General features: G+C 54.3%; 59 protein-coding genes and 1 pseudogene across 60 annotated transcripts, besides 1 other annotated feature; 30 read left to right on the forward strand and 30 right to left on the reverse strand.

Moving 5' to 3' along the window:
• Positions 1 to 10,325: 10,325 nt before the first annotated feature.
• On the forward strand, positions 10,326 to 13,488 carry NCS54_00397800 (Hypothetical protein; the record flags this gene model as incomplete). Its single annotated transcript, XM_053149529.1, has 4 exons — positions 10,326 to 10,614; positions 10,694 to 11,794; positions 12,599 to 13,273; positions 13,343 to 13,488. The coding sequence occupies 4 exons, from the start codon at positions 10,326 to 10,328 to the stop codon at positions 13,486 to 13,488; spliced, it is 2,211 nt and encodes a 736-aa protein (XP_053005504.1).
• Positions 13,489 to 14,602: 1,114 nt separating this feature from the next.
• NCS54_00397900 (Hypothetical protein) lies at positions 14,603 to 16,289 on the reverse strand (the record flags this gene model as incomplete). Its single annotated transcript, XM_053149530.1, has 2 exons — positions 14,603 to 14,814; positions 14,876 to 16,289. The coding sequence occupies 2 exons, from the start codon at positions 16,287 to 16,289 to the stop codon at positions 14,603 to 14,605; spliced, it is 1,626 nt and encodes a 541-aa protein (XP_053005505.1).
• A 1,488-nt stretch (positions 16,290 to 17,777) lies between these two features.
• NCS54_00398000 (Hypothetical protein) lies at positions 17,778 to 20,387 on the forward strand (the record flags this gene model as incomplete). The annotated part of the gene is made up of 1 exon (XM_053149531.1): positions 17,778 to 20,387. One exon carries the CDS (start codon positions 17,778 to 17,780, stop codon positions 20,385 to 20,387), a length of 2,610 nt encoding a protein of 869 aa, XP_053005506.1.
• Positions 20,388 to 24,960: 4,573 nt separating this feature from the next.
• On the forward strand, positions 24,961 to 26,469 carry NCS54_00398100 (Non-specific serine/threonine protein kinase; the record flags this gene model as incomplete). Its single annotated transcript, XM_053149532.1, has 3 exons — positions 24,961 to 24,972; positions 25,169 to 26,271; positions 26,412 to 26,469. 3 exons carry the CDS (start codon positions 24,961 to 24,963, stop codon positions 26,467 to 26,469), a joined length of 1,173 nt encoding a protein of 390 aa, XP_053005507.1.
• An 890-nt stretch (positions 26,470 to 27,359) lies between these two features.
• NCS54_00398200 (DDE-Tnp-1-7 domain-containing protein) lies at positions 27,360 to 29,774 on the reverse strand (the record flags this gene model as incomplete). Its single annotated transcript, XM_053149533.1, has 3 exons — positions 27,360 to 27,511; positions 27,978 to 28,533; positions 28,599 to 29,774. 3 exons carry the CDS (start codon positions 29,772 to 29,774, stop codon positions 27,360 to 27,362), a joined length of 1,884 nt encoding a protein of 627 aa, XP_053005508.1.
• Positions 29,775 to 31,143: 1,369 nt separating this feature from the next.
• Positions 31,144 to 32,896, forward strand: NCS54_00398300 (IPPc domain-containing protein; the record flags this gene model as incomplete). The annotated part of the gene is made up of 2 exons (XM_053149534.1): positions 31,144 to 31,454; positions 31,606 to 32,896. Exons 1-2 carry the CDS (start codon positions 31,231 to 31,233, stop codon positions 32,894 to 32,896), a joined length of 1,515 nt encoding a protein of 504 aa, XP_053005509.1. The 5' UTR covers positions 31,144 to 31,230.
• Positions 32,897 to 33,860: 964 nt separating this feature from the next.
• Positions 33,861 to 35,144, reverse strand: NCS54_00398400 (Hypothetical protein; the record flags this gene model as incomplete). Its single annotated transcript, XM_053149535.1, has 3 exons — positions 33,861 to 34,188; positions 34,244 to 34,895; positions 34,952 to 35,144. 3 exons carry the CDS (start codon positions 35,142 to 35,144, stop codon positions 33,861 to 33,863), a joined length of 1,173 nt encoding a protein of 390 aa, XP_053005510.1.
• A 5,738-nt stretch (positions 35,145 to 40,882) lies between these two features.
• Positions 40,883 to 44,305, forward strand: NCS54_00398500 (Putative GTPase-activating protein; the record flags this gene model as incomplete). Its single annotated transcript, XM_053149536.1, has 2 exons — positions 40,883 to 41,308; positions 41,372 to 44,305. The coding sequence occupies 2 exons, from the start codon at positions 40,883 to 40,885 to the stop codon at positions 44,303 to 44,305; spliced, it is 3,360 nt and encodes a 1,119-aa protein (XP_053005511.1).
• Positions 44,306 to 44,707: 402 nt separating this feature from the next.
• Positions 44,708 to 45,313, reverse strand: NCS54_00398600 (Nudix hydrolase domain-containing protein; the record flags this gene model as incomplete). The annotated part of the gene is made up of 1 exon (XM_053149537.1): positions 44,708 to 45,313. The coding sequence occupies one exon, from the start codon at positions 45,311 to 45,313 to the stop codon at positions 44,708 to 44,710; it is 606 nt and encodes a 201-aa protein (XP_053005512.1).
• Positions 45,314 to 46,128: 815 nt separating this feature from the next.
• NCS54_00398700 (Hypothetical protein) lies at positions 46,129 to 47,103 on the forward strand (the record flags this gene model as incomplete). The annotated part of the gene is made up of 4 exons (XM_053149538.1): positions 46,129 to 46,392; positions 46,446 to 46,830; positions 46,886 to 46,981; positions 47,036 to 47,103. Exons 1-4 carry the CDS (start codon positions 46,168 to 46,170, stop codon positions 47,101 to 47,103), a joined length of 774 nt encoding a protein of 257 aa, XP_053005513.1. The 5' UTR covers positions 46,129 to 46,167.
• Positions 47,104 to 50,979: 3,876 nt separating this feature from the next.
• NCS54_00398800 (Hypothetical protein) lies at positions 50,980 to 53,090 on the forward strand (the record flags this gene model as incomplete). Its single annotated transcript, XM_053149539.1, has 4 exons — positions 50,980 to 51,007; positions 51,377 to 51,651; positions 51,751 to 52,234; positions 52,285 to 53,090. The coding sequence occupies 4 exons, from the start codon at positions 50,980 to 50,982 to the stop codon at positions 53,088 to 53,090; spliced, it is 1,593 nt and encodes a 530-aa protein (XP_053005514.1).
• Positions 53,091 to 54,276: 1,186 nt separating this feature from the next.
• On the forward strand, positions 54,277 to 55,454 carry NCS54_00398900 (Hypothetical protein; the record flags this gene model as incomplete). Its single annotated transcript, XM_053149540.1, has 2 exons — positions 54,277 to 54,501; positions 54,546 to 55,454. 2 exons carry the CDS (start codon positions 54,277 to 54,279, stop codon positions 55,452 to 55,454), a joined length of 1,134 nt encoding a protein of 377 aa, XP_053005515.1.
• Positions 55,455 to 56,052: 598 nt separating this feature from the next.
• NCS54_00399000 (Hypothetical protein) lies at positions 56,053 to 59,839 on the reverse strand (the record flags this gene model as incomplete). The annotated part of the gene is made up of 3 exons (XM_053149541.1): positions 56,053 to 56,148; positions 56,196 to 57,043; positions 57,094 to 59,839. 3 exons carry the CDS (start codon positions 59,837 to 59,839, stop codon positions 56,053 to 56,055), a joined length of 3,690 nt encoding a protein of 1,229 aa, XP_053005516.1.
• A 2,074-nt stretch (positions 59,840 to 61,913) lies between these two features.
• Positions 61,914 to 62,683, forward strand: NCS54_00399100 (V-type proton ATPase proteolipid subunit; the record flags this gene model as incomplete). The annotated part of the gene is made up of 6 exons (XM_053149542.1): positions 61,914 to 61,961; positions 62,024 to 62,054; positions 62,117 to 62,199; positions 62,255 to 62,361; positions 62,414 to 62,584; positions 62,641 to 62,683. 6 exons carry the CDS (start codon positions 61,914 to 61,916, stop codon positions 62,681 to 62,683), a joined length of 483 nt encoding a protein of 160 aa, XP_053005517.1.
• A 647-nt stretch (positions 62,684 to 63,330) lies between these two features.
• On the reverse strand, positions 63,331 to 64,463 carry NCS54_00399200 (Hypothetical protein; the record flags this gene model as incomplete). The annotated part of the gene is made up of 3 exons (XM_053149543.1): positions 64,115 to 64,463; positions 63,502 to 64,002; positions 63,331 to 63,446 (listed from the first exon to the last, which is right to left on the reverse strand). Exons 1-3 carry the CDS (start codon positions 64,194 to 64,196, stop codon positions 63,331 to 63,333), a joined length of 699 nt encoding a protein of 232 aa, XP_053005518.1. The 5' UTR covers positions 64,197 to 64,463.
• Positions 64,464 to 67,416: 2,953 nt separating this feature from the next.
• On the forward strand, positions 67,417 to 68,809 carry NCS54_00399300 (Non-structural maintenance of chromosomes element 4; the record flags this gene model as incomplete). Its single annotated transcript, XM_053149544.1, has 2 exons — positions 67,417 to 68,566; positions 68,619 to 68,809. The coding sequence occupies 2 exons, from the start codon at positions 67,417 to 67,419 to the stop codon at positions 68,807 to 68,809; spliced, it is 1,341 nt and encodes a 446-aa protein (XP_053005519.1).
• A 588-nt stretch (positions 68,810 to 69,397) lies between these two features.
• NCS54_00399400 (Hypothetical protein) lies at positions 69,398 to 71,761 on the forward strand (the record flags this gene model as incomplete). The annotated part of the gene is made up of 1 exon (XM_053149545.1): positions 69,398 to 71,761. The coding sequence occupies one exon, from the start codon at positions 69,398 to 69,400 to the stop codon at positions 71,759 to 71,761; it is 2,364 nt and encodes a 787-aa protein (XP_053005520.1).
• A 572-nt stretch (positions 71,762 to 72,333) lies between these two features.
• Positions 72,334 to 73,599, forward strand: NCS54_00399500 (Hypothetical protein; the record flags this gene model as incomplete). The annotated part of the gene is made up of 1 exon (XM_053149546.1): positions 72,334 to 73,599. The coding sequence occupies exon 1, from the start codon at positions 72,466 to 72,468 to the stop codon at positions 73,597 to 73,599; it is 1,134 nt and encodes a 377-aa protein (XP_053005521.1). The 5' UTR covers positions 72,334 to 72,465.
• A 291-nt stretch (positions 73,600 to 73,890) lies between these two features.
• NCS54_00399600 (Hypothetical protein) lies at positions 73,891 to 75,019 on the reverse strand (the record flags this gene model as incomplete). The annotated part of the gene is made up of 2 exons (XM_053149547.1): positions 73,891 to 74,886; positions 74,939 to 75,019. 2 exons carry the CDS (start codon positions 75,017 to 75,019, stop codon positions 73,891 to 73,893), a joined length of 1,077 nt encoding a protein of 358 aa, XP_053005522.1.
• Positions 75,020 to 77,956: 2,937 nt separating this feature from the next.
• Positions 77,957 to 80,871, forward strand: NCS54_00399700 (Phosphatidylinositol 3-kinase VPS34; the record flags this gene model as incomplete). The annotated part of the gene is made up of 4 exons (XM_053149548.1): positions 77,957 to 78,033; positions 78,091 to 78,177; positions 78,229 to 78,330; positions 78,381 to 80,871. The coding sequence occupies 4 exons, from the start codon at positions 77,957 to 77,959 to the stop codon at positions 80,869 to 80,871; spliced, it is 2,757 nt and encodes a 918-aa protein (XP_053005523.1).
• A 132-nt stretch (positions 80,872 to 81,003) lies between these two features.
• On the reverse strand, positions 81,004 to 82,300 carry NCS54_00399800 (Hypothetical protein; the record flags this gene model as incomplete). The annotated part of the gene is made up of 2 exons (XM_053149549.1): positions 81,004 to 82,072; positions 82,125 to 82,300. 2 exons carry the CDS (start codon positions 82,298 to 82,300, stop codon positions 81,004 to 81,006), a joined length of 1,245 nt encoding a protein of 414 aa, XP_053005524.1.
• A 2,351-nt stretch (positions 82,301 to 84,651) lies between these two features.
• On the forward strand, positions 84,652 to 85,350 carry NCS54_00399900 (Hypothetical protein; the record flags this gene model as incomplete). Its single annotated transcript, XM_053149550.1, has 1 exon — positions 84,652 to 85,350. The coding sequence occupies one exon, from the start codon at positions 84,652 to 84,654 to the stop codon at positions 85,348 to 85,350; it is 699 nt and encodes a 232-aa protein (XP_053005525.1).
• A 1,366-nt stretch (positions 85,351 to 86,716) lies between these two features.
• NCS54_00400000 (Hypothetical protein) lies at positions 86,717 to 87,740 on the reverse strand (the record flags this gene model as incomplete). The annotated part of the gene is made up of 4 exons (XM_053149551.1): positions 86,717 to 86,992; positions 87,041 to 87,204; positions 87,247 to 87,630; positions 87,686 to 87,740. The coding sequence occupies 4 exons, from the start codon at positions 87,738 to 87,740 to the stop codon at positions 86,717 to 86,719; spliced, it is 879 nt and encodes a 292-aa protein (XP_053005526.1).
• A 260-nt stretch (positions 87,741 to 88,000) lies between these two features.
• NCS54_00400100 (Hypothetical protein) lies at positions 88,001 to 90,005 on the reverse strand (the record flags this gene model as incomplete). The annotated part of the gene is made up of 3 exons (XM_053149552.1): positions 89,455 to 90,005; positions 89,311 to 89,404; positions 88,001 to 89,263 (listed from the first exon to the last, which is right to left on the reverse strand). Exons 1-3 carry the CDS (start codon positions 89,862 to 89,864, stop codon positions 88,001 to 88,003), a joined length of 1,767 nt encoding a protein of 588 aa, XP_053005527.1. The 5' UTR covers positions 89,865 to 90,005.
• A 424-nt stretch (positions 90,006 to 90,429) lies between these two features.
• Positions 90,430 to 91,443, forward strand: NCS54_00400200 (G domain-containing protein; the record flags this gene model as incomplete). The annotated part of the gene is made up of 1 exon (XM_053149553.1): positions 90,430 to 91,443. One exon carries the CDS (start codon positions 90,430 to 90,432, stop codon positions 91,441 to 91,443), a length of 1,014 nt encoding a protein of 337 aa, XP_053005528.1.
• Positions 91,444 to 91,900: 457 nt separating this feature from the next.
• Positions 91,901 to 93,913, reverse strand: NCS54_00400300 (PHD domain-containing protein; the record flags this gene model as incomplete). Its single annotated transcript, XM_053149554.1, has 3 exons — positions 91,901 to 92,559; positions 92,608 to 93,188; positions 93,360 to 93,913. 3 exons carry the CDS (start codon positions 93,911 to 93,913, stop codon positions 91,901 to 91,903), a joined length of 1,794 nt encoding a protein of 597 aa, XP_053005529.1.
• Positions 93,914 to 95,876: 1,963 nt separating this feature from the next.
• NCS54_00400400 (Hypothetical protein) lies at positions 95,877 to 97,891 on the forward strand (the record flags this gene model as incomplete). Its single annotated transcript, XM_053149555.1, has 3 exons — positions 95,877 to 96,663; positions 97,032 to 97,217; positions 97,269 to 97,891. 3 exons carry the CDS (start codon positions 95,877 to 95,879, stop codon positions 97,889 to 97,891), a joined length of 1,596 nt encoding a protein of 531 aa, XP_053005530.1.
• Positions 97,892 to 99,342: 1,451 nt separating this feature from the next.
• On the forward strand, positions 99,343 to 104,028 carry NCS54_00400500 (Hypothetical protein; the record flags this gene model as incomplete). Its single annotated transcript, XM_053149556.1, has 1 exon — positions 99,343 to 104,028. The coding sequence occupies one exon, from the start codon at positions 99,343 to 99,345 to the stop codon at positions 104,026 to 104,028; it is 4,686 nt and encodes a 1,561-aa protein (XP_053005531.1).
• Positions 104,029 to 105,044: 1,016 nt separating this feature from the next.
• On the reverse strand, positions 105,045 to 106,681 carry NCS54_00400600 (Hypothetical protein; the record flags this gene model as incomplete). Its single annotated transcript, XM_053149557.1, has 3 exons — positions 105,045 to 106,247; positions 106,312 to 106,502; positions 106,561 to 106,681. The coding sequence occupies 3 exons, from the start codon at positions 106,679 to 106,681 to the stop codon at positions 105,045 to 105,047; spliced, it is 1,515 nt and encodes a 504-aa protein (XP_053005532.1).
• Positions 106,682 to 112,129: 5,448 nt separating this feature from the next.
• Positions 112,130 to 113,354, reverse strand: NCS54_00400700 (Hypothetical protein; the record flags this gene model as incomplete). Its single annotated transcript, XM_053149558.1, has 4 exons — positions 112,130 to 112,310; positions 112,391 to 112,816; positions 112,872 to 112,941; positions 112,997 to 113,354. The coding sequence occupies 4 exons, from the start codon at positions 113,352 to 113,354 to the stop codon at positions 112,130 to 112,132; spliced, it is 1,035 nt and encodes a 344-aa protein (XP_053005533.1).
• Positions 113,355 to 115,644: 2,290 nt separating this feature from the next.
• NCS54_00400800 (Hypothetical protein) lies at positions 115,645 to 117,036 on the reverse strand (the record flags this gene model as incomplete). Its single annotated transcript, XM_053149559.1, has 2 exons — positions 115,645 to 115,735; positions 115,847 to 117,036. 2 exons carry the CDS (start codon positions 117,034 to 117,036, stop codon positions 115,645 to 115,647), a joined length of 1,281 nt encoding a protein of 426 aa, XP_053005534.1.
• Positions 117,037 to 117,401: 365 nt separating this feature from the next.
• Positions 117,402 to 119,211, forward strand: NCS54_00400900 (Methylcrotonoyl-CoA carboxylase; the record flags this gene model as incomplete). Its single annotated transcript, XM_053149560.1, has 3 exons — positions 117,402 to 117,943; positions 117,994 to 119,038; positions 119,089 to 119,211. The coding sequence occupies 3 exons, from the start codon at positions 117,402 to 117,404 to the stop codon at positions 119,209 to 119,211; spliced, it is 1,710 nt and encodes a 569-aa protein (XP_053005535.1).
• Positions 119,212 to 123,653: 4,442 nt separating this feature from the next.
• Positions 123,654 to 126,187, forward strand: NCS54_00401000 (Hypothetical protein; the record flags this gene model as incomplete). The annotated part of the gene is made up of 2 exons (XM_053149561.1): positions 123,654 to 124,908; positions 124,959 to 126,187. The coding sequence occupies 2 exons, from the start codon at positions 123,654 to 123,656 to the stop codon at positions 126,185 to 126,187; spliced, it is 2,484 nt and encodes an 827-aa protein (XP_053005536.1).
• Positions 126,188 to 126,597: 410 nt separating this feature from the next.
• On the reverse strand, positions 126,598 to 127,018 carry NCS54_00401100 (Hypothetical protein; the record flags this gene model as incomplete). The annotated part of the gene is made up of 2 exons (XM_053149562.1): positions 126,598 to 126,824; positions 126,886 to 127,018. The coding sequence occupies 2 exons, from the start codon at positions 127,016 to 127,018 to the stop codon at positions 126,598 to 126,600; spliced, it is 360 nt and encodes a 119-aa protein (XP_053005537.1).
• An 823-nt stretch (positions 127,019 to 127,841) lies between these two features.
• NCS54_00401200 (Hypothetical protein) lies at positions 127,842 to 128,927 on the reverse strand (the record flags this gene model as incomplete). Its single annotated transcript, XM_053149563.1, has 2 exons — positions 127,842 to 128,031; positions 128,083 to 128,927. The coding sequence occupies 2 exons, from the start codon at positions 128,925 to 128,927 to the stop codon at positions 127,842 to 127,844; spliced, it is 1,035 nt and encodes a 344-aa protein (XP_053005538.1).
• A 1,097-nt stretch (positions 128,928 to 130,024) lies between these two features.
• Positions 130,025 to 134,739, reverse strand: NCS54_00401300 (Hypothetical protein; the record flags this gene model as incomplete). Its single annotated transcript, XM_053149564.1, has 3 exons — positions 130,025 to 130,338; positions 130,391 to 134,461; positions 134,508 to 134,739. The coding sequence occupies 3 exons, from the start codon at positions 134,737 to 134,739 to the stop codon at positions 130,025 to 130,027; spliced, it is 4,617 nt and encodes a 1,538-aa protein (XP_053005539.1).
• Positions 134,740 to 136,864: 2,125 nt separating this feature from the next.
• On the reverse strand, positions 136,865 to 138,146 carry NCS54_00401400 (Hypothetical protein; the record flags this gene model as incomplete). The annotated part of the gene is made up of 7 exons (XM_053149565.1): positions 136,865 to 136,965; positions 137,015 to 137,085; positions 137,181 to 137,254; positions 137,308 to 137,339; positions 137,389 to 137,854; positions 137,911 to 137,986; positions 138,043 to 138,146. The coding sequence occupies 7 exons, from the start codon at positions 138,144 to 138,146 to the stop codon at positions 136,865 to 136,867; spliced, it is 924 nt and encodes a 307-aa protein (XP_053005540.1).
• Positions 138,147 to 139,231: 1,085 nt separating this feature from the next.
• On the forward strand, positions 139,232 to 140,619 carry NCS54_00401500 (Hypothetical protein; the record flags this gene model as incomplete). Its single annotated transcript, XM_053149566.1, has 3 exons — positions 139,232 to 139,237; positions 139,294 to 140,321; positions 140,406 to 140,619. The coding sequence occupies 3 exons, from the start codon at positions 139,232 to 139,234 to the stop codon at positions 140,617 to 140,619; spliced, it is 1,248 nt and encodes a 415-aa protein (XP_053005541.1).
• Positions 140,620 to 147,531: 6,912 nt separating this feature from the next.
• Positions 147,532 to 148,711, forward strand: NCS54_00401600 (Zn(2)-C6 fungal-type domain-containing protein; the record flags this gene model as incomplete). Its single annotated transcript, XM_053149567.1, has 3 exons — positions 147,532 to 147,765; positions 147,813 to 147,910; positions 147,964 to 148,711. 3 exons carry the CDS (start codon positions 147,532 to 147,534, stop codon positions 148,709 to 148,711), a joined length of 1,080 nt encoding a protein of 359 aa, XP_053005542.1.
• Positions 148,712 to 156,372: 7,661 nt separating this feature from the next.
• NCS54_00401700 (Hypothetical protein) lies at positions 156,373 to 157,224 on the reverse strand (the record flags this gene model as incomplete). Its single annotated transcript, XM_053149568.1, has 1 exon — positions 156,373 to 157,224. One exon carries the CDS (start codon positions 157,222 to 157,224, stop codon positions 156,373 to 156,375), a length of 852 nt encoding a protein of 283 aa, XP_053005543.1.
• Positions 157,225 to 157,560: 336 nt separating this feature from the next.
• Positions 157,561 to 158,757, forward strand: NCS54_00401800 (Hypothetical protein; the record flags this gene model as incomplete). Its single annotated transcript, XM_053149569.1, has 2 exons — positions 157,561 to 157,679; positions 157,731 to 158,757. 2 exons carry the CDS (start codon positions 157,561 to 157,563, stop codon positions 158,755 to 158,757), a joined length of 1,146 nt encoding a protein of 381 aa, XP_053005544.1.
• Positions 158,758 to 161,404: 2,647 nt separating this feature from the next.
• Positions 161,405 to 163,676, forward strand: NCS54_00401900 (RING-type domain-containing protein; the record flags this gene model as incomplete). The annotated part of the gene is made up of 2 exons (XM_053149570.1): positions 161,405 to 163,311; positions 163,367 to 163,676. The coding sequence occupies 2 exons, from the start codon at positions 161,405 to 161,407 to the stop codon at positions 163,674 to 163,676; spliced, it is 2,217 nt and encodes a 738-aa protein (XP_053005545.1).
• A 465-nt stretch (positions 163,677 to 164,141) lies between these two features.
• On the reverse strand, positions 164,142 to 165,437 carry NCS54_00402000 (Aspartate-semialdehyde dehydrogenase; the record flags this gene model as incomplete). The annotated part of the gene is made up of 4 exons (XM_053149571.1): positions 164,142 to 164,209; positions 164,262 to 165,002; positions 165,056 to 165,310; positions 165,407 to 165,437. The coding sequence occupies 4 exons, from the start codon at positions 165,435 to 165,437 to the stop codon at positions 164,142 to 164,144; spliced, it is 1,095 nt and encodes a 364-aa protein (XP_053005546.1).
• A 536-nt stretch (positions 165,438 to 165,973) lies between these two features.
• NCS54_00402100 (Hypothetical protein) lies at positions 165,974 to 167,285 on the reverse strand (the record flags this gene model as incomplete). Its single annotated transcript, XM_053149572.1, has 5 exons — positions 165,974 to 166,182; positions 166,235 to 166,284; positions 166,336 to 166,825; positions 167,013 to 167,112; positions 167,172 to 167,285. The coding sequence occupies 5 exons, from the start codon at positions 167,283 to 167,285 to the stop codon at positions 165,974 to 165,976; spliced, it is 963 nt and encodes a 320-aa protein (XP_053005547.1).
• Positions 167,286 to 168,558: 1,273 nt separating this feature from the next.
• NCS54_00402200 (Hypothetical protein) lies at positions 168,559 to 169,580 on the forward strand (the record flags this gene model as incomplete). The annotated part of the gene is made up of 3 exons (XM_053149573.1): positions 168,559 to 168,628; positions 168,685 to 169,344; positions 169,399 to 169,580. The coding sequence occupies 3 exons, from the start codon at positions 168,559 to 168,561 to the stop codon at positions 169,578 to 169,580; spliced, it is 912 nt and encodes a 303-aa protein (XP_053005548.1).
• Positions 169,581 to 171,688: 2,108 nt separating this feature from the next.
• NCS54_00402300 (Hypothetical protein) lies at positions 171,689 to 173,394 on the forward strand (the record flags this gene model as incomplete). Its single annotated transcript, XM_053149574.1, has 3 exons — positions 171,689 to 172,032; positions 172,081 to 172,166; positions 172,214 to 173,394. The coding sequence occupies 3 exons, from the start codon at positions 171,689 to 171,691 to the stop codon at positions 173,392 to 173,394; spliced, it is 1,611 nt and encodes a 536-aa protein (XP_053005549.1).
• Positions 173,395 to 174,122: 728 nt separating this feature from the next.
• NCS54_00402400 (Hypothetical protein) lies at positions 174,123 to 175,085 on the reverse strand (the record flags this gene model as incomplete). The annotated part of the gene is made up of 1 exon (XM_053149575.1): positions 174,123 to 175,085. One exon carries the CDS (start codon positions 175,083 to 175,085, stop codon positions 174,123 to 174,125), a length of 963 nt encoding a protein of 320 aa, XP_053005550.1.
• An 818-nt stretch (positions 175,086 to 175,903) lies between these two features.
• On the reverse strand, positions 175,904 to 176,296 carry NCS54_00402500 (Hypothetical protein; the record flags this gene model as incomplete). Its single annotated transcript, XM_053149576.1, has 2 exons — positions 175,971 to 176,296; positions 175,904 to 175,919 (listed from the first exon to the last, which is right to left on the reverse strand). Exons 1-2 carry the CDS (start codon positions 176,117 to 176,119, stop codon positions 175,904 to 175,906), a joined length of 165 nt encoding a protein of 54 aa, XP_053005551.1. The 5' UTR covers positions 176,120 to 176,296.
• Positions 176,297 to 178,690: 2,394 nt separating this feature from the next.
• NCS54_00402600 (Hypothetical protein) lies at positions 178,691 to 180,889 on the forward strand (the record flags this gene model as incomplete). The annotated part of the gene is made up of 1 exon (XM_053149577.1): positions 178,691 to 180,889. The coding sequence occupies one exon, from the start codon at positions 178,691 to 178,693 to the stop codon at positions 180,887 to 180,889; it is 2,199 nt and encodes a 732-aa protein (XP_053005552.1).
• A 231-nt stretch (positions 180,890 to 181,120) lies between these two features.
• On the reverse strand, positions 181,121 to 181,785 carry NCS54_00402700 (Hypothetical protein; the record flags this gene model as incomplete). The annotated part of the gene is made up of 4 exons (XM_053149578.1): positions 181,121 to 181,221; positions 181,311 to 181,408; positions 181,524 to 181,635; positions 181,749 to 181,785. 4 exons carry the CDS (start codon positions 181,783 to 181,785, stop codon positions 181,121 to 181,123), a joined length of 348 nt encoding a protein of 115 aa, XP_053005553.1.
• Positions 181,786 to 182,403: 618 nt separating this feature from the next.
• On the reverse strand, positions 182,404 to 186,393 carry NCS54_00402800 (Hypothetical protein; the record flags this gene model as incomplete). Its single annotated transcript, XM_053149579.1, has 4 exons — positions 182,404 to 182,840; positions 182,892 to 183,386; positions 183,443 to 185,471; positions 185,977 to 186,393. The coding sequence occupies 4 exons, from the start codon at positions 186,391 to 186,393 to the stop codon at positions 182,404 to 182,406; spliced, it is 3,378 nt and encodes a 1,125-aa protein (XP_053005554.1).
• A 2,259-nt stretch (positions 186,394 to 188,652) lies between these two features.
• NCS54_00402900 (Hypothetical protein) lies at positions 188,653 to 189,212 on the reverse strand (the record flags this gene model as incomplete). Its single annotated transcript, XM_053149580.1, has 3 exons — positions 189,147 to 189,212; positions 188,809 to 189,096; positions 188,653 to 188,757 (listed from the first exon to the last, which is right to left on the reverse strand). Exons 1-3 carry the CDS (start codon positions 189,162 to 189,164, stop codon positions 188,653 to 188,655), a joined length of 411 nt encoding a protein of 136 aa, XP_053005555.1. The 5' UTR covers positions 189,165 to 189,212.
• Positions 189,213 to 189,468: 256 nt separating this feature from the next.
• On the forward strand, positions 189,469 to 190,597 carry NCS54_00403000 (Pre-rRNA-processing protein; the record flags this gene model as incomplete). The annotated part of the gene is made up of 3 exons (XM_053149581.1): positions 189,469 to 189,516; positions 189,568 to 189,640; positions 189,690 to 190,597. The coding sequence occupies 3 exons, from the start codon at positions 189,469 to 189,471 to the stop codon at positions 190,595 to 190,597; spliced, it is 1,029 nt and encodes a 342-aa protein (XP_053005556.1).
• Positions 190,598 to 191,943: 1,346 nt separating this feature from the next.
• NCS54_00403100 lies at positions 191,944 to 194,017 on the forward strand (annotated as a pseudogene). Its single transcript has 5 exons — positions 191,944 to 192,254; positions 192,308 to 192,501; positions 192,552 to 192,989; positions 193,043 to 193,534; positions 193,587 to 194,017.
• Positions 191,944 to 194,017: a sequence feature.
• A 169-nt stretch (positions 194,018 to 194,186) lies between these two features.
• Positions 194,187 to 196,119, reverse strand: NCS54_00403200 (Aldedh domain-containing protein; the record flags this gene model as incomplete). The annotated part of the gene is made up of 2 exons (XM_053149582.1): positions 196,019 to 196,119; positions 194,187 to 195,954 (listed from the first exon to the last, which is right to left on the reverse strand). The coding sequence occupies exons 1-2, from the start codon at positions 196,090 to 196,092 to the stop codon at positions 194,187 to 194,189; spliced, it is 1,842 nt and encodes a 613-aa protein (XP_053005557.1). The 5' UTR covers positions 196,093 to 196,119.
• Positions 196,120 to 197,155: 1,036 nt separating this feature from the next.
• Positions 197,156 to 201,839, reverse strand: NCS54_00403300 (Phospholipid-transporting ATPase; the record flags this gene model as incomplete). The annotated part of the gene is made up of 3 exons (XM_053149583.1): positions 197,156 to 198,065; positions 198,117 to 201,322; positions 201,381 to 201,839. 3 exons carry the CDS (start codon positions 201,837 to 201,839, stop codon positions 197,156 to 197,158), a joined length of 4,575 nt encoding a protein of 1,524 aa, XP_053005558.1.
• A 4,646-nt stretch (positions 201,840 to 206,485) lies between these two features.
• Positions 206,486 to 208,475, forward strand: NCS54_00403400 (Hypothetical protein; the record flags this gene model as incomplete). The annotated part of the gene is made up of 2 exons (XM_053149584.1): positions 206,486 to 207,775; positions 207,828 to 208,475. Exons 1-2 carry the CDS (start codon positions 206,561 to 206,563, stop codon positions 208,473 to 208,475), a joined length of 1,863 nt encoding a protein of 620 aa, XP_053005559.1. The 5' UTR covers positions 206,486 to 206,560.
• Positions 208,476 to 208,770: 295 nt separating this feature from the next.
• NCS54_00403500 (V-type proton ATPase subunit E) lies at positions 208,771 to 209,599 on the reverse strand (the record flags this gene model as incomplete). Its single annotated transcript, XM_053149585.1, has 3 exons — positions 208,771 to 208,921; positions 208,978 to 209,486; positions 209,570 to 209,599. 3 exons carry the CDS (start codon positions 209,597 to 209,599, stop codon positions 208,771 to 208,773), a joined length of 690 nt encoding a protein of 229 aa, XP_053005560.1.
• A 776-nt stretch (positions 209,600 to 210,375) lies between these two features.
• Positions 210,376 to 212,004, forward strand: NCS54_00403600 (Hypothetical protein; the record flags this gene model as incomplete). Its single annotated transcript, XM_053149586.1, has 2 exons — positions 210,376 to 210,417; positions 210,478 to 212,004. 2 exons carry the CDS (start codon positions 210,376 to 210,378, stop codon positions 212,002 to 212,004), a joined length of 1,569 nt encoding a protein of 522 aa, XP_053005561.1.
• Positions 212,005 to 213,617: 1,613 nt separating this feature from the next.
• On the reverse strand, positions 213,618 to 216,895 carry NCS54_00403700 (Hypothetical protein; the record flags this gene model as incomplete). The annotated part of the gene is made up of 3 exons (XM_053149587.1): positions 213,618 to 215,987; positions 216,183 to 216,411; positions 216,885 to 216,895. The coding sequence occupies 3 exons, from the start codon at positions 216,893 to 216,895 to the stop codon at positions 213,618 to 213,620; spliced, it is 2,610 nt and encodes an 869-aa protein (XP_053005562.1).
• Positions 216,896 to 219,404: the final 2,509 nt, after the last annotated feature.

A 219,404-nucleotide genomic window follows, 5' to 3' on the forward strand; every position in this document is an offset into this window, starting at 1 on the left:
CGCTGCAGGTAAAGAAATTGGAGGCACATTGGCTCGTCAGATGGTGAGCCGTGATGGGTCATTAGACTGCAATGCTGCATGGCCGTTGTTGGCCGTATGCAATTCCAAGATGAAAGTGCAATGGGATGAAAGGGGTGAACGAGCGGCCGGCAGCTAGTGGCTGGCTTGTGGCGGGTGCTCTGTCAGTCTAGCTTCCTGGCCCCTGGACGAATCTGGTAGGGATCATTTGCTGGTAGCCTTGGGTCTTGAAAGATTGAATCTGTCATGTTTGGCTTGCGAAGAGGTGGGCAATCTGGCTCCTGGGTACCGTTGCACTCTCGCTGAGCATGGCGGCAGAGGCGAGGCTATCGGTGGGTGATAAATCCCGACCGAAACGCCAGGATGTAGGTCAAGCCTTGAGGTCCAGACGCCAGACGCCAGTGGTAGGGCTGCGAGGGTATGTAAACATCGTCAACAGGTCGTGGGCCGGCTTGGATTGACAAACGGCTAAGCTTTCCCCTTGCTCGATCGCACCGCACAGCACCAGCCAACCCATGGTCTCACTCCATGGGTGACATTGCCGGGCTAGGATCCGTACAGCCTTGCACAGTTTGACGGGTCGCTCTGTCAGTGTCAGTGCTAGCTACATATCCGCCTGCGAGGACCACGGACGGTGAACAAAGTGCAGAAAGATCGGGGATCAGGACGCGCTCCGTAGAGATGGCCCGCATTTCTCGGCCGCGACACAGCTGGGCATGCAAAGATCTGGTGATGAGCGTTGACAACGACTCATGGACTTCCCAGTGTGGTAATGGCGGGTGAAGACGCGCAGACCCGAGTTGCGGAAGCGATCCGGTCGTGGACGATAGCGCGAGTTCATTGAGCGAAATAAGTCGCAAAGAGACATTATTTGGTCCGGTCTTCGAGACCGACTTGATGTTGAGCCTGGATTGGCCGTATACAGTAGGCACGCAACATGCGGAGCAGACCATCTGTTGGTGTGCACCCAATCGCGGTAGGTATCATATGCTTTCTTTCGGCTGTGCCTCGGAGCCAGGGCGGGGGACACGGCTGCGGTGGCGGTGATGGATGTGCGTTGTTTCTTTGATCCCCAATCATGGCTCTGCCGCGTAGAGGATGTCATGTTTTCATAAGATGGAAGTCTTTAATGAGGCGGAAGGCAGAGCGCAGTATGGGTGCCAGCCACACCGGTACTTTGTACGAGCCCGGTGGTGAATGCCACTAAGGCCAAGTGAGAAGGTCCCTGATCAGCCATGGACAAATCTGGCTGGACGTCAGCGTCGAATTCCGACACCACGACCGAGGTTGGTAAAGACTAGCGCATTGTCAGCCGTGCAGCAGGTAGGAAATGAAGCGTCGACAGGTTTGGTGACGAGGCGGCTCGGTCTAGGACACTCGAGCTGTACAGCACACACCCACCACTTCAGAAGTCCCTCGCCCGCCCTCCATCCCACCACGGATGCCCACTCCCACTGCACTGCATTGAAGCATCGGGACGGCTAGTGGCATGTGGCGCGGTGTTGGCACCTGGCTTAAGGTGAAGAGGGTCCTGGGCGCTGCGCTAGGATAGGGGAGATCCTGCGACCTTGTCCCGAGAAAATCCATGGGCCCACGGAACAAGAGGGTCGCATTCTTTGGGATCTTCGAGCTGTTGCTAGGATCAGCTCATGGCCTCGAGCTGTGGCCTGTGGACTGTGGAACTGGCTCTGGCGATGGGAGCGCCTGTCGCTGTACCTCATCATTGGGCGAGGCTGGAGAGCAAACTTGGTGATGATGACCGAGGTTTGAGGTGTTGGGAGGGAACAAAGCCGTGGGCGACTTTGGAACAATGGCAGTGACTGGCAGTCCTGCCCAGGTACAAGCAGGTACCACCTCAAGCCACACCCTCCCGCCGCTCCTTCCACCTTCAATCCATCCCACGACGTTGCTGAAGTTTGGTGCCACCAGCAAACGGCGGCAAGCATGGGCATGCGCCAAGTCCCCATCCCATTAAACTCGCAATCCAGATTTGGCAGCGCGGCGCCCATGCTCCGTACTGGGAATAGATCCCACTGATTTGATCCATCCGTCTATCCATGGGGGAATCCCGATATCCATTTCTTCGCAGGTCTTCTTGTTACTGACGCGACGCGCTGAACCTTTCACCGCCTACCGTGGATGTCTGATCCAGCACAGACTTCGCATGCTGTCACCGCAGGTTCCGGTTGCAATGGATACCACTGTACCTACCCATTCGCAGCAGGTTTCACTTCGTACATGCTGTTCTTGTGTCTCATCACGTGGATCCATGAGATTACTTTAATTGCTGCGATATTGGCGTCGCACGCGTGGGTGCGTACTTGTTAATGTTGGTGTATTGATATCCATTCCTGTGATAAGATCGTCTCGTGGCATACGCAGAGTTGGGCAGCTTTGATGAAGCTCGTGCTACGAGCAACCAGCAATTAGGCGTCGGTGCCATTGTCGTCTAGTCCAGGATGAGGTATTACTCCGACGTGTTCTCTTCCTCCGCTTCACATCTGGAGCAGATTCGTCATCATGGTGATTCTCGGGCCACGATCGTTGGTTGTCAAGTGGGTAGGTTGGCTCTAAGTGGCCCTTGATTCATTTCGCGACGTCGCTTAATTATCCGAGTCCATATGGAGTTAATACCTTTCTCGCCGTGATTTCTCTACCATTCAGCTTACGTGCCCACCACCGGCTGTTTTGAGTTTGATATTCAGCCTGATCCAGGACTTGTAGTCACTGCCGATCATCTCGAGTCGCCGGTCCAGCTTTTGGTGTTGTTGTACGTCATAGCCGTTCTTGGTCTTGAAGAGTCGTTGACCCCAGTCAGTGCCACTTTAGGTGCCATCCCCTGCTGGGCTGGGCTTGGAGAAGCCCGGGCGTCATGGGTGACCCGTTGTCGCGGGCTCTGGCAAGGGTTTCCCTTGAGCTCCATGTCTCCCCCTCCCTCCAACTCCACTGCACCGACTTGACGGACCACCATGGCCTCACCCTGGTCTCCCGCTCTCCCCCCAGCGCTCGAGTTGCATGGCCGGCATGCCGGGTTTAGCAATGGCGAGTAAGGTTGACCGTTTGACCGTTGAAACCTTAAACTCGCATCCCCGCCACGATGCAGGGCGACAACCAATTCCAGAGTTGAAGCTCTGCGCCTTGGAGGGCAATAGCGTTTGCATAGAGGATGCTTGATCCCCGTTTGGGTGTGCATATGATTTTCAGTGACAATCCAGCTGCTATATCGGGTATCGTTATTTGTCGTTCATTGGGCAGACAGATTCCGACTTGTTGCCCTCGACTTGAGTTGATTGATAAATCGGTGACAGGTTCACAAACGACGTCAAGACCCCCCATCTCCGTAGAAACGGTTCACGGGAAATGGATCTAGCGAAGTCGCATTCGCCGACGGCAAGGAAATGCTATTATAACCACCAACCCTCACCGCTACACACGATCTTGACAATTGATCCTCCAATACCCTGCGAAAAACCCAATGCTGCATCTACATCTACATCTACCCTACATGGAGCGTACCTTGCCTCCCATGCGCCCCTGTTCGCCTGGGTGGGCGATGGCTTGTCGCCCGCACGTTCTCCCGCCCGTAGCCCTGTCTGACATGACCCTGGCAAACCTGGTAGCCAGCCAGGGTTCGGAGACCATTGGCACCCCTGCCTACAGGAAGAACATGGAGAGAAAACCTCTAGAACAACAACCCAGCAAGAGAAGACAGGCTTGGTCCTCGGCGCGGGTCAACGCCATTGGACAGCCCGTTGAATGCGCAAAGTCGCAGAAATCGGAGATATTTGATCGTGCCTAGCTTTACATCCATCCATACCACCCCAGGCATATCCCCATGCATGGAGCGGATGCAATGTGCCTATTGGTACGTAGAAGTATAATATGCTATCGAGTCGCACATATAGTAAAAAGCGGCATCGCACATCAAGATGGGCCAGTTGTCTCCGGATGGAAGTGAGATGAAACGCTTCTCGCCGTACCATCGCCCAGCTCGTGCGGATAGTGGCAGATGACTCAATCAAACCGGCAGATTCCTCCCAAGCAAGTGCCGCGGGTTGCGCGTCTCGACTCATCTCGGCGGTAGCAATCTGAATCAAAGGGGCGCCACTCACGCAAAGTTTGCGGCAGTTGTTTAAAACCCGCTAGGCGATACATAGAACGGTAGCCGCAATATCCTGCCACATTGAGTCAACCGGATCTATTTTGACTGAACCCAAAGTGCCCATTCATTCCCCAACTGACTCTTTCCCTGTGTCCCCATACACCCGTCCCTTCGCTGCCCGACCCCGAGTCCCCGATGCGTGGGTCAACTTGGAAGGTGCGGCGGGACGAAATATCCATTTTCCAAAGACACCAGAAAAAAAAAGCCCACACTCTTCGACCACAATCTCAACTTCGCACCCCTGCATCACACCGCGTTTGCTGCATCTGCTGCTGCCTCCTCCATCTTTGCTTTGTCCCTATCAGACCCCGACCCGTGCTGGCCACGCTGGTAGCAGTGATCGATTCCGGTAGCCGTGCGACCCTCTCCAGATCAACCTGCAGCCCACAGCGCCCTGCTGCACCCAAGCGCGCCGCCTTTACCGCTAGATCCCCCTTGTCCTCGTCCACCCGCGACCCTCGCAGCCAGCCGCAGAGGCTTGTGCTGCCCCTAGCATCGGGTCCAGCCTGGAGATCTCTGCATCTTGCCTTGCGACATTTCACGAGATCATCGCCGTGCTCGACGCAGGGAACAATTGCGACCGCATCGCATCACACCGTACCGGGCCCTCGAGGACTCAGATCACCGAGGCAGCACCAGTGAATCGACGCCAATCTGCCCCGTCATTCCGTGAACTTGCACACTTTACGCTAGACGCAGTGGCCTAGAGTTTCCAGGAACTTGCACCAGCTTATCCGTTGCTTCTCCTGTCAGACAAGGAATACTAGGGCTCAAGCTTTTGAGAGCGATCCTCCGTACCCGATAAACCTTGGCCCAAGCCCAAGACAAAAGTCAGAGCTCTCTTGCTTGCGCGGCGTCAATCTTGTGGTGTCGTTTGGTTGCCCAAGCTCGCATCCATCCATCGCAAGGAGGTAGAAAAAGCTTCCATCTGGTCCTGCATGGCTGGGCAAGCAACCTCGCATTAGGTAGGCCCCCTGCTCGCACCCATTTCCCGCGCCGACCGGCCAGGATTAGCGCTGACCCCAAGCTCTCTTGACAGGCAACGGTTCCACTACAAGAGACACCTCAGTCGCGAGGCTCCCGTCGCAGAGTGTCGTGTGCTAACGGCCCACCAACAAGCTTCAGTCAGTTAAGGTACGGTCGGTAGCCACACCTCCATCGCAGCACGCTGGAGCTCCCCGCCCCTTGCCCACACATGGCCGCCATCTGGACCTTGTCTCGTTTTCCAATCTTGGCTTGGGACTTGTAAATCTTCATCATCTGTCATCAAACACGGCGGTCCCTTTGACCTGGGTCTCATCATCGTGGATTTTGGTGGTGCTCTCCCCTTTCGCGTCACTGCCCACCCCCATCCTTGTCCGTCCGCCGCCATCTCATCGGTGCCCGGTTGCTCACCTAGCAACTGTCGTCGGCGTCACAATTCCAGCCCCCGGTCAGAGTGCGCCGTCTTCTTGGGATCGGGCCCCATCAGCAGGGCCTTGCTGGACCTGACTAACAGCCACAAAGACGTTTGCTGACCCGGGCTGGGGCAGTATATCTTGCAGGGCCGCGCTGCCTTGACCTTTTGATAACGTTCTCGTGGACACCCCATCCCAGCTAGCTAAGCCCTGGCCGTCTCCAACCCGTTGCCAATCCAGCCGTCTGCAAACGCACGCACGCACTTCCAAGCTAAGGGTGTCTTGCCTCCAGAGTTCATCCTTGTCTGCCCTGCTTTGGCGCACCCGTCCAGACAGGTATGTATGCATTCCATGTCCTGCTGCAAACTCTCTTGCATAGGGATCCCTCGAAGCAAACGACAAGGCCCGCACGAACTGACCAGGAAGTTAGGTGCAACAACGGCCAAGCTGCATCAACTCTCGCAGCCTGTTACATCACCTCGATCTCCCAACAAGGCACGGCTGCGCTCCATTCTTGACCAAATCTCGAAAGTCGTTTGCACCGCGACCCGCACTTTTGGAACCAGCACGTGGAAGGACGTTACCTACAGGCTTGCCCCCGATTGCTTGTGTACCACCAACAAGGGGAACGACCTGTCCAACCGACACCATCTGCTTGTCCAGTTGGATCCCAGATACACAGGTGCGTTGAAATCTCGTTGAAATCTCGTTGAAATCTCAGATCCGTCCACACCAATCCACGTCTATCATGATGGGAAACTCGTTGGCAAACGGGAGCATTAGGTTGGCAACAGTACCCAATGTCGTGTTCGTGTTTTTTTTCCTGTTATTTTTGGTCTGCTCTTGATCAGGTCGAAATTGAGACCCCCACCAGATTGCTACGTATCATTCACTAGCGACCTACCTTCTCATCAACGAGGGGCTGGTTGTGTGATTCTTACCTTTAGCGATTCTCCTTGAGCAATGTGATTCCGGGGATCAAACGCATTGCATCTCATCACACCTCACGAGGCTGACTTGACCTGCCTCCTTCACTCTAGGCATCGAGCGACCAACGCCCCTGTTTCAGACCTTGATCCGCCACTTTCTCGTCTTATGATTTGGACGAGCCACGCACTCGACCAACACTTGCATAGCATCTGTACGGATACAGATATTCGAAACTCAAGCGGGTAAGTCGCCTCTCACCTCCCCAATCCTTCCCTGCTCGTTCACACGCGAATCCTGAAAGCTGCGCCTTGGAAGAGGAGCTCGGCCGGCGGGAATTTTCTGGAGCATTGTATGCAGCTGGGAGAGGATCTGGAATCACGCCACCTAGCTCTCTTTTACCACGAATATCCTGGTAGAGCAAGCGCCGTGCGTTGATCTGGCTCGCCAAAGCTGCGTCTTCGTTGTCATAGCACGTTGCTAACCGTCTCTGCAGACAAGAACCGTTGGTTGACGTATTCCGTTCCTCATGACCGTCAGCATGTCAGCGAATCGCCAGATCTCCGGCCAATTCAAGCAGGAGCCCGGGGTCAATCCTGTAAGTGTCTCCATTTCCTTTTCGTCAAGCATGCACCTTTGCACACCCTTTCCGGCTCGCATGGACTCGGATCATGGCTAGTATTCCATGTCTGCCAAACATGATCATTTTGCTACATCGTAGCTTGTGGGATCTAACGCGTCGCGGCTACAAACGCGTCTGCCAGACCCCAGCATCAGCCTCAAGTGAAGGCCTGTCTGGGTTATGTCGCTAGACAGCGCCGGGAATACCAAGGTTTCTAAGTGCGCCCCGCGCAATATGCCTGTCGCAAGCCTGACCGGGTCAGGACTCGAGGGTGGGCTGAGCAGGGTACGTCTTGTTTCACCAATGCCCGGGGCGCCCGCAGGGGACAGGGGAGGGGTGGTCAGTACCAGCCTTGACAAGATGCCCATCCATGGATGGATGCCAGACCCCGAAAATTGGAGAGGCCGGGCAGGCTGAGGCGGGACGTTGCAGTGCATCCGCCGCCTCAGCCTTTGCCATGAGAAACGGCCAGCGGCCTCGCATGCACCAGCCACATTGTACAAAGAACTCGCAGGCGGCTGAAGCTTCTCTGAGCTCGACACGCGGCGGACAAGGGCGGTCACAACGGCCTTTCCCCCGTTGCACAGCTCGCGGAGGCACGCAGGATACGGGCATTTGAATTTCGGGGCGCGGCGGGCCGCCACCAAGGCGAAGGAAGGTCGGGTAGCATCCACTCAACGGTCGCGAGGCTGGCGGCGACAGAGGAGATGGAGTGACCGGCGTCGAGATGAATTGTCGGCCAATGCCCAGTACACACCAGCCAGCTCAGTTGAGCAATACTCATCTCGTCAATGGCACGCCGCGGCTACGCGGAGCAGCACCCGGTGGATGATGCCTGAAGAAGACGCCGAGAAGGACGCTTAACTCAGCTGAGAAACGTCTTTTTTGGGGGGAGGCGATGCAGGACCTACCGTCCGTGGGCAAGCCAGCAAAAGATGGTCAAGCTTGGCGGGTGTCGAATACGCTACGTACCTATCGATGGATGCCAGGCTGCCTACCTTAGGTGGGGAGCCGGCGGCGTTGTTCCCCCAGTGGGGCGCTGGAGCAGGCAAATGGAGGCCACCGGCCCCTCTGATTCAGATTTTAGGGCGTGGCACTCGAGAAAAACGGTTACGAAGCATCAAATGTCGACAGACAGAAGGGACGGGACGTGACGTGACGGAGGGAGTGCCCGACCGACCTCGCCTCAGCCATGCCTTCTGGTGCCGTACTGTACCTTTTCTGGCATCCACGCCCAAGGTACTAGCGGTGACGCACGCAGTGGATCTCGAGTGAGAAAACAGACAGACACGCACGCGCAGTTTTTGTCTGGCGAGAGCAGGCTGCCACAGATGGGCCCAATGCCCGTAGCCGCGACTTCGGGGGTTCAGTTCATCTGGAAGGGATCGAGTACGTACGAGGATTCTGAGCTGGACAAACGGTACTCTGCAGGTACCTGGGGCCGGACGGGAGTCTGTACAACATTGCTCACCCGGTCAGTGGCCGTTGCGCGTCAGTTGGATTGGAGCCCAAGTGCCTGGTCGGTCCATTTTGGGGGCGGACCAGCGTGAGCGACCGGGGCCCATGGGCCCATGGACGACGACGGTTGAGAACAAGGTCGTGGCCAAAGTGGCAGAGTGGCAGCCATGGACTCCCTTACCCACACCGCCTGTGGCCAAAATAGGAGCACCAGGGAAAAGCCAATCCCGGCGCAATCCTGGTCCGTTGGCTAGCCCCGGCTCTGGTGTGCCCCATTGGGCAGCTGCTCCTGGCCGGGCGCCCTGGTGAGGCGGCCATTGGCCACTTAATCAAACCAAGCCGACCCCTGTCGCGTTTCTTCCATGCGTTGTCCTCCCCGGGACACCTGCTTGGCCTGTGGCTCTACGCTACCTACGGTACGCTACGCTACACACTCGACTTGCGGGTACGGAGGGCAAGGGAAGAGGGCGTCCACCCGCAACATGGTGCTCGCCCGTCACCCCTCTCGGTCCCCTTTTCCCTCAGCCTGCCCCTCGAAGCTGATTGATGGGAAGGGAATGGGTGGGCAGGGTCGAGGGCTTGACTGGGTGGATGGACGGATGGAGTCTTCTTTTCTGGTTCTCTGGAGGTGGGCGCGAGCTCCCGCAGGCACGCCACCCCACTTGATATCCGCCCGTTCATTCACTCAATCACTCATTCACGCAAAGTCGAAGACGGCTTCTCTCTACCCACACGCCCTCCCCCCCTTCCCCCTGGTCCTGGCGTGGTTTGGCGTCGGCCTGCGAGTTGCAGGAGGATAGGCCCAGCAGCAGTCGTCAAGTGAAAGGACACCCTGCGGCGGAAGCTTGTCAACGCTTTTCCCTCGACATTTCACCGTTGTCCACCGCTCCGCTCTTCATCCCAAAGTAATTCATGCTCCTGAGATTTCTGCGACAGGGGTCTCGTCGCGGACTCGCGCACTTGCAACAGCACACTTCACATCATATCGATATCCTCCCAATCCCCCATCCCCACTCAAGGACGACGGACTTTTCCCTCTCTTTGACGTTATATCACTCTTGTTGAACCCTGGCCTACGGCGCGCGCACGCCTGCCAGACACGCCTCGTACTCCTGGCTCCATCTGCTGGCTCTAGCATCTGGTTCAAGCACCTGGTCTGCCATCCCGTCTATTTGCTCATTGCCCATTCTTGGATATCCACTTCAGATCATACCTTGTTCTCCATCCCCATAATCTTGGTTCAAATACCCGCTCCCCTGCCCCTTCGTCTGCCCCCCCGTCCGGCCCCCTCTAGCACACCCTTCCTCCGATCGATCTTGTCTTTCTTCCGCTCCAAAGGGCCTGCTCTCTTCTCGCTGTCCCTGGCACACGAGCTATAACCTTCGAGACGGGGACCTTCAGTAGGCACTGTCATCGCCGCTCGCTCTCTTGCCAACCAGTTCTGGCCAAGCGGTATTGCTACCCCCTGCTCCCTCTTGGTCTTCCCTCCCACCCCGTGTTTTTTCGCTGTAGTCCGCGAGAACCGGGTTGCTTTATCATCATTACCGCTCCGAGCCTAGCCCGCCTCACCCGTGCAATCCCAGTCCTCACCAGGGGATGTCCACTTAAACCACCTCCCCAGACCCAGGCACTGGCAAGGGGAAAATAAAACACCAACGCGTCCTGGGCTTGATGCTATTTTCTTTTCTTTGGCCGCGCCTCACAGCTTCAACCTTCACGTCCTAGTCCACATGTCTGACTAATGGGTCTTCTCTCTATGCAGCATCACTCGCAGCACCAGCAACAGGGTCAGCCGCCTTCCCAGCACCTGCAGCAGCACTCGAGACCCCCGAGTGTAGTTCACCAGCAGCATCACGCACAGGCTCACCCGCCGCCTCAACAACACCAGAGCGCGTACTCGTCAACACACTCACTTCCTCAAGCATACCAGACGAGCGCCCAGGCTACCAACAGCCAGGACAACCTCAGCTACTACAACCATCCGAGTCCCTACAGCACACCCGGTGCCACAAGCGGATACACGTCCGCAGGTGCGTCAACGCGAGCCTATCTAGCTTCTTGATGACGAGAAGCGCGTCGCGAACTCCAAGCTGACTTTGCGCGATCCAGATACCTCCGACATGATGGCCGCCGCTCAAATGCCGAGACCCCCCTACCCCCCAATGTCCTATCATACTCCCCAATCCAACTCGCCCGCCTCAGTCGCATCACCCTCTCAACATGACCAGCACAGAAGCATTTACGGCCAACCGCCGTCACAGCATCTGCAACAGTCGATGTACTACCAGCCGCAGAACCAATATCAGCCCATGCCTCCTCAAGCGACAGCCTCTCCTTACGCGCAACACGCGCCCCACCCCCAGCAGTCGATGACTTCGCAACCCGCCATGATGATGTCCCAAACTGCTCCCCAAAACCAGATGACCCAGCATGCGCAACACGCACATGCGGGCATGACTGGAAGCCCTCGGCCAAAGATCGAACCTCAGGTGCCCCTGCAGCTCCAGAAGCCTCAGTCGTCGCCTATGCCTCAGTCTCACCACCCCCAAAACGGCGGCCAGCTCCAGAGCCCCGGAAACTCGACTCCTGGTGTCAACCCCAGCGCGGCGCCCGGACCGATCCCCGCGACAACCCCTCTCGTGGTCCGACAGGACGGTAACGGTGTTCAATGGATCGCTTTCGAGTACTCAAGGGACAGGGTCAAGATGGAGTACACGATCCGCTGCGATGTCGAGTCAGTGAACATTGACGAGCTATCGCCCGAGTTTAAGCAGGAGAACTGCGTCTACCCTCGAGCATGCTGCCCCAAGGAGCAGTACCGCGGAAACCGCCTGCTGTATGAGACTGACTGCAACCGCGTCGGCTGGGCGCTGGCCGAGCTGAACATTCCTCTCCGAGGCAAGCGAGGACTTATTCAGCGAGCGGTTGACAGCTGGCGCAACAGCAACCAAGATCCCCGACTCCGAAGCCGACGAGTGCGACGTATGGCCAAGATGAACCAGCGAAAGCAAGTCCAGGCCTCTCCGCATCCCGGTGCGGCTCACATGCCCGGTCCCAGCGGACCTTCAGGGATGCCCGGCGGCCCAGGACCCATGGGACCTGGCGCGGCCATGGGCAAGCCTGGCCTCGGCAGCATGGGTCAACCGATGCACCACCACCAAGCAGGAACTCACCCCGACGGCACAGCTCAGGGTGGAGGGGATGAAGTCGGTATGTTCCACCAGATGTGAATGATTTAAAGAAACCTCGCGTCTGCATTTTGCAGGGCAAGGCATTGCCATGCCTTGTGCGCCCCTTCTTTTGCACTGATCCCCTCGCTGTCCCTCACCGCACAAGAAATGCTTTGTTCGACCAATGTTGTGTTGATTAATTGATACCAAAACCCCTTTTTTACTCTTTCCTTGTTACTGTCTTACAAAAACATATTCCCTTTTTTACTGCTGCAACGGCTATACCTGTGTCTTTGCTCTATTTTCTATCTGCTACTGCTTTGAACGTCTGGGGACTGGGTTTGTCATCTCCTTTCCTGTGTTTTTGCCTGTCTGTCTGCCTGTCACAATGAATAGCACAGGCGGTCTGCCACTTCCTGCACCGTCATCTATACAGCATCCAAGCCGCAGTGGCTCCCGAGGGGTTATGAGGAACTCTTTGTTTTGTTGATTGGCACAGTTCTGTACATTACCATAAAGTCGCGCGCACACAGTCGCTGTTGTTGCTGCTGCTGTTAGTTGTTTGCTTTGCTGCTGGGTTCCTGCGACTCTTAGACGAGTTCAATCTGCCTTTTGGCTTTAAATGTTGCATCATCTACCGTTGGCATTTGGATCTGGTCCTCTGAGACTGATCTGACACAAGCCTACAACCCAGTCTTGTTCTGTCTTGCATTTCAAGCGCTAAACACAAACACACACACATAGTCGAGTTTTGCTTTGACTTGGTCATCTCATCTCACATCACATCATAATCACTCAACAGTAAAACAAGAGGGAGAGATTGGCTAACTCGGGCTCTTTATAGGCGATGGTCACTCCTACGAACACCATCACCACCAGGCTCCGACGGGTCAAAACCCTCCCAACAACGACGACGTGAGACCGGCTCATGTTTTTACTGGATACAACAACCAGCCATATCCCACTAGCGCGCCAATGTCTCACATGGCTCCCCACGCTGGCGGTGCTGTCCCGGCTAAGCGCCACAGCCGTGGTAACGCTGATGAGCCCGACGATCTCTTCCCGGACATCCCTGAGGCCAAGAAGCGCAAGTTTATTCTTGTCGAAGATAATGTCCGCGGATCTCGCCTCCGTGTCCGGGTGACCCTTGAGGGCGTCGACACCAATGAGATCCCTGACAGCTTCCGCAAGGGAGCCAGTGTTTTCCCCCGTAGCTATTTTCCTCGAGAGATGCAGAGCCCTCCTCCAAGCGCGACCGGCTCGCGCTTCTTTGCCGATGATCAAGACGATGACGGTATCGAGGAGACTGAAGGTCGCGAGGCCAGTCGCCGCGGAGCTAACCGAACTGGCAAGGAGATGGTCAAGGTTCCCATGGGCGAGTCCCAAGGCGAGATTGTCATCCCCCGAATGAGGAAGTCTATCCGAGGCAAGGAGGTTCGGCTCAACGACCTTGGGTACCGAATGGCATGGCTCCAGAGCCGAGTCTTTGCTGGTCGGACAGTCTTTCTGCAGCGAGCCTGTAAGTTTCGATCAACCTAACCTACCTAACCTGACCGTGTTGTCGGATGTGATAACTGACAGAGTCTAGTGGACTGCTACCGCAACAAAACGCGAGCCGCCATTGAGAGCATCATGCAGGACGTCAAGACGGTTGCGCCTCACTATGAGACGCGCGTTGGAAAGCGACGCTGGAATGAGCGCATGCGCCGTGGAGAGAAGAAGGACGACGAGTAGTGATAGATGCTTCTGTCGTGTCGTGTCCTGTCTTGTTGTCTTATCCCGTTTTACCCATACCCCACCCTCCTTTGAGACTTGACCATGAGAATTGGCCTCGTTCTTGTTCATCCCTGGCATTGTCATTAGAAATTGCTTGTCTGCCTGTTCTTGCTTCACGATACTGCTTCACGATACCATTCTGCGACGACGACATCGATGGTGATGTCCTCCCGTTTTTTATTACCCCCCAACTTTTTTTCTGCTTTCATGGCTCCGGATCTACACCAAGTTCTTGCATTGAAACTCTTGTTGCGGTTTTCAACTACATGCCATGCCTCGCACTCGGCTACCCTCCCGCGCTAGCCTTCCATGGTTGCCGCCTCTGGAGTTTTCAGTTCTCATTTTCCCAGTCGAGTGGTTCCTGTATATTAAATTGCAATTCGTGAGGATGTATAGATGCAGGGCGGATGACGATGCTTGGCCGAAGACGTTGACGTCGAAGAGGGGATGCATGTTGTTGGCTGACCTTTGTTTTGGTTCTGGCAAGGTCAGAATCGAGGGTCTGTCGGATTGATGATGGGTTTAATCACATACGGTATCGGTTGGAAGGGTTTACATATGGAGGTGACGATGGTTTTGGCATTTGCTTTAACACCACTGTGTGGTTATGCGTTCCTTGCAAATAGTGTTTGGTCATAGTTGGTAGACAATGTTGTGTTTCTCTGGTCATCTACTTTTCCTATATGTGATGTGCCCTGGGTCTGATGGGAACAAGAGCGCTTGAAGGTGATGGTAGTAGAGAGTGAGATAAGAGGGAGGGCATGTGAGAAAATGAAGCAGGTATCATGAGTGAGTGAGTTTTTAGAAAAGAGAGATCGTGAGTAAAGATAAAAAGGGTAAGAATACATTACATACAAGGCGATATAACCAACTAACTATGACAATTTTAGAGCTATGCCGTCCATCGTTTATCTCTCTAAACTACTAATGCTCCCGGTAGGATCCACGGATCCAAGCGCCTTGGTTTATGAAGTGGCTAGCTGTATGCACTTCACATTGCCTGAGCCTTGCAGTGCCTTGGCCTTCCCCGCATCGTTGTCCCCATACCAGCTCACATCCTGGTCAAATTTCTCTACTTTATCTCGTGATAGGTCCGTCGAGTCTCGATCGTGTCATACGATAGCTCAGTCCCCAGGTTTTCCGCAATATCGGCATCCTCGCGGGCACGCAGGAGAGTGGCATTCGGGCGATACCCCAAGCTGGTGATGAGATCAAAAGCTGCGCGAGCAACGATTGGCATTTTGATGAGTTCCTGGGTCAAGTGAGTCCGGATAAGTCGGATACCTTGATTGTTAGCTTCTTGGTGGCCGACTTGGGCGGGTATCTTGATCTGAGAGGGGCTTACTGTGTCGAAAATTGCAAACATGAGCCTCGATGGCTGCTATCTTCTTAGGAGAGTCACAGTAAAGGGCATGGATGCAACTCCAGATGTACTGAGCGAGAGGGATGGGGCCAGGTGACTGCACACCCCCATGAGCAGGAGGAAATAGACCGACAATGCTCTTAAATATCCTCATCTCCCCCTGGCTTAACTTCCTTAACAAGGGCTCAGTGGCATATGGGCATGAAGTCCGCATGTGTGGAATATGCTCCAAGTTGAGCAATGCTTCAGTCAAATTGACCATGGCGAAATGATGAGCCGCGGCTGAGATGATTTGATCCAGAACAGCGTCGTTGGACTCAGACATTGAACCAGAGCCGGACTGAAAGACGTGGTTCGTGTCACCCTCTGGAAGAAGTGAAGGGTATAGGAGGGTGAGAAGCAAAGCTTGAGTCCTCTTATACTGCGTAGTATCGGCGACGCAGCCATCTGCGCTCCCAGTGTCGGCCTTGGCATGGGGGAGAAGTTGCCAGTTGGGCCAGAAACGATCGAGAGGCTCACCCAGGCGATCACCACTGAGTCGAGACCAGTCGTCAAGACGACTATAAAGGTTAAAGACACAGCGGGGAGTTGCTATCGATAGGGAGGCACGGCAGGACTTGGCGACTGCGTTGCAGAGGTCTCTGCCCTGGCTGGTGTTGACCCAGGTTGAGAGATCTTGACCGTCACGGTTTTGGACTAGCTTTGAGTTGGGTCCAAGAAGATCTTGAGAAGCTTGAACCTCGTATAGGGAAGCTACATTGCGAGCGATCTGCCTGAACATCTGATCTGTAGGGGTCGAGTTTCTGGCTGGCTGGACGCCCAGTGATTGGTTGACAACCCACCCGGTGCAGAGCATGCTCGGGGCAATCAGGGTTGCCCTGACTTTGCTGTCGATGCAACTCTGGATCTCGCCGACAGTGAGAAGATGTAGCTTCGTGCTGGGTGTCAAGGGGTAGGGAAGCTCGCGGATCATGTCTTGATGAAGCGAGGCCGGTCCACAGATGATGATGACTAGGGACGAGGGATAGCCTGCCTGGCAGTAGTTGCTTGCCTTGAGAGACATGGCTGCGATGGCATCGAGAAACGCCTCTGTGAGCTCCGCTGGATTCTCGTGGACAGTGACGTTGTCCCATATCCCGCTCACATCTTTGTTCCCGTAACGGAGGTTGACATGGCTTTGAGGGTTCGAGGCACTCAGCCGCACCCAGTGCTCGGGAGGCACAAGCGGGGACAGGAGATGAGATATGGCGTAATAGCCCGCGACGAAGCGTTTATGAAACGGATCGTCGAGGTGCTGGGGCGGAACGGTGAGTATCTGGGCGATGCAAGAGTGTGGATGGATGTCGGGGATGGAGGTGGTGGTGAAGGTCGAGCTGGGGTAGTTGGACGCAGCCATATTTGGCCGGAGTTTGCGGCGAGAACCTTGTGAAGCTTTCTAAGGCTCTTGATGGTTGATGAAGAGGTGCAGGTCTGGTTTGCTAGTTGGATGGTGATGGGTTGAGGTTTGTAGAATCGAGGTTGGGTTGGATAGGCATGGTGAGGAGAGGTGGGATCTCATATTTGGCATATTAATTCATCCTAGGAGAGCCAAGCCTTGCACGATGCGGCTTTTGAAGGCATGTGTGAACGAATGCAAGACGTCTACGCAGATGTGTTTGCCTATTCTGTGAATGACACAAGTAGTGACTGAATGCCTTTTGTCTGTTCCCTTTAACGCGGCAGCCAGAACAATCAAGGAGTGGGAACTATATATATTCAAAACTAAGAAGATTCTCATTCAGATCAGTTCTAAAGGATTGAAAGCTAAAGGTTCGTTTGAAGTGTCATGGGGTTGAGATGACCTTCTCCGTCAACGCTTTGGTTGAGGTAGCGTGACCACCTCACAAACAAACAACGACATTTCAACATTGTAGAGGCAGGACAGAACTAAGGAATTGCTTTTAAACGTCCACAGTAGATATTAATACATGTGGGAAACAAAGGCTGACCAACAACTCACTACGTACACAATGACGAATCTGCAGTCGTTTACACGCAAGTTGAGATTAGCACAGCGGGGACAGATAGATAAGAAGAATACGCGTTTCTCCCAATCCTTGCTGGCGTATAAGAAGACAAGTCTGGGCGTATTTCGCTTCGTAACTCGACCGCGCGATCGAACGTGTCGGCGTATGCAAATCTCGGCAACCGTATAGTAATACTCAGGGATGGCGATAGTGTCATTCACCCAAAACTGGATAGACACAGACGGTGTGGGCATCTACAGCTTCAAGAATTCAGGAACGGGAACAAGCTTTTTCGCCCAGATACGAAGCAACCTGTCAAGACTCTCAAGCCTCCGCGTAAACCCTGCAGCTACAGCGCCAAGTGGAACGGCATGGGTATGGGCTTCCCCATACCAAGAGGAGCCAAGCCAAGGGCCTTTCAAAGAGGCTTCCCCCCTCCCCCTCCCTCCCCCTCGGAGATTCAATCTGCGCCTCGTTACACTGCTTTTCAGCTGGGGGTCCAAGCCACACACACACTCAGCATGTCACTTGTCCGACGGGGTTGGAATGGGAAGCAAGCTTACATAGCATGGATAACTTTAGATCCCAGCCGTGCCAGCTCAAATACGAGTGGACAAGAGAGTGTGTGGCTCAACTCCTGAGACCCTGTTTCTGGCAAGTGGGCTATTGACGCAACCCAGACCCCAAGGCAGCCCGCGAGCCGTTGGCTCTGGCTCCGTCTCCTCGTTGGGCGAACTTTTTGGTAGCGGCCTAGCCATTGGCCTCTCTCCTCTTTCCTTGATCACCAAGCAAGCTGTGAGACCGCTTCTTCTCCTTTTCCGATGCTCTCAGTTCTGACCTCGTTCAAAGAGAAAGAATAGTGGCTCTCTTCTCTCGCCATGTCGCAGCAGCAGCAGAGCCCCTACTACGCGGGCAACTATCCTCCGCCCCTATTCGCCGCCGAACTCGACAGCAGCGCCCCCTCCTCCCGTTTCGCCTCAGCCCAAGGTCCCGATGGAGCGCCCGTCTTCGAGATGCCCGGCGAACCGGTGCCCTCCAAACAGAACGGTGAAGAGAAGCGACCCTCGAGGACACAGAGCCCGGCGCAGGCCAACCCGTGGCCCTTCTATCTAGACGGTCAGGCCCTGTCAAAGCCCGCGCAGGAGGACGACAAGGACAAGCCGTACAAGGACCCGTCTGCGGCGCCTCAGCCCGTCATGGCCAATCCTTGGGCGTACTTTGGCCCCGAGGCTTCGGAGGATACTCCCGCTCCGCTCGCGATAGCTTCGGGGAGGCGACCGGTCAACCAAAACCCGTCGCCGCCGCCGGCAGCGCCTCAGAGTGAGGAGGATCGCCGCCCCTCAGGGCCGGTATATAAGCCCTACCCTGGCAATAGCGAATCGGTCCCCCAGGTCCCCCAGGTTCCCCATGGTACCAGGCCGCCAGCCTCTACAAGTCCGAGCCCAAGTGACGGCGACCCTTCTTACTATCCTGCGCCTTTGAAACTGGGAGGTCGCCCCGCCAAGACGACATCGCCGCCTGCGTTCAAGCCATATAGCCCTCCTCCCTCTCATGATGTGCAGGATGCGCAAGTTAGACCTCTGGCCGGCATTGGGAGGACCGATTCGCAATCGACGACGACTTCAATGCCATATCGGCCGTATAGACCGCATTCGCCTCAAACAGAGACAACAGCGGCGGCGCCAGCTGCTAATATCCCGCCCACCACTAGTCCTCCTCCCCCAGCTGGGACTCCAGCTTCTCTAACTATTGGCACTCCACCCGCTGGTGCTTCAGCTGTCGCTCCAGCTCCTCCAGTTGCTTCTACACCGACTCCTCCGGTTACTGCGCAGGCTGTTGCGCCAGCTCCTTTGGCTCCAACACCTCCAGCGACTACTCCGGCTCCCGTGGCTGCTGTCCCAGCCCCGACACCTTCAGGAACTATCCCAGCTCCTCAGCAACAACCCGCAGGTGCTTCACCTCATCACTTTCACTCCCCAGCACCTACAAATCCACCTGTGAACCCTCCAAGAACAGATGCGAGTGTATCTCCCAAGCCCACAACGACTGCCCCTGCCTCTGAGCAGCCGCGGCCACCGCAATACCAACAACCGCAACCACAGCAACAGCATCACCAACCCCAGCCACAGCAGAATGGCATTGCAGGCGCTGCTCCAGCCCAGGGAGCTCCTTCGGTGGCATCTCCTTATCTGCCATCTCCCATGTCTCCTTCAGCTCAGTCCATCTCAATGGCTGCCCCTTCACCAGCAACACCATCACTTAACGCGGGAGTGCCGTTCGCTCAACCACAGTATGCTGCCGCTGTTCCAGCCCCGAACTACGCTCCGGGCCCAACTCCGGGTCATGCGCCGGGCCCGTCCCCGACCCATCCCCCGGTTTCGGCAGCAGGTCCTCCGCAGACTCAGCAAGCTCCGGCGCCAATGACCTCACCACCCCCGGCGATGCCAGTACTCAACGCCGGAGTACCGTTCGCTCAGCCAACATATGCTGCCAGTGTTCCTACCCAAAACTACGGACCGGGACCATCGCCCACACCCCCAGTGACCTCACCCGTAGGTCCTCCGCAACCACACCCAGGTCCGCCCATGGTAGCTCCCGCTCCAGCCCATGGCCCAGCCCAACCCATGCCGGGCTACCCCAATTACAACTACAACGTCCCGCAACCCAGTTATGCGCCGGCTCATACTCCCCCAACAGCTACCCCAGCACCGGGAGCCGCAAGCCAGCCTACTACTCAACAACCTGCTCCTTATCAGCAACCAGCTCAGACTGGCCCTGGACCTCAGCAACCTCCTCTCCAGCACTCGACCACAGAACCCTATATGGCACAGGGGACCATTCCTCAATCACCCCCACCTCCATATGCGCAGACCGTCCCTCCTCGGCCTGGATCGCAACCTCCAGCAGCAGGTCATCCTTCACAACATCAGCCACCTCCCGGACCTGCTCCTGTTGGGCCTTATCCACCTCAGCCTCAATATCCCACTCAACCGACATATGCTCACGGTGCCCCTCCGCCCCTTCAGGGACAACCATCATTCGGGCTGCAGCCCCCTCCTCTTCCTCCTCGACCAGCGTCAGCCCAGGGAGGGATGCCGACCCATGGTTTTGGATCCGGACCGGCTGGTTACAACCCGGCCAATTATCCTGCTCCTCCCCAGACTTACTTCTCTCCTCCACCAGCACTGCCGCCACGACCTGGCACTGGCGGCGTTGGAAAGATCTTTGGCAGCAGCTCAGCGGATAAGTGGCTAAGGAAGACTGGACAGGTTCTCGAAAGCACCCTAGCACCCATTTTGCAAGGACAGTCGGGGCAATATAGACCTGGGCAACAACAGGGGCAGCCGGTGCCGCAGGGGCAACAAGGTCCGCGGCCATATGCCTCCCATATGCCGCACTTCCATGCACCGCATCTGGCACCTCAATTTCGAGGCGCTCCGGACTCTGACTCTCCAACGCCCGGGCCCGGCGCCCCCGGCCCACACTAGACTGCGGCTAGAACGGGGTTCATAGATGACGTCGTTCGATTTGGATACTACTGGCAGTTGATCATGTTTCAGGTCTTTGTTAGAGTTCATCTGGTGTGCGTGCCGTTTGGATATGGGAGGATCTTGTTGGATATATAGAGCTAGCCAGCGAGCATATCAACGCCTTGGAGCGCTTTCTTCGTCTCACATATTATCACATATTAATAAAAATGTTTATTTGCGTTCTGATGCTTCACCGTGTTCTGATGCTGAACTTTAACTTCTCTTGGAGTTTATCCATTTAAGCTGGGCTTGTGTTGTACTCTTGGCCTATATCGTACATATGGGGCGATCGACTCAAGCACAGTCAATACGAGTATTTTGACAAGCTCCATGACATCACATCAAACGACTGAGATTTGTTTCCGGAACATTTTGGCTGGGCTGCTGATGCCAAGCCAGAGAGATTCGGATGGTAGGAATTGACCAAGGTTGCCTGGAGAGACAATTCATGATGGATTGACATCATCATCATGAGTAATGACAGGCATTACATCATGAGACCAGGGGTACAGACCTCCATTCCAGACGTTGATGGGTGTGCTCACTCGGTACGGTTCTTTAACATGAGGGGAATGAAATGTAGCCGTCTCCTCGGGCTACCCGTGATTTGACCTCTGGATGAACCCAGCTCAACGGTACCCGTCTACTTGACGATGGGGCCTTGGTTGAGAATACTCCGACCCGAGACCCGCTGGGTCTAGAACTGGTTGGCCAGTGGAGGCATGGAACATGGAGGCGACATTGAATTGAGGTTTCTTCACCGCCTGCCGAGATGGGCACCCTGGCCCTGGTCCCCGCTGGGATGCGGAGAGGGAGATGGGGATGGGGATGGGGATGGACAGAGCCGGTTTGGAGTTGGAGGACTACTGCTACGTGCTGTATCTTGGGGGTCATGTGTGAAGCTTCAACGCTTGCCTCCTGACTGCCTGAAATGGACAGCCTGGGGGTTGAAACGGCGGTGCATCTGGACGATTTGATTCCGCTCTGACAGACTGAGCTGAGGTTTGGTCTAGACTCTTTGTTGTCCATAATGCACGAGCACGGAGTGCAGATGAGATGAGGCCAAATTAATGTTATATCACACGTACATATTAATAAACCAAAGCTCCATCCATCCATCCATCCATCATCCATGCCTCGGATGACAGGTGCTTGCTTTGCTATGCTTACCTGGGCTGGGGTTGCGTTGGCGGAGGAGCTTTGCTGTCCAAAAGAACCGAGTAGCGAGATGGTGATTGCCGCAAGGGGGAGCTCTATTTTCAGCTCATCAGCAGAAAATGCACTGCAAGCCATCCGAGACAGCGCACCATGCTGCATTTTCATTCCCTGGCGCACCATTCGCTGGCTGGGCCGCCAGCTGCTGGGATCTGTGCTGCTGTCACCCGAGTGGGAGAGGCGGGCTGAGACATGTTACACAGCCAAGTTAGGTACCTCCTTGTTGGTGATGAGACTCGTACAGCTCCAGCTCCCGTGCTGCAGCCGACCGAGCTTTGGGAAATCACATTTCATCAATGTGCAGTCCGATGCAGACTAGACTAGCTCTTTACGTGGTGCTACGGCATCAAGTCGTCGTGTCTTGTCTCTCTCTAGGCGGCACAAGGCAGACGGCACGGCGCTACGGCTCTTCCTCGTGACCTTCCTGATGGATGCACGGAAACCTTGGGAGGGGGATTGAGCTTACTTCTGGCGCTGCCTGAACACACGCACACGCACGCACGCACGCCTTTTTTGCTAACTTAACTCACGAAAAAGGAAACATGCTGATGATGATGGGACGTCGGTGAGGATTGGGGTCGGCTCCGAGGAGACCCCGGGCGGAACAGGCCGCTGGTTGATCTGTTGAACTAGAGCAATAACTAGACGGTCATGCCGTCGAGTACTAAAGAAGGGAGAGCATTGCGGAGGATATGTATCAGGACGGATCCGAACATGCTAATGCTGGGGGAAGGGGGCAAGATCCTCCATCACGAGACGAGGCCATTCATGCATCGCAGGAGAAGCCCATCCCATCCCATCCCATCCCATGCCTTGCTTGCTTCCATGCCTTGGACCATGTTGTCTCTTACCGCCCAGCTCGCTTGCACCCCTCACCGGGAGGCTTAGCCGGCGCTGTACAATTCGTTCGTTTTTTACCATCAGGCTTCCAAGGCAGACGGGCAATGTTGGAAGAAGCAAACGACAGAGTACGCGGAGCAAAAGGATTGGGCCACAGCGGATAGCTACCAGCAAACTGGATCTCGAGATTTGATGCCGCGGGCCCGCGCTGCGCCCTTGGCCGCGGCATGGCACGTACAGCAGCATCCATAACGGTGGTAATTTGACGGGACGGCAGCTACAAATCACATGGCCTGACTCTCCCAAGGGCGTAGCAGTCGTCAAGTTACGTAGTACATGAGATTCTGCGCAACCTAAACCAGGCTCCGTGGCTGCCGGCGGGAGCGAAGTTGGACGGCCGAGGATGGATGCTCATGTGTGCTCTGGACCACCGGAGCCCAGTGCTCCAACAAACGGGTTCAAGAGGCCCTATCCTATTGTCGGGAGGTCCGTGGACGAGGGGCAATTGTTCGCAATGTCAGTGAAGGGGTCCCGTCGATCCATCCGCGCCGACATCCATCCCACCCAAGGATCGTCAGTGGCTCCCCTCCCTCAAGGGCGAACCGTAGCCTACGCGCGCAGCCCAGTCGACTTCTGTGCGGCGGTCTGGGTCGCCCGTCCGTCGGCTACCGACCCGGGCCAGGGCAACCCCGTTCGTTGGACCTGGGACGACGATTGATGATTGATTGCCCCGAGCCGATTCCATCATGCCTGCCCACTGGTCTGCTGGGCCGAATCGGGGACATTGGCTGGATTGAGGGTGATTCGGGAAGCTACATGTCGCTGACGACCTACGTGGGCATCCATTTGCATGGTATCGGATGGTACAATATGTAGGTACGCATACATACATTGGTTGAGGACGCAAACGGCAGGGCGCAAACAGCTCACAGAAGTCGAATTCATCATGAAACACAATTCAATCGCCTGTTGACATTCATGCACCTATTCCCACCTGCCGCAAGGAGGCTTCAAACTGGGCTCCAGTTCTTTTTTAATTCGGTCTCGCGCTTGGCTTGTCCCATTGTTGCCTCATCTCCACTTTGGGCCGCATTCAGATCCGTCTGGGCATAGAACCTGGGCAGAGAAAAAAAAGTCACCCCAGCCCGGCCAGCCGCCCTTGAGTTGACGGTGACCACTAAAGGGGCATTCTGATGTTGGGGGGCTTCGCGCCTACTGGACAAGCGCCCAGCGCGGGCCCCCGTGAATCAGCTTCCAGGCTCCTCTCGAGACGCCCTAGGAGAACATCCATGGTGGATGGAAGGGCACTGGACTGCATTGACCCGACAGTGAGTGACAGATGCTAGGTAGGTCGCCAAGGCCGACCTCACCCCCCCAACCCGAGCGAGCCCAGCCCAGCCCAGCCTGGGCCAAGCATTGAATGGGCCTCAGGTGCTAGGGCGCCCGCGCGCCTTTTTTTTTCTGGTGCTGTTCCCTGGCGCGGGCACTCAGCCTCTAGTTTCCGCTTCAAACAGAATTCCACTGCCCGCCCCTTGAGTCCTAGGTCTTGGCCTTCCTTTGTGGTGCCGCTTCTTCTCACACGCACCGCACAGGCACCTCAGTAAATCAGTCAGTCGGGTTCGGGTTCTCTCCACTTTTCGCTCGCTCACTCACTTCCTTCCCGCCCCCCTTCACTTCACTTCCCTTTCCCTTTTTCCCGCCCTCTGGCTTCCCATTTTCTCTCCCCTTCCCTTCTTCCACCCCACGACGCCCTTCCGCCATCCTCCTTCCACCACCTACACCCACCTCCATTCGACGACGACGTCTACACATTTTCGTCAGTCAACCTCTTAGATTCACAGTAATTTGAGATTTTCTCTCTCTTTTCTGTTCTCTCCAGCGTTTCCCACGCATCGACTTTGCTGGTCAGCCATCCACCGAATTTTCCCACCTTCTCCGACGACTCTCGAGCCCCGGCTAGCCAACGCTCTCGCAGCGCTCCCAAAGTCTGAACGCGTTTGACCGCCCCCGGCATTCAACGCTCTTCGTGCAGGTACGTCAACGACAACTAGTTTGATATTGTTATTCCTCTCTGTCCTCTCGGCGTTTTTTCTCGTTGGAGCTTTTCTCAACAACCCACGACTCATGTCAACGCCTGTTTTTCCACCTTGACCACCTCCTCGCCAATTTGGCCGCCTGTCTGACGACTCGCTCTTACGTCGAGTTACGTTGGGTTTGCCTTGTGGCGTTGCCCACCGCCCTTGTCAAGCCTGATTTACCCCCGACCCAGTTTTGCCCCTCCCTGCAAGCATCGCCGCCATTTCCCCTTCCTCTTCATTTCAGCCATCATCCGCTTTTACTTTTTCTCTTCCGAATTCAACCCGGGCTGACTTAAATCATAGCCACCGTAGGCTTGCAGATCAAGAAAACTCTTCTCCTCACTATCTCTTCTGCTTGCTTCCATTCCCACGGGAACGGAGCACTCTCACAAACCAACATGACGACCATGGTACGCTCGCCATCGATAGATTCCCGGCCTCTTCCAATCCGAGACAAGCCATGGATCGATGGCAACGCGAGTACGGCAGCACGTGGAGCCTTATGCAGGTCTTGGATAAGACCACCACGTTGCTCGTTGTGATCTGGCTTGGTCTCGGGTTGGAGGAGCTTTGCTTGATGGAAATGGTTTGCTAACTTTGGCTCAGGATCTTCGTGTCGGTAACAAGTACCGCATCGGTCGAAAGATCGGTTCCGGTTCTTTCGGTGACATTTACCTGGGCACTAACATTATCTCCGGTGAGGAGATTGCTATCAAGCTCGAGTCCGTCAAGGCCAAGCACCCTCAGCTCGAGTACGAGGCCCGCGTCTACAAGTCCCTGGCTGGTGGTGTCGGCATTCCCTTCGTTCGCTGGTTCGGAACTGAGTGCGACTACAATGCCATGGTTCTTGACCTTCTCGGCCCCAGCTTGGAGGATCTCTTCAACTTCTGTAACCGAAAGTTCTCCCTCAAGACCGTTCTCCTTCTTGCCGACCAGCTCATCTCCCGAATCGAGTACATCCACGCCAAGTCCTTCATTCACCGAGATATCAAGCCCGACAACTTCCTCATGGGCATTGGCAAGCGTGGCAACCAGGTCAACGTTATCGACTTCGGTCTGGCCAAGAAGTACCGAGACCCCAAGACTCACTTCCACATTCCTTACAGAGAGAACAAGAACCTTACTGGTACTGCCCGTTATGCTTCCATCAACACTCACCTGGGTGTCGAGCAGTCGCGACGTGACGACATGGAGTCTCTCGGCTATGTCATGCTCTACTTCTGCCGCGGCTCTCTCCCCTGGCAAGGCCTTAAGGCTGCTACCAAGAAGCAGAAGTACGACCGCATCATGGAGAAGAAGATGACCACCCCCACCGAGGTCCTTTGCCGTGGCTTCCCCAACGAGTTCGCCATCTACCTCAACTACACTCGATCTCTTCGCTTCGATGACAAGCCCGACTACAGCTACCTCCGCAAGATCTTCCGTGATCTCTTTGTCCGTGAGGGTTTCCAGTACGACTACGTCTTCGACTGGACCGTCTACAAGTACCAGAAGAACGCCCAGGCTATTGCCCAGGCTGCTGGTCAGGCCAACCCCGACGATGAGGAGAAGGCCCGCGCCAGCCGCACCAACGCGGCTACTGCTGGCCAGTCGGCTGCCAAGCCCAACGCCATCCCCAGCACCCGACGCAAGATGCTCGAGCGGGGCGCTGGCGCTGGCGGCGTCGATACTCCCGACACCAACCGTGCCATCGGTGGAAGCGACAGGATGTGAGTGACAAGCTAAGCCCATCTCAGTTTCAAGTTCCTTGTAAGGAATCATTTTCCTTCGTGCGTGTAGTGTGTTTTTGTACCGCTGGCCGAAGGGAGATTTGCTGACAACTATGGCTGACTCAGTGGACGATAAACAGGCTTCGCTCAGCTTCAAAGGGAGCGGGATATGCCTCGGGCAGCTATCGACCGAAATGATTGCTAACCCCGACTACTCCTCTCTTTTGGGATCCTCTCTTATGGCGACCGACACTGGCGACATGAACCCGACATCGACATCCGGATGCAAGACTTTGAGAAGCTGGATGGTCCTCAGCTGGCCACCATCCTGCTAGATGATCGCTGTCGATTGTTGGGGGCGCGGTTCGATCACGCCTATTTCCTACGCATTTGCTCTATCTTGTTCTTCGACGCATCTTTGGGGATTCACGACTTTACGCATGGCTCGGGTGGCTTTTCATGGTACGAGTGTTTCACATTGGACTGGCCTCTATTGTCCGTCCTCTGGAAACCTCGACGCCGTGAAGGGTAACCTGAACGGCATGTCCGGTACTCCTCTCGTCTAGGTGTACCAGACCTGTGGGTTCGTGGTTGGTCTTGTTTTCAGGACAGCCTCGCTCCTCGGAATGCCGGATACCAGGCGGACTGCACACGAGTCGCCCAGGGAGCCGAATGTGGGCCAACAACAATCTTTGCTCCAGTCCATCATTCCGTCGTTGCGATACAGCTGCGACCTCGCTCAACAGGCATCTCTTACGTCTTTTTTCCTTCGATTCTTAATTATTGTACGGACGCATCTTTTATTCCTTTTCAGTTGGCTCTCGCGCGCCGGAGGCAGCTTCTGGGGAGGTAATGGGGAGATGAACGCATGGGGACGAATTTCTGGTGGTGGCTGTTCTCGAGAGTGGACCATGGTAGCAAAGCCGGTCAGAGTCGTATCACGGCTCTGGAGCGAGCAGCTAAGAATGGCCCGAGGAGGTGTTGGCAAAGAGGCAGAGGGAGACATCAGAACAACCGGTCAAAGTGTCAAGGTCAGCGCCGGTCTCTAGCTGTCTCAGCCACACGGATGGAATTGGAGGAGTGTTCGGTCATACGGTCAAGCTTGAGTCTGGCTGCGGAAGGCTTGGAGGCTGGTGCGACTCCTCCTCGCCAAACTCGTGGAATAGGACGGACCAAGGGCAGAATCGTGGTGGCACGGCCTGGCTGGCGATGGGATGGACGAAGACGCTGGGGTACACGGCTGGCATGTCAGCCATCCGATCGCTGGGTGATGCACTGAACCATTCCATCTGCACCCATTCATTCATTCGTTTCTTGATTGCACATTAGGTAGTCTACAATTCAGTCTGTTTTTCATTGGCAAACCAAGCCTGCTTGCATGTGACTGTTGTGCGTCATGATGGACCCTTTCCGGTGTGACAGAGTGGGTGCTGCTGAGGCTATCCCACGAGTGCCCACAAGACTGCAACCAGGTCACGACGGGGGGTTGGGGCCAATTAAAATGCATCAAATGAAAGGTACTTAATGCCACACCTAAATTACATGGTGATAGAAGTCCCAACAATATTGGCTGTTACAAATCGCGACATTGCACAAGCGGCAGCCGTACCGAGTCTGCTTCCGGCTTTGGCAGTTGCCGCTGAGCTCCTCAAAGGGACTTATTTTCTCACCTTTTGACCTTATCTGCCCCTGCCGAAAGCCCTTACAAGCTAGGCAGTCTGAGTTTACCTTGCGATTGACATGATTGACCTCTCGATTGATGTGAACACGCTGTAAATCAGGGTTTTGAAGGTCACGCTCGTCGCCGGCTCTGTAACGTTGCCGCGACTGACTTTCCTGGCCGTAGGTGTTGAATAACTCATTGTAAATGCACTCTCGCCACTCTCTCTGAGTCGTGAATCGCTTCCAACTTGGCTTCGGGCCCCGCAACTGAATAACATAGCTATTGACGAGTGCAACGTCAAGCAGGAAGGTCCAGCAAAGAGCCTGCCAAGGGCCGCGGCGCAAGGGATGATCATAGGCGTAATATGACCTCAACTGGTCGCCCCGATCCACGTGATTCATCTCATCGTTATACTCAGCGGCAATAGTAGGGATAGAGATATCCTTGATGACTTCATCGCCGAAGAAGCGGCGTATCTGCCGGGCCTCGGGCTTCTTGGAGGTGGGCTTCTTCCTGCGACGTTCGACTCGCTCCTCGCCGGAAAAGACAGTCGTGAAGAAGAGGACGAGGCGGCTATCCTTCCAAGCGACTTGGTTGACCTTACGAGATGAAGAGAAGACAAATTAGTAAGAGATTTATATGTAAAAGTGTCTTAGCGTTATACCTTATTGTCAGGCGTAGGGATCACTTTAACCTGGTTAAAGTCATAGCTCGTACTGAGCCTTTTATCGCCTCTGAGATCATGAACAAGCTCCTCGTTGATGCCGCTGTTAGGTCGAGCCGTGCCTGTGGCTCCGTGACCATGCATACGGAGGCTGCGGAAGAGATCTGACGACGAGAAGAGGTTATCGACGAAGACGTGATATGTCGCTTTTGGCAGTATATTTGCTAGGGCCACGACGACGCTTTGAGTCGAGTTCAAGGCGATAGGCTCGTCTGAGGAGCTCCCCTGTGTCTCCTGTGATCCTTGCGTGCGGCGGGTGCAGCGGCGCTTTGCGGGAGGAAGCTCAACACCAACGGCGCCGTATTGGGCGCCCGTGATGTGCCAGAACCAGTGGATAAAGAAGCCGTGCTGTGCGATAACCCAGATCTTAAAGCCTCGAGGAATGGGCTTGCCTTTGACGACTGTTGTCTCATTAGACCTGCCCGTGAAGCGGATCATACACTCATCTACAGCGAGATGAGAGCCCGGGATAAAGATCTCCGCCGACGCAGCTTGTATATGATCAGACCACTCATCACAGGCTTGGAATACCTTCGGAAGAGGCGCGGTCTCGTCGATCTTGGTGTAGTCAAAAGGGCGAAGGTGGCGGTGAAGGATCTGAAACTTCCAATAGGGCATGAACTTGATGATTGAGTGTAAAGGGCGCTGTTCCCCCGGCTTTGGAGTACTCCAATGGCTCTTAATGGTCCTTTCCTTATGTAAACCTATATAAATTAGCACTCCAAGCCATACATATACTTCTGCAACAGAGGTCCCTTGCCAAGCTCGCAGCCTGGCATTCTTCGTCATTGGGTGATTCCAGCTATCGACAACGTCATTTTCCTTGAGCCACGAGAGCCAGCTTTGAGTGTATTGGACCCATCTCTCAACAAGGGAAATAGGAAGGAAAAGCTGGAATAGCTGCAGCGGCGATGGCGGCGGTATGTTGATGTGGAAGTTGCGTGTCTCTACGGGGAAGGGTTCAAAGTCGGTGCCGCGGGCCTTTTCGGCCGGAAAAACAGCCACCCGGGTCGGGTCATTAGGGTGCATTTGATAACTATGATTTTCCTTGATAAAGCTCTTGTCGTCATAGGCATTGAGGGCTTGTGCCTCTTGTGGAATTGAGAGCGTGGCCATTGTTCAATTCAAAATAATTTATATGTGATTTTGGCTGTGATAGCTTCATTGAGCTAACTTTTCGTACCCTCCTTGTACTAAGCCTATCACGTGGTCAAGGTGGGGCGAGGTACGCGTTGCAGTCTTGTGGGCACTCGTGGGATAAGGCGGACTGGGGCCTTGTCGCTTTAGCGCTGGTAGATGCATATTGTGTATGCATCTAGGCTGAGGCAGACGTCGAGGCTCTCTGATCCAAAATCAGGCTGAAGACGCGGAGAGGAGAAATACAATGTCATGGTGGTAAGCGAACTCGAGAGATGGAATCATGCTAGACACTTGGAACTTGGGTCGCGGGGTTTTGGCGGCACAGCCTCTGGTGGGCGCGTGAGCATCGATGATGGCATGAGGGCATTGGTCACACGTGGTGGAGCGGAGCACCTCACGAGCCTCTCCATTAGGCCCAGCCGGCGGGGGATGGAGGGGTTTATGGAGTTTAGCAGAGGTCGAGATGACAGGACCACATCGAGCCTTGTCTAGCGCCGGCGCGGGATGATGAGTAGAGGGAGAGTCGTAAGGTGGTCGTCGGCGGTGGCTTAGCTTATTCACGCAACAGTATGTCTAGGTTGAGGCTGTACTGAGCTCCTCCCCGACGATTACCCATATATAAGTGGGAGTGGGAGGGAGGAAGAGAAAGAGCCCGTAAGTTGAAAGCCCAACCAAGTCAAGTGAGGTGTCGCTACCTGAACCTGAACCTGAACCTGACTTCGCCACCTGCTCGCTGTTCGCCCTTCGCATCTCTCCTCACATCCTCGTCGTTGTCGATTGTGGCGTGTTGCGCACCCAATAGAGGTACTGTAGTTGGTTGAGACGGACGTCAGCACTTCCCACGGCTTGTGCAGCTGCCACGCTCGGGAGTAAGCTAGGTTGGAAGCCGAGGTCGGAAGGAAAGCGCGAGGAGGAAAAGAAGACAACTGACTTGAGGAAAGAAGGTACCTGCAGGAAAAGATAAAAGCCACTGCTTAGGAAGGTACAAGAAGTAACATTAACGGCAACTACGATCTATCCTATCGAGAAGGAAGACACGGGATCACACCCTCTCTCATCTCAACTTTATCGCTCTCGACTCGAGTCATCCATCTTGGACCACCTACACACCAACAGCCCGACAGAGACACGGGACACAGACACACCCACAAAACAAAGCCCGGACGAACTCGACGGTGATCGACAAACCAAATACCAAACCCCACATTTCCCTTGCATTCGTTGCAGCCCGTTCCAGATCCCCGATCCCACTCTTGGTGGGCTTCTGCACCAGCCTCGTGCGCCCTTCTTTCTCTAGGCTTGGCGGACCCTTGCTTTTCTCTCTCTCTTGTCTGCGGCCTAGGACCGACCAGGACCCAAAACTTTCAACCTCTTTTGCAACCTACTTGCTCTGCTCTGCTCTCCCCCCTCCAGTCATCCTTGGCCGGTTGTCATGGGCACATCGACTTCGGCTTCTACATCCTCGTTATCTGTTGTACCAGCCGTCTCCTCCAACTCTTCCAACTCCTCCCCCACGATGACGCCTCCTTCCTCGCTCGACCTGCTTTACCTGACTTTCAACTGCGCAAAGAACCTCCTCGACGTCCCCGTCTTTGCAACCCACATGCAGACCGCTCTACGCCAAAATGCTACGACCCTGCCCGACATAGTTGTCCTGTAAGCCATCGACCCCTCGTCCCTCAACCCCCCAACCATGATCCTGTCCCAGCGGGCAGACATCAAGTCGCGAGACGGTTGGCTCCTGACCTATTGTGCAGGGGTATTTGCCCACTGGAGAACGCAGTGCTGATTCTTGTGCTGCTTGTAGTTCTCTCCAGGAAGTGGCACCTCTGGCTTATTGCTTTATCGGCGGCTATTTCCTGAACCCATACCTGGTGCGATACGAAGAGGCTGTCAATACGGCTGCGAGACGACATATTCATGACGGCAGCCCGAGTTCTAATGGCGCGGTTACGCCCACCAAGCCTTACACCCTCCTCCGAGCGAACAACGTCGGCTACACCGCCATCCTCCTATTTGCTCGCGATCCCTCACGGCTTAAGAACATCCAAGAGGCGGAGGTCGGGTTTGGAGCCGCCGAAATGGGAAACAAGGGCGCTGTTGGCTTGCGCATGCTATACGAAGCCGACGGTGGCTCATCTACAGAGCTGACGTTTGTCGCCACGCATCTCGCGGCCATGGAGTGGAACCTGCCCCGGCGCAATGCCAATTGGGCTGCCATCATGAGGGGCATGGCCTTTGAGAACCCCGAGGAGGTTGTGAAGAGCTTCAAAACTTCGGTCACCCCATCTCCAGCTTCGACTCCGCCTGCTGAGGAGCCACCTGAGCGTGTACGCCTCCTCGACGAGCAGCACCACGAGCAGCACTCGCGGCTCCAGCAGCAGCTGCACAACATCTCGGTATTCAGGCCTTCATCACATCTTTTTGTCGCAGGCGACCTCAACTATCGCATCTCTACCACTTCTCCACCCCCTTCTGCCGCATTCCCGAGCCTCGACCCGGATTCGGAGAACTACTATCCAGACTTCTTCCGTCTCGATCAGCTCACACGCGAGCGTATCGCTGGTCGTACGCTTCATGGCCTGTCGGAGCACGAAGTGCGCTTCCCACCCACGTACAAGTACGACGTGCTACCGCCAAAGCCTGGAACCCAGGAACCGGAGCTTGATGTGCCTTGGCGTTTTGCGGTGCACCGCTACCCCAGCTGGACTGACCGAATCCTATTCCTCGATGTGCCTTCTTGGCTCCAAGGCAAGACTAGCGAGGCGCCCAAGCTCAATGTCCGTGCCTACGACTGCCTTCCGGTCTTGCGCATGAGCGATCACCGCCCCGTCTTCCTACGGGTTGACGTGCCCCTCATCTCACCAAGCGATCTCGCCCCGCCATCGGGCCTAGACCCTGACACGAGCAGAGACCCTCGTGCCCGGCTCCCCATCGAGATAGACCCGGAGGCCTGGGAGCGCCGCGCTGCTGCACGTCGCAAGGAGGTGATGGCCGGCTGGAGCATGTTCCTCTGGAGCACCAAGCAGGGCGCCTATATCCTAGCTGCCGTCCTTGCCTTTGGTGCCAGTGCGTACTGGCTGTATCACTTGCTCTAGAGTGACTCACACCTTTGCCTCCATTTTCAGTCAAGCTTCACCTTTGAAGGGGCGTTTGATTGTTTTGATATTCCGAATCATGTGTTTATGCCCAAAGATGGTGATGGGCATGTCGATCTGCCATTGCTATACACGTCTCACATACATCATATATACATATATGAGCTCCATTCCCCGATCGGATTGGCGGACGAGCATTTCCCTCCCTTTCTTTCCTTTCAATGACGACATGTTTAGATAGACCCATGGGAGCAGGCGAACCGGTCATGCATCATACAGATACCTACATACATTAGTTTCTTTCATTGCGTGGAACAGGAACAGGAACAGGGGGACTTGGGGGCCGACGAGTCAATGCATGGAATGGGACGAGAAGACGAATCATGTTTAACAAGACCGTTATTAGATGCCGTTTAGTTCAAACAAGCTCATGTCGTGTCATATCATGAAATGTGTTGTTCATTCCGGGGCGACATGGCCACCCCATTCACTCTCATTCATAGCTTAACTCATCCCGCTGGGAGAGAAGATAAGAGTACAAGAAGACCAGAAAACCCACAAGTGTGAGTGAGCAAAACAAGGCAAAAAGCGCCGCCGGGGATATGATGGGCTGTCAGTTCCCGGTTCTTGATCAAACGCCATTCTCCAGTCACCTCATGATGAAAAGCGCAAGAGTAAGAGTAAAAAGAGATGATTGAGAGCCAGGCTCAATTCGCTATGGACATATCGTTCCCTCTTGATAAGTTCGTATCCGGACGCTGTTGAGGGTGTTATTCATTTAAATGCTTGATGAGCGCTCTTAGAGCGCTGTCCTCGCTACTGGCGAGTGTGGTCTGTTCAGTTTGGTGGTGTTGATAATAGATGTATGGATCGGATGGTGTGGTGTATAGTATGATGTAGTGAGCCGTTTTCGGTCGGCTCATTTTGCTCCTCTGGCATGACGCAACAGCAGGTACCGCGGCGATCAAAAGTCGGCAAAGTATGGGTCGTACTTTGCAGCCATCTCGCCGCCGTAGGGCTCGCGCGAGCCGTCGTCCTCTGGGTACACGTCAAAGCACTGGGCGTCACCGGGATAGCGCACGGGGGGTTGTATCGGACCCTTGTGGCGGCGGTTAAGCATGTCGTCCCAGTTGGTCTCGCGGAAGAAGGGGTGCGCCTTTACGCGGGCTGCGCCGCCGCTGATGTTACCGAGACGACGGGAACGATCGACGGTGCAGAAGGAGCGTATTACGTCTTTGGCCTCTTCCGAGAGTGGTGGGTCTTGAGGGAAGACGACGGGTTTTTCCAAGATTCTGCATAGGGTGTCAGTCGTAGTTTGCGTAGGGTTGGTACGTAGAGTTGACTCACTGTTTGTAAATCTCAATGGGGTTCTGATGCCAGAATGGAGGGTATCCCGTCAAGAACTCGTATATTAGAATACCCAGAGCCCACCAGTCAACTGCGCCTGTGTGACCCTTGTTCTGAATCACCTCGGGGGCCAGGTACTCAGGGGTTCCGCAGAGGGTGTAGGTCTCGACGGGCCGATTGTCTTCGCGGTGACCGAGGCGCTTGGCAAAGCCGAAATCGACGAGTTTGATGTGACCATCCTGATCCAGGAGGAGGTTCTCCGGTTTGAGGTCGCGGTAGGCGATACCGCCTTGCTGCTCGTGGAGATACTCTAGTACGAGGACGATCTCGGCGGCGTAGAAGCGAGCGACGGGTTCGTCGAAGCGGCGCAACTTGCGCAGGTATGTAAACAGCTCGCCGCCGGGAACGTAGTCGAGGAGCATGTAGAGAGAGTCGTGGTCTGAGAAGGAGGCGATCAATCGGGTGATAAAGGGATGACCCGCGACGTCGGCGAGGATGGCGCGCTCATGACGGACATGATCGACCTGCTTAAGGCGGATGACTTCAGGTTTCCGTAGGATCTTGAGGGCGTAGACTTCGGGGTTGAGCTGGTGATCGAGGGGTATATGAGCGCTGGCAGCGGGACGGACGAGACAGACTCGGGCAAAGGTTCCTTGATGCCAAGTTAGAGAGATGGGCTCGAATTGAGAGGTACAAGGCAATGCAAACCTGTGCCTAACGTGCGCACTCGTCGAAAGTCGCGAAGTTGGAACTTGCGGGTGGGCGGTAGTGGAGAGACGCCGCTGGCGACATCTTGGGACCCCGCGCTGGCGTCTGCGGCGTCGTGGGGATGCGGCGGCGCAGGGATGCCCGAGGAGGACGGCAGGCCGCCGGCATGCGAAGGCGCAACGGTAGCAGCCATGATATGCGACTCGACTCGAATCGGGGAGAGGCGGGGAGAGGCGGGGAGACGAGAGATGGGAGGAGCGGTTGAGAAGATGGTGTCGATGTTTCAGGCAAAGGCCATAGTCTCGTCTATTCGGGAGAATCGGGTCTCGCTTGACCGAGGGGAAAGATTCGGGTTGGCGATGAGGGGGAGCGAAGAGAGGATTCGACCGTGGGGGTTCTTGTTGTTGTCGCCGCCGCCGCCGCCGTGTTGTTGTTACTGCTGGTGTCGGGTGCGTGTGTGTGTGTGTGTTGTCACGCGGCCAATTGGGCCCGTTCTAGAGCAGGCCTCAACGAGTATCGGTTGGAGATATGGGGCTAAATGGGGTCGACAGGGGAAGCGACGGGCGAGAGGAGGAGAGCGAGGTTGAATAATGGAAAAAGGAGGCGAAAAGGATCAAGACAAGTCAATGTTGAAGGAGGCGGCGGAGGGGAAAAGAAAGAGTGGGCAAAAAAAAGGGACGGCGAAATACGGAAAGCAGATGATTGATGATGACCAGGAGGTGGGATAGGATGGGATAGGATGGGATGGGAACGGCTAGGCTAGACCAGACTAGAAACACCAAGCCAACTTGAGAGAAGCAGGTGCCTTACGTAGCCCGCGGAGTCTAACCTCCTGCCAACGAGAAGTATTCCAGAATAGGAAAAGAGGGTTTGAAACGGTGAGAGAGAAGAGACGGGCGGTCGGCAGGCGGCCGACGATGGCTAAACAACAACACCAACAGGAGGGCATGGAGAAGTGGATTTGCATCTTGGGACAAGGACATGGCAAAAGACGAGGACGAGGAAGCCAGAGGAGGGGTTATGACGCAAGTTGTGGTCTATGCGAGACCAGGGTATCGTTGACTTCACCACTACATACATTCATACCTACACACATGGATCTCGATACTACAATGCCATCGGCATGGGTCCTTGCCATACACCACCACCACTTCCCGTACCTTATCTCTGCCAACCGGACCCATGATATTGGATACAAGTCCAATTGCGTCATGTGACGATGATAAATACAGTGCCTGTACATAGGTACCTCGTCTGACAGCTCGAGATCCCAGATCCTGGCCCTCGCATCCATCCAAAACCCCACGCAATTCTCCATCCATCGAAAGACGGCAACGATCGATCGCCGCTTTTCCGGTTGACAAGGAACCTGTGTGTACTACATGCGTACAGGGCACGTGAGGATGTAACCAAGGCGGAAAGTGACCGAGTGAGCCGGGACCCGTACCGTGTAAGTGAGCAGATGAAATGAATGACTCGAGACGAGTGGCTCGCTTCGAGAGGTGACGATTCGTGCTGGTGCCCGCTCGCGAGACAGCTTGGATTTAGAGTTTCGCCTCGGGACTAATCCTCAACGACACTGGTGATGGCCTCATTGCGGCTCTGTACACTCGATGATGGTGAGCAGGCTTGGGGTGACAGTGTCATGTCCTTCACACTTCTTCGTGCCTCTTCTGACGGCCGTTGGGTCCGTCAAACATCACCATCACTCTGAATAACGGTCAAAATACAATACATAATCCTACCCTACTTCAAGAAAGAGCCGTCTAGTAGGTTCTACGGATTTCCAGCCATAGGCATAGTTCATTCGTAATCGCCAGTCGATTCTCCCCAAAAAAGCCTGGGGCATGGAAACTTGGACATTATAGTTTGCCAACTGTATGTCCAAATCACATGCTGCAATTGAGTTTCACATGATTCCCCGATATGCGAGTGAGCATTAAGGTTTCACGGTCTCTGTTATCAAGGGGCTGAGGGAAGCCAATCCATAGATAAAGCAACTCAGCAACTTCATAGCATTGAGGGGATAGGGACCAGCTGTTGACGTTGTATTCATCAGGCATCTGCCAACATCAGGAGCCAATGCCCGGCCAAGAGGCGCCTGCTGTCCGAAAATGTATAATCTCAGGAGAGTAATAATCAACTCGTCTACCAATGGGGCTATTCCCATGATCAATCACCGCAAAACATCCTGTTCTACCATAATGGGGGGCATCCAGTCAGCAGTAAGATCTGAAGCAGAACTCTACAGTCCCCAACGAATGGTTAATCGAGGAATCCCCGATGTCAAGATCGTCGACTCAAACGCAACAGATGGATTCATGCCACATTATCTAGGCACATATACTTTCTGCCTAGAACCCTAAAACTATATTTCGTCCCCTCAAACACTTTTGCATGATTGGCCTGGCAACCATGCCCAAGAAGCATCTTCGCGGTCACCGGGGACAACATCCATCAGTTCATGACCAGATTTCTTCAAGCAGCCAGATTCCATGCGTGTCCCATCACTAAATTCTCATATTTGCTAGACTCTGAGCTGGGACCCTCGGACTGCTGTCATTCTGTCTTGATGACAGGACAGTTGGCCGTAATCTCTGACAACCTCTGAATAACCCTTAGGCAGGGGAATGAAAGGCCAATGACCCCAGACATATATAGTTTTCGGTTTATCCATCGTATTCACTTTGCGTTGCCCAGTAGAAAAGCCTGATAATAGAATTCTCAACCACACGTGTTGCCTTCTCTTAGTTTCCCTGCAATCGCAGATTGGGAGGCAGCCTGCCCAACAACGACAATCTTTCTAGAGTCGTCCTGTACATTCAATTTGTTCGTCCTCTCTCTTCGGTCCATTCGCGGGGTTTGGAGGTTGAGTGTATCCTTGAGCGCGACAATTGACTAGGTCAGAGACGCTGTCAACTCAGCCAATAGAGCAACACTGAATCCAAATCAATGCTTCGAACAAATTGATCAGCTTAAAGCAGAGCACTCCAAGACGCACTCATTGTCCAAAATCCAATTAATAGAGAACTATGGTCTATCTCATGGGCAGTTCTGGAAGAGTGGTCGGGGAAACTTCCCTGGAGAGCCACGCAATTACTCAGTTGTTTCCCCTGATGTCTACGTGAAGGCCCGAAAGTAAATGCTCAGGATAAACCGCAGTAGAATGAATCATCTTTCTAGAGTTCATCATCTCGAATCCCAACAAAGCTACTCCTCCTCACGATAACGAGAAGGCCCTCCTTGCTTCCCAAGTTCCCCTTTACAAGAAGAATCTGTTGAGATCAGCCAGGCTTCTTTTCGTCCATAAATACTCCCACCCCAGCTGCCCAGATTTATTCTACAGATCAGCCGGGCTCATTTTTCGTCCATAAATGCCCCTTCACCCAAAATCCCCGGGTTTATTTTTGCAGAATTAATTTGTTGAGATCAGCCAGACATCTTTTCGTCCATAAATACCATCCCTCCCAGATGCCCGGATTCAGTCTGCACCAGAGATCAGCCTTTCGTCTACTTATACCCCTCTGATTTCCCGCCCTTCTGGGTTTTGGGCTTTTTCTCTTCTCTTTTCCATCATCACGCACACGCACACATTCAACAGCCAGATAGCACTCTTGCTATCAGCAGACGACAGTTGCTTGTCCAGTCACTTCTTTCTACACATATTTTGAGAATCAACAACCTCTTCATCAGCACAGTGACAGTCTTGCTTTACGTAGACTCACAGTTGCTTGGTTACTCTATTCTTTTCACTCTTCTGCACTCAACAACTTCTTCATTGGCCAGGTGGCAGTCTTGCTATAGGCAGACAGTTACTTGTGTGATCAATTCTCTTGATACACACTTCTACATTCAGCAACTTCTACACTCAACTACTTGTTCAGTCATCTCTCAAAATGGGCAGCTTCCGTGGGTTCTTCCGTGGGGTTTTCTGTTGCTGCTTGGGTGTCAACCTCAACAAGGCGAAGAAGCAAGCAAGAGCTTCTCGCCCAGTGCAGACTTGGCATGCAACCAGGGTCAATCCTACAGCAAGTGTGCCCAACAATGTCCGCAGGAGATCATCTCTTCGGAGAGCATCATGTTCATCTCTTCGGAGTGTCTCTTCCCTTGGGAGGAGATCATCAACCAGCTCTTGTCATGGAGACTCTTCTTCTGGGCGCTCTTCTACTCGCCAATCTCCTGGACAACGCTCTTCTGGACACCACTCTTCTTCTGGACACCACTCTTCTTCTGGACATTACTCATCTGCTGGATACCACTCATCTACTCATCAAGCTTCTGTTCATCAGACTTCTGCTCGTCAATCTTCTGGAAATCAATCCTCTGGCTATTTCTCTTCTGGTCGTCAGTCTTCTGGACATTACTCTTCGGAAAATCAGTCTTTTGGTCAACACTCTTCTACTCATCAACCTGCTGGACGTCACTCTTCTGGTCATCGGTCTTCTCATGTCAAGCCTCTGGAGCCTGTTCAAACTGGCCCAGAGCGAAGAAGACCAGTCTATCAGCCAACTCGACCTGGAGTGCAGCCCAAGAAATCAGCAATCAAGCTAGCCCAGCAGCCACTAAAGCTAGCTTCACAGACATTGGGACAGCAGACTGGTGACCAAAGACATGTCAGATTTGCCAGTGTTCAGTCCAACACCAAGGATTGCAATACTGCCCTATATGATGACAAACGTCCAACCCCTACAAAGGAACCTGAGTATGATCAGTTCAGGCGGTGGGATACGGTTGCACTTCCACCCTACCGCACTGAAACTCGGTTCCGCGAGCGAAAGCTTGCTGGGGAGAGCCCTTGGGCTCAAGGGGAGGCCACTCATATGACCACCATTGGGGAGAGACGGACAGACAGCCGCAGCATGTCCAGTGATGTCTTCTACCCCAGTCGTGATTGGTAGACTCAGATGGGTGTATACTCTACTCTACTCTACCCAAAGACAAGCTAGTCTTGTCCAATACAAAAAAAAAAAAAAAAAAAAATGGTGGTGATGCAAGAGGCCGGGGATGATGCCTCGAGGGGTTGGGACAGGTTGTGATGACACTTGGGTGAATAGCGAGGGAGCGTTTCTGATTGAATTGGGCATTGTTGGGTGTTGTGGTCTTTTGCATGTCTGCTGGTCTTCATGTGGTGTTGTTGGAATTGGCTTGGCATTTGTTACGGGTTTTGGCACTGGTCTGGCGTTGTTTGTACTGCTTTGGCATGATTGATTCGGGATTGGCTTGATGCTTTTTTGTTGTTTTAGAGAATAGCGTATCACCACCATGGAAGTGGTTGAATTCAACATCTGATTGCTTCTTCACAACTATAGCGTGTTGCTTGTTTGTGAACTTGCCAAGTATTTAATCGTTTTCAAGCGTTTTATGTCATCATTTTATGCAAACACAGTGTCAAGAAGCATTCGTTGAGAACGAGATATTGAAGCTATTCACAACGTCAACAAAGCAGAGTTCCCCTGCTGTTGCCGTGGTGTTGGTGGCTCAGCACAGCCACTCCCCACCAGCCACATCCATCCATCTTTGCGCCTCAGCTGACGCTGACGGTATCCATCCCCAAGGCTCACTAACAGCGGCTCTTGCCTAGTGGAGGAATGCCCTGTGATGCCCCCCGCGACCCTGGCTCGTGGACCTGACGCACAGCTCCAACCTCCAACCTACCTCCGTCTCCCATCCTCTACCTCAGTACCTCCATCCTTCAGCCTCTTCAACCCCGGACTCCTTTACTAAGCCCCTGGTTCAATATACAACATCTGTCTTCTCTTTCCTGTCCGGTCTTCGTTTCTGAATAGCTTCGCTTCCTTCGTCACGCTCCTTGTCCTTCTTCCGCTCGTTCCTCCTCCGCCTCACCCGCCAAGTCCTATCGCCTCCCTCTCCGCCCTTGGCTCGACCGCATCCTCTTCCTCCCCTCCCCGTCATGCGCCGTTGACCGAAGCCATGTTTTCCAACCTGACCAACATCGTCCAAAAAGCCCAGCAGCTCATCGATCCTACCCAGGGGCTCAATCTCTCCAGCTCCGACCGCAATCCCTCCAAGTCGTCCCTTTTCCAGAGCCAATTCCGCCTCCCCTCCTCACAGACGCCCCTCTACGAGATCAACGCCGAGCTTACTATCCCACCTTCCAACGTTACCCACGGCGATAAGGATCACGACCGAGGATGGCACTATGCTGGAAAGCTGCACTTGTCTGAGCACTTCATGTGCTTCTCGACAACCCCCACTAGCTTCCTCCAATCTGCCAGCACATCAACTTCAACCGCTTTCACCGGTCAGACCCACGGCGGAGGCCCCAGCGGCAACGGCTTTAGCTTTCCCCTGTGCGCCATCCGGAGAGTTGAGCGTCTAAACAGCCAGAATTTTCAGGTATGTACTGCACAGCCCTGTGCCAGCGCCCGGTTGATTTCTAACTCCTTGCTCTTGATATAGTTTGCGCTGGCCATCACGACTTGGAATGGCCTCCTAAGCGAACCCTCCAAAGATAAAGAATCCAAGAACAACAAAGATGCTCGGGAACAGCGCATCACCATCCATCTTGCCGGTACCAGGCAAGCCTGCGAGCGCTTCTGCGACGGTCTCAAAAAGGGCCTCCGCGCAGGGGTTGGCAACGTGGGTAAGCTGCGACGAGTCGTCGCCGAGTGCTACTCTGAGCATCTCCTGAGAACCGAAGACAAGAAGAACGTTTCCCCGCCGGATGCAGGCTTGGGAATGGTCTTTCGATATCCTGGCGACCCAAAGAAGCTTCGTGATAGGGCCAAGATGCGCCTCTGGGCCGAATACCTGCGCGACAACGGCAGAAACTTTACATTAATCCGCCAGCCCACCTTCCACAAGCTCATCCGAGTTGGTTTGCCCAACCGTCTCAGGGGTGAGATCTGGGAGCTCACCTCGGGCTCCATCTACCTACGGCTGGAGAACCCCAGCCTATATACTGATACGCTGTCCAAGTTCGAGGGCCAGGAGTCGCTCGCTATCGACGAAATCGAAAAGGACCTTAACCGCAGTCTTCCCGAGTACCCCGGCTTCCAGAGCGAAGATGGTATCGGCCGGTTACGTCGGGTGCTAACAGCATACAGCTGGGTTAACGCCGAAGTCGGATACTGTCAAGCCATGAACATTGTCGTGGCCGCCCTGCTCATTTACATGTCCGAGGCTCAAGCCTTCTTTCTCCTCTCTGCGCTCTGCGACAGGCTTGTCCCCGGTTACTATTCCACAACTATGTACGGCACTCTACTCGATCAGAAAGTGTTTGAATCTTTGGTCGAGAGAACCATGCCCATTCTCTGGGAACATCTCGTCAAGAGCGATGTTCAGCTATCGGTTGTGTCACTCCCCTGGTTCTTGTCGCTCTACATCAACTCGATGCCACTTGTTTTCGCCTTCCGTGTTCTGGACGTGTTCTTTGTCGAGGGGCCAAAGGTCTTGTTCCAGGTTGGATTGGCCATCTTGCGCATCAACGGCGAAGAGCTATTGGATGCCGCAGATGACGGCGCATTCATCTCGGTGCTCAAGTCGTATTTTGCCCGGCTAGACGAATCAGCTCACCCCAAGTCGGAGAACCCCAAGCTACGGGCTGTGACGCGATTCCAGGAGCTCATGGTCGTGGCGTTTAAGGAGTTTGCGGGCATCACACACAGTAGCATAACAGAGCTGCGCCTCAAGAACAAGGACGCCGTCCTCAATAACATTGAGAACTTCGCCAAAAGGACAGCCATTCGCAACTTGGGTCCCGACAGCAAGTTGCTGAGTACAGATGAGCTCGGATCGCTCTATGACCGGTTCTACAACATCCTGTATGATCGCCAACAACGAGATCACATCATTCAACAGGAAAAGATCCGGCGAGCAAGGGCAAGCAGGGTACGCGCCTCGGAGTTATTCACCACTCATCACGACGAAGTGGAGAAGGGACGTGTAGGCTTGGGCCCAAGCACGAGCTTGATGGACTACGATGCATTCCGCGAGTTCCTTGCTAGCATGTCGAAATGGGCCATCTCCGACTCACCCAGCTCGGCGAGACATAGCAACAACGAGGACCGGCATGGCATGTTTAACAGCGCACGACGGCCGTCTGATATGTCACCTTGGGGCACTGGCCCTGAACCAGCCAGCCACGAGTTTCTCGAGCGGCTATTCAGGAAGTGGGATGTAGACGGCACCTCGGCCCTGACCCTCCAGAACGTTGTCACGGGTCTGGCACAGATCAAAGGGAAGCGTGACATCATGGGTACTATCACGTACTTTTTCGAGCTCTACGACGATGACCAGGATGGTAAGGTGGACCGCGAGGGTATCCTGCGGATATCTGAGGCTTTGCTCTTCCTTTCGCGTCGTGGCCTTGAAGGCACACTGAGCCCCAGTTCCTCCAGCATCTTGGAAAGCGATGCAGCAAGCGGGCACGAGTCCCAGACTAGCTTGCCCCATGGGGTTTCGAATAACGAGCGATTCCTCGGGAGCGTGAGTGCCTTTATCCGGCGATGCTTCGAGTATGCCGACCCGGCCAGTGGACAGAATGAAGAGGCGCTGGTCACACCAGTGGACGAAAGCGCCAACGATGATGCCTTTGCGATCGGGGACGATGATGACGGCGAGGATCTTCTGGGTCTTGAATCACCGACCGGAACGCCTACAAAGGCCAAGCGGCCTAGTCTTTCAGCAGAGAGTTCCCTGGACGCACCTAAGGGCGCAGACCTGGCGTCGCGACGTAGGGTGTCACAGGCAAAGTCTGAAGCTGCCAATGTGGCCCTGGACCCTGCGCATCCTCTGCACCTCACATTGCCAACCTTCAGGATGGTTGTTCTCGCTGACGAGTTGCTGGAACAATTCTTTGAGTCGTCGTTCCCCGCGTCCTTCCACATCATCGAAGGACTGCCAAGCTCTGTGTCATCCACGCCGTCTCTTACAACATTTTCCAGCCTCGGCTTCGGTGCCAGACCTCCGGTCCCTCCTCCAGCTGGTCCTCCAGGAGCGGGACGTGGTCTCCGTGGTGTCCTTGACAACATTGTCACGGATGGAATGCGAGTCGCAACTGAGGTTCGAAGACGCATGGAAGAGGCTCAGAAGGAACTCGAGAAGAATGCACTGCCTGGTCAACGGCAAGATGATGATGACGACGACGATGACGATGTCGGCGTTGAAGTAGGAGTGAGGAAGGGACCTGCAGGTACCAGCACAGATATAGAGCGACGGTCAGTGAGGAGCTCAGACAGGGACCTATTAGACGGGGCAGATGCGGAGGCTGGCGAGTCAGCCAAGGCGCAGGGCCAACAGAGCTTGCTGGATGTTGATCCAAGTGAAGGGCGACCACGGGCTGGTACCGCCACCTCGACGGGAGGGTCAGCTGTGGTTGAATTTGAGGGATAAGGAAGGCCATTGAGTGAGCCGGGCCGGTATGGGAGACGGTGTGTCATGTAACAACCGATTTGTAAAGCAGGGAACGAATGTAGATTTCGATGGCGTTGCCCTCATGCCTGGTGCGTATGAGTCAAGGTCACCTATTGGGATGATGGATGAGGAGGGCAATGAATCTCGATGGCAAGGTTAATGGCGCAAGGTGAATATGGTACTGGGCACGAGTACCCGGTAGACGGCAAGGTAAGGGAGGTATTGATATTGATATGGACATGGATGTTGGACGTTGGATGATGTACGGGCTGGGTTGTTCTGCTCTGTTCTCCTTTTCCTGGCGGCTTTGAGTTGATTGGTGCTTGACCCCTTGATATCTCCTGGTGTATAGGTACTCAGTCAGATATGAGGGTTAAGCTATCAGATTCGATAACCCGAGTTCCTCATGTCAGCCAAGACCTTGTCTATGACCTGGCCATTCGACTTGAATGCCATCATGGCCGCTGCCTCAGGCGCATCAACCCATTCCAGCTTTAGATGTTCCTCCCATGCCTCTTTCGTTCCCGCGTCCGGTATGGCTGTGGAATCTGCCTTGGCGGCAAACCAAAAGACCATCTTGAACGCTCCCGTGTACACGCACGGATAAACGCAGACGGAAGACACCTCACAGTTGAGCAGCCCGTCGGTGACATCAGGGTTTGTCCCGATAGCAAACGTGCCGAGCAAGTCCTGCGTGGGCGTCGCACGCGTGGCTACCTTGAGCGGCAAAGCGGTCACACTCAGGCCCGTCTCTTCATACGTCTCCCGTAGAGCAGCCGCGAGGAGGTCTTCATCGATGTTCTTGCGGCCCTTAGGGAGGTGGTATGTGTTGTCGGATGCGTCACGGAGGAGGGCGATCTTGTGCGTGGTCGGATCGACCGGGACAGTACCGCATGAGATGAGAATGTGCTGAGAGGGAAAGAAGTTTTGATTGGTTTTCAGGAAAGCAGATTTGCCGGCGGATGGGTTTGCTTCACATGCGGCCATGGTGTTTGATGGTTGCTGTCGCAGGAGACGAGGAGTTACCCGAGAGTTGAGCACAGGGGATATTGGACATTATCTATGTAACTTTAATTACAGTATCATACAGTTGAAGTTCAGCTGAGATATTCGTTTGCTTTGAACAAGATACGTTCTGGGGCTAATCATGCAGCATAGCATCGGCGAGGAGTCATTCACTCACCCTACATCTACAGTCTAAAAGACAAACAGCAAAACTGTTTCCAGCTGAGATGACCTGTCACCGAGCACAAGTCAGCGATGCGCAAGCAGTTGCATCATCTGGTGCATCGTGAAACACATGCTGGAATCTACCCGGGAAGCGCTGGAATGATGGCTGGCCGTTGTGTCCGCATGTGCATGTGCAGGTTGCATGTTGAGGTTGGGAAAAAAGCAGGCGACACGCGGCAGTGGTCTTGCTGTCTCACACCGGCTGGTGACAAGGTGGAACAAGTCTCGGTCGGCACCTGGGAGATGAAGGTCTTGAATATGTCTGTTTAGTGAGAGTGTTTGGCAGTCAAAGGACGAGAGTGGTGCTGAGGCGCCTTGTGACTGACTATACCTGGTTGGAGTTGAGGGTTGTTCATACAGCTTACGGCTTATTGGAATGCAATAGCCCTAATGCCTTGTCAACATCGTAGTCTATGAGCCAGGGAGACGGTGGATGGCGTGACGATAGTCCAGATGCACAAGCCCCGCCATCACGATCCATTACATCACCGAAGCCATTAAGCAGCATTACCCTAGATAACAACCATATCCCTCAATTCTGAAACTACACACTCACTTGATCATCACTCAACATAAGAACTGTGAAAATTTTAACCAAGAAACATCAAATTATGCCATCAATTCTCATTGTAGGAGCTACCCGGGGCCTGGGCGCCAGTCTTATCAAGCAATACGCCAAAGCTGGCAACACAGTCTATGGTACTACGAGATCGTCTGAAGGCCCCCAAGGGTTTCCCAAGCAGGTCAAATGGATCACCGGCATTGATCTCACGCAGTCCAGCGTGGGTGAGAAGCTCGCCGACCTCCTGGACGCTTCTCAACCCCTGGATTCAGTAGTAAGTTGATCAACGTAGCAAAGCAGATAAGAGACCCTGACAAACAAGCAAAGATCATCACAGCCGGGCACTTTACCACCGAGGACCTGAGCGCGGACAAGGGACCCAACTGGGAAGAGGAGCAACTCATGTATACGACCAGCTCCGTCGCGCCCGTCTTTGTCGTGCACCGGCTCGTGCACAAGGGCCTGCTCGGCCGGGGCTCCAAGGTGGTGCTCGTGTCGTCCGAGGCCGGGAGCATCGCGCTGCGGCACCCGAGCGAGGGCGGCGGCAACTATGCGCACCACGCCAGCAAGGCCGCCCTCAACATGGTGGGCAAGCTGTTGAGCCTGGATCTTCAGGAGCAGGGCGTGATTGTGAGCATCGTCCATCCGGGCTTTATGCGGACCGACATGACCAAGGGCGTCGGGTACGACAAGTACTGGGATGATGGCGGAGGTGAGCTTGTCTGACCAAACATGAAGGCATCAAGCAAGACTGATGGGCATTACAGCCGTGACGCCGGATGAGGCCGCAGCAAGTCTCATTGAGTGGGCGGACAAGCTGGACATTAGCAAGACGGGAGAGTATTGGGCCCCGCGAGGACCGAGTAAGTTCTAGATGGAGACTCCGCTCCGGAGACGTTGCTAACAGAGCCCGACAGGAGACATTGGCACTGCCGAGGCGGTCCTGGGGAAGGACTTGGCTACACCACTCAAGCTGCCCTGGTGATCGGACATGTCGTCATTTTAGGACAGATGCCAATAGAGAAGGCAGCGCGTGTGGGGGACGAGTCTGGAAATTAGCAGTAATTTCTGGTAGCGACTCGCCCAGATGAAGCTATCGTATCCTTATCCTTTCAATTGTTGTTGGGGGCGAGAGACGGCACTCAAGAGTGTGGGGTTGTGAGATCCAGGGTCCTTCTGTGCATGACTAGACTAGTTAAAAGTAGCAGAGCACGCCACGATGCTGCATCCAAAAGGACGGCGCTAGCAGTGTACGGTAATTTGGATAGAGTAGCTGATTTACTATCCCGGGGCGCGGGTCGCGCGTGCCACTCAGTCAATCAAAGCTGGGCCCCTAATCTGATTATGATCGGCCGCACCCGGTGATGGTGATGGTGATGGTGATGGATGTCTGGCCGAGAGGACAGTGTCACGACAAAGAGGAAGCCCACTGTGCACGCCGAGTCGGTTGCCCTGTTTGTGCCTGTCCGTCCTGTTTGCAAAGAAGGATTCACTTGACTTGCAAGGGAAAAAAAGACAAAGGCCCCAGCACGGGAAATTGCTGTCAACGTTGCACAAGGGCGAACCTGGGATGCAGGCATGGCGGATAGAGGAGCTGTTAGTTCTCTTCCAGATGACCCGTTGCATGGCACGTGGTCTACTCCCCCTTCCCTGGCCAACAGCAACAATCAACACGCCAGCCAAGTCTGGAGAGGATAAGCTTGGCGAGGATACACAGTATTATTATGTGACGGCCAAGTTGAGTCTCTCTCCGCTTGGTCGTCCATGGATCTTGTTACTGAGCAGGGGAAAAAGGAGATGGGAAGCCACCTCAACACGAGGCATCATCTCTGAGAACCATGACGGAAAATGGGGCGCCGAGGCTGAGACTCAGCCTGAGCCTGAACCTGAGCCGTCTTGTTTGTTTTTGTTGCCAGGGAGTCAGTCATTCATCAGTCAGTTGGTTCAGGTTCAGCCTTTGTCCATGTTCCAAGGCCCGAGACAGTCATCCCAGTGACCAACTGCTCACTCACTCACTCACTCACAATCCCAACGGTCGTATCACAAACACGTCCGTCCTCCTGATGCCGGTAGAAAAAGGGATAGGAATGTAAATTTGAGCCTTGATCGCTCGCCGGGGTCTGCAGCAGCTCTTGCTTAGCGGTGGAGTCTGGCGTCGGGTTCTCGTGCTGGCGTCAGGGGTCGTGGAGCTGCGTGGATCATGGCTTTCAACACCTAGACCCATTGACTGTGGAGGGGAGCCCCATCCTGGCCGTCCTGGGCTTAGCGGCACCTTTAAGGGGGAGGGGGGAACCTTGCATGTTCGGCCGCCTCAACAGGGGATCTTGGGGTGGATGCTGGTCTGTTTTAATATTCGAAGCCGTCTGGACGGGTCTGAGGTGGGTTTCTGAGAGGAGTCTTCCGTGGTATCCAGCAAGGTGTCAGCTGAGTTGATAGATATCCGTCAACGAGCACCATGAGAAGCAGCAGAGGAGATATGGAATAGGGGTCGGAGATGCAGCCTTACCGTTGGTGAGGGGAGCGGCCTGGCTGTGATCACAAACGCCACGGCGGCTTATAGTGGCCGGACCACAGTGAACTCTAGCGGTGGGAGGTAGTCATCCCCGTGCCCCCGTGCCCGTCGTGATGCACTGTCCGCCCACCAGACCGGGTCTGCCTAGAGGCTCCCCACCATGGAAGCATTGAGCGCCATCAGAATCGAGGCCATCTGCCGCCACGTCTGGCCGGAACCAAATAAAGACCAAGACATTGACTGAGGGGGAGAGACAATGGGGGCGAGAACGGAAGCAAGCATGGCAGAACATTGTATCCGTAATGTGAGCGAAAAAGGAGATGATTTAGCCTGGTCTCGTCTGCTGCTCCATTCCATCTTTCCTGGTAGTTGTCGAGATGGCCGCCTCCGTCGAATGCCGTCGAAACAAGGCTTTGCCATCGGGAGCTGCAAGGATCCAAACACGCAAATTGCAGAATGCAGAAAGTAAAAAATAAAAACGCCATTAATTGGACAGACAGAGCAGAGCTGACTCCATCATGGATGCTGGACCCAGCTCACTCACTTTCAGCTTGCTCACCTGCCGTTCGTTCCATCTGCTCTTACTGTGTCTACCCCAACCCCAACTCCAAGTCAAAGAAAGCCCAGTCCAGCCCAGCCAAGCCCAGCCAGTAGTCGACGAGACCAGGAACCTAGGCAGGTGTGCCGTACCGTACCAAAGTGTACCTTCCTTACCTACCGTATTCGCCGACCTGCTTTGCCCGGCAAGCAGGAACCCCGTTATTCCTCATTCGTTCTTGCCTGGTCCATTCACTCTCAAGTTCTCTCTCGTCTCCGTTCCTCTTCCTCTCCTTTCCCACTCACCATCACCAACCTCCACACGTTCGCTGTTTGCCTCGTGGCATCGCCGCCCATCGCTCCTTTCTCACCCCCTCTCCTTGTCTTGTCGTGTCGTGTCGGCTAGCAGAGAAGGACGAGTCTCGGATTGACTGCGATTCATTCCTTTCATCATCTCATCCTCCAGTCCTTGCAACCCGGACCATACCATACGGATCCCAGCAACTAACTCACCAACAACAACACCGACTTACGGCTGCATATCGCTCACCAAGTATCGATCGCCAGATTCTTTTTTTTCGCTGCCCTGTGTCGCCTTATATCGAATCCCTTTATCCGAAGCTTACCAGAATCACCCTGAGGACTCGAGCGAGCTTTGACTCTCGCCTACCAACCTGGGACCGTACTTGTGTCGTCAACCGAGCCGGTCCTCGCCCCTCTCCTCTGATTCACCTCTAATTCAGCCGTGGCTCACCCGAAACTACTGTTGTTCCTGGCGCTGGAAATCCGGGAATCTCTCGAGTTGCGACTTTCTTTCGACTTGCTCTCTTGTTGCTGCGTTCTCACGACTTCTTGGCTACGCAACCTTCGTACCTGGACCCTGATTTCGCCTCTTGATTCCGCATACCCTTGTCAGACGGCATCGTCGTAGTGCCAATTCACCACCCCTGCCAGAGTCCCGCCTTTTGTCCTGGTCTGCCCAAGCTCAACAGCCGCAACCTGCATTGGCCTGCCCCGCTGATAGGCGCGTTGACGAGTCGCCAGCCAGTTGACCCTGAGCGACCGAGCCGGCCACCCGCAAATCGGAGACCTTTAGCCAGCATCTTCCTTTGTCGACCTTCCAGCTCCTCGACTGTTTTGCACGGCTTCTGCAAACGCCCGGGTCCTTGCCGCACTCGGTGATACAGTATTACTCTACGTCCGGAGGCATTCTAATCACGGACCCCTAACGCTCACAGCAAGAAGCTCTCCCGTCCACCTAGGTTCGCCGCTCGGGCGATCATCGTACTTTCTCAGGCGAGCCAGCCCCTTTCCGCGCCCTTGGCCCTTGGCCCTTGGGCACCACCAAAGACCAACCCACCCGTCCACCACAAGCCCAGCATAGTCGACGGCCCTTGACCCGCTCCGTCCATCTTCCATCGACGACCTCCTGGCAAGGACGGAACAGAGTTGACGGGGATCCGACTCGTACCTCGAGTGGCGTACAGTGTGCTTGTCGACTTGGTATGACGCTAGGTCTGGGCTGCTAGGCCAGAGGAATTTAAGCCTTTCCGAGCTACGTATTTACCGCGACCAGCTCTCGCAATCCAACTCTCGGCGAGTTGCTTCTGCTTGCTCCCGCCCAGTACAGGCACGGCCCGTGTTGCCCCAGGTTCGCATTGCACCGTAACGCATCAATCGCTCTGCTCTGCTCTGCGTTGCAACAGCCACGGTTTAATCTGCCTGATTTTCCCTCCTGTCGCCTGGATCCGCATCATTCTCCTGGGATCTTCAAATCAGAAACACAAGCCCGAGCCTGACCCCTTTGCAATCATGTCTACAGCTCAGTCTTTCCAGTCTGGTAAGCGCCCACCCCTTGATCTCGCTTTGATGTGATCTGCGACAAAGAGCCCCCCATCCAAAGGTGTCCGTCCCCCTTCGAGTCGTCGCCAGGATTTGCGCCCGTCTCGTACCCCAGCCCGGCGCTTGTAATCTACAGGCCAAACGGGACTGGATGAGGAAGGGGAGACGGATCGGGGTGCGAGCCAACTTGGCAGACAACTCAGCAGAAGATTGCTGTCCGATCCACCTGTCTGGCGGCCATCTTGTGTCATGTTGAGGAGATTGTCTGTTTCATCTTGGTCCATCTGTCGTCGTCATTCGCATGCATGCGCCCGTTGTCGTTCCGTTTCGTCTGTCTGGCAGCAACTGATGGTTTTCTTGGAAGCAGGCCACACCGGTCCTGGCCAATCCGCCGGTCTCTCACTGAATTTATCTTCCAACAACCCCTTCCGCAATCGCGCTCCGTCTCCTGCCAGCGCCGACCTTCTCCTCCTTTCATCCAACAAACCGGCCTCTCCCTTTGATGACCCTCCACCAAGACCACTATCGCGAAATCCTTTTCTTGACCAGCCATTCTTCGAACAACCACTGCAGCCTCTGAGGTCACCTGGCGTCATGTCATCGCACTCTGACTCCAAGTCTCTATCTGCCGAAGAGATTTTCGTACGTTTGCTATCAGTTGCGCATCCCTTCTGAGATGCCCTTCTCAGATGGGCGCGCGGAAACGATTACCTGGCGAGATGCTGACCGACTACGTCACAGGATTCATTGACACTCGACGACACCCCCGCCAACGATCGATCTAAGCAGCAAGGTCAGCGCCGACCGATGAATCGCCCACCTGCCCCCCAGACCCAGAGCGGTAACCACCGCCCAACGCGCTCGCAGGAGGAGGCCCTCCGTGCTCGAAGGATGCAGGGCCCTGGTCCCCGGCCGCAGCCCAACTCGCCGCAGCGAAGACCACCCCCGCGACGAGTGCGACGAAACTCTGAGTCCTCCCTGATGGATTTTGATGCACGCCCACTCACAGACGAGGAGAAGAGAATGATTGAGGCTGCCAGACGTCGCGAGGCTGAACGACAACGTCGCGGTGACGGCAAAGAACGGGGCGATAAGGGCGACCGTGACCGTGACCGTGATCGTGACCGCGAGCGTGATCGTGGTGATAGAAGCAAGCCTAGCCGCCCCAGTCGTCGGATGGACATTATTGATCAGCTTGATGCCACAAGCATCTACGGTACTGGACGTATGTTATGCCTCTTTCAACGTTGGTCTTCTGACTACTAACATGCGCAGTCTTTCATCATGATGGGCCTTTTGACGCTCTCAACCCTCACCGTAACCGCCAGAACGCCAGACGGGCACCAATGCAAGCGTTCCCCGAAGGCTCGCTCAACAACTCTCTTGGCGGCGCGGGACCGCTCAACGCCCAGGCCGATCACTCGACTTTTATGGGGAATGCCACAGACGAGGCTTTCCGGGACTTTGCTGCCGGGAGCAAAGGTATGCGTTATGGAAGCTCATCCCGCAAGGAGACGCCCATTTTCGACGCCACCGGTCGGGAAGAGATTCACGGCGACGAGTCCCACGGTCTAGGAACATCGACTTTCTTGGAGGGTACCCCTGCGACGCGAACTGCTATTCAGCGACACCAGGCAGAGCAGGCACAAGAGTCGTTTGAGGGAGGACTTCAACGAAAAAAGTCGCTTGCGCAACGCATCCGCCACATCAACAAGGGCCCACGGGACTATAACCAAACCCGGCTCAACGGCGAATACAACAGGATCACTCCTGATAACTACCCTTCAGCAGCAAGCAATGGCTCAGACAACAACCCATTCTTTGCAGAGTTTGGCAAGGGAGAGGAAGCCTTTACAGTGCGACCCCGAGATGGTGGCATGTCGCCCAACAGCCCTCCTGCGCCTCGCCGTCCATCTGCCGGCGCAGTATTGGAGCGACGAGCGACAGCAGATGGTGCGACGACACTTGATGAAGGTGCTGCCAAGCCTTCAGGCTTCATGGGCCGGATGAAGAGCTTGAAGGGCCGAAGACCTCGGCCGGAAATTCCTGCCAACGGCACTGCGCCCGGGACGGCCGTTTAGTGGAGGACAAGTGCCGGGCGACTACTGGATGTTGGCCGAGGGCCGACGCGGTGGCAGTCGAAACATGGCAATCGGTCCGCGAATGAGAAGGGATGGCCTGCTTCTTTACCGATACGAGACCAGGAAAATACAGCGCCAAAGAAAGAGGAGATGGATAAGGAAGCAGAATACACGGAAGTGCAGGATTCGGAGTCTTTCCTTTGTCAAGGGTCAGAGGCGCCACGCAAGAGCCTTGGTGATGCACGTCCTTCTTTGGAGAAGCGATATGAGAACGCAACGAGATGAGATGTATCCACCGGACAGGTTTTCTTTTTTGTCTTTTCTTGTTGGTTTTTGGGACGGCAGGCAGCATGGATGACATGAAGCAGGCGCAAAGACAGGGCCTGCTTCTCGTTTTTTGGAGAACAAGTTGAGAGAAGCAGAGACTCTTTTAAGATACGCAGATACTGAAGCTGGCAACACAGAGGCTAGTAAGGGCATGGAACTGCAGAGTTGACTGCGGGAGGTTGTGGCCTAAACCTTTTGTATGTTTTATAACAGGACTCGATGTCTGCCTGCAGCAGCAGCATCAATACAATCCATATCAATCTGCTATATGTCGCCTTGTGTCTTGTGAAGCAGAGGAGGACCTGTGTTACCCCTGAACGTCGTGCCAGTATGCATATGTACTAGGATACGTGTCACATCTCTGTCTAATCTTTCAGCTACTTATGCTGGTCCAGGATGTTAGGTAGGTAGTCTCGGTATCATAGTGTTAATTAATCTTGACCATGATAAGCAAACAATGTCATGACGAATACCATAACCTTGTACAGAAATCCTCAAGATAGATAGACAAGGATCTTGGCAGGAGTGGAGGATGCATTCTGATTGGCTCAGATGACAACACCCCACATCCCCACAGCGTCGCACCCGCAATGCGGCAAATCCAACATCATAAACACCAACCAACCACGACATCACCGGCCCCAACCAAACCAAACCTTGAGAATCCACAATTGGGCTCCGGCAGACATCGAGATCCCCAGGTTTCATGGTCTAACGGTTATGACTGCGGATTCTGATTCCGCCAGCGAGGGTTCGACTCCCTCTGAGACCTTCTCTTTTTGCTCTCGCAACCAAGATGCTACTTTTTTTGTTCTTGGCCTAGTTGATTTGTCGACTTGAACTGCGTTGAAACGTTGTCATGGAGTCGCCACTTCCTGCCTCCCAGGGGAGCTCACATTTTGCGCTCGACCCGATCCCGGCGTCGGTGCTCGCCGACAAGGAAGCATGGCGACGTGATGCTGCAGTTGAGCTGGGATATTGTATGGCGGGGTGTGCGGTTATTGATGATGAGGTGCTGCTGGGCGGGTTTGAGCGAGGCAGTGTCGTCGGTGTCAGCGCAGAGGATGAAGAGATGGGCGTTCAGGCAAGTAAGACCTGCTGATGCAGACCCGTGTTGACCGCATGCAGCTCGGCCTCCAGACCCTGGCGCATTCGCTGTGCGACGGGAGAGTCGCCAAAGGGCTCGTCGTCACTCCCAAGCCAAGGAACGTCATGCTGGCTCGTCTGAAGGATGCTGTCAAGGCAGAGCTCAAGTCTCAAGGTGTTGGCGGAGACGCCGCCAAGACGAAGCTGAGGGAATGTCTTGAGAGAGTCATGCTTTCGTGCGTGTTTGACCTTGACGGTTTGTGGGAGGTGCTGGCGGATCTCAACAAGCCAGGAGAAGAAGAAGCCGAGGAGGAAGAGAGGCAAGTTGAGGAGATACAGGACAGTCAAGACGATGACGACGAGGCTCTCTCACCAGGGGACAACCGACAGCCGCCAAAGCAACAGACGACGCAACCTGGTATCATTGTCGTCACACACTTCTCGTCGCTGCTGACCGGCGTCTTCACCCACCGTGAAAGGTCAGCCGCTCACTCTGTAATAGAGTTGCTAGGCTCACATCTGCGCGACCTCTCACGCAACCTATCATCGAGCCCTCTGATAATGCTCCTGAATTCGACATCCTCCTCATCGGGCCCACCAACGGCACAGCCAAAGAACGCACCCCTGGATGCAACTCTCCGGTCTATCTTCCACACACCTCCGCCAGGCCAAGGTTCTCATACTACGCGCCGTATAAAGCCCAACTATGGCATCGTCTTTTCGCAGCTGCTCGACCTCCACCTGCTGTGCACCCGCATCCCACGGACGATGCAGGATGCCGAGGCTGCAGTACAGCGGCTTGGAGAAGAGGTTAGAACGGTCTGGGCAGTCGAGGTGCTGCAGGATGAGATAGGAGTCTGGAAGGGAACAAGGGGCGCCAGAAGACGGAGGGAGCAGTTGTGGACGGCAGTAGACGTTGAGCAAGCAAGAGTCAAGCCGGCGTTTGGATGAGTAGGACATCACCATAGATAGGTTCACAAGGATTGCAATTCAGACGCTCGCCGCGAGGAGGTAGATTACGCGCAATTATCAACGTCCACCCATTAATTCACTACGCTCCATCACAATGCCCCCAAGCTCCATGCCAACATCCAATCGCTTATCCTTCCAGAGTACAAGCTCACTAACCCTTCTGTCTCTTGTCTGACATGCAGCATCTCTCTCATCTCATCTCATCTTGCCCGTCCGTCTACCACTCAACTTCAATTCACTCCACTCCACTCCCATACTCTCAACACCTCTACCCCTACCCCTACCCCTATCCGGTCGTTCGACGTGCTCTGTAGTCCGATACCGAACTCGCTCCTTGAAGCTAGGGTGTTGCTTGGCCGCCGATGAGACGTCGCAACGTCCCAGACGCAGTTCAGCCCCATCTTCACATCGCCCAGCCAGGGAACGACAAGCGAGGTCCCCTGTCACGACTCTCCCCTGAGCAGAGCATCTAGCGCCCGGCAATGGCTCACGCCATAGTACTCGGGTGTCGACAAATAATACAAAAAATCTTTCCAGAAAATACTCCATCTGCGTGCGGGCCAGGCCGTGACTATTGCTATGAGCCGAGCAGCTCCGACTTACGGTTGCTCTTCCAAAAGTCAATCGCCTCGACCACGTCGTCTCCCTTTTCGTCCTCGTGTGCGAATAGAATCTATGCATGATTAGCTTAGTTGGCAGCATCACTGGTTTTGTACTCACTTCATGTGTGCTGCTGTGAAGCATCCGAATATTCTTGCGAGGTACGATATGCACCGCGCCGTTCTCCATGTTACGCAACTCGATAAAGTTGGGCTCAAAGGCAAGGATCCATGGATAGCTGAGGGCAAAGTTCTGAGGCGTACCCTCCCAGTCGATTCGCCATTCCGGTCGAGCTCGCCATCCGTTGCGATTAACGAAGAATGAAAACTCGGAGTAGTTGAGCAGGAACTCGCCGTTGAGACGCTCAATGTGGATCGGCTTGACCCCTTCCTTGCGGTTGACAAAGTCGAGTGACGTATCTGCTTGGTCAAGCAGCGACTGCGTCTCAAGTGTCTCCAGAGAAACCACCTCGAAGCCTCTGGCGCAGGCGACGCACAACTTGGACTTAAGGAAGTGCACCGACGACGATTCAGTAGGAATGTAGAATTCCTTGAACGGCTTCAGCTCGTCGTGTCCTCCGCTCATAAACTTGCTGATACCCTTCTGCTTCTTGGCCTTGGTCATGGCATCGTTGGGCTCAAACACCTTGATCGTGGTGGACAGGGCCGACGACTTGACGCAGCACACCAGATGCCTACCCAGGCAGATGCCAGTCTTGAAGAAACTGCAGTGGTTCTGGATCTTCTTAGGTCTCCTCACCGTCGCCGGCTCGTCGGGGTTGAGAGCTGACACTGGGTACGACTGGAGCGTCTTGTTGGACAAGACCAAGAGCAGCTGATACTCCTCTAGGATGTCAATCTGAGTGACAGTGGTCGTCTCCAGCACTCTCCTGGGTACCTGGTCCTTGACCTTTCGATCAGATACGTAAACACCATTGTCCGTGCCATACAACAGCTTGCGGCCGCCATCTGCCACTGGTTAGCTCGCCATTTCCTTAACAACCAACAAGTCGGCTTACCAAAGGGTGTGACGCAGTTGACACGGTTCGTGCCAGCAAAGAACTTGCTCGTAATGGTTGTCGTGTTGAAAAAGTCGGCTCGTGATCGAAGGCGTTCTTGTGCGTTATGGATGAACTCGAGCCACTTCTGTCGAGCTGCCTGGTTCGCTGCGTATAACGTCAACTCGTACCCTGCTTTGCCCAAATGGCGGAACGTGATCGGCCAGCCGTCCTTCTTTGCTGTGTCATTGGCATTTGCCCGGATCGAAGGAATCAAGCTCGACGAGGATCGCTTCATATTGCCGTCCTTGGGGATCACCTCATCCATTTCCCGGATTGCAAGAAGTTCCAGAGGAATTGGACGACGGTATGCCTTGATCTCCTCATTCTTTCCTGTCTGCTTGATACGCACCAGCAGGACCGCGTGGTCGAACAGGAAGGCCGTAATCTCTGCAGGATCCGTGGGCGACTTCTTGAACTGACACTTAAACACCATCTCACGGCCTTCCTCAGTCAGTCGAAGGTCCACCTTCTCGTTGGCCCTGAAGCGGAGCTGCTCGTGAAGCCTCCTCAGGTTAAATCGGTTCTCAGCCTTTCCAGATTCCGCGTTGACTCTGCCCAGGATGTCTCGAATCATGGTTAGAACCTTGGGGATATCTTCCTTATCGGGGTTACCATCCTCCGTGTATTTCAGCACGTTTTCCAGAAGCAGGGGGTATCGAGCTAGACGCGTCGTAGGCTTGGTCAGGTAACCGTTCAGCTCCAGCTTTCTCGATTCCTTGCGCCGCTCAATCTCGTCCACGAACTTGGCAAAGTACGAGTTCACCGATCTCTCGTTTTCAAACTCGAATTTTCCTTCCAGCTGCTTGGAACCGTACAGAATGAAGGGCTCAAACTGCGGGACATACTCCAAAAAGATGTCTCCAATGTTGTGGACGATCGGCTCCTTCTGCTGTCGAGTTGTCAAACCAGAAGCAAACCGCGAGCTGACAGTGTGGATACTCGGGTGGTCGATAATGTTGCTAAAGATGTTCTTGACCACCTTTTCACGGCGCTGGATCGGCACCGGCGAGGCCTTTGATCGCAAAGGCAAGATCCAAAAGTCTCGCAGATATTCCAAATCCTTGACAAAGTCTCGCTCGGTGTAGCAGATCTCCGAAATGACCTCCTGTCTCTTCTTCTCTCGTTCTCCAACCTTCTCAGCAACCTCCTTGGGAACCGAGTTGATCCAGAGCTTCTGCTCGTCTGTCTGGTCGGCCTCATCGTCGTTGACGTTGGCCGCATCCTCCTTCCGAAGGCCAGGGTTAATCTTCAGGTTCAGCCTAGAAACCTGCTCCAGTCGCCGAGGACAGGCGATGGAGTAACACAGCTGATCCCTGGTACAGGTCGGAGAGTAACATTCAGACAAGAGCACAAAGACACCATTGACCGCAGGCTTTTCCTCTGGCTCATCCATTAGGGTCTCCCTAAACTGGTACATTTCCGACTGAGAGTCTCGCAACCGGTGCTCGTACGTAACATCGTGGAAGAACTTTTGGGCATCCAGCGCTCGTCCAAGAAGCAGGGCAAGGTTTCGATCCGTGGTTCTGATGATGTATGACAAGACGTCGACGGCCTCTGAACCACTGAAAGCGTTCTTGTAAGTCAGCTCGTTCTTGGTGCGGTCACCCGTGATGATCTTTCGGCGGAAGCATTCTGCGACTCGTGACAGCAGAGCTGGGTAAACGAGGGGCGGTCGGATCTTGGTCGCGGTTGGCGGACGCTCGCTCTCGATCGACTTGCTTCTAGAAGGTCGATGGACAAGAGTCGAGGCGTCAGACTCGGAGGGAGTGATGGTCGGAGCTATGGTGGAGGCCATGGACATTGTCCTGTTGTGATCGCCAGTGCCAGAAGAGACCATGCTGGCAGTACGGGTCTGTGCTCCTGGGGCCTGAGGGTGCGAATTGGAGTATCCGTTGGTGGTCGGTAGTTCTCCTGGTGCTCGTCGGTTGGGAATAACTCGGCCGCTCATTGTCTGGTGGGCGTCGCCCAGAGGGTGATAGTTGCCAGTCAAAGACATGGCACGATCTTCGTGACGCTCAGGCACAACCCGCCCTTGAGCTGTCGTCCTCGCTGAGTTCTGGTGCGAGTAGGGAGCCTGCCGGAAGTGGTTTGCGGACTGCTGGTATGAGCTGGGAGGTGGATGATACATTGGTTGTCGGGGAGCAGATGCCAGAGATTGGGAGCGATAAGGGTCACTGTTCATGGCAGGGCCCGGCCCTGGCCCTCCCTGATAAAAGCGCTGTGCCGGTGTCCTTGCTCCCGCAGCTTGCGATGGCGCCGGGCCTCTATGCTCCATACGCGGAGGTGCCGGCCCTCCGGGACCAGGATAAGGACGCCTCTGTTGCTGTTGCTGCATGTAGTGGGGCGGTATCTGCTGGCCGCCCGACGCTGAGCGTTGGCTGGCATAGTATCCATTCCCCATGCTGTTGCTGTCCATTGTGCGAGTCCTGCCGGACTCACGATCGCCGTACTGACCCGGAGGAGGACGGGGCGGCGGCTGCCGCTGCATGCCCGACATGGACGACATGGTCTGGGTGCGACCCTCCATCATGGGCGGAGGCATGCCGGACGACGAGGTCATGGTCTGTGATCTCCCTGGCGGGGGAGCGGCGCCGAAGATGTTGGAGAAGGCCGCATCTCGCTGGTAGTTGTTCTCTTCGCCGTAGCCCCGTTGTTGTGGCGGCCGTTGAGGAGCTCCCCGAGGATCGTAACCGTAGTTGGACATGTTGACGGATAATTTGCCTGTGCATTGACACAGTCAGGAGAGGAAACGAACGCGGGTAGGGAACGCAGGTGGAAAGGGCAACGAACCGTTTTTGCAGCCGTCCGATGGAGGAGTCCGTTATCAAGCGGATCAACAGGCGACGTCGACGGATGCGCCGCCGTCAGTCGACGCCAACACGGCCCCTTTGACGATGCCGTCGACGCAGGTGCGTGGGCCAGAAGTCGTCCGTCTACTGGCGTCGCAGATGCCCTCGCGAGGTTGCGCCCGTTGGGATGGGAGTTGTGAGTCTCAGCGAGATTCGGGGTTACTTCTGCCCAAGCAGCAGTCGGCTTTGCGAGTTTGGGCTCAACGGGATCGAGGGGGCGCTGGGGGAGGCGGCCGGATGAGCAAAATGCCAAACCTGGGGCCTCAGTCCGGGGGTTCGTCGGCCGATATAGGGCGACGATAAAGATATCGCGGGCAATGGACGATCGCCGTCTCGACGTCTTGGTGACCCTCTGGTGATGGACTTTTGAGGGGGTTGCAGGTTCACGATCCACGCACTCTGGTGCTTCGTAGGTAGGTTGAGGTATGGAGGTAAGGTAAGGTAGCAGCAGCAAGTAGTAAGTAGGCAGGTAGGTGGGCAAGTGGACCGCGGGCAGCAGTGTCCACGTCTGTCCACGTCTTCTTCAGGTACCAGCACCAGCCAGCGTGCTACTGTACGTACAGCGGGCAGGCCCAGTGGCAGTGGACAGCGCGAGCAGGGCAGGGAGCCAACAGCGGATAAGCCAGGGCAAGCCAGTGCTAGGTCCACCGTTAATCCACCTGTCTGATGGCGGTCTCTTGGTGGCCTCTTGGGCGTGGTGACGGGGGGCAGCGCAATGTAATGTGGGCGCGCGCCGCGATGGATGGGCAGTTATTTAGTACAAAGTAAGGGGACAAAGGATGCTGGGGTAGCAGTGTAAGAGAGCATGGATGTTGCACCGACGGCACGACGAGGGTGTTAGGTTGCTGCCCAGGAGCGGTCCTTGCCAACAGTCCCGTCCCATCCTCATTGAGAGCTGCCAGAGACTGCTGTCTGTAATAGGTAACGTCGTGACCGTCCTCTCGTGATCCTGAGGCCTCTTTCTCATCCCCGTCCGTTCACGTGTGTATCTTTGATTGCGCTGGGCTGAGCCAGGTGCGCTTTGTCTTGGGGCGTACCGAGGAGGAGCTGGCTCGATGAACTCTCCACGGGAATCACGGCAATTCAGGTAGCAAGGGGACAAGGCGCTGTTGGCAGACAGGTCGGTATTGTACCGTACGTCAGTGAACCTCCTTGCTGGGGATGGAGGGTCGCTCATAAGGGCCAAGGGGCACGCTAGCAACCGTTGATTCCCTCTTTTCTGCCGCTACGTGCATCCTTCCTTTATGCCTCCATTTGCCGTCCGTACGTCCTCTGTGTTGTTTTATCTTGGCTTTGACCAAGGCGGTGAAACCAGCTGCTGAACAAGCAAGCCTGATCTCCTATCCCCCAATGTCTTATACCCATTTTATTCAAGTTCCAAAAAGGAACCGTCCCTGCCCGAGGCCTTAAAATCAGGTACCGCCGGCTGCCCCGGGTCATCAACTTGCCTATGAGGAGAGACCAAGCGGACCAGGCGAACCACGCGGCAAGGCGACCGCCCGCTAACAGGCCACCCTGGAAACGGACCGTCAGTCAAGATAAAAATAGCGATTGCCAGATATAAAAAGATGAATTGCTGAAGGAGGCATCCATCTACGATCATGGCATTGGCAGCGGCAGTCAATCTCCCGCTCAGACGGATTGAAATTGCAGGTGTTAGTAGCTGCAAGGCAGTCGTGGACAGGGGGTTGCTTGAAGTTTAGAGCCGGCCTTGGCACTCTGATCAATGTCACGTGATTAAGCGTGGAGGCTGTCGGTCCGTGATTGGCTGTGCCAGCTTAGCCCAGAGTGGCTTTCCACCTCAGCTCCCAACTCTCTCTGGTAGCCTTGAGGTAGGAGGCTACATCATCAACAAGCTCCCAACGTGAACCGAAAATCGTCAAAGCTGCCCTTGTCCCCGAGCTCCTCCGACGGCCGCGCTCCCTCACCATGGCAGAATCAGAGCTCGCTCCCAAGTTTGCCCCCTTCATTGGGATGGTAAGTGTCGCGCCGATGACGACTTCAAGGGGGGACGCGAATGCTGATGCAGCGACTGGCAGGCCGGTATTGCAGCTGCAATGATCTTCGGATGTACGGTGTTTCCTCTACGCGACGCGATATCATTGAGCCCGATTGCTGAACGAATTTGATAGGTATTGGCGCTGCATATGGTACAGCCAAGTCCGGTATTGGCATTGCTGGTGTCGGTACATTTCGACCAGACCTCATCATGAAGGTATCAATCATCGAGTCTCGAATACGCCATGCTCATTAACTGACGCACACTCTAGTGCCTTATCCCCGTCGTCATGTCCGGTATCATTGCCGTATACTCGCTCGTCATCTCCGTCCTCATCGCTGAGGATCTGGACCCGTCCAAGAACTACAGCTTGTTTTCGTACGTCGGTGACACTATTCGGCTAGGCAGGAATACTGATCGACGGTTATAGGGGCTTTATGCATCTTGGATGCGGTATCGCAGTTGGCATGACAGGTCTTGCTGCTGGTTACTGCATCGGAATTGTTGGTGACAGTGGTGTTCGTGCTTATATGGAGCAGTCCAGGATCTTTGTTGGCATGGTCCTGATCCTGATTTTCGGCGAAGTTCTTGGTCTTTACGGGTATGTGTTTTATCAGCCGACATATGACGTCGCTCACAAGCTGACCCTGACTACAGTCTTATTGTTGCCCTTATCCTCAACACCAAGAGCAAGGGTTAAGCAGACCAGCTCGAAGCCCACAATACCCTATTCATCCAACCCATCAGGAGAGTTCAACGTGTACGTTGAGGATGTCGGGACTGCCACAAGGTTACAGAGGCACGTCTTTGTATGTACATCGGCATGGCGTTTTTGGAACGTTTAAACGTGTATTTTTCAATCAGGTAGAGGACAGGCGGAGAAATTGACGGTATTTAGCATCAGCAAGCACAGTGTCAAGGCCAGCACGACATCTTTGCGAGATTCTGGTTTTGTTTCAAAGTCCATTTGGTTGAGCTACCTAATTGTTCCAGCCTATCGAAAGCCTCAGAGCCCTATTGTGTGGAATGAGTGACAAAGAAGAAGTAGAGGAAATGCCTGCGACGATCCCATTTACGCCGTCATTTGGAGCTGATAATCAAAAGCCAGAGAACCCTGTGTTCCCATGTCATGCATCATCCAGGACCCAATCTAGATGATCAAACGCCGAGGAAAATGCGGCAATGTCGTTTCAGATGCAACCGGCAAACGTCCACTCCGACACAGCAGCAGCGTCCCAGCGCGGCGAGAAGAGAAGAAGAGAAAATCATGAGACCCGTGGAAGGAAGGGAAGATACCTAACATAAGGAAAGATGCCATGGAAGGGAAAGAAGAGAGAGAAGTCGAAATCACATCAAACGGCGACCACCGATACGACGCAGGAGCTTTTTGCGGCTTCCCACGTCTACGTCACGACGGAACCTGTTCCAGTTCCGCTCTCGCTCGTCCGAGTCCTTCATTCGAGCTGGTCAAGAGTCAGCGTACACAACTTGCTGCGAGACGGCTCCTCCTGATCTCACCTAAGAACCAGTCCCACTGGCGGTCCTCGCGCAAAAGGATGTCGTCTCCCGACTCGCGCGCGATTCGCTCCTGGCGTGCCCTCGCCGCGGCGACTTCGCCAACCAAATACGGGTCTTCCAGAGGCCGGCTGGTAGATCTATCCTGCTGGTCTTGCTCGGTGAGGTCGGTCATGGCTCGACGAAGGCTGTCCACTGGATCGCGTGTTTGAGCAGTCATCCGACGCTGAGCAACATTATGGTAGTGTCGAGCAGCAGGGTTGCTGGTGACAGAGGACCATGTTGCGATGCGGAAGTTGTTCAGGTTCGGCACGGACCGCAGAGGAGCAGCGGGCACAGGAGGGAGGCCGATCGTCCGCTGGCGGTTGGTGGGAGTCGAGGTTCCGCTGCTATGAGGAACGAGAGACGTTGTTCGGGGTGCGGCTGTAGTTCTGACTGGGGGAGAATACGGCGGTACAGCCTCGGGAAACGGGTTGATCGAGTGGTAAGAGGGCGCTTCCGAAACTGAGGCACACCAAAGTCAGCTCCCGATCTCGTGCAGGGCTTCCCAGTCACTTCGAGCTATGTATAGGTATGTGGTATATGGCAGCCTGTCCAAAAACACTTCAGCACTTACCATAAGAAGGCGCAGCAGAGCGAATGGAAGCCGTTTCAAAGTCGTCGGCGCTGTAGCGCGACGTAGCGATAGCACCCGTCATGATGGCAGAAGCCGGAAGGGACACGGTCGAGAAAGCGGAAGGGGGGCAGAACAAGCCAGCTCGAGCATCTGTCCCAGGAAAGGTTGTCGGGAGACTGAGGTTGAGTATAAGTACCAAGACAACAGGAGAATCACCCGGCGAGCGGCTGGGATGCTTCAAGGGTCCGTGAACAGTCAGAGGGTGAGTTGAGAGAGACCTGCCAGAGTTGTGGGAACCAGGAATGATAGCCTCTTTTGTTCTGGCCCAAGGTAAGACAGGAGGGTCAGGATACCCAGCTGTTTAATGCACAGCCGCGGATAAACATGCATGCAGCTCAGGGAGGTAGCAGATGGTGGGCAGCAAGCGACCTGGAGAAGCACCGAGTCGGCAAGTATGGAGTACACGGCACGAGCTGGCAGACCCAGTACTTCGGACAAGTTCCAAGTTCAAGGCCAACCCAGGTCTAGCCTGGGCATCCGTAACCCATCGTAGCGTGGGAGCCATGGCGTGGAGGTCGGAGGGGGTTGAGATGCGGGGACACGTGAGGGCAGACACGACGATGATGCTGTGGACGACAACACCATGACGCGCTGCCCAAGACATGAACCAAACTTTGCTGGGTCCTGTTTAACAGGTTTGTTATCTCGCCCGCTTGTGTCACGAGCTCTGTGTCTCTCTGCCTGGCGACAGTATCTACACAACGGCGACGACTCAGGCCTCCAAACTGGTCGGTTGGTAGACATGTGCTGCACGGTAGCATCCTCTCGGGCAACCTTCAGGGCTTCCCCTGGCCGGGCGTTTTCCCGAGTAGGAATGACGAGCTTCCACGGAGGCTTCTACACGGCGATAGCGGGGTATCACAAGTGGTTTTCTGGGTCCCGAGGGACCACCCTCCAGCGTTTCTGCCCGCTGTGAATGGCGGGGTTCTGGACGCAGTGGATCATATTGATCAGGCTGTGTGCGCAGGGGGGAGGGGGCATGGAGTTGTGGTGGTGGGGAGGTCGAGAAGCCCAGGGCGGCCAATCGATAACACGTCGACGGTCCTTTGAGGGAAGCCCTGTCCACCACGGACGGCGTGGACGGATGTTGAATCCGGTTTGTTGGCGAGCCCAGACTTGGCGGTGTTTGGAGCCCAAATGCTGGCAGGTTTGTGGTCGACTTGTGGGGGCTCGATGATGCAGTTGATGCCGAGACTGCCTCGCTAATCCTGCTTTTATATCCGTTTTCTGCCGTCGTCGTACATCGCGAGAAGCAGCAGCTCCTTGGCTGACCATGCCGAGCCAGCTTCTTCATCGTCGCTGATCGCCCCTAACCTCCGTGAGCCGCGTGGTCGGGCCGGCCTATGATGCAACACTTGATAGACCTTTTGGGTGTAAAGAGGATGCGCTATGTGACACCCAAATCATCCTTGCGCAACACCATCAGCCCAGGCCCGACTTGGCAACCCCTCCCCCCACACGTCGCCCTCGGGATGGCGGATCTGGAAGATGTGGTGTCGTGCTCTCTGCGCTCTAACTCTGTTGATGGGTTTGTTGTAAGCTTCCGCGCCAGCCATTGGTACTTTGGCCATTTGGGCTTGCGCCTACCAGAGCAATGACCGCCGGATCGAAAGGGTGGGCTGGAGAGATCACCAGATAACTGGGACGTTGAACTTGTGACTTGTATGCGTTGCAGATGCAGGAACCGCTTGTGGGAACGTTTGTGAACCATCTCGAGATACTATCTGGGAACATCAGCAGCCACAGCCTATGGTAATCTTGTCCCGCTCCCGAGTCATTGCGAGAATCCAAGTCGATCAACCGCATTCCTCCAGAACCGAGAATTTGGCTGGGCTCGGCACAAATTAATAACTCAGGGACGAGCCCCCAAAGGAACATGGAGCGGCTTCCAGACCGCCCCCGCCGAACTGGTGGGATGGTTCACATTGGAACTGAACCAACCCCCCCATGGGTATCTGCTCGATCCGTCGCAAATAGCATGTTGCCCTTTGGTCGAGGGCGGTGAGAGTGCTCTGCTGACATGCGTCAAAGTTGCATGCCATGTCTCGTTCTGAAGGCGCCATATGGAGCGGCGCTTTGGACCCTTGAAGTCGAAATGGTGCTCTGGCTGGGGTATTTTGCCCTTGTTTCTGGAAGGTGACCGGAAATGCCCGCATCTGTGCCGCGGCCAAGACCTCGGGACCATTTGTTTCTTGATAAGGTTACGTGGCGGCCTTGGGACAGGACGAATGTTAAGGCCTGCGTGTCTTGCAGACGATTAATCAACGGCGCACCGGGGAACAGATTTGTTGGGGTCTTGGAGAGATCCTGACTTGTCTCGTGGATGTGGGCGCTGCTGTTAGGCCTGAATACGTGCGGACGAACGGACCTCTTTGCCTGTGGCCAAGTCAGGCGACAGTATCGGTGTTGATTCTGAAGAGACTAGAGTCATCAGAGTTGAATGGAATGAGGGCACGCTAGATTTTGCACTTCGATATGCTCATGGCTTGTTCCATATCAACTCTTTCTAAACGATGTTGCCATGGATGCTGTGGGCGAAGGTGAGATGAGTGGAGCAGCATGAGGGGACGTTTGCAAGGAATTAGGTATGGATGTAAGCAAAGTAGGCAAGTTGGTAAGGAAAACATCAGCAGTCGGGTAGGTATTTCCGAAATATAAAGAAATCGACAGGCTCTATAAGTCTCCCCTTCCTCGGGCCTTCACACCTACCAAGGTGGGCAGGTAGGTAGTCCAGCGTCTTTACCCAATGTGAGGGGCACGCAGGGTTAAGATGCGCCTCAACTGGATTTGAAAGCAACAAGATATCAAGCAATAAGCTACTATGTCTTGGCTACCTAGGGAACTAGATTCCGTCTCGGTATAGTTTTAGCCGAGATTTGGGTTAGCGATATACACTTTACCAGTTGATACATGAACCTGAGGTTCTTGGTGGGATGCACGTTCTGAAGCCAGGTGGTCCGTGCACTGAACAAACTGCCCCGCGAAGCTCCAACTGCCTGCCCGTTCCGTGTCTGCACAGGGCGTTAATTGAGGTACGTACCTCTACGCGTCTTCTGTCAGTTTTACGCGACCTCAAAGCCTACAGATGCTCTTTGTTCTCCCTTCGCAACCGTCTACTATCAGCGTGCCAGTGTCTTCACGCCTCTCCACCGTAAAGTCGAAGAGACTGAGAGGGCCATGAACCGATTTATACTCGGATAGATTTGCAATAGAAAGCCTCAAGAGCTGAATTCCACTCCCCGATGCCCACCCGCCAGCAAGACTCCTCCTCCGAGGAGTCGCATTCGCGATCGCCAACGCCTTCATCACGAGCTACACCAGCACATCGAAGTATGGCGATGCGAGAGCGAGAGAACATGCGCAATGCATCTGCCTCTAAGAGAAAGCGCGCCGACACGAGAACTGGCGAATCCTCCAGCTTCCGAAGGAGAACGGTAGAGCCATCGGCAGATAGCGACGATGACGGAGACGACGTGTACGATCCTGATCAACCATTGGAAGAGCGTCGAAAGGTCCAGCAGGGCTTCAGAGACTTGCTTCGTGAGGTGACGGAGAATACCGAGGAATATCTGCAATCCGATTCGCGAGGACTACACGATGCCATTCTCCGAGCGGATGAGCTATCCAAGAAAGTACGACAAACCACCGAGGCAACGATCGATTCACGGCTACTCGTCAGCACTACCGACTTATCATATCGAAAAACCCTACGGCTGACCCAGGGCAGCCTCTCCCAAGGCCTTGACGTGGACGAGTTTGTGTCAAAGTGCATCACCTACATGAGACAAGGCCGTGGCATCACCGATGACAATGCGCCAGAATTGTCAAGTACTCAGCGGCAACGAAGAAGACCTACCAGAGGAGACGAAGATGGCGACGACGATGTTGGCGACGATGGCGATATGATGAACTGGCCTCATCTTGGCCGTTTCGCTTCATTGCCCTACATCCGCCGGCCAGCTCTCCCTGGGTTTCTCCTTGGTCCACTCTCAGTTGAGAAGAAGGCACGCAAGATTACGAAACGAAGCGCGCCTTTCCGACCCAACAACTTGACAGAGACTCGCCCAGAGGTGCTGAACGTTGAGGATTTGGCCAAGAGAGAAAATGATCTCACTGCAATCTGCGGCAAGATCCTCCATCAACTACAGAACATCCAAGCCGATATCCAACAGACTGTGATGGACCTCATCGATGATGACATGGATGAGGACGAGAAGACCAGGATCATGCACAATCATGGCCTTCGAAGCACTGGCGGTATCGATCTGATGCGGTTCGTTGTGAATCCCAAGTCGTTTGGACAGACAATAGAGAATATGTTCTATGTCAGCTTCCTCATTCGAGATGGGAGGGTCGAGATCGATTTTGATGAATTCGGCCTCCCAGCCCTAGGTGAGTTTGCCTGCCACGGAAAAGCTCCAACAATAACTAACACGGATTGCAGCGCCGGTGGATAGAGAAGCTGAAGAAGAAGAGCCGACACGTCACGGTGCGGCGAAGCACCAGGCGATTCTTTCAATGGACATGGAGACTTGGCGTGATATCATTGACACGTTCGGTCTGCAAGAACCAATGATTGCGCATAGGAAAGAAGCGACGAATGCAGGCCCCGGAGCACGGGGCTGGTACAGCTGAGGGAGGACTAGCTACTCCAACTGAGACGAATCGAGCCTCGACAACTCGAATCGTATTGTCATGAAAACCTTGATACCCTTGTTGTCCTCGATGGGCAGCATCTCGGAGAAGGCGATGTTGGGCCTGTGCACAGCCTTCTCTCGTGCCAGAAAGGCGCATCTTCTTTGTTCCCGTCACCCCCTACTTGTGGATACAATAAGAAGGGAGGTGTGTCTGATCCATGTTTGACCAAGGCGTGTTTCTTTGACAGAGAAGGCTTGCAGTTAGAGAGGGGGCACACTTTATTTTTGGCGCACGGGGCTCAACATGAAAGGAATCCGGAGTCAAAGAAACTGTATAGACAAAGACCTTCCCTTGCATGAGCGCCTCGGTCACAGGGAATCTCGGTGAGGTTAATGTCAGTGGACTTTCTCCTTCAAAAGACTGGGGGGCCTCTCGTCTTGACCAAGATAATCTTGAACATCTCAAGCCTCTCAATTCTTCCCATAACGCCTTGCCAACCCAGAAAACCCCTGCAATCCTCTTTGATTGCCGATCTACCCACCGACCAACCGACTATCTTGCAATTCTCTTGTGTTCCCCGTTACAATGCGCCCCAAAGCAGGCCGACACGAGGCTGAACCGGAGGAGCAGCTCCCCACCGTTCAAGAGGACGAAACGCGCAACACACCATATGATGCTCTCACGGAACACTTTATCCGGCAAGTCAGTGGCCAGCTGAGACAAACACTTGCTCAGCTCGAGGGGACGAAGAAGGGCACCCTATCCGAGCTGGACGAAAAAGTCGAGGGTATTGTATATGAGGCCACGCCTGAGAGTCGCGATGAGGTCCGAAAAGCCTTGAAGGTGATGCAAGATGTCACCAAACAATATATCGAAGCAGTTGCTGAGGAGGCCATCGCCGCCTCGCGAAGCGACTCCCAGGTCGTTCAAGATATTCTGATTGAGATGGACGCTGAAATGACCAACCAACATGCAACGGCGATGGCAGCGCTCGAGGCGAAGCTGGAGAAGGCCCAGGAGACAGACGCAGTTTCTGGCGAGCCAACTACCAAACCTCAAGCCGGTCGCGAAGGCCGTGGCGCGTCTAACATGTCCTCCCGTACCAGCAATTCTGCTAGCTCTGTCGAAGGCTTCGAAGAGTTGTTTGGTGGCTCAAACCGACCCAGTAGAACGACAGGGCAACGTTTCTATCGGCCCCCCAAACCAACCGCAAGGGGCAGTTTCAAGTCGTCACAAAGCCAGAACAAGAATCATACGTCCCTTTGGGACAGGGGAGGAAAACGTCAGGACAGTGTCGATTCGGCGGAGATTGGAAGCGAGTCCGAACCCAAGACTGATGTGCCGCTCGAGCCTCAGGATCTCAAGTCTACTGATTACGAGGATCTGGACCCGATGATGCGAAGCCTTCTGGAAGCCGGGGAGGATCTTCATCAGGAGTTTAAGAAGGACGCCAGCAAAGCTGGTACCGAAGAGTGGCAGGGCGAAACGGAATACGCCGATCTTCAGGAACAGCTCAATCAAGCCCTGTTGCAATACAATAAGCAAAAGGGCGTGGTGATGCAGAAAAACCATTTGATCGACGGACTCATGGAGGAGATCGCCAAGCTCAAGACCAGCAACCTAGATCTCACCGCGAACCTGGAATCCATGGCCCAGGCCCCCAGCACAGGCGCCTCTAACACCCCTATCGCAAATCAATTTGGTCACCTACGATCCGTAACATCCTTTCCTGTCAACAGCGCCGGGGGCTCTCCGCGCGCTAGCAATGTGGCCTGGGTCAGCATGTGGCTTCCCAAGGCCGTTCGGCTGCAGGTGGAGAGAGCTCGGGTAGCCATTAAACGCTGCGTCGCCGAGGAGGCTTCTTGCTCTGAGAAGATGTTGAAACTCGGTGGTGGCAAGCAGACAACCAAGGAGAAGGATTGTCTCACAGCTCGACAGAGCTCATCGGAGCAGCATCGTCGAGACTTCACTCTAATCATGTCCTTTTTGGACGAGCTATCGAGACACTCGAAGAAGAGTCAAAGCTCTCTTGCAGATGAACTCTCGGGAATGGAGTCGGCTGAGTCGATCACGACTCTGAGAAAGATTCCAACTCCTGAATCCTCTAACTCAGAGGGCCAGACTCCGACAGGTACTGAAGGTAGCAAGATATCAGCCTCTGAGTCTGGACCTTCTGGATCACAGGTCAGGGATGCTTCGACATCGCCCAAGGAGCCTGCCGGCGAGACCCAGACATCGCCCGAGAACCAAGGCACTACACCAAAGGTACCATCACCTCTTGCAGAATCCCACACTCCCCCAGCAAGCAATACCACCCCCCCGGAAGGCAACGCTCCTCCAGCAAGCAACACTGCTCCCCCAGAAGGCAACAACCAGCAGACGAGGGAGCTAGACGACCCTGCGAGTGCAACGCTCAGGGCGGTCGAGGTCATCGACTCAGGGGTGCTTGGGATGTGGTCCTTCTTTGCCCATGTTGGCCTGGTTGCCATGACACATGTAGGAGCCTGGGTTCGCGTCTGCAAGTTCATCTGCCAGATATTCACTTATGTCATGAACCAAATCAGCAGGGCGGTGCGTCTGGTCTGGCCGTTTGGCCGTGGTGCAAACGAGGAGTCGCCGGTGCCTAGGTTTCCTAAGCTGCCATCGCCCGCATGCTTCATCGTCGTCATGTACTACTGCGCGGCCTTTCTGACGTTCCAGGTGTACATGGCATCCCAACGGGAGAGGAACATCTGGTTCGAGGCCAACGGGCTGACAAGGAAGTACATGCTGGAGCGTAGCCGGAGTGAGAGTAGGTGGCTCATCTACGGGGTAGATGGGAACCTGGTGGTGGGAAGGAAAGATATTGAGAGTTTTTTCAAGCTGATTTACATGCTTGCGATGACGACTCTGCAGCACTTGTATCGTTTAGCATACGGCACGCCTAGGATGTTGGAATGGGGCCAGTAGTGTTGGAGTTGGTGTGACACTTGATGGATGGCTTATTGATTGTATTTCGGTCTTGTTTGGTGTTGATGTGTAAGTCGGAGTGAAGGCTATCTCGTTTGGTCTAGGTTAGTGTGATATTCAATACCTAGCTAGTTATGTTATCATTCTTTCTTGGATAGGGCAACTACGAAGTGAATTTGGAATTGGTGACCAGGGTTGATTGACAAATTATGCTTGATGATCCCTTATGCACCTTGTCTCGGACCCGCCGCTGCTGCAGGTCCGCCCGCTTACAACGGCGTACTTACTTACGTAGTATGTGCTGCGTATTACTCACATGCACTAGTTTTTTAGTTGATAAATACGGTGCGTCCTTTTGTATTTGGAATTGACGCCGACAGCCACATCCACATGGCACCATTTACACATGAATCATGGCGCAGCAAGGACCCTCGATTGGAGCAGTCGAATACAGATCCCTCCGTGCCTCGGCAACTAGACAAATCAAGTCCCGGTGCCCGGGGGGCCTGAATCGGCCGAGCCCGTGTCTCCCACCCCTGCCATGAAGCTCAAACGGGTTTAACCAGACCGAGAAACTTACTGTACCGCTGCCGTGGAGGCTTGTTGATGTCATCACGAATCAACCATTCCATTTGCATTACCAAGCCCTGCTTCTTTTCTTCTCTAGAAGAAAAATCAAGCAAAAAACACTATCTCTGTCTGCCATGTTGCGTACCTCGGCGAGTCGGGCTCTGTATTTAAACACGTCTCACCTCCCTGCTTTGCATAAATCCTTATCTCAAGACACACTGCAGCAGCAACAACAGCCACCAACCATTCAACGCACTCTTCAGCCAGCGCCAAGCCTTGCATACGACCCATCATCTTCAGCTCGAGGTTCCAGCGTCTTCCATTTTCAGCCCTCGACCTCAATTAAAAGACCCAGAGTCATCCATCCCATCTCGACTTGTTCGCAAACACGCACCTTTACCCAGTCACGCCATACAGCAGCAGCAACAGCAGTATCAGCCGCCATGTCGTCAAAGCTCATCCCTTCAAAGCCTGAGGATGTCATGGTCATCCGCAATGTCACTCCCAACATCGCCACTTTCTCTGTGCCCTTTTCCCGCTATGGAAAGATCAAGATCGGCGGCCGGGGCACCCTGGTGAAGCTCACCTCGGGCAGCCTCGCCGTCTTCTCCCCCGTGGCCCTCACCGAGACCGCCAAGGCCAAGGTCACAGAGATGGGCGGCGACGTGCGCTACATCGTCGCCCTCGACTATGAGCACCACATCTTTGTCTCGGAGTGGGCAAAGGCGTACCCCTCTGCAAAGCTTATCGGTCCCGAGGGCCTCCCTGAGAAGCGCGCTAAGCAGCAGGACGACCCCAAGATTGGCAACGAGGAGTTCGCAGTCGTCTTCAAGAAGGACAACAAGCGCGAGATCCGCATCGACCCCGAGTTCGACGCCGACTTTGAGTACGAGTACGTCGATGGGCACGCCAACCTCGAGATCGTCTTCCTGTACAAGCCCGAGCGCGTCGTCATCCAGGCCGACCTGCTCTTCAACCTGCCGCCCACCGAGCAGTACAGCAAGGTGCCTGAGGCCGAGGTGCCCCAGGACGGTGCCATCGGCAAGGTCTTTGCCTGCGTGCAGAACCCTCGCGGTGACGCCAAGTGGCTGAGGCGCTTCAACTGGTACGTCGCATCCAAGGACAGGAACAGCTTCAACGAGAGCATGGGGCGTATCGCCCAGTGGGATTTCGTCACCATGATTCCCTGCCACGGAGACGTCATGGAGGGCGATGGCAAGGAGATCTTTCAAAATGTGTTCGAGTGGCATCTCAAGGCCCACAAGTGAGAAGTCACAATCGAGTTTTCATAGATGATGTATGAGTACTGAGGAGTTGGGCATGAGAATGTGTTTTGTTGATACCAGGATGAATGGGTTTTAATGATGGGATATGAACTTGCAGATTGTTTAGCTCAAAGATGGTACCTAGGCGATAATTCCAATGACCTACATATTTCAAGTCTTCATTTCAACGCGCCTGGCCAGTTCTACATGACATACTATCTTTCATTCTCAACATCAACAACCTGGGCTCTCTCGATGGTCAAGATAATGGAAGCAGGCAAAAGGTGATATCAATTATGACGCTCGACTAACATCTTCACAAAGCTCATCCGTGCTCTTGCCGCTCTTTTTATCAGCTTCTGTCAACACGCTCCCTTCAACATTGACGCTCCTCCTGACCATTATCCGGCCGAGTACATTATGTTGATTCTGTGGTGGCTTTAGGGACGATGTGACTGTAGATCTCGTTCTCACCCTCTCCAAACCCACCGCCTCGGGACCATCTATTGAGTGCGCCTTTTTACCCTTTGCCGGGCGCTCAGGAGGCACCTCGACGAACCCAAACATTGGTGCCTGTCCCGAGTCTGCGGGTTCTCCGCCGTGCTGTAAAAATTCGATAAGTTTTCCCAGCACGGCGAATTCAAGCTTAAGCTTGATCGAGTACATGACTACCTTGAGTCCCTGCTGCCATAGATAGTGGCCCATGAACTCGACAACAAGCAGTGCGATATCCATAATAACGATCAGAATGTTGATAACAAATAGCTGTCGCATGATACGGCGTGTACCTCCGAGTGCTGTCTTGAGGATATCAATGGTCTTCCAAAGGTAGAGCCCAGAAATAATAAACTCTTGCACGCAGAAACACGTCATGTGGACCTTTTCCAGACTGTTGAAGATGGGATTGTAGCTGGCCCTCCCTTCCTGGGGACGATAGCTGACTGTGAAGAGCAAGACGGTCATGGTGGTATGCCAGACGACAGCGTTGAAGATAATCATCCACTTGACGGCCAAGAGTATACGGTCGTTATTCAGGACCAGGTGAAGTCGAGAGTAGAGGACCAATGCCTGCCCAGTTATCAAGAGCATCCAGCCGATGTCGTTGATGAGTATGCCGGCGACATCGCCAGCGAGGTCAAAGTAGTCGATCAGCCAGCCAACCGCATACGGGACCACGCCGAAAGATGCCACGAGGAGACTCCAAAAGTATAGGCCTCTGAACCGCTTGAAGGTCGTGAAGATGAGAGAAAGGAGTTCGATGCCATTGTATAGGGATACGGTCGTACAGGTCTACGGGGACGACATTAGCTTGGGGACTTGGGAGACGATGCAAGTGCCGCACAATAACCATTACTGCCTCCGGGGTATATCTCCCATCGGCTCTCCTAACAAGCTCGCCATCGCTATGGATCGGAACAGGCATGCTTTTGCCTGCTTCAGGCGTAACAATGTCGCGTCATGGGCCGCAGCCGCGGTGGGGGAGGCACCCAGGTGAAAGGAGATGAAGAACAGGAAAAGCAAGCCCTCACTTGTTTGGACATAAGAGACTGCTGGTGACGATCCCACGCTGCACGTGCCCTAACGTCGGACCCCCCACAACCGACCACCCCCCACAACCAACCACCTTTTTACACAACAACACCAAGGTCATGCGATCGCGATAATCAATTAATAACCAACAACGCATTATTGTATTGAGCTGATTTTTTGACTAATAAAGGTTTAGATGGAATGTATGCTCTAGATCAGCTTGTTTTATCTTAGAAACCCTCATGGCGGTCCTACGCGGCTATACGATCTTGAGCATCGCCTCACGAGCTTTCTTAATCGCGGGAACCTTTGCAAACTCGGCGTTGCCGTCAAAGACGACTTTTTTCCTCTTTTTCGGTCTTAATTCCTCGTTTTAACTCTTCAATAACGATATTTCCTTCGCCTACATCTCCATTATGACACCACGATCCTCAAGATAATGCCCCATTTTCCTCATAAGCAGCGACACAACCGGAGGGACCTCAGAGGTCAAGGAGATCAAGCCAAGTGCCCGTTTCACCTATGCCGTTGAGCGAGGGGTCTATATAGGACATTCAGAAGGACTTTCTGCGGGCGGCGGCGGCGTTTTGGGCCTCTCAGGTGTCTATATGACCATCGGGTTCATCAGAACCCGGGCTATGTTAACCGGCCACAATCCTAAAGCCTTCCAGCCTACTATGATATTATCTTTCGTGATTGCCTGCAGTCGTGCCTTATGATAGTTAACGAGGAAGGTTATCTTGCCAATTGGTGTTAAGTCTGCGATAGAGGCGAGGTCGGAAACAAGGCGACGATATGCGTTCTTCAGGGGACCAAAGACAGCAACGTCAAGGGGTTAGAGGATGTAAGAAGAGTAAGGGATAAGGAATAGAAGATAGATATTATTGTCGTAGCACTCAAAGAGAAAGTCCTCAGTCATATAACTACCGTGGCCATCAACAATAAGGAGTCGTGGTTCTCGAGGGTCCTTAGGCGCCATCTCCGGGATAAACACATTACGCAGCCATTGGAGCGCGATCTAGTTATTCGTCCACCCTTTCTCAGAGCATATAAAGTTCCAATCTTCAAGGAAGTCGATATTATAAGGGAACCATTATTGTTAAACCGATCTGCCTTTAAAGATCACTAGGGGCTTTAAGACTCTCCCCGTCGCCGAGATACACTCGAGAATTGAAATCCAAGACCTCGAACCAGGCTATTTCAAAAGAACTAACTTCTTCTCTGCTCGACCGAGAACCAGACCATTAAGTCCAATCCCTTCCATCATCCCGACCTCGTCCATATTATAACGATGCTTTTACTTGATCTTCTTAACGGGCGGCATCATTAGCAACATAAAAAACGCCTTAATAAGTTCAGTAGACGCGCCGTAATAACGATCAGAGTCTATTTTCTTGCCTTTGAGCGTCTTAACGTCGGGAAAACGCGTCAAAAAACCCTCAAGCCAGTGTTTTCCGACGCCATCTTGAAACCCGTTCCGTTGGGCCACCTTGCCGGCGAAGTCTCGGACTTAGGTATAAGAAACAGGGCAGCCTAGGTCGTGCTAGATGAGAATCCAGTCTCGTAGCTTTCTTTCCTGCCGTAGAGTAAGCTTTTGCCAGGTCTCATTTTCCTCCTTTCGCGTCTGGGCGCCATAAATCCAACCCTTAAGGGAGGAACGTGGTATCCCATGCGCGTCGGCGGCTTTGTTCATTGACACGCCGTCTGCGTACATCTGCAACGCATCTTGCATATTCTGTTCGGTCCATTCAGGCATGACGAAAACGATGCAAAAGTCGGTTTGGCGATAGCTTCAATATTGCGCGAGAAATCGCTGTCTGAAAATGGGGTGTGATGGTGTTGCAAGGTGGAAAATGGGTGGTCGGTTGTGGGGGGTGGTCGGTTGTGGGGGGTCCGACGTTAGCTAGTCTCGCCAGACAATCCGGGGTAGTTATGGGTCCGGGGAAGAGTGGCAGACCGGGGGACCGGAGGAGGGACCATGGAGGCTAGGGCTATCATTTCAGCCCAAGCATGTCCTCCCTCCAAGACCATTGCCTCAAGATACGGAGTGGCTGCCCTTCTGGATTGCCACAAGGTTCCGGCCAACCGGTTTCGGGCCTAGCATTCCTTCAAGGAGAAACGGGCGAGACGTTGAAGGTGTGGGATTCTTGGCACGGCGTTGGCTCCATCCATTCCGCCCTGGGGAGTTATTACTGAAAATGGCCGCAACGGCAGTTGTGTGCCGTGAGTGGACAACCTGGATGACTGCCAAGAACTCAGCTTTCAGCATAATGCAAGGCACGTGTGATGAATCCTGGTATTCATCAGGGGGTGGATTTTGATACATGAATCCATTGATATCCATATCAATTGATGGATGGATATTGATGGATTGACTCCAGCTCACTCAATACCTAGGTGACCTGTGTATGTAGTGAACCTACCTATACCCTTACAAGTACTCTGTAACAGGCTCAAGAGATTACTGGCAGGGTATGACCGGAACTTGAGGTATGAATCGAAGTTTCGGGATATTAAAAGATCTACTTTAAAAGAGCATATAAGAGGCTTTCCGGCCTTCTAATAATTAATATATTTTAAAGACACTTGTTTTACGTAGCATAAAACTCAGACTGCTCAACACAAGCTCTTTTCACGGCCCGTCTCATGACAGCCGCGCGTGATGGCCCGTGCACCAGCTGCAACTCTTATCTTATCGCTATGCAGGCAGTGACCCAAAGCCATGAGCGCATCCATCTGCCATCTTTCATCCCAACTCACCCTTGACCTTAAATACTCCGCGCGCATTCTCACCTCGACTCTCTATTTTCGCAGCATGACTTGACCCATCATGTCTGAGTACGGGCGCATGGACCCGTTCTCCTTCGCGGGCTCCAAGGATGTCCATCATCCTGTGAGCATTCGCATGTACAACTCCCCCTCCATAAACCAACCCCCCCAGGACTTGGCTAACATGCACGGTAGAATGAACCTTGAGGGCGAGGAGCCTCCATTCAAACCTTCGACTCTTCTCGAGAAGCCCGAACTGCGACACGTCGGCTCCAACACGAGGTAGCGTAGTCGCCTCTGACCATTTGCGCATCCACTAACGTCAGCTTCCAGCTCCCACTCCGACCTTTACGTCACGGTTCAGGTTTGGGCCGGTTCCAAGCCCTTGACTGTACCCGTTCAGACCGCCTACAAACCCTTCCGAACCGAGCGAAAGTATGATATCCCATCACCCGCTACAGAGTGTTTATTGATCAATGGAATAGGTGGAACGAATGGCTTCAGTTACCCATCACATACGATTCCCTTCCGCCCAACTCATGCTTGGCCATCACAGTATGGGACCTGTCGCCGACCGGTGGGACCGGAGCGCTTGGTCATGCCATTCCATTTGGCGGCACCACCTTGCCCATGTTCGATGAAGATAATCAAGCGCAAAAGGGTAGGCAGAAGTGCCTCGTTCACCGTCACAAGCACGCAGATGGTACAGACAACACAACAACCCCCGCTCTAGTCTCAAATAAAAAGAGGACAACATCTCGCAAGGGACCGCTTCCTCCTCTAGACAAAGATGCAGAAGAGCTAGATCGGATGGAGACTTTGTTCAAGAAGCACGAGATGGGCGAAATTCCCCGTGTCGACTGGCTAGATCAGATGGTCTTTCGCAGTTTCGAGAAGCGAGGCCTTCAAGCCGCAAAGTCGTCGATGCAGATGCTCCAGCGACAGCGAGCTATTAACGGAGAGAACGACCTCAATGGTCGAGATAATGAGAAAAGCGAGGATGGGCGACCAGGTCCTTCAACGTTTCTTCTCAACGTCGAGTTGCCACGTTTCGATTTTCCCGTCGTTTTTGCCGACCACGAATACGATCCTCCCCCGATCTCGGCACTTCAAAACCTTTCAGTCTCACAAGCCAGCATGGCTCACCGTCAACCGCAGGTTCAGTATGGGCCAGGAATTAACGCTCTTAGTGAAAGCTCGTATGGGCTCGAGGGGCGGCTGATCAAGGTCTATGACCCCGAGGCTGGCCATAGAGACAACCCGGCAGAGGCGAAGCATCGTCGATTGTTCCGAAGCTCTCACCGGCATGGCATCCTCGACAAGGACTTGAAACCGAATGCCAAGGTTCGAGATGAGCTCAATCTCATCATGTCGTATCCTCCAACCCAGGTCCTTACACCAGAGGAGACGGATTTGGTGTGGAAATTCCGATATCATTTGACCCGAGATAAGAGAGCCTTGACCAAGTTTGTCAAGTCGGTCAACTGGGGCGACCAGAGCGAATCGAAGCAAGCTGTCCAGGTGCTTGGGCGGTGGACTGCGATCGACGTCGATGACGCTCTTGAGCTCCTTGGCCCGTCGTTTGACAACTCGGCAGTCCGGTCCTATGCCGTGGACCGACTACGCAAGTCAGACGATGAGGAACTGCTCCTATACCTTCTTCAGCTGGTGCAGGCTCTCAAATACGAGCATATCTCGACAGACTCGGACGAGGAGAGCAGCCACGATTCATCTCTAGCCCGCTTCTTGATTCAACGTGCTGCGGCGAACTTTATGCTGGGAAACTATTTCCATTGGTATCTAATGGTGGAATGTGATGACCGCAGCCCTGAACAGGGCATCGATAACCGAAATATCTACCGAAAGGTTGCTTACGAGTTCATGACAGAGCTTGTCAAGCAGCCAGGCGGCACAGAAACACGCAAAACTCTCCTGCGACAAGCCGAGCTGGTTGCCATCCTCTCCAGGATCGCACAAGAGGTCAAGACGTCAAATGACACGATAGCGAAGAAGGTGGACAAAGTCAAGCACTTCTTGGCAGATCCCAAGAACGAGCTGCTTACCTTTGATCCGCCCTTACCGATGCCTCTCGATCCATCAATATTGATTACTGGTGTCGTGCCAGACCAAACCCTGGTATTCAAGTCTTCACTGAACCCGTTCAAGTGCACCTTCAAGACTACTACCGGAAGCACTTATCCCATCATCTTCAAGTTGGGTGATGATCTCAGACAGGATCAGCTTGTGATCCAGATCATTACACTGATGGATCAACTCCTGCAGAAGGAGAATCTGGATCTCAAGCTGTCTCCCTACAAGATCCTGGCAACCAGCACATCAGCAGGCGCCTCGCAGTTTGTCCAGTCTGCAAGCTTGTCCAGTATTGTCAACAAGTTCCGGCAAAACCCAGCGTTGGCCTACCTTAAGTATCATAACCCAGACGACAGGCAGCCTCTGGGTGTGCGACAAGAGACGCTGGACACTTATGTGAGATCCTGCGCGGGCTACTGTGTCATCACATATATCCTAGGTGTGGGAGATCGTCATCTAGAGAACCTGCTACTTGCCCCCGACGGTCACTTCTTCCATGCCGACTTTGGTTTTATTCTTGGTCGAGATCCCAAACCTTTTGCGCCCCTGATGAAGCTTTCTAAAGAGATGGTAGACTGTATGGGCGGCGTGCAGTCAGAGCACTATCAGCAGTTCAAGCAGTACTGCTTCCTGGCATACACGGCATTGCGCAAGTCGTCAAACCTGATACTCAACCTCTTCAGCCTCATGGTGGACGCTAACATCCCAGATATCCGGCTGGAGCCGGACAAGGCGGTACTTAAGGTGCGGGAGCGTTTCCACCTGGAGCTCAGCGAGGAGGAGGCCCTGAGATACTTTGACCGGGTTATTGAAGATACGCTGACGGCGTATGCGCCTGTTGTGATTGACAAGCTGCACGAGTGGGCGCAAGCTTTTCGAGCATAGAACTCTTGGTGACTGGCTGTGTCTAGGTACTTGGAGTTTTGGGGTATTTGACACGAGGGCATTGTTGATCAAGAGATTATTTAGTTAATTTTTACTGGGCTGCCACGCCGTTGGTGCTACGTTCTGTCCAATTTATGTCTCTCCGAAGACAAAGACGCCCTTGCCATTGCGGAATCCCTGAAGACCCTGCTGAACAGCGTTGCGGAGTGTCTCCTCTTCCGTCTCCCAATCCCACTTGACCTCATCAATAGGGACGTCACGGAACTGGCCTGCGCGGACGATATCGAGGATGTCGTTGATCATGTGCTTGCGACCGGCAGGGTCACGCTCGTTCCACTTGCTCAGCCAGAAGCCAACGAAGCGGATATCCTTGAAGATTAGGAGACCGACAGGCAGGGACACGGGCTGCTTGGCCATGCCGCCATAGGTGACCATGCTGCCGCCCTCACCGAGGGCTCGGGCGATCTGAGTAGCCGACTTGCCTCCGACGCAGTTGAGGCCGAGGCCGATCTCCTCGCGGCCACCTCGGGTGATTTCCGCGAGCTGATCCCTCCATTCACGGGAGAGGAACTTGGACTCAGTCACGACAATGTCGGCTCCAAGGTCTTGGAGTTCCTTGACGAGAGCCTCAGTCGCCTCGGGAGTATCGCGATCACGGACGACGTTGATGCTCCTCAGACCCCAGCGCTTGCCAAACTGGATAGCTGCTCGGCCAACACCAGAGTTGGCACCGTTCTGGATGAACCACTGTCCGCTGTTGACCTCGAGAGGGCGCATACCCAGGCCCGCCTTGGGACCGGCATTGGGGCCGTAGTGGCGCAAGATACGGTAGGCCGTGCAAGGGTTCACACTGACGGTCGCGACCTGCGCAGGGGTCAAGCCTTCCTTTTCAATCTTGATGAACTTGTCGGCTTCGTCGACAGCATGCGTCCTCCAGGTACCAAACTGGCCGATGGCGGGGATGACCCAGTCGCCCTTTTGCAGAGAAGAAGAGGAGGAGCCGACTGACACAACCTCAAAGACACCCTCGTTGCCGGGGACGACAGAGGGCTCTGCGGTGCCAATTAGAGAGGTAAAGGGTGGCTTGGAGCCGTAGGTGCCCTGAACGGTGTTGATATCGGCGGGGTTGATGGGAGCGGCGAGAGATCGGACGAGGACCGAGTTGGAGGGGATGGAGGGGGAGATGGAGTGTCGGTGGAGTCTAGAAGCTGTCAGCGAGGGTGTATAGGCAATAAGTGAGAAAAAGAACATACTGGAGCACATCAGAGGGCTCGCCATACTTGGAGAAGACGAGCGCCTTTGCCTGGGTGTAGCCATAAGGACCCGACTTGAATCGCGCCGCAACGGTGGGTAGCCTCTGGAGCTTGGCCGAGGGACGAGCAAGGCCCGAAACGAGGGGTCGAAGACGGAGACACTGCGAGCTCGCCATGATGAAACGGGAAATCAATTAATCGGGAGAGGATACAAATTGATTTGCTTGTCGGGCGTAGAAAGTCGCACAACGTTTTTTCACCTCGACAAGAAAGAACCGAGCTTAAACGGGAGCTCTCGCTCGAATGACGTTGAAGAGGCGGAGGCACAGGCCAATCAGAGCCCGCAATTAACCGGGGACGGCCATTCGGCTGCGATGGGGACCGAAGCATGCGGGAGATGGAGATGGGATCCTCTTCGGGCGTGGCAAGTGGGGATGGGGGATTGGGGGTCGTCTAAATCGGGAAAACAGGGACGACGAGATGGGTAATCGTCGCGGTGAGATTGGGAATAGTGGCAGAGTTTCACAACTTGCATTTTTTTTGTGGTGGGTTGCCCAAAGTCGTTTAGGCCTCGATGCGAAGATAGCTTGTATCTTTTTTCACCCAACCCTGAACTTCCGAGGTACTTTGGGCATAGCACCAGGAACGGTTGCACTAGAGATGCAACGCTACGATTTAAAAATTCGATAAAAGGGGTAGACAATCTGTTTCGTTTTGAGGTGCAGCGATCAATCATCTTGTGCTCATGAGTAAGAAAAAAAGTGTTTCCCGTCCCAAGAAGGGAGGGTGGGATCTGATATGGAACCCATAGATGCAAGACAAGGCGTTGGAACATGTCTTGATCGATCACCTGCTGGCTTTCTGTCCCTGGTTTCCCCTGGAAACACGATACTGTCTGTTGTGTTTTGTTATGAGAGCTTGATAATATAGCGCATGATGATATTAGATTGCTCTCGAGGAAAGGATATAACAGTCTATGCGGCACAGCATCTTTTACTAGTAAATTCTGGTAAGCTGCAATCAAAAGAGCCCAGGTGCAAAAACTGCAGGTCGCATGCCAAGTGCCTGCATGCGCCGTAGGCGGTTTGGTGGTAGCACAGAGCTAGGCAGTTAGCATGTGAGATTTGATGGCCCGGGAAGCTGGATCTCTCTGCTACAGGTCCGTTTGCTCCGGGGCTTTTACCCTCGAGAAGAGTGAGTCGTTGCTTTTTATCAGTCGACATTCGGCCCTTGGACTGTGTGCAGTGGGAATCGAAAGATGGCTGCTGCGGCACACGTTTCTTCTTGTGTGGTTTGGCGTGGACGTATGTGGCGTGGAGGGGTTGTATAAGGGAGAGGAGGAAGGGAGTGAGAGCGAAGCAAAGCAGTGGAGGCGATGTAAGATATATACGTATGTAGGTACGTATGATGGACAGATGAAATTGTCTAAGCCATGAACGTCCTGAATTGTTTCCAATGCTGTTTATCTGCCTGCGTCCACCAGCCCCAGCCCGTGCCGTGCCGTGCTGGGACCTGACCCGACTGCATGACGGTAGTTGACAGCTGGGTAGGTACATGAAAAGTAATGGGCGGGACGGGAGGTGCCGCCTTGCCAGCCAGTCAAAGCCAGGTACCAGAGCTCCAGAGTTGGGTACCTGGGGCATGTCCACCTCTGGCCACCGCCTTTGTTGGCTCACCAGCTCACCCAGAAGCCCTCGTGGCTCCAGTGCCCTCCAGCGGGGGTCCGCACCGGCCGGTGGGTTCGCTGCAGCTCCTCCAGGGGCAGGCCCAGCAGCGAACCACCGGCGGCGAGGGTCATAGGTACCTCTGCGGTACTGGCGGTACCTCGAGGGTACCTGGCCTTGCTCCCGTCATGACATTCTCCACCCCTGGCCGCCTTTCACGACCTTCTCTCTCAGACCCCATCCTCCACCATTCTTTCTTGCAAAAACATGTGTCCTCCCTCTTTCACCTCCATCCCTTTTTGCTTCTTTGCCTCTTTGCCGTTTTACCATCAAAACCTTTGTGCTTCTCTGGCTCGCTCACCGCAATTGACCGGGATCATCCCAAGATCCCAAAAGCACGCCACGCCGCGTCCTCAACCCTTGCAAGTTCTAACGACCAAAGCCACCCGACCCCTGCTCCAGTTTTCCACCTCCCATCTTGGTCCCTGACAGGCTACCTCTACCTTGCCTTACCTCTACTACTCTATTCCTGGGTCCTTGGCCGTTTTACGCTCTCCTTTCTCGTCGCGCCCTGTTCGTTCCTGCGCTCGCTGCGGGGAGTCAGTCGAAACTCTGCTTCGTCATCTCATCCCGCTTGTTGGATCCCAGTCGTCGACTTAGACGCCACTCAACGAGAGAGACTGGCATCTTCACCTTGGCCATCCGCGTCTTGAGCTCCTCCCGTTGCCTCGCCCTTGCTCTCCCCTCGCTCGCTACCCCTTTCCGAACTCGGGCCCTCGCCATTCATCGACCCGTGCTCCATCTTCGATCCGTGCCACGACCTGTTGCTGTTGTCGACTGAGACTGACCTCACCACCGCCACCATGTCGTCTCTTTTCAACAAGAGCGGCGGAGGCTCGCGCTTCCAGCTGCCCGCTCTGAACCTCAACTTTGGAAGCATCACAGACGGCACCAACATCCCGCCGCCTCCGGACTCGCCGGTTCAAAAGGTGCCGACTCCTCCTCAGACGCCGCCGCCCGTCAAGGAAGTCGCGAAGGAGACGGAAAAGGACACACAGAGCAACGTCGTCAGCGACGACAGCAAGGAAACGCCCCAACAGAGCATTCCTGCCTCCTCCAATGGTAATCTCGCTGGAACCAAGCGCTACGCGGATGAAGATGTCCCCCTGAGCCCGGCAGCTTCGAGCCGTCAAGGCAGCATCCGTCGCCTATTCAGTAGGACCATGTTGAATAACAATTACGCAGAGGGCCAGAACCAGAATCCATCGAGCGCGAGCCTCGCGGCTGTCACCAACGGCCGACCTTCCAGCCAGGGCGGCTCCAGCTTCCTCGACGAGCGAAAGTCGAGGAGGAGCAGCGGCTGGTTCAGACGGATCAGGACTGGAGAGACGGGGTCCAAGCGAATCAGCACAATGAACTTCGAAGAGCCTCCTCGCGCGCCCACGCCTACAGCCACGATCAAGAAGCCTTCGGGACCGCCGCCTCCCATGATCCCCGAGTTGACCGATCTCGAAAAGGACGAGGGAAGTCTGGGTGATGATCTGTTTAAGAACATCAAGTAAAACAACAACAACTCGAATTACGGCTGTCGAGAGCCACGCTCGACTGACCAATTCTGGCTAAACAACCACCATCTGTTTTTTTTCTTACACTGTTTGCATATTCAAAGACCGAAGATTGAGACACCCTCGCCCACCACTTCTCGCCCCCCTTTTTCACCCAAGCAACCAAGCACCTCACGAGACGGTCGACGCTTTGGAATATTCCCCTTCTATTTTTATTTAACGATTTGTTTCTCTTACTCAGAGGCCGATTGATCCGCCTTCTTGCTGGGAAGGGCGCACGTGGTGGTGGGTGAAGGGAGATGTAGAAGAGGAGGAAATGAAGAGCGGTATGAAGACAGCTCATCAAGATACCCAACTTGTTTCGCGGCTCACTAAATCGGTGTGCGATATATGGATTTTATCCGTCTTGTTCTTCTTTTTGATTTGGCATTCATTGATTTGGTTTCGAATCGCCACCACGACGCTTCACGAAGTGTATCGTCATCATGTTTTCACGTCACCCGTCCGTTATTACTTGACACCACACCTGCCCTCGCCTCGACGCAACGCTCTACACCGCCATGCCACGCGAGGGATTGTTTCTGAATATTATTACTACTACTTCTGGGAGGCGGTTTGAGTCCCGGGCTTTTTTTATGCCGGAAGATTGGGGAAAGGGGCTGTCACGGCCACTCCCCAGGGCTGTACATCTATTGGTACCTACTTGCGGAAAAGCCGTGCAGGAAGAGAGAGAGAGAGGTTGGAGACCAAAAAGAGCCAAGATTTCTGGCCAAAGCTTTTATTATCCGGGGAGGGAGCCGATTGTGTTTATTTTGGATACGAGATTAGAAACAATCAATGCTTGGGCGCGTTTGCTGGCCCCGATTCTCACGATCATCTCCCATGCCGGCCTCACGGTCCTCCACTTGTCCCATGCGGTGAAGAAGCTGACTCGGGACTGTAGAATGTGGCTTGCTTGCGCGTCGATTGTCGAGCATGGACCAGGAGACGCGAGATGGACGACCCGCGCCAACCGGGAGGGGGATAGACAAGGGTGTTGGTTGTTGTCATTTGTGTAATCGTATTCATATCCGTATCCAATGTGTGTATCGTATCTCCTCATCAGTTCATCATGTCCAACTGTGGCTCTTCTAAGGTGTCATGAATAGCATCATGGCCAGCCGTCGCAGCTCCGAAACTCATCATCTCGCCACCTCGTACTCGTGTCTCCACTAAAGGAAGACACTCCTGCATCCAACTTTGGCTCCTGTCACTGGCCAACACAACTGATACAAGCTTGGCCTCCTCCACGACCTCCTCACCTGTCTTTTCGTCTCCAACGATATAGACTGTGTCCAAGCGATTTGAACACGTCTGCTCCATCTCAGACACTCAAGCCCTCGTTCCTCAGCTTCTCGTACAGTGTCCCCATGGACGCCGCATAGCCCGGCACCAGAATGCCCTCGCCGGTAGGCACTGGTGCGTTGAATAGAGGAACCACTCTCGTGGCGCCCTTGGTGACCTCGAGAATCGTTCCGTCGCCGAGTTCCTCGTTCACGACGAGCTGCCACATACCCTGGGCAATCTCTTCGGGCTCGATAAGGACCGTGTCTTCATCCAGCATCACAGCCTTGGTCGGATCATCGTGCCAGAGAGGTGTCTACCATTATCAGCTTGAAGTCAAGTGTGTGTCGTCGCTGATGCTCACGCTCACTGCACCGGGAGCTACACACCCCACGCGGATTCCAAGCTCATCACGCAGCCCCCCCAGGGACCGCACGAAACCGTGTAAGCCATGCTTGCTCGCAAAGTACAGCGGCGTCGTGATACCCGCCCCATAGCCCGCCATGCTACCGACGTGCACAAGAGTACCTTTCTACTTGGTCTTGGTCCAGTGACCGATGGCTAACTGACTCAACCGGATGGGAGATGCAAGGTTGACATCTAAAACAGCATAATGGCCTGGATCCGCATCTGCAGGGTCGGCAGAGACTGTGTTCCGGTTGCTCTCCGTCTTGGGGGCCTCCCAAAAGGACGCCCACTTTGGCTCAAAGAGGCCAGCACCTGCAACGACAATGTCGACGGATGAGAACCTGTCCACGGCCGTCTTCCACACTGAGCTAAGCTCTGGCCATGATGCAACGTTGGTCTTTTGAAAGAAGGCGCCGGCTTGCCCGTCAGCAGCCGGAAAGGGGTATTGCTTGAGGAGCTCCTCAGCTTCTGGTTGAAGTTTAAGATCGGCGATGAGAACTGAGCAGCCCTTTTCGAGAAGCATACGAGCGAAGCACAAGTTGATACCTTGTGACGATGTCAGCTATTGAAACCCTCATAGTCTGCAACGTCAACTTCGTACCTGAGCCAGCCCCAGTAATGAGGGCATGTTTGCCCTGGACAGTAATAGTGGTCATTCTAAAAGCCAAAAGAATGCTGTTTCTTCAATGTCACAATGAAGGATTCGGTCCAGGGTCTTCAAAGTTACAGGGTTGGTTCAGTATCGGGAATCTCACAACCGCCCTAGTCGGTTTTTAATTCAACCGAAACGACGATGAGATGAGCATCAGTAGCGGATACAGTCCCCGATTCTCTGCGGGGTATCTCATGTTAAAAAGAAGAAGAGAGACATGGGCCGACCGTGGCCTCATGAGCCAAGCCCTGCCGCTGCAGGCCCTCAAGTCCTGGCCTTCTCCTCATCCACGGATCCCTGCATCTCGGAGGGGACAGGATCCTCGGGCTTCCCATCCCGGCATGCCCAGCCGTCGACCAGACGCAGCGTCTCGCGGCTCCACAGCCTGTTCATGAGGGACAGCCGCACGGGGACCAGGGCGATGATGATGAGGGGGAAGGCGGGCGCCGCGACGGTGAGCGTCACGCCAAAGACGATGCCTGTGAGGATGATCTGGGTGATTGTGTAGGCGTGGATGCCGAACCAGGTTACGCCGGGGGGCAGCTCGTGTAGGTCTGATGGCGGAGTGAGAAGATGGACGACTCGCTCGAGAATGGGGTTGACTGAAAGGGACTGGTAACCCATGAACATGAATAGACCAGCGAGCACCGACGTCTGCGTGAGACCGAGTAGCTTCTGCAGCGGCGGAGAGACAAAGACGAGGATCATGGCTGCTTGGATGAAGTGCGAATATCTCTGCTCATATGTTCGTGCAACCGGCCGGGGTGAATCTGGCTGCTCCCCCTCTTCAGCGGGAGGACTCTCAAGGACGTAATGCATCAGCGACTCTGAGTGTAGCGGCGCCTGAGGGAGGAGTCCGTTGGCTGGAGGGATACCCAAGATACCGCAGATGATGGTGGTTGTTCCCAGAAGGACAATATCCCAGGCATATCCGCCAGGCTTCTTTGTTCCGTACCGCTTCACGGTACAGATTATGCTGCTAATCTCGTGGTCAAAGTAGAACAGAACAGTGACGATGGCACCAGGGATCATGGATAGGAAGATCCATTCCACAGGCAGGTCCCAGAAGCGCACAAAGAAGGTCTGTCGATCGGGGTTCGTAGGTCTAAACTTGGTCTGGACCTCGAGGCGAACGTGGTCCAAGTCTGCCAGCTCTCCGATATAAGGGATGCCGATCCAGAAGACGATAGAGATAGCAGCGGCATACTCTGTTAGTCCAAGACGAACGTAGCGATGAAGCATGGGCTTCCACGAGTTTGCCGTCGACAGCAGGATGGCCAGTAGACATGTTCCAAAGGCGCCAATGATGGCGTACAGAAAGGCTGCCAGCGAGACGCGGGCATGGGTACGCTTAAGCTCCATGGCAGCCTTGTGGAAGTAGATGACGCTGTTGAGCAGGGAGAAGATGTCGGCACTAAAGTGCGTCACGTACTGCATGGTCCAGTCGTGGGCGTTGAAGATTGCCAGGAGGTAGTGCATCCATCCGGCGTGGATAAGGGACCATGCCATGACGGGGAGGAACTCGACCTATAGACGATGAGAAGGTGTTCAAGATGCGGTTTAGAGGATCTTACGTGAAAGTGTGTTTCACATAGTTCGTAGATGTTTTCAGCCAACACGGAAAAGGGGCCTGTGACGCCCAAGATGGTGAGAGGTTGGCCAGAGAAGCTACATTCATCAGCGTTGTGATATTTGAGAATGACAGTCAGCTCACTTACACAGAAAAGATCAACCCGCAGAGTCCAGTGCTAAACACCACCTCGATAGTTCCCCAAGACTTGCCCGTAAGAGTGTACAAGTCGCTGGCAAATGTGATCCCCGGCAGAATGTTGGTGAAGAAGATGTAGACGGCGCTCGCAATCACCTGCTGGTTAAAGACTTGCCAGTCTGATACCCATCGGCTCTTAAGGTTGACCACATCCTGCTTCAGCAACCGAAAGGGGCGAAGCTTGCCACCCTTTCCAAAGTACTTGGAGGGCTGACCGGATTCATCGTTGGTGCTGAATGTTTCATCTTGGACTGCTTGGTTGCCTGGGCTGTTCTGTGATGCTGGAGTGATGGTGTTCCCAGATCCAAAGGTAGGAGTCCTCTCCATCTCAATTGAACCAGCCGGCTCGTTTCTGGTCATTTCTCGAAGAAGAGAATGCGGCTCCGTCAACGACAATTTGATGCAAGAAGTCAAAACAGCGCAATTGCTTTGTGGGAGTGAGACATGCTGGAGCCCTTTCCAATCTGGTCTGGGACCCCAACCCAACTTATATCGTCTCTTGCCTTCAGTTCCTTGGTCTAGAGCATGCACTTGGCATTGTCTTGGCTCTAGATTCAGGTCTTGGCTTTTATTCCTCTTGTGTATGTCATCGGTGAGCCGAATGGATTGCTAGGGCTTCACCCGCACACTCAATGGATGAATTCATAACGCGTGCTCGCTCCTCAATCAGCAATTGGCTCAGCAAGTTCTCTTGGTGTGACGTCATGAGGTGAGCTACTCTATCTCCAAAAAGTCTTATCTCCACGTGCCGGGGTGGGGCGAGGCTGAGGGAGGGACAATTGTGCAAGGCTGACATTTACATCATCTTTTTTTCAAGGGTCTAGACCCTTCGTGTTGATGGTAACAGATGCGAGTTCCGAGGCGCACGCCTACAAACATGTTCCCGACAGCCAATCCCGAGTGATATCCAAACCCCGCGACAACCATGGCCAAGTTCATCCCCCGCCAGGCCTTTTCCATCCCAGGCTCGGTCCCCAAGACCTACTACATCGGCCACCATGCCTCCGCACAGCAACAGGTGGTGAATAAGCTCTCCAACATCTCCCTGATCCTCGAGTGCCGCGACTTTCGCCTTCCGCTATCCACCCATAACCCTCGCCTCGAGCGTGCCGTCGCCGGCCGCCAGCGCCTCGTCGTCTACACAAAGTCGAGCCTCGGCAGCGACAGCCCCGGCGCCGCAAACGCCCTGCGAAAGCTACACACCGACCGCTGCGTCATCTGGGATAAGGCCGACCCCGCCACCACAAAGGCTTTGCTAAAGAAGGTCAAGGAGGTTGCGCGGGAGGCGGACTCGCTGACGGGCGTGTGGGCCATGATCGTCGGCATGCCCAACGTCGGCAAGAGCACGTTGCTCAATGCGCTACGGAAGGCCGGTATGCCGGAGCGGACGGCCAAGGTCGCAAAGACCGGGGACCAGGCGGGCGTGACACGAAAGATTGGTACGCCCGTCCGTATCCTCGAGCCTGAGGCCCGAGGCGGAGTGGGTGACGGCGCCTTTGTCCTGGACACGCCCGGCATCTTTCAGCCATATGTCGATGACGGCGAGACCATGATCAAGATTGCCCTTGTGCAGGGCATCAAGAAGGGGCTGATACCGGACGTTATTCTAGCCGATTATCTCCTCTACCGGATCAACCTCGTGGATCCCACCATATACGAGCGATATTGCCCTCCCACAAACGACGTCGAGGAGTTGCTCGGGGCCGTAGCCAGGAAGGAGGGCAAGATAAAGCGCGGTGGACAACCCGTTCTTTCGCGCGCTGCTGACAGAGTCTTGTTCCAATGGCGAGAGGGGAATCTGGGCAGGTTTGTTCTCGATGACCTATCAGACAGCGCCATTGAGGAATACCAGACCTGCATGGCAAACCCCAAGCTGAGCCTGAACCAGGCAAAGAAGCTGCAGAAGCAAGCGCGCGCCCAAGAAAAGGCGGGTGCGTAGTATGACCTCAAGGTCCTGAACCTGTGTGTCATTGTATCGTTGTATCATATATCTGTCTGTATAGACGACATTTTCCATGTACACTACCTAACGACGCTCTGTTATTCATATCCATCCCTCCGAGATTCATGCTTATCCCATAATAATGCTGCGCCATTGCAGCTTTGTAAGACGCCAATGGCAAACTCTTTCAACCAGGCATACTGGGGTATAAGAAAAGAGCCGGAACACCAAAGAGCCCAGACCTCGTGGTTGGTTCCGGATAAAAGACGAACGAGAAACCGTAACTAATGAGCGATGAAAGATAACCGCATCCCTGCATCTTGCCTTGATGCTTCGTGACGCCCCGTGATGCACCCAACCGTGAACTCCAAAAAAGATTCAAGAAACCATGACCGCCCATCATTGCCACCGCCTAGCATAGCAGGGTGCTGTCGAAACCCGGTGCTGTATGTGCTTAGGTGTACTGGCTCTGCCACTTGACCATATCCCGTGTTAGAACGTCCATCATCTCCATACAGTTCAGGTCTTTGAAATCCTTGTCGTGAGAAGACTCCCTGGTCGATCCGTTCTCCACTGCCATGGACTGGTTCTCGGGTTTGCCAGCTACTTGTGGGACAGGAGTCTTCTGGGGTGAAACCTGTCCGCTGCTTGCGGCCCCGTTGGGCACCGGAATGGCTTCTGCCGCGAGGTCTACCTGGGTCCGCGAGATAAAGTCCATGATGGCGCCGACACGTCGCTTCATATCCATCATGCTCAACTTATGATGTGGGGCCGCCTTTGATTTTCCATGTCGGTGGTGCTCGTTGGTCGCCTTGGAATGGCCTGTTGTTGAGTCGTCCCCATTCTTCTGAATGTCTCGCGACATTGACCGTGCCGGAGATTCGCCATCCGCGTCACGGTCTCTAGTATACTGGTTTCTGCCCTTGCCCTTCTTGTGAGTATTTCTGCCACCTCGTTTATGGGTATTCGTAGTCGGAGGGTGGCTCGCGGGTGGAGTGTCAGGGACTGGCTGAACCGGAGGAGCTGGAGTCTCGGTCACAATTGGAGTCTCAATGCTCTTTGCCGCAGGCGGTTTGACCGGGGCGACAGGCGTCTCGTCAGAAGGGTCCGAATCTACCAAAAATTAGCAATCGAATATAGTCTCAGATAGGTTCAACTTACCCTCTCCACGGCGCCTTTCTGCGCGTCCTTTGCGCTTATCCGCTGCCTCTTGCCTCTGACGTTCTTTGTCTTCTTTTTCCGTCTTTGCTTTTTGAGTCTTGTTATTTCGAGCCTTTTTTGCGCCACTGCGAGTGCTCGACTCTTCATCTGACTCTTCGCGACTGGTGGCCTCGACAGGTTGAGCAGGAGGTGAAGCGGAGCGAGAACTGGTTCGCTGTCTCTTGACATTCGTGTGGCTTCTCGTTGCCGTCAGCTTATCATCCCGAGGCTGGGTATGAAGGGCGACTGACTCTTCACTGTCACTCCGCCCCCGCTTGGCTCTCCTGGTCAAGGCCTCTGGCGCATCATGAGGAGCATCTTCCTTGCTTGCCTCAATGGCGCGAAGGAGTTGTTCATCTTCGTAGGCTCGGTCGCGGCTGTTCATTGTAGATCGGCGCTTCGACGTCTGCGAAGCAGAGGTAGGGCGTGAGTTTTTGCCTGTCCCGTTCTTTGGGGAGCGAGTCCCCTCCTTGGCAATCGAGGCAGCCCGCGACGTGGCCCGCGATGGGCGATTGAGAGGAACATATTTCGAGTATTTTTGTCTGTCAAGCAGAGGATATTAGCATTCGGGCAAAATCAACGCTGGCGTGCGAACTTTGCAGTGGGCCAAGAGCGAAAGAGGCCGACGGTGAGTCGAAAAAAGTCGACCACAACCATTCGGACGAATTTCGAGATGGCCAGTTCGCATTAAATCGAGACAGAAACTGACGTACCCGTTGCTTGCAGTATGGATTTTATGTAGGTCTTTGCGACATTGCTCGCAGAAATATTCTTCGGGAGAGCTTTCGGCACTGAAAATGCCTACGCAGGCACCGTGCTGCCAGACTTTGCAAACGTCGCATTGAACGAAGAAGCCGGTAACATCTTCAGTGAACTCAATGGAGGCGAAAAAGTCGGCGTCGGGTCCCTCGACAGGAGGGCGACCCGGGTAGTCCTCAGAATCGCAGATGCAGCGGACAGCCTCATCTTCCTCCTCCTGGAGGTCGTCGCTTCCATTTGCCATGTCAAAATTGTCAGGCCTGGAAGCCTTTTCGGTATCGTCGTCGTGATTACGTTTTCGCCGGCGACCGAGGAGGGTGTCGTCGAGATCCTCAAAGGGCTCCGACGACAATGAGGCGCTAGGCGTGGACTTGGTGGAGGAGGGCTTGACGACGGATCTCGTGTTCCGTTCGGCTCGGCCAGAGGTGCTCGACGAGACAGATGATTGCTGGGATTGTGAATTGGTCGCGCGGGCTCTCGATGACCGTCGCGGCGAGGGAGGTGCCATGAGTGAGTCGGGTCACCGAGGTGGGGAGAGGAAAAGAGAAGGAGACGTGAGACGTGAGGAGGACGAGGACGAGACCCAAGGTCCGGTGGGCGAATATAGGCGCGTGTAACACTGCCGAGAGAAAGGATGTATAGTCAAAGCTGCTAAAAGAGTCGGGGAAAGGTAGGATCGCGAGAATTGGTGTGTGGTGCGGTAGCGATCAAGGCAGATGTGGGAGCTGGGCCGGAGACCAGCGTCGACGAGAGAGACTAGAAGGTCAAGGAGGAGCAGTCGAGTTGAAGACAAGATTGGCAAGCAAGCATGTCGTAGAGGAGTAAAGGCGAAGCAGTCATGACCCGGAGGAACCGCAACAATGTGTGTATGGGCGAGAGGAGACGAGAGGAGAAGCTTGGTCCGGAGGAGGAGAACTGGAAGAGATGGACGAAAGCGTGGGAGAGCGAGCGAGCGGCATCCATCAGAGAGAGCGAGGGAAGGTGGGCGCGGGCCTTGAGTGGGCGCGGGCCTGGGTGGGCGAAGCGCGGCGTGGTGTCGCTTCAGAACAGAGCCGAACCACTACAGCACCACGAAATTCGCCAGGTACCTGGAGGAGGTACCTCACAGGGGTCCTAGGGTCCATATCCGCACTGGGGGGCACGCGCCTTACAGGGAGCTTCAGCGCTGTCCATCCACTGTTCAGAAATTGTTTCGATTAGCTCGCCCGCGCTGCGAGGCGGGTAATGCCCGGTTGCAGTCCGATAGTCCGCCCTGCGCGGTTGATTTCCGCTGAATGGACCTCAGTGACATCAGGGAATCATTGATGTCGCAGTCAGCAAACTCTCGTCATGGAACTGCCATGTTGTTTATTTCATGACTCACAGTTATGAAGATGGCAGTAAAAATAAAAATAAATAAAGCGTAGTGTAGCTGAATTTATTCAAGTATTTAAATCGGCAGAATCATAAACTAGACACAGTGCAAATCATCTAAGTCTCGATCATAGCCAGGGAGTGGTGGGCGAGGGGAGGGCGAGTGCCACCTTGACAGCACACCAGAGGGGGAATTCTGCTGACTAACCTAATAACCGCCCTCGGCCCTCGTTGCAACTCCTAGCCTCAGTGACGATTCGCACACTTGAATTACGGAAACTTCCAAGGTGCTATCAGCTTTGCGCTGTTACGATCTACGTCACTTACTCTCGGGGCCTCTATCGACGACCTGCTGTTTCATTTCGAGCCTCGTCTGCGCTTGCCCGAGGTGTCCCTCACCCTCCTGGGCCCCGTCCGCCCGTCAGTGACTGGGTAAGCCACCCGACCTTGAACGACCGGCAGCAAGCCTGGCGACTATCGGCATAACCGCTGCGAGAGACCGTCGATGCTACAACCAGAGACATCACCAGTGCCAGCCCACGCTCGTCGTAGTCGCAGCTGCTCGGGCATGACATGCCTTGCATCGACGACCATGTTCTGACCCGCACACAGAACGCTTTAGAGCCCGACCGAACCAACTTAACCCCCCCTTCGAGCTTTCCAGCGTCAACCAGCCTCGACGCCCGGCGTGCCCACCTACGACCTTGATACCCCTTCGAATTGCACGGTCGATCTTGAATAGTCGAGTCTTGTTTGTCGACGTATTTGTACAGATTGCTCCCTCCTGGGCTTGTTTGGGGAAACTTGTCGCTCCACCGTTCTTGGTTATACGGTTTGGGTCAGGGTTATTATACGATGTTTGCTGGGTACGCTTTCCGTTTGATTCCAACGCCGGCGAAGCCCGTCGCAATCCCCAGCTGGCCGTTGATTGATCACCCCGGACGGTTATCAAGCCTGGGATGCGGTCGGCGGTATCCCACATGTCCATATCCCCCACCATCTACCTCTCTGCTCCCATGTCCTCATTCGCTATATTCGTGACTGGTTTCGTCGGCATCATGGCGACATATCTGCTAACGCGAGCCTTTCGCTCTTCTTGTGCAGATCATAGCCCCAAAATGTCGCCAGATACTGTATCGTCGCTGTTCCCAGACCGACCGATTCGGCCGCTGCCGAAACGCCGGCTTAGAGAGAGGCTGTCTCCAGACGTTGCGGACTCAATAAAATACCCTCCGTCGACTCACGAAACCACCCCTCTCTTCTACTACCCCCCATACACTCTAAAAGATGAAGGAAGCCCGCCGAGGACCGACTCCACGAGCCCAGTCGAGCAGGGACGCAGGACAGAGTCGGGGCGCAACTACACACCACGGCGGAACGGCGTGGGGTTGTCAGACGGCGATGAGGAAGAGACTGCCTTGCAGAGCAGTCTTGTTACCAGATCACCTCCAGAGACCCTTACTCATCCTGCGCGTCGGCCGTCAAGGCCGGACCCGCCTCGACATCCAAATCCGCAGCCCCCTCCATCAACGACGTCGTCAGTAGACGGCTACGATTCATTCGAGAATACCAATAATAAGAAGAAGAGAAAGATCCCCTCCGCAGGGGACCTCACCCTCAACGGCACTCATGCGCTGAACAACGAGATAGGCTCCCTCGCCATATCTTCCAGCACGGCACACTCCCCGGCCGGCGAGCTCCATGGCGATAGGTCGTATGCCCATTCGGGTGCGTATCCAGGCTCGGGAACCTTTTCCACCAGCAACCAGGGAATATCGGGGCCAGGGCGAGGCAGATTGGGGCGCTCCAGGAATGGAAGAAGTCCGCTGCGAGCGTTGCCCGACGGTAACACCACGTGGGCTGGACGAGCATCCAAAACTGCACCACCCCAGTGGGCACCAGCCGGTGAGTCTTCTTTCATTATTGCTGATGCCTTTTTCATTGTGCGCCTATGCATTCACTCAATGATGTATTGTTGCGGCTATCCGCCCTGTTATGTAGATTTGCCTATTCGGGCGAATCTCAGATAGACTCTATTCTCCTGCAGCATTCTGCGCCAACCACGCATAACAAGCCGGCTGGAAACAGGTGGCGGCACGGAGCCATGCATAGTACTTGACCAGCCAGCTCAGCCGACCCAACCAATTTTTGCATGTTGCCTGCATGTTGTGAAGGCTCTTTCCTTCTTCTTCTTTACAACGAACCGAACCTAACATTGTCTTCTTTATCAACAACATCAAAACATTCATTCAGACGGCTAATTCCAGTTCTAGAACGCGAAGCTCGCGGTATCATCTCTAACGCTATTGCTGTCGCAAACGCTGAGAAGCAGCGTCCTCAACCACAAGAGAACGGGAGCTTACTTCAGCAATACTCTTCGGCAACGAAGACCACACCTGCCTCAACTCAATTCACCTTCACCTGCGATTCCCAAGTTCCTGGGACGGTTCGGTGGCCTGGTAAGTTTCAGGAGATCGGTAGCTATAATGGCATACTAACTTGCAAACAAGGTCATTCGAGTAAGCATAGTATGTCGACTCAGACGGCGCCAGGCATGTCGGCAGGGATGAACGGTAGCAACGGCTATCATCACGACGGTTCTTCCAAGGCAGCTAGTCGCGGATCAGGGAGTTCTCGTCGAAAGAGCAGACGCCGATTGGAAAAGGAGCTCGACATGGCTGCAAGGCACCGCCGTCGAATTGCTGCCGACAATTACTATCAAAACCCCCCAAAGGCGGAAGACATTTGGATTTGCGAGTTTTGCGAGTACGAACGAATCTTTGGCGAGCCACCAAGGGCACTGATTCAAAAATATGAAATCAAGGACCGACGGCATCGCCAGGAAGAGGCTGACCGTAAGCGTCTTCTCGAGAAGGCCAAGGCGAAAAGTCGAAAAGGCAGGAAGAATGCGAAGGCACCCGCGAGAGGACAAACAACAAACCAGAACACTCCTCCAGAGCCAGAGCCAGAGCCAGAGCACGCAGACCCTGACGCCCCTCCTATGAACACGGGCAACGGACATTCTACGCAGTCCGAGGACGACTACGTGGACGGGCTTGATGATCACTACTCGGATGTAACTGGGCATCATTTGCATCGGGGGGATCCGGGCATACCGGCGGGTGCAACCTAGGAGCCGTCGAATGATATGAGAGGCGAGGCAGACCAGCCGATTAAATATTGGCTTGCTGTTACTTTCAGATTTCTCATTGGACGACCTGATAGCTAAGGATCGAGAGCCACTCGGTGAGGAGGAGGCTCTAGGAAGCGACCTTTGTTTACCTAGTTGGGTTTTGAACACGGGAAGTTGGCAGTGTGTTGTGTTTTTGCACTAAGACGACACGACGACTATCACTGCAGCATGGATATGTAACGGCGGGAAGAACAGTCAGCGTTAAACATATCTTATCATAACTGTCCTAGTGTAGCGCAACCCAATTCACGACCACTCTCAGACATTTGCTCCAGTAGAGTTGAAGAGTTGTTTGCAGTGAGGTGACGGGAAGTCAAGTTCCATTGAAGCGGCTCGAAATTAGACGAGTCTGGGACTGACGTCAGGGCGGGCCAGCTAGTAGCCGCTCAGCTGGGGCAGACATTTGAGATTGAGCTGGCAGCGGCCAAGACGGACCCCCAGATGGATAAAAAGGCCGAGAAGATCTCGGCAGATGGAGAACCTATGGCTTGGTTTGCTGTTTGTCAGGAGAGATGAGCCTGAATGGGAACTGATCTACAAGTAGCTTTGCATGGACCGGATGTGTGGAAACAGGGTGGGTGAGCTGCACATACATGATGGAAGCTGAGGGCTGTGCCCGGTACATATTGTAATAGTGCAGTACAGCAAAAACACTTATCCAGCTCTGCTTACACAGCCGTTGACTTCTGTACTGTATCCGTAGTGTCAACGGCATCAGCCTTTCATCCTCCCAATCATCAGGACCCTTGACGTCCCTGTTTGATGCGAGCATGACGACTCAATTAAAGCAAAGCCCTGGCTGGCCCAGCCGGAACAAAAGCTGCAGTGGGGTCCCTCCTGTTAACCTCAAATTGGGTTAGCGCGGCTAGCGTGTCGAGCTGGGCCTAGTGGCTTGATACCTTTCGTCATCAGTTCTCCGTTCTCATCTTGGATCAATTCCAAGAATCCTCACCTTCCTCTTTTTTAAGTGTACGGCCCTGGCCCGCCCTCTACTACTCCCGACACTCTAATCACCACATTCCAGAGCCATTATTTCTTAATTTTCCCGTACTCCTAGATTCTCATGCCCGCTGCCTGTTGAGATCTGCTGGCGTCCGCGCCGCTTTTGACCTAGCTCGCCATGTTTGGAGGTTCGAGGAGGCATCGCCCTCCCACCCAGGTGAGAGACAACCATTTCGAGGCGCTTCTGCAAAGCCGGTTTTGGCTTTTGACTTTAGTGCGCGAGTGCGCCAGGCCGATGCGATGCGATGACACGCCGCCATCCGGTCTATTTGACAGACACTTGTGCGCTTGCGTTGGTGGCCTTGATATTTGCTGATGGGCCCTTTTGCGACGACTTTCATCTCTCCCTCTTCTCATTCTATCGCAACCTCACTCCAGGCCCTGCTAACATGGCCGTTCCATCCAAGCCCTTGACCAAGGAGACAGCCAATCCTAATGCTGCGACTGCCGCTGCCTCGGCCTTTATGCGACGCGAGCCATCCGTATCCCTTTCATCCGCTGCTGCCGCTGCCGCCCTCAAAGCTCGACCAGCAACACCCACCAATGTATCTCAGGTTCAGTCGAAGCGCGCGATGCGCAGGAGCGCATCAGTTTCATCCACCGGGAGTCGGGATAGGGGGAGACGGGAACTCCAGAGGACCCCAAGTCAAAGTTCCATGACTGAACGCACCTTTCGATCACCATCGCCGTCGCCCGCGCGCGGCGCTCCTCCCAACACCCACGACGTACCTCCAGTACCCAAGATCCCGAATCATAAGCATCTCAAGACTGAGTCGAAGCCTACAACTCATAAGCGAGCTATGAGCTTGCAGGTCCAGCCCTTTCAGACGGCCAGTCAGAAGATGAAGGATGGACAAGGTTCATGGTTTGGGGCACCAACATCTGGAGACATATCCAATGTGCGCCGGGCAGCTGTCGCTGATAAGAGGGCATCTCTCGATTTGCGACCCAGCAGTCCAAGTTCTATCAACTTCTCTTATCCCCGTTCCATGCTGGAACCCTCGGCTGCATCCGACAATGCCATGGTATATGATCCCAACTCGAGGAGGATGGTCCCCCGAGCAGAACTCCTCCTAGTGGAGCAGCGCGTCAGGAATGCATCCGAGAAACCAGTCCGACGGCACAAACACGAGGGATCAAGAAGCGGTACTCACCTGTCCAAGGGAACTGTCGGAAGGATAAAAGGAACCGCTGTCGAACCCGCTGCTCCGCCGCCTACTGTCACCAAGACTACACAAACCCCTACGGACATTTACTCCACGGTTACGCAAGAACAGACCCCAGAGCCGAAGCAAGCCCCACAGCCGCAACCAGAGCCAGAACCCGAGTCTGAGTCCGAACTCGAATCCGACCTCGAGTCCGAGCCGGAGGTGAAGGCCGAAACCAAGTCGGATTTGTCGAGACAACAGACCCTTGTCGAATCGGAGTCGGAGTTGGAATCGGAAGTTGAGGAACCAGTCGAACCCAAGTCTATCAGGGCGGAGCGGATTGAATCAAGTCCGGCTGCCGTGGTTTTACCTGAGGCCTCGGTCAGAAAACGACCTTCTGTGGTTCACGAGGTTTCTGACGAAGAGGAAGAGCCCGAGCCTCTGCCTCAACCACAACCTCAACCTCAACCTCAACCTCAGTCTGCAAAACAACCCGCCCCGCAACATCGTCCAACAGATATTATCGATGCAGTACCGGTCAAGTCCTCCCAGCCGTCTCAGCCCGAGCCTAGTAAGAAGGAACAACAGGAGCAAGTCCAGCCGGCCAGTATCCCAGCTCCGGTTGAAAAGCCGAATGGAAGCATTCGCCGGACGCGTGTGCACTCAGAGAGCCCTGCACGCAGCCCTGGCCGGACTACGCACTTTGCACCAACGACCGATCAATTACTCGTTAGACACGAACCCCCTCCCCGATCTGTGTCACCTCGGAAGTCTGCACTCAAGCATTCAAGTCCAACGAGAGATGCCTCACCTTCAGAGGACGGCTCAGAAGCCTCAAATACTCTCTCGGGCTTGGTTAACCAAGACGATGGGCTTTCCCGAAGGAGGAGCGTCAGGGTAAGCTTTGACGATCAGAACACGATGGTAGTGGGAGAGTCTGCAGAACCCTCTGAGCCTGAGCCATCCCAAATACCCAGCCCTCAGGCAAAGAAACCCTGGCACAACATTATTGGAAGATATAAGCGAGACTCGATTTCTCTGGATGACGATGAAAAGATGACTCCCAGACCGGCGCTGCCCTCGTTCGGTAGCATTCGCGAAAAGAAGGCAAGAGAGCCAGAAGAGCGACCTCTGGTCCGCCCCCTGGAAAGATCACTCTCTCCGCCAGCAGCTTCACCTTACTCTCCGGCCAACAATCGACCGGTAGAGCTGGAACAGTCGAGTGATCATGCTATCGGGTCAGTTCTAGCGCGCGAACAGTCTTCTCGGAACGAAGCCAACATTTCCAAATACAGGGAGCCATTGCCTCCGGTAGTGACATCTGTCGAGAGCAGCGGATACATCAGCAACAGCGACTTGAGCTCTGATGATGAATCTGAACCCGAGACGCACACTCAAGCGAAGCCTTCTAGCGAGCCCGTTCCCGAGATACAAACAACTGCCAAAGGTGTCTCGAAACAGCCTGATGTCGACTCTGATGACAACTCAACACCCAGTGACTACGTGCCGACGATATCGATTACGCAACCCAGTCCTCGCATTCCAGACGAAAGCCGACAAGACTCACCACAAGTCTTCTTCGACGTCCCAGGCGGATTTCCTGATGAAGTCAAAGGTGGATCAGGTGGTTTGGAAATATCCGATGCCATCGAGAATGCTTCTTCAACCACCAAACCCACCAAAACAGTTGTCAAGCCAGCACCGATTACGCCTCAACGGTCATTTGAGTCGACCACGATGTCTCCTCCCAGTCCCCAGATGCACGACATTCAGGAAGAGTCGGAAGAATCAGATGGAAGCAGCATCTATAGCGACGCATATGAAGATCTCTCTGATATGGAGGGTGATGGTTTCATGTCCCTGAATGCTGTTGTCGAAAGCCCCATCGAGCCGACGCTCCCTAAAAAGGTATTTGAGAAGGCCATTGCGAGATCCAAGGAGGCCGATGCCTCTCTGGAAGCCACGGCGAAGAAGGATGCAACGCAGAAGCCCTTGCAGACGCCCAATGACTGGGAGAATGCCAAGGCCTACTGGAGGAGCCTGAGTGCCAGCGAGAGACGCCAGCTTGAAAAGGAGGCTATGGAAGATTCCGATGAGGAGGCCGCTCCTGTAGAGGTGGTGCAGCCCGTGAAGCCGAAGCAAAAGAAGCAAAAGAAGCAAAAGGCAGTGGAAAAGCCACAGGAATCACCCACAAAAACCTCATCATCAGAACATCGAGATCCGAATCGAGTCTACCAGATCTCACCTGGCACCACCTGGCCCCGTGACGAGGTTGAGGAGCCTCGAGTCAAGGCTGAGGCAAAGGAAGCATCCAAGCCAGCAGGAGGATCAAAGCTTCGAAAGTCTATGAGAGGCCATGAAGTTGCAGTGATTGAGCAGCCATCACCGCCGCACAGTACCAGCATGCGCAAATCTATGAGATCTGGCACTGCCTCTACACCAAGCCCTCAGGAAGGCCACTTTCGCAAGTCTCTTCGCCCAGAACCAGAAGCTACCGCAGCCGCTGGTACTGGCATGAGAAAGTCGCTCCGAGCCAATGGCTCCCCTGCCAGCGTACAAAAGTCTTCCCCTGCTCTGAGAAAAGACTCTCGACCTGCCTCTTATCAGCCGGCAGCCACGACAGAGCCAGCCCAGGCACATCGCCGACACCACTCGGAGGAGAGAGTTCCTATCACGAAGCCAAGCTTGAGACGACGGGGCTCTGACTCTAGTGAGAGCAGCTTTCGACGTGCTCGGGTTGGAGGTGGGGAAGGCATGGGCTTTCGTAGAACCATGAGAGGAAGCCTACGAGAGACACCAGCCCCTGCATCCGATGGCGGCAGGGGCAGTGGTCGATTCAGTCTGCGGTCCTTGTCACCGGCTGGATCAGCTTTCCGTCGCAACTCCAACACGAGTTCTCCGCCTCCCATGGTCATGGGCGGCCGTATGCGTCACTCATTGCGTGGTGACTCCAGCGACGCCAGCTCATCTCGCATGCGCGTGTCGGGCTTCGGCCGCAAGGGCAAGAAGGCTCGGGGCGGTAGCCGTTTCGATGACTCGAGCGACGAAGACGATGCGCGTCCAGCCTTCAGCAGTCGCTTTGTGGACTCGAGTGAGGATGAGGGTACTCCCACGCCGCGGCCGAAGCAGAAGCGAGTTCCTAGAACGATGCGCAACCAGGCCTCGAGCAATGCAGCTGCAGTCGCCATGGGGGTGACTCCCTCTCATGTGGAAGACGAGGATTCGCCTGACCTTCCAGATAGTGATGACGAGCCAGAGCAGCCTCAACCAACCGTAACCTCCAACGGGACCACAAGTATGAGTCCTCGTACAGCTTCCACGCTGAAGCGGAGTGGTTCTGGACGAGAGAGCCTAGGGGCCTTGCCTCCTGTGCAGACGGCTGGTGATGTTTCCATGGGTCCTCGACCAAGCCACAAGCGCCGAGGCAGCTTCATGTCGTCAATCCTCCGGCGCAAGAAGGATCCCTCCGACAAGATCTCCCGCAACCTCAGCGAGAGTGCTTCACGGAGAGACACTCGTCTAGAGCGCAGCACTGAAGAGCTCGCCGTCATTCGTAGCAACAGCGGCAGCCACCCACACAACGCACGTCTCCAGAAGCGTGGGGCCAACTGGCCGCTCCAGGACGGCCACCACGCCCATGAGGAGGAAGACCGTTTCGACGATGGCTCTCAAAACACGTACGTCGTCGACGAGGAGAGACGGCCGTCCACCGCCGGCGGGCCCGGCCCATCCCCGACCTCTCCAACCATCAAGACAGGCTTCCTCAAGCGCCGCAGCACCTCTCACAGCGCTATTGGCACTACTCATAATGCTCCCCCGGCCTCTGTCGACGGGCAAAGCCACGGCATCCCCGAAGGCTCAGAGACTGGGACCCCGAGGAAGAAGAAGTTTGGCACCCTACGCAAGATGTTTAGGCTGGACGACTAAACACACACATACCCCCTTTTCCCCTCCCATTCTTTAATCAATACCGATTATCGATACGACGACATCATGTAATTCATTATTCGCTAGCCCGCAGAATACTCGCTCACTTGTTATTCTTCTTGGCCTTTTTTGTTATTTTATCGGTCTACTACGTATAATGGAGCTCCCTTGGATGAGCTGGGCCCCTTGGATAAGGGTTGGTTGGTTGGAACACAAAAGCCCTTTCTGCGGTTCGAGCCAGAACCGATTTTCGTTTTTTACAGACAATGTCAAGAGTAACATCTACCTTGTCACATTCCCCCTATTTATATCATGTATACGCCTTGAGCATTAGACGCCATTATAGGCGACATCGCCATCAACAAGCACCACTACTATTTCATCACTAGCCCAAGTTCAGTCACCTTGATCTCTGTGCCTTACATGTTCATGCCATGCCCATGCCATGCCATCTAAAGAACCTATTATGATTCGTCTATATTGAACACGAACCAAAGTAGACCAACGTGTCCCCTGAACTTGCTGAAACATCACCATGTATCACCAGAACTCATTCGTTTAACAATGTTGCATCAATGGAACTTTTTTTCCTTTCTATGTGGTATCAATCCCGTTTCCATTCCTTCCGGCCTGTATTCGCCAGCCTAAAAGCCGTTCTAGATCAGGACCAATGCAACTCCATCACAAACGCCTCGCCTCCATGATGCACCCGGCGAGTTCCAAGCCTATACCGCCAGCTCGTCCCCTCACGAGCATGGCCTCAGAAGAATGCTACCCGGTCCCCAAGCCAAATGCTGAGAAAACAAGACAAGAAAAGAAGACATGTAATTTTGGTGCATCCGGACTCCACAGCAGTGCATGCGCAAACACCCATGGATGACTCCAACTAGTTGAAACATGATTATCAGAGAAGTCTAAGACTCCACTGTGAGATGGTGTACACAGCCGTAGCGAAACCGCCCGACATCGAGACATATACAGGGCATCTGGGGGTGTTTTCACGGATGAAAAAGGACCTAGCTTTTGGATCTCGGCTTGTTGTCACCACTTCGTGCCTTTTCACGCTCCAAAAGGAGCGTCAGCTGGCTTTTTGTGCGTCCGAGGGGAAGACTAGCCGATGTTGTAGGCTGGGTTGGTGTAAATCGGGCGTCGAGCACCGACGGTTTGGGTGGCACAACGGGAATCGTGTGGTGTTGAGGCGGTCTGTGGTCCACGAATCCAGTCACGGGTGACGATCCAAATCCGGACTGATCAAGAATCATGCCCGTGACGGCAACGTTTGACGTTGATGAAGTAGCCTCAGTAAAGAGACCCGGCGCTCGAAGGTTATGCTGAGGCTTGGGTTGATCATAACCGCCGTGAGAATGAGACCGGGACATCAAGGGAGCCAAATTGCTGCTAGATTTGTCGCTTTCAGGAGACCCAACGCCAAAGTTTGACTTCGAGGAAGCCCCAGATCCCCTCCGTGATCCATGGCTGGCAAGGTTGATGAGCGATCGGGCCTGTGGGAGCACACCTTTCTCACGGTGGATACTTCGCGGTCGGTCGTTTGGCGGTGACGACCGCACATTTTCCTTAGAGACCTCGTTTCTGTAGGAAACCGGCCGAACGGGCACCATTGGCTGCTTTCCACGTGCTTTCTCACTCATCACGGGATGCTCATGGGACACCCCATGGCTATCTCCTGAAGCTGGGTGGTTATGTTCCAGGCTTGTGTCAACATTCGAAGGTACGGGCCGCGGGACTGGTGCATGCCGTATCCCATTCGAGGAACCAGAGCCCCCTTCTCGACTGCTAGACTCCACGGAGGTTGCTGTTAGTCTCTTTGGCGGCACCGTCTTTCTGTTTACGGCAGCCGATGAGGAAGCGAGCTTCTGGCCCGGGGGAATGGAAGTCTTCTTCTTCGGTGAAGAGACTACATATACGGGTGCCTCCGAAGCCGTGGCGGCTGTGCTCCCCGAAGAGGGAATCTCATCTTCATCGGCAGATTCATGGGGTGACACAAAGCGGGCAGTGGGCCGCGGCCCTGACGACGATGGGCCTCGGGCTTTTTTCAGGATCGGATGGGCAGGTGGCGGCTTTGACGCGCTGGAAGATAGCGTCCTCAACGCTGAGTCGGTGGATTTTGAATGGCGGGACCCCTGGGGCTGTGGGAGTGGCAGTGGGGGTGTTGCCTCTGCTTGGGCTGTTTCCAGAATCTGCTTGATCAAGGGTGGTATCTGAGCGTCCATGTCAGTAAGAACCGGGGGGTTTTGGTGGGTATTAGTCCCCAGTGACACGTACATCAGGGCCCTCCCATCGATTCGGGGGCCCCTTGAGAGGGACGAAAGTCGGTCCAAGAGAGATATCCTCATAAAGCTTGGCCAGAGCGCTGCCCTTGAGAAACCTTCGGTCGCTTCCCCAGACATGCCACCAAAAGTTCTCGAGTCGACAAGCTGTAGGATCCTTGAGTTTCTTGTATGTTGTGGTATATACTGCGTTCAAGTTAGACGGTGTATAGAATACGAGACATATGCAGAAGGGCGGATATACCATGCCAATACTCCCAGACCTTGTCAGGGGGGACAACGGGAAAGTCGGCGACTTCTTTGTAGATGTTTTTCGTGTTAATGACAATGCCCTTGGGCAATATCATGGGCACACTCGAATCCATTGGCGAGGTTCGGGTATGCCGCTAGAGCCCAGTAGTTGTTGAGTAGCTTCTGCAGGAGCAGGTGAGAAATAAAGGCCGGATGGTCGTCTAGTCCGCAAAAGCTCCCCAACGGATCTTGGGCACAGAGTTTATTATCGGCGGCTGCACAAGCGGAGCATGGTCGCTGAAAGATGAATCTTGAGAGGCCGGCGCTTGAGTGAAAGTCCAGGTGATGAGTATTCAGTGAATGTGAGGGTAACTGAAAGTCGTGAAACCCATCCAAGGAGAAAAGAAAGGCGTATGTTGCGGCTTGAACGAACGAACGAAGGCCTCTGAGTACTTGCTCAGCAGCAGAGTCGCGGTGAAGACGAAAAGGCGGGTTAAATAAAGCAAAGTAGGCGCTGAATCGTGAAAAGTCGTTCAACTGGGCCAGATTTCGGGGACACCAGAACTGGGCTGAGCGATGCAGCAGCTGACGGTGGGTAAGAAGCACAGAGAGGTGCTGAGTTACAGGATCTGTCTTGTTGTCGTTCCCTTTACTTTTTTCTCGCGTGGTTCATTAGTCGGTGAATCCTCCAGAAAACAACTCCCGTCGTAAAGGAAACCCCAAAGAGACTCGTGACTCGTAAGCTCGTGACGCAAGAACTGGAGAATCGCGTGTGAAATCGCGGCGATTGACAGTAAGAGTGGACTTGGTGCTTGTGAATCGAGGCAACGCCAGCAGTAAGTGGCACCCAGTGTCAGTGTGGTGTTGCAGTAAAAAGCTTAGCTCAGCACGTGCTTTGGCGCAGCCAGGAGCCAGGTTGCGCAGGCCGTTCAGGTGCTGTGTAAGTGTAACAGGGAGTTCGGGGGTTCTTATTGCAAGCTTCCCAGGTCAAGGGCTTTTCCAGAGCAAAGAAAGTCTGCGCGTCACGAGGTCAGGGGCAGGCATCGAAAAAGGGATGGATATAGATAGGGAATAAAAGGGACCAGATCGAAAGAAAAAAAAAAAAAAAAAAAAAAAGGTCTGTACCTGCTAGTGAGCCGGAGGAAAAGACGGTGGAGAGCCGGTGGAGGGACTGATGATGCCGGCTGAGGGTATCAAGTGCTGTGAGCCGGAGTTCAAGGGTACGTCCCAAGCTGCTAAAATCGTTGGGCCGTGACACATGAAGAAAAAAAAGCGGCGGCGGCGACGTCGGAGGCTGCGGGCGGTGCTGGTCGATGGCTGATGAGGAACGCAGCTTGTAGAAGAGATGCCAAAGCTTCTACGATCTGGTGCCGACTGAGTTCAAGGGTGGGCGTCGTGCTAACGAGTTTCGGGGAGAGCAGGCAGAGTATAAAAAATGAAACCGTGTGCCGTGGCAGACTTGTAAATGGTGGATGTACGTGACGAGGGAGGGCGATTGAAAAGGAGGAGTCCTCTCGTCTCGGTGAGGATGACGCCGGGAGACGGTGGAGATACAATCAAGCCAGGTACCTTCCGGAGAGGCCGCTGATTCTGCTGCTTCGCTGACCGGTCCAGGCCAAGATGATCCAATTTTTGGTGAGTGAGAGCCCTGTCGACGGAATGCATCAGAGCCTCTGCCAGAGAGAGCCAGGGGTGGGCTTCTAGCTAGCGACTTGTCGCCCGCCCAGGACGTTTATCTTGCGGTGGAGTTTGAACCTGACAGATAGATGGGACGAAGCGGGCGGTACGTACTCGCTGCTGGTTCCCTCCACCTCGCCGAGGGGCAGCTTCTGGTAAGTTGGCTCGAGGTGTTGTGAATGGCACGCGGCGGCAAAGCCACTGCTGCGAGGGGGAAAGGAGAGAAGGTGTTGCTGTAAGAGGGGGAGGGGGAGTAAGTAAATGGGAAACGGTGAGAAATAGGCCAAGGAGAGAAGGGAATCCAATCTCAACCTCGGACCTTCCTTTACAACCTACAGGTATGGAAGGATGGACATGACCTCAAACATGGGCCTCTCTTTCCCTTTTGTTCGGTGGTTTTCGTCGTCTGCTCCTTCTCCAGCTAAGCTTAGCCCATACAAAATCGGTCATGAGCGATGCGCCGCCGGGCGGGCCCCGGGGGGAGGCGGGCTTGGCGTCCTTCCTAGTGGGCAGCTCAGGTGAGGTGCGCTAGCTCGGTCCCCCTCCCCCCCATTAACCCATGGATGGAACATGGAACCCTCAAGTACCGTACCGGGCTACCAGAACCTCATGGACGGGAAAGCTCCTCACATGGTCGATCTCTGGTCCCGGAATCCATCTCTTTCGCCGAACCCCAAGCTAAGCTAATGGAAGCTATACTTTAGTGGGTCCTCTTGTTCTTGTTCTTCTTCTTTCCCCTTTTCCCTGACGTTGAACGTGGAGAAGACGCTTGCTTGCTTGCTTGCTTCTGCTTCTAGAGTGCCTGGGCGAATACCGGTTTTCCCTCGATCGATCGATCCATTGGTCACCTTGAGGTTTCGTCATCAGAGTCTACCTGCCTCCCTACATATGCTTCTGTAAAGAGGTCAGCGGCCTGTCGGCGACCTGTCCTGTAGGTCACTTGCTGACATGGCAAAGACAGGGCTGATGCTGGTAATATCTCCGTACCTTTTCGTTGTGGTTGCGTCGCCCTGTTGCATGCATCACACCTACTCTCCCGGCTGCTGGTGGCTGAGTAGGTACATATCCGAAGTACAGTACTAAACTCGGACAGGGACCATTAGGACCGACCCCCGAGGTCACGGGTTCATGGGACGGGATGAAATATCACCAATCGTCGACTCCACGCACAAGTTATCGGCCGGTTATGCAGGGCAAGCTGTCATTCTGGCCCTGGGGCGTCGAGCGTGTTTCGTGGGCCGAGTTTTCCGCCAGAGGATTGGGAATTGGTTTCACCGCCTCTGGTATAATCCCGGCCGAGGGGCTTCAATATTGGATGCCTTCATGCCAAGAGCAACGACATGTAGGTACCGTTTCCCAAGTGGCTGACAGCTGGTCAACTATAAAAGCCATTTAACTAGATCGTGACGCTAGTTAGTCCTTGGTTTTGTTGTACCTTGGATTCTGCCTTGGACTCTTCGTCAACATGGAAACTCGCTTACACACTCAGCTACAAGACCATGATATGAACCTTCCATATCAGCAGCTACAACGCAAACAACAACTCGCTGACGCCTGGCAATGATCAATCATGTTTCTAATCAAAATCACTACTGCCTAGCCTCCAACGTCTCGCTTCTGCGGCTCCGCGTACTGTCTCGCCTCTCCCTCCATCATTTGCAGTTCCTGACTCGAGAACCACAGAGGTGTCGTCTGCATCTGGCAGGATCATCGCCTATGCTGCGTCTATCCGCTCGCAATGCGTGCTGCCTGACACACACTAGCGCAACGCATTCTAGAACAATTTGCGGTTCATTGTCTCTCCGCAGACCCGAGTTTCGGCCAGATGCGCGAAAAGTTGAGTTGTCACGTTGCTCAGATATAGGTTGTCGTGATGCCATCCGTGTTTCGTCTTGTTTGGGGCGGGTTTCTGGCAGCAGTCAGTCTTTTCTAGATTGGTCCTTTTAGTTCTCCCCCATCCCCTCCATTACGATTCAATCTTTGTTTTTTCTTCTCGCCTTTTTTCCCTGTACCTCTTCTCTCCTGCCGCAACGAGTCTTCTGATCCCTCCCCCTTGCGGGGATATTCCCAGAATCCTCGTGGTCGTGTGACCCGTCAGCCACCATCCGCGGCAAGAGACGACAATTCCCCCCCTCCTGAGGCTCCCAACCCCCGCTTACTCGCCCATCCAGTCTAAAGTGCGCCAGTCGCAGCGCGGGACTTCACGAGACTCGACCTGACGCCTGTTCCTGGAGGCACCTGACGCGGGGTTGGTGAGGGGAGCAAGCCACCCCGTCTCTACGCGTGGTTGTTGTCGGCCGAGAGGAATTGCACTGCGAACGGATGCCGTCATAGCAAGAACCTTGACTCTGTTCCGCTCCGGCACATGAGCAAACCCGGCGTCAACTCTGAAATTGGATGGAAGCTCGGCTAACAGTGGAGAGCTGAAGCTCCAGCTCTCGTCTCCTCTCGTCCCCTCGCGGGGCCCACGAGTCAAACTCAGGCCCCAATTTGGGAAACAAAGGGATGAAAGGAAAAGTCGTCTGGCTGAATGACCCGTCACTTCAACAAGTTTGCTCCCTTCCCACCAACGAGGCCGCCACTGAATGACGATTTGAAGCAAGTTGCCCACGTGGTCGATACTCCAGTGCAAGGTACATGTACTGCCAACGTCCCCCTCGACAAGGTCCCTCGCGACAGGGCAAGCCCCCCACGTTTTCGAGCCACACCAGCTTTGACGCTGCGGGGCCCTTGGTCGCTATAACTTCACAATAAGGAGGGGTTGCAGTTGAATAGCAAGCTTCCTCTTTGGTCGGGCAGTCGTCCTGAGGGGCGATTGCGCCATCTTGGCCGCCACGCGCGCTCAGATTAAACCCATCTTCGGGAGCGCATGGCCTCGGCCTCGAACTGTCTGTCGGATGTCGCAAAACCGGGGATATGTGACCCTGCAGCCGACAAGTTACCTCCTACCCAGGTAGTTGGCCTCGACTATGGGCAGCGAATCCCATGCCTCGGATCTTGCTGACCTTGACTTTTGGTGGCATGACGAAACCCCTCAAGCCCTACAGCACGCCGCGGCTCCAGGGTTCAGGCAATCGACTGTCCATCTGGCCAGAGCCTCCTCCGTGGGGATGCCGTACGATACTGGGGCCAGTGGCAAGGCGCCTGGGTAGGATTATTATCATCATTTCTGATCTATCATCCAGATCAGGTTCTTGGGCTCGCAGCAGCCACTCTTGGGCCTCCTCACCTCATTTCCGCGTCGACATCCCGCGCCCGATTGCTCACGGTGGCTGCAGGAGGGTTGAAAAAAAAAATGTCTTCCTTGCTAATGCTGCAACGGCACCGTTGATTGTACCATGGCTTCGGAGTCGACGAACATGTTGGGTTCGCTGCAGCCTGATCCTTGTCCCCCATCCGTTTTCGGCAATACCGTAAGTTACTTGGTGAGCCGCCTCAGTTCATGGGGGTTGCACTCGGGAATGTCAAGGGTTTGCATGTGCTGTGCAGCGATCCGATTTCGGCACCTAGATAGGCCACATGAAAGAAGTTTGACTTGTCATCGAGATCAAGTCACTCATCAATTGTGTGCACCAACATCCAGGACAGGGATGTGACCTCTAGTTGAAAACCCTAGCATTGTCAGCAGGTATCAATATCCGTGTAGTCTCTTCTCTCATTGTTAGTTTTGGGTACCTGGACTTTTCGTGAGCCAACAGCCGCTCCAAGTACCGACACTAACAAAGGATTCAAATTGTGGCACAGCTCGGCAGTTGAGCGCTCCTTGTTTGGTAGAATGTTTTTTTCGTTGTCATTACCATTATCTAACCCAATCCCGCTTCTAGCCTGGCAAGCCTGCCCACCAAGGAACATATACAAACAATCTCAGCCGTTTTTCTTTTCTCTTCTTTATTCTTGCCGCACACTTAGGTGACAGTGTAGCCACCGTCAACCCGCAGATCGGCGCCAGTGACATATGAAGAAGCGTCTGAGAGGAGGAATGTGACGGGACCCATGAGGTCTTGAGGCTGGCCCATTTTGCCTTGGGGAATGAGAGAAGTCCACTTCGCCTTGAGATCAGGGTTGTCGTCAAGAATCTTCTGGGTCCTGTTGCGGTGTTAGTTATGAGTTCAAATCTGCCCCGAAACTCCAATAACGCAAGGGGAGCGCAGGTGGATGAAACGTACAATGCAGTCAGCATGTAGCCAGGAGAGATGCAGTTGACTCGGATGCCGGCATGAGCCCATTCGACAGCGAGAGAAGCTGCAAGATGCCGGACGCCAGCCTTGGCGGCGTTATAGGGAGCTTGGGGCTGGGGAACGTTGACGATGGCGCCAGACATGCTACCAATCATGACCATGCTTCCAGGAGACTTGCGCTCCATCAAGTGCCTAGCGACTGAGGTCGCGAAAAGATAGGTTCCGTCAACGTTAACGGCCCAGAGCTTGCGCAGACGATCGATGGGATAGTTGACAGCTTCAAAGTTTTCGGTGAAGCCGGCCGATGTGACGAGGTTGTCGATCTTGCCGTGCTCCTTGACGACCTCGGCGATACAAGCCTCAACTGACTCGGGGTCGGAAACATCGGCGTAGTGGGCAGTAACCTTGGGGATGCTGTTGGGAACGATTAGTTTCAATTGGAGCTCAGCATAGAAACAGGGCGATATACCGTCGAGCACGAGGGTTCTCCTTCTTGAAGGCCTCAATGAGCAGACTTGTCTGCTTCTCGGCCTCCTCCTCTATAATACGGGTCAGAAATTGGTCTTGAAATTCAAGTAAAGACAGAGAACGTACTGTTCATATCAACAAGAGCAAGGTTGGAGCCAGAAAAGACCATTCCCTGGCCCATAACGAGACCCAAACCACGAGCACCACCAGTGACGATACCGACATGGCCGTCAAGCGAAAAGGTGGGCAGAGTGGGCTTCACATACTGTCCACCAGTACCGAGGACGGGCTCACTGCTAGGAAGCTCGTGGTCCTCGGGGTACTCAACCTCGATACCAGGATCGGTCTGGGCATACTTTCCAGGCTTGTCCTGGCGAGGAGGGACGTTGTGAATCTTGCGCGCGGCGGCGACTGTGAAAGAAGGGCGCAGGACGGTGGGAGCGGCGCGGCGCGCACATTGGCGGAGAACGGGTACAAAAGACATGATGAAGGACTGAATATGACGATATCTGAGGAGGGGGAAGAAGGAAAGGAATCGGCGGGACTGGATTGCTTTTAAGGAAGCAAACAATGACAGCTTGGCAAAGCTAGGAGCTGGGGACAACCTGGAGCGATGAGCTCAAGTGGCAACAGCTTGCTCTAGGATGAAGCTTGAGCTCTGGAGCTTGACGTCGATGTTGCAGGGATGTGCAGGGCTGGTGTGGCGCCCAGGAACAAAAAAGGCAAAAGATGATCCTTGGATCCCGCGAAATCAACAGCAACGATTGACCGAAATGCAGATTCCCAATACAATCGCGATGCACAGAGGAGGAGATGGGTGAAGAGGTGAAGCTCGAAAATGGTGTGACAAGTTAGAGGTTTATATCGTCGAGCAACAAGGCAGGAGGTCAAGACTGAGAGCTCCTTCACTCTAGCGTACGTAGTGTAGCTGCTCTTCCCGCCCCGGGGTCCCGAGCAAACGGGACCACCGCAAAGAAGCAATCCGACCCTGGTCCGCCCGGCTTCTAGACGACAACCCACACACAACACCTTGGAAGCCGACCCGACCGGCTCCTAGACGATAGACCCTAAGAACCGACCCGACCGTGGATCCATGATGCATCACGAAGACCATCATCACCGTGGACCCCTTCCAGACTTCCCCAGCTCTGCCAATTGGCAAGTCAGACGAGGGAGGATCTGAGCAGGGTGGAGGGCGCGGAAGACGGACACCGACACAAGTAAAACACCACGAGGATGCCCGCCGCAAGCCATCGAGGTCTGCCCCGCCCCAGGCATCAGTATAAAATTCGAGCCTGACTTTGTCTGGATAGGCGGCTCAACAAAGAAGGATGCCAATGGCTCGGCTAACGGCTGCATGCAGGATAGGAAAGGGCTTTTCTTTCTGCTCATGTGAGGAACAAATGGAGAAGGTCCTCCAGAGCTGACGAGAAGCCATTATTCATTCAGAGAGAAGTTCGATATCTTGAGGTCTGAGAGCTTCTGGTGGTGGTGCATCAAACTGAACGGCGTGACAGGCCCATTGGCCTTGGCACTTGGTGTCCCGCGCCGGTTTTCCACTTCTGGGATGTCGGCCAGTCCAGGGCCACCCATGGTTTTTCAGGAACTCGCATGGGTCGCTCCAATCGCCTGGGAGTTCCCATCTTCCAATTGACACCACGATCCTTGCCCGTGGGTTGCGTTACCGCAACCCTCTCAACAACACCAAGGAGCAACCCCACGTTCTAGACACCCTCGCTCGTCTCCGGCCGAGTCGCACAGAGCCTCACCTTGCAGAATCTCCCCCCTCCGGACAAGGCCGGATACGGAGGAGAGAGAAGCAATGAGCGCGGGGAAAGAGGCAAAACTCGATGATCATATCATCAGATCGGTGGCGATTCTGCCAACTTGGCTTGCAGGTTTTTGTGTGCAAATATTCATTACTGGGTGGCATCATGCACAGTAATCACAATGCTATTTGAGACTGTCTCTTGCGATCGAGGAAAGAGAAAAGCGAGCCCTCAATTGCGATGGCTGATCATCATGATCTCTTGCCAGAGGTAAAGAGACGGGGCATTCCAACTGTAACTGGCAATTGGGGCGGTCACCATTAACAACATTAGCCGCTGAAACTCAACAAGCAATATCAAGCGGTCTACGAAGCCAAAAATGATCAATGTAGACACGCCAGCGGGTAGACAGCAACTTCATCACAGTGGGGACAGGCACCAACACCAGCCCAAACATCTCGCGATGGCTGCTTCCGAAGCTTCCAGCAACTCCGACGAGCATCAACAACAGCATAACGAATTCTCTAGGACCCCACTGTAGCTTTGGTCCAGGGCAGGGGAAGCAGCTCTCGATGACCCGGTCGCCAGGGCGCCGCTAGTCGTCCCGCGCCCTTGGGCTAGATTGCCCATCCTGGTCGGTCCTCGTGGGACATGGAAATTTTCTCAAAGTAACCCTGCTGGTCGGCCGACTCTTGTCTCGTCCTTCTCACATGAACAGCAAGTTTTGTTTCCCATTGGGCTCAGGTTTCTTCTTTATGCTGGTTTCACTGATACTATGTACACGGCCCTCGACACGTAAGCCCTTGATTAACAGAAACTCCAAGGACCATGCTGGTGAGACGCTGGTCACACCGCCAGGCCACTTCACTTACAGGTCTTCTTCACCTTGGAGCCTCGTCTCACCGACGGGAGGCTTCACCGATCGCCTTGATCTTTGCCGGTCCCTGGTCTACTCCCCCACGTCATTTCTCAACATCACAGCCCCTGCGTCGATGTTTTGCTACCTCATGCCTGTGCATATTCCTTGTTAAACGCCCTTCCAATCACCATCCGTCTGATCTCAGACGTGCCGGCTCCGATCTCGTACAGTTTAGCGCTGCAGAAGTGGTCAGTTCACGGTCTCTGATACATAGCTTCATCAAGGTCATCTTCATCCTCCATCCATCCTAGGATGCCGGGAAATAAGACTCAAGGTGGAAATACTTACTCGCGAAGCAATCGAGATGCAGGCATCTCCTCCACATATCCCATGCCACCCAGCAGTTGGATGCAGTCGAGCGTGCACTCTGTTGCCCGCTCAGCAGCATACAAGATAGCGCCAGCACAGTCTTGAGTACGGATCAAGCCATTCTCATCCACGGCCTTAGCTGTCATATATGTGTATGCTCGAGAAGCCTGCAGCTTGGTATACATGTCGGCCAGCTTGCCCTGGAGGAACTGGTTGTGCGCAATGGGCTGGCCAAACTGCTTGCGCTGGTGTGTGAATGGCAGAGCAACATCGAGTGCCGCTTGCATGATGCCGAGGGGTCCAGCGCTCAACACCAGACGCTCCAGATCGAGGCCCTCCATGAGGACTCTTACGCCGCCGTTGATCTTGCCGAGGATGTTCTCAGTGGGCACGAAAACGTTGTCAAACATGAGCTCGCCCGTGTTGCTGCCGCGCATACCCATCTTGTCGAGCTTGCGGGCACAGCTAAAGCCCTCCGTCTTGGTATCCACCAGGAACGCCGTGATGCCCTTGGATGCCTTGTCGGGCTCCGTCTTTGCGTACACGACGATCACGTCGGCATCGGGCCCGTTGGTAATCCACATCTTGGACCCATTGAGCACGTAGCCGCCGTCCACGGCCTTGGCTGTCGTCCGCATGCTGACAACATCGCTGCCGGCGCCTGATTCGGACATGGCCAACGCACCGACACTTGTGCCGGCGATGAGGCCGGGTAGGTACTTTTGCTTCTGCTCCGGTGATCCGTTGAGCTGGAGCTGGTTGACGCAAAGCTGTGAGTGTGCCGCGTAGCTGAGGCCAATGGATCCAGAAGCTCGGGAGAGCTCCTCCATGACAACAATGTGTGCTTGGTAACCCATGGCGAGACCTCCCACGTCCTCGTCAGCCGTGATGCCGAGGAAGCCAGCCTCTCCCAGCTTCTGCCACATCTCGGCGGGGAAGGCATTGGTCTTGTCTGTCTTTGCCGCCACCTCCTCCGTAATCTCACGGCGAGTAAATTCTTGCACTCTGTCCCTCAGCTCATCGAGCTCCTCCTTTGAAGGGGCCTCGAAGCCTTTGGGGTGCTTGGACGAGTGAAGTCGAGACTGGATTGCGGGGAGCGTCACAGCAGGGCGCCATTGCCTAGCCGCAACAGGTCGGGCGAGTGATCTGAAAGTCCGCACGCTTGCCATTGTGATTGTGAGACGTGAAGAAACAATTGGCAAGGAACAACAAGGCACAACTGGTAAAAATACAAAAGACTTTGCTTATCTCAGAGAGTCAATGTCGTACGGAGGTATGCCCTGCCGAGGCGCATCGGCCAGTAAAGGCTACGATAGCCGCGTCTAGGACCCGGTTCGACGCGGCTTCTCGCGGCCCGCTTACCCCAGGTTTTCGACGTCACAAGCTCGGCTTTGGCGTCGACCCGTGCTCTAGTATCTATTCACCACGGGCTTGAAATCTCCGGCCTCTCTCCCATTCTAAGATGCCCTCGACGGCGCACAGATTTTCTCCTCAATCTCACATCTGAAATCTGTCGAGAGCAATCCCCTCAGAAATGTCCCTGCCACGTTCTTCCCGCCAGGCCTTGCGCCTCGGTCGCCAATTCGGCCGCCAGCAATCGCAGGTGTCCTCCCAGAAGCGAGCTGTCGCGAACCTCACTCCGCCGCATCAGGCCAATGCCATCTCGCGGCTCCAGAGCGTCGTTGATCCGTCATCGGACGAGTTCAAGGAGAATGAGCGACAGATGAGCGAGGTCATGAACCGCATGCAGGAGCTCACGCGCAAGATCCAGCAGGGAGGCTCCGAGAAGGCCAGACAAAAGCATCTTGCACGCAAGAAGATGCTCCCCAGAGATCGAGTTACAGCATTGATCGATCCTGGTACTACCTTCCTCGAGCTCTCACCCATGGCTGGCTATGAGCTTTACCCAGAAGCCGAGGTCCCCGCGGGTGGCATTATTACCGGTGTTGGTGTTGTCGAGGGAGTGACGTGTGTTATCGTTGCCAATGATAGCACCGTCAAGGGCGGCACATATTATCCTATTACGGTGAAGAAGCACCTGCGAGCGCAGGCTGTTGCCCGAGAGAACAAGCTACCGTATGTGCTCCAATGTCAATCTGCGGTGCTCCAGTGCTAACAGCCAGCAGATGCATCTACCTCGTCGACAGCGGTGGCGCGAACCTGCCTCACCAGGCGGACGTCTTCCCCGACCAGAATCACTTTGGTCGCATCTTCTATAACCAGGCACGGATGAGCTCCGAGGGCATTCCTCAGATCTCAGTGGTCATGGGCCCTTGTACTGCTGGTGGTGCTTATGTTCCGGCCATGAGTGATGAGAGCATCATTGTCCAGGAGCAAGGCCACATCTTCCTTGCCGGCCCGCCGCTAGTCAAGGCTGCGACCGGTGAGGTTGTCAGCCATGAGGATCTGGGAGGTGGCAAGATGCACTCATCCGTCTCTGGTGTTACAGACTACCTTGCCGTGGATGATGCCCATGCGGTTGTCCTAGCCCGGCGCTGCATTAGCAACCTCAACTGGCCCAAGCAGTCGCCTAACACTCAAGCCCCCAAGCCTACATTCTCAGAGCCTCTTCATGACCCCGAGGAGTTGCTTGGCATTGCCACCACCAACCTGCGAAAGCCCCTCCCTATCCGCGAGGTTATCTCTCGTATCGTAGACGGCTCTGAGTTCTCCGAGTTCAAGCGAGACTTTGGCACAACCCTCGTGACAGGCTTCGCCGAGATCTACGGCCACAAGGTAGGCATTGTGGCCAATGACGGTATTCTGTTCGCGTCGTCTTCTGTCAAGGGTGCTCACTTTGTTGAGCTATGCACCCAGCGCGGCATCCCGCTCGTGTTCCTCCAGAACATCGCGGGCTTCATGGTGGGCTCGCAGTCGGAGCGTGACGGCATCGCCAAGCATGGAGCCAAGCTCGTTACCGCCGTTGCTTGCGCCGATGTGCCCAAGTTTACCGTCGTCGTTGGTGGTAGCTATGGCGCTGGCAACTACGGCATGTGCGGTAGAGCATACAGCCCGCGCTTCCTGTGGATGTGGCCCAACGCCAAGATCGGCGTCATGGGCGGCGAGCAGCTGGCTGCTGTGATGGAGACGGTTGGCAAGCAGGTCGACACTGGGCTGAAGGAGCGAATCGAGAAGGAGAGTGATGCGACCTATTCGTCTGCTAGATTATGGGTGAGTCAACTGCAAACATTCATAAATGCATGAAAGCTAACTTGTGACAGGACGATGGAATTATCCCTCCCCATCATACAAGACGATACCTCGGCCTCGGTCTGCAGGCTGCGATGGGGGGCAGGAATGAGGTCAAGGCGGGTGATACCAAGTTTGGCGTCTTCCGAATGTAATGAGATCAGTTTATTAAAACACAACAATATATTAGACGTGAATCTTGCATCCATACGCTGGCTTTGTCTACGATGAAGCCTTCATAACTCTGCCACCAATCGCCGAACCCAGCAAATCTCCAGCTAGTCTGAGTCAGGGGCAACGGAACTTTGTGGACTTTCCGGTCTGGGGTGCGACCAGGGTATCCGCGATATCCGTCTGCCTTTGACTGGACCAGGCAGTGTTCTTGAAATCAAGTCTGTCCTCCTGGGGTTGACGACCGGTGTTCCGATACGGGCCTGGGTCAGGCGCCGCGGGAACTCGTTGGCAATTCATTGCACGGCAAGCCAGGTCCAGATTCTGTCTGCTTGATTGTACGTCTTCGGGTTTGCTTGGGTATGTTTAGTTACGCGTCAATATATTCATGAAGGATGTAGTTACCTGAAATCCATGCCTACACATTCGTGACAAGCATCCCATTGTTACAGGCAAGGACAGTGGCGGTAGCCTGAAGAGGGCCTGCGAAACTCTACTCTTTATTGAATCATTCTTTCTTGGAAGATTGCGATTATGGCATGAAAATCAATAGCCTCTGATGGGGATTTGTGGAGGATGGCCTCAACAATGCATGACTGAATAGGGTAGCTGGTGAATGCCCCGGCAATGCTGCCAGGAATGGAATCTTTTTCGGACAAGACAGTTACAATCTCAATTCTCGGCCTGATGGGAATTGTCGACAGCGCAATGTTACTGTCCAGTTTAACTAACACTCTCACATAATATCTCAGTGACATGTTGATACGACCCTGCTCGGCCTCGTGTCTGCCAGACGGGATGAGAATGCCGATGAGATTACTGTCTGTTAATCAACACAGCCCATCTGACACAATTTCATTTCGTATTCCCAACCCTTCCAAAAAGACCTGCAGTATTAGCGGGACCATGAGATTTGCCTCTGACTTTGCGAGGCAGAAGAGCGGAGGTTGACCTGGGCCGCGGCGTGGTGTTGGGATCTTTCATATCAGTCTACCCTAGATGCAAGCCGGGAGCGGATCCCAAATATGGAGAGTGATCGACAACCAAAAAGCGACCCATGATCCATGGCGTTGCAAAATGACGTTGGAACCGACCCACTCAGATCGATGTACATGAGACACGCCAAGGTGGGCGGTGGAACTCACGGCTAGAGTAAGTTGTCAAGCCGATGTAGCTTTGTGCAGTGGCCTCTGGGAGGATCGAGCTCTAGGTAGCTGAGGGAGCTGAGAGGATGGGCAAGATGGTGGACTAGAAATAGTAAAGAACCATCAGTAGAATAACGAGCAGAACACCTCGTGACGAGTTGGCCAACAACCTACAGTAGGTTGACAGCACATTTGATTTGTTCGAAACCACAACTCGAGGCTTCTTTTGGCCGAACCAACGGCAGAGGCCCACAGCGGCAAGGGCTGTCTCGTATGTGGCCAATCACAGACACGATCGCCTCTAGATCTCGAAAGGTGAAACACCAAGTTTGCCAGCGTGACCAGGGGGCCTCGAGTGATGCGAATTGTCGTTCGATGCCGACGTAAGAACGAAGCGCTTGCAGATGATGCGTCTCCGACGGATTGCGGGAAGAAGTCGAAATCTCCCGAGCGGAGGATGCCTACGGCGACGGCCAACATCAGAGTGCGGAACCAACAGACAGACCTTCCGTAACCGTCGACATGCACGGCCGGGAAGAGATTAAAGGCGGAAGGGCTGTTGGTAAACTCGAGCACTGACCGAAGCTACTGTATCGAAGAAATTGAAGAAAAAAAATAAAGAGATGGAGCGTCAAACGATGGGCTCTTGATCAAGAACGCCTCGTCAGTTGGCTCGCCGGACGGCCCAACGCCCTGCCGCGCACTAATCAGACCTTTCTTGGGTAGCGCCAGCCTAGGTGGTTTTGAAGCCTGTCTCCCCAGGCGCGGCGCTGATTCTAGTCCTCTTTCTCTGCTGGCGGTGTGCTGTGGTTGTTGATGGCTGAGCTGAATGCCCGTGACAAAGCGGAGCTGTGCTGGCTGGATACGAGTCCGTGTTGACAGCCCGATCTGACAGAAGGAATAAATAGAGTCGGTGCGTTGTCTTACGGCAGACGATCCATCGTATAGACGTCGTATATCACGGAGGAGGGGCGAAGGCGATGCTCGGCCAGCGCAGCAAAGGAGCAGAAACCCTGGAGATGGACGAGAGCCATCGTGTTGGTGTTGAGGCGCACTCGATCATGGACCCGATGGCCATCCGGCCTCTGAGACCAGGCCTCGACGCAGGAACAAAAGGCGCTAGTGTTTCTGGTAGAACGTGTGTCGCAGGGGACATGCCCGTCTGAACTCCTGGTCGACTTTAGCGGCCGATGCCGCGTCGCCATTGGTGGGACTGACCCCATGGATTGGAAGCGGTGGGTTTCGAGACGGGTTTTGAGGGAACGGACCAGTCAGAGGAAGGGCTTCGTCATGTCTCGCGTGCATGTGTGGGGAGAGACAAGATAGGGACGACGGACCCAACGGCCGACGGACGGAAGACCCCCCTTGAGAACCCTTGCTTGTTGCAACCCATCGGCCCCTTCATCTTCAGGGCCTGTCAGTCGTGATGGATTTCCCGCTCGGTCGCCCGTCTTGTGGCTTCTCTGTTGGCTCGAGATTCATCATACTCTTCTGTGGCTGGGGTAACCAGGCTCTGGCAGTGCCAGCGACAGAGAATAGAGCCTGGCGGCAGGGTGACCCTTGGTGAATGGCGATGATCCTCTGTATTGTCAGGACCTGTCTATTGTCAGACTCAGACTGGGTCTCAGTCACCTGTAATTCCACTCCCAAAACGGGCCCTTTTTTGATTGAATTCTCGGGGCTCGCACAAGACGGACCTCGTTCTCCCGGCGCGCCGTCGGTCGACCCCGTTTGTCCTGCTGCTCGAGGGATAGCTTGTTTCGCCCTATTCTTCCTATGCTGGCCAAGCTCCAACGCCCTGGGTCCGGTCACTCACACGCTTGATCCATCCGTCTCTTTCCTCAACTCCTTCCCTCTTGCCCTTTTCCACTCTTGCCTTTGTAACCCGCAACCGCACACATCGTGCCTTCCCTAGCCTGCCTCGACCAGAGCTGTCGTTGTCTGCGCGTCGTTCATTTCTTTCACGACTTATTTTTCCATCGCGATTTTTCTTTCGTGCACATATTTGCACGCCTCTTTTTCTTCTTCTTCTCTTTCTGCTTTATTCCGGATCCTGTCCTGAGGACAAGGCGACTTTCCCTCCCCTTAACCAAGCAAGCAATCAAGCCGCTTTGACAGGAACAACCACCGCGCGAGACCGTCATTTTCAGTTCGAGAGGGAAATCAGGAGAAAGAGCAAGGAACCCAAACGCCTCGACACACCTTTCCTCGACTTTAGGTCCCGACGCCTCATCGACGAGGCTCTCCATTCACGAGTCTCTGCCTCTGGACGCCGCCAACATCCTCAAACCATCCATACGCCAGCCTGAAACAGGGCCTCTGGATTCGTCCACCTCCGTCTCGGTCACACGACCCCTTCCCGTCCACCACGTCTCGTCCACTGGATTTACTCGCTGGCTGCCCTGCCACCGAGCGTCGGATCGCTGCGTATCTTGGCCTAGTGAGGTCGTTTTTCGTCCTTTGTTGCGAATCCCTGCGGCATCTCCATCCCGCGACGCCGCTTCGACTCGCCCCAGCCAAATGAAGTCTTGAAACCCAGAAACCTCTCCGTATGTTTCCCATCTTCAGGTAGCCTGGGATGGTCTCAGCTTGAAGCGATATCTCTTGGGCCTTCAACTTGGCAGTCTCATATCCCGGGTGCTCCTCTGTCTCCTTGTGCCACTGACACCTCTCACTAGATTCCTTCCCCTTTGCGCTGTTTTCAACGCCTGCGAGGTCTGGTTTACCGTGCAAAAACTCTCATTTTCGTCCGATTTCGTCTTTTCTTCTCTCCACTCGTTTCTTCTCTTTCGTTCGTGTGTCGCCTTATCTTCGTTTTCCGTTCATCCTCGGACTCACCGCAAAGTCAACAAAACGACTGTGCGACCTGACCGATTTAGAGAGACGTCATTTTTTATGCTGCAGCACCTCAACCAATTCGACTAGACGTCGATCCCAGAATATACGGACGCTGTGTCGTTCGTCTCCCCCGCAAGGACGTTTTCGAGCGCCGCAAGCCGCCGGCTACCTGCATCAGTTCATCACTTGCGTTCTCTGCAACGGACCGGCCTCCTGCATACAGTTGCACCGCAGACAGGGGCTTGATGCCAGACCTGGAATTCTGTTGCGCCGACGAATTTTCAGACCGCCTTGATTTACCATAAAGGACCTCGATGAGTCAACCCTATGATGGAAGAGAGATGGACGCGCCCTTATCAGTATCTGGATCTGTAAAGAGAGCGCGAGAAAGAGCAAGAGCTGGACTTCCACGACACCAACCTCTCCCGGTTCACTCAGAAGCAATGGATGACGGACCACCTGGTGACCTGAGGGCTCCGCCTCGTCGACCCATGGCCGCACAGCCGGCTGGGCAGTCAAGGCTTCCTCGGGCCAAGGCCGTCCCTGCGATGGATTGCAGGAACGGACAAGGCGCTCCCGCTATTTCGAGGCCTACTCAAGTTCCGCAATGGCCCTTGCCCGGTCCTCCGATGGCCTCGATGGCTTCGATGAACCAACCCGACCCCGAACCGTATCGACCACCTCCTGGACGACCGTTGCACGCTCCCCAGCGACCACCGCGCCCCAGCCAGGTCCCTTCTTTGCTCGACCAGTCTCAACTTCAGGATCCCACCCCCGTCTTCTTGACACCCGAATCCGACGAATATCACTCCTCCGTACCGCCCTCACCATCCTCTCGAATGACCACTTCCAGCCTGGGATCGGTCCCCGACTTTCCAACTCCTAACCAGTCGATGACTGCAGCTCCCTCGCGACGAAGCGCTAACTTGGGACCTCCTCCTTCATCTCGACGAGGAGCATCATCTTTCTACTCGAATGCGTCGTATGTCTCGCCAATCCCTGAAGAGAGCCTAAACTCGAGGTCCCATAGATCCTATGCTTCGAGCGCCGCCATGCCTGAGAGCTGGCCAGGTTCCCGAGAGGTCAGCCCAACGTTTTACGAAGAAACAGATACCGATAAGAGCCACCACTCAGAGGAGGACGACTTTAACGAGTTCAACGATGAGAGCAAACTGGTTCGCAGCGCCAGCATTGGAAAGAGAGGCAAGCCCTCGATTGTAAACACCAAGTCAGCCATCCTCGATTCCGCCCATCGACCAGCTCCATCGCCCGTTCAACCGTTCAATTCAGGTACCGGATATATCGATGCTTCAACTAGCTCGTCCAACACGCTTCCCATGGTGAAACCCTCGGGTCAAAACGCTCCCAATGATGTCTTGAGCCCGGATGCCATTCTCGGTGCGTACGCTGCTGCAAGCGCAACCAACCTGGCAGAGACTCGTGCTCCGGCTCCGACTCCATCTCCCCAGCCCTTCAACCGACTGTCAGCTATTCGACGACCACCTAGGCTCGACATGGATGCTGTGAGGAGCATGGAGGAGAGAGGTAGTATCACAAGCTTGCCAGACCTGATCCGACGAGCAACCCGACTCGCCAATATGATGGACCGTGGCAAGAGACCGGCGAGTCGATTCGAGGATTTGAGTGATTATCTCGATGAGAAGGCTCAAGTCCGTGGTGGCGACAAGGAGAACTCAGGTAGGTGTATCCACCCAATGATCAGGGATCAGAGTACTTACATGCAGCAGGTTTGTCAGACATGTTGGCAGCCTTCCCTCCCCCCGCACAAGCGCAAACAGAACGAGGCTCTTGGTTCCGGACAACATCTTGGCCTCTGGCACCTAGCCGACTAGGCGAAGCGCCTTCACGATCGGGTCTCCGCGATATGACTACCCCGGACGGAGACCAGAAGCGACGCCGGCGATGCTGTGGCCTGCCAGTTTGGGGCTTCGTCCTTGTGATGATCCTGCTGTTGGGCATCATTGCCGCTGCTGTGCTTGTGCCGCTCGAGTTTTTCGTCTTCAAGAACTTGAGCAACAAGGACAAGCCACAGACAGAACTTGCTCAGTGCCAAGAGTCGCTGACATGCCGGAATGGAGGGACCAATGTCCTCTCGAAGGGTGTCTGCTCGTGCATCTGCACGAATGGGTTCACTGGCTCTGACTGCAGCGTCGGGGGCTCGGATGGCTGTACGACGGCGGATTTGGGAGGCAACTTCAACAACGTGACGATCGGAAAGGCTATCCCCCGTCTTCTTGAGGATGCAAGCGCCAACTTCTCTATCCCTCTTAATGGCACAGTCATCCTGAACAGCCTCAACGCCGGAAACCTCTCTTGCATTGCGCAAAACTCACTTGTCACCTTTGACGGCAGTTCAACGCGAGAAGGCAAGGGTTCATCCAATGCATCCAATGAGAGTGACTCGGAAGAAAAGCTCGAGCTGGAAAGTGAAAGTCCAGACCTGGCTGTGCGAGCAGAGCCGACAGCCATCACCATCTCGGAGGAGGCTCCTACCTTCCTGGTGGTGGATGAAAGCACGCCGACCGTGGAGCCGACGACAACAGGAAGCGCGTCGGACCCGGAACAGACGTTGGCAACTGAATCAGGCAGTGCGGCTAGCCCTACTGCCACCTTTGTGGTGACAGAGGACGTACTTGACTTTGCACGTGTTGCGGTGCTCTATGTGTTGCAGGAAGAAGACTCAGAGAGTGCTCAAGAGGCACAGTCAGCGATTGGACGCTTCTTGGCCAGGGCTCACAAGGACTCTGGGGTGGCGACAAAGACTGCCGAGAGCATCAAGCTCGGAGGAAACAACACGGTAGATCTTTTGAGATTCAAGATTGACCTTGGGTCTGGAGCCATTGGAGGAAATGCAAAGCGCGATGTGGCAGCCCCTCAAGCACGCCGGTCTATTCTAGACAGAGCACATGCACATGACTCTCTGCGGCGAGGCGGACCGTTACGCGCGAGACGCTGAGGTACAGAGATGCAGAGAGAGAGAGGAGGAAGAAATGGTGTACATAATGTGCGGATATAGTTATGTATCTTGGTACGACGGCGCCGATCAGTGTATTATTTGATTCGTTTTACCAGGGCCGGGCCGTGGATGGTAATGACGGAGAACAGGAAATGGGATTGACGAGGAGAAGATCTTGCATACACACTTCAGAACCCCCCCTTTTTTTTTTTTTTTACTCTCCTATTCTATTCCCCCCTTTTTATCAAGTAGAACTCGCGAGCGAGATTAGCGTGGGCGTTTTATCAAAAGAAAGAGAGAAATGGTTTCTTCCATGACCCGTCAATCATGAATGTGATTGTAGCAAGTGCTTGTTGTGTATGTCATGTTTTTTTCTTTATTTGTTGCATTATATCATATCTTTGCATTCTTCATGGCATGTAAAACACCTCCTCGACGGGCTTCCACCACGACGGCTCGCCTGCCTCGGAGCTCACAGCACCGGGAACTAGACTCTCTTGCCACGCATCAGTCATACGCCACCACTCCCTAACACGAGGGTTCTCTGCCATGCGAGCCATGTCGGCCTTGTAGTCGGAGCCGACGTACTTGAACGAGGCGAACAGTACATGGGACTTGTCGTCGTAAAAGATGCTGTCTATACTTCGCTGTCAGCTCCCTCCCTCCTTTTGTCTCTGTTTGTTCATATGTCCCCGTACAGTCCTTGATGTTGCACTGCTTAATCTGCGCCAGCACGTCGGGCCATACTCGAGCGTGCACGTCCTTGTACTCGGCCAAGTGCTGAGGCTTGAGCTTGACGATCTGGGCGAAGCGGCGGACGGCTTGTGACATTATGGGCGGTTTGGACAAAGAGATGTCTATAAAGAAGGAAGGGATAAGGTATTGTTAGCTAAGACTAGGTAGTCAATTGGATGGCACGTCCCGTAAGTTATATAGCATAGATTTCTCGGTAATCGGGCTAGAGCATAGCGAGTTTACTACCAAAACCCCGCATGTTGCTCAAAGAGTCTATTATATATCCACTGATTTGCCATTAGAACCGTCCCAATGGCTTTAGAAAACGGTAGCGGGATCGGGGAGAATGCGTGCCACCCCCAATTCACTCGAGTCGCTTATAACCCAACGGCCCACCTGTTGTGGGGGGAATGGACACTGTAGCATTGGACGACAACGTCGACGAACATGATACATATACAGGGCATAGATATACCATGACTGACTAGGTTCTCGATCTAGCATGTACAGGGGCTCCCATGTCGTAGCAGTCGAGTCTTGGCCCGTGATGGATCTACATCAATAGAATGGATATACCCTTGATGATAGGTAATTGTTGATGAATTTCGCTATCTCCAACAGTGCCCGCGCGGTACAGACAAAGAAGCCCGCGAGCACCGCTGAACCCTTAAAGAGAGGACGGCAACAACCATTTAGTTGCCAAAACCAAAGCACCTTAGGCCGTAGCCATCCAATTCGTGATATATCATCCAGTCCATCCAACGCTAGAACGCCTTTCCCAAAATCCAGTTATTCACACATTCTTGGTATCAAATAACACGCCCCTCCGTGGAGGTGCTGTGTTGGGTTTCTTTTGCTTCACCTTTTCCTTCTATCCCGGTCGGACCGTTGCATAGGAAACGGCCAAGCGAGTCACACTTTAGTTGCGAGCCTCAGGCTGCTCGTACTGGGGAGGGACCTCCTCGTTGACAATCAGACCAGACTTCTCGTCTTCGGCGATAATCTCCACGATGGCGGCCTTGTAATCGGCTCCCAGCGCAGGCTCAGGGCGTTCACCCTTGAAGTAGCGGACGAGGCGGACAGTGAGAGTGCAGAGGAACATGGCGAAACTGCAGCTGGTTAGTATCTCTACAACAAGAATGACTAGGATGAAAACATACAGAGCAACACCAACACCAGCAGTGACGCCCATGAGGACGGGGATGATGATGTAGGCGGTCATGTGCTTGAGCATGTTGGCCCAGGAGTAGTCGACGCGCTCGGGGACGAGCTGGGCGTGGCCCTGGTGGGGGGTGCCAGCGTTCTTGTTCTCAGAGTTGCCGTGTCCGTGGTTGTTCTTGTGGCCATGGCCCTTCATTCCGTGACTCTTCATTCCGTGGCAGCCCTTGCCCTTGCCCTTGATGCTGCCCTTGATACCCTTCAAGGTCTCGTGGAGCAGACCCTTGGCGCGGCACCACATTGAGCAGTCATCGCCCAGTCCGTTGTGAGAAGAGCCCTCAACCTCAATGCTTCCGATGATGATCTCGCCGACGGGGGCCTTGATGAGCTTGACCTTGACGGGAGGGACGCCGTCGACGAACCGGTCGCCGACTTCAATAATTCTAATCTCGACACCAATGACCTCGAGGTGCTGATCATCGTCCATGCCCTCGGGTCGAATAGCGAGGCCATATCCAAGTCGGCGCACAGCGCTCTTTCCATTGCTCTTGGTGACGGGGGCCGAGAGGTCTCCGTTCCACGGATCCGCATGAGGGTACAGTTCAAAGCCGTTGAGGACGAGCCGATGCTCCTCGATGCCAAAGTTGAGCTCTAATTGGGCGTTGCGGTCGCGGCAGCGGGTGCAGGGGATGGTGATGGACTGGCCAAAGGCTGTGGCGGGGACCTCGAAGGTGTCGACGTTGATGGGGAGGGTGCGGAAGATGCCATCATCGGCCTCGGAAGTGTCGGGGACGATGAGGATGGCAGCGGCCGTGGCTGCGAGGGCGAGCGGCTTCAGCAGCAGCATCGTTATCGGTATCGGATAAGGGGGGTTATCAATGTGGGATGAAAAATGTACGGTTCCTGGCGATGGAAATGATTGTCGTCGATATTTACGGTAGAGACGGGAGGGGAGATTGAAAAAAGGGAAGAAATAGAGTCAGTGGTGGTGGTGTGCTCGTGGTTGCCTTTGAGTACATAAGAGAGAGAGAGAGAGATGATCGGATGTCTCGGTGGCGTAGGCTCCGCTTTGGGTAAAGGAAAGGGCCAGGCGAGGGGAACCTTCCATGGATCAGATCCATGAGCATGAGGTGGAACTGGAACGCGGGACGTCCGGGGGCCAGCAGGTGCAGCCAGGCAGCTCCAGCTGGGAACCTCCACTTGGTATCTACCTAGGTACGTACCTGCCTACCTTACCAGGCTGCTTGGTAAGAACCTACAGTGGAAACAGTGCATGTCGGCCCCTCCCATAGCGCTAGACTAAGCTAAACAGCGAAAGACTCCAAGTGCCGCGCGCGATGATGGTGATCATGCGTGCTCTTTCCCGCCCTGTCGGCTGTGAATGCCTGACGATTGAGGCATCAATTATCACCTTGGGCATCTACGTGCCCGCAAGCGGCAAGTTCCTGGTGCAGATCAGCGTCACCTCTCGACTGAGATTGTTTCAGTTGTCTTATGCTGCAACCTCGAATCATCGCAATAGACAGTCAAGTCATATCATCTCTGCCGTGTCAAAGACCGAGACCGATACCGAATACCTCTCAGGTTGACATAGATTAACTAACAAACTAGGTGGTACAGTCATGTAACCCTCTCTCTCACATATCACCCATCGCGTATCCGTACTCTCTCTCGGCTCACATCCCCTGCTCGCATCCATTTGCATCTCCACCAGCCTGTAGCATGCTTACACGCGGACCCGAATACAAGCCCGGCCGCCGAAACCAGCAGCCCTGCACTGCATTAACGTTAAACATGATCCGTCCAAGAAAATACCAAGAGGCGCGAAACTCTCGGTCTGAATAATAGTCGTCTCAGCTCAGGGGAAAGCCGCCTTATGTGGCACAGGCACAGATTATCGCCAGATTAGCTCTGCGCCAGTATCCTCGTCGAATCGAGACTATTCTATTCTTCCTCGCCAACCTCCGAAGCCTGTCTGTGCCACAGAGACTTCAGCCTCCCCGCCAGATGCTTCCATCGCAGGGACCACTCAGCCCTCGGGGCCAAGCCTCCGTCGCCGATGCCGACGCCAAGGCCCGACACGTTCTGATGACGATGAACCGGAGAGTCCTTGCCCCAGGGGAAGTTCGGGTTCTCAGGCAATGCCAATGCTTCTTGCGGGCCAACCGTGCCTGTCGAAACAGCCCCGGAGTCCGACTGTTCCGTACCCGTCGTCGTGATCGTCTTCAGAGTTGTCAATGACGGCCCGAAGCTCGTTTCTGTTCCTTGTCAATGTAAATCCTTAGCATGCCAGTCATTAATTACACTAACCCTTTGAGGTAAACGTGTGGGTTCTGTTCACCCAACCCAGCGTGCTATAGCTGATTGTCGCGCCCGGAGTGCTTGTGGTGTTGCAAGCCGACGAAATCTGGCCCGGCCCCGTTGGGAATGGTGGAGGTGCCGACCATGCTCCGGGTGTAGTCGAGCAGTTGGTCACGGTCGAGAATGTCAAAGGCGCCGGATAAAAAGACGAGTTAGTGCAGATCGACGACGTGCTAGATGTCGACTCGCATTGACTAGCTGTGCTTGTCAAATTCCACGACCTGGATGGAGTACTGGTTGCTGAAGTCTTTTTACCGGAAGCTAGGGAAATCGTCGAGTTCGTCCCAGGGAATGGCTTCCAAGGAGAGCTCTCAGTTGTCGAAGGGCCCCTGGTCAGCTCTGTCTGGGTTCCGCTGGTTGTCTCGAATGAATCACTGCCGGTACTGGCGGGAGTACTTGATGTCATGACCTCTGTGGAAGACAAGGGTGGAGCAACTGTCTCAGAGGGCTCCGAAGTCTCCGAGAAAGCCGTAAATCCGGAGGTGGTGTTCGACCAGATCACCGAACTAGAGATCACACCACTGGAGATCCGTGAGGTGCCAGTGCCCATGGACATAGATGTGACAGATGGCGTGGTGGTACGGATAGATTCGGATGACCCTTGGCCAGTCATGGTAGAGTTGCTGGCTGGGAAAGTCGGCATGCCAGTAGGCGCCGAGGAACCTGGTCCCGTTGTGAAGCTTGTTGTCCAGTTGCTTGTCCATTGCGATCTCTCCGTGATACTAGAAATCAACATGCTGGACATGGAACCTATGGTGGGTGTCAAGATAGTGGCATTGGACATGGGAAACTTGGGCGTATTAGTTCCTGGAGCAGGTGTGGGGAATCCAGTTGAAAAGGTCGAGTTCAGAGGATAAGAGGTTGTGCTGACCCTAGGCGTCGAGATCGGAATGAACGAAGAGTTGGAACCGGTCGGGAAGGGTGCCGTCGTGCTGTTCAGTGGTAGCGGAATAACCGTCATCGTGATGGTTAGAGTGGACGATGTGTTCGTCTGAGGGAACGGGGGCGCACTGGACTGAGTGGTAAATGTCTTGTTCGAGCCGGACTCCGATCGGGTTGGGACGGTACGGTTGAATGACACAGAGATAGGCGTAGTAATGATAGAAACCAAACCACTTGTGCTCGTCCCGCTGCTGTAAGTGCTGGTACCGTTGACAGAAGTTGGGGTAGCGGCTGAAGTTGTGCTCCAGGGGCTGGGATGACCCTTGGTCCCCATTCTTGACCAAGTAACAGTTTGAGTAGTGTTCTGCATCTGGCTTTCAGACACCGTAGAAGTGACCGTCGTCCGGTTGGTGGTCACGGATCCGGTGGAGTTGGATGCCCTGGAAAAGGTGCTAGTCAAGTTCATAGAACGGGATGAAGTGACGGTGAACTGGGGAACCGAAAAGGTTGTCGAGCTAGAAGGAGTCAAAGTAACCTCGCTCGTGGTAGAGTTGACATAGCGATTGGTTCTGCTCTCGATGCTCCAAATGCCGCTGCTAAGGGCAGAGCTCTGCGCAGACCATGGGATTTCCGTGACTTGTGAGTCCACACTCTGACTGACTTCAGACGACAGCCATGAACTGTGAGTAGACCACCAGTCAAGCGTCGTGGCGTTTGGAAGGGGAACTGGCACAATGGTGGGCTCCCTAGTGATGATTGAGGTGCTGAGACCAGGAAGGGGGCTGATCGGAGTACCAGTTTGGGTGAATGCGCTCGCACTAGATCCCTTTGTGACAATTGTGGCAGTTGTATTGTAGATACTGCTTCTGAAAGTGACTGTGGTTGTGAGTGAACTGGTGAGTTGCGTTGGTGTGATCCTCGTTGTGATCGTCGAGGTTACTGACACGTTCCCATGTGTCAGCAAGCTTGACGAAGCAACCGGCACAGAGGTCATAGTTGCTGCATCAGACTGGCTCAAAGTGGTGGTGAATACAGCAGTCAAATTGGGGGGGAGCGAGGTATCAGTCAAAGTGATCTGAGAAGGGGGCAGGGGAGGCGCAAGGACAGTCGTGATCAAGCTTACAGCGGCTGAGGATTTCGTCGTCACGTCCAGTGTCCAGGTTGACCAATCCAGGGAGGGGTTGGCCTGTGACATCGAAGAGAGATCTTGACTCGCACTTGAGGATTCGAGTATCGAGGATGTGGCTGTCGGATACTCTGTAGAGACCGTCGAGGTAGAACTCTTGGGCGTGCTTGATTTCTTGCCGGTTGGCCGAATACCTCCAGGGAATATGGTGATGACTGAACCCTTAGATGTCGTTATCACAGTCGCCGATAGAAGACTGGAGGCAAGTGTTGTGTTGACGGGTAGAGCGCTGGAGGCGAAGAGGGTAGTCGAGGAGACCTCAGCTGAGCTTTCGGAAGCCACTGCACCAGATTCTTCAGCGCTACCAGTGGAGCTGGAAACCGAGTCTGAAATCACTGATGAGTTAGTGAGGAGTGAGGTTGGCGCAGGTTCGGTAGCCCTTTCACTTGTGTCAACGATGCTTGATGTCATAACAGTATTGGAAGCGACGATTGATGAGGTTTGGAATCCAGTGTCGGAGTCCGAAGGTGAAGCTGAGCCACTGGCTGCACTGATCAGGGAGCTGAGAGACGACGTCTCAATGACCGTGGCTTCAGTAGCTGTCGAAACTGAGCCAAGACTATTGAGCGACGACGTGTCGAAAGTCTTGGTAGAAATCGTCATACTAATCAGCGTGGAGGTATCAATGAAGATCTCGGAGGTGGACAAAGTTGAAGTCGATACAATTATGTCGGTGACAACCTTTGTTAAAGTTGCAGACACCGAAGAAATTGCACCAGAGCTTGGGAGGGTGTTCTCGTTCAAAGTGGTTGGAGTCGTGAGCGTCGTGATGATGCTGGATACCAAGCTCCCAGAAGATAAAGAAGCCCCAGAAGAGGCACCAGATGTCAGAGCCTTGGTGGAAATGCGAGAGGAATTCTGAGCGGGTTTGATCGTAGGTGCTGTATCAGACTGAGTCAAGGAGGCAGACAAGGTAAATGACGAAACACCAGAGGAAATGTCCAAGGAGATGCTCAAACCCAGAGACTCCGTTGAGAATGCTGTAGAGGTCGTCAAGGATGCTGTATCAGAATCTGTGGAACTCGACTCGGAAACAGTCACCGTGATGCTGAGCACCTCCGTCGTTGTCGTGACTGAAGGAATAACCGATGTAATATTCGCATCAGAGGCAGACGAGATGATGCCAGAAAGAGAGCCGGTCCCGACTTCAGTTGAGGGAGTTCCTTCGGAGAGCTCCGTCAACTCCACGGTTTCTGTCATCCATGTCGTCTTCAGATCGGTTGTCGTACTCGAGTTGTACCTGGTTTGAACTCGAGTTGAGTAGACGCTGGAAGAGGATTGACTGCTGTCGCTCGTCTGAGAAGTCGCAGTGACCTCAGATGCTGTCGCATCAGAGGACTCTTTGGGGACCACAGATGATCCTGAGCCTTCGCCTTCCCCTGAGCTGGTGGAAATGCTGAGAACTGTAACAGAGGAAAGGATGTCTGACGAAGAAAAGAAACTGGATGTTGTGATAGATGAAAGAATATCTGAAGAAATGGAAATGGTAGACTCCATGACAGAAGAAGAAATACCCCAAGAAAGCTGAGTAGATGAGATTAGATCAGTCGCGTCTGTGGTACTGGCCTCTGAGGAGGGCTCATTGCCAGAGAAGGAGCTTGTGCTGTCTGAAAGGCTGTCATCGCTTGTAGTGCCAGAGGCCTGGCTCTCAATCGTAGATGAGGCACCATCGCCAGTGGTGACTAGAGTCAGAGATGAAACCAAGTCGGTTGAGTGGACGGTTGATGCAGTCTCCGAGCCAGTGGCGCTACTAGCTTTGGCGCTCGAATCTGCCGATACCATCGAGGTGCCGCGCTGTGGTCCAGAGGAGGAAGGAAACGAAGAAGATTCAGAAGATAGAGTGACAGATTCCGAGGAAACGTTCATGCTGGAAGCGACGCCAGTTTCAGAAGAAGCCCAAGCCTCAGTCACCAAGCTGCCAGTCTGCGACGAGGACTCCACGGAGAACGAAACTAGACTCGTTAGATAGGACAGAAAGAACAAAGTCAGAATACTCACGGATTTTAGATTCAGCCGAGGTAGCAGGTGCCCCCGTGTAGTACGGAGGAGGGGGACCGTAGCCGAAACCGGTTGCGTCGACATCGCTGGGTTCGCGAGCCTCGATGAAGTTGTCCTTGCGCACAACGTTTGGGTGCTGTCGGCGAATAAGCTGAGCTGAGCCACCAGAAAGGCAGATCAAGATCAGAACAATCGGCAAAAGGCCGAGAAGAGGAATATTAGGAGGTCTCATGGTGAGGAAATAAGAATGCTGCTACTCAGCATCAGTATCGCGCGCTTCTCCTCGTCACCAACTGAAGACTAGAGCAAGGGAAGAACTTACTCTAACGAGTGATATGCACTCGAGAACACTTTGATAGATGCGAACGAACGTATGAATGCGGTGGGAAGTGATATCGATACAAAGGAGCGGAGTGTTGCAGGCAGGAGATATCTCGCGTTGGGGTTGACGCGAAGAGGAGGAGAAGTGAGGTGGAAGAAAAGAATGAGAATGAAGGATGAGAACGAGCGAGAACGCGCGGCACGAAGAAACAAGGAAAAGAGGCGAAAAAGGTGTGCAACTTGCACCAGTTCTCTTGCAGTGCTTGCCAGCTGCCCAGCAAAAGGGGGAAACGGGTGCTGATACCTTATAGGCTCATATTCCTCGACCACCGTTCTCTCGATTCGCCCCCTGTTAGCCTATCACAACATGAATGCACAGACGCAACTCAAAGTCAGATAGATTACGAATGCCTCACCTCGGGGTCTTGCGTGTTAGTAGGGAGGGAGTTGTGTGTCCTCCAACCCGCCCCGTGGCCCGTCATACGTTGCCCGTCGACGGCTGCGAAAAGCCTTCTTCCCACGCCGTGGAAAATATCTCCGAGATTGCTTCACCGTGCTTCCCGTCAAAAATCCACGGTCTTTAGAGACGGGGCATCATCCCGACTCCATATGCTGGGATGCGGGAACGGAGCGGGAGCGGAAGCGGCGCTTGAGATATGAGTAGAATTCGGAGCCGAAGTATATTACCATCCTTCCATGTGCTCGGACCGGCGGCACCTGATTGAGGTTGCATAACCGCTTGCTTGCAGTCGTCGATTGCCATTCATACCCCTTTCGCCTCATCAACCGGTGCTTGTTCCAATGTGTCATGTCACGGGCCATCCTTCATCTCCCATTCTATCCATGGGATTGATTTCACAATAAAGACACGTCCAACTCCTGGTCCTTTATCTGAGCGTGCTATAAATTGTTAATGATGAACCCCTGAGGGTATCATGACGTCTCGAAGTTCAAGACAGTTCGAAGTGAGGCCAAGCACCGTTGGCCCCTTTGACAGATGCTCTCTGCACTTGCGTGAGGAGTTTGTTGACTCAAGTACAGGTCACACAAGACTCGCAGCAACATATCCCTCGCACGCCTGTGTCGCCTTGTGCATCCTCCTGCGGGATCTAGCCCACCCCAGTAGAGTGCCTGACAGAGGAGATCTCGGCCGTGTCCTGCGCTTGATGTACAAAACATCTCGGGCCTTCCACCATTCGGGGCTAACGGCCGGGCTGTCGAGCGTCGCACAGTTTAAGGGCCCAGAAGATCCAAACTGGCATACTCAGGTACAGCAGTAGCACCTGCAGCTAGCCTCGGCAACGAGGCGAGATGCAGCTTGCCGTCGGATTGCAAGGTTGCAGTTTCCTTGGACGGACAGGTTTGGCTTTCTGAGCGTCGTTCCAAAGATTCTTTCTATGGCGTGGATCTTGTCTGTAGCTCCAACTGGAACCCCGGACAGACTCTGTATCGGTATGAAAAGCGTAGCCGACGCTGTACTACTGAGCATTGTTGACTTAGCTGAATATCGAAAGGCCAAGGGGTGATATCTCTACCAAGAACATATTCAGTCAGCTCCAATGATAGAGTCTATTTGAGAAGTTATTGTTGAGTGACCTTGGTTGCCTCGCACCTGTCCTCGAGATTGAACCATTCATGTCGGTCTTCAATAGGTGGCGAGCCTTTCAGGGTGACGCATGCGTGGAAAGTATTCAGGGCAAAAGCGGTGATGGTTGCGAGAGACAAAACGAGACCTTTTTGTGAAATAAGAGAAACAGATTCATTGCCTTAGACACACAGAAAACACCTTCCCTGACTAAAAATCCCGTGATCATGAGCCTTCCTGCCTTAAAATTCTCAACGTACGTAGAGGCACCCGAGTAGATGGGCAGGAGCCATCGGCTCAAGCTGCCTCACTCTAGCTCTGTATAATCTCCTTCAACTCCCACCTTGATAAATCATCCCAAAACCTGTCCGTCGTACCAAATTCCTCCAAGGATATCTTTTCTCGCTAGGAATGGGCTCCGATGAGTCAATGTGGTGAAATATCGGCTCGTCTACTCGGCCTTCTCGGCTGTCTCTCGCAGGGATGGGGCCGTTTCATCAGTCATGGTGGTATTCTTGTCTTCGATATCAGCAGCCCACAAAGCAGCACCAACTGCACGGTGTTAGCTTGTATTCGTATCTGTCATTCTTGAACGACTCGCCTGCGTTGGTAAAGGTAAAGAACATGGAGGCAAGCGGGATCATCTCGAGAAGAGTGGCAACAAGTCCGAATCTGTACCAATGGGTCAATTAGCTATATCCAGCTCTTTGCGTGCTACGCTTCACCAGAAAGGGTCCGGGAAATCATGACGCGGAAAGGTTACGTACGCTGTGTAAGGGCCGACATTCTTGTTAAGCCAATCCGACCTCTTGGGAGCCGACCATCGCTTGAGTTGAAAGTACTGGAATATCATCAGCACGACTACACGACGATCAATGGCAGAGTGCTACTTACTCGATCATGAACTCCCTTACCTCGGTTGCGGCCTGAATCAGTCAGTAGGGACAGGACATGTGCGATGAGAGGTCTACTGACCTTGGATAGTGATAAATATCGCGGTACCGACAACAGGAATGGCATTGAGAGGCAGATACATGACGTAACGAATGATGGCCTTTGGGCTGAATCGATCAAATGGACTCTTGAGGATCTTGCCCAGTTTCTGCATCGGATCACTGCCAGATTTGACCTCTCTTCCCTCGCTCACGATCTGAGTGTCTCCGCGTGCGAGCAGAGTGCCGTCGAATGTGTCAAGCAGTGCATCCCTGAGGAGATAGTGTCGAGAAATGAGATTGATGATAGTGGTGCTTTCGTTGAGAACGAGCAGACTGGTGGTTATAACTGCGAGTGGTCCGTTGACAAAGACGAGAACGGCGAGCTGGGGAAGATACGTGAATGCGAACATGCCACCGATGACACCTGTGGAGAGGAGAATCAAGGGACCGAGCTTGGAGAGGAATGGCGCCCATAGCGAACGGTGGGTGAGGAGGTAAATGATTCCCTGTGTTGAATGTGTTAATGAGTACTCTCTCTGACATGGAGGGGACGGAGTCGTGCCTTGATCGGGTAGAGATAGGCCTTGCTCTTGGCGGCGTGGGCGACATGCTCTTTAGCCTGCGCATAGTCTTCCTTGCTAAAGGGTAATCAGTTTGCTGTTATGAAGGGTATTTGACCTTGTCGTAGTCTTACAAGACCTCTTGTGCCTTTTCACCCACGGAATCGACCATTCGGTTCCGCTTAGGCTGCTGCTGCTGCTGCTGCTCAGATCCTGAGCCTGCTGTCGAGTCGGCCATGGTGGGTTGCGCTGCTGGAGATGAACCAAGCGTATGGTAGGGTGAGATGAAATGGAAATGGTCTGGATATCAAGAACACCAGAGTTTTGACTGGGAGAAGTGAGTCGTTTGACCTTGATTGTTTATATCGTGACGAAGTAGACAATCACAAGCTTTCCATTCCAACTCGGCCAAGGAAGCTCAAGGGAGGAAGCTCTCAAATCGATGTCGTCATCTTGGCATGCAGAAGGAGCTTGGTTGGCGGGGCGCCTTGGCGCTCAGGCACGTGGGGCTTTGGTACAGCTTTGTGTAAATGAAGACATGTACGAATCATGAAGAGATGCAACTTCATTACAACTTTAAAGCCACCTGAGAATGATTGAAGAATACCTTGGGAATATGACTTTGAAACGGGCGTACATAGCTTAAAAATGACTAGATTTGATCGTATCTCTGGCAATAATAAAGGCAAGAAATAATTCTTTGTGTTCAGCATCGTAGGGTAGGTACCAAGCAATACTTCTATCCTCTCACTGCCTACCTTACCCGTCGCCTTCTGCGCTAGAGGGAGCAACACCTCCGCCTACCGGGTCACCGCTCCGAAGACAGTGGAGGTAATGATGGTGTTCTTTGCTCATCAAGTGATTGATATAAGAATGCCATCAGTTTCAACCTCCAATCCATGGTCTGTTGGTCCAAATCCAAGGAACTGCATGCAACCATTTCCCCTTTCAGAGCGACAACGCCAAGAGTCATCCGCCATCAGACGTCACCCGCTGATCTGATCCATCCCCCGGGAGCAAACGTCCGGAGACCCGCCCCGCGCCGTGAGCTGACGACCCACCTCGGCCCCAACCGTCGGGAGCCTATATCGAGAGTCCCGGGACCAGACGTTGAACTGGCTTGTCCAACCTTGGAAGACGTCGCTCCTCGAAACAAGGCAGAGACGGGTTGAAACTCTACGGTATAAGACACTGAGACACCCTCTTGCTTGTTGTAAGAGAAGAGCCCCCTTTTCTTTGTGCACTTGTGGTATGTCGCGTGAGCTTCAACGTCTTCCCCCCCACGCCCAATTACAAGGCATCGGCTGCTGATCACTCCCCAAGATGACGGTATGCATCACAGGGGCGCGCTGTATAACATCAGTCGAACCCGACGTTGACGACAGCCTCGTCTAGACGATGAGAACATTGGGAGCGCCCTCGATTCCTTTGTCGAAAGAGTGATAGGAAACATCACCATCATGGATCAACGATACATCTCGAACAATCTTCCCGCGCAGAGCTTGGGATCAGATCCCAAAGAGCTCCTTACGTACGCCCTCGAGCTCGTCGTTCGACACACACCTCCTCGAGAGGTCTATCACGACCGTCACCTCGGAGGCCTCTTTACCGGCTACACGGGCCTCGCCTATCTGTTCCTCCAGTTGTCAGAAATGCACCCAGACCTGCTCATCTCGGGTCAGGAGTTGATATTCTGGGCACGGCAGTATCTCGCCGGCGATCGAGGACATTTGGTCTTGGAGAAGGGTAACTGTGGCATCTCGTCTGAGAAGTTGTCGTTTGAGGCGGTGCGAGCATGTGTGACCAAGGATCCGGGCCACTTGGTCGACTTTCTGGCCAACATGCCAAGGCTGCTCGGTCCATACTCGAGCCCTCAGGACGACCCCTTTCCATCAGAGATACCCTATGGACGAGCCGGTGCCTTGTATATGTTGCGGATGGTCAGGCACTGGGTGCCAGGGAGTGCAGGGCTCGTGGAATCTCCGTTACGGCGGCTGACAGAGAGGATCATGGCCACTGACGACGACGGCCGAGGCAACTGGGAGTGGCATGGGAAGCGATATTTTGGTGCTGCCCACGGAGACATGGGCATCATCACCCAGCTCGTCCTCTCCAACCCATCACTCGCTCCACAGCTCTCGCACCGCCTCGAGAGACTGCTTGAACTTCAGCTTCCAGACGGTAATTGGCCTTCTAGCGCGAGAAACCTAAAGGAGGGAAGAAGCGCAAACCTCGTACAGTGGTGCCATGGCGCCCCTGGCTTCCTGTACTCGCTCACCTCGCTGCGTCCGTATTTCCCACGCCTCCAGGACCGCATCGACTCGGCCGTGGAAAAGGGGCAGAGCATAATCTGGCGACACGGTCTGCTCACAAAGGAACCGTGCTTGTGTCATGGCATTTTTGGCAACGCCTTGTAAGTCTTACCGCGGTGGACCCCCTTTTTTCCCTCTCACCTTGATGTGCCTTGGACCTCGGTTATCAACTGACCTCGGAATAGAGTCCTCCCTCGTGGGCCCAGTCGAGAACACTTCCTCGCTCTGGCGACCGCCGATGCTGTGGAAAAGGTCCGCCGACACGACCCAAACCTGTTCGAGAATGCCTCCTATGGACACAAGGCTTCAGTCCTTATGAATTACTTACCGAGTGCTGCATGGACATGGGCAGTGTGCGAGCAAGATTGTCCCCGGCTCATCATGTACAACGACCTGTAATGGAGGATGATGGATGGCTTGATGCCATCTGGCGGCGGAAGCCGTGGCTAAGCAGTTTGACAAGGTAGCGATATCGGATGGGACGCTGGCGTCTTCTATTTTTCCTTCTTTGCCACTTGGGTCTCCCACAGTCTGGTTGCGAGATGGACGATGACTTCAACCTGCAGAAGCACATGGACATGGCATGTCGGTACTAGCTAGCTGCATGCTAACCGAGGATAACTGGGCATGCTGTGAGGACGGGGCATTCACGGGATCGGGCCGGCGAGCATCACCATCCCTGGGTTTCCCAGCCCAAAGGTTGGATACCCGCCCCCTGAGCTCGTCCCACGTCTTGGCCAGATAGTCCATTCGATCGGGAAGCAAGAAGAGGCAACACAAAAAAAAGCCAAGTTTGCATTCCTTGCGTGATAAGTCGCCCGGAGTGGTTCGTGAGATCCACCCTCACATGTCTGTCGCGCGGTTGGCGCCATCTGTTGTCTGGAATACACACCTCGGCCGTGGCTGGAGATTTGTCGGAGTTTTGGAGGGGCCCGCCATGGACAAGGCTTGCATTCTAGAGGATAACTATTTGATGTTTCGATGTGCCGGGGCTCACTATTGGCCCCTGCTAGCTGTTGTGCCAGATATGATAGGGATGCGGCTGATTCTGAGGCTCATCAGACCAAGATCCACCGCCAACACCGGAAGAATGCCGAGTTTCTAGAGGTGTCGACAGAGGATTGGATGCCCGACGATAAGGTGAGTGGATGGTGAGCAAAGAGCCCCATCGAGTCCCGGTTTTTCGTACAACTTCACCTTAAAGACCCGGTTTATAGACGTGACGAGCATCGGTCCAGCCGAACAAGGCTCGAGTGCCGAAAGGTCTTGTTCAGGAAATGAAAATTTTTGTCCCTGAAAATTGGGCTGAGCCTGTGATTTCTTGTGGTGTGCTTCCAGAAGCTCGAGCTGCGTGCCATGACTCTAATCGTGTCATGGCGACACAGCAGTCGAACGAATGGTGACGGCTCGTTGGTCATCTCTCGGCCGAGTTCCTGCAGCGGATATAACACACCTTGATGCCATTCCCGGCCATGTGGGGCCGAGGACCGGAAGCTCGCGAGATGGGGCCAGGGGCGTCTCAGGGCCGAGGGCCTCGGACGGTCTAAACGGGTCGTCGAGAGATTAGAAGGGAACAGGGTTGAGGCGTCGGCGATGAGGCGCGTGCAGGAAGGAAGGAATGGATCCAAACGGCCAGCCGTTCATGCAAGTCGAGGCGTGGCGATTCGAAAAGCAACTCTGAAGGCAAAGACAGACTTGTCCTCAAAGGGATCGAAATCACAGATGAATGGAGTCGAGACGGGAAAACGAAAACTCGCAGGGAGCGTAAAAGTGGGCTTCCCTTCCACTCACGCACCTGAAGCTCGCTCATCCATGCACTGAATCAGATCAGAGAAGAGACGATAACATCAAGGAACCCCTTCCATGTGCCATGAACGGTGAGGCATTTCCAACAAAGCAAGCAATGGTCCCCATCCCCAGCGTGTTGTATGCATTGCATGGCGTTGCGTTGTTTACATGGCAGGTCATGGGGGCCATGGATGGAATCTTTGCGCTGCAACGTCCGCGGAGCAACAGCAGAAATGACAGCGACCCGCCGAAATTGGCGCCAGAAAACGTCAAATCATGGGAATAAGCTGGATCGAGAATTGGCCGTTTCCCGTTCCCGTTCCCATTTCGCTGTCGACGTCAGAAGGTAATGTCGGCGGTTATATCGCCGACCCGATCGCGAGGTGGAGTCACACGCCTCCCGCGGAGGGTCGGCGGTTATGAGAAGCGACGACAAGCTGCAAGCTATTGAAGCGGCATTTTTTCTTCAACGGCGAAAAATAGGGTCGCAATCTGCGAAAAAGAAGGCCATGACTTCATTTCCATCAAGGGGGAGTCTGTGTCCCCTGGCGTCCAACACCCTGATCTCCAACAAGCGTCGGGTCTTGAAGAAACGCTAGGCTGGTCGGTCGGCCACTGATGCTGATGGGGACCGGTGGGTAATGCATCGGCACCGATCAGGGTTATTCGGATCCGTGTAGACACCTTGGAGGATGGAGAAGAGAGAAGACGGGCTAATGATTCGGCCAGGGACCTTGGGAGCTTGCTTGACAGGCTGGGCTGGCCCCCGTGGCTCGGAGCGAAAATGGCCATGGCTTGCCGCTCCCGGCACCGAGCGCGGCAGTGTGCATTTGTTCCCGCGAACTTCTAGAAGAAATGGAGGCTGGAAACCCGGTGTTCGGCATCCATTCCTAGGGGTGGCAGTCGATGGACGCTTTTTTGCCTCGTTTGTGATCCACTCACACAGACGCACGTTTTTGGCGGCTGAATTCATAGGGCCACGGGCTGTCTTGTTGGAGATTGAGAGAATCTGGCTGAGATGAGACTGTGTGTCCAGGCAGAAAACGTGCTCTCGGCTCTCGTGGTGCCGACTGGTCGCTCGTTGCGAGATGACCCCTCCAAGATTTAGGTACTCTGATTCGATAGCCAACGACGTTTTAAGCTTCATTCGTTTTGCTATCACCATGACATCAAGGTCAGCCAATTGCGCTCGCCACAAATCACGTTGGCTGCAGAGAACTCTTATCTCCGAGAGTATATCAGACAAGTGATATTGACTCTAGTGATGGTCAGATAATAGCTTTGGTGATGGTGATGATGGTGATGATGGTGATGATGGTGATGATGATGATGATGATTATGGCTGTGAGAAATGATAATGTGCTTTGTGATGGATCCATTGTCAAGTGTGGATGTGGATGTGAATGGATGCATTGCATGGTCAGCAAAACCCACTCACCACATGAACGTGATTCAGATTGATGAGAGTCATGGCAAACTTCAGCCCTGGGAATGACCTTATTCCCGGAAGCACCCTGCTATTGCCGGCGCAAAAAGAACTAAGACGAGCTAGCGCCAAATGGGCGATCAGGGTTTTTCGCTTTGGCCATGCTGTCATTGACTGCCCGAGGTGAGGAATCATGCACCAACACCAAAACATTGGATGTTAGACGCACACGCCCTGTTCTGTTCTGTTCTCTCAGTAAGCATGTTCGGCACCATCACTCAGCACGAGAGTTTGAGACAATTAAGGCCTGCAGTGAGAATTAAAAACGTGATGGTAACGCTGCTGATTTGCTCGAGACTGTTATTGTCTCAGTGACAGATCAAGACGTATGACGTCGGTGGTTGTGGCCTCGGGACGGTGGTGCCGTGGGGATGAGTTTACCAACCAACCAAAGAGAACCAAAGAGACGAGATGCGATTAAGGAACAGCGAGATGAGACTCAAGGTTTTGCAAGTTCCGCTGTCGTAGCAGAAAGCCAAGTTGACGAGATGTCGCCGAGCCTCGTCCGCCTCCCCAAGTGTCGAATCAGAAACGGTAGCACGTTTTCTCGGGCTCCCGTTTGGGCTTGAGGCGGTGGCTAGAGGAAAGCATCACTGCGAACAGCTTCAACGGGGGCTCTAAGCGAGGAATGGATGTCTTGTCGGGGGCGTCCTTGATTGCTGGGCGTCAAGGGGAATGGGCCCATCCATCCATTGTGCCCAAAGTCTAGCGGTATCCACGATGCAAAATTGAAAGTGGGATTTTTATTCTCTTGTCTCACACTCAAAAATAAAAATCGGGGGACCAGCTGGTAGCTGGAGAAAAATAGGGGTGCGAGAATGGGAGCGAGATGAATCTTGGCACGGTACAAACACCATGATGAGATCATTGAGATGGATGGATGGGCCAAGCCGCGGAGGCCATGGCCTTACCGATTACTCGGGATCAGGCACGGGGTCTTGTGCCGGCAAGTCATGAACGGCAAAGAGAAGCGAGCGCATGTGAATTCTCGACAACAGAGAGAAAAGAAGCATGATGCGATGCGGCGAATGCGGCCTGGTAATTGCCGCCCGCGGAGTCCGATCGGGGTCGGCCCTTGGAGAAGTCCGGACTTCAGGCCTTTCTCTTTTCTCTTGACAAAAACTCGAAACCTGTGACCTCAGACAGACCCAAAACACACGCCCCCTTAGCCCAACGTGCAGAGGACCGTACAGTAGGGGGGGAGGCTAGTAAGCCATGAGCCATGATGCGTCACCGCGACGGCAAAAGCCCGCCGGGCTGGCACTTATATCCGTGCCGGGGCGGGATTTGGAGAACCACACCTACCTCGCGCCAGGTACCCTCACAGCCATGGGGCGGTGCTGCGGTACCTGGGGCTGCCCCCTGGGATTCCCAATGCCGTGCCGACCCTCTCAGCTCGCTGCGCTGATCAGCGCAACCTCGCCAGCCCTACATGCGCCCAACCACGCACCTCGCGGCTTCACCCAGAGGCCGGGGAAGCGAGTTGTGAGTAAAAAAGAGTCAGGAGGTACGGCGGCATTAGTTATCTACAGTAGGCTTTGCAGGAGCAGCGCTTTAGCGTAGCTTTCTTTCTAGTGCGGTGGGGACACACGGGCAGCGGAGGCGCTCATGACCACGACAAAGGCGGCTTTGTTTTGTGTCTTGGTGTTTTTTGTGATTCCGCATTCCGCTTACTCACTGATGATCGGACTTTACAAGTCTCCATGGTTACTTACTCAGCCATGTCTTGGGAAGCAACTGTGCATGAGCGGTCAAAAGGGTGAACCAACCGCAGCATAAACAGAACATGATAATGGACCACCCAGAGGCAGCCCAGATGGACCCATGCCATAAAGCTGAGATACGGCCAGAATGACGATTCGCAAACCTGCGATCTCAGTCCAGTCCATGATATCGCCACGTACCTGGGGGCGGTATCTGCATCGGGGCCGGGCGTCGACATCGGGGTCATCGGGGCCGGGAACCACCCCCCTACCAACTCTGTTCCCTATTTTTCCCTCTACGAGGATCTTGAATACGCTGTTGGATTGGTCGAGAGCGTACGACAGCCCGCGGCCGACAGCGCGCGCGACCAAAGTTACAGGGCTTTCGTTCACTGTCAAAAACTTACCTGTTGTTGGTCGAGCAAGGGTGGTTCCTCTTTTTGCAGGGGCCGCAACCGCATGGCAAGATGGCCACAAGGGGTTTCAGCGTATCCCAACCCATGCCTGTCAGTTGATGGGACAGGCACGACAAGTCCAGAAAATGAGATGGGCATTTTTGAGTTTCCCCTGGAGGGATTCCTGGTCTTCTCGTTCATGCTCGTAACGAGGAGAATGACAGTGGTGGCCCTGTTTCCCGTTCCATGCCTTGGCGGAGTCTAGCTCCATCCCGTCACGCTGGGAACCATGTGGATTTGTCGAGCAGACGGAGAGAAGCTCCAGAAGACGACACGGAATGGAAATCAGGAAATCTTGCATGGGTCAAGGTTCTGGGTTCTGGGTCACGGAGGTCGGCTTCACGGCATGCCGGGGACAGCCCGCAATTCCCTCGTCGTCGTCCGCTGGCTGGCTGCATCTGCAATCACAATCCATTGCGGTGGAGGCGCCGAGATGCGCGTTATGCCATGCCTGCGACTCTGTTTTTTGTGGTGACAGGAGGACTCGGTGAGGTGAGTGGATGCTCGATACTGCGAGAAGCGGACAGAGTCAGAGAGTAGAAGCGAGCCGTGCGGGTAGACGGCAGGCCCGCTTCTTTTTCATGATCCTGATCCTGATCCTGATGGTCCAGCAGCATCCATGATGATGACGAGATCCGACCGAGAACCATCCAGAGCGAGTCCTTCTCGTTCATCCTCAAAATTGGGGATATATATCAAGACGTGGCCGCCCGGTGTTCTGGCTCTCGCCCCCCTCCCCACATCCCAACGTCTTACACGCATTTGTAGACCAAGACGAACCTGGACATAAGTTGTCAGCCTTTAACGCTCATGATAGCTTTATAAGCCTTGAGACGTCCACGCACACACTGGCTTCGCAGCATATCACCTTGTCCAGCAGCATTCTACTGCACTGCACAGCACAGCATCAAACTCGCAGCCAACAAACATATCATCCATCACCAAAGCAGAGTCGTGTGCTCCACCTTACGATTCCAAACAAGCCCTCACTCAGAAGCACAACCAATTCCAAAAACCCCCCTGTCTCGTTCTCGCTCTCGCAACCGATCCCTGTGCCTCAGCCTCGCCCTCATCACTTGTTAGTCTCGATCTGCGCCTTGAGCATAACGCGTCCTCTCATCTGAGCTTGAGCTGTCCTTCTCCCACGGCCGTTGCCAGTACAGCACACTCTCCCTTCCCCTTGTCAGCAACCGGCCCAAAAGCATTACCACCCCATCCCATCCTCTCCTCTCCTCACCACTCGTCCATCCATCCTCTTCTCTGCCCCCCCCCGTAAGTCCGCCCGTCGCGCGCGGACTTTTGGCTTCAGCTAGGGGCATCTTGTCGACGCCGCGGGGCGACCCACCACCACAACCTCAGTCTGCGGGCCCTTGTTCGCTCCCTGGACGATCCCTGTCGCCCTCGCCTTCTCGGACATAAAGACCTCGCCGACCGTTAGGCACACGCCCTCCCTCACCATCCATCGTTGATTCCCGCACTGCAAGCGGCGCCGGACAGTTGATAGAAAACCCTCCGAGGGCCGTGGCCCATTCTCACATAATCCACCTAATTCAAGGCCGTTACGCATATCTCAGACAGTCACCAGTCACACAAGCCTGGGCCTGGCCCTGTCCTAATCCAGCTGCGCGTTATATGCCTCTTGGCTTCGACTGCTATTATTATTAAGCTCGTCGAACCCTTTTTTCTTCTCCCCGTTGCTTCACATTCTTATTATACATACATCCTTCCCCCCCTCCCTTCCCAGCTGTCTGGTTCATCCCTCTCTTCATCCCACTTACACACATTACATCCATCTCAACATATCTATCTTATCCCCTTCACTCTGGATTGGATGACACCTCGACCCATTCGTCCTACAGTCAAGACAAGATCTTCAACAATGGGTTCAAGTAGCTTGCCCTCTCCTCCTGCAGAGGACCACAAGTCGACTCTCTCACGAAAGAGCACATCAAGTGCCAAGTCAGTCAAGCCTGTCCACCGCGCCTCCAAACGAGCGAGCTCCAGTGCCGCCGCTATTCACCACCACGACCATGTCACACATACCGCTGGCATGGACGGTCGACATAAGCGTGTGTGGAAGGCCTGTGAGCGATGTCGAATGAAGAAGACCAAGGTATGTCTGGTAAACTCCGAGTGTGTCCCCCCACTAACACGATCAAGTGCGACGGTGAATTCCCCTGCAAGCGATGCAAGGATGACGGTTTGGTATGCACCGCCGGTGTTAGAAAGAAGATGGAATACAAGCAACTGCCTCGAGGGTATGTGTGGAAGAAGCTTACCTGGATCCACATGTCACTTACACACGCCACAGATACGCCGAAGTGCTCGAGAACACCCAATTCGCCCTCATCGCCACTGTCCACAAGCTTTACTCCATGGTCCGGAATAACCAGCCCTGGGAGCTGGGTGAGCCCGAGCTCAACGACCGCGGACAGCCCGTGATCCACAACATCGCGCAGAAGCTTGGCTGCATCCGACCCAATAGCGACATCGACCTCCCCGTGCACTCAGTATTCCCCGAAGACGAGGCCGGCATGGCTGAGCTGGCACGACAACTCGAAGACCAGCAGAAGGAGCAGGAGCCCCAGAAGGAGGTTAAGGACACAGACTCTTCAGTGTGCAACCGAACAGAACGGGCATCGTCATCCGAGCTCGACCACTCTGACTTTGAGCACGACTACCGAAAGGCTGCCTTTGGCAACAGCAACGCCATGACTCTCTCGCCGCAGAGCTTCACCGGCAGCAGCGACTTCGACTTTGCGCCCCCGCCCCCCGAGATCGACGCCTCAGCCATGTTCCCCTCGCAGTCCCCGTCCATGTCGAGCTTCCCTGCTTGGTCAATGGCCAAGCCTCAACCCAGCGACCTGACGATGCAATTCCTCCAGCAGCAGCAGAACGGAATGATGGCCAACATGGATCTGCTCAACCAGGGCCTCGTCGAATCCGAATTTGGCACCATCAAGCCCCACGTCCTGTCGTGTCCCAACCCCGAGGTGATGATGGGCATGGGCGATCCCATGATCTATTCAGGCTACGACGGCGAACCGATGCGACTATGACCATCACCACGGCCCCTGACTGCGCTTGACTGTACAGTATTATAGATTTACTTGTTTACGGCCATTCCCCTCACGTCGAAATTCGTCACGCGGCAAGGTGTTTATCGGTATCTTTTTTATTCTTCTATTCTGGGCACATATTTCTAGGGTTCTGGGGGTTTTTTTTTTATCTGTACGAAAAGAGGACGCGAACTCGTAGAATCGAGTGTGTCCTTTTGGCGGCTGGCGTTGGATGACTTCTCTTAAGGCTGGACATGGGAATCTTGTACAAAGCTCCCCCAACTCGAACGCCACGAGACGGACAACGTGGAAGTTGGAAGCGGAGCAGGCAGGCAGGTTGGCAAGCAAGGTGTGTGAAATACGGGATATGGGACATGATACAAGACATTGGATGGAAATATGGCACGAAAAGGAACATCTCTCTCTCTCTCTCTCTCTCTTTCCACCCCGGGCGCCAGGGGGGAAAGGGGGCTGGGTCAACAAGTGCACACTCGGGCAAGGTAACCTTGTGAAGGTTTTCTGGGGAAAAGAAGCATATTTTTTTTTGATAGACGGCGCATACCATTTAATCCGAGTCCCCGAATTGCCACGAAGAAATTGCCGTGCTGTACTCCAAAACTCTATTGTGACGGCTGTTTCGTCCATGGGCCTTAAATTGAACGACAATTGCCGAGCCCTATGCATGCGTGGCAGTACCGTACCGTATGGTGTGAACTCGGGTGTTGTTGGCGTTTGCCGTGTCCATCCATGGATGGATCTGTCATGTCACATTGATGAATTCTCCGTTGAGCCGTCAATGGGATTCTAGACCTGCATCCAACCGCACCAGAGACGGACAGGGAAGGGATCCCTCCCATCAGATCATGAAAAGGGTGTCACACGTCATTGACTACAGTAGGTATCTTCGATCCATTCTCGATTTGTCTTTGCTCTGCCGCTGTCCATCGGGGCCCGAGACCGAGATCCACCACGGGCTGCGAGAGGTGGCCGAACGGGAGACCCAGCAAACCTGAAGTCAAAGAGTGAACGGCGTCCGCGCGCATTCATTCGCACACGCGCACACCTTAAACTCCGTGATTCCGTTGGTACAGTATCTTTGGATGGAGTGGATGGAGGGTGCGGAAACGGGCGCAAGTCCGCACCTGCACATGGCGTGAGGGGACGGGACGAATAATTGGAGAATTAGTCTTTCTGTCTTTGGTCAAGTTGTGATTGCCTGTGAATGTTACAGAGTATGTGCCGTACGGTACGGTATCGTTGCTCTGCCTCTGGCTAGCCTGGCCTGACCAATTGTCCATGATTGCAAATCAACCCGTCAACCTTGACCATGATTAACGCCGAAGAGTGTTTGACATGGACGCTAACGACACGCCCTCTACTAATGCAAACAGCTCTCCAACGTAACAGCACCGACGCTAAGACGACCCCAGAAGCCTCACGAGAAGGGAAAACAAAAGCCTAAGAGAGCACGTTTTGCTTGAGCCGTAAATCCGGGCGGTGGGCGGGCTGGCGCGCGGAACGGACGAATTGAGGTTTACCAATCCGTCCATGATTATTGAGCAATGGCGGGATGGATGTGAAATACATAACGGGATAAGAGTCATCATTCATCATCCATTATCCATCCCCCTCCAAGGAAGAAAAAAAAAAAGGAGCCAGACCCAGAAACCCTAGCTCACTTGGGAGCTTGTTAGTGCCTGCGGGCGCCCATTCCAAACTGCAAGAGGTTATGTTTCGGCGGGTCTACAGTAAGAAAAAAAAGGGTCATCCTGCGGTTTGTTTTTTTTTTCTCTTGCCCAAGTCTTCTTTTCTTTTTAAGCTTCGGCCTGGGTTTGTCATGGTCCCCGACAAGGGGGAATGGAGGTTGGAGATTGCAAACGGCTTACGATAGCAACTCAGAAGACGCGGGCGGGCAGAAGAAGGTATTGGAGAGGGAGGGGGTGGGTGGGCGTTAACTGTAGATGGGACATAACATAACGCCAAACAATAACGGGAGGGGCAGCGACTATGAGATGATACGCGCGCGCGCGCTCGTTCGGCCGCCGCCCTCGATTACTGAGCAACACGCAGTGCGCACGCAGTCCAATAGACGAGGGTGGACGACAGGATTCGGGGTAGGGGGCTTTCTTTCCATTGGAGTCAGCCCTAAGCTTCGACAAGGGGCGTAACGACACCGACGGACGAAGCGACGGACCAAATTGAGATGGAGGCTCACGAACGCTGACTGATGATGCGCTTGATACTGTTTTTGGTTGAGAGTTTCGAATCCAATCCAATCCAATGCAGTTGGGGGCTGGGTCTAAAAATCCATTGACCGCCTTGGAAGTTGTCTCTTGTTCATGGATCTTTGTCTTGTCTTATCCATGGCCATCCAGGTAAACCAAGGTAAAAAAAGCTTCAACGGCGCCTACGCACGGCATTGGACGTCGACGCAGCGTCAATGCTAGCCAAGCCTAAGCAGCCTCATGATGCTCTGTGCGCCCTGCCCGACTACAAAGATCCCTAAGGCTACCTTGATTGCCCTTCGGCTCTTTGCTGCACCCAGGAACCTTGCAGAGCTTGCTGATCAGTTGAGTCTCGAAATTTCATGGACAGTCCGCGGACCTCAGCGACAATGCCGCTCCCCGCGGAGTGCGGAGTTCAGACGTGGGGTGGGCCGAACGGGCATCGCATATCTGAGATGTGGCCCGGCTTTCGGGCTCTTGCTGCCCTCCGGCGACTGCTAGGGGTGTGTACCGGCGAAGGGGAGTGAGGATAGAGGATTTCCTTTTCTGGCAAATGGTTCGAGCAAGCCAATTGCTGCCGTGTCGCTTCATCTCTCCCCCCATCCCTCTCGCCTGCGTTGTGCGGCTTTCCATCGTCCATGGGTGTCAGCATTTGGGGGAAGTCCCAACCAGGCGGTTACGATGATGACGGGCGATCCCCATATCTGACTCCGCCTCTAAATCGAGCATCTCAATGGATTGGATTGGATTGCTTCGCTGGCGGCGTATAGGCGTATCACCATGGGATTGCTGTAAGTAAGACGAGTTGAGCGAAGGAGAGCGTGTTCCATCATCCATCGTGTGCCCGACCAAGTGGCTGGTGTCTTGTTCCTCCGTCTATCATGAGAGTCCACCTCTTGCTCGTTCTGCTCGGTTTCGCATTTCGCGTTTCCTCGCTCTGTTTTTTTTGTAAGAAGCCCACCCACACACACCAAGCCATGGATGGGCCACCCTTACCCTTGGCTGTCACGGCCACGCGGTGCAGAATGTGGGGCCGGGACGGGGCAGCCCTCCTCCGGCAGCGAGCATAACTCGGCCCAGATGAGATCCATGTTGGATCTTGGGTCCTCTTGTGCCTGTTTATTTTCTTGTGCCCGGCGTCTTGTAGGGCCCCGACCGGCCGAGGACATGATGAAAAGGATCGGGTTTTGAAGAAGAAAAATGGAATCTTGCAGAGAACTCTGTGGAGAGGGATCCAGTGGACTAGTCACCACCCCTGGCCTGGGCTTTAGCACAAACAAGCTTGTTGCTGATTCCAAAACGCCTTTTAACTCCGGACTTGATGACTGTTTGAATATTCCGATCACTTAAATCCGTCGGTGCATCTCCAAGGTTGACCGGTCCCCCCAACAATCGGTCTTCTGCAGTCATGTCGCACTCCAATTGTCCCGTCCCCTGTCACGACGGGAGGCAGCCACTTTGACATCCAATAATTCCTGACGGTGGCTGGGTCGACGAGACACGCATTCTCGCTCGATACTTGTTAGGCATCACAAAGTGCCAGGTCTTCAAAGGGGAAAAGACCGAGAGCCAAGCTTGCCTAGGGCTGTCCAGTCACCTAGGGCTGCGTCACCTCTCATTTCCCTCCAGAGGCTTAGACGTGCCCCTCCACGTAACAAAACTCCTCTCAAGAGTCGAAAAAGGGCAAAAAGGATGGTGGTGCGTAGCATCTCAGACAAGGCCCCTCGACACGGACACAGCGTATTGGCGATTGGCTCGCCCGCCTAGAAATGATTCCCTGCAGAGCTGATGCACGTGGGGTGAATGCGAGATACGAATTTCTTGCCCGCCCCTCTTGGCTCTGCTGTCCGTAAATTCAAATCCAGCCATCGTGTTGTGAGGTGCCTCCTGGGCGCTGCAACTGGCACAATGCCATCCACGGACAGTTCCAGTTCCCCCTCCTTCTGGGCGTTTGACCCTTGGTGGACAGAATTATCGAGACGCTCTCTAAACCGACGCCTTGAGCCAGGATCTGCGTCAATCATCAATCACGACAGCCCAGACGGTGGGAGCACCACCAAGCCAAGCCAAGCAATGACCATGGCTCCATGAGGTCAAGCATTAGCAGCCACTGCCCAGTCCAGTCCAGTGTTTTCCATGCCTTGTCTTGCAGCCTGAGGTGCCATTCGCTCTCGCTCTCGTCGGGTCCTGGCATTCCCCCGCGCCCACGCATATCCTCGCTCGCTCATAATTACGCGTATTCCCGTCGACGGCCGGGTCCTTCAAGAGTCCGAACATCACGCTCTCATCTTGCTTGCCCAGTATCGAACAATCATGAACAATGCACAAGCATGAATAAAAGAGTCTTCGCATCATATACACGATACGCTACATGCTTGATAACTATGAATAACTCTTCATCAGCATCGCCAGCTCATCCCTTACAGCTTACAATAGCCCTATCCTTGTTTGGGCGAAACGCAGCGCCCCGACCTGACGTCAACTTATCACCGCCAGGAAACGCCATGAAACAACGTGTACATGAGTCGATGGCTTAGAGCTGCTTGACTGATGCAAGTGATGCTAAAAATCAAGAGAAATTTGATCTTCTCCTGGCTCTCCTGTTTGTCTCGTGAAGTTTGTACGCGTAAAGTCTGCGCCCCGACGGCACTCTATTCCCCGACACCCCGACATAGACGAACTGACCTATCATGGAGCTCCTCGCAGGTCGTCGCATCATGTGCCATATCCCTCGCCCTGTTCGTCTGCCAGGGACTGACCTTGGCGCATGCTTCCCCAGCAGACCACCTCGATGGGCGGCTTTCCGAACCCGCGCATAGGTCTACCTGCCGGGTTCGGATGGCCTCCGTGGGGCGACAACGAGATGGTCGGCAGTGCATACTCCTACCGTAAGGATAGTCGTGGTTTCAGGCGTGGAGAGCGGTGTTGGTGAAACGGCGAGTCTTGCACACGGGCGTCAATATTCCCCCGATTGTACGTGTTGTAGTTGAAAGCTGCCAGTTCCTTCAATTGGTCCTTGCCATTATTGGCTCCATATGAGAATTCGATGATGAGATACATTTCGATGTTTGGATAAGCCTGTTATACTGCCAACGTCTCCAACACTAATACAGTCAAGGTTGGTAGAGGAATGTTAAAAGACAGGTGTCGACGCTCCGTAAAATACAAGAAAACACGCATGCAGCTGTAGTTCAATACCCATTGCATGTTCAGTCCTTGGTTTGGGAAACAGAAACAGGTTGTGAGTTCCACGGCGTGGCCTAGGGGGTTGGCCATGGTTTCCTCCCGAGGTCACCCTGGACTGATATCAGGTCAGTTTGTCTCTGTGAACCTCGTCCTAGCCGATGGGAACCAGTGTGAGATCGACGTAGACCTGAACTTGTGTTGAGCTATGTAGAGTCATTCGCAAATTGACTGTCGTCGCCTCTCACACCCAAGATCTTCGATCTCGAGTACCATACGAGATGTTCACATGTTCAGGTGACTAAACTGAGAGCGTCTATGGAAGAATCAACGAGAATGTGATCAAAATCATCTACAACTATTCTTTTAATGTCACTCACCGCCCCATGGTCTTCAACGACTCTAACATTGACCCGAACAATGTAAGTGCCATGCCCCTACCAGCCCCTCCATACTCTCACAACCATCCGATCCAATATCCTCTTCGCAATCTTTTGACAAAAAGAAACGGCGGCCGATTCCATCTATTTCAAACCATCCTACGAACGGGGCTCGTCCCTCTAGCAGCGAAGGCATGGAGAATATCCCAAACTTACAACTCAACCAGGCTTCTCCAACGAATCACCACCGTGCACAAAGACTATATTCAGCGCCTTTTTCTTCTATATAGGCGTCGAGAAGTACGGAACATCCGCTTGGCGATAAGTATTTAAACACTACTGGACCGACGATGGCGAGACGCTGGGGTTGATACGTTGACTGTCCTACTTGGGGATAACTCTTTGCACGGCGTGAAAGCCGTCCCTAGCAACTATATCCTGTATGCCCACCAGTATTGCAGTTTATTGACTGTCGCAGTGATGATGTATGTACCTCAGGATTATGGCTTGGCTGGAAGGCTGTCGACGTTGGTCAGAGGCTCCTACGTGTCCTCGACGAGGCCAGTCGCCAATGTGAATTGTAGACTTGTGTTGGCTATTCGGTTAGTGAAGAGGTTAAGTAAACTATGTATGGCTATAAGCCGTAGCATCAAGAGTGGCTGATTGCCCTGAATAATATGTATCATCCGCACTGGAGGTCTGGTTACTCTGCGTTCATTGAGACTACTCCGGTGCCTACCGATCCATGAAGGCCTCATCTAGATGTGATGCTACACGGTACATGTTCAACTATTCAATTAGTTCTCATATCAACAATACATCAGAAGACATATTAGTATATCTAGGGCAATTAACTGGTGGTTAAAGAAGCGAGTGACCTTGGCAATGTCGCCTACCCTATGCCCCTCCTACAACTCATGGTGATTTAACAATTGAGGCACCGGAGAGTAAATCCGGTGACTGTAGATTATTGTGTAGGAATAAAAAGGCTTAAATAATTTCCTGGTAGTGAATTGGTTATGGAACGAAGGCGGGATCTGTCAGATGTCGTTGCATAGGTGGCTAGATTTGGTGTTGATGAGGCTATGCCTGATGAACTCATTAATTAATATCTATCAAGTTTAACTCATAACGACAGCCGTGAAGAAAGATGAAATATCTAGGGCTTGTTCACTGTCTCTTCAACAATTCTTTTGCGTTTACGTATATATAAGAGTACGTAACGGACGTGCATAAAAGAGCTGAGTTGCTATTGCCTATTCGCCACAAGATGAAGTAGGCATGACATGACATGGAGCTACACAATTTCAATGCCTCAAGCGATATGAAAGCTGTAGATGAACCGCCCCAATGACTGTTATCGTTCCCGTTGATAACACTCAACTCATCTCTTCTCTTCTCCCTCCTCATAAATCCTCAGCATTAATGCTCCAACCAACCCTCAGGGGGCCTTGACTGGTCTCAAGGTCCACCGTCAAGTGTTGGTCTTGAGTCGATTCTTGCATAATATTGAGAATAAAAGGCAGCTGAGATAACCAGAGCTTCGTCATTGTGAAGATGCTCGGCAATTTGAATATCATTACAGAACTGGACACTTCAGAGAGACGGAGTGCGTGTTGCACGGTCGTAAGAAACACACTCCTGGTAGAGCACAGTTAACTTGATAAGTATGAAATAGAGGCGATCATATTCATCGCGCTGCTAACAATGTTCTTGATATCATAAGCAATTGACTGCTGTGGTGCCCATTTACGCGACAGTCGCCCTGAGTCATCATCACAGTATACCTCCAACGCCTTGCTCTCATGTCCATCTCGTATCCGTTCAACGCCGACCGTAATACCTCCGTCCCAGATGTCTTGCAGAAATGCTCTTAATTCTTAATATCCAAAACTTGCTTCAACACACCTTCACTGGCCCTCCACCATCTAGCCCTCTCCTCAAGATCATCTGCCGCGCCACCAAGAGCAGCCTCTTTCCTCCTCCTCGCTTCGCGTGCCGCCGTGGCGCTGTTTTGACGCTTGCTTTCAAGAGGCTGAAGCTCAACCTCGAGTCGTTCGGCTTCCTTCCTCTTCCGGGGAAGCTTGGCCTGCAGCGACTCCAGTTCTCGAGCAAGTTCCTGCTGCTCACGCTTTCGTTGGGTGACGAGATCCTGTGTCTTGGCGAGTGGTAGGTTCATGTTTGGGCTTGATCCCTCTGGTGTCTCCAGCGATGCTCGAAGCTGCTCGATCCGTGCCTCCAGCTCCTCAATCTTGGTTGGCATCTCCAGCAACTTTGCTGTCTCAAGCTGTACCGTTTCGTACTTCTTGCTTAACTCGATACCCCTGCGCTCCAAATCCGTCACCATATCGGCCACTTCAGTCTTGAGCTCTTTGAGCTGCTTCTTGGCGCCGGCATTCTCCTTTTCGAGCTCCATATTCTCCTCCATACTGACAATCATGGGCGGGTCGCCGACAATGGCGCGGATGAACTTTTCCTTGGTGACCTGCTGCACGTACGAGAAGCGCAGTTTGGCAAACAGTTCCTTGTAGTGTGCAAGATCCGCTGCCAAGCTAGCAGGTGTTGGCGCGTCGAGAGCCGAGTTTGACGCATCTGATGTTCGTTGACGGGAATCCTGGGGAGTTGAGCTTGAGATGGGCTCGCTGAGTTTGATGATGGAGATTTCGCGTGTTGACCGGATTTCATCCAAGGCCTCAAGGACCTCTTGCGTCTTTACTTGATCCATTGTGGAAGGATGTGTATCGAAGGCTTATGTTTGATCAAGTTCGGATGAAACTTATTCAACGATTGGCGTTTGAAAGGGTTTGTTCTGTTCAACGGCGCGACAGGAGCTGTTTAAGTTGCGATAGTGTTTACTTCCGACCCAAAACAGGTTAGTGCGGGTAACCTTGCTTATCTAAGGCGGTGAGCGGGGGCATATGCTTGCTGACATCAAGGAACGTAGATTCAAGACATTGGAGATGGCATCCTCCAACTTGCATTCTTTTTTGGCGCAACATCCAATTTGCGATTTTTATCATACGAGTTGTCCATGCTTGGAATTTTTTGAACACGACTGGCCATGTCGAACGACGAGATCCTTACCGACGACTATGTCGCGGACCTGCTTGCCCAGGAGGCAAGCGACTGCTCCCTCAAGTATTCGGCAATGGGCATGGAAGCATACCGCGAGAATAAGAAGTAATGGAGTCCAACAGAGGTCTGGCAAGTCTGTTGCTGACACGGCTTCAGACCCGCGAACATGCTTAAGCCAAACACCCGGTTCCTTCGACACATCATCAAAGACACCGATAATCACAACAAGGCGCTGTTGGCCAAGGAAGCTGCCGAATCGAGAGCGCGATTGAAAGACTTGGAGCGCGCCAAGGAGATTGAGCGGCGAAAAACAAACCCGAGTACACACGACATACGAAGGCGACAGATGGGCGACATACATGCGATTCTCGGTGGAAAAAAGCGCAGGAGAAGTGATGACGACGCAGGGCCATCTTCCAGCAAAGACTCGAAAAAGCGAGAATCCGAGCACAAGTCTAGGCGCGAAAGTGATTCGAAGGATAAGGACCTCTTCAAGGACCGGCGCGACGATCGGAGGCATCATGGGCGATTATCTCGAGAAGACCGTCACAGTAAGACTGATGATGGGGAGTCGCGCTCAGAGCGGTCGCGGAGGGAGCACAAACGGCGTGAAAGATCACGGAGCAGAGGCTCTGAAGAGGAGGAACGACATCTCCGCTCCCGGAGACGGAAGGATAGGTCTAGGTCACCTACGCGTCGCCGACGGTCTCGGTCCCCAAGAGAGACGAAAAGCAGGCATCGCCATCGGTCGCCCTTGAATACAACGAACGATACACGGAAGCAGAGGGATGAGGAGAAGGAAGATTCAGATGCCGGAGAAGACCTTTTTGGGCCAGCACCGCCTCCGAAATATCGCGGGCGAGGGACTATCGGGGGATCATCAGGGATCGATCGACGATTCTCGGAAAACTACGATCCCAAGAAGGATATCCAGATGGACGATGATGAGGGAGGTGGTAACTGGGACGACGCGGTGGAGGCGTTTAGAAACCGCCAAAAGCTTCGGCAAAGCCAAGAACAACGCTCGAGCCCAGTTGGATTCACAAATGATAAGGTTCTGCGGGCTGGTAATGCGGACGAGAAGAGTGCAGAGAATGTGCGTTGGTCCAAGGCTGGCGAGAAGAGGGAATGGGACCTCGGCAAGGAGGATGAGGCTGAAGGGGTATCTTCAGGCGGGTTATAGATGCGACGGATCGGTTCAAGTCAGGGCAATGGCATCAACTAAGTGGCATGGCGGATTGGATCTGGCGAAGATGGCATCGGCAGCAGGGTCTGTCTCGATTTGATTGGCTTCGGCGTACGAGCATGGTTTTGGAAGATGATGGGTCCTGGAATATACTTGACGCGTCGCGAATACGATAGACGACGGATTGGAAATAGAGAAACGCCCGAGCTCAAAGGGCTGAATTGCTTTTGTTGTTGATCCCCACGAGGTGCCGGTTCCGGCACTTGAATGGATGTTGACAATGAGGCTCTTGCGGAACACCAGCCAACAGGGAGACTAGCGCGTTGTTGGCCGGAGCCTCATGAGATGTATACCTTTTGAGTTGAGACTATTCTTATTAACCCCTGAAAGGATACCTGATCATGGCTGGCCTGACACATCTGCTCAGCCACGAGCAAGCAGAATCGGCATATCGGAGGGGGCCGCTGGAGTTGTCGACACGAGAATCGGGGCTCCCGATGGAGCTGGACTCTTGAGCCGATTTGGGACCCGCACGGGGGATCCATCATGATAACTCTGGCCGACCGATTAGTGAATTACGTAGGTGCCTGGATCCGGGCATCTGGTGGCATGGTTCAGTGCCATGTTTGACCATGTTTGACCACAGCGTGGTGCCACTACAACCGCGGAGGGCAGGTCGATTGACAGCGGTTATGCCGAACAAGCGGTACCTGGGCAGAGAAGAAGACGGTAGCTGCAAAGATGGGCATCTGAGATTAAACAGCCGATTCTTGGGAGTTTCGACAAAACATGTCAATGCTCTACAGAGCAAAAGGCCTAGAAGCTAACAAGCTCCATTACAAGGGCTGGGCTATTTTAAGGTGCACACTGACAGGCCCATTACCGGAACCGGAGCTAGGTCGAATCAGGAACATGCTGGATCAGCCAGAGATCAAGGCGACTGAGAGAAGCTGGGAACCGAGATTTTCGGATTGTAAGTTGCGATGTGCAAAGAGTGCCCCTTTCGGGCGATCGCATAAGCACGAGCACGCAGGTTCTCGGCGCAGAAAAGCTTGGCCCTGCGTCTTGAGCTTGACGGCCGAGTTTGTTGGATCTAATGGAGGCCCAGCTCACCTGACCCCTCTCACGTGCGACGACCTGCCGTGATGGCCCCTGTAAGAACGTGCCGGGGGGGTTACCTGACGAGGAGGAAACAACTTAGCAGGCCCGGCAGGACAGGACCGTTTCACAACACGAGATCCTGGGTGTCCTCCATCGAGTCGCCGCGACGTTGCACAGACGCGTGCTGCTTCAACTCTCTGACTGCTTCGCGCCGAGATGAAAGGAGCCCCCCGGGCAGATCGGCGGCTGCTTGCGGTTGACGATCAGGAACCAAAGGGACGCAATGGCTGACGGGGCGTTTACCCCGAGGGGCGCTAACGCCAACCTGGGCGGCTGGTGGAGCTCCAAGAACGTGCTTGTTTAGACTTTTGGTTCGTGACGTGACTTGCTGAGGGCTAGACGAGAGGGACAGGGCAGTGGGAAGTGGGCTTCCCCCGGCGCATGGAGTGGGCGCCTGATCAGTGACTGAATGGTGACAGGCCCCACGGGAGTTGTCCAGCAGACGAGAAGAGGCTACCATGATGAGTTTGAGTCGGTGCCTGAGTCGAGTGTCTGAGTCGGGCTTTGAGAAGTCTCACTGGGTCTCACTCATCTTTCAAGGAAGCACAACACGCCTGCATTAAGAAACTTTGTCCTGGCGTTTATTACATTACATCTGCAGCAGCAAGGCCGAGGCGGCGTCAAGGTAACTGAGCCTGAGACGTTGGGTGGTATCAATGACCCCAGCCCCCTCCCTCTCATGGACGCTCTCCATGCTCGAGTCCAGACCAGAGCGTAGACCAGACCCTTTGACCCAACGCCCAGAGGGAGGGGGACCGCCGCCGCTCACAGCATGGACAGCGGCGGGAGGGCTCATGGATGGATGGGCCTTCTGTGGGCCTGAACCCCCGCCCTCGGAGCGCCATACCGCGTCCGTCGTCGTCATACCTTCGTCCATCCGCTCCATGACCGGCCATTGGCTTTGTCGTAGTGACTTTGCGACTTTATGAGGTGCCGCGCTCCCGCTGCTCACGAGGCGGCTGCGTTGCGTTGTGCCTCTCATGACTGGCAGCCTTTTCCTGAACGCCTTTTCCTTTGTCTAACCTTGGGAGCTACTCCAACTACCATTTTATTTTTTTTACCTTTTGACTTTTTTGGGGCAGGTGTAGTCAGCCAAGCCAAAATAACGCCCATCATCTCGACTTCAAGTACTTACTTACCTCGGGCCTGTATTCCCTCACATCAGCCTGCTTCTTCTCCTCACTCTTCTAGCCTCGTCCGTCTTCTTTGTTACACTCTACTCCGGGTTGAGCAAATATTGCCAATCCAAGCCTAGAACCTTACTTGCCTCTTCCCCCCCGCGTCGAAACGAATGGTCGGTCTAGGCCCGAGGTGACGTCTTTGTTATCTCTCCGAGGTCACCTCACACCTCACCTCACCTCATCCATTTCCGTCCCGCCTCCTGCTCCTCCAACCTCCTCTCCTCCTTCTCCTCTTCCTCTGTTATATTCTTCTCTTCCTCGCCCTTCTGTGAATTCGCCATTCCCACCGCATCCGCTTCAATATGCGTCCTCCACGAGTTTTCGTTCTTATACTATTCATCGCCGTATCTCTCTTACTCTTCTGCCGCGCTATATCCTCGTCGCTGCGATCCGCCTACGCCGATTACCCCGCCGGTGGATTCTCGTCTGGTTCCAAGGCAGCCCAATCCTCCCAATCCCGCCATGAGACGACAAAGTCGACAAAGTCCGTTTGGGGCTCCATGTACTACAATACGCCCTTTTCGTTATTTCCTCCAAACGCCGCCATCAGTTTGACCGACGACAACAGCACGTCCTTTGCCGCCCGCCCAGCCGCCTTTGGCCCCAAGCTCGCCATCCGCGGTCTAAGTGGTCAATTATGGATCGGTAGCGGGTTCGCCCAGGATTCTCTACTCGACGGCACTGGTGAGCTGGGCTGCGGCGACTTGCCTGGGTGGAATAAGGGCGCCGAGGCCGTGGGTTTGAATAGGGCACTCCGAGCTGCCGTCCCCTCAGTTGCCGCCCCCAAGTCAGATGCTTCTACGCACTCTAAGCGAGGCGACCAAGTCTTTACTCGAAACGAGCGCAACCACATCACCAGCCCTAGCGAGTTCACAAACGGCCACCGCGGTCATTCGCGGAACCAAGATGCTTCCAATATCAAGGGCAAGATTGTGCTTTTGATGCGCGGCGGCTGTGGCTTTCTCGACAAGGTAATGTGGGCACAGCGAAGAGGTGCCATTGCCGTCATTGTAGGCGATAACCAGAAAGGCGGCCCTCTGATCCAAATGTTTGCACACGGCCCCGAGGTCGACAATGTCACTATTCCCTCCGTTTTCACCGCCCGAACCACGGCGCAGCTGCTGTCTGCGCTGACCCAGCCGGGTAGCTTTATCGAAGACACTCTCGACAACCAGGGCAACCCTGTTCTTAGGGTCCAGCAGGGTCCCAGGCCAAGGAAGCACAAGACGCAGAGACCCAGATCGAGTGTTACCGCTTCGACCCAGGAGAGACGGTCTCTGGTCAGCTCACAAGTCAGCAGCCGCTTCAACCGATTTATTACTAGGAGGCAACAGGCTCCCTCCAACTTTGCTAGGGAGTCAGATGATGAAACCACTCAGGCAGTCCGAAATACCCTTCGAAAGAGAGCGGTCAAGGACACCCGAAGCCCTCCTCTATCCGAAGATGATTACGAAGAGTGGAAGCCAAAAGACGAATCCGAGACACTGGATCCCGCCTCGATCAGAAAGGCTTCCGTTACGCGCCACAGTTCAGGACCCTCGGATTCCACAGCTGATGCTGAGCTCTTGAAATTTTTCAGTGAGACTGAAGAGGAGGACGAGCCTAATGCACCAATCGACAGACCCGATGATAGACTAGAACGCCCCGACGAGGTACACGAAGGGCTCTGGGTGACCATTACTCCTACCAGCAACGCCAGCCCGTTTTTCGACACCCTCCTTGTGCTTGTCATCAGCCCCCTGGTAACTCTGACTGTCGTCTACGCTCTCCTTATCCTCCGCGCCAGGATCCGCCGAAGGAGATGGAGGGCCCCCAAGTCGGTCGTCGAGCGTCTCCCCGTTCGCACCTATCACACGGTTGCCACATCCCCAAGTCTCTCGCCAAGAGCACCTTCTCCCTCAAGCGCATCTCCCACCACTCCTCTGCTTCAGGAGACTCCTACACGCCCCCGTCCCAGGTCGAGAACCACGACTGGTGTTCCTGAGGACGAGTCGCGAGTTGCATCAAGCGAATCTATCCCGACCCCTTCGACAAGCACGAGGAACAACCGCCGTAATGAGCGCGAAAAGGGCTCCAGCGGATTCTCTGCCGAATGGAAGAAGTATATGGGACGCCAAGTCGAGTGCGTAGTCTGTCTGGAGGAGTATGTCGATGGCGAGAGCCAAGTCATGAGCCTGCCATGCGGTCACGAGTTCCACGTCGAGTGCATGTGAGTTTCCCCCTAGTCCTATCTATTATGACAATTTTTGCTAATTAATCTTTAGTACCCCTTGGTTGACTACCCGCCGACGGACATGCCCCATTTGCAAGGGCGACGTTGTTCGATCCCTCGCTCACGGCTCGTCATCGGAACCACATTATGAGCCGTATCGCGATGATGACAGTGATGACGAGGAAACTATTGCTGAGGGCTCTGGATCTCGCTCTGACGACCGAGAATCGGACCTTGAACAAGGCCTGCTTTCGCCAGAACCCCGATCCTCACGATGGAGCCGACACGACGGTTGGCTCAGCTTGTTCTCAAGCGGTGCCGGCAGGGCAAGGTCTCCATCTCCTGAGGATCGCAACCGATAAACTGGCTCACACCCACTGCCCCTTTCCAGGCGGCAAGCCATCATGTGTGGCGTTTGGATTTACACATTTCTGGAGTTTGGTTTTTGGCGTGACGGGTCATGGCGCACTGGGTCAGCGCGCAGCATCATGGATAGGTAATTGGACTTAGACGACCCCATACGGAAGGACTTTTCTTGGTTTTTATGAATAGTACTGTTTTGTACCGAGTCTGTGGCCGGAGGCAATGAATGGGTTGCGCAGAATCAGTGCCAAGGCACTTGCGCTTGGATAGCATAGATATACCCTCATGGTCGACCGTGGTACGATGTTGCGATCGATCTTGAATAATTGAGCATGTTTGAACCGTATTCGACTTGTCTTAAGTTGGAGTGAATAAGTGTTGTCTTTGTTGAGCATTAAACTCCAAGTTTGATTTTATCTTATCCAAAACTCTACCGTAATCAACTTTTAAACATAACAAGACATCTAGATGTAGCCCTTGAGGATGGCGGCCTCGGCATTCAATATCGACGAACCAGCGGCACCAATGACAGCTATGACAGTTAGCAATTAGGAACCTCAAAAACCTGTGGTGGCAGAACTTACTGTTGTGGCTCAGGGCAGTAAACTTGATGTCAAAGATACCAGCCTCATCCTGGCGCACACGGCCAACGCTCACAGTGTAGCCACGGCCGAGGTCGCGGTCGAGACGGGGCTGAGGCCGGTCGGGCTGGTCATCGCCAAAGACCTTGATGGCGGGCTCGGGGGCCGAGGGGCAGCCCAGGGTCTGGGCCTCGCAGGTGTAGTTGCGGAGGGCCTCACGGACCTCGTCGGCTGAGGGGGCAGGCTTGCGCTCGAAGCTCAGGCTCACGCAGGCCGTGTGGCCATCCATGACGGGAACGCGGTTGCAGGTGGCTGAGACACGGAGGCCGTCCTGCTCGACAAAAGCGGTACCAGACTCGTCGAGGCGTCCCAGGATCTTGCGGGCTTCGGTCTCGAGCTTATCCTCCTCGCCCGAGATGAAGGGCACGACGTTGTCAATGATGTCCATGCTAGAGACGCCGGGGTAGCCAGCACCAGAGACGGCCTGCATGGTGACGATGGAGACGGTGGAGATGGGACCGAAGGCGGCCTGGAGGGCAGCAAAGGGGATGACGAGGCCGATGACGGCGCAGTTGGAGTTGCAGACGAGGAAGCCCTTGTTGAGCTTGCGGACGGAACGCTGGTGAGGGATGAGGTCGAGGTGAGGGAGGTTGACGGTGGGAACGACGAGAGGGACGAGGGGATCGCGGCGGTAGTTTTTGGCGTTGGAGAAGACGGGGATGTCGGCCTGGATGAACTCGAGCTCTGAGGGAGTCACAGTTAGCAATTGCTTCTGGCAACTTGCAGAAAGGACATACCAATGTCGCCGGCGACGTCCGAGTCAAGACCGCTAAAGACAACGTCACAGTCCTTGAATTGATCCGCCTTGCACTCCCTCACCACCATCTCGGCGACGTCGCCCATGGGGGCGGCCTGCTTCCACCGCACGGCATCCTTGTACTTCTTGCCCGCGGAGCGGGATGAGGCGCCGATGGCGTGGAGGGTGAGATGAGGGTGCTGGGCGAGGAGGAGGATGAAGCGCTGACCGACGGAGCCAGTGGCACCGAGGACACCTGAGGTCGAGTTAGTCTTGGCTGTTGGAGGTTGAGGGTATCATGCGAGATGGATATGGTGATGGAGGGGTACTGTCGAAGAGTAGGAGAACGTACCGCACTTCTTGGTAGGGAATTCAGGGGCCATGGTTAAAGAAATGTCTCTAGGCGTTCAATTGAAAACGTAGAAGATGCTCAACGAGTGAATCGGGAGATGTTCGAAGATGTAGGCGTTAAATTTTAGCCGTCGAGTCGAGTGAGTCTTGTCTTCGGAGGCCAGACCCCGCCATAGGAAAACCTCCCCCCGCCATCGGAGTCGGGTCGGCGACGGAGGGCCCCACTGTGAGTCTGGAATTTATGGGCCGAGAACCCTGTCTAATTATAGGCCTCGAATTTGCAACTGTGGATGAGACTTCAAAGTGGTATGACATCAGAAGTTCCCGATGCAATCCTATCGAATATCTCTAACCAAATAAAAAAGGGAAAAATTACATGATGCCAATGCAGTAGCATGATCTAAGCAAGATGCCATATGCCAGTCTACTTGAGGATGAATCATGAACTGATTATAGTCCAGTCATCCATAAATCCCCTTGTAGGTTGTACTGATAACCAAACGCCAATCCAATGCACATTAGACCATCCGCCCTCTTCGATATTCACCGCTGTTCGTAGTTTGCCACATTAGGCCGCAATGGCGCTACTTCGGTCGCCGTTGGAGTAGATTCGGAACTGGATAAAGATGACGAGGTCTTCGGCAATTGTGCCCAGGGAGCCGAGCAACCAGGGGAGCGCGTTGAGGAGGTAGCCCTTGTCCTGAGAGTAGGCGACGAGGCTGATGCCGTAGGTGAGGTTTCCGCTCAGGGAGAGCATGAAGAATAGAAGAGCAAGACCTGTGCATGTTAGTCCCGCCGAGTCCTATGTTTTGGAATGCGAGAATCTCACCTTCGCACGACTTTTCCCGATAATTCTTGATAATCTGGGGAATTCGAGCACTGGCAATTTGTTAGCAAAAAATACCAGATCGCATTGCGAGATAAGCGTACCAGAGATAGAGAGCGGCACTGAAATATCCAAGCGTGAGTCCAGCAATCTCGATACCAGTCTTGGCGTGGTCAGGCGAGTCGGGAGTGCCGGGGTCGGCACCGTCCCAAGCACCGACCTTGTACGAGACAAACCAGCCGGCAAATCCAATTGCATATACAGCCAGCAGACTCAAAGCGTTGTGAATCCAGGGGCTGCTGTCGGGAGTCTCATCCTCGCCCGTAACAATCTTCCTCAGGGGCTCCATTGACGACTCGGTGTGCGTCGCATGTCGGCGCTGGGACCCCGGAAGGCCAAAGGAAGAGCTCCGCCGCCGTCGCTCGCTGGCAATGAGGGGCGACTCTTCGGAGGGGTCCTCGTTCTCGGCGCTGCGAGCTCGACGGGCGTTGAGGGCGTTGTAGTAGATGACCTGGCTGATGAGGACGAGGTCGGCAATGCAAAAGTAGCCGGCCAATGCAACAGCCGTGGGAGCTAGGCGGGTGAACAAGGCACCTGTCGAGTCGAGGTTAGTGAGTTGACAGCGGTTGTTGGCGCAAGCCACCAAAGTGAATTTTTTTTTTTTTTTCCAGAGTTTCTAAGGAGCGATAACAAGATCAAGGTGCGAGGAATGGCATTGTTTGGTTGAGTAACAAATTGGCTGAATAGGAAATTTCTGCGCGTGTGCTGGGGGAGTACGAACCGACGAGATTGGTGACGTCGCCCAGAAGCCAGACGACGAGAAACGCCATGCTGAGGCCATCGGCGCTCTTGGCTTTGTAGTTGGTGAACAGCTGAGGGAGCTGGAGAGTGTCAGTGTAGCCCAGGCGCATGCGACGGGAACGCGAGAGGAGGGACGTACGAGAAGGCATATCCAAGAGGTCAAGCTGATGCTGCCAAAAATGCCAGACACGGCCTCTGTGATGGGTATCGACCGCGCCGCGGCGGCAAACGTAGTTGTGGCCAGGAGTGGCATATCGCAAAGTCGAGGTAGTCGGGGGGGAAGCTCAAAGATAGAGACGTGAACGAAAAGAGAGGAGGAGGGAGAGCAAGTTAGAAGAGGAGAAAGAGAAGGAAGGGTGTGGTGCGACAAAGGTGGGTATCACGAGGGCAGACAAGAGAGAGATGGATGGAGTTGATCTTCTGCCGTGACCTAACGGACGACGGAAGCCGAGCGACGCGACGATGCGAAGTTGAGGGGTCAAGTCGGTACGAGTCGTATTCACAGTGGAGGTTTAAACAGTAATGAGTTGGTAGAGATTAGATACAAGAGCAAGAGAATTGCCCGGTCAGAGTCATGCCCATAGCGAAGGCCCGTTGTCGGCTTCTCAACCCATGGCCTTATCGCGCTGCCAATTCCTTGTTGCCAACTGAACCGCCTACATTGGCCAGGGCTTATCGACGGAGGCTCCGCTGTGACGCACTTGGGGCAGATCTTGTGAGCTAAAAAATGGGGAACTGTTGGGAGACGAACGAGATGGTCAATCCAATCGAGACAAAAAGAGGGGGGAGCATCCTTGATTTGGGGCGCATTCCTCGGAGTTGCCTTGAGGCGGCGCATGTCACTGTTGGAAAGCATGCAGGGTTTCTTCAGTGTCATTCTAAGGGTCTTGAGATGTGGAAGAGATGATGCAGTGTTGCTCTGGTTGGACAGTTGCTGGCGACAACAACAAACTCAGCTCTCCAACTGCAGAGGTACATGCATGCACGCTGTATCTTTACAAGCCTCCATTCTCAATCGTCCCAAGCTATCGAACAGCCAAAAGCCTCGTGGTCCCTCTCCAGCCAGCCATGACCTTGCCCCCCCCCGTTTCGCGTGGCGCCGCACATGTCCTCATGATTCGCCATGTCTCGTCTGCCCGTCCCGCCTCCAGTTCACGAACCCCTGTTCCTCTAGCAACTGGCCGCAGCTTGTTCAGCCAGCAGCCTGCCCTCACAGCCAACCGGAAGCTGTCGCCCCGCGGGAAGCTATCGATTCCATGATCCAGCTTAGCCAGCCATCTGTCGCCCAGCTCATAGCTTCGCGGCTGCATCGCCATTCAGAGGCGTAGATTGAATCTAGACTTTGCCTCTCTCTGCCTGCTCTGCTGCAGGGTTTCAATAAAGCTTACATCTGCCTTTCTGCCTCGCCTCTACATCTCAGCTTCATCCGCGACCGGCATCATATATAAGCTGCATTCCCACGTCAGCGCCTCCATTGTTTGAGCTCCATATCTGATCCATACCATCCATCTCGCATTCCACCCATCATGAAGCTTCTCTCTGGCAGCGCGCTGGCCCTCTGCCTCGCCAACCTGCCTGCGACGATCGCATGGGGCAGTGCGTACAGAACGGTTCGAGCTGTGCAACCTGTCGTGCTAACATTGACGCAACAGGTCTTGGTCACATCACCACCGCCTACCTCGCCAGCCACTTCGTCTCCAACGCAACAGAAGCTCATCTCAAGGAGCTCCTCTACAATGAGGGCCCCGACTACATCGCCAAGATAGCCAGCTGGGCCGACTCGATCCGCTACACCGACTGGGGCCGATACACAAAGACGTTCCACTTCATCGACGCCCACGACAGCCCGCCCGAGCAGTGCAACGTCGACTTTGAACGCGATTGTAAAGACGACGGCTGCGTCATTACTGCCCTTGCAAACTACACAAAGCAATCGCTCGAGCCCAATCTGCCATTCTGGCAGCGCAACCAGGCGGCCAAGTTTGTCGTGCACTTTGTCGGTGATCTCCACCAGCCTCTGCATAACGAGAACGTCGAGAAGGGCGGCAATGGCCTCTATGTCAAGTTTGACGGTCACCAATTTAACCTCCACCACGTCTGGGATAGCTCCATTGCTGAGAAGCTGCTGGGCGGTCTGCACGGCGATCCCTTTGAGCTTGCTGGCAACTGGGCCAGGCAGCTCGCCGTTGAGATTACTGATGGACGTTTTGCCGAGGAGAAGGAGACTTGGTTGAAGGACCTCAACTTTGACGACCCCGTCAGCACCGCCCTCGCTTGGTCGCGAGAGGCTAACGCCCTCGTCTGCACTCACGGTAAGTTTGTGCCGAGTGAGACTATAAGATTCAGTTATTGACCAGGAATCGCAGTTCTGCCTGAAGGTGCCGCTGCCATCGTCGGCCAGGAGCTCGGAGGCGAGTACTTTGAGAAGGCTGCCCCGGTTATCGAGAGGCAGGTGGCTCTGGCCGGTTACCGGATGGCGGCTTGGCTGGATCGCATCGTTGAAACGTACAATGACGTTGAGGCGGAGCAGGCTGCCGGTGAGCTATGATGTGTTTATGAAGATACGAAGAATCAGTGAAGACCCAACGGGGGAATGAACAGAAGGAAGCGCAGTAGAGGTATTTGAATGATCATTTAGTCTGGATTATGTCTGAATTCTAGGTCATGTCTAAACACTGGATTGTGTCTTGGTGCTTGGCAGCAACAACAAGTGTTCAACACTGATCCCAATGTGGATGCCAAGGCCTCAACGTCACAAGGCAATGAATCTTTGGTGTCTTTGCTTGCAGTCTAAATTACGCTTATTGACCGAAAGATGCAACCCATGGAATAGTTGAGGGAGCTAAGGACGAAATATTCGTCTACCCCGAGTCAGCGTCGCACCAACTAGGGACTCTGAGACGAGGGGGAACCCGCCACCGCAATGCGAGCACACAAAGCGAGTTTCATCGATTGAAACCTGAGAAAAGAGAAGGCAGGTCTCGGCAAGTCTTGGTAAAAGCCCTCAAGAGAGGCATTGTGCGTCGCAGGTCAACCTCGACGGTTACATCGCCACGGGGGGATCCAAGTCGCCTCGTCTATCTGGGGTTTACTCGAGCCGAGCAACTCTGCGACACTCCTGCAACAGGACTTACTGTCAGCAACTATATCGCTCACAGCTTTGGGCAGGCATCTCGACGATACGAAATTGGTAATCAGGAACTTTCGCATGGCTTCTTTCTTAGGTTGACAGATGGGACATGTTTGACAAAGAGCGGATGAATCCTCCTGTCTTTTGACACATGACAGTTTTGAAGGACCTACAGGGCGAGCTAAAAGAGATGGATGGCATTTAGGGCCAGGGGCAGACTAACGATAGACTTGTTTTGCTTCATAGATTCGTCTTGTGTGTCTGGAAGCGCAATTGAACCATCCGCGAGTGTCATCCGATCAATTGACAGCTTGGCGGCTATTGAAGATGATGATGCGCATTTAGCTGTGTAAATGAGGTCTTGCCAACCACTCAATTGCCCCATGCCAGAAACAAATCGTCGATCAGATGCGGCCGACGGCGACCCAGGTCAACAAAGACAAATTTAGCAACGATAAAAAAGTTCTCTCTCTCTTCCTCTCTCTCAAGTCACAGGGTGGAAACTCTCCGACACTCGCGCCCAGCGTCGCCGTCTCAGAGCTCAGCCCTCGAAACGCCCTGTGCCTGGAGTTCCTGAGCCACCCGCTGTAGCTGGGTCTCGGCAAGGTCCCTGATTGGCTGCCCTGAGCCCCTCAGCCCCGGGTTGCAGGACGCCCAGAGGGAAAGAGGCACCGGCTGAGACGCCTGCAGCCGCATCAACGACTTCAACGACGCAACGGCTTCTTTTTTCCTGACTCTTGCATCCTCACTAACCGTCACCGTCGACTTTTTCGTCCACCAGCACCGTAGCTATAGGATTCTCCTCGGCCAAGCCAAGCGCTAGCTGACACCCTTGATCTCCCTACTGTTCGCTAACACTCTCAACGCTTGCCGTTACATCACCTGAAAGGCTTCATCTTGGCCTCTCTACCCCTGGTCCAACCTCTTAACGGTCTAAGCCGACCCCCTTGGGCGTCCCGTCTTGGCAATCAGTCTTGTCCCCCGTCTCGCATACCGACTCCTTAGACGCAGCTAGTGCCCCACGATGCCTAATCGTGGTGTTTCTCGTCAAGTTTGATCTGCTGCCTCCCCCCCGGTCTCCCTCTCCCTCGTGGCCGAACTCCTTAGCAACCAAAGATGCCTGTCCGGCTTTAACCCTCGTCACGGAAATGCGACCCTAGACTCGGCCCCCTCTGCCGCCGAGATGAGATCCGTCTGATGTGCAAGCCCGAGACGCTCGGGTGTCTGTGATTGTTATAAGTCATGGCTCGGCAACTCTCTCTCCGGCTCTTCCTCCACATCCTCTTCATGCTTTAAACCCTCTTGTTTTCGTTCCTCTCCTTGACCAGATTCTTTCTTTTCTCCTCAACTCTGGTAGTGTCTCCTTTCTTTCATTCGTTCCTTTCTTGAGACCCAAGTTGGCCTTCCTGTGTCTGTGACCATTCCTTTCTTGTCTTTTTCTACTTTCAAACCGGTCTGGAACCACCCCAAAATCTCCTTCAACCTACTCTCTATCTACTCTTGTCTTTGACAATACCACTTCGACAATGCAGGTCAAGGGTGTGATCGTAGCCCTCCTGGGCATGGCTGCTATCTCAGACGCTGCTGTGGTTCAACGGAGACACCCCTTTGCTCGCGCACTTCAACGACGACAATTCGGCGGTGGCGGCGGCTTCGGTGGTGGTAACAACGGCAACAACGGCGGTAATAACGGCGGCAACCAAGGCAATAATGGTGGCAACAACAATAATGGCGGAAACAACAACAACAACAACAACAACAACAACAACGGAGGTGGCGGCGGTACAACCTTGAACGCGAACAACGTCCAAACTGGCTCCCAGCAAGATGGTAACAACCCTGGCGCAGACGGCCAAGCAGCCTCAGCGACGTATGTATAACCCCATCCATGGTTGACAACAGAACTAACTCCAACAAGGGATGATGCCAACTTCATCAACTTCTGCAATGGTCAGACTCTGACCAACGGTGAGCAGAACCGTGATGGATCTTGCAACGGCATTCGTAAGTCTCAATTCACAAGCCTCTACTTCTTGACTAACCCCTTGCAGCCATGGGCAAGATCCCTTCGGCCAACAACATGGTTTCCTCTGTCTTTACGAGCCCCCAGAACGGTGACGATATCCAAGCGAATCAGGACTTTGACATCTCAGTCCAGATGATCAACTTTGCCCCTGGATCCTTTACCAATGCCACTTCTACCTACTATGCGGCTCCTCAAGATCTTGATGGCGGTGGCAACATCATTGGTCACACGCACATCACTGTCCAAGATACTGGCAACTCTTTGAACCCTACCACTCCCCTGGACCCCACGCAATTCGCCTTCTTCAAGGGTGTCAACGATGCCGGTAACGGCCAGGGCCTCTTGACAGCCAGCGTTGACGGTGGTCTCCCTGCCGGTAACTACCGTATCTGCACCATGGCCTCCGCATCCAACCATCAGCCCGTTCTCATGCCCGTTGCCCAGCGAGGTGCCCAAGATGATTGCATTCGCATCACTGTTGGTGGCGGCGGCGGCGGTGGTAACAACAACAACAACGGAGGCAACAACGGTGGTAACAACGGTGGTAACAACGGTGGTAACAACGGTGGTAACAATGGCGGCCAAGGCCAGAACCAGGGCGACCAGAACCAAGGTGGTCAGAACGGTGGCCAGAACGGAGGTCAAGATCAAAACCAGGGTGGTCAGAATGGTGGCCAGAACCAAGATCAAAACCAGGGCGGTCAAGATCAGAACCAAGATCAGAACCAGGGCGGTCAAGACCAGAATCAGGACCAGAACCAGGGAGATCAGAACCAGGGCGGAGACCAAGCCCAGGGAGATCAAGCTCAAGGTGGTGACCAGGCTCAAGGTGGTGACCAGGCTCAAGGTGGTGATCAGGCTCAGGGTGGTGATCAGGCCCAAGGCGGCGATCAGGCGCAGGGTGACCAGGCCCAAGGTGACCAGGCTCAAGGTGATCAGGCCCAGGGCGGAGACCAAGCTCAGGGCGGAGACCAAGCTCAAGGCGGAGACCAAGCTCAAGGCGGAGACCAAGCTCAAGGCGGTAACCAAGGTGGTAACCAGGGTGGTCAGGGTGGCGGCAGAGGTGGCAGAGGAGGCGGCTTCGGCGGTGGCAGGGGCTTCGGAGGTGGCAGAGGAGGATTCGGCGGCGGTGCTGGTGGATTCCAAGCAGCGTCGGTCGGCGGTGACTCTCGCAACCAGACGGAGGCCGATAACGGCACCAAATAATTGGGGTCAAGGGAAGCAGCAACAAAGCCACTACCTTCGTGTTATGCCCTGGTGGCCTATGGCATGAGTAAGGAGTGGCATGTCAAGAGTCGTGGCCGACGCATTCCGGTAATTGGGTGAAGATGTATCTAGAGGGGTACGAGTTTGCGCATCAGGTCTACGCTCTAACAAATGGGAAAGCGCCTGAATGCGAGTTTCCGCCAAGGACTGGGTATTGGTCGGTCGGTTGGCAGGTCGGTTAGAAGGTAGGTTTAGTTACCATGATACACAATTGCAAGAGATATGTTTATGTTCAGCTGCCTGTCCTTGAAGTTGTGAAAGTGAGTGTGCCACTATCCTTTGTGAATTCCAGGGGTAAGATCTGTTGCTTCTCAGCTAGGTATTGGCTGAACCTACATGTCACTGGAGTATCATGATGAAGGTCTTGAAACCAGGTGAAACCGGCAACTCGCGTCCCGGGTTGCAGGTGCTTGGGTGGGAGACCAGAAGCCAGATACAAAGTTCTCTAATAACCAAGTCTATTCTTGTATCAAACAAAATAACGACAGGTTTAGTGATTCTAACATTCTAACCAGACTCTATGAATGTTGTCAATAGTATAAAACAGTACCGAAACTAAAATGCAAAGGTCCAAACTCAAATGCGAATGCCCAAAGAAAATGCAGATACGCCAACTATCATGCACGCAACTCCAAGTAATAGATCCCGCCGTAGACTCTGTCCGCTAGTTATGCGGCCAAGTCCAGTCTGGGAGGCAGGCTCCTCCGGCCTGTGATTCTGTTCAGACGGCCCGATCTCCTCAGCTGCGGATAGGCTCCTCCCATATCCAGGAGGTCAGCTTCGCCTACTGAGGCCGGGGCCGACGCGGGCCTGGGAGGGGATGCTGAACGGCTGCTGCTGTTGCTTCCGTTGCTTCTGTTGCTGCTTTTGTTGCTGGCCGTCTCACCCTTTCTTCGGCGCTTGTTCTTGGGGGCTTCGTCGACAACAGTATCAGCATCGTCAGGTGTGCGTGTTCGCTTACCATTTCGGAGGGTGCGTCCCTCGTTGCTGGCTGAAGTTGAGGGGCTGCCGGTGGTCGACCGAGATGCGCCGCGCTTTTGACTCTTCTTAGGCTTGATGGGTTCCCCGTCTCCACTAGATTCCGAGTAGTTAGACTGCGAGTCCTCATCCGAGCTCAAGTAATCAGGTGGGAGACCGCCAGTGTACTCGCTCCTTTCCGGGAAATAGGCCGTGATGTAGGATAGCCACTTAGGGTTAAGCTCTTCCAGCGTGGGTGAATCACTCTCGAACGCACCCTCGTAGACAGGAACACCTGCGAGATCCAACATGGAATCCATAGAAACGAGGCAGGTCAGGCCAGGGCAGCGGCCGCCTTTCTTTGCGAGACTGTCCTGGACATAGGAGACGGCGTCAGCCATGTTTCTCTCCTTGACGTCGGCTATCATCTTGATAAACTCTTCAGGGCCGGAGGCCTGGCTCATGGCGGTTGCGCACTGTTTGCTAAAGATGGCTGGATCTGTGATGTAGATGGGCATGGTGTTGTAGCATTCCAATAGCTCGATGAAGAGATCTTTCTTGTTCTGCTTGCGATATTGGGCATTCTGCTTTTCCGTGTGGGCATTCAGCCATTCCGTGAAGACATTCGGCCGTTCCATGTCCTCTTCTATTGTCGATATGCTCTTTCCTGCCATGGTGGTGAATAGTGTTTTTGGTGTTGAGATGTAGGGTGGGTGGGTAAATGTTGATGGATAGATGGAGATATCTGCTGACCCTGGGTCAAGCCAAAACTTATAGATGATACCTAGGTTGTAGAATAAGAGGCTGGCTTTGATTACTCCTGAATAGTCCTTGCCCTGCGGTCAATCAATGGCGATTTTCTTTGTTGCGTGCTTACTTGCAACCTTCAACACCTAGTCCTCTTTGTATGACAGGGCTCTGATGTGGACGGGATGCAACGATACTACTGACTCAAAGAATGCACACATTCGAAACCCGAATCTTTATTCTCATCTTGGCCATTACTAAAGTTAGAAGACCATTATGTTGATGCACCCACCGTTTTCCTAAGTGAATGGTTGCAAAACAAGGGTAATCTTGCTCTGCCCAGCCAACCGTCTTTGTCCTTCTCCTTGACTCTTTTTCTGTCACGTCGCCTCTAACCGAGCAGCTAATTTACAGTACCCTTTGTCCTGGGCCTTTGAGAAAGCTCTCCAAGGACTTTGTAGTGGAAGAGTCAGACTCGGGGCGCTTGGAAGCTGGCTTGTCAAGTCTCTCTCCAGGCTCTTTGAAGGTACGACGGCCGGTGACTTGATAGTTTCGGACACCAATGATCAACATAAAGACATGTGTGAAAACGTGTGGTTCAGTCAAAGGTAAAAATGCAGCGTCTATTTGTCTCGAGAACCATTATTTGATCATGCTTGAATGCAAGAGGGCAGCTGCCACAGTTGAAGAATGCTTTGTGCGCCAAACACCAACGCCCATATCCATTATCAAGTCTCTTTTTCTTTCATCCACGCTTGGGTCTGGCCAAAGTTAGCAATTACAGACTTTGAAAGGAGACATGTTGCACATACCCACAGCCCTGGGGCGTAACCTCACCAAATGGGCAGTCTCCCGAGAGCTTCTCGACAATCTGGTTGGCCCAGACGGGCGTGATGACGATGCCGGCACTGACGAGGGAGGCAGTGGCCGAGAGGAGAGTGACAAAGAGTGTGGTCTTCATGGTGATTGACTTGTTGGTTGTTGGTGGCGTGATGGGTGGATTAATAAGTGAAGCCCGCGATGACAGAACCAGCTGAAACGCAAAAAAGCCGAATTGATTGAGCCGACAGGGGCTATAGAAGAGGAAGAATTGATTAATTATGGACAAAGAAAGAGAAAAGAGAGGAAAAAGAGGAGAAGGAACAGAAAGACGGAGAGAAAAGTCAGAGGCGAAAATGACTCCTGTTGCAGGGGCGCGACGGTCAAGGTTTCAGGCCGTGAAACATACCCACGGCGTGACTGGTGGAAAGACTGTTTCGCCTACGCGCCCAGAATTCAAGCACCAGTTGTGGCGAGCCCAATTAGGATACAGGGCCGACATGATCAATTGAATGATTTTTGACATGTTGCCATGATATCTTCATCTTTATATTATTTATATAACTCCTACATTATCGTCTTGTTCATTGTCGTCGTAAATCATCTTTAACAACTGTCAAACCCCTGAAACTAGTTAGTAGTGCTGGCCAAACTCAAACGTTGCATGACTCTCAACTCCAAACTTGCCCCTCGTTCAAGTAGTCTTGGCTTCCTTCTTGGCATCCTCCTGGGTACCATCTGTCTTTGCCTCTTCAACCTTTTTCTCGGCCTCTTGAGCAGCAGCAGCTTCCTTGGGAACTGGAGTTGCGTCCATCTCGAATGGCCCTTGCTGGACTTCTCTTCCACCCAACTCGCCTGGTCTCTCTCTTGTCTCCAGCTCAGCAGTCTCCGGGTCTGTTGTCGTCTTGGCCTTGGCCTGTGTCTCGGGTCCGGTTGACAGCTCTGCCTTTTGAATAACCTCGCTATCAGGTCCCTTGTTCTCATCTGGCGGACGCGACCATGTCAAGGTTGGTCTTGGTATGCGACGAAGCACTCCCATGAAGCCCTTGTGCGACTTTTCTGGGTCGTCTGGGCTTCTCTTCTTCCTTCGGCGGACCAATATGAATACCCCAACTATGATGATGCCTATCCCGACGACCACTCCAACGACAACACCGGCAATAAGACCAGTGTTGGTACCGCCACCTTTCGAGTCGCTGCCGTTGTTATCACCGCCGCCACCGGTCTGTTTTGGATCGGAACCCGTGCTCGAAGGGATTGTGGAAGTTGACGTTTGCGATGCAGCGTTGGGGTTTAACGTCTCGGTAACTAATGGCATCCGAGTTAGTAGACGTTGCAACTACCTCACACCCTAGCCATCCTTACAAGTTGAAGGTAGCCGCGTCGGCTCAGTGAGATACATGACACCGACTGAAGTCTCGATACCGATAGAGTCCTGGCAAGTGATCAGAGTCCCTGTCGACCCCCTCTCCGACCATGCCTCCAAGATGTAGGCCGTTTCGCAACCCAAGTCGCCAGTGCTATCTCAAGCCATTAGCGTCTATCCATCGCCATAAAATACAATTCAGTCGAGGAACGCACCACTGGCGAGTCCATGTCGATCCCGTTGACTCGCGCCCCGTGAAGCGCTCTACCAGGACCTTGTCGCCAGAACAAGACCGGCCTATTTCGTAGACGCTCCCTCCCTCTACCTCAAACCCATCTTCGCAGTAGTAGAAGCCAGAACGCTCGCGAAGCGCACCAGAGCCAGGGCAGAATGCCGTACCGACTTGGTTGGTCAGCAGAGTCGCGAAACCAAGAGCGACGACAACGTACCCGACGACGACGATATCGTGTAGTATCCGATGAGATCTCCTTGGCCAACTGAACTCAGGACAGTCCCAGGCTCTGAACTCTCGAGAATCTCGGCCATGGTGGGTGTCGTGAGGTGTAGGAACTCAACAACGCAAAAGAGAAACAGTCAGAACGAGGGAAGAGTTTGGAAACGCTCAACCCAGCCCCCAAGTAGCATCTTGACCCCCGCTAATGCATCACGGGTCTTTGCGGTAGCATATGTCTCTCAGCTCGAGCGGCTTCAATGGATATAGACCTGGCGATAATACCCACACTATGCATCCTATGCCTGCCCGAAGGATTGGCCATGTCCAAAGAGGAAACCAGGCTGAACTCACTGCAACCCTGAATGGCTACCTGCTAAGAGCTAAGGCACGGGAGGGCTGCTGGACCGTTTAGCTTGTGCGGCTGGGTGCAGGGGTGCATTAAGGATGCCTCTGCTAGAGTTGGCGATGCTTGTTTGTGTGTTGAGCTTGGAGTTTTAATTCCGAGAGACAAGCCGACGAGTTGCACATTTGAATGCGGTGAAACTGCTGTCTGTCTCTTTCAGCTCCAATTCTCGATGCTATGAAACGCTGTAATACGTCTGCTAAGTGCCATCCTGACTTTGTTGTTGGTGGTGGTGGCTATTTGTGGCTGCAGAAATATGCATGCACCGCCGGCCTGCTCCCATAGAGTGCCTGCTTACACAGCCCATCAAAGATGATCAACGTCAATCGTTACACCACCAATCGACGTATTGTCTTGTATTGTATTGTATTTGATTCTCTCAAGGCCTACCCCTTTAGACGGGTTCAATATTGCTTTCTTTCAACAACATCTTCATCACCTCGTTTGACTGAACACGGTGATACTGACATACGCTTACATCCATCATACGATGTCAACACCCGGCAAGTCTATTCAATACGAAACGCTTCAAGATGTCGTCAAAACAGACACGAACTGTACATGTGAGGAGCCTCTTGGTCGCCAATCCGAGGTCCGCGACCGTCTGATACCATTCGGCTCCTCGCCGTCGGACCCAAAACGCCAGAGCTGGAGGCAACATTGGAAGAGGATTGGACTCGCGAGCATCGCTGCAATAGTATTCGGTACCATAGCCATTCTCGCCTCGCTGGCGATCCTCGTCTTTCTATGGCAGGGCGCTCAACTCGCGGAACGTCGTCAAGAGCCAGTTTTTTGGCAGACCATCGTCTTTCACGGCTGGGCTCCCCAAGTTGTCACCATTTGCTCCGCTGCGATCCGTATCGTCATGACTTTGCAAAACGGCTTCGTGGTAGCGGCAGTGGCAGCCATAATGCTGGAAACGTCAGGTGCTTCACTCGTCGACACGGCCATGTTGTCTGTTGAGAGAGCCCTGGGATCGAGTCCTCTCAACCTTTTGCCCCCGGCTCTGAGGCGATGTTCCACCAGAGAGGACCGTATTTCAGCTATACTTCACCTTTTACTGGTAGCAACTGCTCTGGTTATTAGCCTGGCTTCAACCTTTACCTCGACCATTCTCCTCTCTGACTTTAGGTCTGGCTTGATTGCATCGCCCTCTGTCAGGGCCAAGGTGGGAATCGACTTTGCCACGGAGGGAGAGTATCGATATTTTGGAACGTCTGTCATAAAGTCAAGGCCCGTGGCCAACTGGCGATTCGCCGAAGCCAGAGACAGCGAGGGTGCCTCCTCTACCAAGGGCGACACAGGCGACACATACCGTTCCATGCTGCCCTTCCAAGACGTAGACTCGAGGAGACTGCTCGAGTTCTACTCTGGGCCTGCCGCCGTCACCAATTTCAGGACCTTCTGCGTCGCCCCAGAGTTTCGAAACTTGACTCTTGCTCGCATCCAAGACCCGGACAACGGCGGTGAGATGAGCCTCAATGTCCTCGCCGACGTACCTCCCAGCATGGATTGGGAGTTGAAGTTTGAGCCCTTCGCCGACGCCTACAAGCCTAGCCCAGTAAAGGCTCGACTGCTCGATACCTGGCATGCCTCTTCGCCGCCTAGCTGGCCGCTGACACTCTACTACTCTATTGACGACACGTTTACGCCCGAGAATCAATCAACTCTTTGGCCCTATTTCTTCCACCGGGCCCTGCTCTTCAACTCAACCCTGCTCCTTAACGAGACCGATACGGGTGGTGACGACCTACCTGAGTCACTACGCAATCTCACCACAAAAATGCAAGGCTTGTGGACAAAGGCCATCAATGCCGACGGAGTCGAGGTCTTCAGTGCTACCGAATTTTACTTCAACAATGCTGGACCGCGCCTGTACAATGTCACCATGTCTGGCCGCGGTATCAAATCCGAGCCTACTGGAGACTGGCGCCGTGGACCAGGTCATGAGAACCAGATGGATATCCTCCACCAGATGGGCATCGGAGCTGCTTTTGAAGATCGTGGTATCTTGGAGCTCACCGTGGGCTCTCACCTTCCCGACGATAACAGGCCCTATCATATGCCCCTTGGCCCTACTGCTCTATCGGCCTCGGGTACCTCATCTTACCCCGTCTCCCAATTCTCCTGGGCCTTTAGCGACTCCTGGATGACCACCACTGCTATGGGCTCGATGGAGTTCCCGCACCCGGCTCACTCATCCGTCTTTCAGAGTATCATCCAGCAGACTGAGGATCCGGCCCGTGCAGTGCATGCCTTGATGACTCGGCTGTACCAGATGCAGTACTATGATTTCCTGCCAGACTTCGATTTCGAGCAAACCACCAAGACGATTTACTCGACCGAGAGGATCACCCCGTCACGGTGGACAGGGCTTCTCATCGTCTTCTGCCTAGTGGCGGTCCATCTCCTGCTGGTCTGCATCACGACGGTGCTTTTCATTTCTCAGACGAGGGGTTCTGCGCTTGGAAATATCTGGCAGGCTGTCTCCCAAATGGCCTCTCCCGAAACGAGGCAGATTCTCGAGTCGACAGATTCCAAACGAGATGACGAAGTAAAATCCTGCGTCAAGGCGATGGGCAAGGATGCTGGGGTATATGACATGTCTCGGTCAGTTGAGACGGGGAGGATGGAGATTCAGCTTCGGGAGAGGAGAAAGGAGATTATGGACTCGAAATTACTACCATGAAGCATAGATCTGAGTACAGAACTCATAACACTAGTAAATAAACGATGATGGACTTGAATGTTCTTTATTCTTACAAGAACTCATATTACACGTATTCCACCCACACAGCCTTGTCTAGGCTGTCCACCTTGGCGTAATGCTAAACCCCAATGTACCAGCCCAGCTCCTCGCGCTCCTTTCCACAGATTAACCTCCTATTGTGTGCAGTCTCACCAAAATTAATCGTCGTAATTATGCCACAGGAACAGGAGCGGGGGCCTCAGTGCCGGAAGCGGGCCTGGCCCCGGGAGGAGGGAGGAACATGGGGAGGTAGGTAACAGCGAGGGACATGACTGCAACCATGTTAGCGTGTGCTCCTCGTTAATAACAGCGGAAGCAAGCAGCAGTGCTTGCGTGTCGCGCTTAGAGGGGGTAAACGTACTCGACATGCCAACGGAAAAGTATCCAGGAGTAGTAGAGTTCTTCTTAGACTCCTCGCTCTCGCCCAGCCAGCTCTGAATGGAAAAGACAACCGCGGCCCTAATAGATTCCCAACTTGTTAGTATCTCATTTGTGCATCAATCGTCGCATCGTAGGACTGTTCCATCGCGCCACCTCTCCATCATCAGGGGGGAAGGCTGATCAACCCGCGTACCATCCCACAAGCTTGTTTCGCGTAAACATGGCGGCCATAGGCAGAGTCGTGGACATTGTCGAGGAGAAGTCGGTCGAGTCGCCCGAAGCCTTGGGCTCCTGGTAGGGGACGACTGGAGTCCTTGAGTTAGCTCCTGGTCGCATCGTGGAATCGCATCGCGCTGGACTCATTCTCCGTCGGGCGGAAGAAGTGAGGAAATCTCGAAAGATACGGGTGGTAACTCACTCAGGTCAGCTCGTCGAGCATCCTTTGTGGGGGACATGATTGCTGCTGTGAAGGAACACGGTGACGGAGATGGAGATTGGAGGTTGTCGCAATTTAGCTTGCTTGCGACCTGTCGAGTTGAGTTGAGATGGGGGAGGCTTGACGAACTGTGGCTGTGGCATCTCGTGTGGGGAACGCGCTATACTAAATACAGCTAGGTGTGGCGTCGCTTCTTGACACCTACCTAAATAGGAAATGGGTCTGATGTCCCCACAAAATGACATCCACCAAGGCTTGCATCATGAACAATAGTGGTGATTGTAGCAATTGACTTATTATTCGAGACACACTTATTTCATCTTTTATAGAGCCCTCGACGGGGCCTGTTCCGAGGGGGGATTGCACCAGGCAGCGTACCACAATGGTCGACACAGACGCCGCTGTATCATGAGCGTGTATATACATGACAACGGGTATCCTCCCAAAACTTGCGTCGACAACATCAACATCAGCAATACATCAGATCATCACAATCCATCCACCCATAACCCATAGTCAGTCCAGTAACATGCGCTCAGTTCCATAGTCCCGCGCCAAAATTCAAAAAAAGACAATCCCATAGAAGAAACGCCGAAACATGCACTTGCTTGTAGCCAAGTCAGAATAGGGACTCGACCTACTCCACCCTGATGATGACCTTCCACTGCAACGCCCCGGCCTCGCGAATCGCGCAGGCCAGACATCCTCTCTTGCGCCGGCTGATGATGGCATTCCAGCCTTTTTGAGCACAGAGGGCTCGGACCAAGATCTCCATGTCCGAGCCAAACTGTCGCTTTCGTGACTCAAAGTGCATCTGCTCCGCGGCAGGGAAACTGCCTCGTCGCTGAACAATGTTGTACTTTGAAGTGAGTCTCTCGATAGTCGGAGACTGAGGAACCTCGGAAAGGTTGGTGATACAATCGATGACAAGCACACGCTCGCTGCCCATTCGCGAAGGCGAGCGACGGTGAGTCTGAGGAACAGCAAGGAGCTCCGAGAGCGGAGCGTGCTGTCTCTTCAGGAGTTCCGAGATATGCATAACCGTGTAGTTGTACCACTTGTGCAGGGGATGCCCTAGATTTTTGGTTAGTTATGGTGACAAGTTGATGAATTATTGATCCATACCTGTCCTGTGTGCCGGGCGAGAGCTCTTGCCGAGCATATCGGAACCAGAGACATCAATCTGCTGAATCGTTGGGCTAGACGGAGACTTTAAGAAGCGAACGCGATGCGATGGTGAGCATGGGTGTGCAGTGACAAAACTGATATCGTAAGAGAGCGAGAACGAGAAATTCTCAGGCGCAAATCCGTCAATCGAAACACCAAAGTTGATGTTGGCGGGGAACGAGAGAAGTTCAGGGTCCTTGGTGTTGGAGCCCGCGAGTGAAGCCGACTTGGCGAAAGGCGTAGCCTGGATAGAGTTGGCGGGAGCAAGCAGTTCCAGGGATCGAAGCGTAACGCTCATCAACGGCGGAGGAGTAGAGTAGTTGTTCTCGTGGGGGATGATAAAGTCGGCAGGGAGAACCGAATATTCATCGGCATCTCCAAGGATGGAAGACTCTCGCTCAACTCGCTTCTTTGCCCAGAGCCTCGCCTTCTTTCCAAGGTGAGCATTATCTTCTGATACTGCGTCAGCATTCTCGTGATCCAGTATTGACGACCATAGTTGAACTTACCAGCTACTTCTTCGACCTCAATGTTGACCCAGCCCTCGTCGAGACCAAGGGGCAGAATGTCGCTAGAGACCCATCCCATGCACTCGGCAGATCCTTTACCAGCTGCAATAACTCGGCCAACAATGCAGGACGTGCTCCAGAAACTCTTGCCAGAGTATACAAAGCCACCACACAGATTGGCAAACGGGCCCAATTTTGCCATAGCATTCTTATCATTCTCGAGGAGGGTAGCCATCAAGAAATGATACACGCCCTCACCTGGAAGCATCAATCCAAAGATGTATGATTTGGAAAGCCATCCTGAGGAGTGCAGAGCAGCAGCGAGCTTCCGTCGCTGAGGTTGGGGCTTGTTGCCATTCTTCTCGCCAGCTGGCCGGTCCCATGCCCCGAAGTACGATGCCCGCTTGGAGCCATTTTCCTTGGGGGTCTTGACAGGCGAAGGAGATGGTGCAATGCCCATTGACTGACGGGCGCTCTTCGCAATGAGGCCTTCGTAGGTATCAATACCGGGCCAGCGCAGCTTCTTTGCGAAATGGGTGAGACCGTCGACCTGCTGCTGTGAGTGACGGCCCTTAATAGTATAGCTGTAACTCGTGGTGGGCGTGGCCTCCTCCTGGCGTTGGCGGAAGGTGAACTTGCTGACCAACGATCCAAGCCAGCCTGACGACAATCCAGGAGGGGTAACGGTTCCCTTTGGAGTAGAGTCCTCGGCCTTTTCAATCTCGACATTCTCAAGCCAGCTTCGGGCAAGATGCAACGACCACTTGACCATGGGGGTAGCAGCCCTCTCAAAGTGAACGACGTCAATGGGGCGAAAAGCTTCGACGCCATACTCCTCGCCCTCGGTGATGGCGTCTAATCGGATGAGCAATTCGGTAGCAACGAGAATCTGCATGAGAAGCCAGTATTTCTCCTCAGCACGCTCACTGGTACTAGTAGCATCGTGGATGGAGGAGGCATCCTCGAGGTCGTCGTTGTCAGCACCTCCCCAGAGGATCTGGCCTAACCTGATCCTCCACTCGACATGGGTAAAGTCAAACCAGACATTGGCAGTGCCAAGACACTTGAGGAGGGCATTGATCTGGTTGGTCAGGCTGTAATGGTCGCGCTTGTCGACGACAGAATTGACAGGACGCATAAAAGTGTGAAAGAGGTCCTGGTAAGTCTGAACAGTCGTCTTCTTGCGGAGATCATTGACGCGATACAACTCGCCATTGCGCTTGATGCGGTCGAGGATCTCTGATTCGGGGAGGCGGCGTAAGTACCCCAGCGGGGAAAGCATACGCTCGCGTGCCTCGACAATGGCCTGAGCCTTTTTGCCGACGCTGTCAAAACCCCATTGCCCTTCCTGGAGAGAATCACCGACAGCGAGCTCAAGGGCGGCCGAGTATCCCATGGTTCCCTTCTCGAGGCCCTGCATGCTTAGCATGTTGGGGCGTTCCCGACAGCGGATGAAGAAGTGGGCCTTGCGGGACTCGACGGCCTTCTTCTGGGCGGCGGCATCATGATTGAGATCGCGGGTGAGATGAGGCCATGCAGTGAGGCCGCTCCAGGCCCTGTCCTCGATCTGGACGTGGTCGGTCAAGTCGCGGATCTCCAATGCTTCGTCAAAGGGGAAGGCGACGCTGGGATTGGGGGCACCGGAGCAATGGCCCTCGCTGCGGGCAAAGTACTGGGGGGCGCCCGAGAAGAGCTTCTCAATCTCAGACTCGGAAAGGGTGGCCATGATTCTATCCAGCTTCAGAACGGGCGTGGGCTTTGGTTTTGACGGGGGCGAGCTGGCATTGTCTGGCTCAGAGCCCGGGTTCGGCGGCGGAGGAGGAAGGGGTTTGTTCTGGTCCGGTGGTGAACGCGGGGAAGCAAGAGTCCTTGGTGAGTGTGACGGCGATTGTGATGATGAGGGTGTCTTAGTCCCTTGGACTTGGGGGGATCTGCCGTTGGAAGCTGGAACTGGAGGTGGGGCCTGGCGGCGGAAGCCTCGGTCGGGAGGAGCGGAGCGTGGCGGAGGAGAATGCGGGGAGGAAGCGACCTTGCAGGAGGCAAGAAATGTTAGTGGCACGCTCGAGAAGTAAAGAATTGAGGGAGAGAAAAAGACAATTGGGGGACGAGACAATTGAGGGATGAAAAAAAAAATGACAGATTTCTTTTGCTGGATAAACGGGAACATGCACGCTCGGCAGGCTTTAGACCGGCACAAGGCCAATTGGACCTCCGGTATCCATACTCTATGGCATGGTGCTGCGGGATACAGCAAGAGGCGCACCGACCTGAGCCCATGGCCCCCGGATCGAGCGAGGCATGACCTGAGCATCAACAGAAGGTGCAGCGGATCGTCCTGGCACGCGACACCCGGACCTGGGACTGGCCTTGCTCCAGGGCTTGGTTGGCTGGGCTGAGGGTGGCCTGATGGTGCGCCATAGGGGAGGGGAGGGAGACGCCAGGTCCCCTCGAGTCAGGGATCAAATGCCACCAAAAGATGAAATGTCTCAGCGGTTATTAACAGGCAGAGTAAGAAAAACCTCTCTTTCACTTACACGCACCCCATCGCCGCCCTCGGTCCCGGTCACATTTACCCGTCCACCTCTCTCCTTGACGCGCTTCCTCGCCCGCGCAAGGAGACCCTGAAGCAGGTAGTCGGGCCTGGCAAAACGGCCAGTCCCCGCTGCGGATGCACCAATGGCGCCAGACTCTTCGGTGTCGTCCTCGGCGCTGTCCTCGCCGTCGTTGTCGTCGTTCATAGCCGCCGTTATAGTTGTGGTGACGCCCATGGCGCTCTGGGGCTGCAGCGCCCGGGATCGCTGCCGTTCATGATGCGCCGGCGCAATCTTATTCTCAGCCGATCTGTCCTTCTGCTTCTTCTTCCTGTCCCTCCTCAATGACTTGTCAGCAGCGTCACTGAAAGTACTGCTCGCTGCTGGCCGCGGAGACGGCCTAGATTTGGTAAGTGGCATCGCCGTAAAGACGCCGCTTGCGTTCCAAGGACAGCAACAGCAGCAGCAATGGAGATCAAACCCCGGCGCAACGCGGGCATCCGCCGCCGAAGGTTCGGATCGGCCTCGGCGATGGTGGCGATGGCAGCCAACCTCCAAAGTGGGACGGCGCCCACAGTTGAGAGCGGGATTTGACACGACCGAGATGAGCTGCTGCTTCTTTGTATCAGTCGGTCAAGCCAAGGTTCCGTGTTTTCCTAATCGCTACCGCCGTCAGTCAGATGTTCTCTGCGTTGGTTCGCCCTGCCAGCTGCGAGCGGGATTGGCTCCGGCGCGCATTCAGGGCTCCGTCGACAATAACTCGACCCGTCTTGTTGGTTCCGGCGCATGTATGGATGTATGTATGTATGGGCAAAAAGTGTACGGATGGGGAATGCAATCTTGCAGTGACAGGAAGGAAAATAACTCGCCGGTGACGGGGGCAAGGCCATAGTTATCATCGATCCCCGTCCTCCTCGTCAAGACATGGAAAAATGCCCTCCACTCGCCTGTCAGTCCACGTACGTACATTCTCAGCATATAATGCTTCCCAGGAGTTCAAGCGGCTGTCTCAGGTCGTCGGCGCACAATCCCGTGCAGCAAATAAATCCGCCCTCTGCCCCTCTCCCCGTTCCTAGGCCTCTTTATCCGCTTCTCTTCTCCCTCTTGTGCAACAGTCCCCACGCGCGCGCGGGTATCTGGGAGGCCAGGACGGTGGGCCGTGGTCCTTGAACCTTGGAGGATCGTGGGCCGTGGCACCTGGCAAAAGAGAGGTGACGGGGAAGGATCTGCGATTCGATTCGCGTCGATGCACACTCGCATACAACACGTACGTCCAGAGCCAGCTTCTGCACCGGCACATCATCAAGGAACCTGGTTTATATATTGCCCACCCCGGTGATGGACCGGCTATCCATGCGCCCGCCCGTCGGGTTCCATGGATGCCAGAGCAGGGCCCTTTCTCGGGCTGCTAAAACTGCAAATTGGCCATGGCAGATCCTCCTCTGGCCATACCTGTCAGCCTCAGCCTCAACCTGGCACTGGAAGCTGCGGGAGTGTGTGGGCCTGGCCCAAGGAATGCAGCGTAAAGTGGAGGGGCTTTCCGTCTCTCAACCTGGGCCGACGAGTTTCGAAACCTCCGTCGCGAGAAAGCCGAGCCAGGAATAGGAATATCCACCGCTTCTTCCAAGTTTTCTCTTGTCTATCCCCAGGATCCGAAAGCTTCGTCATCTTCAAACTGCTAGTCGAAATCTTGAGAGTAGTATCCCCGGATGCGAGAATCGGCATTTGACGCTCGGTCGTCCTGTCTTGGATGGCATCGGACTGCTGAGTTTGTCCAGGATGCATGTTCCAGCCCTGCATAAACAACATCCTTCTTTCAAAACGTCCTACTCCGTATCCTTCTGGACGTGCGTATGTGCGTGCGTGCGCGCGTGCGTGCCTTCGTCTTACATGCGCTCGCCCGTGCCGTGGCGTCTTGTTTGTCCCCAACCAAAAAAACCTCAGATTCGCAACATTCAGCGTTGCATGGATGTTTGGACCCGGGATTGCTGCTCAATTGTGTTGGTTGCCGATATCTAGGAAGCTAGGAAGCGTGTTCTTCCCTCGTCATGACCACCATGAGGCCCCTCCGTCCACTTTACGGCTCCTTCGCGTTTCCACCCTCACCACCAGCATTCTCTTCATCATTGTGCGTCCATGTGAAACAACGGCCGCACCCCGGTTGCAACCGTTCGGCCCCATCAAAACCCTCGAAACACGCGGCAACTTGCAGCCGCGAACTCTGTCGAGCGGGAGCCTCGCCCGTCCAGGTCCAAGGGGTAGCTGCATTGCACCCGATGGGACCGACCGTATTAATAAAAGGCACCCGATCCGATGGGAGTACCAAGACAAAGGGAAATGGGTATCGAGATAGCCGCGAGGGCGCAAACTCCAGCCAGACAACCCATGTAGCTTTCTGCTTTCAAACACTTCCTGCACCTCCACACTCCCCAACCTTTGAACCGTAATTTCGTTTATGGCCTTGTGCACTCTTCGAGGCCGTTCCGGGAATGCGGTGGATGCGTGCTCCTCCTCTGTGTCAGATCATTTCACCGCCTCTCTATCCAACATCTTGCAGCCAGCATAGAGCGTGTTCTGGGCATGCGGGAAAACAATACTCCAGCTTGAGCTGACCTGCACGAGACATTAAGCCTTCAGCGTTGAAGCATTGGTAAGACATGGACTAATAAACTTCCAAACTCAGGCTGGGGGGGTATCATGCACGACGATGAGTAGGTATTTGGGATCGGGCACAATCACCAACTCCTGCTTCTTTGTCCGTAACCGTAGAAGCTTCACCTCGTCCTGTCCAGCATCAGCATGAATCCTTGTTTAAATGTTTGTTGAGATCCTCACCTCTCCGTCCAGCTCCTGGACCAAGCTCCCGGAGCTATTCACATAGTTCCACACGACCGCCGCAAACTGCTCGACTCCTTGCGTCTCGCTCTCCTCTAGCGCGGGGGCATCGTTTGAGAATGATGTGGCGGTCGAAGTAGTTCGTGTCTTGGAGGTCTGTAGAGCATCGACTTGTCCGCTGGTCTTGAGAATCGCACCCGTAGCTCGGTCAAGGACGATGCTGGCCTTGACGCCAGGCTTCTTGGACAGGCGACCAAGCTTCTCTTCGAGGGCGTCTGGCCCGTTTCCCTATCTCTCGTCAATAAACGAATCAACAATCCCTGTTCGAGGCGCCATACCAAAGCCGAATCAGTCATCGTGAAGTCGAAAGCAAGCTTAATGTCCGTCGTGATAGTTAACTGTTGCAATGGGATCGGCCCCTGGCGACGTGATTGGATTGACGCCAGCTCGGTCGCGGGGCAGGACCTCACGAGTTCTGCCGCCCAACACCGCCAAAATTTTAGAGCCCCTCCAAAGAAGGAAAGTAGATCTTATCAGTCTTGCTGGATCAAACAATCTCAATCGCAGCGTACAAAGAACAAGACCATTGCGTAACGTTGCAGGTCCTCACGTCTCTTTTAACCTTGCATTTACAGTCGTTTCACTACTCAAACCGGCATCATGGGTTCCAGCAACAAGAAGAAGAAGGAGAAGAAGAAGGACTTCCAGGTATGATCGAGTCCCACGCCTCATGATGAACATGAACTGAAAAGTGCCTAGAAACCAAAGTTCAAGGTTGGAAAGGATAAGGCAAAGGCCTCCAACTTTACAGACACCAGTTTCAAGTCAAAAAGTGAGAAGGATACTCGCATCTGTGGTGTGAGGAATACTAACAGCCACAGCCATTGTGATGGGACACCAGTCCCTCTCAACAGTCGCACCAGATGTCGTCCAGCAGTTCAAGCATAGTCTATCACTCGCCTCTGGATCTAAATCCGACAAGCAACGACGAGAAGCATTGGCCTACCTCACAAGCCAACTCTCATCAGAACCACCTACCAACCCCGTGGGGACTCACGCTGTTCTCGCCAAGCTACTCCCTCTCATCTCCGACAGCTCGACGCCAGTACGAAGCCAGCTCCTCAAACTTCTTAGAGTTCTCCCCCCGGCAGAAGTCAGGCACAGTGTGGAACAGGCCATCATGTTCATTCGAGCAGGCATGACGCATCTTTCAGCCGACATTAGCAACGATTCTCTCGGGGTGATGGAATGGCTATTGGACGTCGCTGAGGGTGACTTGGTTATATGTCCAGGAGGGTGGGTGAAGACGCTCAACAGCTTCTGCGCCATGATGGGATGGGCATTATCATCGTCCAAGGCTGGATGGTCGTCAGGGTCGCGGTCCGGTCTTCGTCCCAAGGATGCTTCAACATACGCCCGTCAGATTACCACACTATCACGATTCATCGAGGCTGGCCTTCGACATGAGGATGAGATACCGGATGACGAATCAGAAATCTGGGACAACTTGTACAGAATCCCCCGAGACTCGAATGCTTTTGAATATCTGAACCTGTACGGTTCCCGACGCGACGAGGAGGGCGAGATGTACCCAAGCCGAGAAGCCAGACAACGAGTGTTCCAGCGGAGGTTCTTGGAAGCGATAATAAAAGGTGCCGACCAGGCGAAGAAGGAGGGCGGCGCAACTGGGCGTGCAGCGGCCGGTCTCGATAAAGTGCTAGAAGAAGGGATGGGTGACTATGAGAGCTCAACGGCGATGGATACCCAGGATCTTTTAAATCTTTGGTGAAAAGTTTCAAGATTTTCAAGGCGTAATCAGCTATATAGATTGTTTTATCTGCATTCAGAGCTGCCAGCATGCTCTTTACTTATTTGCCCCTCGTGCCTGATTCACCGTACTTCCTCCTCGCCTTCACCAATCTCAGATGCATTTTACAGATACAAAGCAGTCTACACAAGTGCAAGCCTAGAAGGAGGAGTTCGCTCTGTAGACGTATTAACAATAGCGATAAATACCTAGATAGGAAGAGGTGCTGCCTTGAAGCCCGAGTTGCAAGCGGGCAATTCACACAAAGGGCTCAACAAGGGACAATGCATGTTTCCAGACAATGCAGCATAAATGCGGCGGGAATAATAAAACAAAGGGATTCTTAAAAGAAGATCTCAGTTTCTTCTCCAGTAACATTTACTCAATTCTTAAGTCATCAATATCTCAAGAAGGGGGAACATCATAAACAATCCATACGGTTACCCCCCCTTATATAATCGCTACAATATCGCCTTCTATAACCACCAAATTTCAAACAGCTTCCCCCTCTGATTCCTCCCGTGCCTGTGCAGGCATCCTCCGTCACCGGCAAACAGATGCATCCCCCTCCCAGCGTTGCCTCCGACTGCGGCCTCCTATCCTAAGTCTTAGGGCCTGGCCAACGCGTTGTGTTTTCCCCTAAGACTTAGGATCATAGAAACCTGAGGAAGCTCTGTGAATCACCGCGTGCAGGAAGGCACGTGCAGGCAGTCATATCAACAACGCCTTCTCCTCTTCCTCTCCTCTCTCTCTTCTCCTCTTCACATCCTTCCCACCTCCAGCCTGACACTTCTCGCGACCTCGTCGAGAACGGACCAGGAGCCTCTTCTCTTACATCTCAAAGCAGCACGAGAGGAACAGCGTTGAGTTGTTTCCTCTGTTCTGCGCCGAGAGCTTCGTAATCGGGTTTGTCGCCGCCTCCTCCTTCTCCTTCTCCTCCTCCTCCCGCTCCTCCCTCCTCTGCTCTCATCTCCCTCTCCTCCACATTTCACATTTGGCATTTCCTTCATCACGACCATTGTCCTCCTTCATATCCTCCTACGCTTGATGCTCCGGGCATTTGCTGACAGCTCCCGCGCAGTAGGCTCGCATCCACTCTGTCAGGTGAACCTGCCGGCCTTCAGCTCACCCTCTGCCAAGCATCGAGATTCGCAAGTAAGTATCATCTCTCTTTTCTCGCCATTTATACCCTCCATTGCCTTCTGTCCCCGTCCTACGGCAGTGGCTTCACCTAAGCTTTCGCGAGCGCGGGTGCTCGTTGCTGGGTTTGGCACACCACACACCATCCCACACTCATGTGTGTCTCCTGCCTAACTTCATACAACAGAACTTCGACTACCATGACCGCTGCTTGGACTACCGGCCCTCCTTCGGGCGAGGCCGCGAACAGCAATGGTCAGAATGGACACGCTAAGAACCATGACGATGAGTCTTCCAAGGCCAAGTGGGCTGAGCCCCAGGCAGTTGACTACACTGCCCTCGCATCCCAGAATTACGACCAGGGCTGGGGTTGCAATGCCCGTTCCTATGAGTGGAAGGACGAGTACGGTGACGTTGGACCAAAGTTCCCCGAGCTCGAGCTTGAGCTGTTCGGCGACCCCAGCACTCGCCACGAGCGCACTGGTCTAGACTTCTCTCAGTAGGTGGCCATCCTTAGCTCAGTCGTCTTCAGTATCGCTGACGTTCTTGCAGGATCCAGAGCATTGAGGTCCAGCAGGAAGGACCTCAGAAGATTGGTCCCATCGGTACCTTCAAGGACGCGGGCCTGCACCCCGTTATGCTGGAGAACGTGAACCTTTGCGGTTTTGATAACCCAACCCCAATCCAGAAGTTTACCATCCCCTCAATTCTCCAGGGACACGATGTCATTGGAATTGCTCAGACAGGTAAGCTCTCAGGTTCATATCACTGATGACTATGCTAATGAGACATGTAGGCTCCGGGAAGACAGCTGCTTACTTGATTCCCATCCTGAGCAAGCTCATGGGAAAGGCCAAGAAGCTGGCTGCGCCGCGCCCCAACCCCCTGACCTTCCGCGAGGGTCTTGATGAGGTTACTGCTGAACCTCTCGTCCTTGTTGTTGTTCCAACTCGTGAACTTGCAATTCAGATCTTCAACGAGGCGCGCAAGTTCTGTTACCGCACCATGCTGCGACCCGGTGTTGTCTACGGAGGTGTCCCCATCCGTGAGCAGATCGGTCTGCTGGGCAAGGGCTGCGATGTGCTTGTTGGAACCCCAGGACGTCTGGTCGACTTTATCCAGCGTCCCAAGTACCTCACCCTTCGACGTCTCCGATACATGGTTATCGATGAGGCTGATGAGTTGCTCGACCTGGACTGGAACGAGGACATTCACAAGATTCTGTCCGGTGGTGGTAAGTTCACATCACAGCGAGCCCAGTATCAGTGATTAACCAATACCTCACAGAACAGGATGAAGGAAACATCAAGTTCAGCCTTTTCTCGGCCACCTTCCCCAAGTCGGCGCGAGATCTCGCGAAGAACTACCTTGCTGCGTCCCATGTCCGTTTCCGTGTCGGTCGAGCTGGAAGCACCACTGCCAACATCAAGCAGATCGTGCTTCCCGCTGAGCCCCACGAGAAGCGTGAGATACTCTTGGGACTCCTGGAGGAGATGCATGGTGTCCGTACCATCATCTTTGTGAACAGTCGCCAGGCTGCGGACAACCTGGATGACTTCCTTTACAACATGAAACTGCCTGTGACGTCGATTCACAGCGACCGTACTCAGCAGGAACGCGAGGCTGCAATGCGCTCTTTCCGCTCGGGCAACGCACCCATCCTGATCGCGACGGGTGTCAGCGCTCGCGGCATTGACGTCCGCAACGTCGTTCATGTGATCAACTATGATCTTCCTTCCATGGACCATGGCGGCATTGAGGAGTACACTCACCGTATTGGTATGTCCTTTCTTGCTTTGACTTTAACTGATATCCCAGGCTAACTTCTCAGGTCGTACCGGTCGCATCGGACATCGAGGCATTGCGACATCGTTCTTCACAGAGCGTGACGAAGGGATGGGAAGCGTCCTCACTCGCACTCTTCTCGAAACCAACCAGGAGATTCCGGGGTGTCTCCAGATGTACGTTCCAGAGGGTGAGGCCCGCACCAACCTCAAGTTTGAGGCAGACTCGGACTTTGACCCCAACGACGTCGCCGGTGCTGGTGACGCTGGCGGTGCTGCTTGGGGAACTGGTGACGGCGATGGCGGAGATGGCGGCAACGCTTGGGGAGGAGGAAACGCCGGTGCCGAGGGTGGTGACGCCTGGGGTTCTGGTGGAGGAGACACCGGGGCAGGAAGCGGCGATGCTTGGGGTTCTGGCGGAGGCAACTCGGATGCCAACAACTGGAATAGCGCCCCTGCTGCTTCCGCTGCCTGGTAATCTCATTAGGATCTGTCACGGGCATCTGTCACTGACAACCATCAGCATTAGGGGGTGTAAAATGGTGAGATCTGGGGATCTAGTAATCGAGTAGGGGCTGGGTATACATCAAGTACTGGTTCTATTAGTCAATCCTTTGACAAAGTTCATAGCTGATGAATACGATGCTCTACATGTTCTTGAGAATTTTGGCCAGGCCCTTGATTTTCCGTGTTGGTCCTCCATAGCCCAGTTCAACGACGCCTTGGGTGAACTTCCAACTGTTTGGCTGACTTGCGACGGGATACTGCACAGGAGGGGGGATGCTCGTGCGGACGCCTAGCCAGCCGAAGCGGTCCTCACACACAGCCTTGGTATTGCACAAACCACGAAGACCCTCTTCGCCAGCGAAGCGGCCGTAACCAGAGCCGCCGACACCACCAAATGGCAGCTGAACGGCGTAGTAGACGGCAAAATCATTAACGGCGACCATTCCAGCACGTAGACCCTTGACGATGGGTTGCAGGTTGGGGTCACGCTCAGAGCCGTGGACAGAGGCACCGAGGCCAAAGCTGTCGATGTTGGCAATGGAGAGGATGTCCTCAGGAGATGAGGACTTTGCGCGGAGGAGGGTCAGGACAGGGGCGAAGCACTCGTTCTGGGCGATGCGCATGTCGGGCGTCACGTCGGCGAGGAAAGTCGGCTGGAAGTAGTGGCCCTGGGGATAGTCGGGGTGGTTGTAACGCTTGCCGCCAGCAAGAAGACGGGCTCCCTGGGAGACGGCTTCGGCGATTAGTTCCTCGAGGCGATCAAAGGAGGCGTCCGAGATCATAGCACCAACGTCAGCCTCAGGACCCAAGCGGAGAGCCTTGACACGAGGTGCAAGAAGCTCGACAAGCTTATCGTGGATGGCGCCGGGTGCAATAACACGCTCGATACCGATACAGTTCTGGCCAGCAGCTTGGAAGGTTCCGCGAAGGATGACTTCAGCGATACGCTTGATATCACGGGAGGCAGAGTCGAGAATAATAAAGGGGTCCTTGCCGCCAAGCTCAGCAACAACAGGAGTCAGGCTCTTGGCAGCACTGGCAGCAACATGGTGGGCGACGCTCTGGGAGCCGATAAAGGTGATGTGGCTCACACCGGGGTGGGAGGTGAGATGGCCGGCCGTTTGGGGCCAGCACACAACAGTCTGGACAAGTTGGGGGTCGAAGCCATGAGCGACGAGGGCGCCGCGAGCGATACCGGCAAAGTAAGAACTGGACCAAGCTGTCTGCTCAGAGACCTTGACGATGATACCATTGCCAGAAAAGAGAGCGCTGATGACGGGACCAATCAGGTTGTGGAAGGGGTAGTTCCAGCTGACAAGAGCAGCGACGACACCCAGAGGCTCATAGTGCACCGTGTTGCGCTTATACATCATGAGAAAGTTGGTCGGACGTCTTGAGGGGCGCAGAGCCTTCTCGCCGTGGGCAAGAGTCCACTGGATCTTCTCAACCGTGACGAGAATCTCACCAAGCTGAGCATCAACCATGGTCTTTCCACTGTCCAAGCAAGCAATCTTGACGATCTCCTCCGCATTGTCGAGAACGTGCTGCATCATCGAGCGCAGAACGGCGCGGCGCTGGTCAAACGTGGTCTCGGCCCATGTCTTCTGAGCAGCAGCCGCAGACGCGACGGCGCGGTCGATAGCAGCAGGCGTCGCGGCGTTTACATTGCCGAGGAACTGACCCGTGGCTGGAGCGTAGCATTGAACAGCGGAGCTGCCCGAGACCTTGACAGAGGGGACGTCGACGTAGGTACGAGGCTCGGGGATCTTGGGCGCGGGGACCGTGTAGCGGCGGGGGCGACCCGTGGCGGCCGATACGGAAGCCTTTGCTATAGCATTGGTGATGCGGATGAGGAGGAAGGTAAAGACGATGGCAGTGCCAGTTGCAATGGCCGAGAGGGTGTTTTGTCTGAATACAGCGTGGTTAGCTTCTTCCGGACGGGCTCAATGGCTGGGTACAGCTGAAGCCTTACGAGATGTTGTACTCGACAGCAAGCTCATTGAACCGCCGCCAAGCGGTGAGAATGAACGGTTCCTGATGATCCATGACCGATGAGAAAAGGAACAATTGCAATTCTCTCAACCGCAGTTGTCCGTAGAAGGAGGAGGGGGGGGAGAATTGAGAGTCCCCTTTTTATGTATCGTTCGACTTGTTGAGCTGCGGCTTCGTTTCTTTTGAGTGTGGATGCGACGTGCAATTGAGGTCGGATTAGCGCCGGGGATCGAGTGGGGCTTCCTCCTCTGAACGTGCCTGCCAAGCCTTGACCGCCAAGGGCAGACGCTCCTGCCGTATTCGTACTCGATTTATCTGATCCTCTCTCACGCAACAGCAGGTGCTTGCTGTCGGCATCTGCCGGAGGTGGGGTAGAGCAAGATATAAGACGCATCGCAAGACAGTCTCAACACCACGGATGAATTGTGATATCGTCTTGATTTCGTGTCTGGTCTCCAAAAATAAGGGACAACCTAATTATATAGCCACTCCTATTTACATCCCCCATTTGATGAGCCCATCTCCTACTCCCCCTCTCTCTCTCGGGCCTTACATCCTCCGCCGGCTGCCCAACGCCAGTCCATCTGTTTCGAGCCTCTCTCTCTCTCTCTCCCTCTTCACAAAATGAAAAGTCCCTCGTTGGGGAATGAGGTTGCTGCCTTTTCAGCTCTAAAGATGCAAAAATATGGGAAACGACATGAGAGAGGGAAAAAATAATAAAAAAGGTGATAGCACCGAAACGACCAAAAAAACAATCATACAAGAACCCCTTTTGCATGTCCCCTTTCAAAACGCCCTGCGTGCGTAAAGCAAAGCCTCCCAGGGTGAAGGCTGGGAGGAGTAAACAACCAAATCGACAACCCCCCTTCCTTCCGCTACCTGCTCCAGTGTATGAGATGAGCTCACTGACTGACAAAAGTTGGAGGGGAGCAACTCGTAGATCGCTCGTGCAGATCATAAGTGCATCAATGGCCCCCTGTGTGGCCCGGGATATCAAAAGCGGAAAAGGGTAAAGAGAATAGACAACTCGGAGCCCGACAACGGCATCTACGCCGCCATGCCTGAGTTGAGGTAATATACAAGGAGCGTCAGGGTCTCCCAAGTCGCATGGAGCCGCTTAGACGTTGGCGCTCTTGGTTAGCGACAGACCGCGGAGTCGGGGGCGAAACCGGCCGCCTTGTGATTGACTTGACTCAATCCTTGATAATCGTGCGGCTGAGGTGAAGTCGCTGCTGGCCTCGAAGCTGGGCCGTACCCTGTCCATTGATGCTCGGACGCGATCATATGATGGCCGGGCACGGTCAATAGACGGCCGAGCCTGCATGGGAACATCCATCGACATGCGAGGACCCGTGTAATTAGTCGAGTCACTGCCATTCTGGCTATGTTGATTATACGTTGTAGTTCGCGTCGCCGTCGAAGGTGGGTAGATTGGTCGCAGGTCCTCGTCGACGCTTCCATAGGCCATGTGCTTGGCTGCCTTCCTCGACTTCCTCGAGCTCTTAGACGACTTGGACTTGTCGCTCTTGGTGTCGGCCGTGAGAGGGTCGTTTGACTCCTCCTTCTCTGTCAGATAAGCAAACTTGCCCATCCTCTCCTGCTCACGGATAATGTCGACATCGTAAGGCCAGTACACCTTCTGGAGAGCCTTGATGGCAAATCGAGGGAAGAGGCAGATGACGGGCACCAGGAAGAAGACGGCCCAGAACGACGCTTCTTGGTATACCTGGGCGGCGGTTCCGTAGAAGAAGTCGGATGAAGTGAAAGACGTGTACACTCCGGTCCAGAAGAAGATGAATACGTCGCTGATAACGACAATGAGCACCATGAGCCAATCCCATCGGTACGTGTTGATCAAGATGTACATGTTGATCGTGATGACGGCCGGGTGAGCAATGTAGGCACCGAACCGGAGACGGTCCTCCACACCGAGTCCATTGCCGGTGACAACGATGCCGGGCTCGAAGAGCAAGTAGGGAATGAAGAAGACCATAACCGACTGGTAGACACCGTCAACCATGTAGAGCCTATCGCAGGTTAGCATTCGCCATCACGTTTGCATGAAATTCTGTACTCACCAGAACTTGAGCTGGGTCCACTCCAGTCGCTCAATACCTCGGCGGTAGAGCTGAGGAACGGCCAACGATACCTTGTCAGACACATCCTGATCCAGCACACCCATAATGGCGACGGGCACCGAGGTGAAGAACAGGTTGAACATGAGAATGTAGGTGTAGTCGAAGAGATAGGTCATGTCGAAGTCGCAGTAGAGGCCGTACCAGAAGATGGCGAACGTCCACACCATATTCTTGTAGAAGAAGTTGCTGATACTCTCGGCCAGACGGCGGTAAGACCAACGACCGTGGACAAGCACAAGTCTCTGAAGGAAACGGAACTGGGCGATGGCGTAATCGGAAGACATGGCCGCCTGGCGACCCTCAACACCGGCGATACCGACACCGACATCAGCCTCCTGGATCATGGCCACATCGTTGGCACCATCACCGATTGAGAGCGTCATAACATCCAAACCATTCTTGACCATGGCGACGACAGCAGCTTTCTGAGCGGGACTGACTCGGCAGCAAAGAACCGACTTGCACTGCTTGCAGAGCAAGAGGAACTTTTGCTTCAAACGGTCGTTGAGGACCCATCTAAGTGTAAATCCATCAATGACCAGTCCGTGAGTTGGTGCGGGAGGCTCGTGGTTCTTCTTGGCATGGGCAAGGTCCTCGTCGCTGCCCGTGATGTTGAAAGTCTTCAGGTTGTCGTCCAGCAGCTTTTCCGCCATGTCAAGGAAGGTGTCATCAGTCACTTCTCCAGCCTCATCCTCCTCCACCTTCAGGTGAATCAGTTCCATGTCGTTGTTGAGCAGGTTGCATGAGAAGCCGATGTTGATGGCAGTCTCGACCTTGTCGCCTGTGAGAACCCAGAGCTTGATACCAGCGTCACCCAGGAGGGCAATAGTGTCGGGCACACCATCCTGCAGGCGATCCTCAATAGCAGTACCACCAATCAAGTAAAGATCGTGCTCAATCAGCTCAGCCACAGCCTCGAGCTTCTCCTCTCGGTCTTCCAGTGCAGAAGCAGCAGCATCATGCTCCTTCTTCCAGGTTCGATACTCTTGCTCAGAAATTTCCTTGTGGGCAATGCAGAGTGTACGGAGACCTTCTCGCGCAAACATCTCCAGGTGTTCAGCTGTTTCCTTCCTGAGCTCCTTCTGCTCTCCTCGCTTGAGGCGAGCGTAGATGACACTGTCGGCACCCTTGCAGAACAGAACAATGCGACCATCGGGCATTCGCACAATTGAGCTCATTCGCTTACGGCTCGAGTTGAACTCGATCGTATTGAGAATCTGGTAATGTCGGTCCTCGCCCAAAACGTTCAGGTTAATGCCTTCGCCCGAGTGGCCGAGAACTGTGAAACCCATATCGCGAGCGGTAGAGACAAGAGCTTCCTCATCAGGAGACTGAGCCTTGAAGATCATCTTGGGCGAATCACCATCGATCCTTTCGGCGATAACGGTATGGCAAAGAGCGAGAGCAAGCATGAAGTAGTTGTTGGCCTGCTGCTGTTCGGGGCCGTGCTCGCCAGCCAGGTCGGAAACGAAATCGGGGGCAATGAAGGTGACGTCCTCATCGTGAAGGTACGGACTGTCATGAATTCTGCGAAGGCCGGCAATTGCGCGAACCTTGGCGTCAGCGATCTCGACTCGGATCCTCTCAGCTTCCTTCTCAACATCGACACCAAGTCGCTTCTGCATTCCAGCCTGGGCTTCGGTATAAGCCTCTCCGTAAGGCTGTCCATTGATCGTGGCCTTCTTGAACTCCATGACGTTCTGAGTGAGTGTACCGGTCTTGTCGGAGAAGATGTACTCGATCTGGCCAACATCATCCGAGATGTTCCAGGACTTGGGAATACAAGGCTGGTCAATCTTTTCGTAGTACATGTCCACATCGCTGAAGATGAAGATGGCCTGCAGGGTTCGAACGATTTCCAGGGTGATGTAGAGGGAGATGGGAACCAAGTTCTGGAAGAGAATGATGGCAGCCCAGAAGGTGATGAAACCACTCATAGCGGGCTTTCCACCAATAGAGCCGAAATCGAAAAAGTAGAGTGAGGCATCCGTCTTTGCCCATGCGACACCGTTGACGATAGCGGACAGGAGACACATGACGAGCAGGATACCGAAGTTGCAGACAACGTTGAAGTTCATCTCTCGGGCAATTCGTGCGCGCTTACTAGGGGTAATACCAGCATTCTGCATAATCTTGGTGTCGTGACCAGTGTAGACCACCACACCGAGAACCCATTCGGTGTTTCGGAGGTTGCAACCACGGAGAAGGAGATTGTCGATAGTGATGGGCTCCGTCATGTCCTCGGGCTCGTCGTCAGCATAGCCAGGCACGATCTGCTGCCACTTGATGGCACCGTTGTACTTGTACAGGTTGGGTTGGGGAGCCTCGCTCTCGATAACGAATTCGGCGCGTTCGCAGTCACGCGCGTGCTTGAGGGATCGGCCACAGCGGACAGCCTGGCGGACCTTGAGGTTGGTCTCACCATCCAAGTTCTTGGTCTCGACATAGCAGGCTCCATCGGGGTCGGAGGTGGAGAGGATAATGATGTCGGCAGGAAGCTCCTCGTCATTGTAAATTCGCACAAAATCACCCACAACCAGACTCTTCCAGGCATCCTTTTGGAATCGAGCGCCAGCGGCGGGATGAGTATAGTTGATGAAATCCGACTTCATCTGCGCGAGAGCCGCTGAACGCTTGGCGTCCTGCTGGTCGGGAAGCTGGATCTGAACATGCGGGCCCGTAGCCTGGGGCGACGGAGATGGAACGGGGGTCATCTGAATATCCTCGCGGGCGGACATGAAAGACTCGCGGTTCGTGAAAGGTGAAGCGATAGACCCGCGCACAGATCGTCTGGTACGATGTGATTCAACCGAGGGGCGAGGAGCATCCTCCTGCGATGGGCCCATCTTCCGCTTGGCCAGCTCCTCCTTGGCCTTCTTGGACCACAGGCTCTGGGTAGAGCGCCAGATGAGACCGAAAAATCGCGAGTTGGCTTTCTTGAACTGTCGCCAGGCGGAGACGTCTCCCTCGAGGACGTTGACATTTGTCCAGTTTCGCAGTCGATGAACCGGGGCATTGTTAAGCTCGATATCGAGAATGGTTCTTCGGTAATCTTCGATGGCATCCTTGATAGCCGTGACAGTGATGATGAAGATCAGGGGAACAGCGTTCAGGCCAGGATTCACGCCGCCGAAGATGGGGAAGATCTGTACGATGGTTAAGGTTTATGTGCAAGGCTGCAAGAGAGTGGAATCGTCAACTTACGACCAGGATAACCAGGAACAAGAAGAAAATGTTGGCGACATTGTGGAACTGGAACCACAGGTTCTTGGGCACGAAGGATATGGGTGTATACTTGGCCGTTCGAATCTTGTTACGCGTGAAGGACTGGATGGGGTGACCATTCTCGTCGACAAGCTCTTCCGGCAGAGGTTGATTGAAAAAGAGCGTTCGGTTCTCATTATCCTCCTCCTCTTCATCATCGTCGTGGTTCTCGGCAGCGTCGTGAGTTGGTTGATCGTCACCGGGCGGATCGGAACCGTCGGAGGGTGGTGAGTTCTTCTCATTCGAGCCCGTCTTCTTGTGTCCGATGCGGTTCATTAGGGAGTTGCGCTTGTTGTTGCTGCTATTGACGCTTTTTCTCTGGGTGGCCCATCGCGCTCGCTGGGTAGCATTAATGGCCTGAGGATCAAGGTGACCGTCAGTGGTGGTTGTGGTGGTCATGTTGAAGTCGCGGGCAAGCGCCCGATCGGCCCCTCGAAGCCAGCCAGATTGGGGACACTTGGGCGGAGCAAAAGTCGACCGGGCGAGGGAGAGGGCGTAGTAGGTGAAGCGGATGGAGCAGGTGCAATTGAAGCAACACCAGCTGCTCGTAGAATAGACGGCGGGAGGCGGACGGGCGATGTTTTGAGGCGAACAACGGCGTCACCCGGGCCGTTTTCTGATTGTCGTCAAGACGAGGGAAGGGGAGCGTTGCAGGTTGTTTGAAGCAGATGTGAGGGCGAAGTAGACTACAAGCAACAACAGCAGCGGCGCACCCAAGGGGAGTTGTGTAAGCAAGAACGGGGCGGCAAGGAAGGGAAAAAAGCTACGGTGGACTTTGGAGCGACCCTCACCCTCCGCGCCGCGGGCTCCCACTCCCACTACATCCACATCCACACTCCCCGTCATCCCGTCCGCCAGTCAAAACCACGCAGCCCGCTGAAGGGCCTGAGACTCTAGCACTCTGGGATGGCCATTTCTGGACGGTACCCGCTCGGGACATTGAGCCTGGGACTCGCTGGCGAGAGCTGCTCCAAGGGAAATGGCAGTGGAGAGTGGGTGTCTAGGGCGTGGGGCGTCGCCGGTGGTGGGTGGGTGTGCGTGGGGAGCTGGCATCCCGGCCCATCCGACGCACTCAATCGTCTGCCCGGAATGTACACCCCAGGTACCTGTCTCCAAATGCTGGCCTTCCAATGCCTGGCCATTGATCCTCCTCTTGGAGAGGCGCCTGCAGCCTCTAGTCGAATCCTGGACTCTCTCTGGCCGACGCAGATGCCTCGCTGTCTCGCATTCACTTATGCTTGCTTACGACCCCAGAATCCGGCCAGTACAGCCTATATTTCAATCTATCCGCCCGTCCATCCATTCCCCCAGAATCCCTCGCTCACAAGGCGGCGTCGTCGTCGGCTGGAGCGGGTGCTAAGCTAGATAGCTCGTTCACGATGGCAGCAACGGCGGCATCAATCAGCGGCCACACCCACTAACGCCGCGCCACACAGCCAATTCTCCTCTACCGACTGATGGAAGGCTGCCTCCAGTAAGTAGCCCAGCGACCCTGGTCCTCCGTTACTTCAGCCCCGGAAGCACGGGGCGGGCTGTTCGGGCGTCTCGGGGCGTGTCGGTCGCCCATGGAAGCCGCATAATTCACCAGATACCGACACTAGAACTGCAACGGAACCTTGCTATTCCATGGATCCTTTCATATTGCATTGTCTGTCTGGTCTCTCTGCCTCTACTGAGGCGGCTCAAGGCAACGACCAACGGCGATAACGGACGACATCTACAACCCGGATTGGACGCTTTGCCTGTTGGCTCTTGTTGTCAACTCCGGCGCCCAGAAGCAATCAATATTGGCCATCATCTCCTCTTACTGCATGCGCCTCTGTCTGGCATTTAGGCCCCCTTGAAGCGTCAGACGCGCACCCCTTGCAAAGGGGGAAGACGCCGTGTCTGAAATTCGCCAAGGGCCTATCAATCCGCCCTTTGCACATTGAATTTTTTTTTACGCCTCCGTCGCCGCTTTGTTTGCCTCTTGTGATATCAATATCTGCTCAGCCTGAGCGCTAAGGGTCAGACCGATGGCTTCCGCTCTGTTATCCAGTCGGTGTCGGGTTGTTGCGTAGGTTGACAATTATAGCTCCATCTCGCGTCCGCAGCCGGAGCTTTTCTCGCCCGGCCGGCCCGTTGACGTTGCGACTCCAGATTGTCGATAGCGCCATCTCTAAAGGTAACCTTGGGAAGTTTCCATCCGCTGCCATCAGCATGACTAGTCTCATGTCGAGTGATTGTTCATCAACGTTGTCATGGCCGCCTCTGTTTTCCCGTGCTCATGTAAGCCAACCGTTATGGAGCCGCCCTGGCAAGCAGAGTCGGCTCACCGTGTCGACCCAGCGTTAGCTTGACGGCTGGTGGGCAGGCTCCAAGCTGAGACTCTACCATCAGTCAGGTTTTACTCCCGTATCCTCCACCCAGCCGCCGGTCTCTTGAAAGTCACCCCTGACGAGGACAGGGGGCGGTAGGCTGCCAACAACCGCCAAGCTTTAGGTGTCTCCCTTGGGGCTCTACGAGGTGCTCATCTTGGCGAAAAGAACGGGGTCCTCCAGCTGTCACTGGCGGCAGAGGTTGAAAGAATGCTTGGCTGATCTCTGCAAGCCGATGTAAACTCCCATCAGCACAGCTGATGGCAAAACTCGGAAAACGTTAAATATCACAAGTCAGGCGGGAGATCTGACTAGATATCCATCTATGTGAACCCTCTTTCAACCACTCAACGGCCTGCAATCTCGAATCCATGAAGGCCCAGGTACCGACCTACGTAACCACAGGCAATGATCCCTCCACCACGGCATCAGAATCCGTCGTCTCCCGGGATTCAGATCTGTGCCTGCTTGGCATCCAACTTGGATAGATTTCGCTCAGTTGTCATTCGAGGACCTGGTTGTAGAGTAACTCTACTGCCTCGGCCCGCTGCCGTCCAGTTCTTACATATTCCGCTGAAAACGGCAAGGGGATAGGTTCGCCAACATAACTCTACGGGCATGCTTGAACCAAAGATGATCTCCGCGCGCCTCGTCCGGCGAGAGATGGATGCGACGATCCAACCCAGTCAGCCCCACGCCGATATGAACATTACCCCTCGTGTCGTCTCGCGGCCGGCCATCTCCTTTTTTGTTTGTTCTGTTTCTTCGCTTCCCCTTCTTTTCACAAGCATCTTCTTGTCCAATTCAGAAAATCTCATTAAATTGTCCGAGGCGCAGTCGGTCTCGGCGCCCTCGGGCCCGGGGTCCTGGTGGCCTTCCTATACCGGATAGAAGCAACTGCATCTTCCTCCGTGCATCCCGTAATGGCCGTTATGTCGCGGGCACAGCAGCGGCAGCAAGACCTTACCTCCGCATCGTCGGACTCTCGGGTCTTAATTACGAGCGAGAGAAGCGCCATGATTTTTTTCGGACGGCAGCACCAACGTCAATGGCCCGAGGCCTTACCCACTGCTGCGCAGCACACCCATTCGGCGGAGTCGTCGTGGCTGGCTGCTCCACTCGACTCTTGCTCACCTATCGACGTTTCATCATCTCACGACACACACGAGTTGTTGCTCGGAAAGTCAAAGAGCAAGAAGGTTATGCTAGCAGCCTTGCAGGAATCATGACCACCTCCATAAATGCATGCTATTCCCGTGGCAGAGTCCTCAGTGTTGGATGGCATTGCGCCCACCAGTGCCACTATGCTCACCACCACGGTGCAGTACATACCACGTACAAGGAACAATAGCGACCCAGTTATTCCCCTGTTCTGAAGCTCTAGCTCAGCGCCGCTCAGGAGCCAGAGTGCCCTCTGCTCCTGTTTCGTAACTTACTTGTCGAGTTCCCGTAAGACCCTGGCTAGGGGTCGCCCTCCCCTTGGCGTCCACTGCAGGTCCAAATTTCCAGCGACATGGCCCGTCAGCGATCGCTTGCGAACCATACCGTCGAAAAAGCAATGAAACGCTACGCTACGTAATCTGCGAATTCTAGAATTCGGCCCCGGATTGGGTATCTGCGTCGATGGGTTCGGATATGCCCCATACTCATACTCGCGGCTTCATGGGTGGTTGTCGGTGAGCCTCGTATGGGATCGCATCCCATTGGCATATGAGTCCCCCTCAGCTTACTGTGCAGAGTGAGTGAGCATCTGATACACCCATAGCATCTCTCACAGTCACTGCCTCGTCAGATTGAGCGCCAGATAAAGTGACACTTGAACACGTCAAATACGCATCGATCGCGAGACCTTCTCCTCTCACGGTGGGTTTCGTATAAAGTTGCACCGTCGATAATTACGAAGTGCAGCACCGTCGTCACGAGATGAAGCCAGGGGCCACAGCTGAACCCGCACTGCTGCACGAGCATTTCTGGGGACAAAGACACATGCCAGACACGAGGATCCAAGCCCGATTTCGTCGCGCGAACAATGGTTGCATGCAATATGATTTGTGCAGCACAGGCACGCAATGCGCTGGAATGAGCGACGAGTGACCGACTGCAAGGTTCCATCGACGACGATCATCCCCAGGGCCCTCGGTGCAAGTGCAAGTGCAAGTGCAGGCGCACAGCCCCTTTTCCGGTAGTACACGAAACACGCAGGTGTTGATGATTGATTATGAGGCTTGATCCCATCCATGGATGATGGATCCGTGGGTTTACGGAGCGCATCCGGCGCGTCGGTTCGTCACCGAACCCTACCTACGTCAGTTGCCACGTAAATACCACGAACCCTAGAAGCTAGCTGCCTGCTAGAGTTGGTCAGAGCTGAGGGCTAGTTACTGCGTAGTGACCGACAATCTAGGCGGGAGGTCCTTCTCGAAGTTCTGAGCTAGTCATGGCTCTATTATGGGAGAGATAGGGGGGGAGCATTAACGGGCTCTGTCTCACAGAGCCTTGGCGGCTAATTTTATCGCGCCACAGCATGGATGGGCCTGCGCCTCACTTTGTGCTGACAGCAGCCACCCGACGGTCATGGCCATGCCCACATGCGCCCCGCCAAAAACACGACCCGTTTCCAATTAACGCGGTCCAACTACATCTCTCACCGGCCCATGAACCTGCGATTGCTGTGACAAAGGATCCAAAGGCCTTCAGAGCCTCGTGCCATCAGTTATTCAGTCATCAATCAGCCTGCATTTCTCTCCCCGCAAGTGGCCCAATATGTCGCAAAAGTCTAAAAATGGGAATATTATGAGTTTCTTCAAGCCTGTGACGAGGTCCCAAACACCCCAGAGACCCCAGGCTCCGAAGCCTCGCTCGCCATCTCCATTACCGCGCTCATCCCCGCCGAGTCAAGTTGCTGTCACCCCTGTCAAGAAGAAGGAACCGCTGGCACGGGATATCGAGATCCGCGCCTCAGATGATGAAGATGACTTGGGGGCTTCGTCAGACGACTCCCTCGAAGACCTATGCGCCATCATCGGGCGAGCACGCCCCGCCAAGTTGGCTGACTCTCCTACAAAGAACCCATATGCTACACCAAGAGCAAAGAGAACTGCCGTTGAGTTTCCCTCATCGCCGCTGGCCATTATACCAAAACACAAATTCGACCTCAAGGCTCTGGCCAAGGATGCGAAGCAGGATGATGCTACACATGCAAGCTCAATAAGAGCCAAGGCTCTGACTGAGCTTGCTGACGCTGAAGATGAGATCATGACAGACGAGGCATCACGAGACGTTTTGGAGGACATCGTCAAGAACAATACCGGACAAAACGCCCAGAAGGTCCTCAGAGCGGTGCAAAGATCAGAGCCTGGTCAGTCACAGCTTCGATACTGCTTCTTCAGCGAGGAATATAGTCCACCCAGTCCGAAGCCAGCACCAAAGAATCTCAGCAAGGGGCCTTGGAAACTATTGACGCAAGGTGATCAGCAGACTCGGGAGCAGCATCTGCTGTCTGGGTTGCCGCTCACCCTCCTTGGCATGCATGGAGGTTTACCAGACGAGCTATTTGAGTGGATTCTCAGTGAATTCTGTCTTCAAAAATCAAGCCTCGTCCGGAAGGAGTATACCAGCCTGATTAGCGAGTGCTCCGAACAGATCGAGCGACTGATTACACCACGGCGGTTGGAGGAGTTGTTCTACCGCTTCGGCGCCTCCCCTGAACTTGAGCGACGGGACTCCGAACTGAGGTTATCGAAACCTGGTGTAGAGCCCTATGAGGGACGCGACTGGTCCATGTTGAGTTCCTTCTTATCCCTTATAAGTGCCATGACTCCGTCTATGACTCTGGAATCTGTCGTCTATGCTGCACAAGCTTTGCTACGGATGTCGATGGACAAGTTCCTCCTCTACAACATTGATCTCCTGGTCACATACGAGGACACCATCAAGACTCTTGTCGAGGCAGTTCCTCAGGCGAACTGGGACGTCTTCGTAAGTCGTATCACACGGCACGCTTCGGGTTGGTTATTGACAGATGAATTAGTGCTTTCACGCCTGTTCATTGCTGCACATTCTCATCAAGGCTCAATGTGTGAGAACAAATGCTCTGACATGTCTACCAGTCAGTACACCCAAGGTCCACGATCTGAGACGCCGGCTTGCCGTGGTATTTCTTTACGATGATCCGGATCTGGGTCGCCATCATCCGGATAACACGGTCAGCATCCGAGGCATCATCGACCGCCTTGAAGAAGATGACTTCTCCGTTGGGCCCAAGACGGACTTTGCCGAGCTGCAGGCAAACATTATCCTTCTCAACATTGCAGTTGATGACGGCTCATTTGCCGCAGCTGATGACCCAGACGCTGTGAAGGAGTTCAACAGCGAGATAGATGAACTCACAACCCAACTTAGAGGGATTTGGAGAAAGATCAACGACGCAGGCATGAAGCTCGCCCGAACTGAGGCCAAGAGTGTCATTGAATGGGTTCAGCAGCGACTTGCTCACTCTGTCCGGACGCGCCGAAAGGCCAAGAAGAGCGTGTTTGACCTTCCAGGGCAACGAGAGGACCCTTTCCTCCCACAACAACAAAACTACATGAAGAATTTCCTACGGAAACCAACAGACAAGGCCCCAGCGCCCACCTCCCCTGGAGTTGATCAAGATACCATCGTTGTCAGGGCGAAATAGGGAGGATGAAGCATGGACAACTCTCATTAGTCGCAGGCGCAAAGGGCGCAAGGGAAAGGGGGTCAATATCACTCAAGACGAAGGATTCTGAACGTGTAATGAATTCTACCACGAGCCAAGTCCGGAACCAGACAAACAATAATGAAAAGATGATGCACAGCCTCTAAACTACAAAGCACAGACTGATTAACAAGGCAGGTCGCAGATGATAGAGAGCCTCCCTAATCGTGCACTCATCTCGGCGGGCTTGATGTATAAGCAGGAGTAACCATGAACCAATGGCACCCAAGGGAGTTTAGTCAAAGAACTTGCGGTTAGGATTCTTTCCGAACAGGGCCTCTCGCACCGCGGGAGCGGCAGAGTCCTCCAGGAGCCGCAACCGAGCCTCGAAGGTGTTGTCAATGTCAATCCTGCCGTCTCCGCTAATGATAACCACACCGCCGGCGCTGTATAATCGTCAGTTCCCATATCGTAGCTCGTGAATCCAGGAGGTAGCACGTACATTCCGTCAGCGAGGGGCTGGTCCTCCTGAAGCTTTACCGTGACGTCCTTGCCAAGCTGCTTCTTGAACTCCTTGGAAGCCTCATCAATGGCCTTCTTGACGACGTCATAGTCCTTCTTGCGCGCGCGGACCTGAAGCTCGGGCTCGTTGAGAGCATACAAGCCCTCAAGCACAAGACCCTTGAGGGCCTTCTGGTACTTGCCCTTGTCCTTGGCACCCTCGGCGAGCTTCTTCTGAGCATCCTCGAATATGCTGTCGAGCAGCTCCTGGCGGGCGCCGAGGACCCTGAGCCGCGTCTTGTTGGAGACGGTAGAGCGGGTGATTTGCTGGGACATGGTGGCCTGCTTGAACTTCTTCTCATATTGGACGTCGATGGCGTCGGTCTCCTGGCGGACGAGCTTGGACTTTTCGATCTCGAACTCCTCGTTGGCCTTGATCTCGATCTCGCGGGCCTTCTCCATGGCTTCCTGCTTGATGAAGGCCGTCATCTTGCGGAGCTCATTGTCGACCTGGGTGAATCGGGCGCGCGTTAGCAGCCTGGTAAGACGGATGGGAGGATGATGACGATGGCTGCGTCGTTTGGGCAGCGTACCTGCTGGTCGGACAATGCGTGTTGCGACATGATGGCGGTTTAGGGGAGGGAACTGGAGGATTTCGATAGAATCGAGGAGTTGAAAAGGCGAGCAAAGCCTCGGCGCGGTCAGAAGAATAGCAATGAGAGGCAGTCGATGGCCTTTTGTTAGGAGCGTCGGCGGGAGATGGAGGTTGAGGCTTGGGAGTGGAGTGCAAGCAAGCAAGGTAGCTGTGACGCCAGCCGCCAGGACCAAGCTGTTCATCGCCTATGCCCATCTTACCCAACCTAAAGCTTGGGCAAGCCACAGGTCTCCATGTCCCATCGCCCCACTGTTTCGTGCATGTGGCCACTCATGGACTCCGATAAGACTCGTTATCGACTATTATGTAACTGCACCGCCACAGTGGCTGGCCGGTCTCGTGTTGGAGCTGCATGGCCTCACGTCAGGTGTCCCTCGACTTGAGTTCGACTCCGACTTTCTTGTTATTAGGTTTGAAACGAAGACAGATTGCATCGAATTATCGCTCCCTTGCGCTCCACAACACCGCTCTGTTTCCAATCCCTCCGCCTGCAACTCCAGGTGTCAGCGCCAACCAGGAGACCAGACCCGGGTCGCGATTCAACCGCCGGTCCGCAAGGCTGCCGCTTCATCCTTCCGGCGCTTCAACGAGCCATTCGCGTCTGTATCCGATTGAAACGAACCTGCCCTACTCGATACAGGCAGCACAAGGCGACCATCGAAACGGGTACGCTTCCTATGCGACGCCTCAGCTACCCGCTTCGAGTCTCCGCTGCCAGATGACCTCGGACCTGGCAGAGGCGCAATGGGGTTGCTTGGCGGCATCTCATCTGGAGGGAGCATAGCTGTACGTTGGATGACAGATGCGCTAGCTGGCCGAATGATTTGCTAATGCTCGCCCTCGCAGCTAGGAATTCTGGTCGGATTGCTATCGACAAGTGTTCAGAGCCTCGGCCTGACCTTGCAGCGCAAGTCGCATATACTCGAAGACGAAAAGGGACCTCTCGATGTCCGGCGACCGCCTTACAGGAGGAGGAGGTGGCAGATCGGCATGGGCATGTTCATCGTGGCGAACCTCCTCGGAAGCACCGTTCAGATCTCGACTCTACCACTCCCCGTTCTCTCGACACTTCAGGCCGCGGGCCTCGTCTTCAACTCGATATGTGCGTCATTGATACTCAGCGAGCCCTTTACGCGATGGTCCCTGTCCGGGACGGTCCTCGTCACGACAGGCGCCGTGCTGATTGCCATTTTCGGAGCCATCCCTTCTCCAGCGCATGACCTAAAGGAGCTGTTGGAGCTCATGGCGCGCAAACCTTATGTGGTGTGGATGATTCTTCAGGCCCTGTTTGTCGTTACCCTCGCGTTGGCCATCGACGTGGTCAACAGCGTCTCGAACCTCTCCCACGACGCCCGGTTTCGACTAGCTCGTGGCATCACATACGGCGTCATAAGTGGAGATCTCTCTGCCCATGCTCTGTTATTCGCCAAATCCTCTGTCGAGCTAGTCATCAAGACGATCGCTGGGCGCAACCAGTTTGTCCACTGGCAATCATGGGCGATTGTTATGGCGCTCGTCACGTTGGCCCTGTGCCAACTTTATTACCTCCACCGAGGCCTTAAGCTGGTCTCAACCTCGGTTCTCTATCCCTTGGTTTTCTGCGTTTACAACATCGTTGCCATTCTAGACGGTTTGATATACTTTAACCAAACGAGCTTAATATCACCTCTAAGAGCCTGTCTCATCGCCTTGGGGACGGTCATCCTCCTCTCAGGCGTGCTCGCGCTGTCTTGGCGCCTGAGCGATGAGCAACATACACCTGGAGTCGGCCAGTCATCTCTGGCGCCTGGCCTGGGACTTGTGGAGGACACCGAAGGGGAGGAAGAGTCTCTCCTCGGCTCGGATAATGCGATTGCTGAAGACGATACGATACCACATACATATCAGACATTCCCGCCTGCGATTTGCGAGACCCCCTTAGTTCCTTCTCGCAAGAGAAGCTCACGGTGGGCTGAGCGCGCTGAGATATGGGATGAGCTGGAAGATCGCGATGAACCTAGCACTCCTGGGAACAGGCGAAGGTCCAGCACACTCCCACGACATACCGAGTCCTCGCCGTTGCTGCCGACGAGGAGGTCTATAGGTGGTGCTCCCGCCGCTGAAGAGTCCGGCCCCAGCACCGAGTCAACTCCCCGAAGACCAACTCGACGGCGACGAAAGAGCACAGGTTTCCCCGGCCTCGTCGCCCGGAGACACCAACGAAGTAGAAGCTCCACAGTGTCGGGCCCGCTTGGCAACCTCCTCTCAATGAGTTGGCTCAGGGGTAGAAGCAGGCAGCCGTCACAGGCCAGCACCAGCGATGGCTACCCCTGGGGCACATCTCCACGAGAAGGCGGCGGCGGTGAGAACGGTAGAGGCGACTCAGCTGTATGAATAAAATGTGACGCATTTTAGGAGTTGCAAGAGAAGAAAGAGGCGAGCGAAAGGCGTTTTTTTTTCTCTGTAGTTTCATTAAATCTTTTTTCAACACAGGGGTGATTGGGTTAGTCCTTGTCGAGTGTGGCCGCGGCCGACCTTTTCTTGGGTTTCAAGGTTTCTTCTTGTCCGCCGCGAATAAATCTATAGGGTTTTTGGGAGCAATCAAGGCCGTTGCCAGAGCACACGATGGGATCGATGTTGTTTTGGTCAGTTTCCATGTGATGCCAGTGTGTGTCTATTGTTTGAATGGGGTCTCGTGTAGTATGAAGCCCTCTGGGCCATGGCCATAGATCTATTCAATAGAGAACAAGACAATCTACCCGGGTGAACAGGGTCGTAGTACGACTTGCTTCACGCTATAGAGGCAACTTCCTAGCTTTAGGATAAGAAATCAACATAATAATATCTTTGTGTAAGAGATTCCAATCATAAAAGAGCCATGGTATTGTACAAAAAGCAGCTACCATCCATCACATTGTTGTCTTTTCTCAAGGCTGGTTATAGATGGTATTGCGAGCAATCTATTCTGAAGTAAGAGACCAAGAGATCAAGGCAAACAAACCTCAAGTTGGACACAGTATCTATGTTTCCAGACTCAACAAATATAGCAATCGTCACAAACGGCAACTGAACAGACAAAGGCATGTTATGTCAATCAATACACAGAAATTTTACATTGACTCTGTACTCTAGCCCATGCGAATCCGGCCCTCACACATCGGGTGCCGTCTAATGATATTAGGACCTCATGCGCGAAAAAATAGAACGAGGAAAACAAATGACAACAAAAACTCCCAGATTCCCCCTCCGCGCCCTGTACTCCGTCCGGAATTCCCTCAACTCCGCTGCCCCGGCATCTTTCCGCCGGTAGTGATACCGTACAAGTTGTGTGTTTCAGTTCCGAATGCCCGTCCCTTGGGAGTAGTGATGGTGTGTAGTTTTGTGTGCCAGCCTCAACAAGAAGTGGTCAAGGTGCCCAGAGACCGCATCTACTGAGTTATTTCTCCCTCTCAGCTGACTTAATCTCCTCCCGGTAGTCATTCGTGGCGATGTGTGTGGTTTGGTACAATGAATGATTCGACAACTCTGCCTCGTCGTAAGAGGCAGAATATCAGATGCATGGACATGGTCGATAGGCAGGTAATGAATGCCACAGATAGGCAAAGCCGCGCGGGAAGAGGATCCGAAATGGTATAGACCTTCTAAATGCAAACTTGGTCTATGGAGCTCCTCCGTTCCGGTATACAAATATCAAAACATGGCCGGTGAACCGAATTTCCATTAGTGCGGGTGTAAATCAAGGCCGTAAACGATGCCAATGCTATGCAACGGTACTCTGACAAAACAGACAAAACTGTAGCTGAACTAGTCGTACCCAGCGGCGGCGGTTCTTCTCCCTTGTTCGGCTTGTTGAAGGGTTGTTGTTTGGTGCCCCAAGCCTGGAGCTGAGGCGAGGCCGCTGTGGTCCCGATGTAATTATGTTCGCGTCTGGAAAGGGATGTGTATATACTTTGGCCCTGAGGTTTTTCCTTTTTTGTATCAGCGGGGACTTCTGGTTAGTCCGACTCCTAGACGCGACTTGTGCTGGCCCGGCTACGCTCATCTTCTTCTTCCATGACATCGCTCAGCCTCGTGGGGTGGTGATGTCGAGGAACTGTCTCCCAGCCGGGGGCGCCGTAACCTTGGCCAGAATAGTCCTGAGGATCCGAGTATGTGCCAGTCCATTGACCGCCACCTGCAGAAGTTGAGGGAGACTCTTGTTTACCACTTGGTGGGTTGGTGGTGGCAGGCGTCTCATACTCTTCTGCTTCAGGATCAGAATCCGAATACGTCGAGGGTGGTGCAGCGAAAGGAATCTTGTTGCCTTGGGCATCCAAAATGAAGTTCCCATTGGCATCAATGACGTACTCACCTTCGCTGTAACCACCCTCTGACACTGGCGCTTGATAGCCACCACTGCTACCTGGCGGGACGGGCTGAAGGTATCCCTCGCCGCCGGCAGTCACAGGAGGCTGGCCTTGTGGAGATGCTGTCACTTCAGGCGGGTAGCCCTGTCCATATTCAGTCTGATAGGCGGCTTGACCTCGAGATCGGCTGGGACCTTGGGTCATGGGCACGACCTGGACGCCTCCCACAATGGTAGGCTGTCCTGACTGCAGAGAAAGAGTTCTATCGCGCTCCTCTTGCTCTCGTCGTCCCAGCTCCTCCCATGCTCGTCGTGCCTCCTCCTTGGATATGGAAAGCTCTTTTCGCATTTCGGTGAGCTGCTTCTGGGCCTTTGAGGTCCCTCGTTCGTTCTCAACAGCCTCTCGGATGGCGTCGGCTCGGCCGCGTCTCTCCTGTTCCAAGGCAGCCTCTAGGAGGGCGTTAACTTCTTGTGCGCGCTCCAAGTCAGCTCGTGTCTCAAAGAACCAGCGCTGGAACTTGCGCTCGGAGCTCGCGCGAAGACGCTGCAACTCGACAACAGCATGGAAGAGGTTCGCGCCAGCGGCAGATAGATCCGTCACCTGACGGGCAAGCTGCTGGTTAAGAGGGTCGCGGTTCAACTCGTCCTTGTTCTGCTCAAGTTTTCGGATCCAATAACTAGTGAGACCCTCCCAATGAGCAGACAATGTCTCCCAGCGCTCAAAGGCATGAGGGAACGAATTACGCGGTTTTGAGCCGCTAGCACCACCCGCAGCTGTCTGGGCTCCGCTGTCGGCACCTGGTGCGGCAAAGACAGGCTGTGCTGTGGTTGCTGGGCCTGTGTAGGTCTGAGGAGGCACCTGGGCGGCGGAAGCTGAGCGCCCATGTCGTGCGGTTGGTACTTGGGAAGTAGTAGATGCCCTTGCTCGGGCTGTGGTGGTTTCGGGGGCGACTTGCGCCTGTCGCTGAGGGTTGACGGGCTCACGCGCTTCGGCGCCACTAACCTGCCCAGCAGCAACGCCAGCAGTTCTACGCTGCTCTTCTGCTCTCCGTGCCTGCTCCAGGATGCGCGCTTCTTGTTCAGCCCTCTCGCGCTGCTGCTGCTCTGCTTCGGCGCGTTGTCGCGCCTCTCTGGCAGCACGCTCCTGCATGATCATCCTCGGGCCTCTGATGCCAGAGGGCGAGCTCGTCTGACCCGGACCGGCAGTGGGACGGAAAGAAGCGGCAGGCTTGCCATTGGAGGTAGGAGGCACACCTCCAGCAACCATGAGGTCGGCCATGCTTGCGGATTCCTCTTCAAGATCTGGAGTGAAAGGGTTGGGGTTGCGCAGCGCCTCCTCGAGGGCAAAGAGGATGGCGCTGTGGGTGTGCTTGGAGATGCGGACCACGGGGTGTGGGTCGGGGCGGTCTGCAGTTACAGAAGGAGTCTTTTGTCTCGGAGGGGATTGAGGATGTTCTGAAGACACCTCGTCGGGATCTTCGGTCAGATCCTGCGAGAGCCGTCGCCGGCGACGGGGAGCTTGTTGGGGCACCGAGTGGAGCGGAATGAGACCCAACACAGTTGGGTGATTCTCAGGCAAGTCGTTGACGGCCGCGAGGGTCGCCTTGGGCGCGAAGCCAATCGAGGCGGCGGCGAGATGGACTTTGCGAGACTCAGGGGCAGGGCTCGGGGGTGCCTCGAATTTGGGAGTTCGGCGAAGGCTTCGTGGTTGCGAGGACGGCGTAGAAAGTCGCTCGACGGGGTCCGGAGTCTGGATTGGCAGCGGTCTGGAGACGTTTGACTGCTGGCGTTGCTGTTGCTGGGTAGGGGTCGTGGGCGCGTAAAGGTCGTGGCGGTCGTTAGTCGCAGACGAGGGGCGTATTCTCGACACGTCTGCGGCGCTGGAAGGGCGAGGTTTTGGAGTGTGCGAGGAGAGCGAGTTGTTCGACAAGGCGAAGGTTTCACCAGCGGGCGCTGGTGGTTGCGGTGGAGGATTGGACCAGGCGATTTGTTGCGAGTGGTGAGGTGCGGTGATGGTGGTGTGGGGGAGGCCCTTGATGCGTTGTTACTGCAACTGCAGTTGGGCCTGACTAGAGAAAGACGGACGATGTGAGGCCGACAGGAGAGATTGGTCTCGGGATGACGACCAAAAGTCTCAGGTTAGTTCGGCTCTACTCGAGACAAGCCAAAAAGGTTGAATGGCCTGACTGGAATGTGCTTGTGAGAGTAGAAAAGGACGGGCATCAACCGATGAAAGCTGGGATCGGATGGAGGGTCCCCTGGTGATGTCAAAAAAAGTTGGTGGCCGGGAGCCCAAAAAAATTGGGGAGGTTGGTGGTGCTGGTGGTGCTGCCGGTGCTCGCTCGCTGGTCGTGTCGGGTGCCAGTAAAGTGGCCGCCAACGCCAGGCCAGGCCCAGTTGTAGAGGGCCGCGTCCAGTGAGAGACGTCCTCGTAAAGAGCCAGTAGCGGACAGAGGCTAGACAATCTGCAAGCACTCAGACCACGCACACGCACACGCGCACACGACGCGAGATGCGAAATTCCCAGCCAGCAAGAGAGACAGAGATGGCTGATCAATTGGTCAATCGGCCAATTGCTTCATTCGATAGCCCCGTTTCGTTTGTTAAGGCGCAGCGTAGCGTAGCGTAGCGAGCGACACTCTATGCGCGCAATCGCTTCAGCTGAGATCGGGCCTGCCACCAGGCCGCCTGTTCGCAGGCTTTTCCTGCGCGCAAAGCCTTGAATCGCAAGTTAGGAGACGACGTCTGACTGATTCGCTGTAACAAGAGGTCCTTTGCGACGCGACGCTGTGCAAAGTGCCGTCCTCTCGGATAGGCTCCGTCTTCGATCTGGATTGTCACCGGCCAGGGCACGTCGCGAATCCGTTATGCGCAACTCGTCGAGCTGCAGAGGGAGGTAATCAAGCGGCTGGGGACGATGGGGACGCACAAAGCAAACATGCTCGCAGCCCAATGGCGAAGCTGTGACTCTGAGTATCCACGCCTGCGTCGAGATATCACCATCACAGTCGACGACAGGTCATGGTAAGGTATGAATGCGTTGGGAGAGGGAAGATAGGTTGAGGTGGAGGAGAGAGAAGGGGGCACAGCACAGCACACACTTGCGACCTGACGTAGAACTGGAGCGCCCCTCCCTCGGCCGGCCCTACTCTGATGACTTAATTACGCCAGGTTTTCAAGGGAGTCGATCAAGGCACACACAAGGAAGAGTAGCTAAGGTAGCAAAGCAAGCTCTGGCCGCTTTGACCGGGGGGACGATGGAGCCATGGGGCGGGCATTAGCTAGCTGGCTGCTCGGGTCCCAAGCTTTCTCTCGCCAGCAGCCCTGCTGATGAATTAGCTTTGGGCCAAGCCTTCGAGTCTCGTCGCCCTGCTGGGTCAGTCAGTCATGACCAAGGTGATGGCATGAACTAAGGCGATGGATGCGTTGTCCATCTCTTTAAGCGCATGTGCGTGGTCGAGTTGAACCACCCTCCCCCTCTCCCTTTTCCCGGTACAATGCTTCCTTTGTGAGCAGCGTCATTGATGCGATACGCTGATCCGTCTTGAAACAAGTACAACAAAGACGGCACGGCCAAAGGTCGAAAACTCGGCTTAGATGCTTTTACCGAAACGCTCTAATTTACCATCGTCGGGTCTTGTCTCGGGACGGACGTCTGGCGTCTGACCCGGCTACCCGTCTCCTCAATGGCGCCGGCATTTACTGTGTGGGCGTCTCGAGCTTGGAGCTGAGAAAGCAAGCTCTGGGAGCTCGGAGCTGAGAGGAGCTGGTGCTGCTGGCAGGCAAATTGGGCTGCCCTGGGCTGTTCATCTCATCTCATACACAGGCGCAAGGACTGGAGCTCTCTCCTCTCTTCTCAGCTCTGACCTCGGTCCTCAACCTTCATCACACGACTGCGCGCGTGGGCAGATTGCGGACCTGGGTCTCCTTCCATGTCGAGACGCCGCGTCGCAGCATGTTTGGGAGCTTCGACCACATTTCACACGCGCCGAAGCTACGCATAGGCCATCTTTGACCGGTTTCTTCATCTCAATCGCCCCTGAGGGCAAGGTTGAGGGTGCAAGTTGACCGTGGTACGTACGACGACCCAGCGCTGGGGAATCCACGCCTGAAAAGACGAGGCGGCCAGTCCCATTGGCAGAGAAAAGCCAGGGCAGGGCGGGTTGAGGGAAAAAAAAAGAGACACCAGTACAAAGACATTGGCTTATCATGGTTTAAAATAGACGTTGATGAGTATACTAGGAATAATCAAATGGTAAATAACAGATATCTTGAGTAGTAGCTTTTATGAGAATATCTCTTTTACTATTTTAGTATATTTTGTCTAAATTTACTGGTGACATTCGAGCGAGTCAGACCTTCTTTGCCGTCCTTGGGCCTCGTTTATTCCGTCGCGGGGACGTGACCTCCATCCCAGATGAACCATCTTGCTACTAACGGCGCTAGGGCTTGTCTTCGCTCGTCACCACCGCTGTGCCCCCCGGTCCCGGATCTGATCCCCAGCCCTGACCATCGCCCAGCCCCCCCTCGTCTGGTCTTCTTGTTCCCCCTAAAAAGGGCTTCCATGCCCCACAGCACCGAGCAACCGGTTGACTTGAGCGAATTGGGGACTGGGACGGGGCCGAGTACGACGCTGAGTCGTGGTTCTGGCGGGAAGAGGACCCGTCCGGAACCGCGTCGGTTGCGGTTGTCTGACACTTTCTTCTCGTTCAAGGACGGGGTCTTGGACTTGAGCGCCAATGCCACCGGCGAATCTCCATGTTCCGATGGCTTTGTCTTGTCGTTGCTGGATCATCCAGCTCGAGCTTGACGATCTCTCAAAGACGACAAAGCAAGCCACACACACCAACTTTAATAGCTTGGAGGGGGCGGGAGCCACGGCACGCCCCGTCGCCGGGTCCCCCAATCAACGGCGCCGTTTCCCATCTCCATCTCGTCCTAGACCAGTAAGCTCGTGGCCCAAGTTTCGGATCGCGCAACCACCAAATGTCAGGTCGCGTCTCTCAAGCATCGACTCTCAGGCGATTTTCTAGACGCCCATTGTCCAGGCCCTGGTCATGCGTACTCGTTTTTTCTTGTCCCTGGCAGCCGCCCCGCGGGTATCTCGCATAATGCTGGGGGGGACCCTTGATCCTTTGAGCATCGTCGATATTGCACATTTCCGGTCCTGGCAAGACGCGGTTTGAAGACAGGGATCTCGCGGGTCAAATCTTAGCTACCAGGCGGAAACTGGAGGACTTCCCCTGTGGCTGATTTACGGATACTGTGAGGTGTTTCGGACACGCGAAAAGCGAATGAAACACGGGGCCATCCCAGCGAGTGGTTTTGTCGCGGGAGCACGTGCCGCTGCTCGCGGAACATCCAATGCTTTTGTCAGGCCAGCATGGGTAAATGTTGATGTGATTATGCTGAATCCCTATGGTTTACTGAGTTATGCGAACTGCATGTT

Source organism: Fusarium falciforme, chromosome 3, assembly GCF_026873545.1.
Source record: "Fusarium falciforme chromosome 3, complete sequence".
NCBI classification, from domain to species: Eukaryota; Fungi; Ascomycota; class Sordariomycetes; order Hypocreales; family Nectriaceae; genus Fusarium; species Fusarium falciforme.